We start from the raw sequence: 288358 nt of genomic DNA, 5'->3' as shown, positions 1-288358 counted from the left end.
GGAAATCTGTAGAGAGATTCTTTGGGTTCTTTGCTTTCAGAATCACTATTTTCCAGTTCTACATGGATTCCTTGTTTTGCCAGTTCTTGAAGGTTGTCGTTGGTAAGGCTATCATCAGAAACCTGCAGTAACTCCTCAATATCCTGCTCGTCTACATCTCCTAGTCTTGCTGTATCAATTAGGTTGACAATTTGGTCAATGTAACGATACAGCGATGGGCTTTTTTCATTGACAATTCTTGGATACCTATAGCCATAACTTCTTCCACACTTTGTTCGTGTATTTATCAGTTAATTCTTGCCAAGCAAAGTTGATATTGCCTATGGCATCCATGATGATATATTTTTTTCCAAAATTGCACCAAACAAACCTAGATTTAAGGAAAGTACAGCATTACGACAAATTTCCACTTTTTCCTGATTGGTTTGTGTTCATAAATAATCGTAATATATACAAATCAGTGAAATGCTGCAATAATTTGAATCAGCGTAAATTTTGAGCTTGTTTTTAAGGCTTTAAACAGACCACGTTATATTGAATCAGTATTAATCGAAGGAGTGTTAATTGGGGTCTTACTGTATTTCTATTTTTTTATAACCATGTTGAATAAATTAAAAATTTATTTTTTTATTCACTTTTTCTTCTGAGAAGTTGTGATAATGAAATTATATTGATGATAATTAAAAATAGAAAAAGCTGGTTATTATTTGTAAATTTCACATTCTTATTTGATATTTTTTTGTAATAGTTGCTGTCAAAACATACATTCAAAACTATTGAAAGACATCCTTTAATATTTTAGTTATATGCAGAGCAGTGTTTTTTTGAACTTCTAACAAGTTGCATCCCCAATGTGATTTTTTCTTGAAGCCTCTATTTCTTTATCAATGTAGAGTTATTGTACTTCAAAAAAAAAGGTCCTGTTCAAGCACATCAACCTCACCTTGGTAAGAAGAAGTTCACTTCCAGGTGGAAGACAAATACAAAAAATAGTTGAGGCTGAAGTTTTAAACGTGAAAATGTGTACGTCGGATGTTCAGTGCTGCATTTCTGTAAGTCTAGAAGTTTGACAATGGCGTTTCGATAGTCAGTGGAATCGTGCTCAACATTCCAAATGCCATTGTCAAACGAATAGGCTTACAGGAAAGTGGCACTGAACATCTGACGTACACGTTTTCGTGTTATAAACTTCATCCTCAACCTCGCTAATGACATAGATAACACACCGTTCTTTTTACAATGCGTCAGGAACTTGAATCAAGCTCTGGCCTTAGTTAGGCCTAACACAGTTCTACAGTATATTTTAATCTGCATTGCTAAACAGTAAATAACAACACACTACACCGGGAAATATGTAATGATGAACACAGAACATTGGTTATTGTACTTTTTGTGATTTTAATAATACACATAAGAAGTGTTATGTCACTGCTCAGCACTACATTTTGTGGCATGCCTGAAGTGTTATTGCAGAATCCTAGTGGGCCACAGCATTCTGGTTGAAACCACTGATGTTAGTAGCATAGTGAAATTGGATTATTATATCAAGGGCATAATTATCATAATAAGCTAATACACAGCAAATGCAGATGTGTTGTCTTAATATAATAGTTTATACAGTAGAGAGTCGTTAATCGGAACCCCGGTAATCAGAACGATTTTCAGTCGGACTGTGTCGTGCTGAATCGAACATTTTTGATACTAGATTTACTTCTAAAGTATAATTTTTATGTTTTTATATTCTTCAATATATTTATTTTGTTTGTACAAAATGAAGAAATAATTTTTAACGATACGATAGCCTTGATTATTATTATAAAAATTTTTGATAGGCTTAAAATCGACGAAAATTCAACACGAAGCGACACGCAACAGAGAAAAATTTGAACATCGGACAGGTTAATGTATTTTTTCGTACATAATCGGTAATTGGAACAAATCACTAATCTGAACAACCCCAGTCCCCAATTGATTCCGATTAACGACTATCTACTGTATTCTACTTCTACAATTTGTAAATTTTATATTGAAATACAAACTGCAGCATTTCCCATTTGTTATGAACTCTTCATATAACATTGTTATAAATTTTATAAGAAAATTAATGCTTATATTTACTGAAGTTTTAAATTCATCTTTATTTATTAAAAATAATTTTAAAATTAAGAATGAATGAAATTTCTAAATTTCATTTATAGTATTAATCAATGGTGGATCATTTTTGGGACTTGGAGCTAAAAGTAATTTAGGACTGTTATCAGAAAAGGTCTTATACTATATAATGGCAAATTTTACAAATATGTAATGCTTATTATAGAAATTTAAAAACTAAACAGAATTGGAAAAAAAAAACCAGTTGTAATCTTAACTATGCTATTTGGGCTAAAATTTGAAAAAATTGTAGACATAAATTCTCATTATCGTCTAAAGTGAGGCCTATTTCCATATTTACTTAACAAGATGATCAACTTTTGGTTATATGTTAGAACAGACTAAAGAATAAGTAACAGCATTTTGATACTGTTAAGAGTAAAAAAAAAATTCCCAGAATCAATTCTTTGGGAGTTGGCAAGGCCTAGAGATATGGCCCCATTTGCCCATATTATAGTCTGCTATCAGTAATAATTATAATGTAGATTGTAGATGAAAATTCAAATTTACACAAGAATAAACATTAATACAAAATTATTTATTACATTTATTCAATTAAAACAATACAACATAAATTTCATTGTTATCTTTGGACATATATCACATTTGATATTATTTTAATCAAATATTTTTTAGAGTAAAATATGTATGCAAAATATTACATTAATTTTACTGAACAAAAGTTTTTTGATATTTTATCACAATGAACTTTACAGTTAATTGTGGACAAAAATGTTATGGTGATTGTACACATACATACAATTTAATAAAATTTGTATGGACAAAATATATAACATATACAGTCAAACTTCTGTAATTCAAACTTGATTAATTCAAATTTTTGGATAATTCACAGCTGCTGTAACTTAGTTCACATTGAGCAAAAAGCAAAAAATGAATGCAAAACTGGTCTGAACTGCAAAAAGCAATTTCAAAGTTTGAACAGCTGTTCATTTACAACCAAGATATAAACATCATTAGTAAAAATAAAATACTTCTGATATTCTTTTTTTTTTATTTTTTTTAAACTGCTGTTGCATATTTGTTACAAAAAATAAAGGATAAGTTAAAAATAAAACAATGTTGGGTGAGAGAAATGTTTAAAAAGTGTGAATTGCAAGTATATCATGTTAAGTTTAATTTCTATTCTGTTGTGATGATTTTGTAGCCATCTTAAAAACCACTTGAAACACCTGACAACAAATAGCACTGTAATAAGTGGAGAAATTTTTTCACTAGTGAAAAATTGACAGTTCTGAACTTCTGAGCAATTTGTGAATTGGTAAAATTCACTGAAAACAACAACATGTATGACATGTTATTCCATTTTTTCCAATGTACTCCATTTTTTGTTTTTGTCAGTGATTTGCGCTCAGTGTGAATTAAGCTTAACAACAAAATGTGGCAATCATTTTAACTTTATTACTTAATAATTGTCAATAAAATTGTTTAATTCGAATTTTGGATAAATCGAATTATTTTGTACTCCTATCGAACTTCGAACTAACCAAGTTTGACTGTATTTCTAATGAATTATTTAGACAAAATTTATTTTTTAACAATAATAATAATAATAATAATAATTTCACATATTTTACTTTGATATATAATAACTATTGAAATTAATTTTTGAAAATTTTTATTGTTTATACAGTAAAATATGCTTATACATTAAGAATTAATAGCAAATGTTTAATTTGTATAATTTATTATTTTGTAGTTTAGGATTTTTTTAATTAGTAAATATTCTATATTTGAAAATGTAATAAAAGCAATAAAAGTTAGAATTTTTAAATTAATAATTTAAATTCATAGTTTTGTATTAGATTTTACAAACTATTAAAATATAAAATTTAGATTAATTTTCTGAAAAGTCTCAAATATAATGATGATTTAATTAAGGAAATATAAATGAATACAGATAACATTTCTTCAAAATTTTATAATTGAAGAGAGGAATTTATTACAAGAATAAAAATTTTGTTTAAACAATATAAAGTATTTCACATTTTTTTTTTTTTTGCTTTTTTTGTGAAACAATTATTTGTACGTACATATAATAGAAATACAATTATAATATATGAAGTATTAATTACTTAATGAATTAAATACTTAAACTAACAATAATATAATGTATAGGCTATATGAGATGATGGCAAATAAAAAAAAAATAGTCAATGCAGGCTTCAGATATGAGATATACTGTATACTGTCAATTATCATTGGTATTAATGTTAAATGATAATTCATTACAGAAATGCATGTAAGAAGTTACGGAAGTTTTCTTTGCCAGTCTAAAATATTTTTTTGTAAATTATTTTTGGATGAATTTAACAAAAATAAAATATTAAAAACTACATAAGTTTGCATTATTTTTATTATAAAGTAATAAATTAGTCAATTGAAAACATACTATAAATATTTAGAGCAATATCAAAAAATTTGAATAAAGTCTGTTATGTTTATAGACTTTATTATGTTTGTACTATGGAAGTTTTGTTTGCCACTTGGATTATAAATATATAAATGATATATTTTATATAAAAATATTTCATTTCAATAATTTTTAATCAAATAATATACAGTATTTACTCGCATATAAGATGAGGTTTTTATCCATTTTTCACTGCTTCAAAAACCTAGGTTATCCTATATGCGTGAGCAAAGGATTCTTTTCGTTTTTGTATAATTTTGGTAAACTGTGTATTTGCAGTTTTTACCAGATTCTCACCTTCTGGTGTTTAAAAACAAAAGTATTTTATCCGGGTCATTTGAATTGTTCTTGTGTATTGTCAAGACTAAAGAAGGAAAAGCAAAGCTTTTGAATTGAATTCCAAAATTATACAGGAGCCTGGTATAAGTTTTAATTCATTCCCATGTGAAAACAGATGAATTTTTGGAAATCAGAATTCGAAGAAACTTATAAGTGTAATCAACGAAGGGTGAATTCAACTGTTAAGAATTGGCAAAAAAGATTCCTGATTGTCCAGCTTTACATGAACAAATTTGTTGTTGATTTTACAGATTTTTGCAGGACAATGTGTGCATTTACATGCATTTGATATTTTACTTGTGATTAAATGAAATGAAATTAGAATTGTATTAATATATCAAATTTTCTTTATTTTGATCTTTAAAGTCACACCTCATCTTATATGCGAGATCATCTTATATTCGAGTAAATACGGTATTATCTAAAAGCACACAGTACAGGTACACCAAATCAGTTAAGCAAACATCAAAAATACTTAATATAATGAATGTTTTTGTCTGTATCACTCAGACATTGAGGTTACATAAGCCTTTAAATAACAGAACACCAAATCAAATACAGAGTTCAAATTAAATTTTTAAGCAGCCAAGGTTCAGGCATGTGCTCTATGCAGAGAATGTATATCATAAAGAAAAATAAGTGAATAAATATTACATAATTAATATAAGAATATTTTGATTAGTATACCTGAGAGCATACATGAAATGATTTATTATAATTCAAACTATGCTCTCCACATTATTAATAAATTGTCCAATTCCCTGAAGTTGACAGCAGTCTGATTTTTCATGGCCCTATAAATTTCTGGAGACTTCAAGTATTTTAAATGTGCCAGATCTATGCAGTGTAACAGTCTGATATCATTGTAAGCAAACAGAATGTCATCATTTGTGTATGTGGCCAGAACAGTATTATATAGTTTTTTCTAGTACCATATTTATGTTCTTTGATGTGAGTGGTCAAGAACCTCTTGTTTGCTCCAATGTATATTAACAAATGGTCTATCCTCAGTTCATGTAGGGGAATAGGATATATCCCTAGTGATTAGTAATCATCCATACATTTGTCATTCTGTAATGAAGAGAAGATGGTAGGGCTTCTAGTGACCACATCATTTCTACAGTAGATATGTCAATGACATCGTGATAATCTAGAAAGGCAACCCACCACTGGAAAATTTCCTTGACTGCCTTAACAACCACCTTCCTTCCTTAAAGATAGAACAACATAGCTCACATCAAGTCCACTTTCTAGACATACTCATTAGTTTAGATAATGGACACCTAGCAACCAAGGTATACTGTAAAGATGCATATTTGCCACTGTTTATTCCTTATCATTCACATGATCCCTGGACTTACAAGACTGTTGATTTTTGGTCTTTGCTGAAGCAGGTCTACACACACTGACGCTCAAGGACGAGAATGAGGAATTACATTACATCACAACATTCACATTACAACATGGATATCATAGGGCCTTGTTATGACCTTAGCATGACAGCTACAAAACATCACAACCCCATGTCAACAACGGGAAAGATTTTTACCTGTTACTTACAATGAGGCATTAGTTGACACATTTAAGGAAGTTGCTAGGGCCTCTAACATCAGATTGGCATATAGGTGAAGCCCTACTATCTTCTCTCTGTTAAGGAGTGACAAACAATGTGTGGGGAATATTACTTGCCAGGGATATATACTATTCCCCTATATGGTTCGTGGATAGACCATTCATTAATATACATTGGAGCAACCAAAATGTTCTTGACCACTTACGTCAAAGAACATAAATATAGTATTAAAAAAACTATATAACACTGCTCTGGCCACATACGCAAGTAACGATGTTCTGGTTGCTTATGACGATACTAGATTGCTACATTGTACAGAAGATCTAGCATGTTTAAAATACTTGAAGTCTCTAGAAATTTATAGAGCAATGAAAAATCAGACAGCTGTCAACTTCAGGGAATCAGACAATTTGTCAATTATGTGGATTATTAATCAAAATATTCTTATTTTATTAATTATGTAACATTTATTCACTTATTTTTCTTTATGAAATACATTCTTTGCACAGGGCACATGCTGAAACTGTGGCTGTTTAAATATTCAATTTGAATTCTGTATTCAGTTTGGTGTTCTGGCTTACGAATTTAACACCTAAACACTCCTTCCAGCAGAAATAGACTTTAATGCTCTAACGTTTTTGGCGTCATTTAGAGGCCTCCTTCAGGAACGTACAACCAAAAAACTGTTCTATCATTTGAAACCGTCGAATATCGCATTCCAATTTTTTAAATATTTAACGATGTAAAACTATAATTTAAAATAAAATTACAAATAAAATCCTTATCGTTATTATTATTATTAACAAATTAGTACATTGTAAACGATGTAGACATTGTTTTCTTTTACATATCAGAAAGATGAAAATTTAATTATTGCGCTTATGGCACTGTAAATAATATTTCCATGCTTGTGGAACCGGAATATAATTGGAGTTAATGCAGCATCCCTTTGTGCTTTCTATATAGATCTCAAGAGCTTCCAACGAGCATAAGTCGTGTTAGTCAAAGGTCTAGTGTAACAGAGTAGCCTCATCCCAACATGGCGAAATCCCGTGTTCGGTAGTATACTGGGCTAGTGTTGTATTAAAACGTTAGAGCATTAAAGTCTATTTCTGCTGGAAGGAGTGTTTAGGTGTTAAATTCGTTAGTATCATTCCAGTTCATTTGTGATATTTGTTTTGTCTGGTGTTCTGGCTTATATAACCAGAGGATGTCTAATTGATATGAACAAAAATTTTCATTATATTATATATTTTTGGTGTTTGGTTAACTGGTTTGACGTACTGGTGTATCTTTAGATAATATATACCAGTTCTTTAGGTGTTTAATATATAATTTATTATTTTTTTAATTATTCCTGATGATGAGCTATAAATTATATTGAAAACACTAGATCTAAATATCGTCTCACTGTGTAAAGCAGTTGTTTATTTGAATATTGCAGATATCTATTAAGCAAGCATTGACTATAAATTATAAAATAATTAAATGGAAAAATTATTATAGAAATACAGTTATTAAATATAAAAAATACTTAAAATTATAAACATCATTAGATTTGTAATATGAAAATAAAATTGCTTAATTTGAATGTTTATTTTTCAATCAAACTTTTAGAATTAATACAGTTGGATTATTATTATTATTATTAAGTGGATTAAAAATTTGATTATGAACTTAACATATATGTACAAAAAAATAATGCAAAATTGAGAGGAATAGGTTTATATTTTTATATTTTTTGAGATCATTTTTTACAATTTTTTATATATGTAATATGAATTTCTTTATACTTTGATTTGATAATCATATATGTAAATGTTTGATTATCAAATCTGCTATATGTTTATTTCTTATGTAAATAGCTGGGTTTCTGTATCTTAAAGTATAAAAGTTCTGATGAGCATGACTATTTACTGTGTGTGCTTGAATAGAAATTGATGTTTATTATTAACCATGTTGTATATTTATCCAAAAGAGGGAGTACATGTTTTTGATGACATTGGGATAAAACAATCAACTTAATAATTCACCTATAACAAGGGTTATCTGACATCCTTTATTTCAAAAGACAATCCTTTATTTTAGCTAAATTGTCATTGTCCTTTATTAAAAAAAGAAAGGATGCAGGCTGTCCTTTATTTTCATTTTTCAACATGCATGTTTCATAATGGCAGTGATGGATTTTCACACAGGCATATGCCTAGCTTTATAAATTGATCCATATCCTTTACTATAGAAAATTGTGGTTTACCTTTAAATATTTTAAATTCAATTAAAATTTGCAGATATTTATAGTCAGTAAGAAAACTGCTATTTTTAAATCAATATCTAAAAAAATAAACAGAACAAATAATTTTTGTAGTTAATAACTAAACATAAACAATTACTTTTGGGGAGTGGAATGGGGTGAAGTGAATGTTGGAAAATCATAGCATTAATCATTTTTAAGTATCCTTTCATCCAGTGTAGAAATCTTGCAATTTTACGTACAACTGTACTATTTCAGAAAAGATAGCTATTATCAAATTGTGAGAAATAAGCACATACTTAATACAGATAAGCCTATTGAATTTGTAATTATAATTTTGGTCCTATCAATTTTTAGTTGATTTAAATTGGCACTTTGGCAATATATAAAAATTTCTAAGATATACTAACAAGGGAGGGTTTTCTCATGTCAATCTTACATTTTAATAAAATATATATATAAAAATATTATTTGATAGAGGGGGGAAATAAGAAGACCCATATTTTTCTTTTATCTGTCAGGTCAGCCATTTGCAAGAATTAGGGTTCTAAAACATTTTAATATTATTTGTGTAAAATATGGTGCTGGTGATGCAGTGTTTAGATGTTTATTTCTTTAGGCAGTTCAAGATTATAATAAGAAGAATACATGAAATGATCAGAGTGGAAGTAGATGAATTTTTAAATTAAATAACAAAATTCATTTTAAAGCTCTTATTGATTACATGTAACCAATTATGTACTACTATTTTTAAACACACATTAATATTAACATGTGTTTAAAAATAGTAGCACATAATTGGTTATGGCATGGCAGAAGTCAGGATATGTGACAGAAGAGAACATTACAAGTTTTTCTAATGTTATCAATGTAAATTTTACATTTCTCAAAACAAAGTGTTCATTAGAAGATTGTGATAGAAATGCCTTCATTTCATGTGCTTTTTGTAAACAACAATTAATGTCTTAAACATTTGATGGTTTAATGTAAAGGAAAAATACAAAGTAAAAGCCTTGAGCAGAATCAGTACATTGTGTGACAGAATTAATCCCTCAAAATTCCCAGTCTGGCTGGCCATAATGCTGCTACTGCACCACTAGCACTATATTTCTATATGAATTATATTAGAACATTTTAGAACCCTATTTATTGTGAATGACACCTGAAAGATACAAAAAATTTGATTTTTCTTATTTTTTTTCTCTTCTATCAAATGATATATATTTTATTCAGGGTTGGTGCTACCACATGGGCACCAATTATGGTGCTAGGGTGGCAAATTTTCATAAATTTTTGTGAGTGAAAATAACGAACAGTGAAACTATCCTAGTAATGTAGTGAAATTAAACAGTTTTAAATAAAATTAAAATTTAAAAACATTCAAAAATTTCTCTCCACTTCTAACAGGTATGGCATTTCGAAATAATTTTTTTTTTATATAGGGGAATAGGGTGCATCAATGCATGTTTTTCTCCAGGTGGCATAAACCCTAGCACTGGCCCAGATTTTATTAAAATGTAAGACTGACATGAGAAAACCCTCCGTTGTAAGTATAATATATCAGATTATAATACAATTTCAGAATACTTATTTAAAATAGAAAATTATAACTTGGATTTGTTTTTTGAATAAATATTATATTTGAATTACTGTTAACTTATTTATGTTTATATAAATCTGTTATAATCAAAGCTAGCTAACTTGAACAGTATTATTTTTTTCTGCTTTTAACTAAATTAGAATAATTTCAAGCATAAATAATATTACATTAGTAGTAATAAGTAATATTAATTTTGAATATATAATTTTACATATATATATCATTTAATATTGAAACAAAGCAGTGACTGAAATGCAGATAACTATATATCTGCATTTTTGGCCACTCTCAACTTTCAATTAAACATAGATTAAAAGAGTAAAAATAATTAATTTGATATGTTAGAGTATAAAAACAAGTTGATCTTCAAATTAACATGTGGAGTATTTTCATTTTTATTTAGAGACTATTGATTAAAGGTGGTTCCACAAATTTGGTATTTGCAGAATGCTGAACAAACATTTTGCCAATACCAAGTAGTGTGGATAATTTACTCATGATTTTGCTTGACAAATATTTAGTATTCACATATTCTCCCATTCCTTGTCAGTATATTTTGCCAAATCAAAGGGAATGAATCTCAGAAAAACATTTGTAATTCCCACAATGAACAGATGTTTGTCAAATAATCATGTGTATACTTGCTTGCCATATGACAAATACTTCAGCAAATACTTTGGTAAAAGACAATTATTCAGCAATTGGTCAATACTGAATGTATGGAATCACCTTAAGAGAGTAGAAATGGACTAGAAAAAAAACAAAGAATTTTATCATTTAATTGAAGAGTAATGCAACTCTGATATTTTTGTAGAAAGATATAAACAGATTAATAATCAATCAAATCTTCAATTTATATTTGAAGATTTTATCTGATCATAAAAGTTTATCATTACTATCCTTAATTAATTTAGTTTTTATAATTTATTTAAAATCCTAAATCAATGCATGTCTGGTATTACTACAAAATAATTATATAATGCAAAAGTGAAAATTATGGAAGAAAAATTAAAAACAAGATTGAGTTATATGAAGAGTCAAGTAAGATGATAAACAGCAGATAATCTTTTTGTTCAAATCAGATAATTTGATTTCTACAATACTTGACATTATGAAAAGTATAAAGCTAAACATTTGAATATTTATTACAATACTTTTCATAATATAGGTATAAATTCCATAAAAATATTTTCCGATATATTTATAATGCAACAAAAAATATTTTTAAAATAGCTGGCTGTTTGAAAATGACATATTGGTACATCATTAATTAATATACAAGAAAATCCATTGTATAAACTTGAAATTTTCATGATGATGATGATTCAGACAGAAAACACATAATTCAAATATAATATTTAATATCTAACTATATAAATTTCAAATTTTTCATTTTTTATAGATTTAATTTTATCTGATTTATTTTATAATTAATAGCTAATATGCTGTAAAATGTAAAAAGGAAGCCATACCTGTAAAAAAGTAAAAAAAAAAAACAAAAATAATTTATTTTAATGGAGTCTAAAAACAAAGAGAGAACGTAAAATGGATTTTAGTACTTTCAAGCTTAAATCAATCACCAGAAATGTTTAGACTATGGAATACTGTTACTATGATAGCTTGTAACAAATAACTTTGTATTTATTGGAAATGAAAAATTGTTTAAGATGTTATCACCCTATGCTAATTTTAAAAACCTGGTATCACTTACAAATTTGAAAACTTGAAATTATCAGTTTGAAAAAATTCAAATTAGTTTTATATATTTTTTGTGATGATTATAATATTAAAAGAATATAATTTTGTAAAAATTTCAGATGTTTAAATGTGTAGTATTCTAAATAATGAATTTTAAATACTTGTTAAAGTAAATAGGGAATAATATAAGGATGAAATAACCACTGTAATTAATATGCTGTGAGTTAATCATTGCACATTTTAACAGTGAGGAAAGTTGAAATAATGCTAATGTTTTAAACTTGGTTAATGGGCCATCTTAAAGTTTGGACAGATGAAGTGGAATATTTCACTTCATTTGTCCTCACCTGAAGATAGCCCATTAACTGGACAAAAAACATGTGTTCTTTCAACTTTCACCCTCTATTACAGTGAGTTGATTTAACTCAGCAGGGATGCAATGATATTTCAGATCATAAACTTCATATAGGAATTATCAAAAATAATTCATTATCCAAAAAAAACTAAGTGATACCATATAGAAAAGTTTAGCCTAAAAAATGTAATCAATACTATTCCAAACACTTGAACAGTTAACATTATTAAATAAATATCAAAAGGTAATTAGATAATTAATGATAATTAATTAAATAGTTAAAAAATAAAGAAATAAAAATGCACAGGTATATAACATAATTGTTTAAAGTCTTACATATTTCTGCATCAAGACTATTTGGTTTATTGCATATTTGAAATTTATACATTTTATAACAAATCCTCAATTATTATAATCAATGGATTTGACATTGCTTATACTTATCATTAAAAAATAAGTATTCTTCATGACAAACAATTGTCATTATTGATCTTGAAAAAAATATTAATTTATACTATGATTTTGGATATTTTACTGATACTCTATTAGCAGCAAACACAACTATATAAAGTTGTGTTTGCTGCTTAGAAGGAATATTTATTTTTTACATAGAAAAATAGTCATATTGTTTGTTAAAAACTGAGTAATAGCATATAAATGTGAAAACATTTTTAATTTATTCAACTATTATTTTTTAAAGCTTAATTTATATTTTATTCAATTTTAATAATCTATAATTTCAGAATGTACTAACAAACATATTTCATTTTTTATTTTTATTTTTTTTTTTGTAATATATTCTGAAATTACAAATCTTACAATCTCCCTAAATTAATTCAAGTTTTATAATTTTTATAAAAAGTTTCACTTATTTTTAAAATGTCGTGATTTTTGGACATTTGTTTATAATGTTCTGTAATAGCATTTTGATATAAATTAAATTACATTCAACTTTAACTGTACATTATATATATATATATATATATCATTTTGCTAAAATTAAATATTAAAAAATAAATCATCTGTCATGAAATTTTATTGCTACTGGATGAGAGGGAACAGTAATGAAAGCCTGGATTATGCCTAATTTCTCATGGATAGTTTCTAGATGAAAATTTTGAATTATCTGCAAGTAAAAATTAAACCATTTTTCTTTACAAATTTCATAACTGTTACTACTGTAATACTTTGTAATAATCCTACCTTTGCAACAGTAATATATAATTCCATTTCAGTGAATCTCCTGCCAACACACATCCTATTACCAAATCCAAAAGGCAGCATACAGAACGGATGTATAGAATTTCTGTTGTTTAACCATCGTTCAGGCCAAAATGATTTGGGAGAAGGAAAATTTTCACTAAGTTCACAAGAAACTTTAAAATGACAGAATAATGGTGTCTACAAGAAAAATGTAAATATATAGTTTATTATTCTAGTCATTCTTAAAATTCAGTTTAATAAGTTTAATTACCCCAGCTGGAATTAAATAGCCAGATAATACTACATCTTCTGGAAGAATTCTTGTAAGACAAGGGACTGTAGGTGTTAATCTAAGGAAACAATATTAAATATGGAACTTCTTATTTTATTTTGAATTACAGCATAAAATAATTATTAACCTGAAAGTTTCTTTGACGCAGGCTTTCAAATATTGTAAACTTGCTAAGTGTTCAGTTGTTACCTCTCCATCTGGTATAATTCTCTGTAATTCTTCATGCAATTTTGCTTGAACATCTTGATTCTTTGCAAGATGATAGAGTAGGAAGCACATTGAATTGGTTACCTAATTCAATAAAAAAATAATCTGAGTAATTTTTTAAAATCTGTTAGTATGAAGTTTTTTTATTATCAATTTGATGTTTAAAAGCATAGAACAGTGTTCTGCAACCGGTGTGCCCTCACTAGATGAAAGGTGTGACCAGAACTTTTACATATTCTGTTAATTTCAAGTTTTATTTATATATTTTTATCACAGTTGCTGTGTTTCTTATGCTTGTATTTCAAGTGTTATTTCATAAGTGCCACAGCACTTATGAAATAACACTTGAAATACACAATACACACAATAAGATGATGATTGTTTATTCTTTATTACAAGCCATGCATTTTTATGTATTTTAAGAAATTAAATGTAAAATAAATTTGTTCACAAGTGTTGATGTCTGTTTAATAATAATAATAATAGGTTAGTGGCATTACGTAATTCTATTAATAGTATCATATCATATACATTTTTGAGGGGAATAAGATTTTGGTGTGCCGCGTTGAGTCATGTTGAGTTATGGGCATGCTGCAAATAGAAAAAGGTTGTGGAACACTGGCATAGAATAATAGTAATTTGTTTTTATGTACAGCTAATATATATATTCTTGAAATTTTCAAATATTTAATAATGAAATAAGTCTTTTATCTTTTATATAAACTGAATATTATCTTGCATATCACATTGTATATACACTAGTTGCTATGAAATGTTTCAATAGAAGCAGATTTCTCACAGAAAACAAAATTGTGCAATCCAGAGTGGATGTGGAGTACATTACCAGGTAAATCCAAAATTCCCAAAGAGATTTTATAAAATATTCCAGGTGTCAAAATTCTACCTCCATGGCTTATAGCAGTGATTCTCAAAGTGGGGGTCGCTGAAAAATTGATGCCAGATCAATTTTTTCAAATATTTTATAAATTTACTATGGATTCATGTTTAGAAATAATAGAAATAAAAAATATATAAAATAATTTTTACTTAATTAAATTGCACATATAAATAATATAAATATTTAAATATGAGCCTAACCCCCTCCCTCTGGGATGTTTTTGACACACTTATTCTTCGGGGGTCCTTTGAAATTTTTAAGTGCAGAAGGGGGGTCACGGTCCAAAAAGTTTGAGAAACACTGGCTTATAGAATACCACTGAGCATCATCTATTTATTTTAAAATATATTTATTAATTTATTTTGATTGCTTTAAATTAATATGTTTCCTTTTTGTCTTCTCATCAATTATTCTTTAAATAATAATTTTAAAAATATAATAGTTATTTAATCAATGTTTCTTATCAATGAAATTAAATATTGTTTCAATCAATCAATCAATGAAATTAAATATTGTTTTATGTAAATACAGTAATTATTGTAAATTTGCAACACATGAGGAGAGGCATCATGAAGTGATGCAAAATGTCTGTCCCTGACCACCTTAAGTGGAGCAGTCCAGAGTGCATAGTAAGAAATAATCAAACTGAAAATGGTAGAGGCTTTCCTATAACAATAAGGTGACCAACTGTCCTCCTTTTGTAAGTTCTGTCCTCCCTCGAAAAGTGTCCGCCTACATGTCTTCCTTTTTGATATTTGAAGACTAATCTGTAAATCTCCATATTTGATTGATGCGAGCCGATCTGTTGGATGTGATGTGATGTGTTTGTATTTGACATGACAGTTCATCAAGGCTTGGTACAGTGCAGCAAAACGCGATTATGAAACGCATGTGCTCTGCACAGGAGACCTTGAGAGAATGCGCTGCATGCAAGTAGCTTTGTTTACTTCTTACCGAAACACAACACATACGCATGCAGTAGAGATTATTATAGTGTATTATTGTTGCAATGAATAAAATGTTTCTTTCATTTACAATATTTTTTCCTTCAATTTATGTGTCCTCCTTTTCATTGTAAAAAAGTTGGTCACCTTAATAACAAACAATTTTAAAATTACTCGAATCTTTTTATATAGCTATTGACAAGTGCTTGCTATCTACAATAGTAATTGAAAGACGCTTGCTGTTGTTAACATTTGCAATTTTACCCCACCTACAGAACAAGATTGTGCAGAGCGGGGTAAGAGTGCAAAGCTAACAAAGATCATAGTTGAACTAGTTCCTTCAAAAAAGGCTGCATTGTTCATGCCGCTACCATAAAAAACAATTTAAACGTTAAATCCAGTCTTCAGTGGGTGAATCCACATAACATTTATTAAGGGTGCATATATTTTTCGTTACTGATAGATCGATCTATAAGATTGGATCAGTCTTTGTCACGTGATACAGATCGCTTCTGTCGTGTTTTAGTTGGCGAAAAGTATACAAGCAGGATCGAATCGTGTTTACACTGTGAATAAATTTACTCACAAAATGGCAAAATGGAGGAGTGCACGCCATGTATTCTTGCTGTACAATCTCGCAAAATTGTCTCTACTTATTTTTTCATCTCGGTTTATCGGATATTTTAATATAAATAGTAAGTAAAAACATCATTAAGTTTTAAGTAAAGTAATTTTCATTGTCGACAGTTAAACATAATTCTTCGCTGTCAACTATAAGATTGACTTTGACCGTGGTTGTTGTCATCTTTAATATTTTTTATCCGATCCAAACGATCCTACCCTCCGTTGGGATTAGTTCGATCCCGATTCAGTTGATCCTAGATGGCTTTTGTATACGCGGATAGAGATTGATCAGATCGCTATAGTTCGTTTGTGTACAGGATTTGAATGATTAGAGTAATCTTGGATCAGTTTGATTAAAACACTATATGCAACCTAAGTGAAGGGCAGAAAAAGTCGCGGTTGAAGGTGAATGGTGTGGTGAGAGTACAGAGGGTTGATCGCGTCACACAATGCCGAATTAAGAGGCCTATAAAGTAACCTAAATGCCATGGCTCCAGTTTCAATTATGCTCGATCTGATGGTCGTGTTGTGAAACTATAACCCTACATCGAAGTTTCCACTGTAGGAAAACTTCTTTGAAGAAGATTCATGTCCAAACGGTCCCATTCTTCCTTACAGGCTTTCCATAAGCCTGTCATTGTTTTTGGACGACAGCTTCCCAGAGCTCGTTTCAATAGACCAAACGCACAGTAGTCCATTGGAGCCGCGTCGGGTGACTTCACGGGAATGTCATCGAAGGGATGGTATGGTTTCCGTTTCCTGTTCCAATACATGGATGAAATCTCGGGTCGATTTGGAGGTATGACTGGAAGTTTTGTCTTGATGCACCCATACATTTGTTTGGTCATTTTCGTACAAAGCAGGGATCTCTTCACGGTATAGAGGTTTCAGAACATCAAATTAATTTTAACGTTTTTTTTTCAACTTTTCTGATGTTTAGTTTATCACAATAACAATAACCTGCAATGACCATAAAGCCTGACGGAAAACTTTCGCGATGTTCCTTGAACCATTTTTGGTATGGTCTCCCATCTGATGGTCTGTAGTAAATTGCCTGCGATTTGTTGCAATTGTTCATGTACACTCATGCTTCATCTAGTGTGACTACAAACTGCCACTTGTTTACCGAAAGATACTTTTCGTACAGTTTTCGGCAGTTGGTCTTTCGTTCTTGGATGTGACGAGAGAGCAGCTTGTGAACTCGACCTTTATGGCGTTTCTCCAGTTTCAAATTGTTGTGAATGATGGCATGAACTGTGGACTGGGCTATTCCAACACTCTGGGCAATATTTCGTTGGGATTTGAACCACGATCAGTCGTCGCACTTTTGCTATCACCTCTGGTGTGCAGCTTGGAGCGTTCCTTTTTCTGACCCGAATTGAAACACTTGTCGACGGTCCTGGCTCTTGCGGATCATTTCTTTTGAGAACTGACTGTGTCCCATGTCGTGAAACGTTAAAACCACGATTTTTGCACATTTTAATAATTTGAGTTTGCGAATATTTTGCGTTGGAAAGCGCAGTTACATAACCTGCCAAAAGTCTGAAATTTTAGGTGGCATATTTGCGATAGATAAACCTTACTTATCAAAAGTAAAACTCAGAATATACAGCAGGACGTGGGCCAGTTGCTTTTATTCTATTTCCTACAACTGGAACTATGGGCAATAGGCAAATCGGCATTATGGAATGCGATCAACCCTCTGTAGTTTACCTCCTAACTTAATTTCCCATTTTTTTTTCCTGGCGCATAAATTAATTTTTATGTATAAAATCTATTAAAACTTAAGATTGATGTCTGCATAAAATTTTTCATTTATAACTTTTTCCAAATTTTAAGATTCGAATTTTGTATTTAAATTTTACTTCAAGATTCTTAAATACTACTGAATAGTCAGTAAATTATATCAGGAAAATTTGACTTTGTAAAAAAATCTCGTTATATATTTTTTATAAACAATACATAATGCTTTTATGAACCTATGGATGAGGGAAAGCTATCGAGGAGCAAGAGAGTACGTGCACAATCTTTTCCCCGCGCTCTTGGTTCACAACACCCCACAACTTCATAAACTAAGTTAATTACTTTAAGCCTAATGATCGATACGGCTGGGTTTCGGGATTGCAAGATTGGGCTACGAGTAGCAGATTGGGATATTAAGTACTCTAGGCTACAACTTTTGGGCGACTAACTACTTTTTGGACCACTTTATAAATATTCGAGGAATTCTGCTTTACTTTTTATAAACCTATCTGGCGACCGTGAGGTCCTCACCGGACATGCGCTGTATACTTGCAGTTATTAATAATAATAATAATAACTAAAATAGCGTTCTGTATAAGTAGCCGTATTCCGTTGGCTTAATAAATTACATCAGTTACATGACATTTGGCATACTGTACAAAAATATGTAAATCTCGGATAATTTGAAGTCTTGAATATTTCGTCCCTTGAATTTCGAACTAACGAGGATTTCCTGTATATATATATTTAAAGGTCGACGGGGTGAGGAGCTAGATGGGGTCGTGTATCGTATCTCGAGTAGGGTCAGACTTAATGACGATTTTACAGTTTTTTATAAAAACCATCCCTAGCTTCAAAATTAAGCTATTTGCCATTTTATAATAATAATAAAAAACGTATGATATTTTATTAGTTAAAAACAGATTGCAACACCAAAATTTTAAATGTTGTCGGGAAAGTTAAGTAGCTCGTTGCTGGATTTTTACGTACTGCGTAATATTACACAAAAGTATTGGGCGATTAGTAGTAATGGTATACTTCTGTATATGGCACTGCTATTAACTAGATAAGTCTACTAATAAAATGTGCGTAAAATAGATCCTAAACTGTGTGTATTATCCACGTGAAAAAAATTACCATCTTTAAAATAATTTGCATGCTTAAAAATTAATTTATATAGCTAAATATTATATTACAATATTCTGTTATCTTTGATAGTATGGCACTGATATTTTCCAATATTAGTATCAAAATATGCAGAAATTATTCTTGTGTAAGACAAAGACATGTGCTTGACATAACTGTTCTTAAATTGAACTTCACACTAGCTTAATAATTCTGAATTGATAGTCCAGCTTCCCACAAATTTATTAATTTCGCATTGGCTCTGTCCAAGATATCCAACAATCATGTCGAGTGAAATCGAGGGAATGTGAATTTCAAACGGAAGACGACTGATTATATGGATCTGTGGAAACGAGTTAAATATCCTAAGAGATATCAGATTCATTTCTCTGAAGAAGTAATTTTGGCCGTTTACTCCGAAGCATCTTTTAATATTCCCAGAATAGAAAGTGTTACCACATTTGTGGCAGAAACCTCTCTGGATCATTACTGCTGGAAAGAGTTTTTAGAAATAAAAATTTATTTCGAAGAATAGTCAAAATAACGTATTACATTCTGAATTTTTTAATGGTCAACAGAAATACATAACAAATTAATATAATTTAATAATTCATATTCCATTTCTGTAACACAAAAGAATAAGACAATCATATACTGTATAGGATATACTATCTCTAACGTTTCTTGGATCCAAGGGCACCGCGAGAAGCTGCACTTGCACTCCTTAGCTTAAACAAATAATATGGAAAAGAGAGAAAAAGAATAGAACGTAATAGGATCTTATTTTATTCATAAATGCACAAAGCAATCTTTCAAATATAATACGAAATAAGTTGAATTTTTAAACAATGAATGAATAATTTCAATCACTTCGTCCAATTAATTGTTCCATTGGACACGGATGCACCTTCTGAAAGAAATCCTGTCAGTGTCACGAGTTTAAATTGCTAGACGGACAGTTTAATTTAGATAAAAGTGCCCGACCCGCTAGAGACCTTAGGAAAAAAGCTATTCGATTATAAAGAAATGAAAATATGTAACAAGGACTTTAAATCAAATTTGAACATTTTAATACAAACGTTTGTTTTGAAAATAAAACAGCAGGTTAATATAGTGGTTCAATTTTTTAATACTTTGCGTTTTATTATAGTAACATTTAATATTTTATATTGTATGAATTATTTTAAAGTATAAAAAGTGTAAAAAGTTTACGCCTTTTATACTTTTTCCTATTAAAATAATTTCTATGCCCGTAATAAAGTACACAAGTTTTTCCTCCAAAAAATGGAGTAGTTCTACAGAGTTAGATAATACTAACATTATTATTAAATTCTACAATTATCATTAGAATTATCTCTCTTAAATAATCATTGTCATAACAGCTAATTGTGAAGATTCTGATCTCTTCCAACTTCGAGTCAAATGTATGAACATAAAATTAACCTTTTTAAAAATTATAAGTAAATTGAATTAGCTTTCCTGCATGAAGTGCCTCCACTGGGAGAGATGTACTGTAAATATTTTATCAAAAGATCTTATTGCTGTTTAAATTTTTCAAAGTTTAAAAAAATATCGTTAAATTATAATTAATTACATTAAATATAAATCTTCGTTATTATTTATATAATAACCAGACAGTTTTCTAACTATGTATTATACGAGGTATTTTACTAATGCAATTAGGCTATTTTTCAATAGGCTTACTTACCATCGTGAATGTGATATAATATTTTGTCTTTTTTTTTTTTTTGTTTTTAAGGTAAACTTATTATACTTGGCATCTGATTCTCTTTTCGTTATCAGCGGCATGAGATGGATGTCTCATCTGCTAAATATACTACTATTGTCACATTTCTCAAAGTCCATTGCTACATTTGACTTCTTGATGTATATTAAAACCGAAACCAAAACTACTTTTCCAGGGTGGACACATTGACACCAATGCTATAGTGTTCGCCGGACATTTTAACGTACTGTAGTTTCAAATGTCCTCCGAACAGTTTAATTGCAGGACACTTTAATGCGTTACACCGGCGTTCCTGCTTGGATCTAGTAAATTATCGCACACATCTTTACAGTTCACACATTTATACAAAGTGTATGGTTTACGATTCAACGTAAAATCATTTACTTGTTATGAACTTTAAGACATCAAATATTGTATATCGAAAGATATATATTGAATAATGTTTATTATGAAAATTATTTTTGGACTTTCCCAAATAGAATCTTACTTTTTGCATTCAATATTTCGTTTATATGCATGGGATTATTCGTACGGATTTAGTTTATAAATAAATGCGATCGTAATTTAAGCGTGAGTTTTTATTTCTGGAGTGCGCGCAAACGAAGATTCCTACAAATTAAGAACGATTATTCTACAGAAATACATCAAAATTCGGAGAGGTGCGTTCTGCAAACGCGTAACTAGTCACTAACATAATGATTTTTCAGCTTATTTTAAGCGGATAAATTATTAAGAATGTTTTAAAATTAACGTAACAAATGTAGTACATTTTATTATACGATAAAAAATTCATGTGATTTATAGTATCCTAGACAAGTGGTCGCTAACCTTTCTGACCTCGCGGACCACTAAACTCACAATTTTGAATCCTGCGAACCACTATCAAGAATTTTTTTAAACGATAAAACATCTGTAGAATAATTATCATAAAATAAAGTAAAATGGAACGTTTACCATTTTACTTTACTAATATGAAATTCACTTGTTTAATTATATCAAATTAGCGTGAAGTTTGTTGCTGCTTGTTTGAAATAACTTTATGGATTCTTGGCTCATTTCCATGAAGGACGACAAACACACACACATTATTTATTGTTGATTATTTATTGATTTATTGGCATTATTTATCGATAACAGTCATTTCGTGTTTGGTTTTAGACTCGAATAAAAAACCCCCAATGAGTGAGAAAAAAGCAACCAAACATTTTTCATTTCTTTCGTAATACTTTGCGTAACCTTGAGTTGATCAATGTCCAAATTTCTCCACGGACTACCAAAATTCTCTCTCGGACCATCAGTGGTCCACAGACGACCTCTGTTCTAGACTACAACTAAAGTAGTATGTCTACTGTATTGCAGGCGAACTTCTAATAACGGCCACCTCTAATCTTTTCAGAAACATTTTTTAACACAAAAATACATACAAAATAATCTCCAAAGAATAGCCATTTTTTTTGTTCCCCTGGCCGTTGTCCACAGGTTTGACTGAATGTGGATCATAAAAGTTAATTTAATGATATCCCACATTAACAACTGAAAAAACTGACTGATGATTGTAACAATTGTTTTTTAAACTCTACCTGATCGTGTAGCGTATTATTTTAATTTTTGTGCATGTAATAATAATTATTTATCATCATTTATAAAATCACGATTTCAAAATAAGACAAAAGTTCATACCAGGAGCAAATCTATGTAAAAGGATACGCTATGAATTAATTTGACATTACACGAATTAAGGTCATACATAGTACTTTTGTTTTTTTTATTAAACATTTTTCATTTATTTACTTTAAACATTTTTCCCTAAATTTAGGATGCGCATCAATCATTTTCAAAATGAAATATGTATATTTTGATACCTATTTCTGGAAAAACTTGATAACTTCAATACAAGATATAAATTCTCATACAGTCTGTTTCAAAAATTATAAACACACCCAACTTTTTTCAATAACAAAAACATTATGTATTTATTATATTAGTATATTGTTTAAAACATAAATTTAAACATTTTCTGAAATTTTTAGAGCAATCTGACAATTACAAAAAAGTATTATCACAGATTTTCAATTTTTGATTTTTTCAAAAGTATAAACACAGGTGCATAAAATTAATATGATAATTTTTTATTAATTATTGGTTTAATTAGTTGTCATCACAGGATAGTATCATTCATTGTTACAAAAGTGATGCCAATTTTAAACAGTTTTTGTGATTTAAAACAATGCCTCATGGAAAACCACTAACAGAGTTGGAAATACGTGAAATTTACCAACTAAAAGGGGCAGGATAATCACTAAGACAAATTTCGGCAGTTGTAAATCGATTTACATGTGCTGTGAGAAATGTGTTAGTTAACTCATGGTGAAAATTATGGCAAAAATAAGCGATGTGGAAGGCCTAAACTCCTTACACCTAGAAATGAAAGAAAGGTTTATCGGCTACTTACGGTCAACAAGTTGTCTGTCAAAGAATCAGCATCAACATTGCCAATTGCAGTTTCACCAGCAACTGTATGGAGATGTATGCATAATCATAAAATCGCCAAATTTACAAATATGGCTGCCAAACCGAAATTAACACAATTGCACAAAACAGCTACGTTAAAGTGGGCCAAAGACAAGACGACACGGAAAGAGGAGTTTGACATTAAGGTCACGAATTAAGGTCATATATAGGCATTTTTTCCCTAATTTTTTCCATCTGATAAGACTATTCGTCTTTCAGATAAAAAAATTGAATTTCGATGGATTTGACGGTTATAGTCACTATTGGCACGATTTGAGGAAGAACAAATAAGTCAGAATGAGCAGACAGCAAGGTGGAGGATCTGTAATGATGTGGACAGGATTTGGACGGGAAGATAAAACAGACATTGTATTTATAGAAGGTAGAATGAATTCAAAAAGTATCAATAACTGTTGTATCAAAATTTAATAACTTTCGATCACTTAACTGGCAATTCCAACAGAATGTTGCCATTCATGCGTCAAAGTCAACGAAAAATTGGTTTGCTGAAAAAGAAATTAATGTAATTGGCCATCTTGGAGTCCTGATATAAATACGATAGAAAATGTTTGGGGCATTATGAGTTGTCTTGTTTATGGCCAAAACAGACAATACAACATTGTAAATGAACTGAAATTAGTTATCATGGATTGTTGGGTAAATATTAAACAAGAACTTGAAAAACTAGTAAAATGTATGCCTGATAGAGTATTTGAATTAATTAAATCAAATAGTGGACCTACAAAATATTGAAATATCACAAATCTTTTTTGTGCACATGTATTTATACTTTTAAAACAATCAAAAATTGAAAATCTGTGATAATTTTTTTTGTAATTGTCAGATTGCTCTAAAAATTTCAGAAAATGTATAAATTGATGTTGTAAACAACATACTAAAACGTTTATAACTAATATAATAAATACATTACTATTGTTAATGTTTTGTTATTGAAAAAAGTTTGGTGTGTTTATAATTTTGAAATGGACTGTAGACTTACAAATTTTTATATTATATTTCTATCAATTAGAGCTATTTTAATGTAATAAAATATATTAATTTTCAAACTATTATATTTCTAGTAGAATGTTCATAAATATTTTATGAATATTACTGCTGAAAGCAAATTGGAAAATCGATCCAAGTCATGTTCAGAGCTAATATTTCAGAAAACCCTGTCTAGTAGAATAAATTGACAGAACAAATAACAAAAGAAGAAATTCATAAATTATATCAGATGGCCGAGTGGATAAAACATTCGAACACGGATAATTAGTCGCGGGTTCACGTCCAATTACTAGTATTCTGGTAATTGGGACTGACCGTATAGATTTTTCTTTTTTGTTTGTTTTGTTTGCATGTCTAACTCCTAAATAGGGTCCATAAGTTCTTCTGAGAGGCATGCATACTACCTTGGCAGCTCGCCCATGTATTATGTTGCCTTCTACCATCAATCCAATCCAATGCAATCCGAGGCGTAATGCATCATGCCTACCGCTCTGGGAATCTGGGATCGAATCCCAGCGAACAACCCCAAGAATTTTGCATGCACGAACGTCATCGATCCGTAAGGAATAGAGGGAGCATGTCCCCTCCCAATATATTCTTTTATATCATACTTCAAAACTTAGAAGTAGAAACAAGTACTGTGCACAACAATACAGCCAGGGATGGATTAATGGGGTGCACAGGGCGTAGTTGCACCTCCTCCTGGAGTTTTTCCGAATAAAGCTGGGTACCTCAGGTATTAAAAACTTGTAAGGCATATTGCTTCCTTATTGCACCCCTATAAAGATTTCTGGATTTGCTATTGATTGATTGGACATATTTTTTATACCCACTCAAAATCAGACAGTGAGAAATTTTCCTCCTCATTGTCATTAGCTTGAACCCTATATACTGTATATATGTGTGTGTATACATATATGTGCCCACCAGTGGCCAAGCGGAGTTCTGTCGCTAAACACTGGGAGTTCAGTTGCGGGTTCGCGCCGCGCTCGGACAGGCTTGCCACGTGGAGTTTTCCGGGTTTTCTTCACGTTTGTAATATTTGAATAGGGGTCATTTTCCCTTAAAAGACCTCTCGGAAGGCATTCTTTCCCCTCGCGTAACATCGCGCTCCAGAGAAGGCAACGGGAACCACTCTGGTTGTAACTTCCCCCAGGATACACCTTGGCGCGTTACTAACAGTGGCCAAGTGGTTCCGTTCCCTGAACACTGGGAGTTCGGTCGTGAGTTCGAGTCTCGCCAGGACGGGCTGGCCCCGTGGAATTTTCCGAGTTTTCTCCACGTCTGTAACGCCTAAATACGGGCTAGTTATCGTTTAAAAAAACCTCCCGGAAGGCATTCCTCCCTAGGCAGATCGCGCAAGTGTTGCGTTGCCATAACTTAATAAAACAAACAAACTAGCGGAACCTACAATGGATATGGGAAAAAAGACCCTCTCAGTGCCCACAAGACGGAAAATGTTTTAAAAATCTAACTTGAATACTTATTTATTTGATAATTTTTTAAATACTAGAATATTCAATTTTAGGTTAGAAATTTTAAATAAATGAAAGAACTTATTGTACAAATTTAATGTTTATATTTTTTAATAAAGAACAATTTTAGTAAGATAAAAAGATGATTTATACGGCAATTAAAACGCTATAAACATAAGTAACTCTAATATATATTTAAAAACCCAGCGCTACTCGATAGAGGTAAAATTAATATAAATCCAGTCTTAACTTATCTTTCACAAACGAATTTATATTAAATTTGTAAATATAAAGACGAATCGTTTATTCAAAATACGCACTATTTGACACTTTGAATTTCTTTTTTTAAAAACTTATATTTAAATGCTTAAAGTATTAAATTTAAAATATGTTTGTATGTTTAAAGTTCTTTCAATATTTAACTAGTATCAGTTGCAACAGGATAAAGGTCATTTTTAAGTATAAAATAGTCTTGGATAAATAATAATTCTAATGTCTGATTTAATTCATTTTTATTATTTAAATCAGACAAACAAATATTTTAATAATTCCAATATTTTTAACTTCGATAAAAATTCAACACTGATATAATTACTTTTAAACTTTTGTGTATTATATAAATTAAATTACTTATACATTTGTAAAAATAGATTTTATATTAATTGTTTTTAATTAATAGAAATATTTAATTGAATATGTTGCATCATTTATTATTAATTGGGCTCTTCCGCCCATGGGCGCTAAGAGGGGATTTTCAAACACCCATCAAGGGTCCCTCACCACCCAGCCGTCTCCATTGCGGGCCTGGCCGAACCTACAGTGGATATCATTAAAAGGGTCTTCTACTTGTCAGACGATAACGGGGGTCTAGGGCAAGACAGGTAAATACTACAGCAAATTAAATTATATTAAAGTAAAAGAAGTAAATAAAAAAAAGGCTCTTTACTTTTTCGAAGCCCAGGACAGTTTGTTCCTTTTGTCCGTCTGGGCGTCTTTGGGTGCTCACAGAGCGGAGAGAGACCAAAAAAATCCCACCGTGAATTCGGTTAGGTCTACAATTAGGGTGCCCGGGTGATGAGCTATGGGACCGGCATGACCGCGTCATATTACACCGAAAAATTCCTGGAATTGTTCGTCGGGATTCGATCCCAGATCCCCAGAGCATTAGGCCGACGCCTTCACCGCCATTCTAGTTTAATTTTAAAACTTATTCCATTTTTCACGAAACTGCTAATATAATTCTTTCAAATTAAAACACTTAAAAGTAATAAGATATAAGTTAAAAACTTTTTAAAAAAACTCAGTCGGTTGTTATGTAAATATCTAAAAATGAGTTGTTAATTAAAATCCAAACTTCTTTACCGACTGTTTATCCGAGATAAAACTATTTTAAAAGAGAAGACACTAAAGAATAACCAAACAAAAATTAATTTACTTCTCCTCAATGTCTTTATTGTGATAAATCTTTTTAAAATATTTATAATTCTTTCTCATTTTGTGCTTTTTAAATAATATATACCGTTATTTTTTAAAATAAATATAATTATCTAAATGAGAAAGATAATAATAAAATTCAATATTAGATGTAAGATAAACTGCATTAGGATGAAATCTAATTATATCGAGAATATTTATCTTAATGCAGTCAAGTGTCATACGATATTGACGTGCATTAAGAGTATCGGATCACAAAATGTAACCGTTAATTGCAGTACAGTTAACTATGTCCCGATCTGGAATATAGTTACTGAAGCTCGTTATTAAATACTAATGACTAAGTCGTCGACCAAAACTCCATATATACATATATATATAAATAAAATAATGTGACAGTACAATTATTTAATAGATACAGGCGTATATATATCAAGTGTTTACGACTTTATTCTAAATTAGGAAAGCATTTTATCATAAATTAGAATCGGGAAACAATAAAGTAAAATGAATTTGAAAAATATTAAATATATATATATATAAGATCTCTCCAATTAATCCTATATTTTTAATTATTAAAATTTATTAGTACTAATTAGAATTAGAGTTTCCTTCGCTTTTGACAGTTTTCTTCACTAAATTAACTTTGTTCTCCGTTTTCTACGTCTTAATTGCTGCTAAATTATTTAATATTTTATTAATTAAGTTTTATTAATTCTCTTAACACATTAATATTAAAAATTTATTAATATGAAATTTAAAACGTGCATCCTATTTATCACTTGGCTTCACAACAAAAGGAGAGTTTTACAAATAAAAGAATGTATAAATATGAATTTAAATAAATAAACATTTAAATACATGGAACAAATTCATATTTAACTGTTTATTATTATTTTTTTAATATACTCTTTCGCCTTTTATATTTGTCTACCATTGGATATAAGTGGATTGAGTGGATATAACCAATGTATGTTATGTGTCTAACACTAAATAGAACCAGTTGCCCATAGAAAGTCTTCGCGGGATGCACCTTGGCCATGTGTTTCACTGCCAAATTCCATCAAACCAAACCAAATCAATTTTTTGTAGTTCAATTAGTTTTAGTTACAAACGTACAGTACATGGTAGAGGCTTTTATTTTTTCTGAAATGTTTCGAACGTTCGAATGTGTTTTTAACTGACTTATTTTCATACCTATTTTATGCTTCGTTTTAATCTAGTTTTATATTAATACTCTAATGTAGTTTTACGACAACGTAAAACGTTCATATTTATAAAAATGCATTTCTTTTTTGCTTTGTAAATAATAATTTTTCATTTTATTCCACAGAATTATCTTTATCAAGATCTGCAATATTATATGTAGAACTTTGTACATATTTTGATTATCTCCGAATCTCTTTTTCCTGAAATTTCGAAATTATTTCCGCTGACCTTTTATTTTCTTATACATTTTATAGTTTGACCTTAAAATTCTCACACTAATCGCTTCAAATTTATTATTATTATTTACCTTTGTGCTTATTTACGTAAATTTGTATTTAAAAATGATTAAGACAAATATAGACTATTTGAACAATTTAGAATTTAGAACATATTAAAGGCCTCTTTTCTCCTCTGTGTATTATATAAAGTTTGTTCACATGGAAATGTATTGGATTTCGTGGTTTAGTCCTTCATAAAAATTCCCACACACTTTCTACATTATAATATAATAAGGTCCCATTAGATACTGATTGTCATACGAACGATATTCGTGAATTTGACTACATTTTCGTCCATTTATCACCAACCAGAATCACGTATTCTTAAAATTTTTCTGTATCATTTTCATTATTCGTGCACTTTTCTACCTGAACTTAATCAGTGAATGAAGATTACCGTCATTTTGGAATCTCTGCCTTGTAATTCCAAGTTGTTTCAGTTAAAATTCTTCTCCGTCATTTATCAAAACACCCACTTCCCGTATTTATCCTCAGTTTTACTAAAACCTGATTAGATCGCTGCAAGTCAAACCTTCGCAATTATTTCTTTATTTTTTATGAGTTTTAAACGTCATATTTTATATATACTTTTATAAATAATAAGTGACGTTAATCTTATTAATTGCTATTTAAAAAATTCTCGGATTTGCATATTAACTTATAGGGTTAACTGGTGAATTTCTCTTCCCAAAGCCCACCAATACCGAATGGATAAAACCACTGAACCACTGGTTGCGGATTCGCGCCTCGCTAAGGGTCTAATCGCGTGGAATTTTCTAGGTTTTCTTCACATGTATAACACACAAATAAGGGCCATTTTCCTGTAGAACTCCTCCCAAAAGGTGCACCTTCCCTGACAAATCGCCCGTGTTGCGTTGTCCTATACCATTAATCCATTCCCATCGAATCTTCCTCTCAAAATTTTAAATTTGGTTTTTATTATTTTCTCTGGAGTTTTTTAAATTATAGTAAATAGTATAATAGAAGAACTTAAAAATAATTAAAATCATGTAATGCGATGTATTTATATTAAAATAGGAATGTTACAGTAAAATTTCGAGGATAATCGAATGGTTAAGATTGTTAACCAACCATTGTGGGGACCCGGAATAAAATTCCGGCGAACAACTCCGAAATTTTTCAGGGAGTGATCTGTCCTGGATATGTCGCGAGGACTCTTCCTCACTACCCGGTTGTCCCCATTGTGGGTCTGCCGAACCCACGATGAGTATGGAAAAATGGTTCTTAGTACACATAGGGTGGAAAATGTTAAGTGAGATTTCTATACGTAAACCGTATTTCGCGATTTTGCGAACCGTATTTATTAAAATTCTACGTTCGTATAAAGGAATTATTGTTGAAAGCAGGAATAGAATATGTGGGTTAGTAGGACTCACCCTACTATGAGTTTACAATGCACATTTGTATCAAAGAATCGTTGTTCAGGTTTGCACTATCAAATAAGTGCTGTTGAAAAGACCATAGAATATCATGATTCCGTTTCTCATGAAATCTGATAACATTTTACTCAAAAGTTACTTTTCGTACGGAGATAATTCCATGCAACTTGTTTTGAAATAACACCTAAATAGGGGCCAGTTTCCCGTAGAAAGTCCTCCGGGGAGGCATCCTCCCTTGGCGGATCGCCCACGTATTGCGTTGCTACAAACCCATCACTCCAATCCATTTAAAGCAGATTATTGGTAATTATAGCAATTGACTCAATTCATTTTTCTGCTTCTGTCAGGGGGTTGAAGACAATACTTTATACATTAGTAGTTTCAAAATAATTGGGATTAATAAAATTTCCATCTTTTACAGTGCTTATATGATGCGCTGATATCTGATTATTCGTTGTCTTAGGATAACCTACAGACCGATTATTCTTCATTAACGTTTTATAAAATTTTATATTATTATTGTACTAGGTGGCATTAAAATTTAATTAGTAAAAAGAAATAAAACGTTTATTTCTTGTTCAATGTTAAACCTTGATCAATTACTATTTATGAGAATTGCATAGGTCCACTTTTTAGACCTTCAAAAAACTAATACTAAATAAATAGAAAAATTAAATATTTAGAGATAATATTAATTTTATAATGTAATTGGATTTCTTTAAATTCGTTTATTGATAACCTTTTCTATTATATTTTAGTAATTTTTTGGTAGACATGTGGATAAGTTGAATTGAAATTTCATACAATAAGCGCACGCAAACTTTATATAAATTATTTACTGTATGCAAAGGGCGAAAGTAACGAAATTCGTATTCCAATAGGAATGAAATATTATTACCGGTATATTTTAAACACATCATATAATAAAAGATTATAAACACTGTACAGCTTAAATTTGAACGTCTATAGGCATTCGTAACTAAGCACATAGAGCCATTACAAACAATAAACATGTAGTTGAAATTGCACGATAAAATTAGTTGACAGAATTTATATATACAACACGATAACCCATACTATCAATAGTAATCTTAACGCAATAAATGCCTGCAGTAATAATCTATGCTTATATAATGCACTTATCTACAGCCGTCTGCTTTAAAAATTATTATCTCTCAACTAAATGACCTTGTTATTTGAACCTGCATATCAAGGGTTAATTCTGCCATGGTGGTAAATATATTTGTTGTTTAATTTTTATAAATCGCTCAGTTATCTAAATTTATACTCCATTATGAAATAAATACACTTCTAATGAAGAAATTATGTAATATTTCAACACGGAAAATTATTTGTGTTAATGTAATATCGTTATACCTTCTTGTATGGCGAAAATCTAAATATAGTAATGCATACCAATTTTATTTTTAAAATTTTCAACACTTTATTTCTCAGAGTTGTGAGAAAAAATTTAAAATAAAAACGAATTAACTACGTTTAAAGGAATATGAACTGTAACTACGCTGTATTTTTTTTAAAAATTAAGTTAAGAAAATTTGACAAGTTGTATTACCACTTAAACACCATAAGATTTTTCAAGTATCAATTGAGTATTTTTACGGTTCAAACAATGTTTGACATGAATTCAAGTTTCAACTAAGTATAATGTCTTTAATATCTGAGATCAAAGGAGACACTCGAAGATTCTTACGTCCTTTTTAATATCAAATGTACATAACGTAATTGATAATAGAAATTTAAGTGTGTTTTTCTTTTATGCTCAAGGTTCAATCAAATTTCCTTAGCTCTATTTTGACGCATTTCCGCTAATCGTTGAACATCTGAAAGCGCTAATGATAATTTTAAGTGTTAACTCGTTTCAATGATCTTGCTCTGAACAAAGATGGTAAGTAAAAATGTTATTTTTATAGATTAATTTTCATCTCTATATATGGAAAGTTCATGTAAAAGTTCAGTTTTAAATATATATTTATATTGAGATAAATATATGATGATGCATTGTTCAAAGATTGTTTTATTTAAAACCTAGCATAAAATATCTTTTTAAAATTTACTCTTTTTTTTTAAGATAAGAACTGATAAGGTTTATATAACTAAAAATGTTCTTATTCATCACATTAAAATATATATATTTCAATATTAATATTAAAGTATAAAACGAATATTTACATTCCTGAAAACACTCTGGACTATTAAACTGATATTCTATGTCAGAAATCAAGAACCTTTGCATATAAATTCTCTTATAACGTTAATTCGATATAAAACAACTTTGAAACTTACGAGTACAACTCTACAAATCGAAACTATAATAAGCTTCGTAATCTTTGTAAGCTTATAATAATATATTGTAATCTTCATAACAATATGTACTAAATGTATTTTATAAAATTATATAATATTTTTTTTCATTGTTATATTGTTAATTTATATGTAAAAATTAAAGTTAATGTAATAGTTTGAGAGATTTATAATATCCATTTAATTTTACTTTGAGAGTCATCTGTAGAGTTTCTCAAACTTTTCATCAAATTTCTCTCCGTAATTAGAGAGCTTTCTATCCAATGTATTGACTACGTATCGATAACAATAAAATGCCTTACCATTAATCATAAATGCTAAATATTTATTGTTATGTTATTAAATATTGATGGAATAATTCAGCTTTATATATATTTCACATACATATTAATAATTCTATGAATATCCCGAAAAACTCTTATTCAAATAATAAAAGGCTATTATTGTATTGTATCGTATCGTAACAGTTAAGTAGTTAAATAAAATAGCTTTAGATTATCTCTGTCACCGTCCAAATTTAATTACATAATGCAACATGTTCACAAACTTCGCTTTATTAAATTACAGTGCATTAACTTTCTTTCATTGTATTGATATGTAACCTTTTTGTGTATTTGAACCAAAAAATCGAAACCTCTTTTGAATATAATTCGAACTTGGATCCTTCTAGTAGCGAGATATACGTCCACTTTGCTAAGTAGATGCAGTGTTACGTAAGGACGGAGGACAAAAGGAACAAATTTCCCTATACAATTTCTTTTCGTTTACATCTTTTACTTTAGTATAGCCTAATAATATAATTTTCTGTATGGCTCAACATGCATTTTCTACTATTATTCTCTAGGTGACCCTGGTGTTACGTATTTATTAATTTATACGATGTTTTTAAACCTGTTTTCATTCTGTAAGTATTAAAAAGGTTTATTTTTGTCTCCATCGTGGGGTTGGCCAGATCTACGATGGAGCCGCCCGGTATTAAGGAACGGCACTCGACATATTGCCATCAAATCTATGGAGATTTTTGTGAGGATCCCGAGATTCTCAGATTCACGATGGCTAGATGGAAGTAGTAGAGCGTTTCGGTCATCCGCCCGTCAATTTACACGAATATACTAATTTATAATTCTTACATGACTAAAGAACCAGCAAATTGATACTTGCCGTGAATATTCCTCCAGAAATGAAATCGATAATGGCCATTCGAGTTTCTTTTTCTGACAAACCATTAACTTGAACTAAAGTCTCCAAAACGCTATTATACTTGTTGTGCTTTTTATTTTCTCCGTTTTCCAAACGTTTTAAAGCCTTTTCGATATATTTGGAGGCCGAACTGAAATTATTAAAATTTTTAAAAATGATTTTACAGTACAAAAAAAATAAATAGATAAAAATTTCTGCACTAACCTGTAAACTGCGCTTTCTGCTTCGTCTAATTTTTGGTAGGCGGGAGTTTTAAAATATTTCCACAGAGGAAGACCATAGTATAATTTCTGATAAGCTTCGAACATCTTTTTAGACGCGGCGATCATAATTTGAGCATCGGAATCTGGTTTTAATTTCGGATCTAAACTACCTAAACGGCAATCCATGCACATGACGCAAATGGCTGAAAGTCCGACGTTAAAGTTTAGAAAACATATTAGGAAAAAACAGAAATCATCAACCGCAACGTGCGACTGACAATCAACCAGATGGAAGTGAAATAATCTTATTTCATTGCCATATGGAGCAAATTATTTAAGAAAAAATACTTACACTCTAAGGCTAATCTATAAAGTACATCTTGAAGATCTGTAATTTGGTTGGTGTCTCTTTCACGAATTCTTCGAATAAATGAGAGAAAATCATCGCATATTTCGTTTTGATGAGATAACATTCCGTGTAGAGATTTCATTTTCATCAGAACCGGTGTTAAAGCCGAACGCAGTCGATACCATTCCTCGCCAACCCTTGGAGGAAAAAAATAATCTGGTAAAAAAAAACATCTACTCAGAATTACATTAACAAAAAGCCTATTATTTCGAGTAGTGTATGCTATAAGTAACGGCATTTATTTATTTATCTGATCTTTTTTTTTTATTAGGCTATACTGTTTATCAGAATCAAGATCGACTTACGAATTAACTAATCCGACGCTGTCGTATTTTTGAGGATTGTTCAAACGATAATATTTTAAAAATTCGCTGACTGGTCTTAAAGGATATTTTCCTTGATGACGAAAAACCGTTTCGAAATCCTCGGGTTTGAAAAGATGTACTACCGGTCTTCGCCATTGATATTCTTCCCTGACGATGGGGCCGTAGCGTCTGTACTTGTCCAAATTAGCTTCGTGTAATTTGTATAAATTATATCTGCCTATAAAACAAGGGAAATTATTAAAGTCCGTATTTATTCGGCCACTTCCGTCGTAACCGTTAAACGCACCTGGCTTTAAGCGTTGTTATAACAGCTGCGCAATACGAGTAGGTTTAACAATAAAAAAATAAAAATTAAAAAAAAAATTCGTTATTATGTAGTACAGAAATAGAAGATCAAGTATATTAAATAATAAATATTTATGTTTTTAAAAAGCGGAGTTTCGTTATACAATTTTAAATTATGAAAACGTATCCGAGTTCTTACTCCATCGAAAATATTGCCATCCAGTTCCTATAAATGGAAACGACGGCTTTGGCCCGGGAAGATCGTGCAAAGAAGGCGCCCTTTTCAGTGCCGTTAACATTTCAACTTTCTTATCGTCGCGTGCATCGTCCAAAGGTAAAGAGGCCCTCGATGACGCAAAAAGACGGCCCGATGCTATATATCGAGTGCTCTTCCTCCAGCATGACGTACACATAATTCTGAAAGAAAAACAATTCGCTGAGAAAAGTAAATTTACCATTAAGAACATTTTCTATTTCTCTAGAGGAATATAATCGGTTTTGCGCTGTAAATAGTTCATTTTATTGTACCTTTGATATGTTATCAACATCACCAATGACATTGGATCGTTTTTCTTAAAACAACTGACGGATATAACCTTTCAAAACAATATAAACGATATTTCAACTTGTTTATAGCTATTGCTAAATAAGGTTTAACAGTCAGTATAGATTTTTATGAAGGATTTTTCTAAACTACTAATAATAACAATATATCAAAACAAATGGAACGTAACTAATATATACCACGTTAATGATTAATCTAGAGAAAATCGTTATATTTCTTTTAAATAAATTGAAATTATTTTTTTAAAGAAAGCAATAAACTAAAACACTGTATAGATTAGTGTAATTTACCTTATCTTTTAATTAAATAAGTGCCAAAGTTTATTAGGTTCTATTTATATTAAAGAAGCGAAGATATATTCTAAAGCTTCATACAATTTTTTCATTATAAAAGCCTTTAAAAGTTTCATTTGTATAGATCCAACATTTTCTATCGAGAATTCCGAAGCTCAATTCACACGTTTAAAAGATTCCAATTGCTATCCTTTTGTTAACCCTTTATATAAATATATATATATCAAATATTAAATTATATCTAAATCGGCGTAAGTGCAATGTCATTCAAACGATAATTTTTTGAAGTTCATTTTTTACACGAATTCCAGAACAGGAAAGGAAGTTATTGCAGAGATTTCGATGAGAGGACGTATAAAAAATTAAATAAATTTAAAAAAGTTACTTATTTACGTACTTTTTTTAAAGATTATTTTCCGAACTTCGTGAACACTACAAATTTGAACATAAATTTAACAACGTGTCGAGTGTATGGCTATTAACATTCTGTTTAACCGTTAAATTTACATTCCCCTACGACCAAACTCACCTGTTGAACACCTTTATCACTAGCGAAAGTGAGCTCTTAAAAGGTGATTGTCCTCCACTATCGGAAGTTCACTCACCTCTTTCTTCTTTTGGACGCTTCGAACAACTGAGGGTGGTTTTTACTTCCTGTATCTTTTACATAATTGATACATCTTTATCCAGTTATCTTCCGTGACTTTACGATAAAATAACGATAAAACCCATGCTAAATTCGACACAAAAAAATATCGTAAAAATTTCTCTCTCGAAGTCGAAATTATAGTTTTTTTCTTTTATAAACAAATGATAGAATAGTTTTCAGAATCCAATAATCATCTAATTCAATTGGAGTCACTTTATAACGGAATTGACATACGTAAAAAACACTCGAACGACAAAAGTAATCAAGAAAATAAATTCCCCAAAGTAATTTTCTATTGAAGAACAATTTAAATGCCTCGATAATAGCCTCCTTTGCCTTGCCAGCTATAGAATAAGATAATAACTAACGATTCCCCGACTTGCTAATCAACTTCATATATATAATTTTTTTTTTCTAGAAATACACCTACACGATATTAAAGATCGACTGTAAAAAATAGTATAAAAAAACGTTCTTTTATAGCCAAAACTAATTTATAAAAGTTTACAACTCGTATGCGTAACGGTTTCGAATATAAATAAAGAATGTGATAGGAAAAACTTACATAGTGAAGTAGCATAAGTGAAATTATAGATGCAAGTGCCTTACCCTAAAGTAATCATTCAAATGGGTGTCCAGCACCGTAGCAAGCGGTTCCTGTGATGTGCTCATACTGTATATAACACACCCCGATATACTGTATAAACACGTTTAACATTATTCGGTCGCTGCGGCCAATTGGACCGATCTTTGACTAGTCATGTGACCAGAGTATAGTGTTTGAAGGTCAGGGACGGAAAGAGCGAGTGTGGCGCGATATCAAAGGAAGTTTTGAAAATACAAGCCCACATTGTCTACTCTCTGAGAGAAGATGAATGCCGAACACGATGCTTTACGTTCAAATTCTTCAAAAGTCATTTATTGTTTCTTAAATAATAAATATGGCTCATAATAATTAAGGCTTTTAGCTTGCATAGGGAAATAATTATCTTCGTTTTAAATATATGTACTCGATAAAACTATGGGCTGTTCGACGAACGAATCGAAAATGCGATGAATTAAACTTTTTATAAACGATACTAACGCTGTTTCTGATACGTTAAAAAGAGTCACGTGATGCTAAACATTGTTATCAAACAGTTGTAACATAGATAAGCTGGAAGTAATCACAAGTAAACAATTTTTTTAGTGCTGTTATTTACAAACTCGGTTTGTTAATAGATCGTGAACTCGACGTGTCAATAAACCAATCTTTTTTTTTTCCTTATTTAAATTTAAAGTTTTCTTTTAAAAATGCATATATTTAAGCATAAGACTACTAAAAACAAAGACATAAATAATTGAATATCTGTAGATAATATTTTTCTTGATGTTAAACAGAATTACCAGTAATTTGCAGCATATTAAAAATAAATTTGAGTTTATCTCTGACAAGATAAAACACATTGTAATTGGCAGAGTTATTAAAATAAATATTAAAAAATCTAGTTTATTTTTCTGTCTAGAAGTCAACCATTAGAGTCATTGTCATATGTGAAGAGTATTAAACAAAATTCACCCTTGGATTGCATAAATTCTGATCAAATTTAAGGTCCGGGTCGAGCCTTGACATGTCATATCGCTCTTATCTACCTTATAATATATATAATCAACAGTTTAAAAGTTTCAAGGCTTTTCACTATCAAATTCTGTATCAGCTATTTCTAACTGTTCAAGAAAGATAAGCTATTATGATACAGATTTAATCTAATGATAGAAATTATGAATGAATGTCTAATTTCATTTCAATAGTTCAATTATTGCTCGATATTACGTTAATATAACGAACTTGCATGAATACCAATTACTAATTTAGGAGCATATCAAAAAAATTTTGTTAGCAAATATTTCAGATATTTTTGAATAGTTTTAGATGCTTTCTTGTGTGGGTTTATGAAATACGCATTTCCTACAAATATTTTTAATTATAGTTTATACGTTTCGAGTCTTAAAGATTTAATTAAATTAATGAAATTTTTCTGAACGAAGTACAGGTTATATGAAAAAATTTAGAAGTTACTTTTAGGTACTTTATACATATAAGCCAATGACCTAAAAGTAACTTCGAATAAATATACCTTCAGGTACAATTCGTAGGTTTTTAAAATATAATTTTATAAGAAATTATTCAATAATATATCTATAATATCAAAATTTGCTTTTATAGTATAACAATTTTACGTTTATTTATGGTATGCAATAATGTAATATTTTTGGCGGAAATAAAAGGTTAGGAAGCACTAAGATGGGCCTAATGATCTTTGTCTGCTTTTCGAAAAGTATTTCCGGTTTGCCGTAATTGTACTTCATAAAAAAAAGAGTAAATGTTATGGAAAAAGTTCGTTCCACGTTACAGACCAGTTTAAATTTGCTCGTCTGAGTTTTTTTACTTGTTCTGACTCATTGAATTGTGTTCCCAAACTGAATGGTGAAAGGTTCAAATTTAAAATATATCTTTACCCCGATATAAAAATACACTTCAACTTTAAATAAAGTTATGATTTTTTTTAATGTAGTTTCTTCCGTATTTTGAGAAATTTATTTATATTCAGTTTAAGGTTAATTATTACGATGTAAGTTATTTTATAACATCACAGTTTCAACATTTTAGCGATCGCAATACTCACGCTGAATATAAATATTTAATTTTTAATTAAAAATATGATGTTCTTTTTATTCCCAAGTACGCATTTTATTTATTTTCGATTACAATAGGAAAAGTCTTGCGATAGATTTCCTCCCCTAAATAATAGTCAAACACCTATTAAAATACATAAAATACATGTGGCATTTTCTTAATAATAGCTGTAAAGTCTTTTGTAGAAAACAATACAATTGTAGCGATTTGTGCTGAAGTTTTTGCATGTAAAATAATAAAAGATGTATTAAAAAATACTGATTTAACAAATTGTTTGTATTTCCGTATTCTTGTAAACACTATTTGCCTTTCACTGAGGGAAGTTCAAATAATGAAACTTTTTTTTTTATATTTTAAATTTATTTTTCAGTGCTGAATCATCTGCTTATACAAGTAACAATACTTCTAAATCACTCTGTATGCTTAGTATTATTCAGTTCGATACATACCGTACAAATAATCATATCTACTTTGTTTATTCTGAGACGTTTAGGTTATACAGACACAATACTACTTGTTTTTCTATTTTATTTCGTTTTATAATATAACTTAATATAATATTATATAATATAAGTTACGTTTACGAAAAGAAATTTAATTACTTAACTTGTCTTTTTTTGTAAACAGTACTTCAATTATATTTTCTTAAATAATTTTGAATATATTACTTTCTCTAAAATAGAAATTAATGTTGTAAATTTTAGCGAAAGTATTTTATTTTCATCAAATTAATTTAATATATTTTTAATTGTATTTTATGATGACATCTTTTAAGAACAGTATCCACCAGTAGCAAGTGTATAAAGCTACTGAATACTGGTCGCGAGTTGGCCACGTAGAGTTTTCCGGGTTTTCTTGGCTGTCTAACGTTTAAACAGGGACCAGTTTCCCCCGGGAGACACTCCCTTGGCAGATCGCCCATGTATTACATTGCCTTATCCCATTGATTAAAAGAAAAGTTAAAATTTAACAGGCATTAAAATCTAACCGAAGAAACCAGCACTAAGAAAACGTAAAAAAGATAAAGAAAAATGCATTATTTTATTAAAATTTATTACTTGTTATAAATGATGTGGCAATAATACTGCACGTCCGACCGGAATTCCTTATTAAATCCTTATTTATTAAATCTAGGAACGCAATCGTTCCTAGATATGCTTAGATAATCTTTGTGTGCATTGTGTGACTTGTGGCTATAATAGCGATATTTGTATTATAATACATCATTTATAATTTCTATAAATCAATTACCGTTCCTCAAATACTAATAATACAATAAGCTTTTTATTTCTTTATTTAAATTGCCGTTTTCAAAAAGGATGAACTAGATTGGGAGGTCGAATATTCCGTGTTGAAAATAACCTAAACCCATTGATCAAATGGGTTCATTTCAATAGTTTGCACTTCCTATGCAGTAATATAATAAATTGGTTTATTCTAGTGTAATGGTATAAGTCAACCGACACATGGGCGATCGCCGAAGTGCCTCCCGGAAGAACTTTCTATAGGAAATTGGCCCCTCTTTAATTAAGTGCACTTAGACACGTGAAAAAAACCCGTAAAACTCCACGCGACCAGCCCGCTGGTAAAGCGCGATCCTAACATTAGTTTAATATAATAAATTGAAAAATAGTCTTTGTACGAAGTGATTATGTTGAGGTATTAATAAAAGCGCCTACCAGTGGCCGAGGTGGATAAAACCACCCAACACTGGTGGTGGGTTCGCGCCTGACCAACGGACTGGCCAAATGGAGTTTTCGGGTTTTCTTCACGTATAATAGGGGCCAGTTTCCATAGAGATTTTTTTCCCGTAGTAATTCGTTGGCAATTTATTTTTCTCCAGAAGTAATCGCCGGAGTGTTGCTTTGTCTTATTCATAACAATCCATTAATTTTTCAATTTTCTGAAATTTTCTACCAAGATATTTCTTTGTTCTTTTGCCATTACATAATAGAAACCCAAAGCTCTTCATCAAACTAATCATAACAATGAACATGTACAGTACATTTCATACATTTGAATTTGCCAAATTTAATTCAAAACGTAAACACAATTAATATATAATTATGTAACCGTTCGCAATAAATATTATTTATTCGATTCGCCTTTATTTTCTCTTTATTGTTTATTTTTCTTTTAACTTCGTAACTTTATTAAACATTGCTTATGTTTTTTTTTTTAAGAGGAAGTTTTGTCTCGCCCACCAGATATTATTTTAAGGTCTAATTAAAATAAATACTGGGTCGAGAACTACAAATTAAATTGAAAATAACTTAAGTGATTTTCACGCCAAAGTTGTTACGATAATCGATTTTGTTTGTGATTATAAATTTTAGTTTAATAAAATTATTTATCGGTAGGTGTGACTTGTGCTGGGTTTCAGCCCTTTCTAAATACAGTATTTTGAATAAAGCAAATGTAAAATTTTCATTCTTTTATGGTCCGTAATTTATGTTTTGAGAATAACTCAAAAATATAGATAATCATCTCCGATTTTCTTTTAATTTCACATTATAATTTAAAGATCAAGTAGTAAATAAATCTGCAAGGATTTCATGATAGTTCTGTTACTTCAGATCTACAAATTTAATGCTAAGCAGCGCCGTAACACTTCTTACGTGTGTTACTAAAATACGGAAAGTGCAATAACTCTACATTGATAAAACAGTAGGGGTGCCGCAAGGAAAAATTACTAAGTTAGGGTGCTACTGTTAGAAAAAGGTCGAAAAACACTGGAATGAAGCAACGAAAGACGTGGGTGAGTTGCCAACTGGGTGCCTCTTGGGAGGACTTTTTATGGGAAGCTGGGCCTTATTTAGGTGTTAGACACGTGATGAAAAACTGGAAAACTCCATGAGGCCAGCCCGTTGGCGAGGCGCGAACTCGCAACCAACTATCAGTATTTGGTTGTTTTATTCACTCGAATATTAGTGAGTTCGAATTGAAAAATTAAAAAGAAATGATCAAAATATAATTCATAAAAGTGAAAAAAGTAAATTTATATAGAAAAAAATAAACAATTCGAAGAAGTAATAACAAGAAGATTCAAAACTAGAATCATTACTTTTAACTTTAAAGTAAATTACTTAGCAGACAAGAATTTTAGTTTTATTTTCAAAGTTAAAGTAAATGAAGTTATGGAATAGCACAAATGAAAGATAAATTATTTAATACGAAACTTCGTTTGAATAAATTTAAAAAATAAGATTTAGATCGAAATTTACGAAAGGTAAGTCGAGAGTAGCGTAGGTTTATCACTAAAACTTAGAAACGTGACTAAAAAACGTTAGTCGAGAGTTTATTTATTGGATAGTAAGAATATTACGGGTTGTTGAGTGACTTTGTAAAGGATAATGCTTGCGGGATGTAATTTATTAGCAATACAGAAATAACCGCTTGCATGACGATAAAGACAACTTGGAAACATTAACATTGTATACAGAAAATGCATTTAGACAATTATAGACATAAGTTACGAAAACTGTGTTTCATTTAGGGACTCTCCATAGATTACGTAATGCAGATGCAACTACGGTAATCGTTACGGTGCGTTACAGGGGGATGGGGTGTTAACGTTACGTACAGCAGTACTAGGATCTCAACCTTTGAGTGACAAAACGATTCGTTTTTATTTCTGAAGTGTTGCATAGCGAACCTTACTGTGTTATGTCACCTGCTTTGTACGTTATGCACGTAATTAATAAAAATAATGCAACGTTCGGTACCCCCGTGCTGCGTATATTCCTTAGTGCAATTAAGGGGCTCCATCGAGGGTATGCGTTACATAATTTGGGGGGGTTGGATATATGCGACGGCGCTACGAAGCGTTGCGGAGGGATGGGGTGGTAGTTGAAAAGTATAAAAATAGCCTATTTTCTTATATAATATATTTATTTTTATATAATTCTTATATACAATATCTCTTTTCTATTTAAAAATAGCATAAGTTTTAACGAATCGATTTATTATGGAGACTTGTCATAACGTCTATAGATGCTGAAAGGAGATGCTGAATTATGCACATCTATCTACAGACCTGTATAATTTAGTATATCCTTTTTGTTTTAAGTATTGGAGGAATTAAGAAAGTGTATTCAATATATGAGCATTTCTGTTTCGGTTATATGTGATAAAAAAGCCGAAAAACAATATAATTTTTACTTTCCCGGCTGTTATATATAACAGTCGGGAAAGTATGGCGATCGGTCAAAAAATGACCCTAAGATTTTTACATTTTGGACTAGGTACCCTTAAACGTCGAGAAATGCAAAAAACTTCGGGTTTTGTTTTAGTATATATGGATGTTAGTGTGTATGAGGGCACGATTTTGTTCATCTAATTTGAAGCGTAATAACTCCTGTGCCTTTTGTCGAAAATTTCTGAAGTTTTGCAAGGATGTTTTTGTATTAGGTGGATTGGTTATATTGAATTTTGGTGGTTAAAGGTTGAGGGGGTGGAAAAAATAGGAGGAGGATCATGTGTCATATCTCGAGTGGGGTCGGAGTTAACTCGTTATTAGCATTTACAATTTTTTTTTAATATATAAAACTCATCTTTTTCCTCAAAATTTAAGTTTTTGCCATTTTATAATATAAAATGTTTTTAAAATAAAATATCATAACAGATGGCACCACCACAATTTTAAATTATTTTGCCTGAAAAGTTACGCAACTCGTTGCTGGATTTTTTTGAATTGATACTGTAATTGTTACGTATAGACATAAATGACAGGTTTCTGAGATATTAAACAACATTAATATGTGAATATAACAATTTTTCAAATATTATATACATTTTTCTATTTTACGATTAAAAAATGTTAAATTTTGAAACAAGAAATTTATATAGGCCTATTCCAAATTAAATTCGTGATGTCTGTCAACAAGTTTATATTATTTTCTGACTGTTTTAAAATATCAGTTAACTGTTAAAGTTTTCATAATGTGTTTTTTTTATTTATTCATAAAAAATAGATAATGATGAAACGAATGAAATGCTTATTTTTATTTGTGCCCCCTATAAAAAGTGCACCGCTTTTGAATAATCTGGCGTCGTAAAAGTATAAAATCTTTATATTTTATACTTTAAATATATAGAAAAATATGTAGAGAATAAAGCAATTAATCTGCTATACAGCATGTTTTAAAAAATTTTACTTTAGAAGTAATGAAGAATACAGCAATTAAAATATAGTATAAGTCTTCATTTTAACGATTTAATTGATTTCTGGAGCCATTGTATTCCTCATTCATTGCTATAAATTGAAGTTACGCACTTGAAAATAATAATGTGAACTACATAATATCATACTAAGAGGGTAAAATCAAACTTAAAGCATTTACGGCTGGTATATAGCAGAAAATTCGCACCAGTCTTAAGAGAGTATTTTGTTTCGTATTCAAAGTATCTATTCATTATTCTAGAAAATTAATACAGTGGTACCTCGTACTTCGAACGGTAAATTCGACAAAAATTCTCCTCAGAGTTCGAACGATGCTTCGAAGTTCGAACTCCGTGCGCAGTGAAAAAATGCTCTCGAAGCGTAAGCGCAATCCGTTGTGTGACCAAGTCGTATGTTTTCGGTACTTTTTTCCCTTTATTTTTGATGTGTTTGGTTATATAGGCCTATATTGCGAGTTATTCGTCCGTAGCTTTTGGACGCCCCGTACGTTTCGTATCCTTTAGTTCAAAATTACTGAAATAGAAGTTTTTAAACCACATTTGACACATTCGAAGTTTAGGAGCGTCTTTTCCATACACATTAAGAATTATTGTTACTCTTTGTACGGCATTAGGCCTATATCCTTTACGAAACACATAAAGTATAATATGTTCGTTATATGCTTTTTATCCGAAGAAATTTCAACTTAATTTTATTCAAACATAATGTGTATTAGAAAGTTTAAAATGAGCTTCTAAACAAAGAACACAATCTCACATTAGCACGACAGTTATAATTAAATCGTACATCTATGTTATTTAACGAGGGCTGTTAAAAATATCAAAGAACTTTGTATTCAACCTAATATAACTTACTTATTAACCATGACATCCGAGAAGTGTGTGGAAGCAACGAAGTCGGAGAGGAAGGTTGTAATATCGACGATTGAGACGAAAAAGGAACTTATCGCAAAGCAAGAAATCGCTATACGTGTGGGGCCTGTTCATGGTGCCGAAGTCGCCGGTATTCAACCTGTACATGCAATTTTCATTTTATTATACGTTATTTACGTATTTTATTTATAGTTTTCGGGTTTTAATTTATTATTAGGGCATTTAATTGTGTTGTTTTCACCTTAAATTATGTGTGTTTGCTGGTTTAAGTTTATCGAAATGAGTATTGTTTAGGGTCTGGAAATGGATTAATTCGCTTTCAATTATTTCTAATGGTATATGAAATGAATGTAACAACAAAGGAAAGTTGCCTTATATCGTTTAGTAGCAGTAACAATAACACGAAAGAGATCGGTGCTATTTTTTAATCGTAACCATTTCGAAACGAGCCTACTATTCTATAATTTTGTTTTAATTACTCACTATTCAATTTACAATGTTTACTTTATAGAGCTGCTTTATATAATAGCTTATCCGCTCTACATTTGTAAGCCATGCTCTTGTTATTGCAAATATTTATTTAATAAATGAAGTCGAATGTAGACGTTACGTCTCGTATGAGGTTATTGAACATACATTAGATAACACAAGAAGAAAACATTGAAAAAAATATAGAAAAAACAATAGGCGATAAGAAAATATAATATAACCTTTTATCTTGTGTTGCACTATAATTTACAATGTGAAGTTTTAGATAGAAAAATATCGTAAAATAACTTAATTTATACATTTTTTAAAATAAAAAAATATGTATAAAAGTATAAACTAAAATCATATGATTTTTTCAAATAAACTTTTATGTATCTGAAAGGTCGCATGATTTTAGATTGGTTTAGATTAATGTGTTCCACCTTTTGACACTACAAGGCATATTTTTTTATTTCTAGTTTTATTCGAAGTCATGACGCAACATGATGAATTGATTTGCTTCTCTTTATGAAAATTTAAGTACGAATATATAAACATAAAAATAATTTATTTAAAAACTACGGGAACAGTTTTATGAAAATGAACCTTAATGTCATTCCCGAAGAGAAATTGATATATTGGTGTCAACGACGGATTTCTCGTAGCCAGGTCAAGATTAAAACTATTATTAAATTTATTTTTAAATTTTTTATTATTACTTTAAAATTATTTTTATATTTAGGCCTATATATTCGTACTTAAATTTTCATAAAGAGAAGTAAATCAATTCATCATGCTGCGTCATGACTCCGAATAAAACTAGAGTACTAGACTAAAAAAAATATGACTTGTAGTGTCAAAAGGTGGAACACATTAATCTAAACCAATCTAAAACCATGCGACCTTTCAGATATATAAAAGTTTAAAAAATTTTACGTTAGAAAAATATAAAAACTTTCGAAAGCTTTATTGTATGTTATCATTTTTTAAACGATAAAATTTAATATGTTTATATTGGTGTGTCTACATGTATATGTTTGTAGGTAGGATCTTCGAGAGCGGGAGCTGGAAATTTTCCTCCGTGTCTGGAGAAAATTTTGGGGCCCGTAATGGTTCCTACTTCTATAAATTAATATTATTTGTACTAACAAAAAATAAGAGCTTAAGACCGTTTTTTTTATTAATAAAGAAACGTTTTTATGTATTTCATTTGTTCAAAAAAGGGCCCACTCCATCATCTGCACCAATGCTTCATGCTCTCGATGACCTTAAACTGTGGTAATTGAATACAGGGGATAGCGAAAACTTTGACAACAGTAAAATTTTGTATTGCGTATTTATGCGAAGCGGCATTTCCAGCATCGACGATTATAAAATCAAATCCTCTGTCAACTCTAAAAAAAAAACATGGAAGATCGGTATCCCGCAGTATCAAATATTCAGACAAGATTTATTCTTTACGTGAATGTAAACAAGCACATCCATCTCATTAGTATGCAAATTTGCTTTTGTCTTTAATAAATGGTAAAATAATATGTACTGTAAATCAAAGAATTGTTTTGGGATAAATTAATTTAAGATTTATTATCATTAAGTGCTCCCAGTATATAGATATATAAAATAGGTATACAAAAATAAATTTGTATACCTATTTTATATATCTATATACTGGGAGTCACGTAAAAGGGAGTCCGGAACGGGAAACGTTTAATAAGCCCTGTTTTAAAGTATAAACGTAGCTATAAAAAATATTAAAACTTTTTAAAACTTAAACGTTTAACGAGCAATTATTTATTTATTGTGACATGGTCACAATGCCGGGCTGCAATTTTTAATCATATTTTTAATTTATTTCATTTAAAATATATACTCTCCACCTCAAATTAGTAGTGGCTTGCCCTGTACATCATACTTTTCCTTTAACAATAGAGTCCTGCCGCATCTATTAACTGCTTTCAAGGGAAAAGATTTGAATTGAAATAACGTGACTTCTGGTTTGCATCGGAAGCTCCGATACAGTTAATCGAGCCTCACACCACTAAGCTTTCCATATCTGGTCTCGACTTTAATGTATCTAACTTCCGTTCTCGAGATTAAGGAAGGACAGACTGACAGGCGGACAACAGTGGGAATTTATGTCTACAATTTTTCAAATTGCAATCCAATGAAGGTAACCCAATGTTTCTGTAAACTTTTAAAATAAATTATTATCACAACTTGTATCTTTATAGGAAATATGTACGAGATGTTATAAAGAAACTCTACTCGAATATTAAAAAATATTTTAATATTAAAGGAAAAGTGATATGGGTTATGGTGTAACAGTAACGAAGTAGTATTTATCTTCATTTTACAGAATATTATTAACTAAGTCATTTTATTACATATAAATAATAATATAATTAAAATATTCGAAAAAAATGATAAAAATAATAATTTTAACTTCCCATTTTAATTCTTTTCCAACATTTTATCATCCTGATTGCCCAGCTGTAAGAGTAATGTCAATATTATAAGTAAATATAATAATGCAAACATGAGCTATATTTTATTGTCTAATAATAATGCAGTTTATATAAAATACTGCCGATGTTATGGATTAACTTAATAATAAAGATAAAATAGTATTATTAATTCACTGAATTACCTAATACTCACTTATCTGATATGGTATCAGGTATTTTGTCAAAAAGATTTCTTTTATCTATAATTGTTGTTTAATGCTGCAATTACTGATAAGGTTGTTTTTGTACTCTTTTTATTAAGTTACTCTGTTTGTCTGTCCGTCAGTTTGTCGAGAAAAACTAAATCAATTTTCACCCACTTCCGAATTTCCAATCTAGTTGAAACTTTGCATCCATATGTATTCCCGATGACAATACATTTTTGTTAGAGTTTGCAAACAATTTTAGCAATTAGCGAAAAATTAAATTTTTAAAAATTGATAATAGATGACGCTAAACGTGGGGCTAACTACCGCCTCTTCTTAGTCGTACCAGAGCCTTTTTATTTAATGGTCTGTCAACTCCATCTTTTTACTTTCAATTTGTTCTCAAGCTCCAACAGATGGAGCTAAGAACAGCAGTTCAGTACACAAATCAACGTACAACATGCAAGCATGCTAGTTAACTCACACGAATTTTACCTCCAATTAAAATTTATTTATAATAGATTTGAAATCACTTAATCGATCGGTAAGAGAAGTAACAGTTTAGTGACTTTGTTAAGTTTTTTAATTTGCATGAAATTAGGTAACAATTTATTGAACTTTCGATCTTTCAACAATTTTTTTTTTCCCTCTTGTAAAAAGTGAAGCCTGTAAGTGATATAGAAGTGAATAATTTTAGCCCTTAATGAAACTTTGTGTGAAGTGAGTTCACGACCAATTTGCAAACTGTTTAAGCAATCATTAGGCTATTCAAAACTTCATTTGTTATCATAAAGTACACGTTTGTCTCTTGTAAATTACAGAAAGATTTTGAAGTAATGGATTTTAAAAACAAGCAATATTTGTAATGCCTCTGCAACCTCTCGCTTGCTACTAAATTCGCGTCTGCATAGTCGCACCCTTAACCTAGGTATACAGGTATAAAAATGTAGGTATAAAAATACAGGTATAAAAATACAGATATAAAAATGGCAAAGTTGTGGGATGCGTGTTCCCGCCACTGCTTTGTCGAATTATTCCGAAAAATCGCTGCAAAGTAAGATATAATCACGCATCTGTGGTAAACAAGCAAAACATTTAATTCCATTAGTTACGTTCATTAATCATATATTTACAATTAAGTAGACAACATACGGGGAACATTTTCCTTGTATGTTCTTTATGTACTAGCTATTGTATGGTGGATATCTATTATATAATAGTGCAGAACGGTAGACGAGCAGAAATACAAATATTAAAGTAACAACAACGGGAACCTCGTTAGGGAGAAATTTACAAGGCAAATTTGTGATTTTTATAGTTATGATGTTTGAATGTCAATATTAACTGTAAAATATTAAGGCAGTTTTATCATTTTTATAAACTTAATTAATAACCACTAATGTACACTTATGTTATTTATTGTATAACTAGCTGTACCTGGCCAAGCGTTGCTGTGGCTCAAAATGTATCTATTATAAATGTATAACACTCCCTGTGGGGGAAAATTTCGAAAAATCCCTTCTTAGTGTATATTCTCTTGACGTACCCTATTAAAACGCAAAAATCCGAATCTAAAATAGAATAATAGAAGACCAGTTCTTCACGGTAAGCCTTAATTTTGTCTCTCTCCTCTGCGGGGGGGATTTCGACATCTATATAATATTAAAAAAACGCGCGTATTCGAATGAAACGTTGTGTCAAAATTTCAAAGCAATCGGTTAAAAACTTTCCGAGATTTAAGATTTTGAACAAAGGAACATTTACATTTTTATTTATATAGATTTGATTGTAAATTTTAATTGTAAAATTGCCATATCCACTGTCCTCAGTATTGTATAAATTAGTGTTTCTCGTTTCCCGGTCTTTTGCTTGTCCCGGGATTCCGGGATAAAAGTGAACTGTTTTCCGGGATCCCGGAAAACAGTTCACTTTTCACACAATAGAATTAATCAGAACGATAGAATTAATTATTTTTAATATATACAAAATATCTTAAAATCAAATGATATAATTATTTTTCATTTTTTTCAAATAATTTAATAGGTTCTGCAACCTCCAAAATCATATTAATAACGCTATGAAAGATATATGTTAAAAATTACCTTTGAATTACGTAGAAATTTTCACAAATAGAAAAAATTTATTAAAGTTTGCTGGAAACTGCATACAACAACAACAACAACAACAACAACAACAAAAAAAAAAAAAAAATGCTTTGAATTGAGTTAAAAATTAAAAAAAAAATAATAATAATAAACTTAAACCAAACTTCTAACTTAGAAGGTAATTTTCATTTTAAATAAAACATAATACAAAATATTATTGTAAATTTTTATAATAAGATTTTAAAAAGCAAAGATGGTCAGTACTACAATCACTCGATCTGGTTCTTATTTAACTAATGAAAAGCCTGCTACCAAGAATGATCCTCTCCGATTTAATTCATGTAGGTGGAATCGTGTTTAATGCATTTAAGAGAAGACAAATATTGTGTTTTTTTCACCTGTATCCTGAAAGATTTCTAGTTGGTTTTCGAGATTGCAGTACTTCTTTTGTTCTCCAGCATTCTTGATTTGTCTACCTCGACTGCTTTAATAGAAACATCATAGCCCAATAATTCGGCAGTTCGTTTGTCTTTAATAATGAGGTTATGAAGAAAAACTTCATACTTGCAGACTTCGTACTCGTTTGTATCCTAGCCCAATTTGCACAATCTGGCATTACGCAGTTATTGAAGCTACTGGGCATGGTTAAAATTTAAGACAGCACAAGCACAATTATTCCAAATATTACAGGTTCTGACAAGTAAAAAATTTTCAGAGTCCTGCCACAAATAAGCTACGTATTGATTATTGACCATTTGTGACGTGCCATAACGAGTAAAAATTTAAAAAACTAATAAGTAGGTTTAAAATAAATAAATAAATACAAATGTATTCTGACAGCTTATGAGTTAATTATACTTTCTATTTGCAAAATTTCCTCAACCTTAACACAAAATAAGAAAAAAAGTGAATTTTTAAGAAATTTGAGGGATTTCCCGGGATGAGAAAAATTTCCCGAGATATATCCCGGGTTAAAAAAACAACGGGATCCCGTTTGAGAAACCCTAGTATAAATGTATTTATATAAAAAAATAATTGAAAAGTTTGCCGAAGTGACAATGGCGTTTGAACTGTCGAGCATGATTCCACTGACTTTCAAACGTCATTGTCAAACTTCTAGGCTTACAGGAAAGCGGCGCTGAACGTCCGACCTACACGTTTTCGCGTTAAAAACTTCGGCCTCAACCTTGCTACTAAGGGCAGTACAGGGGCTTGCTAACAGAAAAAGTATTATGTACATACAGGGGCAAGATACTACTAATTTGAAGTGGAGTGTATTTTAAATTAAATAAAGTTTAAAAATATGATTAAAATTGCAATCCGGCATTGTGACGATGTCACAATAAATAATTGTTTGTTTAATGTTTTATTTTTCTGCATTATTTAAGATAACGACTTCCTATTAAATATTTTAAAATGTTGAAGCCAAGTTCTCGCGTAGTGTGTTATTTAAATAACACACTATAAATAAGATATTTGCAATGAATGATTTCAAAATTATAATAAACAGTTACATCATGACATGCTGGCCACGTGAAGCTTTCCGAGTTTCTTCACGTGTCTAACGCCAAACTAGGGGCAAGTTTCCTTTAGAAAGTCCTCCCCCTTGGCAAATCGCCCATGTTTTGCGTTGCTTTACCCGTCACACCAAATCATTTTTAAAACTTATTCTTTCACCCTGTGGGCACTAAGAGGGCTTCTTTTAGCAGGTCCATTATGGGTTCGGCCAGGGCCACAATGGGGTGGCCGGGTGGTGAGCGCGGGGTCCGACTTATCCGGACGGACCACCCCGAAAAATTCCTGGGGATCTGTCACACCAAATCAGATAGAGAAGTTTGACCTCTTAGTGCCCACATGATGGAAAAAGTTTTTAAAAAGCTAGAGAGGTTAACGAATGAATTCTAAAAAACAAATTAGGCTAATTACAAAAAGGGAAATTTTTTACTCTTTCACCTATGGACCTTTTTATCAGGTCCATCGTGGGTTTAGCCAAACCCAAATGGTGACTCGATCGTGCCAGGAACAGTCCGATATAACTGGAACGACCACCCCCGAAAAATTTCGGGAGGTGAGATTCGACCCATCCGGACTCCCCAAAAATTCATTCGAATATTGGATCTGAGCGAGAGAATTTCGAAAACGTTCTCTTGTTTACTTTAAAAATAGATGATAATAGAAATAATAATATATTTAATATTAGGTTAAAAGGTTAAATCGTATGATAAACTTTATTGGCTACAATTTGAAAAAATTATAGACATAAATTCCCACTTTCGTCCGCCGCCTGTGTCTTTCCTTAATCTCGAGAACAGAGTTAGATAGATGAAAGACAAGGCCAGATATGGAAACCTTAGGGGCAGTAGTCCCCGATTAACTATATACAAACTTCCGATGCAAACCAGAAGTCACATCATTTCAATTTAAAAATTTTCCCCTAAAAGGGGTTAGATAGATGACTGGGACGGCCGGATGGCCGAGCGGTCAAGGTAACAGCCTACCGCTCTGGGGGACCCGGGATCGAATCCGAACGGGTCGAATAATCCCCAGGAATTTTTCGGGGGTGGTCCGTTCGGATATGTCGGGCCCCGTCCCTCACCATCCGGTCGCCCCATTGTGGGCCTGGCCGAACCCATAATGGGCCTTCTAAAAGAGGCCCTCTTAGTGCCCACAGGGCGGAAAGAGTTAAAAAAAAAATAAAAATAGATGACTGGCGCGACTCTGTTGTTAAAGGAAAAGTATGAAGTACAGTGGCAAGCCATTACTAATTTGAGGTGGAGACAGGGCCGGATCATCGAATAGACAAATGAGACAAATGTCTAGCTACTATTTAAATTAACAATATAAATATTATTGTCACAGAATGACACTGCTGCTACTAGATTTACAGACATTGCCAAAAACGTCCACAAGGGCACCCCAGCGATGATTTTTAGCTTTTATTCAGTATAATTGAGTATATTAAATAATATACTCAATAATATACATTAAATAATATACTCAATTATACTGAATAAAAGCTAAAAATCATCGCTGGGGTGCCCTTGTGGACGTTTTTGGCAATGTCTGTAAATCTAGTAGCAGCAGTGTCATTCTGTGACAATAATATTTATATTGTTAATTTAAATAGTAGCTAGACATTTGTCTCATTTGTCTATTCGATGATCCGGCCCTGAGTGGAGAACATATATTTTAAATGAAATAAACTAAAAATATGATTAAAATCGCAGCCCGGCATTGTGACCATGTCACAATAAATAATTGCTCGTTTTTATTTTATTCTATTCGGTTATGGCAATGCGACACATGGGCGATCTGCCAAGGGGAATGCCTTCCGGGAGGTCTTTTATGGGAAACGGGCCCTATTCTGGTCACTAATCTGTTCTTTCAGAGACAGTGGCGATTCTGGTCACTTTTAACGATCTCGTCTGTTGTTCACGTCACGATTCTACTAGGTTGCGTGCGCAACACGGTATAGAATTTTAACCAATAAAATTGTAAAATTTTCGAAAGTTTAGTGCGCGTAATTATAGATCACGTGGCAAGAAAAGCTCGCGTTCAAATAAAGCACGTAATTTTGACGAAGTTATGATTTTTGTTTCATAACGTTATTACAGAGTTTAATGTCAAATTGTCTCTTAAGAAATAAAAATTTTAATAACCTAAATTAGAAAAGCATGCGTACTTAGTTAAGAAGAAATTAGATGATAATATTTCGAAAAATACTTAGAGAGACATAAGATTAACATCATATTCAATAGTTCAGTAATTGATGTAGGATAATTAAAAAAAAAAAAAAAGGAACTGTGGCGTTCCCGAGTAGGCACTGGAAAAAATCAGAAGCATTTTTTCTTTCGAAATATTCTTTTCCGAGATAGACAACGTTCTCTAATACGATTGCACAGCGCGAATAGCATACAGTCGTCCATATTGGATATAATCGAGGCAAAAGACAACTATCCGCTCCCTTCTGAGACACAAGACAGGCCGCGTTTTTTTATGCAGCGAGAGTGTAGCGAAATGACGTCACGAGCTGTGTTGGCCAATTAGAAACCAGTTACAGTGTGTTCGCGGTAAAGCGCTTCTCGAACGCTGCATAAAGAAACGCGGCCACAATCTTCGTGAGAAAAAGTCGTCCAGAATCGGGTTTCGAGAGACGCGATGATCTCTCGAGATGTAAACAAATGATTAGCCAATCAGCCACCGGCTTGTGACGTAGACAATGTGTCTACGTCAGAGACGAGAGACGATGACTAGAATACAGCCCCTGGTCCATATTTAGGTGTTATCACGTGACCAGACCGTTGGCGAGGCGCCAACCCACGACCAACTACCAGCGCTCAGTGGTTTTATTTACTCGGCCACTGGCGGGCGTTTTACGTAACTACGCATAAGGATTAAATCATATAAATATATTGTTAGCTTAATTGGATTTAGATTCTGCGAGATCCTAATTATATTTAATAGCATGTTAACTAGATCAAACTGTTTTTGCAATAGATTTCTTTTAAGTACATTTTATCCGTTCTTTTAAGCTTTGCAGCTGAATTATATTTAGCAAGTAAAGTTGTTTTACAAAAAAAGTTGCAGACAGAGGGAAAGCGATGATTGGACATACTTTGCACCCAGGAAACTAAATGGAAAGGAGATGAGTCAAGGAAACTAGATGGTTATAAGATGTTTTATAGTGGAGCCATGAAGCAGAGAAGTCTGTTGTATCGTCGAAAAAATTTTGTAAGAGGTATGCCCAGGCTCGCCATAAGCGGGCGTGCAAGGCGTGCACCGCACGCGGGTGGCAAATTGGTATTGCTGGCAAGCTCAGCGTAGGTAGTCGTAGTTAAACAGGGGCGGCATAATCGGTATTGCACACGGGCGCTCAAACAGCTAGAGGCGCTGCTGGGTATGCCATAGACTGATCAAAATGAAACTTGGAATGGAACTAAGTGTGATTAATTCATAAGCACCTCAAGTTGAACAAAGGGATGATTTCTGGAATTTGATGGAGGGTGAGATACAAATACAGTATTAGCAGAAACGGAATGAATATGACTTGAGGACAGATTGAAAGTCGCAATGAATTTTTTTCATTGGGAATCATTATTTCCCCTAACGGGGATCAGTCGCAATGATATTGAAACAACCCATAGAAGGTATGGAATTGGACAGGTAACACCAGAAAGTAAACAAATAAACTTCTTAATAGCATCAGACATGGCCACAAGAAATTCTTTCTTCGGGAAGAAAACAGAGCACCTTCTCACATACAAAAGTAGTCACACCTGCTCAAGGGTTTTGTCCTACCCAAAAGGAAACATTTCAGATAAGCAAATTGCAATCATACCCAATGCCCATGTAGTAGCATAAAACCGATTACTATGTATAGAAATACAGATGGAGATTACAGTATTGAAAACAAGCGGGCAGTATGTGAAGAAGTTTAAATGGTTTAAACTAAAAGAACTAAAAAATACAGGCTCAAGGCAACAAAACTACAAAACATATCCATATGGGAGGACGCACAGGAGTAGACTGAAATAGGAAGACATTACCAAAGAAGTATGAAGAAACATCAGAAATCAATTTCAAGCATATAATATCGGCTTTTTACGAACTTATCATATAGGAAGTTAGGAGAAATATGGATGAATTTAGACTTTCTTGATATTAGTTATAAAAAAATTCTACTTGTAACTAATATCAACGTTCAGTGGTTTTATCCACTCGGCCACTGGTGGGCCTTCGACAAAAGGCACAGGTGTTATTAAGCTTCAAAGTGGGTGAACAAAATCGGACCCCCATACACATACACATTAACATCTATACAAACACTCCGAAATTTTTTAATTTCTCGACGTTTCAAGGTCTCTAGTCCAAAAATATAAGTCTTGGTGGGTCATTTTTTGACCATTGCCACATTTTCCTTGTTATATATATGTAACAACCGGGAAACTACAAATAATATCGGAAGCGGAAACACTATTCAATTGCCGATGTAATTAGTCGAGAACTTCCAAATTTAACGCTAATCTGTTACCAATAGAAAAAAAAATCTCTCATTTTTCATGGGGTACGCCAGACTGAATAATTACCAAAAAGTGGACAAAACGGAATTCAAAAAGCTTATTTTTGTCCCTATTTTTTATAACCAGTTCTGCAAACTGGTTATAAAAAAATCCAACAACGGTTTAAGCAACTTTCTCCGCTGTTAAGATATTTTATTTAAAAAATAACTTCTTATTATTTACTGTATTATAAAATGGCAAAACGCTTAGTTCAAGAAGTTTTATAAAAAAAAAAAGTTGTAAATGTTTTCGGTATATGACATATCACCGCCTCTATCTCCCCACCCTTTCGACCTTTAATCACCAAAATTTAATAGCATCAATGCCCCTTATATACAGGATATCACGTCAAACTTCGTTTCTTAATTTTTATCCTATCCTGATATATTAAACGAAATAGACGCTAATGCGCGAGGATGCATACGGAATTGTTTCTTTTTGAATGTTTTGGGTTCAGGTTTTAAAATGTGGAGAATTGTAAAAAATTCGGAGGGTCAAATTTGATAAGATTCCAATATTTTCTCTTGTTATGTATACATAACAGCCGAGAAATTTAAACATTCTTTGACCAATTTTCAACGATTATATTAAAGAAGACACTTGATATGACAATGCTGATAAGTGACATGACATTTTTGTATAGTGTACAAACTAGTGTGTAATAGTTTTATGAAAAGCACGAAGAAATAAACTTACTTTCTTATTCGTTTTTTTTTTTCCAAATACACACGGTAAACTCGCAACATTAAACTTACCTGTACAACTACTGTATCACTGCATAATTTCACAAGAAAAACCTACAGCTCCAAAAAGAATCAGTACCGAAGAGCGACAGGTCACTTCATTGCTGCCTTAGGATCATAAGTAATCTGGCATATTTGTGTAAAAAGAATGGCCGGATTAGCAAGTCTAGTGTATCGAATTTCGTTCAATTCTCTTTGTTGAAGTAAGAAAGAATGGTTAATTCCGTTAACAATATACTGGACATAGTGATTCGTTCGACTTTTTAAGTAATAGAACAAAGTGGACTATATCTGCCGCCAATTTTTTGGACGCGATCATACATAAAAATACGAAATAAAATAAGAATAAAAGTTTCGCTTAATTAAAAAACTGATTAAAGTTTTTAGTTTGAAATAAATCATCGTGTGCTTATCCTATCGAATTCTTTTGAGGGCGGCAGAAGTTTTAATGTTTCGAGATTTCTTAAGTAATCTTTTACCCTTACTAAAAACTTGTAAGAGAGCGTTAATTCCGGCTTCAGTTTGATAACTTGGAATTTTTCATTCCAAGTTATCATACTACATTAAGACAAAGGCCTTAATGTATGATCAAGGAGATAAAAATTGCAATAAAGTCTGTTTGCTTTATAGCAATTTTTATCTCCGATTTTTAGAAATTCTGCAATGCGAAGGATTTCGTTGCACACAAATACTATACATAAATATTTGCATAACCGATACAACTCCTGTCTCTAACAATCTGCTGCGATAATCGATTTGGAAATTTTTTGCCCTTAGCTTGAAGAAAGGATAAATAGGCCTACTTTTTTTTTTTAAACTCTTTCCGCCCTGTGGGCACTAAGAGGGCCTTTTTTAGTAGGCCCATTATGGGTTCGGCCAGGCTCACAATGGGGCGACCGGGTGGTGAGGGACGGGGCCCGACATATTCGAACGGACCACCCCCCGAAAAATTCCTGGGGATTATTCGACCCGTTCGGATTCGATCCCGGGTCCCCCAGAGCGGTAGTCTGCCACCTTTACCGCTCGGCCATCCGGCCGTCAATAGGCCTACCTTACTGGCCGGTAAGTTATTTTCCAGTTTAAGGGTGGGGAATCTCTCTCGACCTAAATTTGAGTCCGACTAAAGTTTTCTTCGATTTATACAACTGTCTCTGGTCCAGTACATATATGTGATTTTCTCACGCGAGATATCATCACACGTTTCTAGGTTTAAAAGGTCTGGATGAATCTTTTCAATTGGTACGATTATTTGGTAGCCCATGTACGAATTTGTATTACATTTTCTTTTTTTCACTTTTGGGACTGAACAATCGCACACGTTTCTAGGCTTAAGTCGCACGTGTGTTTCTAGGCTTAAGTCGCACGTGTGTTTCTAGGCTTTTTAGTCTATTAGCGACGTTGAGGCCGAAGTTTTAAACACGAAAACGTGTACGTCGGACGTTAGGCGCCGCTTTCCTGTAAGCCTAGAAGTTTGACAATGGCGTTTGAAGAGTCGAGCATGATTCCACTGACTTTCCAAACGCCATTGCCAAACTTCTAGGCTTACAGGAAAGCGGCGCCGAACGTCCGACGTACACGTTTTCGCGTTTAAAACTTCGGCCTCAACCTCGCTATTGTTTAGTGATATAAACGCTAGTCGTGACATATCGTACTATAGCGCCGACAGCTATGCGCGAGAATTATTTGGCACTATTGTAAATAAATCGTGAAAAACAATCGCCTAAGATTGTTTTTATTGTATTGAACAGAAACGGTCATTATTATTTTACTCCTAAATCTCTAATAATCGAGTAGTTCTCAAAAATTGGGGAAAGCTGTAAAAATTTACCACAAAACTTTTGTAGTAGTGTTTATTTTCTATTGTAAATTATAAATTTATGTATTCAATATGATTACGTTTTAGACTGTTATAAAAAAAATAATAATAATAAGCGAAAACGAAACACAAAATTTTGGTTTCGTTAGTTAAACTGCAAATACACTTTCTAGAATACACGTGAAATATACAAGAAAGCTTACTTCCCTGATATGATGATTATGCTGGGCAGACTACTGCCCTCACATAGGACATAGTAACAAGTAGGGTTTCTCATTTCCCGGTCTTTTGCTTGTCCCGGGATTCCGGGATAAAAGTGAACTGTTTCCCGGGATCCCGGGACAAAATTAATTATTTTTAAGATATACAAAATATCATGAAATCAAATGATATAATTATTTTTCGTTTTTTAAAGTAATTTAATACGTTCTGCAACCTCCAAAATCATATTAATAATGCTGTGTAAGATATATATTAAAAATTACCTTTGAATTACGTAGAAATTTTCACAAATAGAAAAAAAATTATTAAAGTTTGCTGGAAACTGCATACAACAACAAAAAATGATTTTGAATTGAGTTGAAAATTTAAAGAAAAATGAATTTAGATCAAACTTCTAACTTAGAAGGTAATTTTTAAAATAAAATATAATTCAAAATATTGTAAATTTTTATAAGATTTTAAAAAGCAAAGATGGTCAATACTCTGATCACTCAATCTAATTCTTACTTTAGTAATGAAAAGTCTTGCTACCGAGAATGCCTTTTCCGATTCAATTGATGTGATTGGAATCGTGTTTAATGCATTTAAGAGAAGACAAATATTGTTTTTTTTTCACCTGTATCCTGAAAGATTTCTAGTTCGTTTTCGAGATTGTAGTTCTTCTTTTGTTCCCTAGTATTCTTGATTTGTCTACCTCGACTACTTTAATAGAAACATCATAGCCCAATAATTCGGCAGTTCGTTTGTCTTTAATAATCAGATTATGAAGAAAAACTTCACACTTGCTGACTTTGTACTTGTTTGTATCCTTACCCAATTTGCACAACTTGGCATTACGCAGTCATTGAAGCTACTGGGCATGGTTAAAAATTAAGACAGCATAAGCACAATTATTCCAGATATTACTGGTAAAGAATTTTGAGTGTCCTGCCACAAATAAGCTACGTATTGATTATTGACCATTTGTGACATGCCATAACAAGTAAAAATTTTAAAAAAAACTAATAAGTAGGTTTAAAATTAATAAATACAAATGTATTCTGACAGTTTATGAGTTAATTATACTTTCTATTCGCAAAATTTCCTCAACCGTAACGTAAAATAAGAAAAAAGTGAATTTTTAAGAAATTTGCGGGATTTCCCGGGATAAGAAAAATTTCCCGGGTTAAAAAAACAACCCGGATCCCGGAATCCCGTTTAAGAAACCCTAGTAACAAGAGTACAAAAATCGAGACTAATTTAATTTCTTATTGATATTGACAAAAAGCAGCAGTAAGTTACAATTTATCACTTATAATATAGGCCTCCAATGCATATATTTTTTCTATAAAAAACGCTTTGAATACAATTGTTTGATCGATTAGTTATGGTACTGTTCAATGAGGATGAAGACCATGATAAAGTATTGTTTCAATGACTTAGCAATTTGCATTGAAATAAATTTGGAAACGTATGAAAATAAAATCAATACTAAAAGGTCAACTTATATTCGGGCAACTACTGTATTTTGTTATTTTCCTTAAAGTCTTAACTGTCCTTCGCTTGTTAGGATTGAAATATTTTTAGCGAAAATATTTCAATCCTAACATTTAGTCTAATTTTTCTGGTAGAGTATGATATGAATTAACTGTTTTCTGCTGCTAAGTAACTGTTTGAGAAAGTATAAACCTACCATTATATGCCATACTTTTTATGAAATTCTGAAATATTGAATATTTTTACCACAAACATTAAATATATCTGAGATCATCAGTGGCAAATACTTTTAGCATTGAATATTTTTTTTTTTTTGTTTTAATTTGGTATGTATAACCATAACAAAGATAGAAATTTACTTTGTTGTCTTTTCCAAAATATGAGATTTTAACTCTGCATCTTTATCATTGTCATTACAGGAGAACTGCTTACAAATAGTGAAAATTTTTTTAAAATCTCTGGAATTCTTCATATTTCTACAGATACTAATTTAATATATATTTATATGAAATTAGTATGATAGCAGGTATTGATGAACAGATTAAGTAAGTTAATTCTTAAGTGAGAGAAACGTTTTAATATATAATGCAATAAAAACAATTTCAAAGCATAAAAAATTATTTTATTTTAACATACAGACAGTTTCAGATGGAGAAATTTTTCAGGACAAAGTGCAATATTGCCCCTTCTTATTTAAAATTATAATTTAGATAATACAAAGTTTGCCTGATGCATATTTTGCACAAATCTAAAAGTTATTTTCAAATTTGCTGTCATTTTAATGCAGTGTGCAGTAGAAAAAATCAATATCAATTTGTTCATTTTTGGTCAAGACAATAACAAAGGTTCTATCAATTCTATCTGGATTTTTTTATATATATAATATATATATATATTTAATACAGAATAACATTACTATTACAGATACAGACATTGTATTTTGTTTAATCATCCAATGAAAATATTTAAGATTAAACAATACTTACAAATAAACATAGCCGACTGAGTATCTTCTTTACATATGATAGATAACAAAGTTATTTATATTTTCATTAAATTATTCTGCACTTTAACTTCAGAACAATTTTATAATTAGTCCTTTTAAATATAATCCAGCTTGTACAATTTGCACAGTAGGTCTTGGTTTTATCCTATCATTTAGCCGAAGTTTACCAGAAGGCCCTAAGTTTATCAGACAATGTAAAACAAATTGTTTCTTGTATTTAAAATCCACTTGTCCTCACCACAATCCAATGATGTTCACTTTATTTCATATTTGTATACAATAGCTAAAATTACTTGTCACTTTCCAAATTTGATCATGAGATTTATACTATACTAAAACAAGAAAATTATGAGATGACTAGACAAATCCAAAGTTTTTCGTTTTGATTGCCAAGAGCAGTTTAGCTCTTAAAATCGTTTTAGAGGAATAGAGAGGTATGTAAAGACGAGAAATGCATGTATTGGCAGTAGGAAGATGCTGGTCGTCAGCCGGTCTGATGGTTATACTTGGCATGGGCTGAAACCCTTCCTCACTTGCTGGGAGAGCAGGGCTTCCAGTCCAAAAATATATCTAAGAGATTGAATTCTTTCTTAGAAATTTTTCAAAATTATGAACTGTCAAGTTAAAAAAAATATCATACCAAATCTTGTTTCTCTTGATTTGTCATACGTTCTACAATTGACCAAAACCAGCGTTTGAAACGTATCAGTTTATCTCCACCTTCCCCAGATGGTGCACCAGCTAGTAAATTTAAAATGTTTCTATATTAATTATTTTAATCAATTTAACATAAAATTTACTTAATAACTATCCACACAAATAATTCTTGTATAAGTTAACAAAAGCTAATTTCAATTATATAAATCATACACATCTTTGTAAATCTACTAGATTTCAAACCAAATTCTAATTAAAAGTTTCAAGACTTACAAATTCAAGTTCAGTAAAGTTAGAAACAGCAAACAATTTGTTGTTAGTAAATTTTCCAAGCATCCTAGTAATTTAGCCAGACACTTTATATGTCCATGCATATGAAGGGTCAAAAATCAAAGAATGTATGGTTTATAATAATTCTATGTTTAAAAAAGGCATTAATAATAAATTTTAAAAAATTAATCTTATGATATGTAAAATTTAATTTGGTGATTTAATCAAAACAAACAATAATGAGGATATTGATAAATGTCCAGGAAATTGCAATAGTCCATTTTCCATCTTGTAAAAGAGGTACCAAGATACTGTATACAGGGTGAGTTTATCATCTTGAGACAATGAAATATCTTAATTGGATCTCATTATTTTGGAAAAAGGATTAGACAAAAGTTGTAGGGTTTTGAAGGGGCAATCAATTGGTGACCTTGACCTTCAAGGTCATTTGAAGATCAAGTCTGTTTTTTTCAATTGGAATACATATTGTTGATCCTGGAAATGGAGAGTGACAAATTTCACAATCAGCCATGACCTTGAGTACCCCAAATTTGACCTCTGAAGGTCATCTCAAACAATCATTTGAAATGCAGCTCAACAAATGCATTGAAGTGGAAGGGCATCACTTTGAACATTTGTTATAAAATTTTTCCCCAAAACCAATATCTCAAGTAACAGTGAGAAGTAAAGTGACTCACTGAAAACCATCACCCTGATAGTGAGAGGCAAGGGGATTCACTGGAAATAAGCACCTTAAAGGGAACAGAAAAATACTGTTTACATTGTTACTCCTGGGTAGTGCTGAAAGTAGTGAATGCTTTTAAAGCTCGAAGTAATAAGGTTGTGAAAAAATGTAAATTTTACCTCCGTCTATTCCCATAATAAAAAGTAATTAAAAATTTTTTCTAATGGTTTCCCATTAGAAAAAGCTCTCAGTTTTAACCTTAAAATAATCTTGACCTTTGACCTAGACCTTAAATGTGAAAGGTATATCCAATTGTGAAATTTCCTGCTCTTTCCATTGCCATGGTCAAAAAACAAACTTGACTTTCAAATGATGTTGAAGGTCAAGGTCACCAACTGATTGCCCCCTTCAAAACCCCACAACTTTTGTCTAATCCTTTTTCCAAAATAATGAGATCCAATTAAGATATTTCAAGATATATCTCAAAATAAAAAGCACCTTGTATGTGTCAGAACACTTACCTTACTGATATTCTGAACAAGTATTGTATGAAGCATTCCACACCATATCTGAATAGATATACTGGTCATGCTTTGGATCCTTACCTATCCATCTGTTTGGGAATGGTTTGTACAAGCACTTGTAGCCAGGTTTCCACTAACTCTTCCAAATGGTCAAAGGGATATACTTCCACTATTGTAATTATTACTTAAAATTATACTATTCATATGGCATAGTTGTAGTGGGGTCAGATGAGTGAGAAAAAAAATGAAATTTCTGTGAACTCCTTGGGGAATTAATTATAAGGTTCCAAAACTTTAACTGAGGGGGTTTAGAAGGCTTGATCCAGGTGGGGACAAATGATCTGTTTGCCCCCTCGCATATACCTTGACTGCAGCTTTTTTCAAGGAGAAAGTCAGTCAAGAGTGCTACCAGAACCAGACAACAGAAGGATTGAAGAATACAGTGATAGGAGTATTTTTTCTTCTCCCACCAGATTATTTCCACAAACATCTCGGCAAACTTGATGCCTTGTCAGACTGCCGTGATCATGGCAAAACTCGCACTTACTTTTATATTGATATCCTGGACAAGTTAAAAGAGATATTGGAACATTACAAGAATTAAAAATGGACATGACTTCCCAGACATCATGTATATAAATACACACAAATGCATACAGTATACGCATGCATTTGTTTATTTGATTAAAAATGATAAATTTTATTAAATATTAAGATTTTCAATGGCTTTAAATATAAAAGCTGTAAAAAATAAAATCAATTTTAAAATTAAATTTCTTTGTGGAGGTTAGAAAATGCTTCATAAAATTTAAAATTTTATGAAGCATCCTGACCAAATTTAAATTTGATCCTTTTAATTTTGTATATAAATATTAAGTTGTAAATGTAATTTTTTTATTACATTCAAATTAATTTTTTAGTTTTTAAATTTCAAAAAATAATGCTTAAATATTAATTAATTATATTTAATAACTTCATTTTTGTAGTGACTTAAAAAGTAAACTTTTATACATTTAAATATAATAATTAATTATAAATACCAAACAGTAAAACTTATTAGATTTATTCTTACCACTTTCATCATTAAATGATGTATAACTTATCAATGTCTGAACATTTATTTCTCCTACTCCATTTAATAATAAACGAAAATCTTCAGCAGTTAGTCCCTCCAAACTAGCAAGAGGCAAGACATCATAGACACCAGTACGTAAAGCCTATAACCAAAAAAAAAAACAAATTATTTTATAGACATTTATCACTAAAATGATGACAAATGATGTTTATAGACTAGGATCCAGTTACTACCTGCAATGGGTACTTCTCTTTTTTATTAAAAGCAGATTTATATTTTAATTCTTCGTAAAATAAAAAAAGGAATGTCAAGAAGCAAGAAGTCCAAGATAAAATAAATGTTAATTTTTTTATAAATGATCTGAGTCTTAAACAAACACCTTGAGTTTTTCAAATACAATAAAATGACAGATTTTTGATGATATGAAATCTGCTTAGTTTCAACTGAGTAAATTTCTCAATCACCTTAATGAGTTTTTATAGAATATAGTTAAGTTCATAATTGTTTTTTTTTTTTTATAGTTTAAACATTTGTATACCACTTGTATCTTTTTAAACAAAATAAATAAATAACTTCATTAGATATTACAATGCTTTTGCAACAGAAATTGTAAGAAAGCCACTTGGATTCTCAAATTTGCATTAATTCTTGTTTATACATGATATGAAATTCCCACAAATGTGCACTCTCATTAAGTTGTCATTTTTCTAATTTTTATATGATATAATACAGTAAAATGTCGCCAAGGAAAAAAAACTGAGTTACAGATAATTCAAGTTAAAGAACAATAGAGTGAAAAATGCAGATCCTGAATAGATTTGTACTTTTACCTCTCTTGCATTATATAAAGAATCTTTGATAGTTTTTTGTTTTAAATAGTCTGTGTAATGCTTTTCACCAAAATGTTCAATGTAACTAATGGAATCAAACAGTTTTTCAATATATCTTGTTGAGATAAAGCAAGGGGTCCTCTTGCTTTGGACTGGAACATTGTCTACAAATGGGTGTTGGACAGTAGATACAACTAACTGTCTGAAAATTTCATGGAAATCTGAATATAGGATCATTTTGGATAGAATAAATATTCAAGTTGTGTCATGGAAGTGGAAAGTAACATAAATCAATGATGAGAACCATGAAACCATTGACTTGGAGAAAATTTGAGTAAGGAAATTCAAATTGGAATTGTTAAATTCCTATACTATTCCATTGAGACCAACAAAACACTTCAATTTATTCAAGATAAAGAAATATTTGAGTTACAGAAGTTTTACTGTATTTAATTGAAAATAAGAGTATTAAAACCATCTGTAATTTGATTTTACTGTAACAATCTAAATAAATACTTTAAATTGCAAAACTTTTGGCACTGATCTAAAAACAGAAATTCACACTACTTTTTCACATAGCCATGTTTAAGGGCATTTATTACCCAAATTATCTCAAATACTAAAGTTTGAACATTTCTAGTGTTCAACACTAGTCTAAAGCAGAATTTTAAGCTAAATGATGCCAATAAACTGAAAATACATGGTAAATTATATAAATAGGTTATGAAAATGAAATTTTTTCAATACCTATTTATATTTCAATGCTTTTGAAATCAGGATAATTTTTAACTTTGATTTCCAATTGTTGACACTATAACTAACCAAACTAGAATGGATTACAATTGTAAAACATGTACACATGCACTCACTTACCTAACTTTTATCTTATGTTTCAATGGATCAAACATTAGATGTCAGATATATATTTTTTGTTGTTAGAAAATGATTCAGTAAATATTAGAAAATATGTTTTCAATGACTATCTTAAATTAATTTGTACAAACATATTTTGCCTAATAACAAGAATGACGTTAATTTTATTTTTGCATTAAGATTTTTTAATTTTAGTGATATAGTCTGAACATTTAAAATATTCTTATTTAGTTTTATTTGAGTAAACTATTCATATTAAAATTCCTTAATAAAAGAATTGCTTCAAAAATAAATTATTACATGCTTATTTCACATAACATACACAATACATCTACTAACATTACATTATTATTATTATTAATTTTTTTTTATCATCATCATCAATTACAAAAATCACTTTCAAGAAAAAAAGTATTTTCAGAACTCTTGAAGGTGCAAAATGTATAAAGAAACTTCTTAATCCTATTGCAAAATCCAAAATCATTAAGTTTAACAATATTTTGCTGAAACTAGAAAATGACTCAATGAAGTGCACAAGAGATATTAACGAGGTTGAGGCCAAAGTTTTAAACGCAAAAACGTGTACGTCGAACATTCAGCGCCTCTTTCCTGTAAGCCTAGAAGTTTGACAATGGCGTTTGGAATGTCGAGCATGATTCCACTGACATTCCAAACACCATTGTCAAACTTGCTAGGCTTACAGGAAAGCGGCGCTGAACGTCCGACGTACACGTTTTCGCATTTAAAACTTTGGCGTTAACCTTGCTATTGTAGTTTGTTTGTTCACAGTAAGATTAGAACCATCCTTCTTTTTGGAATCTTTTTACATATTAGAACAGTTCTGTTGATACAGTAGCCCTCATTATACTGCACATTCAGATATATTGAGCTTTTAAAAAAAATAAAAGTATCTTAATTTAAAAAAATCAGTTGTCCTTAAATTTTTACTGGCAAAGAAATATTACTTTATTCCAATCATTGGCCTTGAAACTACTATTACATGAAATACTACACACACAAAAAAGCTAATCGATAAGGAAATCGAAAATAAACATAACAGACATATCCATCTACCTGTTTTGTCATGCCATTTGATATATCATTCACTAGTTTGTCTAGTGACACGCATGATATAACAAGGAGCTACTGTATGTAATTTTCTGCACATGAAGAAATCTAATGTTATGAAATTTGAAATCCCACATCCATATTCAGACTTGGTTTTTCATAATAAATGAGTCTGAGTCAGTCATCATCAAAAAGTAGTTGTAGAGATTAAAGTGTAATCTCCAAAACTGTTTAACATTGAGAAATTTTTCATTTCAAGAAGACAATTGTGTTATTAATTATTAATAGGGAGTCAAAACTAGATGTTTATTAGTTCTTAGTTTTATTATAAGGCATTCTCTTACTATTCTATCAAAGAATTTACCATTTGTCCATTATACTAAGATAAAGAAAAATATACCTCAAGAGCTCTTTCCTGTGATTTCATCATACGGTATTCTGCATAACGTCTGACATAATCATACACATTTTGACTATTAACTTCTATACTTCCTCCTCCTGGAATTAATTCAACACTTCCACCACCCTGAAATATGATTATTATTATTAGCAATTCTACTAATTATGTTTAATAATTTTAATACAAATAATATATTACCTCTTCCACACAAAGATCAATGCAGAATGTTAAATCAAGTGCAGAAAATATTGTATTTGAATCTTTTGATTCAGCATCAATTACCACTTGTCTTAGAGATTCATACAAGAGTGGATCAAAGAATGCAAGATCGTGCCATCCTACACGCCTTCCAAGAATGAATTTAATGACATGACGATTTAAGAATATTGGACATAATTCATTCTGCAGCAAGCATAATCCAATCACACTAAAACATAAAAGAAAGCAATAACTATTAGAAAACAAACACTATTATTACTATGGTACTTTATAACAGTAATAAAATATCTAAGAAAACAGTCTGTATCAAGCCAGTTCATATAAAACAAACTGGCTTGATACAGACTTTTCATACTAGAAAGAAAGGAGAGAGAAAACTCAAATATTTAAAACAAATACCATGCTAAATGCAAAGCAAAAAAAATCAAAACTGATTTAAAAAAATTTGTAAAAGACTGAAGAGAAGCAAAAAGTGTCTGAAATGCATTTCCTAAAATATAAGAATATAACTTGGTATATGGCATCCTCAAAAGAAACTATTACATAAGTTTTATTAACCTGTTATTTCATTTGTTCATTGCAAAACCAAAAATGTTTTTTAACTAGAATTCTAAATCAATTTAGCATTATTTGAAAAGAATTTTTTTATTTAAAATACTTCTTCAAGAAAGTTATGTATCTTCATCCATACTTAAATTGGTTTATATCAAAATTACACTAGTTTCTTAGTCACAATAGTTGTATCAGATAAAATTAATATAACAATCTTCACTAACCGACCAACATTACGAAATGCATTTAATCTTTCTGATGTGGATTTTCCTTGACGAGGAGAATAAAAGCCTCTTTTCCCTGGTTGGTAAAAAAGCGGAGTATTATCTTCCATGTCGTCGTCATCTTCGGCATCACTTCGGCGTGTAGAACTGTTCCTACGAGACCTATCTACTAAATTGAAAACATCCAAATCCAACAATGCTTCTGAACTCGTTTCTCTGAAAATAGTTAGGGATAAAGTTAATTATTCTGTTACCAAAATAGCAATTTGCATTATTTTCTAAATTTTTAAAAGCTGTAAAAAGATCTTATCTTAAAAAAATAATTTACTAACCTGCCATGGGATAATATTATGTCAACAGCTTCATCTACTTTCAATCTCAAAGCATCTTCAGAAGCTAACAACAAAAGTAATTGTGCAGCAGATAATTCAAGTAACATGCCAGTAATTTTACTTGCCAAAGACTGAAAATATAAATAAATACAATCAATTTATTCCATAAAAATAAATAAAACTAGTATATTGCACAAATTTGTCGTATCACAATTGAATTAAGGTGGAGCCAAAAACAAGGAAGTGACTCCTTCACCTGTTAGGCATAATAAAGGTGATCATTACACCTCACGGACATGGACAGATGAACTTTGCACTTGTTGCCTCAAAAGAGCCTTGTACCTTCTACTTGCATGCCACAGGAGAGACAATCCTTGCACTTACCGACACAGAGATGTGCTCCAAGAACAAAATAATTGCCATTGACTGTTTTATTCTTGTGTTTTGTTTGTTTTTTCTGCCTATTTTCTGTTACATGCACACAACACTGTTTCCATCTTTGACCCCTATGCCTAAATTCCATTACATGCATTCAGTCGCATTAGAAAGCATGAATAATGTCACTTTAATACCTTTGTACATGGAAAATGAAGTCATGGATCCCTATTTTTAATTTTCCAGCTCTGTTATATATAACAGAGGGAAAGTATGGCAATCAATCAAAAAATGACTCAAGATTTTTAATTTTTGGACTCAGTACCTTAAAACGTTTAGAAATTCATAAAACTTTGGGGGGTTTTTTTTTTGCTGTATATATGTGTGAGAATGCGAGAGTAGAGAGCCATTGATTCAAAAATTTATTCATTTTATTTATAACATTCCTAGATTTTCCCACTTGATCAATAATTTGCAATGTAATATTTTAGCAATAAAATAGACAAAAGTCATAATTTGTCATGGGAAAAGGAAATAGAACTTCTCTTAGAAAGTCTTACCTGACAAACATCTGTCTCTTGCATCAGATGTATGTCCTGTCAGACGATCAGAATACTAAAATCTGATTGGTGAAAACTGAGAATAAAAAGGGGAAAAATTCACAAGTTCAAGGCAGTCCACAGAATTTAACCTTGTCATAATTGACAGCAGTCCTCCATAATACAAAAATGCCATAAACGACACGCAGTCAACATTAGGAAGGAACCTGCCATACCAATAGAAGAAGATAGTCCCGCTCCAACTCTACAGCATTCATCTCGCATTCTCCAAGTTTGACTGACAGAGGTATTATCATTATTTTTAACCGATTGTAAACTCTCTCTTGCACATTTAGAGGTGTATTCTAGATAGACTCGATTTATGATAGAGAGATACATAATATAACCTGTTTTATTTCACTTATTAAATCCTTTTTGTTATTTGTTAACCTGTTTGATCCCTTTGTTGAGTACAGACGTTCACCCCGCTATGATCAGAACTTACCCGCAACTCCTCCCCACGCAATAGAATAATAGCTCTCATAACATCACATGTTAGGGTGCAAAACTTCTACCCTAGCTGGTGTCAGCCCTGACGTTGGAAGGATCCTGCAATCCCGACAACATTCTATATTTTAAGCCATCCAGTGACAGAGTGAGCAGGCCTTAATGACCCGATGGACCGAAGGGGTTACGAGTAAACATCGTAACTACACCCCATAGTCTCACATATGGATGTTAGTGTATGGGGGCACGATTTTTTTCACCCTCTTTGAAGCTTAATAACTCCTGTGCTTTTTGTCAAAAAGCACAGGAGTTATTAAGCATTTTTTCCTATACGTAATATTTAAAATATTACTATATGATGTTACTTTGATTGTTTGGATACATTAAATACAACTTAAAGTGTTTGACTTTTATTATAAAAATATTTCATATCAATTGCTTGTTTTATTTCTTTGCTAAATGCTTACATCAATGCAGGAATCATTCTCATTTAGTGATGCCATAACTTTTGTCACAGGTTGTATCAAATTTAAATTACTATCACCAAACAGTTTGGAAATATAACAATGAGATACAGATTACAAACTTAAATTGGTTTTTTAAAGTAAGAACTTTTTCAATACAGTTCTTGTTAAAATTAAAGATGAATGAAATACAAGTACAACATGGCATTTCTACCATGCGATTTCTCTAACAGATTTGAGAATTTGGAAAATCCTCTGTACAAAATTTCACAACTTTTAAGTACATACTCCATTATTTGACATTTTTAAAAATTCAAGTAAGCATGCATGTTGTCTCAAATTTGCCCACAGATTTTAGAACATTGAAATTTTCAATTTGTTTTGTGCCTTTTGTCAGGTATAATGAAAACTGATAGTACAACTTTTTTTCTTCCTTGCCCTAGCTTTCCTATTGACATTGTCATTGCTTTCAGACTTTAGTCCTTAAGACTGTTACAGTGTTTTGTTTTTATAGATTAATCTTTGTATTTAATAAAGTTTATTTAAGCATTTTTAGGTAAGTGTTATTAACCTTTTTTTAACTGTAGTTATCATTCACAAAAATTCAGTATTCAAACACAAATTATGGACGGAAATTGCTTAGTACTCAACTGAACAAATGTGACTCTAGGACAGGGATGGCGAACCTTTTCTGCGTGCTCCTTTATAGTTACTCCAAGTCTGCATGCCACATAGTAAGCGTATTAAGCATACTTATGTTTAAAAATGTTTATGCGTGCAGAAGTTTCAGACTTGGAGTAACTATATTTAAATTTGGCCGAATGGCCAAGCGGTCAAAGTGGTATCTTATCACTCTTGTGGACCCGAGACCAAATCTGGACGGATCGAAAAAGCCTCAACAAATTTTCAGGTGGTGATCCGTTCCTCACCACCCAGCTGTCCCATTATGAGCTTGCTAGATAAAAAAGCCCTCTTAGTGCCCAAACGGCAAAAAGAGTTTTAAAAAACTATATTTAAATAAATAAAATAATATGCTGTAATTAGAGTAAATGTAAAGAAGTTGACTGAAAAAGATGATAAACCGAAATGGTGTAATACATGCCGGATGATTTCTCTGACATGCCACTTTGGGCACGCGTGCCATAGGTTCGCCACCTCTGCTCTAGGACAAATTTTCAATTAACAACATACTTTTATTTTGTCATCCATAAAAAAATGAAGATGTTGCTGATACTTCTGATCAAGATCAACAAAAATGTTGAGATGATGACAATACTTTGTAAAAGGAAAATGCCCTCCTTTAATTAACTAAAATTAATATTAACATGTAATAGGGTACTTTTAATTGTGATTCTTAGTTAATTATTGATTGGAAATAAATTATCCATTGCTTTAATAAACATATTTCTTAGTAATGAAAAAGAATAGTATACTTTTGTTAGCTTTTAAAACCTAACTTAATGTTTTGCACTAGGTCTTTTGTTTCGTATAGCATGAATTTCCATAACATGGCACTTTTTTGAAACATAACTAATGTGTTATACAAGGGATACCTGTATATTCAATCATTTTAAGTTTACAAGGAATGCTTGTGACAAGCAAGATTTCTTCCAATTAACAAAATTATCAAATAAAATTATACATGTAAAAAACAAAACAAATCACAATATATTTCCTTCTAACTGAATATAAAAATTCAATAATTATTGCAAACTAGAATTAGATTCAGAAAAGCAGTAATAACATAATGAAAAATTTATTGGAAATAAAAACATAATAAATATATTAAAACATTACTTACAGGTCTAAGTACTTGAACTCTAGGATAGAGACGTTGGCCCAACTGCTGACGATGTGTACTTAAATGGTCATTTCCTCCTTGACCACTGCTTCCTGCTTCTCCTGGCATGTTAAAATGAGGTGCATCATAACGTAAAGTTATCTGAGACTCTCTCTCTCGTGTTTCTCTTGGTCTTGGAGGTGGTTGACTGGCTCTTCTTTGCTGCTCACGTTCTCTTTCCCTTGTCCTTAGTCTTTGTATTAAATCTATAAACAAGATAGTTTTATTAATATATAAAGCATTTCTTTAATATAAACTATTAGTTGAAGTATGAGACTATAAAGTTTAAACATTGGTATTTTGAAAAATTTTTTTTAATCCATAACTACTTTCAAAACAACTTATAAAATGTAGCTCAAAAATAATTCATCTGAAATCTTTGTCAAAATATAATTTTTGTTACGTTATTATTATTATGCTATACCAGATCAAGGTGAAGGCATAGCTACAGAAACAGCTGCTCTTTTGTTTGTACACTGTACATATCTACATTTAAGAATTTTCTGACTATGGTATGTGTTTAATTTGGCTGTTTTCTATGATCACGTTACTTAATGCATGTACTATTGTTAAAAAAAATCTAATATTTCTAGACTTTTGTGTGTAGTAGTATATAATATGACAACTGTGCAAGAAAAGACTATATATGCACAATAAGTACCTTATCTATTATCTACTAATTTTATTAGTGTACATACTTGGTGATTGTAAAGTACCCCTATTCAATGCTGTCTAGAAATAGATTTAGCAGTCCAACACAGCCAAATCTGATATGGTGACATTTCAGGACATGCAGAAGATATTTCCATAAAAAAAATTACAGTAGAGAGTCGTTAATCTGAACCCCGGTAATCCGAACAATTTTCAGTCGGACTGTGTCGTGCTGAATCAAACGTTTTTGATACTAGATTTACTTCTAAAGAATAATTTTCATGTTTTTATATTCTTCAATATATTTATTTTGTTTGTACAAAATGAAGAAATAATTTTTAACGATACGATAGCCTCGATTATTATAATAAAAATTTTCGTTAGGCTTAAAAATCGATGAAAATTCAACACAAAGCGACACGCAACGGAGAAAAATTTGAACGTCGGACAGGTTAATATATTTTTTCGTACATAATCGGTTATCCGAACAACCCGTCCCCAATTGATTCGGATTAACGACTCTACTGTAGTACCAAAACTCACCACTATTTTGGCACTGCAAGGAACAAACATTTTATTTGTACATTTTACATGCATTTTACAAACATTTTACATGCAGTATGATACTGTCTTTTAAGGATGTCTGATTTGTAATATGTCCTCAGTAAGCCACAGTTTTTATATATCCCCATAATCAAAAATCACAGATTTATATCCAAAGGTCACTAACTAAAACTGGATAAAATTTAAAATAACAAATAAACACACTACATACTTTCAGCAAATTTTTGTGTTTATTGCAAATATTTATGACTTTACTGAAAGGCAAATACATCAGGCTACGTTAGAATCTACACTACAATTGTTAGAAGAATGTAGTTGAAAGAACAAATACAAAATTAAAATAATACAGAATGTTAACTTAAATAAACTTATACTTTTATACAAAAGATTTAAAATATTAAATATTAAAAACATTAAAAATTTATTTTCTAAACATAGAAAATGCTCTAAGATCTTTAAATGTAATGGTTTAAAATGTGGAATAGAAATATACATAAAAAAATCTAGCACTATTGGAGATCTAAAAATCACCTATGAAAGCTAATTTTATTAACACTTACCATGCTAAAAACGTAATATTACGTTTCTCGATATATCCTGTAATTTCTAGCTTCAAAATGTAACAATACATTTTCAGCAATGAAAATACGATTTCTTTGTGTATTTTAGTGTGTCTGTTAATAAATAGTGGGCAGTATTTATTCAGAAATTTGAAATATAAGCGATTTTGTCCAATCACGATCATTGCCATATTTTGCAAGACAATATCAAATCATTTTATTTTTTATATATGAGTTAAGTTTAGATATGGCGCATTAACATACGAACTAATAATTGTTTGAATTCATTAATAAAAAATCAACAAATATAGTGCTATTTATATTGATTTATCTGACAAAAATGTTGCGATTATAATTTAGGCCTAACTGAGATCGAAAAAAAAAAGTAGACCACGTAATTTCGTTATTATTTTAAACCTGTATAGTTTATATCAGTGATTCTCAAAGTGGGGGTCGTGAAAAATATTTGGGGGGAGTCGCTGAAAAATTGATTCTAGATCAATTTTTTTCAAATATTTTATAAATTTACTATGGGTTCATGTTTAGAAATAAAAACTATATAAAATAATTTTTACTTAAATAAATTGCACATATAAATAATAAAAAGAATATAAATATTTAAATACGAGCCTAACCCCCTCCCTCTGGGATGTTTTTTGACACATACTCATTCTTCGGGGGTCCTTTGAAATTTTTAAGTGCAGAAGGGGGGTCGCGGTCCAAAAAGTTTGAGAAACACTGGTTTATATGATATTACATAATTTATATACTTTTTAGATATTATCAATACAAAAGTCGAATTCCTATATTTCCAATAGTGCTAATGCCATCTTATGTACATTTGCTGAACCAACTCAATTACAAAAAAACAGCTACAGTCAGAAAAATGTCTACTAATAATATTGATACAGTACATCATTATTATGAATAAATTTATCAATGTACTATATATTTCATACATAAAAATATGAATTTTAAAGTTATATTGCAGTTTTTAATTTTTTTTTCATTTTATCTTTATCTCTAAAACAAATCCAAATAACATTAAAGCATAATACATAAAAAACACACACATCAAAATTGAGTATTGTACAGATAAATGTTTCCAATATCAGAAACTGTTTTTACTTTTTACCTAGCTTTAGTCAATCGTTTTTTTATTTTCAGTAGAAAATACTGTAAAATTGCTTAAATCAGTCAGCACACAGATAAGGAACTAGGTCAACTGGACCAGCACGGTAAGTGTTAATGCTAGGGATGCAAAGAGCATCTCTAATGCGTAGAAAGCTTTGTATGAGATTCTGTGACTGGTGTGGTTTACAATAATTTATACCTTTTTACTTTTTATTTCTACTCTTTCATGTTACATTAATGTTAGTTAATTCTGTTAGAAAATATTCTTACAATTTATAAATACAACAAAATTAACCAACATTAAAAGTATAACATGAAAGATAAAAATAATCATTTATTGAAAATTTTGTTTCTATCTATAATGCCTTTATTGAAATCATAATTTGTTGCAATGTAGCAATTTTCTGATGCATGGTATAATTTTAAGAAATTTCAGTACCTGTCCCACAGACAGGTTTACTTAAAAATTTTTACATCTCTATAATAATATTCATTTTGTTTTCTAAAGAAGACTGAATATAGTAAAAGAAATAAGTAAAGCAAGTAAAATATCCTGTTTTAATTCTAATCTTGGCACTTTTCAATTTCCTGTTTCCTTATATCACTTTCATTATCATTGTCAGTCTCATTGCATTCACTAACACATATGCAGTATCTTATTTAGAGCTGTATCTTGGTTGGAATCTTTTTCTGAAGAGACTGCTTATTCTACAAATGGATAGTAGGTAAATGATCAAACAGTTCTATTTCAGGTGAATGAAGTTCAATATGTAATAAAGATGTTAACGCTTTATCAAGATGACTGTTCCTGCAGTCATTCTTCACTCTCTTCATGTAGGAAAATCCTCTTACACATTCAACAGAATGCACAAGAAGACTCAAGAGCAAATCTATTAATGCCAAAATATCATGTTTTTTGTACTTGCATTAATTGCAGCCATAATGCATTTGTAACTAAAAAAATCTAAATAAATGTTTTCACAGTGATACTCACTCCACGTCAATAGCTTCAATCTGAATGTTAAATAACTGGAGAGGAGAAGAGTAGAAATCTGTATTGTTTGGGCATCATTAACACCAAACAATTATTCTCTTTCAATTAGACAAGTTAAAAAATTAAGCACATGTGCTGATTTCATAATATTATGATTTGTATCACTAAATGTGCTCTTCATTTGGTCATTATAACACAACCAAAAAAGTCATCTGTCCCAATAGACAGCATGTCCATCTATGTTTTTAGCTGAACAGGAGGATGTGTGTAAAAATTATTTTCTGCTCATGCAATATATTTGTTAACTGAATTCATAGAAATATATATTTTGTCATCACATTTCAATTTAGATTACATTTTTCTATTCATAAATAGATTTTTGGTATTGTGTGTTCCTGCTAATAAATTAAAATTTATTTTCAAAATTCAAAATAAAATTAACAAAAATACTTAACACTACAAGACAGTTAAGTTATTTAATTGGAATTTTCTGGTATGTCTGCAAACAATTCATTATATCATAATTTGTCAGTTTTTGAAAAATTATAATCAATAATCTATTAATTCCACTAATTATATATTGCAACTAATGTGACCAGACGTCCCGTTTTGAACGGGACTGTCCCGTTTTAGAGTTACGAGTCCCGGTGTCCCCGAAATGAACTCTGGGACACAAAATTGTCCCGTTTTCTGAAACCGCGTGAAAATTTGAGTAGTTGAGCTGGCCGGACGGCCGTCGCGCCGGTGGCCGGACGCGATCGATGTGCGAGAGCAAACCGCGTCGTCGGTTGACGCGACGATAGCCGAGAGTGGCGAAGACGTCATCGCTCGCGCTAATTGTTTGGCAGATTTTTCGTTTGCCCACTTCTCGATATTTGTTTTGTTGTTGTTTGATGCTCGTGTACTTAGTAAATAACTTAAACTTCTTTTGTTTTGGAATCATAAGTTAAAATGCCGAAACGCAAGTGTACGTTCAATGTTAACTTACAAGCAAAATATCCGTTTATCAAGCAAATAAATACTCCCTCAGATGTTAGATGTGAAAAGTGTCATACAGAATTTAGCGTTTTCCATGGTGGTGCCAGTGATATTGAACAGCATTTAAAGTCTGAAAAACATAAAAATGCCGATCGTACCGCCGCTTCGAGTTCTTCGAAGTTAACCTTTTTAAGAAATCGGACGCACCAACTTTAAAGGATTTGGATATCGCCGCGGCAGAAGGCGTCTGGGCTTATCACACGATACAAGAAAACCACAGTTTTCGCTCTAATGATTGTGCGTCAAAATTAATTCAATCATGTTTTGATCTCAAATTTACATGCGCGCGTACGAAATCAGAAGCTATTGTAGTAAATGTTTTGACGCCTACAGCAATGAAAGAATTAAAAGATGATCTTGATAAGTCCAATTGTATTACAATACTAAACGACGCTTCAAACCACGGTAACAAGAAAATATACCCTATTCTAGTGCGCTTTTTTCAACCTTACGTAGGTGTGCAAGTAAAAATTTTAAATCTCCAAGACCAACCAGGTGAGACTTCTGACATCATTGTCGATTATTTAAACCAAGTGTTGACAGATAATAATTTGACAGCAAAAGTCGTGGCTTTTTGCGGAGACAATGCCAATGTCAATTTTGGAGGTGCGGCTAGGCGAGGAACTAACAATGTGCTAATGAAATTGCAAACATCACTGAAAAAGCCGTTGATAGGTATTGGATGTAGAGCCCATGTAATTCACAATGCAATAAAATCTGCTGCAGACAGGCTACCCTTAGATTACGAAAGCATTATTGTGAAGATATATTCATTTTTTTATATTTACACGATTCGAGTTGAAGCTCTAAAGGAGTTTTGCGCCGAAACTGAAACGGAATATAAACAAATGCTCGGCTATAGCAAAACTAGATGGCTTGCTCTTATGCCTGCCTTGGAAAGGGTTTTAAAAATGTATCAGCCATTAAAAAACTACTTTTTGAGTATTGAAAAATGTCCCCTGTTACTAAAAAACTTTTTCGAAGATCCCACATCCGAATTGTGGCTTTATTTTTTACACGCTCTGTCAGCAAGTTTTCATCAAGCTGTATTGAAACTGGAAGGTCAGACTGTATCGGCAATTGAAGCTGCAAAAGAAATCAATCAACTAAAAGACAATTTGACTCAGTAACAGACCAATCAGTTTCTTTCATTTATGGTCCGTCAATTAATAGTGAAATCGAAAGATAATGTTACTGCAACATAAATGTACTCAGCAAAAATATGTACTCCAATAACCACCACCTTATAAGTTGTCGAGGGAATTTTTAATTAAGAAAACTAACGTTTTCGATCTATTCCAGTTTAAACCCGAGGATGATCTATGGAATAGATTGAAAACGTTAGTTTTCTTAATTAAAAATTCCCTCGACAACTTATAAGGTGGTGGTTATTGGAGTGATAATGTTACTGACATAGATAAAGAGTTTGTGAAAAGGGCGGCTACAGAATTTTATCAAACAAGCCGTGAATATCTGGAGCAGTGGACTTGCTTTCTTACCAAAGAAATGGAGATATTTTATTGGGCAGATTTAAAAAAGGTCCCCGCATGGGAAGACGTTCAAAAATCTCTGGATGTATTAATTGAAAAGGAATATATTGACTGTAATAAAGATGCAGAAGTTTTTGACGAATTTTCGTTAATTTGTAACTACATTACATTGGATAAAGTAACCGAATGAAATAATCTAAATGTTTCCACGGAAACTCGTTGGGTAGAAGTATTCAAACACTTTCAAGCCAACAATCTTCAGCATGAAAACTTTTCTATTTTAATTGAATATATTTTATGTTTGCCTGCTACAAATGCTCCAGTACAAAGAGTATTTCCTATGATGAACAAATTGTGGCCATCTGAGAAGACCCAGTTACAAATTTCAGTTCTAAAGGCGATGTTGATAATTAAGGTGAATATAAAAAACACGTGCCAAGAGTTTCATTCTTACTTAAAATCATCAGCTATATTAAAGCAAATTTGTTCCTCTGATAAATATAAATACAGTAGAGACTCGTAAATCGGCACCCCGGTAATCAGAATTGCCGGTAATCGGCACGATTTTCAGTCGGACTGTGTCGTGCTGAATCGAACGTTTTTGATACTAAATTTACTTCTAAAGTATAATTTTCATGTTTTTATATTCTTCAATATATTTATTTTGTTTGTACAAAATGCAGAAATAATTTTTTACGATACAATAGCCACGATTATTATTATAAAAATTTTCGTTAGGCTTAAAATCGACGAAAATTCAACACGAAGCGACATGCAACGGAGAAAAATTCAACAGGAAGCGACACGCAACGGAGAAAAATTTGAACATCGGACAGGTTAATATATTTTTTCATACATAAACCGTAATCGGAACAAATCCCTAATCTGAACAACCCCAGTCCCCAATTGATTCCGATTTTCGGTTCACTACTGTATAACTAAACGTTTCGGGTATATATATTTTTTAATTCGTAACTTTTAAGCTAACTGACTGTTTCTGAATAAATAACTTTTAAAAAGTGTTTTTTTTTTTTATTGACTACCTGTTAATTAACCTAAATAAACCAATGTCCCGTTTTGAGTCAAAAAATAAATGGTCACGTTAATTGCAACTGACATACTGGAATAAAGAATATTAGATCATAAGTACACATATGTCCAAAACTTAAAGACAAATACAATTGGTAGCAGTGATAGATAGAAAGTCACTTGGTGACAAGTGACTTTCTGTTAGCAATTGTGAGTGCTGCATCAGTGTTGACCAGGGTGGCCATATTTTATACTGAAAGGTCTCTCTGCCTGGATATTGGTAAGCACTTTCCATTCATATGCCATCTATGTCCAAATGCCATATGTATTTTTTTTCCCACCAAAGACTTACTTTTATTGCTTTGATTTGTAAAATCCTACAAGTTGTTGTGTATTACAGTGTTACATGTCAAGTAATACAGTTCTTGCCATACTTGTCTGTATTCATCTACAGTTCTTTCTATTCATATACAATGTTGTCTGTCCTTAAGTTTTGGACACATGTATATTAATTTATAAAAACCAAAATATTTAAGAATAAGTTATATTTAAAACATTTATAAAATAAAGATAAGACAAAGTAATATTTACTATATTGAACACTTCTACTTCCTACTTGACAACTTTCCAAATTTGGCAACCTTTCTGATGAGAGCACAGCCTATTAAAAAATATTGAAATTACATATAATGAGAAGAATTATAAAAATTAGCATATAATATATTATATTTAAATTATCATTATTGTTTACCTCAGCCACAGCTGTATAGAAACTTCGAGCTACTCCACTACCCTCTCCAGGTTCATCTTTAAACATTACCTTCACTCGTGAGACAGCTAAAGGAGGAGAATTTTGCGAGCCTCTCCGACTGTAATTATTAAATTGTGTATTTAATTCTTTAAATGTTTGTGGCAACAACGATGTTCCTTCTCTCTCAATCTGAAAATTTTTAATAAAAAAAAAAAAAAAAACAATAATTAGAATTATTTAACTCTTTAAATACATAAGGATTGGTATTGTGTTAATTGTGATTACATTTGAAAATGCTACCAAAATAAACATGCACACAAATCTCTGACAGCAATGACAATTTAACTTCTATTTAGAAAAAAAGCAATTCAGAACACTAAAACATTGTTTTTTGATCACTTATTACTTTATGACTTCATATATAATTGATTAGAGCCTTATTACATATCAAATTTTAATGAAATATATCAGATGATTTCAATTATTTGAAATTTTATTTGTGTATTATAAAAACATTATTTTTCATTAGAAAATACAAGTTATGATTCAACAATACACACTAAATAATGGTAAGGATTTTAAACTCAAAGTTTCAATAATTGCTATAAAGTTACTATTGCCATATAAAAAACAAAAAAAAAAAACTAAATATATACATATAGTATATTCAATTTATTTATTTTTTTATAATTTTCACATAAATTTAATTAAATTATTTTTATTGACAATTTATGTTGTATTATGCAACAAGCTCACATTTGAGTTTTGGCAAAATTAGAGAGGTTGCAGCCCAAGTCAAAACTTCAAACTTGTAAGGCAAGCAGAAGTACACATCTAATGTTTGAACTCCAAGTAAACCACATTGTATTACATGTTTTGTCACATAATGCATCATGAGATTTGTTGTAAAATGACAGATGCACTCAAGAATGACAAAGGTGACCAGCAAAGGTAAATAAACAAATTATTTTTAAGTATATAAATACTTAAAAAAAATTTGGACATTTAATAACACAAAATAATTACTTTTTGACTTTAATTAGCATTTTGACTCCTACAATATAATTAGGATAATACCATACAATAGGAAAATCCCAATGTGCTTTGCCTGTTCTCACGACAACTTTTGCTGATGGTAGTGGTAGCTATAAATCCATATGAAGATGACAATCTAAAAACAGCTTGAGAAATTATTTCTAAAGATTTACAAATGCATTATGCTATTGATAGCAAGAGATGGTGTGAAAGAACAAACCTATTTCTAAAGTCCGTTTTGAGCGTCATTTATCTGAAAGCCGATCAACCAAAATGTCAGTTAACCGAAAGCGTTCCAGTTGGACTGTATCATGCTGAATCAAACGTTTTTGATACTAGATTAACTTCCAACATATAATTTTTTTGTTTTTATATTTTTCAATATATTTATTTTGTTTGTACAAAATAAAGAAATAATTTTTAACGATACAATAGCCATGATTATTATTTTAAAACATTTACATTAGGCTTAACAACAACAAAAATTCAACGCAAAGTGACACGCAACGGAGAAAATTTTCAACGTGGGATAGGTTAATATATTTTGTCGTACATAATCGGTTGTCCGAACAACCCCAGTCCCCAATTGATTCAGATAAACGACACTCTACTGTATATAGTTTGAACCTAAAATATAAATATTTCAAAGATTATAGATATGCATTAATATCAAAAGTATACTCTTCTATCTAGAATATGTAACTGTTTTGAGCACAAATGGATATATATAATGGAACCTGGTTGACTCAAACCAGAATAACCTGAAGTTGCATTTACTCAGTCATTTTCTTTCCCTAATCATCTAGCATAAGGATTTACATATTAAATCAAACTGGTTAACTCAAATGGGGTTTTTGATACAGTATTTTCATAAACTTTCCTAAATTTTAATTTTCTGTTAAATAAAATAATTAACATTCATCTACCAAATAAACTAATCAAACTTTCTAAAAAGCATAGGAATCATGTACGACTAAAAATAAAGACTGTCACGTGACAATAGGCAGGGCAATGGCTTCCAGACAGCATGTGTAACCTAAATACTGTAACTAACATTTAAACCTGCTTTTTTTTAACATTTTTCTTTGGTTTTATTTGATTTCTGATAGATTTCTCTAACTAGCTACTGTAATAAATAAATGGATTTTTGATACATTAATTTTAAAGAATGATATAGTCAGACTAAGTAAAAATTTTAACCTCTGCAGCAAAATTTTAAAAATATAACAATAAAAGAATGGTGTGTTTTTCATAACAAAATAAAATAAAAGATCAATTCTAAGTGCAAAATATTGCAATTTTAAAAAAAAAATCATTAAACACTTAAGAGTGAATGGATCAACCATTCAAGAAAGCATTTCTCAGTAGCTTATATAACCATTTGGTTAAGTATTTGATTTTCTGGACCAACACAATATCAACATTAAAGCAATAATTCTATGTAACAAGACCCACAGAAATATTGTATTAATAGTTTACTATGGATCATCAATAAACCAATGCACAAAAATCTTGATTTTTAACTGAACCTCCATAACTTGAAACTTTTTAACTTGAATAATCTGAATTTTATTTCTCCCAATCAATTTGAGTATTCCACTGTATTTTCACTGCTTATAAACTATCAGCTCAATTATACTTTCATTTAGATATTTTATTTTATAAAAAACTATTTAAAAAAAAAAAAAAAATATATATATATATATATAATATATATATATTATATTTATTTAAATTATTATTTTCTTTTCTGCTAGATGCAGATGGTTATTTCCCCACCCATTACAGATTCTGCTGGTCTGCAAGTGTTTAATGATATTTTGGTATGTATAGCAAGCATATTAGAGAATCAAACAACCTAGAGAATATTCTTGGGAGTTCATTCTGGATTCACATGTAGCCTCAGAACAGCAAACACTTGCTATAAAGAAATAATTTCTTACAAAAAAATTCTTCTTTTTTTTAAGGCTAAAAATAAACCAGAATCAAGTTTTTGTCTAAGAGGAACATATAAAAGATTTTATTGGAACAAAAATTATATACAAAAGAAGTTCTGAAAAAATAAAATAAAAAGGGAATGCAAATGCCATGAAATAATTTAGAGCAGACTTAATTGTTGTGTTAATTCATTTTTGATTGTACACTGCAAAAAATAAAGCATTTGTTGACGTGGTTTATTTTCAATAATGCCTTCACTTCCTCATCATTCTTTTAGTAATTTTTAGTTGGTTTATAAAAAAAATGACTACAGAATATAATACTTACTTTAGACAAATTAAGATCTTTCTGTTGAGAACTACGTAATTTTTCCATTTCACGTCTAAATCTAGCTTCTTTTACAGGAAATCCTCCTAATTCACTAATCACAGAACCAGGTTCAGCACCAACATCATCAACAAACACACGACCAAAAAGTTCCAACGATAGCCTCCATCTTCCTAATAAAACATCATGTGATACAAGTTGTCCTATCATATTCTGTGACCTAGACAGAAATAACTAAATTATACACACTGCTAAGTAATTTAAATAGAATATAAATAGTGTTTAATTTTTCACATAATTATTATTTAATTATTCTTAAGTTATAATTTTAATTTATGTTTACAGTCTGCTTGTTGTATTACCTAATGGAATATACATATCATGTAAACAATAAAACAGCAGCAAAGTGACAATGAAAGATGATTGTTTACCATCACATATTTACAATTCAATATGTTATTGGGAGTTAGTAATAATTAATAATTTTTTGTATTTATTTAATTGCTTAAAATGTCAAATTGTTCTGGATAGTCTTACATTCTTAAATGTAAAATACTTTATTATTATTTTTAACAGACAATAATTCTGAAAACAATTTTACAAATGAAAATGCACATTTTTAATAAAAAATAAATAGCAACTGCATAAATTATGTCATTTTTAAAATTGTTTTATGAAAACATGGCATTGATTTGATAATAAAAACTACTCATTGAGTTGCAAACCAGTGATCTTACAAATGAGTAAGACAGGCTCTCACCAAACTATGTGGTGTTCAATATGTTCTGCAAAACTTACTCGTAAATAGCTTGGAATCTTTTAACTTTGACTTTCTTAAAAACATTTGAGAAGCACAATGTCCCTTTGCTCAATAAGGGTTTATACTAAAGCTTATCCATACAAACATTATTATTGAAATCTGATGACCATATCATGACCTCGTTAGTATAATTTACTAAAAAACGATTTTTAATATAATCAATTAATAGAATAAAATGAGAAAATTTTATTATATTTATTGAATATTTTGATAATTGAAATAGAATTACAGTTGCATAATATGTTTTGATTTGTTATAAAACTTCAGTCACTATATAATAAAGAAATGTCTGTTATTCATTAGATTAACATAAAAAAAATGAAACATAAAACATTTTTAAAATTAACTTGTATAGCTATTATTCTGCAAAGTATCTACAAAATTACACAATAATCAGTCTTAAACAGCATGACAGAAGAATTTGACTGTTCACTTGATAATTATCTGCCAATCAGACCAAATTGATTTTGCACTTGTTGATCTGAATTACAAAGCTGATTATGATTATAAGAATACCTTAATTAACAAAGCACTCATCTAAAATAATAATATGCAATAACAAAAAATAATAATATGCAAGAAGAATAAAATCTCAGATGAATAAATTTCTTTTAAATTAAAACTTTCATTATTAATTAAGTCTATTTTAGTAAACTTCTTTCTGCCCATACAGTATTTATTACTTTTTATTTTATACTATATATCAAAATACTATAAAAATCAAATATGATAATACATAAAAAGTAGATTAAACAGCAAGAGTGCAGTTACTGGTTTAAATTAAAAAAATGCTTTATTAACCTTCTCTAAGTAAAAATTAAAATACAGGCATGGCATCTATTCTAATTTCTTTATAAAGTCTGAAATAATTTCACAGTAACAACATTACTATAATACAGTACTTAAATATCTTAACATAAATTTAATATAAATCACAGTACTTAAATTTACATTCTCTTATATATAAATTACAAAGAAAAAAACATGAAAATAATTATGAATAAATAAATACCTATTTATAACATTCTGACTCTGTACACCATCAATAACCATATTTGTAGTAGTGTTTTCATGATTTTGTTGAGATGATGTGTCCATATGTGTTTCATTGTTGGTTTGAATTAGAGGTACACATACAGAAACACCAGCTGTTGAACTGTTATTAAAAGGACATGAATTAGTGGATGTTACAGTTACTTCGGCTGCAGGACTAGGTGCAGCAACATATGTTGTTGTAGTAGTAGAAACAGGAAGTAATGATTCTGGAGTCTGTAATTATAAGATTTTAGATTAATGGAATGCTTCTTAAAATTTAACAAAAATAAAATTTTGAAATTTTTAATTTAAATTTGAACTACAAAAAAATTTTGCTGATCTCTTCTCTGTATCAACAGGATATCCAGAAAATCCTTGTGTAGTTTGAATCTTTAGCAATTTCATTTCTATACACACTAGGAGGTCTATCTGCTGCTCTTCAGCAGTCCAACCTTGTAGTTTCCATCACTTTTGTGATGCTCTCTACATTTTTGTAATGTAAAATAAATTTCATCTTTGAAAATAAGTAGACAGCACTAAAAACAACTGTTAAAATGACATTTGTTGTATAGGGTCAAACTTTAAAACCTCATAGAATGTCAATTGTGTTATTTTTTGATACTTCCCATTTTTATATCAATAGTAATGTATTTTACTCTTGACTGTACCATTTCATTTTTTGTAAAAAGTCTTCTACTCAAGTATTCATGTCAATGAGTCTGTGACTGAAGCCAGTATACTTTTTAAAGATTGTCTATGTAATATAATAAATGAGATTTAAAATTGTTAATGATTTATCTCCTCTAATTTCATATAATAAACACTTTACTAGTAGCTTCAATCAAACAATATTACAATTCCAATTACATTCTCTTGATTGTTGATACATTTCTGATCAACTAATCAAAGAGAACTTAGATTTCATTACAATAAGAAGCACTATATAGAAATTCAATCTAAAACCAAATTTTAAAAAATTTAACACTGATTCCATTAATGATAAGCTATAGACTGAAAGTGATTGTGTTGAAAAATTAACACCACCTTAAAATTAAATAAGCTAAATTTTAAGTAAATTTTCTCTATTTCACTTTACACATTATTTATATTTTACATTAAAATGAAACTTAAATATTCAAACTGCACAGGAATTTTATGGATACACTATACTTTATTGAATTTTTTGATAAAGTAAAATACTATTTAACTGTTTAAAATTTATAATATATTTTAATCTATCTATAATATATAAAAAAATATAATGCAATTCTTTATCATCAGAACTTTTTAATTTTAATTATTAAATTTTCCTTCATATATTTGACAGAAACAGACATGTTAGGACATTGTAGGTAGTAGTAAAAAGTAATTGTTAGGACAAGACAAGTGATACAAAACAGGAGAACAACTATCCTATGTGACAGTTATATAATAATTATTAATCCTTCATTTCAATGCCTCTCCAATTCTCAATGTTTCATACATCAGACAGAACAACAAATACAATGTACTGTACTTGAAAACAATGCATTGTGTATTTTTTTAAATTTAACATTAGCAACTTTTAAACTGTTTACTGTAAAAGATGAAATTAGATTATCATTTCTTGGCAGATTTCATTCATATATTTGAAATTAAATCATACAGTTCATTATATAAAAATTCAAACAGAAATTATTATAGTTAGGCATGACTTCATAATATATACTAATCTGAAAATTTCAACAGAGATGACTTTCATCAAGATCAAAAATGTGGAGTGAATATTTTTTACACTTAAATTAAAAAATAGAAAATTTCTTCAATAATTTTTAAATGTTAATATCATAATTTATCATCAAAAAATAAAAAGCAATGTGAAAATTCAAAAGTCTTACAGTTGCTGCAGATGGCCTGATACAACCAGCATGAACAATGACACTGGATTTCACAGGAGATTGTAATTCTGAAACCTTTTTGCTTGGGGCAGCCACTATAATAGGTGCTCTTGTTTCTAAACATAAAGCTGATGAAGAAACAGCTGTTGTATCAACAGGTCGTGGAATATTGATAACTGTTGGTTGACGAACAGATGAAGTAGGCACTATATTAAAATCTTGGTTATTTATTTGATTATTTGATGAAGCAAATCCTTCTCCTGTAGTAGTAGGAGCATGAGTAAGACTAGCAGCAATTCCTTCAACAGCAACAGTTGAAGGAATTTCTAGTTCAGAAGATGGGGGTGGTGGTGGAGGTGGAGGTGGTGGCGGCGGAGGTGGTGGCGGTGGCGGCGGCGGCGGACGGGTCGGAGGATGTGCCATAGATGATAGAGATGGCAGATAAGATGTATTGGTTGATATAGAGGACGAAAAATGATTATAAGATAGAGATTGCTGAGTGTTGCCATCAGAAGAACGAGGAGAAAGACCAAGTCTTGTTGGCAACACTTCAAATGGATTATAATTTCCATAATGTGAATTAGACGGATTAGTTATAGCTGGCATATTTACTGGTTCATGTGGAATACCAAATAAATCTTCCCTTCTCGAATTTGGTTGCAATAGATGAGGCTGATCAGCTAAAGGTAATGCTTCAGCCAAAGGAGTTGTAAATGGATCTGGAGGAGGACATCCTAAAAATAAAGTAGAATCTGAACGTTGAAAAAATGGGTGTTTTCGTCCTTTTGATGACAATAAATGAGAATCATCATCGGCACTATCAGTATCCATAGGAAGTGCAGGTCCAACTTCTTCTTCTTGATCTTCATTTTCATTCTCATCCTAAAATCAAAATATTGTCATTTGATGATCAAAAATACCAACAGATGGCAATCTTATATATCTATAGTGATCATTTCAATTAATCAGTAATAAATTTTTCAACATATTCAATGAAACCTCTTATGCATCTTAATAAATATTCAACATAATAATAAAGGTAAACACAGTTTTAAACATGTATCCACCATGTCAATCATACATGACAACTAATCATCAAATTAATTTGATTATTCTATTTATATAGTTTAACTAATTTTTTTTTTCATTTTCATTTGCTATACCCAATATTCAATAAAATGCATTGTATAATTCTGTATAATTTTGTTTAAATTGTTTTTTATGTTTATTATTAATCTTGATGTATAGTACTGATATATCTTATTTTTAAAAATAAATTTTATCAAAACTAAACAAAAATAATGTCAAATTCATCAGAGATAACTTAATAATTAGATGAAATAATTCTTATCAATTTAAAGCACTATTTTCAAACAAATGATATTCTAAAAACATTTTTGGAAACAAACTACTTTTTAATATTACAGTTTATCAACACGTTAGTATAATAAGAAAAACATGTAAAATTTTAACACAGTGTAACAGTTAACGTATCAATGTATAAATAAAGAAGCAATAGGACTAGATGCCCTGCAATATGCATTACATATAATAATTCTAATAAATAACACCTTTTTACATTAATCATAAACCACAGATTTCATATTATGAATATAATAAAATTTTAACACATGATCTTTTTATTAAAAAAAAAAATTCTTTTTTAATTTTATTTAACAAGGATGCAGTAAATGTCAGACAGACAGCAATACAGTGTTGGTCATTTCATTTGGATACATAATGCTTAAATCATTTTTTGGACATTAAATTTATGTTTATCATAAAAATTTTTCATCTAAGATTCAATTATATGTAGGAAAATAAAGAAAATTTTTCCCCCTTGTTTTTACTGAATACTAAATCACACTAGTGTTAATTTAACTTTTTATGCATAATATTCTTTATATAACTATTATTATTTTAAAATATTTTTAAAACACTTTGATCTATTTAACTGTGATAATCAGATTTCTCACAAAAATCTATTAATAATTTACTTAACAAACCAAAATTCATCTTGCACCAGACATTATTAGTATTAAAAATTTTTTCCACCACTTGTTCACAAATTATGTTAAAAATAACTTCACATAAAAGTAGACACAATGAAAATTTCCTGAAAGAAAACTTGTTGTTGTTCTTGTAATTTCTGTTCTTGATATGTCTTTTTGAAATTATAGTTAGTCATGTAAATATTAAATGCTCACAACAAACATTTATTTAAAATACTAAAATAAAAAAATTTCATTTTAATTTTTTTTGAGTACGTGTATTTACTTACAATATAAATTTTTAAATTTGTAAACCTAAAACCTAAAAAATTCATTCATTTCTCTTTGATATGATGTAAAGGTAGTCCTTGACTTTCAGAAAACTTGCTCTTTCACACACAATAAGTTATTTTGATATTCATAAATCATTTTTTGTTTGCCAAAATTCACATTTTCAGCTGACAAAAATTTCAAACGAGTGGGCAGTGATGCTTTCTGCCACATTTGGTACCAGTAACATCAACACCTTTTGTGAAAATTTTATTATTTGTTTTCTGTTTAATCTGTTGTTTTAACATTTTAAAATGTTTTAGACATTGTAACAGTAACTGTAAAAAAGTAAAACCTTTCCCACCTTAATGAGATTTTATAATTTTTCATTTTAGTTAGGTTGACTAATTTCTTGATACCAAAAATTAGATGGGAAATCTGCAACTGATAAATAAAGGGCCCTCTCACATTAAAATTCCATTAAGAAATATAAATGAGCGTTATTAGCAATTTGTTGGTACATTATTATATTGATTTAATGGCATTAAAAAATAATAATCCAAAAGCTTTTAGAGAAATATCTGTTTTTGAAAAATGTATATCCTTCTGTAGAATCTTTATCTACAAGGAATAGGAACATTATGTTTCTATTCATTAGAACCAAAGACCAGGGATTCTTCTTTCAACAAGCAAATGTTACAAATCACTGTCTCAAGTCTGTCTTTAACAATGTGCAGCCACATTTCTCAAGCCAAATAGCATCCACAATCACAAAACAAATTAAAGATGCTATAGAATCTAGCCTACCCATCAGACCATATTCCTCATCAATTATCACTTTTTCCAGGCCATTACAGAAAGTATTTAGTAAAGGCATTTTTAAAGTGATAATGACATGAAACAATGGAGCACAAGTGCATCAAAGCAACCTAAAAATATAATAGGACAGCATCCAGCCACTAATCATACATTGGAGAAAATAGATTAAAACAGAAGGCAATTATGATGACAAATAATACAAATATAATTGCCTAATGTGCAATAAATGTGTTAACAAAATTGTTCTTTTCATTTGAAACTGCTCTCATATTTTTCTCTCTCTAAATGATCTATAATTATTACATGGGACAAAAATATGACGATGTCATCTTGACATCTTGACAACGATTAATTTAACTGAAAACAAAGTTTTAAGGGTCTACTGAAATTGAAATATATGCTTTGAGAAAATTGATTTAAAATGCATAAATTTTACCATCAATCCTATAACGTTATTAATGAAAAAAATCAAGATATCTAGTGACATTTTTCAATATTGCATATTAAGTTTTGAAATTATTATTTTTATATTAATACTTACTTGATCATTCCAAGGATCAACTGAAAATCCTTCTCTTAACACTTCTGAATCAGTACCATCCATTCCAGAACGCATATAATATATCAATGCATCAAAAACATATGCAATATGTTTAAGAGCTGATACATCAATAACTGGTAATGAATCAAAATGCTCATTGTTATGTGCTCTCATCAATGATAATGCATATGACAGAAAATCTCGACGTGCTGATACACCATCAGAACCTACAAATGTAAAATTACTATTAATTCATTTACTTTAAGAATCACATTCTATATTATATAACTTATAATTACTAAAATTATTTTAATTTATGTCTATTAAATTTGTTTTACAGTAGACAATAATTGTAGTCTTTCAAGCAATAATAATTGCAATTTATTTACAATAGTTACCATCCAAGAAAAGATATTTTCTTCATAAGCTGTCTGTAAAAACAAGCATTTTCTCCATCTTATGAAATTTCAAGAAGAATTTAATATGTATCTACTATTTTCAATGAAAATTGATTTTAAAATTATCAAGTAATAAAGTATAAATTCAGGAAAATGTTCATAAAACACCATATTCCCAACTGTTCTCTCTCTCTAATAAATCATTTGTTAGATATTTCCTTTACTATAGATTCTATATTTTTTTTTTATATAATCATTACTGATCAGGTTTTTTTTATACCACTTTCAATTTCATAAATTTTAGAGATTATTATATCTTTACATTTACTAATTTTTTAAATTTTATATGACAAAAAATTTCATATAGAATAATCGTATTTATTTTAAATTATACATGGGCAGGTTTCAAAGACAAGAGATTACCATCCTCTATTAACAATAAAAATTCCATGTAAAATCATATAACACTATAAAATTTAAGCAATGAAACTCATCTACATAGAAATCTATCATTAAAATCAATCATCCTATTTAAAACATATTTATGACATTTAATAATTTTTTTTTTACCAAAATTAAATATTGCCTAGTTAAAGGAACTAAGAATACATTCCTTTTGTTTAGTTTTTCAGCCTATGCTAATCATTTCCAACTTATAATAAGTAGATTCTACTGAATTTGTAATTATATTGTCATCAATCATTTAATGTTATCAAAATTAGCACATCCCAGAACACCCAAGTTAAAATACATTTATTGAGGCGGAGCATTAGTGAAGTCTCTTCCATGTGGCTTACAGAATTGTGTTTGTTCTCAAACACAATTCTGTAAGCCACATGGAACCACAATTCCGTGGAACCACATGAAGCCACAATTCTCAAAATCTGTTTGATTGATTTTGATTAAACTTTGCCATTTTCCATTAATTGTGATGAGGAATCCAAAAATGTAATAAAAATGGGGGTCCATGACTTCATTTTCAAGAGATAAGGTCATATCATGAGTGCATATGACAAAGCTACATCACACGAATCACGTGGCTTTGTTGAGCCATATCCCATGGTCACAAGCATGCCTTCTATGGGCCTATAGAATTTAGTAGTATTGAATAGTTCATTCTCAAAATTTGAAGGGCCAATTTTGATAAAGCTTTGCCATTTTCTATTAACTGTGATGAGGAATCCAAAAATGTAATAAGGGTCCATTTAAAATTAAAAAATAGGAGTCCATAACTTTGTTTTCGACATACAGAGGTACTAAAGTGACAATGTCCATGCTCTCTGATATGACTGAGTGAACCTAATGAAATTTAGGCCTACAAGTCAAAAATAAAACAGCAATGCATGCTCTAAGTGCAAAAAATGAACAAAATACAAATTTGCCTCTCCATGTCAGCAAGTGCAAAGATTGTCTCCCCCATGGCTGGAAGGAATAAAGACCACCTCTCCAATGGCTGGCAGATACAAGGATAGCCTCTTTTGTGGCAGCAAATGCAAAGTTCACCTATCTGCATCCATCAGGTACAAGGATCAATCACCTCTTCTATGCCTAACAGGTACAGAGATTGCTTCTTTCTCCCTGGCTATGCCTCAATTCTATTGCAATATGACAAAGTTGCACAATGTCCTAGTAAAATTGTATGTATTGTAATCAGACTTATCTTCACGCAAATAAAAATTTTTAAGCTATCTTTTTGCCCTATAAGCATTAACATGTTATTGTTAACATGCAATCATTGTCAGTTTCAACTAGTGCCTTAAACAATAAATGCTGAATCAAATGATGAAATGTTTAATCATTTGTATGTAGTAATTTAAATTCCTGGCATTTCCTTACTTTAATTACAGGCTGAATGAATTATATTAATTAATAGTAATTGTAATTATAATTAATAAACCTTAAGTTACATATTTTTTAATTATTTTAACAAGGCCTTTTGAAGCCAGAGTACATACAACCAGAATTTTCATTAGTTGTAGTCTTGTTTACCAATCCATCTTAACATTATCAGTCGATTTTTTATCCTTAGTATATGCAAGTCCCAAAGTAATTACAACAAACAGATTCTGCTGTATATCAAGCAGTGCAATACAATAAATTACGTAAGAATCAGTGGTGTAGCGTAGTGGGGGCGGCAGGGGCAGCCTGCCACAGGCGGCACTTTAAAGGGGCGGTAAATTTCAATAAATAATAATAAAACCTAAATAAGGGGGCGCTGAAATTTTCATCCGCCCCTAGCAGCTGACACCCACGCTATGCCACTGATAAGAATATAAAATTTTAAACGGTATTACAAAAACAGAACTTAATTCAATTATAAATTTTGTATAATTATTTAAAACAATTACATGACATATTAATATAATTAAGTAATATTAGATGCAAAACTAAAAATGTGAAAATTAACTTGTTATAAAAAAGAGAAATTAAATAAGCTCAAAATCCACATCCAAATATTGTCGTTATTATTGACATCACAGACATTTATAATACTCAAACATCTGTTGAAGATATATATGTACAAATGATTTAAAAGATCTAATGGGAAATCTTTCCTAATTAGAACTAACTTATTCTGCAGAATCCATCTGTTAGCATTTAATATCTATCAGGTAATGACATGCTTAAACCAAGATAACTCTTAAGTGACAGGATAAATAATTCCCTAAACTCTTCATACTATCATACACTCAGTGCATCTAACATAAAATTTTGAAATCTTTGATCAGCTTAATGAGACACATTCTATTTCATTGCAATTTTGTAATTTTATTTTTATTCAATCTCAAAATATGCATAACTGTTGAATGGCTTTTAAGATAAAGCTATTAGATTTGAAAAAACTCTTAAAATACTGGCCAAAAGTCTGCTTATGTTAACAGTGTGTTGTCACATTTTATAAAAAGTAACTTGGGACAGAATATGAGCAGCAAAGCTTTAAGATTTAATTGAGCCAATAATGACATTACTTCAAAGTATTGTGTCTACAGCAAAATTAGCAACTCTATAGAAATGGGTACAACCTGAATTACATAATCTTTAATATTCAGAAAATCCAAAAATAAATTATCTTAAATAACACTGCTAATTCCTATAGATTTCAAATTTAAGATAATTTTGAATATGAAGATAATCTTATTTCATAATATTTTATGGCATGATATAAAAATTAAAACATGAATAAAGATTCAATTAAGTTTTCAACTAGAAAAATTTAAGAAAATATTTTTTCATTGTCATTAATTCTATTTTAATTTTATATTCAAATTTATAAGAAACACTTTTATATAACTATTATAAATTATTACCAGAAGTTACTATTCTTCCTCTTCGCCGATTGTCTAAACCCTGAGAACGACCTTCTTCTCCTCTTCGACCTGGCCTTAGGTGCTGAGAATGAAGGGGATGTGCAGGATGTGCAGGATCGGAACTATTTGTCAGTGCACAACCAAATCTTAATTGTGCTTCTGTAGAATCCATTACGGTAACTAACCATTCCCAAATTGGTTTTAGATGATATTCAAGATATAGCTATATAAAATTTTATAAACATATATTAAAGTATTATAATTAATTAAATTTTTTCATTAAATTTTTTCATTTTATCACTGAATATTAATTTTTAATTAGAGTTTATGAAAAACCAGTAAAGCATGCAGTAAAAGCTAAGATTATATCAAATTAAATATTTGTAAACCTTCTACATCAATATCAGCTGTTTTAATAATAGAACGGGTGGCTAAACCTTGTCACAATTGATACCATGTATCATTTATCAGAAATACTAAGTGCTGAATTATCTATTAGAATAGCATTATATACATAACATTTAAGTTTATAAAAAAAATTGTATAAGTAAGCTTTATGAAATCCACAGTAAGGGTCTAGAAGAGCCACAGTTTAGCCATGGATATAGACTGTGACTGTTACAATTGAAGAACTTACTTAGAGTGCATAAATTTCCAAATATAAATTCTAATTAAAACAGCTTATGTAGGCCAGAAAGTTCAAACAGATTTCTATTAAAATAAGTAACTGTATTTTCTAATATGTATGCTATGATATTATTCTTTTCTATAAACTATTATAGTGTGAAATCCGTGAATTTAATGCCGTTGTCAGAAAAAAAAGTGTAAGCAATTCCGATAGAAAAAAATGCTCCTTGTGAGAATTAGATCAGAGGTCACCGTTTGTGATAACAACCAGGTGGGAAAGTTAACACATAGGTGTCAAGAATGCACAGTTATTGTCAACATATGACGATCATGTGACTCCTTTCCCACAACAAGCGAATAAAAGCTCAAGTCCCCAGAAGCTCAGGGCGATCCAATGGAAGTTATACATGTCCAGGTGATACACGAAAGGAAAAGACTCCGGTAGAAGACAGTTCACGGCTTCGAACTTCCATTCAGCTTGCCATGTCTACTAGGACTACGATTCCTACGAACCATTTGACTCATACCATTCGTTTCCTCATAGAGGTATTTTTGTTAGAAAATTGTGAACTCTCTCTCTCACTACAAGAATAGGCTTAGTTAAGAGCTGCCCTTTTATATATATATATATATATCTAGTTGTTAAATGCATTTAACTGAGTATAGCCTTGTAGACCTTGTTAACTTTAGATTTTAATAAATGCTTTGTTTAATTGTTTAACCTGTCTCCTAACTATCTAACGACTCCTGTTGACTTACCCCCACATGACTTCCCACTCAAATTCAGCCATCCAAACGATTCCGAGGTCAGGTTTTAACAACCTGTGCCGATTAAGTGGTTACTAGGGTAACCCCCTATAGCCCCCAGCTTATCTCACAATAGCTTAATAAAAGGTGATCAGTACTATGTCTTTTACCAATTCAAAGCTGCAGTTATGTTTTATAGTTTACTTGTATTGCCATATCTAGTAGAATAATTACAAAATAAAATAAATAATTCATGTTTGATAAAACAATAAATATTAATTTCAATTCTTCAATTATTTATAAGCTAATAATTTAGATGTCTTCTATTCATGTTAAGAACTTAAAAAATAATAATAATAATTTCTATTCATACAGCATAGCTAAATCCATAATAAATTATTATTAAAATCAAACTGAAGTCTTAATTTACAAGTACAGTTAGTATTTAAGTTATATACTAATTTACTTATATATTCTCTAGAAAACTTTTATTATTATGTTGAATGAACAGAAACTTTCTATAGAAATTATTTTTTTTTTAAAATTGTAAATTATTTTCAATAATTCTTCAGAAGATAATTTTCCTGTTAACAGAAGAAAAGATAATGGCCAAAACTTGAAATTATTGATTACAATATACTTTCTATTAATCAAAGTTAATTAAGCTTAGTTAATAAAGCTTTATGACAATTATAAGAAATTTGATATTGTTGAAATACATATTGTACTCATTTGTTAATGAGTTTAATTATTAAACAAATGCATTATTAATTTGAAATTGTTTAAAAGAATAGCTCATTTGTCTTGGGATGCATTTGAGTGTAACTGTAAGCTATTTCTCCCATACAATTCTCTTAATTAATTAATAATTTGCTTTAATAAATAGCAATATCACTGAAGTGTAATAGCAAATTTTTATAATTATTAAATTTTAGATTCAATTCCAATTAATCAAGAACATTTTCAAAATCCAACAATTTTGATTTTCAATATTTATATATTTATATTTATATAGTTATTTATAATTTATTTATATAGTTTTCATATTAAATATAAAATTTCAAAATTACATGTTTTTACTTTTAAAACTAATTTCTTTGATGCTTTATAAGATTTAATTTAAAAAATTAAATTAAATCTTATAAAACATCAAAGAAACATCAAATTAAATCTTATTAAACAATTAAACAAATTTTTAAAATCTTTGATTAAAAAATATTACTTGTAAATTTATTGATTCCTGATATGAAACATCTAGCACCCTTGGCAAACTTGGCACTAAAGCATGATAATCTTGTAACATGGTCAATAAATCTGCTATCTGATGAATTACAATGGCAAAAGCACGAGACAGACAGACTGTTGTTGTTGCCATAGTTATAGTACATTCTTGAGTTACTGCTGCTGCTACAGAAGTGGTTCCGGCTGTAGTTCTACGTAATGATGAAGGATCGATATAAATTAAACCACTTGAACCTGAAAATAAATCATTATTATAAACATATTTCAAACTCTAACAAGCATATTTCAAAATCTAAAAACAGATCTGTACCAGAATTACTGATTGCACCTCGACCAGATTCTCGCTGACGAAGAGCCCACTGCATATGTTGAGGAGCTAAATTAGGTCTAGGACCAGTATTTCCAGTTGTGCTTCTTCTTTCTAATTGTTCATCAAGAAAAGCCAGTTCTTCTGTATCAGGTTCAGTCTCTCCTGCTTCACTTTCTTCTTCATCTTCTGCATTTGAAGATTCTGCTGAATCATCTTCTGAAAAGTAGGGAATGCTAGCAACTCCTAAAAATAAATAAATTCAATATGGTACTATTTTAAATTCAAATTATATTGACTAGCATATAAAATTTATAAACCATTCAGATGTTCAAATTATACAATATTTTTATGGCAAACAAACACAGTTGAACCTGTATCTCAAATATGTTTACCTTAAAATTTATTTTTTCTCCTGAATTTTCAGCTTAAATTCTATATATTTTTAACATTTATCTCAAATAATTTTCTTCTAAAATCTCTATGTCTCAAATTATGGACTGAAGTGTCAATTATAAATTTAGCAACTACATTTTTATATCATAAATTGTAGAAAAACATCTCTTGCAATATAGTACATAGTTGCAATTAATGCTGTTTTTCTATGATTGGCTATGAAAACACATCCTTCATTTTGACACACTTTATTTTAGATTAAGAAACTTCAGTAAAAAGTAAATGTGAATTAATAATTTCTGCTTTGTAAAGTTATTACAAAAATGTAAGAAATGTTAGTGTCCACATTATCCCTTTCTCCCCTCTTTTACAAACAAATAGTAGTCTTATTATTATAATAAAATCACTTTAGCTACAATGCTAAGAACAAATTAAATTTTTTTATTTCCTTGATAAACTTTGATATAGCTTTAGCATTCAAGATTGTGAAAAAATATCATCCTAAATACAGTAATATATTTATTTATACTAACTAGAAATTATAAACATTTTTATATGTTTAAAAATAATAGAAATCATAATGATCCATATAATTTTCTGTTTTACTTTTAAATAATTTATGACATACATATTTAAAAACATTAAATGACAAATATAGGTTAGAAAAGACAACATTAGTTCATATTAGTAATTCAGAAATATTATTCTTTGTTTACTTATGCTCTTAATTTTCTGATATTTGTTTTAATTTTTAGTTTTTGTTGTTCTCTACATTTAATTTATATTTTGGACATCTACAAACTCATTAATATATAAAAAAATTCCAAAAATTGTAAACTTAAAATTATTAAGTTCTACTATTTTATATTCTAGCACATTTGAGTTGTGTTATTGTAAAATAGTCTTTTATTTTAAATTAATTGTTCGTTTTATATTCTTTTTAATGTATATTAATAAACTATTATACTTCTCAAAGAATTCGTGATTAAACAGGTAAAAAAAAATTATTCAATTAATTAGAAAATTTGGCAAAAACTATTTCATTGTAAAATCTGAAAAAGAAGGTTCAGGCATACATAATATAATTTTGTGGTGTAGTAATATTCATATGGATATATGACTTCTTATAATATTAAATATAAGTAAAAATTTTGTATATAAAATATTAAAAATTAACATACCAGCATCAGAACCAGCTGTTGCTCCTGTTGTTGCACTTCTTTGTGCGCTAGCATTGTCTTGATTACTTTGGTATGATGCACTATCAGGATTGCTGTCACTATCACTGTCACTTTCTATAATTTATATACAGCAATAAGTAAAAAATTTACAGAAAAAATATTTCATGTTCAATAAATCATCATAAATTCTTGGTGCATATTACACAAGCATTATTAAACTGTTAGCACAGAATAACTAAAAATGAAGACACATTTATTTTTCTTGAATACATTATGAAGTAATATATTTACATTAATTACATTTAATAATTTTGGTAACAATCTGTAAAAAAAAATATTCTCGTTTGGATAAGTAAGAAATTTTGAATTTTTTATTTCAATAATAATTTTGAATAAAATAATACAAAGGTTGATAAGAAATAGTGACAATGCTTATTAAGCAAAGTGCAGTAAAATAGTGAAGTGATATGATATGGTGTTGTACAGCAAGTTCCAATCTTGTACAAGTATATGGTGACAAAGCCAAGTAAATATGCTGTTTAATTGAAGAAATCAATTAGGACAACACTATAGCCATCATAGAGCAATAAGCATGGATAAAACTCAATGTTGTATGATAATTCAAAGCAAAAGACTATTGCAGAAGTAGCATGCAATTTATCCAGTTATTGTTGAAAATAGAAAAAGGAAAAAAAAGGACGACAATGTAAGAACTAGGTATGTGGGTAGTATGTGTAAGGCATTTACATAATTCATTCTCAAAAAAATATTGAGTACAATTATACAATTGTACTCAATGATATACTTTACAATTGTAGTGTGCTGGATACCACAGAATCTCAATGTAAAAATGGCACCAATAAGCCATTGCCACTCAATAACTGAAGTGCTACTATAGGAAGAGGATCACTTCATTCACCAAACATATCATTGCACTTGATAAAACAAGAGACCAGTTGTAATCAGAATTCAAAAGGTAGTCTAGTGAACTGCACCATCTAGGCACTTCCTATTCCAAGAAACTGTGACAGGAACTGACCATGTGAAAATAATATTCATAGTGGTATATGATGGCCATAGAATCATTCTACTACATTGTCCCACAAGATAAAATTATAATTAATATTTCTGAGCATCATATGTATCCAACTGTGAAACAAAACTTGTCATATTTAATACATTTTACCTATTGTGTTGCAAGACTGTGCAGTCATATGGCCACGCCTATTACAGGCTTTCTAATACAGTGGAAATGTAAGATTCTGGAATATCTGCCTTACTTTCTGCATCCAAGTCCCTGATTTATTTCCATAGATGAAAAAAAGCTAACAGTTTCACACAAAAGAAACTATCCTGAGGGTAATAGGAATACCTTTGCCTACATTTAGAAAATCCTTTATACTGAGACAATCTCCCACAGATATGATACATTATTGCAAATTGTTACATCACAAAATTATATTGGAAAAAAATATCAACTTTTCTTTCAAATTAAATCCTGTTGACATACATTGCATATTGCCACTATTTTCTTGGGAATCTTGATGCTTAATTATTTTCATCAAGTTCATTTTCTTACTAGCTTACACATAGCAAAATTTGTAAAATCTTTATATTTTTCAATTAATCTAAGAGAATAGAGTTTATCATAGTATATTCCTTAAAACTGAAATTGTAATGAAGGAACTTGAAAATAATCAAGAATTAAATACTATTATATATTCTATTATATCAAATAAGTACAGTGGACCCCAATATTACACGCATGTCAGGCGGGAAACAACATCCGCGTTATAAGATGAACTGCGTTATACCGAGTGGCACGGTGTAACGTGGTTTACCTCTTTACTTTAGCAATAATGTCAAGCTATTCTTTCACACTGTAAACTTTTCTTTTACTCATCATGCATACAATAATTAAACACTATTCAAAATACATGCAGGAACTCAATACATACACAATTACTCAATACGCAGTAACAATAAAATGCACTACTCACTAACGCCACAAGGACCTGTATAAACATGTTTGAGCTTATTGCGTCGTGAACATCGCCCGAGCTATAACCGAGTGCGTGGTATAGTGAGCAGCGCTATAACGAAGGTCCACTGTACTTTTATTTTCCAAGTTAATGAAACAAAAATGAGAAGTACAATTAATAAATAGCTTAAAATTTCTTTTGCATAAAATTAAATTAAAAGTAAATATTTTAGTTTAACTTCTATTTTCCCCACATATTTTTGGTAACTGTATATTAGTTTTATTTCTGTATTGTAAAAATTGGTAACATCCTCAAATAGCTTTTTTTACACAAATATAAAACAAAGCTTCAAATCTTTTTAGTACTTGGCTTAAAATTACTATTTATAACTAATACATTCTTTTACCTTCTTCATTATGTTCTGGAGGAATATTGTCATGTTCAGAGTGCTCAGTGCGATCATCTCTCTCACTTTCTTCATGATCTGGATCTTCACTGACTGCTCCTTCAACTACATCCACCTGAAATTTATAAATTTTAACAAATAATTTTATGAAAACTACAAAGTTTAAATTAAAAAATATCTTAGTAATTTAATTCAGAAATCAGGCATTACTGTAAATATTAGTATAAAAAAGTAATAAAATAACAAAGTTCTTTTTTTTAACTAAATTCATGATTAAATTCAGTTAGTGGAATGTGTTTAATGGTGATGAGCATAAAAAAAGAAAAATAGAATCTTCATATAATAATTATAATTTTTGTTTTGTTATTGAATAGTTTTATTTCACAAAAAAATCTCATTGTATTATTTGGAATTTTTCCAATAAATTTGATAAAAAAAATATTTGCATTTTTAATTCTTAATGTGACTGGTGAATGTAACAAATCAACTACCAGTACTGTATTTCATCAATTCTACGATGCTATTGAATTTAAGACACATCATAAGTTTGGAATCAGATTTTAAGATTTCTTTTATGAAAGAAAATAAAATCATTTAAAGATTTTTAAGTTTTGTTAAACAACAACAAATTAGAAAAATGATATAAATGTCATGAAGCATCATTTGGCAGTTCCATTTCCATGCTTTTCTGTATATACAATAACTTTTAATGCTGTATAAAAATATCATCTTAAAATGTCCATTTTAAATGTTAAAATAAAAGGAGTTTAAACTAAAATGCACATTACTGACAAAACTCATTTGAACAAATGTGACTGGTGAGCAGTACAGCCAAAAACATGTATTACTAGTGCATAATGCATTACATGGTCCCTTGTGATGACTTTCTGATGATTGTTTTGGTCTGAATATGTAAAATTCCACTGATTCCAGGATATATTTCTATTTCAAATAAGCAAAAATTGGTAAAAAAATTAAAAAACTGCATCTTAGAACCAAAGAAATAAGATATAACTAAAACAATCTGCTAGCATCCAATCACATAATATAACAGTAAAACCTGCAATCACTTTGAAAATTACATATAATAATTAAGTTAATCAACCAATAATGTTCATTAACTCATCCAACAGTATTACATAATTGGGGCAAGTAAATAAAACTACAATTAGTGAAAATTCTTATTTTATTGACTGACATTAAAAGAACACATTAAATCAATAGAAAAGAATATAACTTAAAAACCCATCTAGTATCGTTTGACAGCTGTTTGTTGCAGTGCAATTTTTAACAATATCTAGCATATAACTGAAATAAGAAGTGCCAGCAATTTAACCCTTTCCCGGCCAGGGTACCGATCTATCGTTACCCTATTCGTTTAGCAAAACGGCCAGGGTACCGATTGATCGTTACCCTGTTAAAAATCGATTTTTATAAAATTTATCGACAACAGATGTCAGCACTTGACGGCATCGTCTTGTTTATCGTTCAATCTACATATTTTTGTCCAGGTGGTGTTTTGTCGACTTAAAAAATTTTAATTATCGGTTATTTTTTCTTAATTTTTCATTTTCTGATAATTTTTTATTATATTTTTAGCATATTCATGCAATAATATTACTATAATAAGTTGATTTATGCTATAATAAGTTTATTCAGCTATAATATGTTAATATATCGTAAATATTTAAGTTATGACCTTCAGTTCTGATATTTTATATATTTTTTTTAATTTTTAATTTTTTTTTAAATCTAAAATATTAGCAAATGTTACATCTATTGCTATTGGTAATCATATGTTTATGACAAAAATATATAGTCTTGTTTGATATGAAATGAATAAAGTATATTAGTTAATTATATTAGATGAAAGCAGAATAAAGTTCAGATTTCAAACAAATGTTTGATATAATGTGCGATAATTTCACAACGAATAAACGTACGTGCATAAATGTAATATCAAATTGTACAGAACAATATTCTACGTCATTCTGGCTCAGTGACAATAAGAATAAAGTAACCAGACAATGTTAATTTTGACAAAAAGTAACAAATTTTCAAGTTTGAATGTCAATTATCATATATTATTTTTTTTTTCTCATAAATTTTTCAAACAAACTTTATTGAAAAATGTCGTATTTAAAACTAACTATATTGATAAATATATGTGATTTTTTTCATATGAATCAAATAATAATTTAATTTTTGGTGAATTTTTAAAATAATATTGCCTGATTTACCTATTTTGACCTTGGCCGTTTTACAAAATAAGGGGGCGTGGCAAACGGCAGGGAAAGGGTTAACTGTACTACAAGCAAATACTGTAATGATTAAAACAATCAATCTTTAACATCTAAAGCACTGAATAGGACTAATAACAATACATGTTATCAGCCATATGTTAAGAATAGCATCAGAAAAAACAGGCTTAAAAAAATCCAGCAACAAGTTGCTTAACTTTACCACCAATATTTGGTGGTGCCATCTATTGTCATATTTTATTAAAAAAGCTCTTTATATTTTTAACTATTATAAAAGGGCAAAAAGCATAATTTTGAGGATAGAGATGGGTTTATAAAAAATTCTAAATCCTAGTAACAAGTAAAATTGTCATTAAGACCAACCCTATAAAAGAAGCGACACATGATTCCCTTTATCTTCCCACCCCATTAACCTTTAATGACCAAAATTTAATAGCACCAATCTCCCTAATACACAAACCTCCATGCAAAATTTGAAGAATTTTTGACAAAAAGCACAGGAGTTATTAAGCTTCAAACAGATAATAAAGTTGTGCCCCCAACACACACTAACATCCATACATACAGAAAAAAGACCAGATATTTTTTTTTTTGCATTTCTTGACATTTAAAGGTGTCCAGCCCAAAAATCTTGGAGGTTCATTTTTTGATCAATCACAATACTTTTCCTCTGTTATATGTAACAGCTGGAAAGGTAAAAATGCCTATTACCTAATAATAATCAGAATAATAACTAAAACTGATTATAATAAGCAAAGTTTAATATGTGTATTCTGAAGGACTGATATCTCAAGACATAAGATATTTAAGTATAAGATATATAATTCATTGTCTTGAAATATCAGTCATTTAAAGTTATCAGATTTAACATTATAGTATCTATGAGTACAAGCAACAATTTGATTTAGTACTCAAATATCAGTAATCAGCTGAAGAAAATTTTATTATGACAGTAATTATTTTTAACAAAAAAATTGCTATTTTTTAAAACTACATTTGACCACTATAAAAACAAGACCTTTTTTTTATTTTTTAAATATTAGGAGTTTAAAAATTAGTTAAACAATTAATATAGTGTCTTATTGGATTTTTTTCTTTATATATATTAAAATAATCTCTATTCTCTACTTGAACATTAACTCCTTGGGACTCCGGCGAAAAATTCTATCATTCATCATCATCATCATCCACGAATTTAGGCCATGTTGACCCGTTTTGGTCTCAGCTAGACAAGATCTAGGAGTCATTTTTGTGGACATCCAGGTCGTCGTCGTACTCGTGGTTGATACTGTAAACTGCATGAGGTATCCTATCCAGCAACATTCAACATACATGTTGAAGTCATTTTTCTCTATATGTGGAGAGTTTTTCAATTAATGGTCTCATGTGGAGTTCCTCCAAAATATCCTCATTTTGACGATGATCCAGCAGTTCAGCTGCCTGTAATCTTTTGATATCTTTCTTCTTTAGAATCCAGATTTCACTACCGTACAGGAGAGTCGGAACAGCCAGAGTTTTATATAATTTCAGTCTGGAGCGTTTTGTACAAGGTGTGGTTTTAGAGTATTATTTATTATTCCTAATTTGTAGAAATTTTGTAAGCTTATTATTTATGTCATTCTTACATTCATAAGAAATATTGCATCCTAGATAAAGGAAATTATTAACTTGCTCTAAAGTTGTATTATCAATTACAATTTTGCTGCATATTGGCTCTGTGCCTCTAAATGCCATTACTTTGGTTTTAGCAGTTGAAATTTTCATGCCGTATTCTTTTGAAATTTTATTTAAGGTAAATAAATCTTTTTGTAAATTATCTTCAGAGTTAGTAATAACCACCTGATCATCAGCAAATAGCATGGTATTGAATTTTATGTTGTTTGGAAGCTGAATTCCTAATGTATATTCTTCCTGCCATTGATGTATTATGTCAGCTATATAGATGTTAAAAAGTGTTGGTGACAATGGACCTTGTCTTACTCCTTGATTTATTCTTCTATATTCTGAAGTGGCATTGTTGAATTTAAGTTGTATGGTATTATTTTCATAAATATTACATATATTTTGACATAAAATATTTGGTGTTTCTGTTTTGTAGAATGTCAAAAAGTTTGGGTCTTTTTTTCATGTCAAAAGCTTTGGTATAATCTATGAAAGCTAAATGTGTATTCAGATTAAATTCTCTTCGTTTCGCTAGTAACAATTTAATGGAGAAAGCTGAGTCTATACAAGATTTGCCTTTTCGGAAACTGTTTTGATTTTCCAAAAGAAATTTTTCACAGTCTTATTTTAATCGTTCATTTAGAATTCTAGCATAAATTTTATAACAGGTATTTAACAGGCTAATGCCTCTGTAGTTATCTAATTTTCATTTATCTCCTTTTTTGTGAATAGGATGTATAATACTCTTCTTCCATTCAAGTGGTATACAGGCTTGTTCATATATATTATTGAAGAATGTTAATAATCTCTTGTGGAATTTATCACCAGCATATTTGTATAACTCTCCATTTATGCCATCATCTCCTGTTGCTTTTCCATTTTTTATTTTGGTTAAACTTTCAAACAGTTCTTCCTTTGATAATTCATTCCCATTTTGATTGTTGCTTTCAAAAATCTTGTTAGTATATGTAGTATCTGTCCAAAGTGTTTGATAATAATTAAGAAACTGGTCATTTGTCACACCACAATTAATCCTTATGAGTTCTTTAATTTTTTGATTCATAAATTTTAATATTTTGAAGGCACTTGGTCTTGTTTTGTAAAGATCTGATTCTAGTTGTGAAATAAATTTTGTCTATAATTCTTGTTGTCTTTTCCTTATTTCTCTTTTTTTGCAATTGCTCTGCAGCATTTGTATTCTATTGCATCTTCAGTTTTTTTTTGTACTTAAAAATTTTTTGTCTGCTGTGTTTTTCTGTAATATTAGTTGTTTGATTTCATTGTCCCATATTTTCAATTTCTTTCTTCTACAGGAATTGACTTTTACTGTGCCCAGAGACTCATCGGCTGCTGCTTTTATTATTGTTTTGATATTTTCCCATTCATTTAAACATTTCCATTATTGAATTAATTATTTCATTAATAAAAATAGCTAGAATTATTCAAACTTATTAATGTTACACCAATATTAAATTTTTATATTTCATGTTTTTTTACAGTAACTTAATATGTAAAATAATTTTATATTCTATAAATATTGGAAATTTTATGTAATAAAATGAAGTTTATTATTTTGTTTGTCATATTTTATGTATTTCTTAAATTCATATTTCATACATTATTTTGTAAAGAAGTAGATAGAAATAATAATCCTCTAAAAATTTTCAGAATTTTTCTTCTTATAAAGTAAATCATTCCCATTACACTTCAAATTACAGGCAATCCTCATTAATTGAAATTATGATAATTCAAAATCCCATTAGTTCATCACTGTACTATTTGTTCCAACTGAGATTTACATGTTAAGGAATTTGGTTAGTTTTAAATATGGTTACTTTGAAATTTGAAGTGAAAAATCTGTTTGAACTGTGATATGCATATGTTAACTCATATTTAAATTGCCTTCATGCAATAATAAAACAATAAAACTTTAACAACTCTATTTTGGTCAATATGGTTTTGCTTTTACAGTAACACATTTTTGAGTGTTACCTTACCCATCAACTACCCCTTTTTCACTTATCTCATTAATTACAGCTCAATTTCAGGTTTGAAGATTGGACTAAAAGTAGCAGATTGAGATATTTGAGGGTTCTACACTACTAGATTTGGGTGACTTACTACTTTTTTGGCCACATTTCGAGAATTCCGTTTCTTTTTATAAAACCTATCTGGCAACCTGCGAGGTTCTCACTGACATATACTGTTTACCAGCAGTTGATTTATGTTATTATTAATAATTATTAATTAACAAAAGTAGTGTTTTATATATGCAGCTGTACTCTGTTTGCTCAATAAATTACATCTACATGGCATTCAGCATATTGTACAGAAATATGCAAGTCTCAGATAATTTGAAGTCACGACAATTCTTTTTTTGACCCTTGAATTTCAAACTAATGATGATTTCCTGTATATACAAAAAACAGAAACTGCAAAAAATTAAAAAAGGTGAAAACAAATATTCAGTTTTTGGAAAAAATTATCTAATATAATAATTAATAAAGCAAATCATGCACATTCTCAGTTTTATAATGATATTTGTAAAAAGTGCATGGATTGAACATTAACTTAAAATGGAATATTGAATATATTAACATGCCTAATCAAATAATATCAACATACAAATGCTAAATGTTAAAAACATAATGTGCTTTAATGTTAAATAGAATAAATAAAACCTCATGATCTTCTTCATCTCTATCTCTAGTTGAACCAACTTGTCCAACAGAAATTTGTTGACTATCTGAAGTACAACTTCCTCCATTTGATATTTCATGTTGATTGTTACGAGTCAGCATTGGATCAACAGCAAAAAGCTCTTCACTGCCCTAAAAGTATATTAATAAAATTGCAAAAAAATATCTATTCTAAAAATTTTGATCAAAAGAAATAAATATTCATTTTGATCAAAATTTTTTGAATAGATTTCACTTATATTTCAATTTAAAAATATAAATAATAATAATAATATATTGAAAAATCAAAACAGAATGTCTCCAGTGACAATCGTGTGTATATAAAAAGTGTCTCACAACTTTGGAATTTTAAATCCATTATGTTTTTATTAAAATCTTATTGATTTCAAATAAATTCAATTCAAATAATCATTTTTACTTACATGTACAGCTTCAATACAGGATGAAACCAACAAAAATGGTGCTGTTGGCCGTGCAACTCCTAAACGAACAGGGGCAATTAATGAATCAGCTGTCTCACACAATTCTTCTACAGCTAAAGTAATAAGAGCTTGAAATGCTCTACGACATTTCAATAAGGGCTGGGATGCTCCATTAACACTTTAAAAAAAAATTTAACAAATTAATATTATTCCAATTTAAAGAATATATAAATTAAATACAGTTAAACTTCCACATAATAAATGAATGTATGTATAAAAGTTGTAAATACCGTATTTTCCGGCATATAAGACATCCCCGACTTTTACAGTTAAAATATAGAGTTTGGGATATACTTGCCCTATAAGATGACACCTGGTGTATAAGACGACCCCCGACTTTTGAGATTTTCCTGGGTTAAAAAGTCGTCTTATACGCCAGAAAATACAGTATACTAAATATTTTAATTCATACATTTTGTGATAAATTGTAAAATTTACCTAAATTACAATATTGATGTAAAAAAAATTAAGTTTAAAAATAAAATATCTTGCAGTTATTATATAAATACAAACCATTGAACTGATAAGTAAATGGTTATGATATAGTTTGACAATGTTTTATATATCAAATGTTTTTAATAATGTTTAAATTTTATTTGGAATTTTGACTAAACTTTTAAATTAGCTATAACTTAAAAAAAGAAATATTTTGAAGATGTTTAAATCTAAGAAACTTAATATATAAAAGCACATTAATCTTTAATTTCTCATGTTATAAATATAGTTATCAACTAATTATATTTTAACATGATTTCAAGTTTCAAATTTTAATCTTCTCTACATCTAATGGATTACAATTTGATACAGTACAAACTATCATAAATGTTATTTCAAGAGGTATATAAATAACTATTCTAATTTAAAAAGCAAAGGAATGTTTTTTTTTTTTTTAAAAGTAACATTTTATTTTGTAATATATTAACATATCAATGTCTCAATCTCTAGTAAATCTTAGAATAATACTGTTCATTATTTGTGAGAAATCATCTCAAAGGGAAAAAAATTTAAATTATTACTACTGATAAAACACATTCCTTATGAATGCATGAAGCCATGTCTTCCTAATACATTAATGGTAATTGTAGATACAACAAAGCTGCTATCTATTTTTTCCAGTTAAAAGTACTAAAGTATTAAACACCAAAAGATTGTAGCATTATTTGTGTGTGCACTGTGACCAAAGATGAATTTGAAACTGTGCTAACAAATGTCTCAAAAATCAAGCTGCTGGAATGATGGATTGTCAATCAAGCTTTTTTAGGCAGCAAGAAAACAGCTGAAAAAACATCTTTTTGATCTAATAAGTTCTATATACAATCAGGTTACTGGCCTAGATATATTTAAAAAACAATTCTAGTACCAATACCTAAGAAAACTAAGGCATTACAATGTGACCAGTATGAGACAATAAGCTTAATTGCACATGCATCCAGAATACTTTTATCCTCAAAACATGAATGGAAAATAAGGTGAAGGCATACCTATGGGTCACACAATCTGAATTCCATAAAGAAAGAGGAACCAGTTACCATAACACTAAGAATATTGAGAGAAAGGATGCCGGACCACAGTTGCAACCTCTATATCTGCTTTATTGACTACAAGAAAGCATTAGATAGTGTGTCTTGGCACAAATTGTTCTCATTAATAAGAAATATGGGTATTAATGAACACAACATACATCACATAAGGAATCTTTACAGTGAACAAGCTTTGACAATGGCACTAAACAAACCAGTGGACATCAACAAAATAGACAGCATTGCCTATTGTCACCTACTTTATTTAATATATTTGGAAAACTAATAATGCAGGATGCCATAGAAGAAATTCAAGACAGAATAAACATAAATGGCACCAAAATCAGAGATAAAGTTTGCGGATGACTAAGCTATTTTAGCATGGAACTACAGCTCATTACAAAAAGCAATGAAAAAAATCAATTGTGTAGTAAAAAATTATGGCATGAAAATTAATATTGCCAAGATTAAATGTTTGGTCTTGTCAAAACCACCATATGATATAAATATAATGATTGACAATAGTAATGAACAAGCTGACAAATTTATGTGTGGGACAAATGATAACTCAAGATGGAAGGTGCACTCTAGAGATCCAGTGACACATTGCCAAGTAAGCCTTCTGCAGTAAGGAAAAACTACTGTGCTCAAAGAAAATAAATTAAAAAAGAATTCTGCATGCTTTTGTCTGGAGTATCATATGTCACACACTACTCTGCAGAGATATGGACATTAAACAAGAAAGAATATAATGTTATGAGATGTGATGTTATTGCAAAATACTTAAGATCAAGTGGACAGACAAAAAGTATGAATGCTGAAGTGCTACAAGAGGATAGGACTGGTTAAATCATTATTGAAAAGTATCCAAACCAGACTCCTACAGTGGTGGAGACATGGGGCAGTCTGCTAAATGAAATAGCTGAAGGATACATCCCATGCAAGAAATAAAAGAGGCAGAACACTGTATACCGTCCTTAAGCAGATATGTTATGTTGACACACTATCATAGTGCAAAATACAGCGCAGAACAGAACCTTATGGAAATCAGTCACTAAGAGGAACAACCAGTAATAAAGTTGACCTACAATGTAGATATATTGGAAATTCTTCTATTTAATAGTATAAACTTAAGAATATCCAAGATAAATTAATAATGTACTTTCTCACCACACCGGGCTGTATAAATACAATACTCACAACCAATAGAGAGGTTTCAAGGTCGCATGTCACGTGATAAAACACACGTTTGCTCCGCCCATTCGCCATTTTTGTGGTAGTTTTCGCTCGCTTAGCTTGCACGTAGTCTGTTATTCGACGTCTTTTTTTTAGTTTAAACGTACAAAAATACTGCAGTTCTATTATCATGGATTAAGTTAAAAAAGATTCTTTTCTTGCAAGCTATTCTAGCAGTCTAACAGGACGAGATGCAGCTCTGTACGAAGAGAAAATTTCGTTATGTCAAGGCGATCCATACGAAGCCAGTTTATCAGACTTCGTCGTATATCAAGAGTTGTGGCCGAAAGTAGAATTTGGTGACATTATAAACTATTTGGTTTTTACAACAAATTTCTACACCCTGTCACAAATGAAAGCTTGTAAATCTTTAGAGGCCCATAACTATTTAACAAGTGGCTGAGTTTCTCCTGATATAAAAGTAAAAGTAATTAATAACAGCGAAGTAATATTGCTTGGAAAGATGTTTTCTTTTGTTTGTTTAAACTCGTGTTTTTACGTATTTCTTAAGTAAGAATTTTTGTCTGAAAGTAAAAGTCTAATTAAAAACAGCCGTGGAAATTTTTTAATTCAAATTGTTCAGTACCTTTATTTTCTAGTTGAAACTAGCATATAATAAGTCTACTTGCTTTTCGTTTTAACGTGTAATGTTTATAAGTTTGCACTAGCTAAAGCCTGAAATTACGTTAGTTATTCGTTTATAAATGCATTATACCTAACTAAATTAATATAAGCAAATCAGTAAACTCTTTTAGGTTTTAAAATATAACTTAGTGTTTATTAACGTAAATATTGAAATGAAATGTTTCTGACAAACTCTTGTATTGATGTTCACTTTATTCGTAACGAAATTTTTCCGGTTAATTCTCGAGAGCCATGCAGTTTGCCTTCGTCGTGAAAGCTCCTCAGTTTGAGATCCTTGATGACAAATAATGCCGGGAATTTTAAAAAATGATGTTCCTTTGTTCTTGAGTGAACTAGCATTACACCCAATTACACAACAAATCACCATAGTGATATTCGCGACGAAAAAAACAACACAAGAACTCCAGTTAAAACGCACGTGAACACACACAAAACGTAAACAAGTCACAAACAGTCACAAAGATGGCGCTGGACAATTGCGCATGCTCATGACGTCACTCGTGATGTCGACATGAAACCTCTCTATAACCAATAACTGGTGTGAAAAATCCAAAAACAGCAAACATTTTTGATGCCTCTCCTGGGCTCGTTGGAACTGGATTCTTTAATTCTGGGAATTAAAGAATCCAGTTCCAATGGAAGAAACAAATTAAGCGTGATGAAGAGCCCAGGAAAGGCATCGAAAATGTTTGCTGTTTTTGGATTTTTCACACTGGTTATTGGTTGTGAGGTATTGGATAAATTAATAATATAAAAAATCAATTAAAGCTCATATCAATTTCATAATGGCATTTTAAAACATGCAAAGCAATAAAAGAAAAATATAAAAATTAACATTTCTTTGATGACTTTCATCATGAATGATTTCAGTCAGACCCACAATGGGAACAACTAGGGATAAGGGGGGGGTTCTACATATTTGAAACAGACAGATTATATAAAATTCTTGAAATTTTCAACCAAGACTCCTCTAGAATAACAGGCTGACAGTTACTGTACTTATTTGAATTGCCTATTTTAAATGATCATTGAAAAATTAAAAATAAAAATTTTTAATACCTTTTCTTGCGACTTGTATTGGGAGCCATTTCTGCACTAAGTATTACAAAAATACGAGCTACAGATCTAATAAATCTTCGAGCTACAAGATGAGCTTCTGTCTGACGATTCTGATTACTATCATTCTGCATTTCTCGAATTAATGTTGTCAATAATGTATCTAACATCTGAATAAATAAATAAAAAACACAGAATTTTAAAAATGATTAAGTAAGATATAAAATAACTGATAAAAATTACCTCCATGCTGCATTTCACAAGTAAACAATGAGTGAATTTATCTAATAAAGCAGTTCCAGTCTGACTATTCAAATAAGCTTGGTCTTCATATGGTTGACCAATAGCTGCTAAACCATTATTTGTATCATTTCCACGCCAACCAGAAAGTATCATTGCTTTAACTGCATTCCAATCATTTAATAAACGTTCTAAAGCACGTCTTGAGAAGCGAGGTGGCTCCAAATCATGTTCAGGCATATCTGTTTCTTGAAAAGTATATTATTTTCAATATTAATATACAAGAGTAAAAATTCAAGTAATCTTAAAACAAATAAATCCATTATTATTCATTATAATAAATTAAACATAAAAAAAGTACTTGAATTATATATTTCAAAGTACTGATTAAGTATTTTATTATAATTAACATGATATCTTCAGTAACAATGAAAACTGTTTTTAAAAAATACTAGAAAATTTCATATTCAATCTATTGGGTTGTTCAGAAAGTAATTTCGTTTCTTTATTACTAGAGGAATTAGATCTATTTTTACCAGCCAATTTTATTTTAAACCACATTTTCATTATATACTTCAACAGCTGACATTTTAAGGCTTATTTGTAAAAAGTTTTGTTTGATTCTTGATTCTGTACAATTGTTTTTTTTTTTTTGGTGATCCATCAAATATGGAAAATCGAAAGCATCAGTTTCGGCATATTTTGCTTTTTTATACCAAAAATCAAAATGCTGTTCAAACAAGAAAAAAATTGTGGTACATGTTTGGTGATGTGTTGAGAGAAAGACAGTGCCAAAACTGGTTTACAAAATTGCATTCTGGCAATTTTAATATCGAAGATACACCACATTCTGGATGGCCATTTGAAGCCAATGAAAACAAAATATAGGCACCGATTGAAGCAATCTGCTGTATAACAACACGTGAAATTACTAAGAGATTAAATCTGTTAAATTGAACCGTTTATTATTACAGTATAGCATCGATTATCCGACTTAATTGGGGACTGGGGTTGGTCGGATAACTGAAAAGTCGGATAACCGAAAAGTATGAAAAAATACATTATTAGTATAATTTATTAGGCCTAGTTTAAATACTAGCCTCCCTTTCACGGTTGAGCCAGTGCTGCCAGCTAAAACATGCAAAAATTTAACAAAAATAATATTAAAGTAGCCAAGACATAACTAAATATTGTAGTGCCACATCACTAGCGGACATTTAAATTTGCCAATTAAAACGCGATCAGTTAACTGATAAGTCGGTTAATCGGGGGTCGGATAATCGATGCTCTACTGTACTTAAAATGAATTGGTTTCTTTTCAAAGCTCGATATATGGGTTCACATGTTCTCCTAAAGATAGATGCTCTCTATAGTGGGATTTTAAAGAAATTTGTTTTTGAGCTTTAACCAGACAATTTAACAATTGATTCGAAAGTGTACTGCCATCGAGTAAACAAATTGAGAAATATCATCAAACAGAAAAGGCCAGAATTGATCAACAAACAAAGTGTAGTGTTTTACCATGATAATGCCAAATTTCACACAAGTTTGGTAACTCGTCAGAAACTGTTATAGCTTAGATGGGATGTGTTATCACACCAACCATATTCGCCAGATCGGGCACACTCAGATTATTACTTATTCCAATCTATACAAATTTTTTTTAACTGTAAGACATTTACTTGAAACGACAATGTCAAAAATCACTTGGATCAGTTTTCTGTAAACAACGATCAAAATTTTTATGAATGTGAAATCATGCTACTACCGGAAACAATGACAACAGGTATTTGACCAAAATGGTCAATATATAATTCAAGAAAATATTTATTTATTATAAGAATATTGTGTTTATTTTTCTATGGAAAAAACGAAATTACTTTTCCGAACAACCCAATATAATTATTTTTATAATTAAATATTCAAAAAAATCTTTAATCATTAGTGTAAATATTTGAAACCAACTTACTAGTAGAATTTATAAAAATAAATTTAAGTGAGATGTTATAAAAATAATGATAGCTAGTAATTACAACAACAGTGTAATAGTTTTTATACTGAAAAAAAGTAGGAATTTCTGAGATTGTTATAAATATAATTATTATTATTATTATTATTATTATTATTATTATTATATTATAACTTCCACGTAAACATGGCAAATGTGGCCTGATTGACATAGTTAACCTTCACTACAAACAAATACAGTCACTGCGAGAGTTTTTCTATAAAAAACAAGAAACATCACAATTACATAAAGCAATAACTCTAGCAGACTCAAATAACACACCATTAAACTTACACTCACATCATATGGACACAACACAACATATAAAAAGCATAGACACCATTAAGCAATCGTGGGCTCGAAAGGCACTCCATGGCAGGCATCCTTATGATCTGGCCCAGGATTTTGTTGACAAAACTGCATCAAACAGCTGGTTAGCTCGGGGATGCCTTTTTGGGGAGACGGAAGGATTCATGATTGCCATACAAGATCAGGTCATAAATACTAAAAACTACAGAAAACACATACTCAAAGATACAATGCTCAGAAATGACACATGCAGAAAATGCCACATCATGCCAGAAACTATACAACACATCACTTCTGGTTGCAAGCTCTTGGCACAGACAGATTATTTACACAGACATAAGCAAGTTGCAAATATAATACACCAAGAGCTTGCAAGGAAACACAAATTAGTAGACATCCATGAACCATACTACAAATACATTCCACAGACAGTATTGGAAAACAACATGCACAAAATGTACTATGACAGAGCCATAATCACAGATAAAACAATTTACAACAACAGACCAGACATCACACTCATTGACAAGCACAATAAAATCACATACATTATAGACATATTCATTCCAAACACTCACAATATACAAAACGCTTGCACTAAAAAAATTATTAAGTACACAGAACTTGCCCAGGAAATAAGGCATCTGTGGAGGATGGATAGGGTGCTTATTGTACCTGTTGTTCTCTCCTCTACAGGTGTCATACCACACACACTGCACAAAAGCCTGGGCACATTACAATTGAATAGAAACACATACATCAGACTACAGAAGGCCACTATATTGAATACATGTCATATTGTGAGAAAATTCCTCAATACAGACACACACACTTCTTTAATTTCTGTTTTGGTTACTATGCCTTGACTTTGGTCCAGCATAGTACACAGCCACCGGTGTTAACCGAGTATATCTCACTTAACCCAACATAATAATAATAATAATGGAGAGATAAGCATAAATCATTAATGATGAAATGATCAATATCAGTATGTTAAATATGACAAATAATTGTCCTAACTGATTCATACATGAAAAACATCAATATAGATCAGTCAGAACAAATCAAAAGTATATTAAACTTTTAGATCAAATTAGATCACTAAGTTTACTTCCTCCTCTTCTTGCATTTGCCATGTCCGGTCCCCCTGGACATTGGTGATTATAATGGTGCAAGTTTTTTTTTTTTTTGTTGTTGTTGTTGTTATGGTCCATAGTGAATCCTGGAAAATGGAATCCCAGAGTGGTTTCCCATTGCTTTCTCTGGATAATTGGTGATATGGGGAAAATAATGCCTTCCAGGAAGTCTTTTTAAGGGTAACTGGCCCCTATTCAGGCATTACAGACATGGAGAAAATCAAAACTCCATGTGGCCAGCCAATCCTGGCAAGGTACAAACTCCCAGTGTTCAGGAAACAGAACTGCTTGAACACGGGTGGTGCCTAAGTTTACTTACTATAATTAAAAAGCTTTTAGAAAATATTTACCTAAATCAGAAGCTGGTGTTTTCCTCTGACCAGAAGTTCTAGGACGAGAAGGCCTGTACTGTCTTTGTTCAACAGCTTGTCTGCCTACAGTCTGAACCAAAAATAATAAAATGCTCTCCCCCCTAAAATAAAATAATAATAAATAATTAATACTAATAATTTATTTTAGATTTTTGAAATAAATCTCCAGCAAGCGTATTACTTAAATTAATAAAATTTAAACAGAACCTATTGTGTATTTTGTTTTTTAACATTGATTATTTATACTTAAAGAATTTGGAGCTATAATTTTTTTCATTCATTTAATCTGGTTTAATTTCATTAAAAAATAAAAACCTTTCATAAAAATTTTTTCTTTATTAAAATGATATTTTCTAAAGATATTATTTTAACATTTTCAGTTATTAATATGATCTGAATAACTAAACTAATTTTAGTTCTATGCTAACTGATCACCAATAAGTGTATTCACTCCATGATGCAACTTTATATTCAAAGAACAAAACTGTGTAAAGTTTCTATGAGCCAGAAGTTAATTTATTACTATAACAATTTTGAGATATAGTTGAAACTGTCTATTGCAAATCTTACAGGAATGAGAAAAGAAATTTGAGATAAACAGGCTGAGCTATAGAGGTTCCTAAACAGTAATTAGTTTGATTAGAAGTACAGTATTTTATTAATACAATAGCAAGTATAGTGTATACCTATATTAGGTATTAATAAAAGATTTTTGACATACCTTAACAAACAGTTTGTCAATAGTTTCTGACGCCTGACCTTTCTTCAACAAATAAGACACAAGCCAAACTTAGTTATTCAGAGAAAAGCAGTATGAAATGGAGGACCTGATTTTGCACCAATTCAAGAAATTTTTAGCCTATTTCTACATTGCGATCATTAAGAAAACATCGCACAGAAAATAGATTGAATATCACCCTTTTCATCAACAATTGCTAAAGAATTATAACAATCTATTGTGAAAAGAGGGGAAAGTCAACTTTTGAACAAGTAAACAGGATGAATCTTACAGGTCTTGAACCAAATATGGTATTATCAACTCCATTTAAATGATATCTTAGCATCATCATAAGCTCACATATGATCTTACACCTGCAATTGCATTTCCAAACATCTAATCACCTGATGGGTTTTCCCAGGCCTGAGGAGGATAAAAGAGGCTAGAACTAGAGTCTCAGGGTAGACATCCCAAAGACCATACAGAGTGGACATCTCTGGCCTCACCATACCCAAGGCAAACATATCCCAGGCACCATACAGAGCAGACTCCACCATAGGTGACCCAAGCAGAGCCATATTCCCAAGGGACTCCAGCCTCGCCAGAGCCTTGACCTATTCCAAGGTAGACATCTCCATGGCCATACTCAATGGACACTCCAAGAAGTGACTGAGACAGCTTTCATCTGTCCCAGCTCTAGACCTCCACATGAAGACCGACGACGACCCAATACTCCAAGAGGTCAAATCGGTTACCTAACAAAGATAAACTACTTAAAGAAGTGTAAACTCTCTCTCTTGCAATCTACATAGCCCTAAGTAGACGGAACCGTAAGGACGGTATTTTTACTTGTGACATACTCAGTTGTTTAGTCGCGTAGCTTTAGTATAAGTACTCTTCATATATAGTTGTGTTGCATAGTATCCTATATACTCTAGATTATAGTTATATTAAACTTATGTTGTTTGTTAATCAGTCTACCTGTCTTAATCTAACTTTGGACATTATTGACTTACCCATCATGTTCCCACAGTCAAATCCACCCTCGTACTCCACATTTGTGTATGATTTACCAGTTAGGATGCCTTTAACCTTATCCTAACTGGTGTCAGGTCCTGATGTCAGTAGGTTCTGACACCAGTCTGACAAGCAATCCCGACGACAAGATAGCAAATAGCCATCCAGTGACAAAGTGAGAGGGTTCTATCAACTCATTGCCAACTAGGCAGTCAATAGGGAACCTCCCTTTGCTCTCAGCTTCTCACAGCAGCATTAATTGTAACTATGTACTGTATTGCAAGAGATGCTTCTCTACTACAATTTATGATATCAAAATGTAGTTGCTGACCCTAGAATTTATAATTGGCATTTCAGTCCATAATTTGAGATATAGAGATTTTAGAAGAAAATTATTTGAAATAAATGTTAAAAATATATACAATTTAGGCTGAAAATACAGGAGAAAAAAAATTAATTTTGAGATAAATATATTTGAGATAGACAGGTTCAATTGTGTAAGAAAAAGATGGAAGGATTATATCTTGAAAATGTTAACTAAATAAATTACTTTTGAACAAATAAACTTAACATTTTTGTCTTTGAATATAAAGTAACAATACTAAGTAAATAAATAAGAAAAATTATCTTTAATATTCATTACATAATACAAAAAACAATGTTTAACAAAAATACTCTAGCTAAAAGCTGATTTAAAAAAGTTTCAATTCTATGATTAGATACAACATGAATTTAGCATTGTTACTATTTCTAAAGTTGACAATTTAAAATTCTAAATCTTTCTAATGTAACAATATACAAAGATATTAAACATAAATGAATAGCATTTAAATTACAAGAAAGACATGAGTATTACTAATTCATTAAAATTAAAAGAAAAATATAGAAGATAAAAAAGGCTGGAGTTTACAAGCTCACAGTATTTTACAGACAAATGAAACACGAATGTTTTTATGCAGACATTACTAAAAATCATTTAAGATAGAAACAATGTAAGAAAATATAAAGTAATATTGAAACAACAATAGATAAAAACATTAATGCACACAGGAGAGACTTCATTAATAGTACAAGAAGCTAAGATCCTCAAAAAATCAAAATTACAGAATGTTCTAAAGACATTATAATAAACAAAAAATCCCATAGTCTGTGGTACATGCTTGGTAGCAATATTTGCATAATCTCTCTTAGAAAGTAATAAAGGTCATGGCAGTTAATGAAAACAGAATGATTAAATTACCAGAGCTAAAATACACCTATCCCTCGTTTTACACGTTTTCGCTTTTACACGGTTTAAAAAATAAATGTAGAAAATAAACTGGCTATGATCAAAAGGAACAATTTTTAACTCTAATCTACATCTATATTCCAATCCACCTTAATTATATGTTATAGTTGATATTTAGGATTCTAGGTGACAGTTTTATTTCAATCCGTCAAATAGTAACCGATAAACCGATATAGGGTACTCCCCCATACGCACGAAGTTGCATTCATTGCACATAGTTTTAAACCAGAAAATTTTAATTTTTCATATTCATAAGTAACAAACGATTACATTATTTTTAATTACATTTTTTACATTACATTACATTTTTATGAATCTTTCAGATTTTATTTTTTGTTCCTTTGTGTTTTGTATTTAATTAATAAAAGAATATATTTTTTTTTGCCTTTCAATATTTCTGTTTAATTTATGTACCTTTAAAAATTGAAAAAAATTCATAATTAATAAACAACGAAATTATGGGTTTTTTGCATACTTATCGATTTACACGGTTTTACATTCAAAAAGATACAAATTCGATTTACACATTTTTCTCAGGAACCTATCTTCCGTGTAAATCGAGGGATAGGTGTAATTTGTAATTTAACATTCTATTTTTACAGTTAAAATTTTAGTAAAATATTTAGATTTTGTCCTGAATATTTTTAGTTTAATTTTATTAAAAAATAAATAAATAAATAAAAAATACCACCTTTTTGCTAAAACACCAAATAATGACACATTCTCTGCCATGATAATTTTAAAGTTCTGAATTTGTTGTTCATATTCCAGCATTTATACTGTACATGAAGATACACCTCAAGTTGCTTCAAAAACATATTTATCAACTAAAAATTAATGGCCTGTTTTTATTTGGGCTATTCAGGCAGTTTTTATTTTGTATTTGTTTATTAGTAATATCAACTATAGTAGCACATTGAAGAAATTAATCATAAATTAATCTAAAAAATAACTTATTTTATCATCCTAGAAAATGTAGTATTACTGACAATATCCAATCTGACTGATATTTAAAATCAGTAAGTAATTTTTATACATACTTGAAAATATTTATTATATTTACCTGCTATTTGGCAAAGTAACCAAATCAGTTTCACTAATTAAACGATTTAATAAATGATATCGAGCACCTTGATGACCAGAGATTAATGCTTTACATTTACATTTTTCCCAACAATCACAATATGCAGTTGGAGATGTCTTCTTAAGTTTACAGTCATGTCCCTTGTGACAAACTCTAGCACATTCTGTACAACAGCATAACGATCCAGTTAATCCACAAGTCCGACACTCAAAAATATCCTGAAATAGATTAACTAAGTAAATATAAATGCAAAATTTAAATTTTATTTTAAGTCAATTACATACCTGGTTAATATGTTCAGCACCAGTCCATGTAAAACTACAAGTGTCATTACAACAAAGAACATGAAGTGGTGAATCATCCGGATGCGAGCCTCTTGGATACAACATACTTTGAAGAATCTTTTGTTGTCCTTCTACATCACTCATAGTCTCACGAGCTATCCGTTGTGACGTATCCATTAAATATAATGCAGCGGGATATGCACGACCAGCTATAGCTCCCATAAATGGTGTACATCCTTCAGCATCTCTAAAATACAAAAATTATGAAATTATCAAGTTCTTATCTGTTTATATGTGTAATAACAAAAAAAAAAAATCTTACTTAGCTGTAAGAAGTTCTCTTAAATAAGGTTTCAAAACAGGTGATTCACAAAGCAAACCTAAAACATTCAAAGCTGTGTTACGTCGCTCCGATGGTTCAACAGTAGATGATAACGAACCTTAAAATAAAAACATTTTACAAAATTTATGTAAGAATTCTAATATATACAAAGAATAGTTTATGAAATTAATTATAATGTATTTAGAAATTGTTTGTTAGAATTTAAATGTTTTCAAAATGATTCTCTAATAGAAAGAATAAATAACAGAATGCCAACAAAGTTTTTAAATAATTTATATTTTTTGTTCTAACTGTAATTTATACTTCTGATAAAAGTCATTAACTTTGAAAATGATTAAGTTCATAAATACTGTACTGACTTTATAATAAGTTAAAATTATGTTAATGCTGAAATAGAATTGTGAAAAACTAATTTTAACATATGTACTTTTAAAAATATTAATATTTCATATTTATAGTAATTACTAAATAAATTAATTTTTGTATTAGTATAAAAAATTTGTATTAATAAACAAGGTTATGAAAAGCAACACTTTCATGACTTAAAAAAAGCTATGAAAACCAGAATTGTGAGAAAAGCTACAGATTGTGAATATGCCTATTGTTTGATCTCTTGTTTAGCTTAAGCTCTTGTTTTTATTATTGGTTATTATCAAAGTATTTCCAAACTTTCAACTAGTGATGGGATGATTAATCGGAATCAGGAACTGAGAAATTTGGACATTTCCCAGGAATTGGAATCAAGAAAATCTTGTCACGATTTCCAATTCTTCCACATTTTATAAGAAAATTAATTATTTGTTTCACTTGAAGATTAAAATTTTTTTAAAATTACAATATTAACAATTAAATATTAGTTTGTCAACATGAAATTTTTCAATAAAGCAGCGACAAAGTAGAGAGTATGCAATGCCTCCCATACACAAGGTGATGTCTGTCACAGAGGACCCTAAGCATGGTTACTAGATTATCTAGTAAATAATCTAGTAACCATGCTCTAACTGTCCCCATTTTAGGGGAGATACGGTGAATTTAGGATTGCTATCCAGCCAACTTAACCAGCATTTTTGTCATACAGGGTATGACAAAAATGTGTAAAAAGATTTGAGGGGTTGTAGAAGAGATAATTTTGAGTCAAAAATGGTAGGGCCATTTCTTGATTTGAAGCGTTTGTTTTTAGTTATAAGAAATTCGAAAAATGTGATATCACTTCCTGTTTAGCGAAATGCCAATGATGTATAAAAATATTTGTTGATAATCGCATGTTCATTTGATATTCGTTACTTATTATCTGCAATTTTATTAATTTGTTACTTGGATTTTGAGTCTTTTTTGTAACAATACATGGCTTAACTTCATAAGTATGCATCAGGCTGGTGGTAAGTTCCACAATTAGCCAAAACTTGCATATTCAAAAATGTTCTTAGAACAAATTTTGGCAAATTGTGAAACTTACCAGCCTGATGCATGTTTTTAAAAATTTTAATTATAACCGAGTTAACACTGAACTATCAGGCTATCAAGTTTCAAATAGAGGCTGGCAGTCAGCAAAACAGTTTAAAATTTAAACAAAATTATATTTTAATTGAAACAATATTATATAAAATTGTTTTTAATATTTAGTATGTTTACATGTATTGATAAAATGACTTTCTCATTATAATTATGAATTTTTATGATGATTCACAGATGTGTTGTAATATGTTAAATTTTCAAATAAGATTCATGCAATTCTGAGTAAAAATACTTTTTGTGATGTTTAATGCCATTTTGAGTTTTAAAAACTGATTTTTCATGATGAGTTGGTCTAGATATTCATGGTTTGAGTGAATGAATTCAAAAAATGGTTAACTCATGACTATGACATTTGTTCAGCTCATTTGCAAAACCAGCTGGTATTAAATATGATGGAGTTAAATCATTTACAAAACATGCCCATTGCAAAAAGTATATATATAAAAAAAAAGCATCTTCTCATTTATCTTCCCCTCCCTGTGGTCATTGCATTGGCCAAAGAAGCAGTTTCCAAAGAGGGTGACCCAACATGACATAATAGAACAGTTCTTCAAGTAAAAGTAAATTAATTAGTTGTAATTTCTTTGAAGGTAGTGTTGCAATATTAACTTTATTATCTGAAATAAGTTTACAAATTTATTTTGTAGTGCACAATAAAAGCATGTATGTCCACTTATAAATAGAGAATTTTCATGTTTCTTTTGATAGATTGATTCTGGAGTTCCCAATCATTTTCCATTCTTCAGATTGATGTTAATTAATTAATGAATGTACCATGCTTGTAATGTAAATCATTAATTTTTCTAAACTAAAATAAACTTTAGAAAGTATTCAAAAGAATCAGAATGGTATCAGAATCAGGAGAAATTTGGTATTGTACCATCACTACTTTCCACAACCTAAAAATCAAGATTAATGAAAGAAAAGTGAAGAGAGATTACAGAACAATTGAAAAAACAATAATTTTCACATTAAGTCAGTAACCTTAATTATCAATTAACATACAACGTGCACTAACAGTATATATACAACGAAAATATCAATCAAGGTATAACAATAATTATTTTACAGTTAAGGAAGTGTTCAGAAAAAATTGTTTTATCATCTTAATTAAGAAGAGTATTTTTTAAAACAAAATAAACTGTATATGATAGATAATTTTTTTACAGTAATTAGAGTTGTACTTTAAAATGAAACTTACCTAATTTTGAAGAGAAATTTGTTCAATAATCAAACAATAAGACTATAGGTCCATTTTCATAATGTATCATAATAGACAAAACAAATTTCATATTTATAAATTAAAATGTAATAAATTTAATTTATTCTTCAATTTTTTTTGGCCATAAAAAAATTTGAAATATTACAAAAATGCATAGACCAAGAGGTATTCAATTATTATAATATACAAGTTATAAAAAAACAGTTGTTTTTCCATATTGTATAAAAAAAGTCAGAGTTATTTCTATAGTTCAAATTCACATATTTTCATCAAATGAAAATATGTGAATTTCTTACGACAATATTATAGCATTTTATTATATTATAATATTTACCTGTTTCTGCTGGTTCTGGGGGCCAACTCAATGTTGGTATTGCAACATCAGGATCTCTATTGTCAAGACCAGCAAGACTACGAGCAGCAGAAGTCGCACGACGCATCATTTCCCTTAAAGACAGACTAATAAATAATTAGATAGAATATAGTTTTACAATAAAAAAAATTAACAAAACATATGTACTGAACTTTCTTATAAGACAAATTTGTCTAAAACATTTCAGAAAGCTTATTGTGTCTTAACAAAATAATAATAATAATAAAAATAAAATCAATATAATATCAAAATTTAATTCTTTCAATATTACTATATTATTTGACAATTTATAAATAACAACTTATTTTTATATTAATTCCTTTATACAAATTTTATACAACAGAAATTTTTCTTTTAATAAAGACAATCCTTATATCAATTTATAAAATAAGAATTTACCAATAAAATCATAAAACATTAAAAATTAAGACTATATATCATTAAAATATAACAGCTAATATGATCATCATAAATCTGAATAAATCATTACATCATTCTTTTCAAAATAAAATATTTAAAATTAAAAATGACTTCAATAATTCATTTCATCTAATACAATACAAAAAAAAATTTAGAAGCATATAAATAAATGAATGCAATTTATGGCCAACTTTATTTTTCATTATATATCATCAAATAAATTCCTAAAAATGCAAAATTTTAAATATAGCAAAAAGATACTAAATACTATATTTATATATGAAAAATGGGATAAGAATAAATGTTTCTGTGACCAAAAGAATTTGAATTAAATAAAATTTAGGCTTTAAAGTGTCCATAATTCATTTATATATGTTGCAATTTGTAGTTGTAAAAACTGTAATTTAAAAACATAATTGTTCACTGTTCACATTGTATTATAATGTTTTAAAATTATAAATGAGTGAAAGTATTTGATTGATTATCAAATCATTAAATTATTGTAGTTAATTTTATTGAATAAAAGAATTTATTATATAAAATGCTATATATAAAATCTGAGTAAAATAATAACGTCTTCAGTTTCATTTAAAGCAATGTTCCAAATACTTATGGTGTATGCCAACATATAAAGCTAGGTTTACATTGACATACAAATCCCTACAATGTACTGTACATACAAACTGCCAATTCATCCCTTTTTGGCAACTGTTTAACCAGTTTATTAGAAGTCAAAATATCAACTTTTGACAAACTTCAGTCAGTACAACCAATAAAATTTTCACAACTAGTATTCAAAACTTTTTTGACCAATCACACTAACTCTAGTTGTCTAACATACTACAATATGAACATTTAGCTTCAATTAGTGTTTCTTCATAGTGGTTCACATGGCATTGCAAACTTAGCTTAGGGTAATATTTTTGAAGCCTGAAAAAAATCTCCCCAAAACTACAGATCAATTTAAACAGTGATAGAATATTCAGACCTTTACCACAGAATGGTAAATAAGTGGAACAGTTCTCCTACCAATTGCTGTGAACCACTTCTTGTAACTCCAGGGAACCACCACAAATATTTAACTAATGTTTGGTGAACTTACTAACCTGTATTTTAAATAATAAAAATTAAGTATAAATGAATACACTACACCACACACTGTTTCTAACAGTTAATATTCCAACAGTATCACTGATGCAAAACAACAGTATAAGAAAAAACATACTATAGTGTTCTGTTATCATATACTATATGTAGCAGTACCATTTTACTACTACATCATGTAAACTATAAATGCTTTATTGGAGGTGTTGATTTTTGCTTAAATATGTTTATCAGTAAACTTGATGTGCAATACAATTCTTACAAATATAACTCGCTGAAGATTTTTAGTGATTTCTTGGTGTCCTACAAGTACCTCTTGCTTGCATTGTTTTTCTACAAACTAAAAAAATATATGCATCATATATTGAAAAGTATTGTTTAGTGTTTATGTAACAGTGAAACAGGAGACATAACAAGTGACAAGGAGAGGGGAAGTTCTGGACTGTGTGCATGCTCCATCAGTCTGTGTTTAGACTCGTTCAGCTAGCATCTTAGTGTCACTGGAAACATGTGATCACAAGTGACACTAAGATGCTAGCTAAATGAGTCTAAACACAGACTGATGTTTATACATAATGAGTGTGAACACAAGTTTGTGTTCACACACATTGTGTATAAACATCAACAACTATAGTCTGTTATATAATAAACATGCCAAATTCTTGGGCTATGTAAAGCAGTTATGCTGCCATCTCGTATTAAGTTTAATGACAAATTCCAAATTAAATTTTTAAAATGTCTAAATTAAAAATTAATTATTTATAATTATTAAATTTAATATGAGATGGCAGCATAACTGCCTACATTTAATTATAGCCTTTACATAGCCCAAGAATTTAGCATATCATTTGGCGTGTTTATCACACACATTATCTGTGATTTTTTTTTGTTTTCTGCAAATCGAATTTGCATTTCAGGTTGGTTCATTCCGAGCTAGAAGAAATGATGATGATGACGATTCATGCTCCTGAACAATGTACCGTATTTTACAGACTATAAGACGCACTTTTTTCTTCAAAAAATTGCCTCCAAAATTCAGGAGCGTCTTATAGTCCGTAGCCTCCTATAGGTATTTTTTTTAAAAATTGCTTAAAAATTAAGGTGCGTCTTATAGTCCGTAAAATACGGTATATTGTATAATCTTCCTTGAATAAACGTTATACATAAATATTTGAGTATTTTTTTCGTCATGGAACGCATTATTGTATTTTACATTAATTTATATGGGAAAAATCGTTTTGTTTAATGAGTGTTTCACATTACTAGTAAGATTATGGAACGAATTATGCTTATTAAGTGAGGTTCCACTGTATAACCTTATTACATTCTTTGCCATAGACTATCATATTCACATTCAGTTTTAGCTGATAGGTAGCCTACAATAAGTTTGGGAACTGACTTATATAGTGTGTGCACCAAAATCATGAAATTGTTTTATATGCCCAGTTGACTCGTGCTGATGTACACAGTATTCATTTGTATTTAGAACTGATAAAGAAATTTCTAAATATAAAATTTTAAAAATAACAATAGATAATGTCAAGAGAAATAAAATTGAAAATATCAAAATAATCTATTACTCCATTAAATATTATTAGTTTTAATAATTCATGTAATAAATAGTATTGATTAAGCATTAAAAAATGTATATATCATACTGAACAGGTAAACTGAAATATACCAGTAATAAAAATTTGTTTTAACCATTATTTTATAGATTATTTTTTTAGTTTGGTTAAAACCATTTTCTATGAAATTAATAATAGAATCTTAAAATACCTGCGAGTTGATAAGCCAGAACTTGGTGACGATACTGTTCCACTTAATATATCTAAAGATTCCAGACCAGTATTATTATTGGTATTGCTTTCTGAATAAAGATAAAATTAAGATATTATAATTATTTTGAAATTTCTGTTTATTTCTGCACATGATTCTCATTATCATCATCAAAATTAAGTAATAAATATTAATTCATTTAAATAGATTATTAGAATACATAGAGGAGACTGTTGTACAGTACATTAGGACATATTGTACAGTACCTAGAGAAACTTTGGAATACAACCATTTTTGTCTGTGGTAGATGTCGAACATTAATACAATATTGTGTTAGTCACTAGGTAGCACTGTAAGTGAAATTTGAACTCATTTTAGTTTTTATTTGTGCTATCAATCAAATATCAAGGTTTATGTTAACAATGAGTCAAGTTTTGTGAAAAGTAAGTAAACTGATAATTTTTAAAATATATACAGTAATTATCCATCATGTTGTAATAAACTTTTTCAATGCAATTTATTTATAATCCAATAACTGATAAAGTTATTAGCATAATTAAATACATGTGTTTACCCATGTATCTTAGGACAGAAAACTTTTGTACCTTGAAACTTTTGAACCCTGTTGATTATGGGTATCCCATGGGTATCCCAAGGTACAAAGCATTTTTTTAAACTTTCTTTTGTTATTATTAAAAACAATGGGGCTGTTTTTCTTGTTTTTAGATGCCAAGAAACAAACAAAAAAAAAGAGTAAAAAGATATAAATATTTTTAAAAAATAAGATACAAGTTTATTCTAGATCTACAAGAATGTGTTTTATGCATTAAAGATATAGTACTGATGCTTCCCAAACTGTGAGCTGTGAAAACTGAAAGAGAATCTAAAAAGTTAACCTTTGACATAAATTTATAAAATTAATTGATCCATTTTTAACACTGTTCCATACTGTTACATATTATGGACTGTATGATGTGAAAACCCTGTAATTTGGAGAGTTCATTACTTTCACTTATTTTAAAAAGGTCAGATAGGTCAGGAATGACACATGTCTTACTCAATGACTACATCAATGAGTCAATTAAAAGTCGGATTAACTATAAACAATTGTTACACAAGTTGTAAAACAAAACTTAACCTTCCGACCCCTCGACTGTTGATTATGGGTAATAACCCTCCTAACAGTCCTTAACCCTTTGCCCCCGAAGGTACTGATCCAGGTGGTGTTTTGTTGACTTAAAACATTTTAATTAATGCTTTTTTTTCTTAATTAATTGTTTTCCGGTAATTTTTTATTTCATTTTTAGCATATTCATGCAATAATATTACTATAATAAGTTCATTTATGCTATAATAAGTTTATTTAGCTATAATAAGTCAACACGTTATAAATATTCAAGTTGTGGTCTTCAGTTTTGGTATTTTATATATTTTTTTATTTTTATCGAAAATATCTGCAAATGTTACATGTATTGCTACTGGTAATCATATGTTTATTACAAAAATATATAATTTCGTTCGATATGAAGTGAATAAAGTATATTAGTTCATTATATTAGTTGATAGCAGAATAAAATTTTGATTTCAAACACATGTTTGATATAATGTGCGATAATTTTACAACGAATAAACCTACATGCATAAATTTTATATCGAATTGTACAAAACGATATTCTATGTCTTCTTGGCTCAGTGCCAGCAAACAACTAGGTAACTAGACAATGTTAATTTTCACAAAATGTTACAAATTATCAAGTTCGTATGTTAGTTCTGATATATATTATTTTTTTGTTATAAATTTTTTTAAATAAAATGTATTGAAAAATATTGTATTTAAAACTAAAGATATTAATAAATGTATGTGATTTTTTTCATATAGATATAATGATAATTTGATTTTTAGTGAATTTTTAAAATAATATTGCCTGACTGACCTATATTGCCTTCAGAGGGATCTCAAAATAAACATAAACAAGATGTCAGGGGTAAAGGGTTAAAAGGTAATACATTTGACTAAACGTTCGATTCTTGATCAACAATCATTAGTGACAGATCGAACTTATGACCCCTTTCATCACCTGATGTGTGAGTCAGCTTCTGTTAAATTGGATATAAAAAGGGGCTGAATGCAGACCTCGGCGTGGACATCAACAGAAGACACAGGACCTGTCCCACCATATTCCTCAACGATCACCTCCAGCCCGACTCTGCCATATCCTCTGACTCTGCTCCATCAGCCAATTCACCGATAATCTAGGAGCTATGAAGAGATCAGGACTCGAGGTATTCATTTAGAATGAAATGATTATTGTAAACTCTCTCTCTCTCTCTCTCTGCCGAATAGTTTATAAGTTACTAGTAGTAATGTTCATCCAAAGAACGCACCAAATAGACTCGTAGATCTATTAGATGGTCGCACGATTTATATCTTGCATCGTTTATTGAGCATATCTATATTAGGACTTAATTTTGTAACCTCCTCTATCCTAATTTAGAGATATTAAATAGTTGTTATGTTTAAGTTAAACCTGTCTCTTCCTTGAGTACGGACACCTTGCCAACTTGCTCACGGTTTCCCCACTCCACAATGTGCCCTCTTATAGCCATTCTTTGACAAGAGCCGCCGATAAGTGAGGTTTAGTCCCCAGCTAGCCCTCTCAGTTCTGACAAAGTATGGACTGTAGTACAACATAAACAGTGCAGTACTACAGTCCATAGTACTGTGAATCTCAGGACACTTATTTTAGAATTACAACATATTTCTAGAAAAAATAATTGTTTCATATGTACAGTACTTCTCTTTTCTGTTTTTATGAAAAATCACATTGGTTTCCAAGTCATAAATTTGTGTTTCATTTTGAATAAAATGAAGATTATAAAAGCATATTATGTAAAATATGTGCCTAAATACAACAATCTCCTCTAATCTAATTTTGGTAATATATTCTAATAACATAAAATATATCACCACCACTGAAATAAACTACAAACTATTTTCTTTTTAATTTCTAGTTTTAAAGTTAGTATTATAAATTCAGCAAAGCCTTTAAACATTTCTTTAACTTAAACATCCAAAGATTTTAATCCCAATAAAGAAACTGTAAAATTTGGTAGAGAGGGTTTATTAATAAATTTAATACTTTGAAATATACAATTTTTATAAAAAGGATATTGCTAAGTTCTTCTCTATACTTGATATTGTGTTTATTTTGCCATATGTTGTTAGGATGAAATCATTTATATACAACAAAAATAAATCTTAAAACTAATGTCAATGTTTTAACATAAATTAATGCTAAACCATTTAATAATAATATATCAAATATATTATTATTAAAAACATTACATATAACGTATTAACTGATTTCAGCTATCTGCACATAATGATGGTACAACAGAAACAAAGCTAATAGGCCATATATCTATGTAAGTAACATTGTATATTATATCAAATATTTGTATGTATGAATGCATATATATACACAACCTCCAAAAAATACGCATAACCATTAATTTGGCCCATATCTCAGGAATTACTGACCAAAAATGATATGAAACAAACAAAATATTCTACTATACATGAAACAACCAAAAAGAAAAAATTGCATATATATTATGTCAAACAAAAAACAGTAATAGAGTACTAAGCATTGTTGTAAATCTTTGTGCAAAAGATGATTAACAGCAATTCTATAAACCTATGAAACCTTTGACTACTATCCTGAGTACTTTTATTATCTGGAAACATTTACATAAATTTTCCACTGTTCATACAAAGCTACGGAAACAGTCAGCTGTTTTTATTTATGTCTTGTGCTTAACATACCATTACAATTACACGAATTGCCTAGTTTCTTTAGACAGATTTTGAAATACACATCTATTTCAGTATGTGCAGAAGCCAAATTAGCATTTTAAAAAGTGATTAGAACTAGACAGATACTGAAACAAATGTCTGTTACAGGATGGGCTAGAACTTCAAGGAATGGCTAAGCAGTTTCTGAAATGACAAATTTCAGAATTGGAATTGTATAATCATTTTATTACTTATATATATGTTTATATATAATTTTTTTTTTTTTTTTTTTTAACTCTTTCTACCCTGTGGGCACTAAAAGGGCTTCATATAGCAAGCCCATTATGAATTTGGCCAGGCCCAAAATGGAACAGATGGGTAGTGAGGAATGGGACCCGACAACTCTGGACAAACCAACTCCCAAAAATTCCTAAGGATTTTCAACCTGTCCGAATTCAATCCTGGGTCTCCCAGAGCAGTAAGCTGCCACCATGACCTCTCGGCCATCCGACCAATATTTATATATAATAAGATGACTATACAATTCTAGTTATTATGCTTGAAAACACATTTACTACCCAAGCAAAAAAATCTTTGGAATCATATTTAATTTATTTTTAAGTTGAAGAAATTGAATTACAATATATAATGAAAAATTCCAAAAAGTAATTTATTTTATTTTCTCTATCAATCATTTTATGCAATATGAAATTCAGATGAAATAACTTATATCTAAGAATATAATCATGTAACAAAACTTGAAATGTATCATACTTTTAATTTCAAACTAGAATTTACACTTGATTATTAAGTTAAATATTAATAAATTGTTTTTACCAAAAATCCCTTTATTGCAAACAGTTCATTTGTAACTGCTTGTTTACATAATCTATATTTTTAGCTATTATTAATATGTTGAGAACTTTATATACTAATATTAAGAAAAAGCCAGATGACAATTATATTTTAAAAATTCACAAAAATAATTGAAGAAACAAGAAGTCTTCATTTTTTGTCCATGTCACACATTAGGAATAAGATAACCTTATGGCATAGTTGACCTTTTATTGTAGACTCTGAGTTTTTCAATTATCTTTCGAATTTTTAAAAATTTATACACACACACACACACACACACACACACACACACTAAAACGTTAAAGATAAAATATATTCAGATTTTTCAGTTAACTTATTTTGACTAAGAACAGATTATCAAGAAAACTTATCACTCACTAAGAATACCGTATTTTACAGACTATAAGATGCTAGGGACTATAAGACGCACCTTAATTTTTAAGCAATTTTTATACAAAAAAAATACCTATAAGACGCTATGGACTATAAGACGCACCAGAATTTTGGAGGAAATTTTTCGAAGAAAAAAGTGCGTCTTATAGTCCGTAAAATACGGTATATTTTTATTAAGTATTTTGAAAGTTTTATAAAAACAAATTATCTTAAAAAAAGTGATAATTAAAATACAGAGAGAAGTAAGAAATGAAAACAATTTTAAAGCAATTTTAGACAAATATACCTCCAGTATCACATTCTTTATTAGAAGCAGGAAAACAAGTTGTTATTGCAGCATGAAAAATATTACGATTTCCATCACAACGTTCATTTAAAATGGACTGTAACGTATTTTGTGCAGAGAGAGACCCTAAATATTAAAAATAATACAGATAAAAATTATAATTCAAAAATGTATTTCAAATTATTTAAAATGCTTTTAAAGTGTAATTTTTATTCATAAATATAAAATACTTAAAATAATTAAGTATAAAATTCTCATGCCCTAAATTTAAAAAAGTCAAAAATTTCAATTTAAAACAAGGCTTTTAAACTTTATTTAAAAATATGAAAAGTATTATGGCACTATTTAATTTATTTTAAGCATAAGTTTTAACATAAAAATTCATAAAATAGTTTTCCTGACTCTTTTTGAATTACTGACAGTAATTTAGTTTTGCAAACATTATTAACTGAAATGTTGTTCAGTAATGCTTTGTGTTTATTTCCCAAGCATGAAACAAATTTCTTCCAAAATCCTTAAAAGATTGAAAATTCCAAATCAAAAGTTTTTGAGAGTGGATACTTGCTTATGATAACTGAAACAGGAAATCCTCATTACTTCAAAATTCAAGGATGAAATAATCACGACTTTGAATTATCAAGTTTCAAATTATCCAAGATTTACATATTTCTGTACAATATGCCAAATACCATGTAACCAATATAATTTATTAAGAAAACAGAAATGGCTATATATATATAACATGCTATTTTTGTTAAATAATATATAGGTTGCTTAAAAAGTTTTATCCTACATGTCTTCTATTGGTCATAGGAAAATGAGTCTTTCACCAATCAAAACAACATGAAAAATAAGCAAAGTGTGAATCAAGTTCCTATTCCAGAGTTTTCCCTGCAAGCAGTGTGAAAATACCAGAAAATGGCAGTGTAGATAAAAATCAAATATCACACATCCATTACAGTAGACCCCCTATAACACGGTAGATACATTCCGTGTTATAGGGGGGTCTACTGTATATTTTTTTTACATAATCAGTAAAGATGAGTGTTTTCAGAAATGTCTTCTGTTTTTAGGAAACATTGTCCTTCCTTGAAGACCATTACATGGTGGTAAAACAGTTTAAACATAGTAATTTTAGTGTGGAGGATGACCCATGCTTAGGTAGGCCAGCAGAAGCAATGATGTCAGAAAATATAGCTGCTGTAGAGAAACTTCTCAGTGAAGCTCAAGCAAATCACCTATCAGCAGATTCAGAAACTATTAAATATTAATGCATCACCTGTTCATGACATTCTGCACTAGCACTTAGGATTAAGAAAGGTTTGTTCACTTTGGGTGTGCAAAGGAGCAGAAGCACAAGGTAGAATGGTGTAAAAGAATGATTAAATGGTTTGAGTCTAGGACATCCAAGGATGTTAGCAGCATTATAATGAATGATGAGACCTGACTGTATTATTATGACATGCTAACAAAATCTCAGAGCAAAGTTTGGCTCTTTGAAGATGAAACAACTCAGAAGAATTTCAAAAATCACATTCAACAAAGAAATGAATGACTGCTGCATTCTTTGTAAAACATGGTATTGTGGGGAGGGTCAAACTAGAAAAAAAGCACACAGTCATTAGTTCCTGGTACACCCAAATGTGTTTGCCAAAAGTCATTCAAAGACTGAGGAACATCCAACCAAGATACTGGCTTGACACATGGCTTCTATACCAAGATAATGCTCCAGAACACAGGTCAAAGGATATAGTCACCTATTTGATCAAGTCTGAACTAACTGTTTTAGATCACCCTCTACAGTCCAGATCTTGCTCCCTGTGACTTTGGCTTATTTCCAGAAGTCAAAATGTCTCAAAGAAAGGTGATTTTCCAGTGACTATGAGCTTCTGGCAGTGTGGGATCAAGAGTGTGCTGATCTCCCAGAAGAAAAGGGGAAGGCCTGGTTTGATATATGGCAAGATGCATTAAGTGTGGTGGAGAGTATTTTGAAACACTCGAAAAAGTAAACCTGGAGGACAAGACTCTCCAAGCATGTAATAACATAAATAAACTACAAGTAAACAGCACATGTCCAGTGAGAACCTCACAGGTTGCCAGATAGGTTTTATAGAAAGTAAAGCAGAATTCTTGAAATGTAGCCCAAAAAGTAGTAAGTCACCCAAATCTAGTAGCCCAGAGCCATACAAATATGGCAATCTGCTATTTGTAGCCCAATCTTACCTAGCCATATTTTATGAGATAAGAGAAAAAAAAGGTGACATCTGAAAATGTATTACTGTAAAAGCAAAGCCATGTTAGCCAGATTAGAGTTGTCCTTGGTCTACTGTTCTCTTGTAGTATGGAAGCATTTTGTATGCATATCACAGTTTGGACAGAATTTTCAGTTCAAATTTCAAACTAACCAAATTCTTTAACATGTAAATCTCTGTATCCCCAGCCAGGACAAATAAGCACAGTTACAAATTAACAAAATTTTGGACTATCCAAGTTGAAATTTACAAGGATTTCCTGTAGTATGTGATCTTGTTGAAAACGAGAAAGGTCAAATAGATAAAGTATTAATAGGCTCAAGTATTAAATCATGGCTCAAATATAATGGTTTTATATTTGAGCCATGATTTTGAAGCCAGGATAAAGAAAAATGATATATTAAAAATATTTGCTGGACATTAACAGAAAATAATGTCCATTTAAGTACACCAGAAAGAAACATTCTGAATACTAAATAATTTAGAGAATGCATTCTTATAGATTTTAATAATAGATTCATCTTCAAGTAGTACTAGATTTCCAATTAAAGGGCCAATATAAAAAGTATAAACAGAAAAGTGTGAGATCCAGGACCTGATTTTTCTCTATTTTAAGGAAATTTTTTAACATATTTCTCCATCGCAATCATTAAGAAAAGATCGCACAGAAAAAAAATGTTACCCTTTTCATCAACAACTGTTAAGAAATTATAACCATCTATTGTTAAAAGAGGGGAAGTCAACCTTCAAACAAGTAAACAGGATGAATCTAACAAGTCTTGAACTAAATAGTATACTATCTGCTCTGTAAAAACGAAATCTTAGCATCATCAACAGCTCACCTATGACCTCACACCTGCAACTTTGTCTCCAAACAGCAGATCATCTGATCATTTTCCCAGGCCTGAGGAGGATAAAAGAAGCTCATACTTGAGACTCGGGGTGGACACCGGTGGACCCGACCAAAGAACCAAGTCTCCCGTCCCGCCATATTTCTGGTGGACTCCAACCCAGGCTCCAATCTTGCCATATTCCAGAGCAGACTTCCTCCAAGGCTCCAGCCTCACCCTTATCCAGGTGGAAATGCCCTATATCTTGGGCCATGCCATATAAGCCTCACCAGCAATAGAAGACAACATCTCTCACAGAGATATTTGGTAGTTTGTCAGAACACTTGTAAACTCTCTCTCCTTAATGTAGATAGAATGGGAACAATTTCTCAAGAACCTCACAAGCACCACACTTACGCAAAGTATGTAGTTATCTTGTAATCTAGGTTTATATCATATATATTAAATATGTTAGCTTGTTTAAACCTGGTGTTGACTCCATTTTTTTGGCTTTTAGACCCCTATCAACTGGTCCATTGTGCTCCCCACTCAACAGTTGAATCAACCCTTCCACTCAACAATTGTTTACGAATTGTGAGTTAGGACATGACCTTTAACTATCCTAACTGGTGTCAGATCTTGACGTCAAAAGGATCTTGCAATCCCAACAACAATTTAGCAAATAGCCATCCAGTGGCAAAGTTCGTAGGTTTTACCAACTTGTTGCTGACTAAGTGGTCAATAGGGAATCCCCTTTGTCCTCGGTTTCTCACAAAAGATTGTGAAGGAGTTCAGACACAAAGATTTTGTTGGTAACAGTAGAGGATCCAATTGTTTTTAAAAAATTAGATAAAATATCAAATTCAGTTGTATGAAAAAGTCAGATGACTTATTTTAAAACTTTTCATCCAATCAACATACAAGATACATTTGACCATAAACCCCTGTCAAAAATTGAATAACAAATATATGTTCATTTATTATTATTTTAAACATATTTTCTCATATTTTCAACAAGCACAGACCTTTTCTTAGATAATATAATGCCTAGCTCCAACTGCTAACAAGATTTAAAATAAAATATTTTAAGTTTTTCATTTTTTATCAAATTTTTTTGTAACAAATAGTTTCCCATCACTTTTTATGGCCACAGTTGTTATTATTATTATTATTAAATAATTTAATGTTTAGTTTTTTTAATATATAAATATAAGCAAAAACATTACAATTATTGTGGTATAATGCATTTTTTTTATAGTGCACTAATTTGCATATTTACCAGGATGGCATATAAGCAAAACCAAAAATTGAAATTTTGTTGCACACATTATCATAAATCTTTGTCAGGTGGTAGAAAACAATCAATAAATTGAAAAAAAACCATTACTAAATCAGAATCAAGCATGAATTTTTCAAATGGTGCAATTATTAAAAAAATTTTTTTCATTTGTTTACATTAAATTAAAATTTTCTATAATCAAACTTCTATCAACAAATCCTTACTTAAAATATATATCAAATTAAATGGAAAAAATGACCTTTCATTCACTAATAATAAAAACTATAAAGTAATTTATTTTCAAGTGCAGAAAAAATGTCAGTCTCAAAAGTGCTAATAATGTATATGAAAATTCTCTTTTTGATGACATATGATATAACTCTAATTGCAATTTTTTTTAAATGAAGCAAGGCTGCATATAACAACAAAACAAAAAAAAAAAATTATATTAAATATTTTAGTTATATAAATTTGCTCATTTTAGGCATGTAAAATTTAAATGATTTGTATCTAAATCTATGCTAACTAAAAATATTTCAGTTATATATAGTACAAAAGAAATATTTTTTTAATAAAATAATAGTATAATGGAACCTCGCTTAACAAGCAGCTCTCATAACTAGTAATTCACATAACAAGCAAAGCAAATTGTAAAAAAATGACTTGCTTAATGAGCAACATTTTCTGTGTTTAGCACTCGTTCTGCTAGCATCTTACAAGGGGAGAGCACGACCTGGGAAATTCACTTTGGAATGAGACTTGGTATATAGGTAGTACTTCTTTAGGATGTTCAATCCGCAAAACAAGAAAGTGCAATGGCCAGCCAATTTTAAAAAAAAGGCCTTTAAAAATTCGAGCTCAGCTTATGTACTAATAAGTTTCACTAGGTCAGCAGCTGCTGAGCAGTTCAGTCGACATCGTTCTTGGCTACCGCCAAGTCGTTCAGGGTTCAAATCTCGGTCTCGATTAGTATTTTTTTTTTTTCCTAAAAATTTTTTAAAATCTCGTATATAAAAAGTATTTTGAATATACTGTAAATAAATATTAAAATTTTATTATAATAAATAATTTCATTTAAAAAAATGTTTAACACATATTACATGTCATTTTAATTATAATAATACAAAATATTGTATTTTACAGACTATAAGACGCACCTTAATTTTTAAGCAATTTTTTAAAAAAATACCTATAAGACACTACGAACTATAAGACGCATCTGAATTTTGGAGGCAATTTTTCGAAGAAAAAAGTGCATCTTATAGTCCGTAAAATACGGTAATTAATAATAATAGTTATAAATAATTAGTTATGAAACAACAGTTTTCATTTATCATTCTATTGTATCAAATTTTTCGAAGGTTACTACTCTCATTAATTCTCACCACTTAAAAATAAAAAGTATAAACCTGTCTTTTATATTCATCCTTTACTTCCATTTTAACAAAAATAAACAACTAAAATGTTTCCAATTCCAACAGCATTATATAAATGAGATCCAATTTAACACTTCAGTGTGAAAAGTATCACATTAGACTGACATTTTCAACAGCAAAACAAGATTTTTCTCAAGGTCATAAAAATGGGCATGGACTTATGGACTGACCTGATATTTGGAGTGTCAGTTTACTTTTGGATTTCGAAGAGATCATAGTGTTCCGTAATATATCACACCATAATACAAATAGTTTCAATATTTTACAGTAAAATGTCTGTGAATGAAGATACTATCAGTTTACCAACAGTTGATGATGATTATTATTAATACACTTATTAATTATTTTGTAATATTAAATTAAAATGACATGTAATATGTGTTAAACATTTTTTAATGAAATTATTTAATATAATAAAATTTTAATATTTATATATTTATATACAATATATTCAAAATACTTATTTTAAAAAATTTTTAGAAAGAAAACAAAAAAAAAAAAAATACTAATCGAGACCGAGATTTGAACCCTGAACGACTTGGCGGTAGCCAAGAACGATGTCGACTGAACTGCTCAGCAGCTGCTGACCTAGTGAAACTTATTAGAATTAAGCTGAGCTCGAATTTTTAAAGGCCTTTTTTTTAAAATTGGCTGGCCATTGCGCTTTCTTGTTTTGAGGATTGAACATCCTAAAGGAGTACTACCTATATACCAAGTCTCATCCCAAAGTGAATTTCCCAGGTCGTGCCCTCCCCTTGTTAGTGTCATTTGTAATTACACATTTTTCCAAACTTGTGTTCAGACATATTACATATAAACATCAACAACCATAGTCTGTTATATAATAAACATGCCAAACAATATGCCAAATTCTTGGGCTATACATTAATTTATATGGGAAAAATTGTTTTGCTTAATGAGTGTTTTGCTTTACGAGTAACATTCTGGAACAAATTATGCTCGTTAAGCAAGGTTCCACTGTATTTAGAAATATAAAACACATTATCCACTATATTAAAAATAAAAATTCATCAAAATTTACCTGAATCTCTCTCTAAAGATGTTAATGTTTGTCTTATTGCTTCTAATTCACATTTTAGAATAGGTGGCAAAAGAGTTTGATGCTACAATTAAAAGAAAAATGTTTAAATATCATGAAAATTATAAGATGATCAAAATTTTTTAATTATTATTATACTATCTTGACATATCAATTCTATTGTTAGTACATATAGAATAAAATAAACAATAAAACTAGCAATAAATTTACAATGAAATCATCATTCAATACTTCTACTAATAAATATGATAAAAATAGCCAATTACTATATAATATTTAAACAAATATAATTATTAAAAAAGAAATCTGCAATCCCAGACAGTTTTTTTCTACAAGATAACATGCATAAGGCAACAATTTTCTGCTGATTTATCATCTATAATTTTTCTGTATAATGTGTCTTCTCTGTACCTCAGAATTTCAATGTCATACATTGTTTAGTTTAAAGAACAATGTTCTTGACTAGGCTCCCATAGGAATTCTTTGAACTTTACAATAGCTTGGGCTGATGTAAATCTAATTCAGCTGGAAATAAATTATTGGAGGGCTGAGGCGTTTCTCAGAAGGAACAGAAAATTATATTTCTGTATTTTCCAGGCATAAAATAGAGCCATAAAAATAATTAAATTGTTGAAGGTCACAATGTCCAAGTTATCTTATAGAGATAAATGTCTAAGGTGATAACAACTTGTAGACCATGTCATTACATCATGCATAGCAAACAAAATCCATGATATCATGCTTACCTCATGTAGCAATTGCAAAGGACTGCCATGACAGCATTTCTGATGATATCAGGTCATAAAAAATTACAACAGAATGGAAAATTGCCACATTAGGCATGCAATCATGTGACAATAAAGAAAAGCCATATGCAATCACATGCATAAGAGTGATTTTCTGCAGTGGTTTTTGAGTGTCTGTGATAAGCAGAAAAAAAAAAAAAAAACATTTTTTTCTGCTTATCACAGATGCTCAAAAACCACTGCACCAAAATTTTTACACAGATGGATAGCACATACCATGAGGATATCATAGAAGCACAGCTAAGTAAATCAATTTGGTGAAAAATGCCTGCAAAAAACTAGTAAGCATGGAAAATCACTACTTACTACATGATTACATAGTGGACCAAATTCAAGATTTTGATATTTAACTTTCAGTGTAAACTGATATTATAAATCCTTATACCCAGCATTATTCTTTTCATTTTCCAGTGTTTAAGTGTCTAGTAGATGAGACGACAATATTTTATTAATCTGACATGTCACATTAATAAAATATTGTTCTCTCATCTACTGCTGGATATAAGTATTTATAATATCTGCTTACACTAAAAGTTAAATATAAAAAGCTACTACTACATATTATCATGAGTTAACACTTTTTTGTTCATTATTTACTCTATATGTTTGTTCTGTTTTTCATTCCATGTAATTTTGTTTGCTAAGCCACAAACTCTTGACTATGTTTTGCTTCCATTCAACTTTATGTCAATAATTAACTGACTATAAATCAGTGGTTCCCAACCAGTGGTCCGCAAGAGCTAAAATATGGTCTGCGAAAGATTTAAAACTTTTATTCATTTTAAATTATTATTCCCACATTTGATACAAATTGAATTTAATTTTTACTAAAAATGTTATGTTTTCTATTATAATAGTACTGTTAAAGCATGTTACTCTTGAGTTTAATGATTACTTGTGTTAAAAGTTTTGATTAAAGTTTATTTTTAGATTGACACAGTTTTTTTTTTTTTTAAACCTTGTGGTCCCTGCTAACAACAATGAAATCAAAGTGGTCCCTGGTGAAAAAAAGGTTGGGAACCGCTGATATAAATAGTGCCAAATTAATTGAAAAACAAAAATTCAGAGAAACTATTTAACATTCAAAACCTTTTCATTATTTGAATAAAGTCCATTGGATACATTTGCCAACCTAAATACAGATGGATAAATACAACAACCTAATGTAAATCAAGTGACTAGCAATTACTGTAAATGGAAATAACATTTGTCTTCTATCATCAGTGTAAATTAGATCATTTCCAGTACATAAAACTTAGATTAAACTTTATTTCAATCTAAGATTTTTTATGTAAAATACTTTACTTTATTTCAAACACTTTATTATTTTAAAAATTATTAAAAATAATTTTAAATTATATTACCTCCAATGCAAGAACTACTATTGCAAACTTGGTTTTTTTGATTAGCTGGAACATCTTTAAGAGAGTGGACACCTAATCCAATTGCTCGTGCCGGTGGTAAATCTAACCAAATTGGATCTTTGATACTATCAGTACAATCTTTTGCTAAAGGATATATGGCACTATTCCCATCACGAAGCATTGCTATTGTTTCATTCTGAAACAAAAGATAAAAATTAGTATAAATAATTGTATAAATTTAAATTATTTGTAATAATTATATATAAAGTAACTAACAAAATTATTATTAAATAGTAAAACTATATAAATAGTTATAAATTAAATAAATATAAAATTTAATATTTATTTAATTTATAACTAATTGTGTAGTTTTACTATTTAATAAGGCATCAGTGAATCTTGATTTCTTACAGGAAAGAAATTTTACAGCATGGTTTACTTGAATGTTAAGATTATTAGGCTATATACAAGCAAATTATTTAATTCATTTGACTGATTTAATTAGCAATTTTTTACCTTTGTAAAATAATACATTTTAAAAAATTTTCCTATACACAGGGTTCCTACTCATATTTTTGTTTTGAATTCCCTGATTTTCCCTGACCAACTTTGTCCAAATTCCCTGACTCTCACATTTCTTACAGTGTGAAATATCGATATAATAAAACAGCATTTTATTTACTGTGAACATTGAGTACTGTACCTACATCTATCCCTCTTTTTGCACAGTTGATATGTTTCAAAGACTGCCACATTAAAAAAAAAAAATACAATACATACATCCTGTTAGAAAAATGTTTGATAAAATCCATAACTTCAATGTAAAGAAAAAATAAGCAATTTACAAACGAAACATAAGCTTTTTATTTTATCATCATTTATCATTTTTATTTGTATGTAAATCTAGTAAATACAAAGTAGCATAAAATCAACAAACAGTATTCTTTGATATACAAATAGTACTGTACTGTACAGTACTTAAAATGAACTCAACTTAGAAACACATAATTTTAAAACCAATCCTTCAACAAAAAGAGTAACTTTTTTTTAAAACAGCAACATAAATTTAACAAAAAGTTAAATTTAAAAATTTTCAAATAAAAGCATTTTTTCCCTTGTAAAAAAAATTGATCATGTAAAAAATAATTAGTTTTCTTTTGTCAACTACATTATTTCAAAATTGCATAAAAATAATTGTATATAAAGAGGGATAGGTGTAAGTTTATACTATAGCTTTTCTAACAAATGTATCTAATTTATTGTAAAATCTTTTTATTTTTACAAAATGGACAATCAAAATACAGAAAAACTTCTTAGTATTAATTCTCTTTTTTTCAAAATACAGATAATTAGAAAATAAAAAATTAATTACAATTCACAAAACAAACAACTTTTATATTAATGTAGTTTTAACTTTTTCTCCGCAAGTGTATTTATTTTCATTTCAATCTCTTTTTCTTCCATTTTGTGATCTTTTCTTAACATTTTCTTGTGTTGTTTTAAATCCTTAAGTTGTTGTGTAAGTTTTCTTTTTTCTTCAGCCCTCAGTGCCTGCTGCTTCTGAATATCTTTTTTCTGTTGCAGAGATGCAATATATTGCTGTCTGGATCCTCTGACTGCTAACATTTTCTGGTCTATATTTATTTGATCAATACCATCTGCAAAATGGATCCCATCATAAACTAAGCATTCAGCAACTAAACTTTCTTCCTTAAGATTTTCACTCAACAGTGATTTGTTAACCAAGAAACCACTCTCAACACTTGCATTCCCATGTGAGAAAGAAAGAGAAATTTTGATAATAGACCATATATCTTGTAGTTGCCTATCATCCTTCATAATTTCACAATAAATTGTGTCCAGACCATCATCACCATTCCTGTCAGATATGAAAGTCCTCAAACTTTGTTGAATAGGGTTTTATGGACACTTTATTGCAGAGTATATCATACTATTCTTTTGTTTTGACAGTACATTTCTCATCAATCCTGTTTGTATCATGTAGAACCTCCAGTAAAACATTGAAATACAATTTTCCAACATTTGATTACATTTTATTAATTTCTAGGTCTAAGCTGCTCAAAGCCTACATATATTTGTACTTAACAGGTTCCTTCTCAATAATCTTGTGTGTCATCACTTTCAGCACATTCAGCAAATGAAATCAACAAGGCAGCTAAGGAGACAAATTCCCTGACATTTTGACAATTTTCAACAAATTCCCTGACTTTCCAAGACTTTTTCCAAACACTAATGAATATCCCTGACTTTTCAGGTGCGAAGGAACCCTGTATACACTAGACTCACCCACATCCAAACTAATGTGAGTAGGAGTGATCCCTACATTAGAAAAATATGGATAACAGTGAGAATTTTTAACTGAAACTAACATATATGACTACTATATGTATAAAAAAAATGTTTATTTTGACTGATACAAACTTTTGGCGATTCTAATTAGTTTTCGAAGTATTGCTTAAAGTTGTTTGTTTTGTTCTTTTCAATTCACTGACAAGCTGCTAAATCACACCAATGCTTCATCACTATTACATCAGCAATAATTGATGCATTGTGCTCTTTATGAACTTCAAAGCAACCTTAATTTTGAAAAATTTTTAAAATGTACACACTGCAGTATGGAAAGGTAAGATTTAGAGTTTACAATATTTTCGAAAAGTTTTGATTGTCTTTGATCAGTTTGAATAAGGGAGAGTCCAGATATGGGAGGGCCAGATTTGGAAGAGTCTACCATATTTATAACTTGTTTAATTTTTATAGAACACAAATCAAACTGAAAAATACACTAATAGCTTTTGACTGTCACTAAAAAGTATCTGTAACTTATAATATTTCATCTGTACAGCTAATATTTCCCACATTATATATTTTATAATGTTATCTACAGCCATGTCTTAAGTATATCAAGTATCTTCTTTCAGAAATGTTTTTATAAGAAGTCCAATTGAATATTCTTTATATCTTAGTACAATAATAATAATAATAATAATAATAAAATAGATAGTTATTAAATTATTTAATACTTACTTCTCCACTTATATTTAGAGAAACTAAGTGAGAATCTTGACCTAAGAATGACTGAGTATCTGTAGGAAAAGTACTATCCTGTTCAGCACGACCCGTGCTCAAATTGTAAAGAACATAACTAAGACGATTATTTGTCCTTACAACTGCATGGATTCCTGCAACATATTTTTTAGGAAAAAAAGTGAAATTTTTAAAATAAAAAATTAAACAAATATAATTTAATTTTGTTGTGTTTTGAATAATTACTGTAATAAAATACAAAATTATTATTCAAAACACAACAAATTAGCCATATAAATAAATAAAGTTCAATCAAATGCACATAAAGAAAAATATAAATTACATAACTATTTAAATTACTGTTTGACTGTTTGAATTAGCAAACAAAAATATGCTGCTGAAGTGAAATATTTTTACAAAAAAATGTGTCCGAAAACAGGTTTAGTTTAACTTCTGTTTTATAAAATTTTTACTGTACATATTTATGTTTTAATGCATGTTCAGGGTATAGTATTATAAAATATGCATTGTTTAAAGACATTTACAATTATGATCATATTTCAACAATGACAAAAATAATCTATTTAGTCTAAAAATCATTAATAGTTTCTATTTCATTACAGAGGTATAGTGAAAGAAATTTTATTGATTTAGCATGTTAACATTGTTAATATATAAATAATATCAATTATCTTTATTTGAGTATAACATGCCAGTTATATATTACCTTTTTGCATTATCTATTACAAGGATAAAAATTATAATAGTAAATCTTTGAGAACATTATGATTAATGTAATTTTTTTAAATGTTAAAATATTTAAATGAGCTTCCTAATTTATTATTTAAGCAATAATTTTAAAATTATTTAATTATAAATGCTTGATGATATCAATTTGACAATAAACATGCAAATTAGATATAAAAATTTGTATAACTAATGATAATTTTGTAATTATTGAAAGTAAGAATTTATTCCCACAAAAAATATAGTCAAAATAAAATATAATTTTAGACACACAACAATATAATTTATATTAAAGTATTAATATGTACAAAACATTTGTATCAACAAAGTGGTAGTGCATACTTCAAGCAACTAACTTTGAATGTTCCACAGTTTGAATGCTAAATTCAAGAGAAATTCAACCCAGAGTTTAAACAATGCTTCTACAACATTCAAACTGTGTGCACAGTGAAAAAATGCACTCTATGCATAAACACCATCTGTTGTGCACCCAAATCATCTCTTGCTCTCACTGTAAAACCATCTCATGCATAAAATTATGCTCGTGTGTTTTCATAACCCCTATGTATTAATCCTTGGCATCCAAGATCAGTGTGGAAGCAACAAAGTCTAAGAGGTACTATACATTGTAGTATTGACAATTGAGGTGATAAAAGAACTTATGAAGTATGAAAGTAGTACATGTGTGTCAGATCTGAATGCCATGTTTAAAATGCCAAAGTTAACAGTGTGCACCATTCTCAAGAACAAGGAAACAATAAAAGCAGCAAATATGGCTGAAGACACGACAACATTAACCTCCAGTAGATCACATGACTTAGGAAGTGTTTTTCCATCCCCTCATATATGTAAATGAGAAGCAACTGGTACTATCATCTCTTACAGGATTATTTGCAAAGTAATTTTAACAAAGGGGATATCACCACTTCTTCCTGAGGTACAGTAAATGCAATTTTAGTTTCATTACACAGTATTTACATATTTTATTTATTGTTTTCATGATTTAATTTAGTATTTAGGGCATTTAATTGTGTAATTTTGCACTAAACTTAGTGCCTTAGCTGTTTAAGTTTATTGAAACAAATATTGTTTAGGGACTAGGAATGGATTAATTCACTTTCCATTATTTCTAATGCGGGAAAAACTGATTCAAACTTCAAACAATTCAGAGTTCAAATGGCATCCTGGAAGAAATTAAATTTGAAGTGTGAGGCATAACTGTACTTATTCAGAAAATAATGCACAAAATACAGAATTTAAAATCTACTGAAATACTAATAAATTTTTCTTTAATATATCACATCTGATTTTATAACTTTGGGGTTAAGATATGTGCTGAGATTAAGAATTAAGATATTTGCATTTAGTTGAGAAAGTAATAGGTTTTTCCCATGTTTAAAACTTATGAAATAAACCCAAGATGGTATGCTACATTTTAAAAACTTCTTGTTGTGTTAAAACAAAGCTAAAGAAAAAATATCACAGGTGTAGAATATTTTCATGGTACAGAATTCCCTGAAAATTATTGCATACTGGTACACAAAATAATACAAGTGATAGGTTAATTATTTATGAACCAATCAATAATAATTACTATGCAGATCAAAAAGCTCTAATTAAATCATACAAACAACTAAACAGGCTTACTATATAATTTGCTGTGTAATACTAAACTGATAAATTAATGTAAACATTTTTTAAATTAAAAAAACTCTTTAAGCACATGCCATCATAAAACAACATATAAAATTATAAACTTGATGTATAACATTGATTGATAACAACAAAATTAAAGTTGATGCCGTGAATGACATATCAGTATCAGAACAAAAATATCAAGTACTTGGTATTGAAGGTATGATTGATACATTATCAGCAGTGGATGATCGGTTAACGAACACTTTCGCGAAAGATTTTTATGTTTGGACAACGAACACATATTCAGATAATGAACACCTCACAGAACAAACACAAGAAGATGCGACATAAAATAATGTATACCGATTGGTCTTCCCTTGGCAACAATTCGAAACTTTTCAGAGCACAGGAGACATCAATATCAACTCTCAACCCGGTATATACTGATCGGACAGTATTCCTCCAAACTTTGAAACTCTCCGTTGTAATTCCAGCCTTTTATTTTTCTGACAGAAAGAATTCTTTTATAGTATTTGCAAGACTGTCAGGCAGGCAGTTGTAAAGTATTGCATTGGTTTTTATTTCTGAAAGATGAGAGCAATAGCAAAGGTAGAGAGTGGGCAGAAGATGTCTGATGTTGCTAGGCAATATGGCTTGAACAGGTCTACATTAGGCCACAGTTCAATCTTATTTAAGAAAGATACTGCATAATCAAGAAGACTCAAAAAGCTAAAGGAGTAACAAAAATCACATCTGAGAAATAAAGAACATTGAAGAGTGAGCTCATAATGAAACCTGAAACTGATCTGATGACAGAAGAATGACAAGAACTCTTGAATGAAGAACACCAAGAAACTCAGTGAGATATGTTTTCTTCTTAAAAAGAGGATTAATGCCAATATTTGCTATTAAACATCTTTTAAAGTGGGAAAATGTCAGAACAACGTCTTAGAATGGCATCCAAACCAAGTTGAGGTTAGGCTCAAGGATCTCTACAATTACAATGCTATTAATTAATTCTGAAAAATCCTGAAGAGAGAAAAGCAATCGACGCTGGACAGATTCTTTAACACCACACAAACAGAAAAATACATGACTAATAAAAATGCAAAACTGTGTATATGTATTTTTACTAGTACATATAAATAAACATAGTAAGAAAGTATATAATTTTTTATTTCTTTTTTGGGGTCTCCAGAACAAATTAATCAAATTTCCATAAAAACCTATAGTAAATCGGCAATCAGTTAACGAACAATTCAGATAGTGAACAAAGTCTTGGAACAGATTATGTTCATTAACCAAGTATTTCAGTGTATCCACTGTATTTCATCTTAATTCAAATCAACATGAAATTTTACCCAAAAAACAGTGTCAAAAACTGTTTCAATATAAAAACAATTTTCTTTTTTAATATTTTTTTAAAGCTCTGTTTTGGTTCTAGTTTTTTTTTATAAAAATGAAAACCATTTTTTCATAACCAAGACAGACTAAATATTTTGGCCTTTTTGTGCTCTAAGAGTGGTAAAGAGCGTAAAACCAAAAAAAAAAAAAAAACCAAGACAGACTCATCCTTACTACAAGTACATAACTGTGTAAATATACAGTGATGTAATAAATGACAGAACCAATAAGAATAAAAGTAAACAACATTAAATTTAACTTTGGCAAATCTATCTAATTAACGTCAATAAGGCTTACAAGGAGAGGGTCAGATGTTTGGATCTCTGATTCAAACAAAATTTGGCAAGCACGTAGCACTGAACACAAACAACCCCTTATCCAAATAATAGGACCCACTTTTTAAGCATTTTCAAAAAAATGGGCCTCTGAACATTGAGTATTTAGTTCATAAGTCTTTGGAAGTTTTCATTCTCTTCGTAACAGCAGTAACCAAGTGGATAAGACACTATGCAATGGAGCTACAAAATGTAGGTTTGAGCCTTTGTAATTAAAAACATTTTTATGTGTAACTTAATCATTTTACCGTACCAGTAGCATTATTATTACTATTATTATTCTTCATTTTTAAAACTTATAAAACGAGATTTTAAAAAACATGACGTCATTTACTGTTTAGCATAAACAAAGCCACTGTAGATTTATTTAATGACATACAAGAGTTAAAATTTTTAATTTCAGATATTTTCATTTGTAGTTACATACTATATCATGACAAGTGAATAAGCTTCATACGTTACTTGGATGGACAAAAATAAATCTGAAATGAAAATAGGGTAGCATAGCACAGCGTTTTTTTTAATTGTTAATGTTATGGACAATTTCTCTAGCACTCATGTTTGTTACACTTCAAACAACAATACTGCCATATCTGAAAATAACATGAAGAAATAATGTTACTTAACATTCAAGAGTTAAATCTACAGAGGCTTTGTTTTCAGTCAACAGGAAATAACGTCATGTTTTGTAATATCTTGTTTTATAAGCTTTAAATTTGAGGGATAATAATAGCAATAATAATACTAATGATACTGTAAAATAATAGAATAATTTTGTTGCACATAAAAAAAACTAAAATTGCAAAGGCTTGAAACTACATTGTGTAGCTCCATTGCCTAATGTCTTATCCACGTAGATATAGCTGATGAAAAGAGAATTGAAACTTTCAAAGACTTATAAGCTAAACACTCAATTTTCAGATGCCCACTTCAAGGAAATCCTATTATTTAAACAAGGAGCTGTTTGTGTTTAGGGCTACATGCTCATCAAGTTTTGTTTGAATTGGGGACCCAAGCATCTGGTCCTCTCCTTGTTTGCCAAAATGCTATTCTGCTTTATTGTAACATTTTTTGCAGATATTGCATTATTTTTTTTTCTACTGAAAATTTTCTTTAGACTGCTTTAATTTCCCCAAACCTCATTCACACATTCGGACATATTCTGCACTCTTGTTGTATCTAATTTATTAAATATTGTTGTTGCATGGTAACTAAAAAATATTTTTATAATATATATATTATAAAAATATTTTTTAGTTATCATGCAACAACAATATTTAATAATATATATATATTAAAATATATAATATATATAATTAATATATATATAATTTATAAAATATAATTTTCTATTACTATATATATTAATAGAAAATTATATTTTGCTACAAATAATATTTCACATATTTTATCATACTCCAATAATGCAAATTCCATAGATATAAATACTTTTTGTAAATTTAAATGATAGAGAATTTTCGTATCAACAAAGTTGAACAACAAGAAGTATTACCTTGTCCATCAACAGCCATGGTTAAGATTTGTCCACTATCAGAAATAGCAACTTTACGAGGATTTCTTTGGAAACAATCAGGAATTCGAGGTGTGCAACTACCTTTAACTACTTGAAGTTCATCTTTACGTAATAAACGACAGTCTTGTAATATTGCACTGACATCTTCATTTCCACCACCAACAGAAAGAATGGGCTGGCTACCAGAAACTGAATCTTTTGAAGCAAATCTTACAGCAGCATATGCTCCATCCACCTGAGATTTAATATATAATTGAAAATAAATATATTGACAATCATCACATAACACTGGTAGTAACTACAAATAAAATACACTGATACTTAAAATCAGTAAATACCTTACTCCAACATTTTACTCAAACAAATGTGTTGGAGTGAAGTATTTTCTAGTTTTGGGTGTCAGTGTATAAGTATCATATTTGGTTATTATTTAAAATTTCAGTATGTTTTAAAATAATAGTATGAAAACAGAGTGCATTGTCACTAATCCAAACTAATTATCATAATTATCATATAGTGTTGTTTGGACTAGTGAAAAGTTCAGATAAGCAAGTTAGATGCAAGGTGTTCCACATAAAACTGATCACTTGAACAACTCAGTAAACTATTGCAATCTTTGTATTTAAAAAAAAAAAACACAAGACAAAATAGAATTAGTCAGAAAAATACTTTGAAAACTTAGTATTATTCACAAGACATTATGGAAACTTGCATAAGCAAAGTTTCATTGTTTAAGGTCTGGTTTTAGGTGGAACATCCTGTATCATTAATGAAATGAAAATGGCATACAGACAAATACAATGTAAGGATCTTTTTTAAATATATGTATTTGATACATATATTTAAAAAAGATACTTACATTGTATTTGTATTTGATCCTTACATTGTATATGTATTTGATACATGTACAGGGTTCCTACTCAAATTTTTGTTTTGAATTCCCTGATTTTCCCTGACCAACTTTGTCCAAATTCCCTGACCCTCACATTTCTTACGGTATGGAATATCGACATAATAAAACAGCATTTTATTTACTGCGAACATTGAGTATATCTATCCCTCTTTTTGCTTAGTTGTATGTTTCAAAGACTGCCACATTAAAAAAATACAGTATGCATACATCCTGTAGAAAAATGTATGATAGAATCCACAACTTCAATGTAATGAAAAAATAAGCAATTTACAAATGAAACATGAGCTTTTTATTTTATCATTATTTATCAATATTATTTGTATGTAAATCTAGTAAATACAAGACAGCATAAAATCAACAAACAGTATTCTTTGATATACAAATAGTACTGTACTGTATTTAAAATGAACTGTTGACTTAGAAACACATAATTTTAAAATCTTTCAACAAAAAGAGTAACTTTTTTTAAACAGCAATGTAATTTTAACAAAAAGTTAAATTTAAAAATTTTCAAATAAAGCATTTGTTCCCTCAAAAAAAATCGATTATGTAAAAAAAGAAATAGTTTTCTTTTGTCAACCACATTATTTCAAAATGGCGTAAAAATAGATTGCATATAAAGAGGGATAGGTGTAAGTTTTTACTATAGCTTCTCTAACAAATCCACTAAATCTAGCAAAAAATTAGCTGAATTGGCAACTCGTTAAAAGAAAAAAATGTTTCGTTGCCACCATTTTGATTTTGGTTTCGGTGTAAAGGCCAGAGTTTTAATAATTATTTTTAATAATTTTTATTTATTATTTAATTTCGCATTAAATTTTCTCTTTGCATAATGTTTTCTTAAGAATGCAGACAAAATTTATCTATTTTAACCCTTAATTACAAATCTTATAATTATTGCAAATCATATCACAAACCATCTTTCTCACTTTTATAGCAAATTTTAATAAATAAACTAATGTTTTCAGCAATCTTAAATAGCCTTCTTCAGGTTTAACATAATTTCAAACGTCAATTAGAACATAAGATTTGAAACTTCGCGTTTCACTTGTAAGATATGACGACTCTTTCCCTTTGGGAAAATAAAGGGGATAAAGTTAATTCACCCAACATCAGGAAAGTCGAGGAACTAGTAAGTTGTGGGAAACATGGTGCAGATGGACGAAGACACCTCTTTACCATTTAACCCGTTTATTGTAAAAATATGCTTACAATATAGCTAAAGTTGTCTTCGTTTCTCATCTTAAGTTCATAGAGGCAGTAGTGGAATCCGGAGCAATGTTCAGTGAACAATCCGGAAAGGAAAGTTTGTTTGATTTCTGTTTGATGTCTAGCACTAACATATATCACTTGTGTTTTTCCTGAGTTAGAAAAGTCCTCCTTTTGAAAGGCAACTGTTAATTTGTGGAAGGAAAAGGTAGCTCTCGATCGTTTCCTGGATTGGTTTCGGACCATCACCCACGCTTTATGATGGGGATCTAATGGATTCTCCGATTTACTTACGTTAATCGAAGAATCTGAGTTCACAGAAGTATTCGTTGTCTTTTCAAATAATGGAAAATTCAACTCCAATCCAAATGATCGATCTTGAGAGCTGCACTTTCTTGACTATTTCTCAAGTTTCTATAAAAAAATTTTTACTCATTCCTTTTTTTTCATCTAATAATTTAATTTTTTTACGTTTTTCTATTTTAGTGAGTCTTGTATTCCTATGACGTCATAGTATTACGAAAATTAAGATTCTTAAAATGTATAGAATTTAAATAAAATAAAAAAAATACACTCAAACCTGTTTTTGTGCGGTGGATAGGGACCGCATAAAAGAAAACGCATTAAAAAAAAAAAAAAAAAAAAAAAAATCGCAGGAAACTTGACGAGTAGCTATAAAAAATAGTTTTCGCAACACAAAAAGTATTTTTTTTTATGTGGTGAATAGGGACCGCATAAAAAAGTCTTACATGGAAAATAACTCAAAATCGTACGAAATAACTAGGAATTGTTTTTTAACTCCTTGGGCCTTTTTCTGCAATTCCTAATGGGGGAAAAAATCCTCTAAGAAGTTTATTTTTTATATTAATTATTTCCACTTAAATACGAATCTAACATTAAAAAATTTGCCTAGAAATAATTCCCGCGAAATAAACACCCTCCCAAAAAGTGGTTTTACAGAAAAACTATATAAAAAGTTAAAAGTAATCGTTAAAAAATACTTTAATTATTATGCCTTTGTGTCCTTAATTATAGCTTAAATTTATCTTTGTAAACTAAGTACATTTATCAATTAACAGGACTTATTATACTGGAAATTTATGGATGCAGATATTTAGTCTTACTGATCAGAAATAATATATTTTTTTTTTTCTTACAGATCAGAAATAATATTTTTTATTTAGTTCACCTGGTGTTCACCTTTAGTTCACAGGTGAACTAAATAAAAAATATTATTTCTGATCAGTAAGACTAAATATCTGCATCCATAAATTTCCAGTATAATAAGTCCTGTTAATTGATAAATGTACAGTACTTAGTTTACAAAGATTAAACTTTAATTTGATAAATATAGCTGCAGGAAGTGTTATTCTTTCATTTAACAAGGCGTGAAATTTCACATCTGCAGTCTACATTTAACACAATATTTCTGATTTTTATGCTATTAAAATACCAGGGGACCAGAAAAAAGGTGAGAAAAAAATTTTACTGAATAAAAAATGAAAAAAACTTGATGTCATAGAAAACATCCAATAGAGTTTTAAAAAATTTTACAGAAGTCAATTATGTTCCAATTTGATTGAAATTTTCACATACCGCACAAAAACAGGTTTGAGCGTACAGAAATAAACATCAAACGAAATTACAATTATATGTTAATAAAATATAGAAGTTCAGAATCGTAACTACAAATCTTTTTCTTTTGCAACATAACTATAAAAATTGTTTTGTTGTTTCGCACAAAAGATAATCAAATTTATTTTAATTTTTTAGTAATTTAATTATTTTTTTAAAAATTTACCAGCTTTTTAAATTTATAATTAATTATAAGCGAGTTAACATTAGTTAAACTATCGGATTACCTAGTTGATTTTCAAAACGATAACTACAGTATATCTATTACAAGTATGATGCCTAAATTTGCCAAAATCAGTGGCTATTTGTTACCCAACATCATTTCTGTTAAACTAATTATTAAACTATGTATCGAAGTTGCGGAAATTAACGAGAGAGGGGGAAAAATACGCTTGAAGTACAGTTCTTTTCGAGGAAAGTTGTAACAACAAATGTAAAAAACTACTAGTCGGCGCCAGCATTTCACTGTAAATGTAGGGTAGCTATTTATAATTTTTTATGTTGTATAGTAATGTTTTAAACGTAAAAAACAATTAAATCACGGATTTTTACTGATCTATTTAGCTATTTTGAAGTGAACAATCTAATAAATTACGATTTCAAGTTTTAAAAGTTTGTAAACTAATTTTTAATTAGTTATTTTTTATTCTAATTAACAAATTCATCTTTTTATAATCGCTGAATTATTAAAATTAAAAATTAAACACTATTACATAATAGTAGTTTATCCTGTTATTAATCCTCAACTGTAAAATTATATGGCTTCAGAACGGTGAAAAGAGCCATTTCGGATTCAAAACGGATTCTGGTATATTTTCTTATTAAAGATTGCAGCATTACTTCTTGCCGCCTGCAGATGGCTACGCTTATTCAGCCATATTCAGCAAACGAAATCAACAAGGCAGTTAAAGAGACAAATTCCCTGACTTTTTGACAATTTTCGACAAATTCCCTGACTTTCCATGACTTTTTCCAAAACTAATGAAAATCCCCGACTTTCCAGGTGCGTAGGAACCCTGCATGTATATCTTTAACATTTATATTAATATATGTAGTACATATTAAGTTTACAAATTCATCATGTTTTTAAAAAAACTGTTTTCTTAACATTTTTAATTGAAACATTTATCAGAAAAACAAAAATGGTTTTAATTAAGCACAGATTCAGATTAACAAGAGTGTATTGCAATTTGTATTTGAATTGTTCATAAAACACAAAACAAAATCACAATTATAATTATACAGTAAGACCCCACTTAACACTGATTCGATATAACACGGTCTGTTTGAAGCCTAAAAAAAGCTCAAAATTTACGCTGATTCAAATTATCATATCATTTAAACGATTCTTATATAATACGATTATTTACGAACACAAACTAATCAGCAACAGGTGGAAATTCCTTGTAGAGCTGTACTTCCCTTAAATCTATGTTTGTTTTGTGCAATTTTGGAAAAAAATATATCATCATGAATGCCAAAGGAAATATTGACTTTGCTTGGCAAGAATTAACTGATAAATTCATGAACGGAGTGTGAAAGAAGTTATGGCCAGAGCTATTCAAGGATTCTCGACAAGAAGAGTCCATTGCTATAACGTTATGTTGACCAAATTGTCAACCTAATCAATACAGCAAGACTAGGAGATGTAGACGAGCAGGATATTGAGGAGTTACTGCAGGTTTCTGGAGAGCTTTACCAACGACGACCATCAAGAACAGGAAGAACAAGGAATTCGTGTAGAACTGGAAAATAGTGAATCTGAAAACAAAGAACCCAAAGAATCTCTCTACAAATTTCCTTAGTAAAAGTTTGGTAACAATAACCGAAATCATTGATCAAATTGTAGCAAATGATCCAGATTTTGAAAGCAGTGCAAAAGCAAAATGAGGTGTTTTGAATGCGATCTGCTACTGACATTTACTTAAGAAAAAAAAAAAACAACAAATGAAACTACACAACTTTATTGCAAAAAACAAGAATTTCAGAAAAGCCAGGACCTTCATCACAAAAAATGAACTTTACATTTCTGTGTGCATGTGTGTGTTATTTAACCAATATATTAATTTGCATAATATAATAACTTAAAATTGAAGTAAAATTTGTTTATTTTTGGTCACATGTTCCTTTTTCCCTATTTACTCTATGTTAAAATTACCTCGTTTAACGCTGTTTTGTTTAGCGCTTTATCATCTAGGAACGTATGCCCCACATTAAGCAGGGTCTTACCGTAGTTAGTATTTCATAGAAATATCTTTCATTTAAATGGTTTTCTAATATACTTAAAAGATTTCATTTATTACAAATAAACAGTTTTAAATCTGAAGACATCAAATTTAATTCAACATTTGTATTTATTCATAAAACTATTAGATTAGATTAAAGAAAATCAATTTTTGTTATTGAAATAAATCAGTCTAATCCATTTAGACTTCAGAGTTAAAGTATATGTATCTGCAGAATTCACTATAATGATTAAAATGTATGCCAAATACTTGCTTTAAAGTTATTTAATTGTGACAAAAATTTTATTAAGCATGTTTGTTAACACTTAATCATAATTCTCCATATCCAAAATATAGAAGAAGACATTTTATATAGAAAATTCTGATTTTCTTACTTTTAAAACTCGTCCAACGGGTGCATTTTTAACATCTTCTACAAAAACTACATCTTTTAAACACCATGATTCTTCCTCCTTTCTTTCTCCATCTTCCCTTGATGGTATTCCAGTTCTGTGCTTCCTTTCTAAACATATCAAAATTTAATATATTTTAATACAAATTATTGTTTCAAGATAGCAGAACAAAGATTTTTTACTTTATCTTGAAAATACAAGATTTTTATTAATCAATAAAAATAATAGCAATATATGTTATGAAAGAGAAAATATTTATTGTGATATTGTCACAATGCAAAGCAACAAATTTTTATTATATTTTTAATTTATTTAATTTAAAATATATGCTCTCTACCTCAAAATTAGTACTGTAGTGTCTTGCCCCTGTACATCATAGTTTTCCTTAAAGAATAAAGTTCTGCCAGTCATCTATCTAATACCTTTCAGGGGAAAATTTTTGAACTGAAACAATATGACTTCTGGTTTGCATCGGAAGTTCTTATATAGTTAATTGGGGACTCCGCCCCTCAAGGTTTCCACGTCTTGTCTCGGATTTCATCTATCTAACTCTGTTCTTGAGATTAAGGAAAGAGAGACAGATGACAGTGGAAATTTATGTCTTCAATTTTTTCAAATTGAGGCCCAATTAGCAATTTGAAGGTAAAAATTAGCACAGTTGAAATGCACATTTTCTTTTGGTTTGTGTGTGTTATGTTATGTTTCTGTAGAATGACCTATTTTTTAAAATCATGCACATTTGAAAACCGATAAATATGGGTTTTTTATTATTAGTCTCTTTTAAACACCATTTTTTCCTGTTTAATTTGATATATATGAAATAAGAATTTATTGATATGGATTTGATTACAGACAATTTTAATGTAAACAAATAAAAAAATCAATTTGTTTGTCTTTTTTATAATTGCTCCATTTGAAAGTTCACACTTGAATCTGATTGAATAATGTTTTTTCTTCCTTCTACTGGTTGTTTACTACCATCTAACAAAGATTCATGACAATGTGTCCAATAGAAAGTTAGGTTTTGACTTTCTTTTAACACCATCCCACCTTCCCATGATAATTAGGCTTACCACTCAATTGGAAATACATTGAAACCACAATAATTGTAATTTTTTGTAAGGCGTTTATTTCCAAATTTTGCATTTTAAAAACTTGCTTTAAAATTCTTTGTGACATTTTTAGGCATTTATAGCATTAAAAAATGGTAATAATTTAAAAGTACCAAACATTAAATTTAATAATTATTTTAATAACTGACAAAAAAAAATCGAAAACTATTTTTTTTTTGCAAAAATATTGATAAAAATTGAAAAATTAAATTTTCAAGTTCTCAACAGATGGTACTACAAATACTAGTTATTTTACTTATTTGATGGTCCCATGCATGTAGCAAACACTATAAGACACATTTAGAAGAAAGATTAACAAATGCAAGTGAGGAGACTGGCCTTGAATAAAAAGGACAAAGTCTATCACTTGTAAAAGTACTAGATAGAAAGTGTTAATAATGATCAGATATTACAACAGGTATTACATAAATCTTACTGTCACAATATTAAATAAGCAATCCATATTCATTGCCGTCAATAGTAATCAATTGTTTTAATAGTAGCCTACACTTGTATGCCATGAAAAACCTTATATGTGCATGCATACATACATACATTCATTTATTGTATGTACATGTTTCATTTAAAAAAGTGATGATCTTACTTATTTCATAATAAAGTTAGTGATACAAAACTAATTACACAAACTGAATTTACAAACCATTTTTACAGCCATAGTAACTATTAATAGTAGATATCTGTACATTTTTAATAATAACCATGTTTTGGTTTATATATGTATGTACTTATGTATATTGACTAGCATATGTTTTAAAAAACATAATGAAGTAAGCATACTGTATCTTATTTCATCATAAAATAAAAGACTTATAAGAATCTATTTAGAATAATAGTAGTAAGAAAAAATAAAACATACTATGAGGTAAAGGACTTGAAGCTGGTTCACTGCAAGTTGAAGAAGCGGGAGATGGTGGCGGTGGCATTTCTTGACGATCAACTTTGTATTCAGTAGTTTGTTTTGGATTTTCTTTTACCTCTCTTTGCTCTGATCTCTTCTCACTAAAATAAAAGATCATTTTATTAGTTTTATTAGTAATATTTTATATTTTATAACTTTGTACCTTTCAAATTAAATTCAGACAAATTTCAAGCTTAAAAATATAAATTCATGATATGATAATTAAAAATATCACCACCACACCAAATGAAATTTCTGTAACTAGTAAAAACAACCATTAACTGTAATTTGTTTCTTTAAAAATTACACATAATTCTTAGTTTTTTATACAAAATCCAATAAGTTTAAATATTTTCAATAAATAAACAACACTAAATATACTTATAATGATTAATGATTGATTAATACATGAAAAATGTGACAATTTTATTGAATAAAAATCAATTGCAATTAGTACAAAAGATATCTATAATAGTTTTTAAAAAATATTTTGTTTACATTACAAACTGAATGCATTCATTAATACAGTAGAGCGTCGTTTATCCAAATCAATTGGGACTGGGGTTGTTCAGATAACTTATTTTTCAGAATAACCGATTATGTACAAAAAAAATATATTAACCTATCCCACGTTGAAATTTTTCTCTGTTGCATGTCGCTTCATGTTGAATTTTTGTTGATTTTAAGCCTAATAAAAATTTTTATAATAATAATTGTGGCTATTGTATCGTCAAAAATTATTTCTTTATTTTGTACAAAAATAAATATGTTGAATAATATAAAAACCAAAAAAATTATACTTTAGAAGTTAATCTAGTATCGAAAACGTTCGATTCAGCACGACACAGTCCGACTGGAAAGCTTTCATACGACGTTTTGCTTGATCGGCTTTCAGATAAACGATGCTCTACTGTATATTAAGAATATATACATCTATTTCATTGTTTTCTATTAGAATGGGATAGCAGAGTAAAGCAAAAAATTTTTCAATAAGATTATAAGGAAAACACATTCACATTAACTGATTACTGTTAAAATCTAATCATGACAGATCTGAAAATCACCACCACAATCATCATTATCATATAACAAGACTGGTCAACCCTATCTGATAGCATGCTCCACAAAAGCAAATCAAATACAGTATTTTTAAACATAAATTTATTATAAAATTTAATTTAATACAATATACTAACTGGGTAGTTTTTACTATAGCTTACAGTGACTGTAAACAAAAATATTCAGTTTCTTTTGCACATGTGCATGGATATGTGCAATGAATGGATTGAATGGAACATAACACTTAAATAACGAAGGTGAAGTCATCGCGCATGTGCATAGACATGCACAATAAATGGATCGAATGACTATAGTGGAGTGTACTAAAACTTAATAAGAAAATAGATCAAGTAGTTGTTGCAAATGCATGTGGACATGTGCAATAAATGGATTGAATGGAACATAACACTTAGGTAACTCCTAAGCCTAAAGTTGGAAATTTCTTGCTGATAGAGTTTAGGCTTAAGGTATAAACCTAATTTTTAATGTTTGAATCGAATGGATGGAACAGAACATAATGCATAGGTAACAAAAGTGAAGTCATTGTGCATGCACGTGGAAATCTGACAGACAGACAAAAGTCCTAACATAAGCACTTCTCCACTACCGTGAAGCATGCTAAAAAGCAATCATAGAACAAAAACTTTAAGTAACAATTATGCAAATAAAATCTCTCTTTTTGTTTTTAATCTCTACACATTTCTACAGACTAAAAATTATAAAAAAAAAAAAAGCAAAATTGCAACATCTTGCAAGAAAGCATTTCTAGATCATTCAATAAGCTTACTATGATTATAAATAGTAATCAGACTTACTACCATACATTACTTATGATGTAATGTATGTTAATGGCATGAAGTTACCAATTTTTTAATCATCATCTTGATGTAGCAGTACAGATCTTTTCTGATAATCAATTCATCAGAAAACACTTGAACTATTGTGCCAAGATGTAATCTTGCTGCACAATAATGCAAGACCATACTAAAATGTCAACTGTGAGCATGAAATCTTGAAAATAGAGTTTGCAATATCAGACCAAAATTCAATGCAGATATTTTGGTATTGCTTTTTAATAATAATGAATGATACACACTAATTGAAAATTTCTAAAAGAATCAGTAGAAAATTAAGGGGGGAAAAGGCATTAAGAAAGAGTAGTAGTTATTTATTACAAAATTCTTAATTTAAACACAGACAAAATACCTACACTAGCATACCTGAAATTAACACATTTTTACTAATGTTTTCATCTATTTATAACAGACATCTTCAGGTATATACAATGCAGAACAAAACAGACAAATTAAAATCAAACGAGCTTTTACAAACTGATTACAAATTCAGTTTAAAATTATTTCTCAAACAAATTATGTCTACAGTTTTAAATTATTTTCACATAACTTATTCTTAAAAAAATAATTATAATAAAAAATTTTAAAAACTTTTAACTTTCTGTTAAAGTTTCTTTTAAGTAAATGAGTGTTAAAATTTTTCAATTTTAAGTGCTATCTGTATTTTTAAATTTCTTTATTACTATTAATTTCAGGAAACTGGATGTGCTGTCACTATTTGCAGACGTTTTTAAAATTTAATCAAGTTTATCAAACTCCCAACATATTTTAAATTAGATCTGTTATAATCTACTCTCATTACAGAAAATACTTGTATATTAATTCATATACGAATTTCATTTATATTTATTGCTATTTAATTTAATGATAGGAATACAGTGGTGCCTCGTATAACGTACGCCTCGAATAACGGACGCTGCGAACAATGGACTTTCCGGCATAATTGGTGACTACTCCATGGGTGTGTTCTTTAATAGCGGTCTCTCTGCGTCTCCGCTACTACGAGAGTGCGCTGCTGTTTGAAGGCATTTAGGAACAACGGTGAAAGAAGGAAAGATGGCAGCGCCCGCACTATCGATAGTATTGTGATGAAAGAATCTATAATTCTAAAATATGAGCTTTTAAAGGCAAAAGAAGGGTTCCAATTGTAAAATTTAACCATAAAATGGATTATTTGTTGAAAAAGCATTCAAAATAGCCATGAAAAAAATTAGAACGCCGGCTACCATTCGAAAAAAATTCGTAAAGACACTTATATCACCGCGTGCACTAACTCGCGCTTTCACAATTTCTAAATTTTCATTCATAAAACCACATTATGGACCCGGAAATGAAACTATCTGAGCCATGGAGGACGCCATGTTGTTTTCCACCGTAAACTACTGCTACAAGCGGCCATTTTTGTCGTTTGACGGCGCGCACTCCCACCGGAATTTAGGAACGCGTTCCTCGGGAATTTTTAAACAGATGTCGCTCGCGCAAAGTTACATGAAGGAATAAAAGAACGCACCCCGTGTTCATTTTTTAATGATACAGTACGGTTATTTTTATGCTGTGGAACGAATTAGATGTTTTAACATGTATTTCTATGGGAAAATGCGTTTCCTATAACGGACGTGCACCTGGAACGGATTAAGTACGTTATATGAGGCACCACTGTAATGTAGCCATTTCTTTTAAAAATAAATATCCATTCAGATATAACTTTCCAAATTTACATTTAACATTGAGTTTAATGAGTGAAAAAATTTCAAATGTTATCATTATAATCCAAATAAAATACAAACAAAATAAAAGCTGCAAAAAAAAATTATGCTAATCAAATGAACTTCATTTGCTATTGTGTGTGGACAGAGATGGTGACTATGTGGAAAAGTAATGATTCTAAATTTAAAACTATAAGCAGAAATAAATTTCACTTCAGTATCTTGTTTATTATATAAATTATCATATAGAAAACAAAACTTTTCAAAACAGCCTCATAGAAGAAACTGTATTAATACTGCATAAAAGATTTTGTAACAATACTATTATTAAATAAGTATATAAATAAATTTAATACATAATACATTTGATAAAAATGAAGAATGTATTGCAACTCTTACTTTGTTAATGGGGGCAATATTCGAAAATGACAACAATCTGTTAAGTTCCAAGCAGCTGATAAAAGCTGTCCAACTCTGGGAACACTTCCTGCAGTAGTAAAGGCTAGAGCACCAGGATGATATATTGGACTATTTCTCATACATACCTAAAAATAAATAGTAATAATTAACAATAACAAAATATGCTGGATGAAATACTCAACTTAATCACATAAAATTTGAGAGTAACAATAGCAAAAAGCTTCCCTAACTCTCACAAAAATAACAATGATAAATAGCAATATTTCTGTGTATTATCTGTCTTATTTATTCAAAACTTAGATTATGTTTACATTTTTAAGAAAATATTACAGACCTTTTATATTTTTAGTTCAATATAAATCAATTATAAGTTAGCACAAAAAATCTTTCAGTAAAAACACACACAAATACAACTATCATCATCATCACGTTAAGAATTTCTTAGTACAAACCAAAAAATTTTCACAAAAGGAAGATTAATAAATTCAAATATACAAAGCAATTGGAATTACCATTAATCATTGTTTCCCATTAATTAATAAAACTGACTGATTTCTTAGTAATAAAACTAAAAAAAAACATTCAACATTGAACAAATATAGTAAATTTTGTAATTACTTCTGTATATTGAATATATCTCAATATTTTTTAAATTAAATTACTACAAGACCCATACAGGTAAATCCCTCGATTCCCTTACCAATTGGGACATTTTTCCCTCACCTATTATATGTGGTCTCTGCATTTCCCTTTATATTACATAGCCACAAATGAACAAAAGTCATTTACAAATGCTTATACCTCAGAGCTGAGTAATATGTTAAAAAGTAGAGATAGGACATTTTGAGAATTTCCACTAGTCATCAGCTACACAAGGGTTTGTTAGTGTTTACTGAAAAAATAATCTGTGAATCATGTGATGAATACAATGTTCCCCTTTCCCCTGAAAGTACCTATGAAACCCTTTTCCCCCAAAAGTACCGATTGATCGGTACCCCCATTGTTAAGCTAAACTTTGAGGGTACCGATTTGTCATTACTCTGGTAAAAGTTGATTTTTGTAAAACTTATTGACAACAGATGTCATCACTTGACAGCATCGTCTTGTCTATCATCTGTTTCACATACTTTTGTACAGATGGTGTTTTGTTGACTAAAAAAATTTTAATTAATGCTTTTTTTCTTAATTTATTTTTTCTGGTAATTTTTTATTTTATTTTTAGCATATTCATACAATAATATTACTATAATAAGTTCATTTATGCTATAATAAGTCAATGTGTTTATAAATATTCAAGTTGTGACCTTCAGTTTTGATATTTTATATATTTTTTATTTTTATTGAAAATATCAGAAAATGTTACATGTATCGCTACTTGTAACCACATGTTTATTACAAAAATATATAATCTCGTTTGATATGAAGTGAATAAAGTATATTAGATCATTACATTAGTTGATATCTGCTATCAACTGCCTGTAAAATTTGATTTCAAACAAATGTTTGATATAATGTGCAATAATTTCACAACGATAAACGTACATGCATAAGTGTTATATCTAATTATACCAAACGAGGTCTTTCTGGCTCAGTGCCAGCAAACAACTAGGGTAACTAGACAATGTTAATCTTGACAAAAAATTACAAATTATCGAGTTTATATGTCAGTTCTGATATATATTTTTTTCTTATAAATTTTTCTAATAAAATGTATTGAAAAATATCCTATTTAAAACTAAAGATATTAATAAATGTATGTGATATTTTAAAATAATATCGCCTGACTGACCTATATTGCCTTAGGAGGGATCACAAAATAAACATAAACAAGATTTCGAGGGAAAACGGTTAATCTGAAGAAAACATTACACGACATTTTTATAATGAACTATTTTAGTAACATATATCTTTTTTTTTGTAATGCTAGGATCGATAGTTCTACTTTTTTCCTTCTTGTTCTGCTTCCTTTCTCATAACTTTCTTCTATTTTTTTTTTTGGGGCTCCTTAAGCTCCTTTTCAAATTTCCTCTTATCAGCTGCCTGAGATTCTGCTTCCAAATGCAGATGCTTTTTCTTCTCAGGCCTAGAAATTCTCCTGTCAAGTGTAACAGAATATTTTTTATGAGAAAGTAGAGATTGAAGAATTGAGAAGAGCTTTAAGTTGAGCTTGATGTTGTGATGCTGTTTCTGCAGCTCTTGACAAAGCCATTCTTATTTCATGTTGTTCAAGTCAGACTTCATGGCCTTCAGGGGTCTTGGTTGTTCTTATTCTTTTAGATCTAAAATTTATCTGACCAATTTTACTCTTACACTTTTTCCTAGGCATTCCCCCTGACAAAATAGCAAATCTTTTTAATTTTGTGTTGATAAAACAAAGATGAATTGTATGTAAGTTAATTAGATGAGAAATAACACTCTAAATAATGGACTTGTTAGATTGTTACTTCCAACTGGATAATAAAACATCACATGGTCACTATGAAAAAAATTTTTTTTATTTGTTATAGAATTAACATTAAACAGCTATCATTTTTTGAAGTTTAAATTTAATGAAGTAAGTTTAATATATGCCATTTGCCAAAATATGTAAAAATGCAACTTAAGCAAAATACCCTCATTGAGCGTAAATGTCACATGGTCACTGACATCACTGCAACGTAAATGCGATCACCAATCTAAATTCAATGAAATGTTAATTCTATAGCTAATATTTCTGCAAAATAAGTAGCCTATACTTTCCGTCAGAATATAAAACATATACAGTTCGTTTCAAAATTATAAACACATCCAACATTTTTCAATAACAAAAACATTAACTATAGTAATTATCTATTATATTAGTATGTTGTTTAAGCATTTTCTGAAGCATCAATTTAAGCATTTTCTGAAATTTTTAGAGCAATCTGATAATTACAAAAAAAAATTATCACAGATTCTCAATTTTTGAGTGTTTCAAAAGTATAAACACAAATGCATAAAATTAGTATAATATTTTTTTTATTACTTAATTGGTTTAATTAGTTGTCACCAGAGGTGAGTATTATTCATTATTAAAAACATGGTGCCAAGTTTAAACTTTTTTTGTGATTTAAAACAATGCCTCCTGAAAAACACTAACAGAGTTGGAAATACGTAAAATTTACCAACTAAAAGGAGCAGGACAATTGCTAAGAAATTTCGGCAGTTGTAAATCGATTTACATGTGCTGTGAGAAATGTGTTAGTTAACTCATGGTGAAAATTATGGCAGAAATAAGCAATGTGAAAGGCCTAAACTCCTTACACCTAGAAACAAAAGAAAGATTTTCCATCTACTGACAGTCAACAAGTTGTCTGTCAGAGAATCAGCATCAACATTGCCAATTGCAGTTTCACCAGCAACTGTATGGAGATGTATGCATAATCATAAAAATGCCAAATTTACAAAAATGGCTGCCAAACCGAAATTAACACGATTGCACAAAACAGCTAGATTAAAGTGGGCCAAAGACAAGATGACATGGAAAGGAGTAAAAACAAATAGTCTTTTCAGATGAAAAAAATGGAATTTGGATAGACCTGACAGTTATAGTCACTACTGGTATGATTTCAGAAAGAGCAAAAAAGTCAAAATGAGCAGACAGCAAGGTGGAGGATCTGTAATGATGTGGACAGGATTTGGACAGGAAGATAAAACAGATATTGTATTTATAGAAAGTAGAATGAATTCAGAAAAGTATCAAGAACTGTTGTATCAAAATTTAATAAGTTTTGGATCACTTATTGAGGAAGAAAACTGGCAATTCTAACAGGATAATGCTGCCATTCATGCATCAAAGTCAACTAAAAATTGGTTTGCTGAAAAAAATTAATGTAATTGATTGGCCATCATGGAGCCCTGATATGAACCCAACAGAGAATGTTTGGGGCATTGTGAGTCATCTTGTTTATGGCCAAAACAGACAATACAATACTGTAAATGAATTGAAATGAGCTATTATAGATTGTTGGGAAAATATTAAACAAGAACAACTTCAAAACTAGTAAAATATATTCCTGATAGAGTATTTGAACTAATTAAATCAAATGGTGGACCTACAAAATATTGAAACATCACAAATCTTTTTTGTCCACATGTATTTATACTTTTGAAACAATCAAAAATTGAAAATCTGTGATAATTTTTTTTTTTTTTTTGTAATTGTCAGATTGCTCTAAAAATTTCAGAAAATGTATAAATTGATGTTTTAAACAATATATTAATATAATAAATACATTATAATTGTTAATGTTTCAGTTATTGAAAAAAGTTGGGTGTGTTTATAATTTTGAAATGGACTGTATAACCAAAATTTTGTCTGGATTGGACAAAAACTGCAGAAGTTATAAGGTATTCACACACAAACACAAATGATAACGTCTATGTTAGTAATGTAATTACATTTTTTTTTTTTTTTTTTTTAGTTGTTAACTTATTTAAAATTAAAAGATAGATTTCACTAATTATTGGTGGTGTAGCTACAAATTTTACTACCCACGAGGTACCCCTACATGTTTGTGCCTGAAGAAGCCTCCCTTTCTCCTCATAGTTACATCATTGCTCTTCATGGATGTAACAAGTAATGGTTGCAACGAAGAAATCTTACCAGTCCCCTAATGCTCATTATAACTGAGTTCAAATGTAATTATATAAATTCATATAATTGTAAAAAATAAATTTTCTATAAATATAATTTTAAAAATTTTTTAAAACCTAATTATAATGAAAACTTAAAAACAAATTCAGCATAAAATACATACATACATACAAGAATAAAATAGAAAAATTTATTTCAATAAAGAAAAAAATTTTTAAGTTAAAATTAACAGTAAAAATAGATAAAATTACATTGATGCCATTAATTTAGATTTTATTAATGAATAAAAATATTGTATGTTAAATTTAAATTGCAGGATTACATTGGATTATATTAATACTAGTAACTACTAATTAAATTGTAATTAGAAGTAACTTAAAGCCAAACAATTGTTGGATTACATCACCGAATCATCACTGATATAATGCAGCAAATATTTCGGCTTTCATCTAAAAATCAGGTTTGTAGATGTTTATATTTTAATATTTTATGTCCTTATCAATTGCATTAAGAAACTGTTTAACTTTACCTGTACACCTGTAGTTATATCACAAGAGTAACTGGAAGACTTATGCTTTTTTGCACGTGCTCGTGTTTTCTCGCACAATTTTTTCCGTTGATTAAATGGAGCAATTCCCCTGAAATACATAACAAATATTGCATATCAAATCATATTTTTGAATATGTAGCTATTATTTCAATATTTTTCACTTAGAAAGTACTAAAATACATTAAATTTCAGAACTTTATAAATGATATTATTAATTTTTCATTTTATAAACTAAGTAAATCAGTTTTCAAAAATTTTCATAAAATACCGTATAAGCAACAAACATTGGAATAGATATATAAAATATGCTTTTTCATTTTTGTTATATGTGGTATGATCCAAAAGTTCAAGGACTGCAGTAATCTATACAACAAAAGCATGTATTTGAAGTTACAGCATGTAAAATGGATTCTACCAAACCACCTCTGCGTGTTCAGGTTAATTTCACCCATGTCATGTGATTAAACCGCGAGCACTGCTGTTTTTTTTCCGGAGATGGTTACCTTTGTTCCACGACGTAATAAAAGTGGAGTTTCAAGAACAACCTCCAACATTTTGACTTTGCCATGGTAGAATCACCGTACACCTTTCTTAGCAATTTTAAAGTCTCTGTAGGTGTTTTACCTAAATGCTGACAAAATTTAATGTTGGAGGTTGTTCTTGAAACTCCACTTTTATTACGTCGCAGAACAAAGGTAACCATTTCCGGAAAAAAACAGCAGCGCTCGCAGTTTAATCACATGACATGGATGAAATTAACCTGAACACACAGAGGTGGTTTGGTAGAATCCATTTCACACGCTGTAACTTCAAATACATGCTTTTGTTGTCATAGATTACTGCAGTCCCCAAACTTTTGGATCGTACCACGTATTACAATAAATAATAAATATTGTTATTTATTTGTTTTTTTTTCTATCATCTTTTTCTAATTAAATTGTTCATAAAACTTTTCATAAGAAATAGTTGTATATTTCAACACAATTCATTTACTTAACACAGTGTTTGATCAGTTCAATTCTTAATCCATAAAATTAAAAAATTTCTGGATGTAAGAAGTTCGAAATACTGTATGTTTAAATATGAAAAGTTTCTTCTTCTAGGAATACTTGTATTTTAATGGATAAAATATTATTGAATTGATAAATGTTCCCTATTTTTATGTGACAATATATTTGGCAAAAGAAGTCCTAGTACCATCTTGCATTATGAATAAATAAATAAATTTCATATTTAAAAATGAATAATCATTAATTTTTAATTATTAAATTTATTAATCAATTTACAGAAATGTAGAAGAAACATGTGAGGTTCCGGAAAGGGTCAAAACAAAAATTTAATTTCAAATTAATTAAAAGCAAAAATGCTATTGTCAAGTTGGATCAAAGGTGATGTTAGTTATGTAAGGGAGAAGAGAAGAAAAAACTAACTGTCAAACAAACACGACATGAAAACAAATGATGTAATGAATCAAATGGAATGTTGGTCGAGAAAGGGAGAACTCTGGCTCAAGCGATCATAAACAGTCGATCTAGGAAAACAATTTCAAAAAAGGGGAAAGATTTGATTGATAGAAAAACTGTGTATGATCATTAAAGTTCCAAAATGACAGAAATCGCAAACAATGGGCTAAATTATGAGTGCAAGGCTTATGGTTCTATCAACAATCTCCAGGCATAGTCGACAAAAAGGTGTCAAATAGATGTCTAGAATCAGACCTCTCTCATGACCTGATCAGGTCTGTTTTCACCTGGAAACAAAGAAGAGACCATTTGGGAAGCAAGGAATAGGACATGAAGAAAATCAGAAATACAGATAGTGGGAGAAAATCTATAAAAATTGGTAATTCAAGGTCGAAGAACTGTCTTCTTATGGATTAAACCAAAATCATGCTCATTAAGTTGTGTTGTGTTGCCATCAACCACCTAGGATGCCGGTGCATCTTTGTCAATCATCCACGTCTGTCCAATGAACCCTTCTTGTCTGCCCCGCAGCTACGACCAATAAACTGAAACTCTTGTCACTTTGAAAAACACCAAGATTTGGAGACTGTCTACTATCGACGTAAGCATGGATTTGACAAAATAAACAGCTTTTTAACTTTGTAAGACACTTGTCATCATTCGTCTCCTCCGCCATGACCCACATAGAACATCCCTTAGATTCATCCTGACGCAAGATAAATTTGACTCCTCCACTAAAAGTCGGCAAGCTTACAACATCTGGAATATTAGTAGTACTCAAAACCACAACTACTGCAAGCGATGCAAAAGAGATTTCTCAAGTAGCATATGTTAAAATGTAAAGAGCACTGTATAATTTGTAATTGTAACTAATGTGTGTACAATTTTTAACTTTTAAGTATTTTAATTTTTTTAAATATTTTTATTTTTTTTATGTATAATTGTTGATTATTTTTATTTTTTGGGATGATATCATTTGTTTTTCAGGACTTTTCCTGTGTTTTGCAAAAAATAAAATAAAGTTTCTTGAATAAAAATGAATACTATTCTATTCATGTGTCTTTGAGAGAATTTTAAATTTTGTAACACAATGTAAAAACATGTTATTTAATATTGTACTGTACATATTTATAAAACAACAAAACATTTTTAAAAAAGCATTCTGTATTGTTTATAAATGTAAGATATCAGGCCCACCATAAGCAGGCGTGCAAGGCATGCACCGCATGTGGGCAGCACGTCCAGGGGGCGGCAAATTGGTATTGCTGGCAAGCTCAGCGTAGGTAGTCATATTAAACAGAGGCAGCATAATCGGTATTGCACATGGGCCCTCAAACAGCTAGTGGCGTTGCTGTAAGATATACGGTGAAGTGTCAAAAATCTGAATGTTTGAAAATTTGGATGCAGCCATCAAAAACAGGGTATAATTTGCTAATACCTTTTCAATAGTAACTTTGTTTTTGATGTTCTTTCAGCTTTGTGTTGTAAATGTTCTAACATTCACTCATAATTCATAATTTTTTAATTTTGAGTTATGATTAGCATATTTATTTTGTTTAAATATAGTAATTCTCTAAATTATATTTTGAATTTTAAAAAATGTAAAAATATACAGCATTGAAGACTTATACCAAAAATAAAAACTTTTGAAGTTTTCTAAAAGTCCTTTACAATCACTGGAACACAATCAACACTGATGGAGTCAACCTTCCTTTAAACTCTTCCCTGTCTAGGTTTTTAAAAATTGTTTAAAACTTAAAAGAAAAATTTTTTTAAATATATTTTGAATCTTTGTAAGCATTCCTACATTCCTTTGTAAAATACTCAGTTGAACTTAGAACACCTAAACTTGAATTATAGTGTATTTGGAGTTTACAATACTAATTTACACATATATTCAAAAATCCAGATGAGGACCCACTCCAATTATTCTGGAATTTTGTATCCTCATTATATATTTTTTTAAAAATTTAAATGTTTATACACATTATCAAAAGATTATTTAAAATTTTTGATTTGAATACTATTTTATTCATAAATTATTTACTCTTCAAGAAATTATAATCAAAACCTCTGTACAATTTATTAAATATTCATTTTAAAGGCTCATACTTTCATTGTAATATCAGAACATTACATTTTAGTTCCATTCACTCTTGAAAATGTTTTATGACAAGAGAAGTATTGAACTGTTTTTAAAGTCTTGTATTAATTTTAAAACCAAAAGTCAAATACAATTTAAAATTTGTAACCATTCATTCTTCAACAATTACTCATGAAATATGAAACCTTATAAAACCTGCTACAGACTTTTGATATTGAATTCTGCTTAACCTGACAAAGGCCACAGAAAGAAGCCAAAAAAGTTCATTTTAAATCAATGAATTGCTGGAAAGTGAGATAAAGGGGTGAATCATAGTATTTAGAAAATAGTACCAGCTTAAGAATTAACAACTAAAGAAATGAATTATTTAGAGTATTTTTCTTTCAATTTATTTTGCCATAAATCAAGAGATTTATTTATAAGGGTTGTTCGTGAAAATAAAATTTCCCACAATGTTGAAATCAAAAAATAAATTTGTTAAACATTTCCAGCCATTATTCTTATCTCCTTCAGCTTACAAGTACAGTGGGTGATCAGTTAATGAACATAATCCATTCCAAGACCGTGTTTGCTACCTGAATTGTTTGTTAACAGATTATCAATTTACTATAGATTTTTATGGGAATTTGATTAATTTGTTCTGGAGACCCAAAAAATAAATAAATAAATTATATACTTTTTTACTGCGTTCATTTATGTAATAATAAAAATACGTATACACACAGTCTTGCATTTTTATCAGTCATGTTTTTTCTGTTAGTGGGGGTTAAAGAATCTGTAATGTCGATTGCTTTTCTCTCTTCTTCAGGATTTTTCAGAAGTAATTAACAGCATTGTAATTGTAGAGATCCCCAAGACCTATTAACCTCATTCTGGTTTGGATGCCATTCTAAGACATTGTTCTGACATTTTCCCACTTCTTTAAAAGATGTTTAATAGCAGATATTGGCATTAATTCTCTTTTTCAGAAGAAAACATATCTCGCTGAGTTTCTTGGTGTTCTTCATTCAAGAGTTCTTGGCATTCTTCTATCGTCAGATCAGTTTCAGGTTTCATCATGAGCTCACTCTTCAATGTTCTTTATTTCTCAGATGTGATTTTTGTTTTTCCTTAGCTGCTTGAGTCTTCTTGACTATACTGTATCTTTCTTAAATAAGATTGAGCTGTGGCCTACTGTAGACCTGTTCAAGCCATACTGCCTAGCAACATCAAACATCTTTTGCCCACTCTCTATCTTGGCTATTATACTCTCACTGTTCGAAAATAAAATCCGATGCAAAACTTAATGAGTGCCTGCCCATCAGTCTCGCAAATAAAATAATTCTTTGTTAGAAAGGTAAACAAAAGGCTGGAATTACAAGGGAGAGTTTCAAAGTTCAGAGGAATACTATCTGATCAGTATATACCAAGTTAAGCATCAATGTTGGAATCTCTCACACTCCGAAAGGTTTCAAATTGTTACCTCAAGACAAGAGAAGACCAATAGGTATTCATTATTTTACATTGCTTCTTCTTGTGTTTGTTCTGTGAGGTGTTCATTAACCGAACATGTGTTTGCTGTTTGAACATAAAAATCTTTCGCGAAAGTGTTCGTTGTCTGATTTGTTCGCAGTTCGAACTGTTCGTTAACTGATCACCCACTGTACGTTGAACAGTGCAAAACAAGAAATTCTAATAGCAACATTTTTTAGTTATTCAAATCTGTGAATGTGATGGCTCCATATGTTTAACTAATCACTTTATTTAAACACTCACATTTTCAAGCCATAAAATAAACTTTAACAATCTGACAACAAAATGATGAAAATTCTCAGAATATTAAGCTTTCTTTTATTTTCTGGCTTCTTAAAAATATGTGTTTGGATTAAGTAATTGGTTTTACTATTATTATTTTTTATTTTAAATTTCTTGTTCCACATTATAAGGGAATGATTATTAAGCTGAAAATGACTAGAATATTCACCAAAAAACATCTTATATTTAAATTTTTAGTTTCTAAATCAAGCATCTATTTAATTTTTGATTATAATATTTTTTTTAATCCACTTACTATGATCTGAATATTAGTATATAGAAAACAAAATAAAAAATTCTAACCTAAACTTTTAATAATTTAATTAGATAAAATATATTAACTGGTATCAAAAGAATTAGTGCTGATAAATGAGCACATCACAGTAGAAAATTAATATTTATATTATTTCATTAATAAAAAGGAAAAAATTTTATCAACAACATTCATTTATTATTTATATAGAAATTTATTATTCTTTAATGGAAACTTACCACCAATAAATAGCACCTGATTCCAAACGAGCACATGTATACAGAGAACAAACATAAAGATTTACAATCTTATCCTGCTGAAATTCTGGAAATGTTTGGACTGGATGTTCTAATTTTGAAGATACTGCTGCTAATGTCTCATCTATCCAAGTTGCAACTTTTCCACTCTCTGTAGCAACTGTAGCTCTAGTACCACCTGCTGCTAATATAACAATTTTTTCTCCCAACAGTCCAAGTGCTGTTGTTTTTGGATGATGAATGTTCAAATTCTATAAAGTTAAATTTATAATATATAAATAAAATTTTAATTAAAATTATTATATACAAGATTATTAGTGTATACAGTCCCTATACATTTTTGTGCAAATGGTAACAAAATCATTTGTAGGTAGGTCATATGAAAAATGTGGATCCAAGAAGAGAGATTGCTTTGGTTTGTGCATATCTGAGTGAATTAATGTACACAGAACCATCAAATCTTCCAGACTCCAAGAGATGATAACACATTGGCAGGCAGCACAGTCCTCTTCCTCCTCAAGTTTATGCAACACCTAGAGATGGTATGCATGCTTAATGAATTTGTAATGAACGATCTTTCACACTGTTGCTCTTAAGTTCCTAACATAGCCTCCTGGTTGATGATAAAAAACTGTGTTATTGCAATCTCTACACATTACACCATTTCATAGTGTCTCTCAGATCATTGACGTTGGCCCTTCTGGGAGTAAGCTTCCTGAATTTCTGTGTGAAATTTGCTGATAGTTCCACTGAACACTGAAACATTCCCAAATCACAGCAATTCTCTTTTTGGGTCCAGCATGTTTCACAACTTGCAAACAAATAATTTTGTTACCATTTTCACAAAGATGTATAGAGAATTTATAATCACATTGCATAAAACATAGAAAAAATATCTAAAAGAAAAACTAATAACCAACAAAAAGTTACAATTCATTTTTGGCATTATTCTTAAAATACTATCAAAAATGAATACAAAACAATCACACTTTATTTTTTTAAAAAGCATTCAACTCTTAAGAAATTATTAAAGCAAAAAAAAAAAAAATGCTAAGAAATTAATTTCATATTCCATTTATTATTGATACAAAATTTTTATATAGGTATCCCATGTACAACACAGTACTTCAACAACACAATTTCACTCCAACATGATTTGAAAATTGGGATATCCCCTGTAAAACACGACTTCCAGTTTCACTCTAACATGATTTTGGAAATCCTCTGTATAAAATTTCACAATTTTTAAGTATAAACATCGTTATTTGGTATTTTTTTAAATTCAAGCAAGCACATGTATTGTCTCAAATTTGCCCATAAATCTTAGAATTTTGAAATTTTCAAGTTATTTTGTGCTTTTTGTCAGGTGTGCTTTAATGAAAACTAATAGGACAAAGAAGAAAACAATTGCATTAACTTTCCCATCAACAAGGTGTCATTGTTGTTGCTTTCAGACTTTAGCTCTTAAAACTGTTACTGTGTTTTCTTTTTATAGATTAATCTTTGTATTTAATAAAATTTATTTAAACATTTTTAGGTAAGTGTTATTAAACTTTTTTTTAAACCATAAGTAAGCAATAATTCATAAAATGATGAATGATATAGAGCAGTATCTCAGTATTTGAATAGTTCCCAACTCAGATAATTCAATATTCAAAGACAAATTCTAGAGAAAAAAAATCTCTCAGTACTCAACTGAACAAAAACAACAAATTTTAGATTAATAGACCAAATATTTGATTAATAATATATTTTGATTTTGTCAGTCATAAAAAAAAAAAAATGTTGCTGCTGATATTTCTGATCAAGATCAACAAAAATGCTTAGATGACAATAGTTTGTAAAAGAAAACACCCTCGTTTAACTAAAATTAATATTAACATGTCACACAGTACTTTTAATATTAAAATTTTGTATAAAAAAGCAATATTGTTAAACGTCATGTAAAAGAACATTATAGCATCAAGAAATGTGTAAATAAAATAAATTTGAATACAGGAATGTCAGTTGATGCATGTAGGGATAACTTAGTCAACTATAAAAACACTAAAGTAAACTTAGTATCATTATCCACTGATGAGGCCTGATAGTAGTGGTGAAATGCATTTGGATAAAAGAAAAAAAAGTATAATAAACCTTTTTTAATTGTTAACTGTATGTCATAATTCCTCGAAGTCAGTGCTGATAGAGTGTTTTTTATTTACTTGAATATTTTCTGAATTTTTAAGCCTTTAGATATAATTATATATCTAAGTTAATTTTGTAAGTAGAAAACCAATCCCATTGCTTAACTTATTTTATATATTAGACAATTTCTAATATAGAAAAAAAAATTCTTAAGGCATTAATGCACAACAATATAAACATTTTCACAAAATATTGAAAACAATTTATTTCATGCTATCCTAGATGGTATTCTTGCTTCATCAGATGTTCCTGTGGTGTGTTGTTTTTTCTATTTTTTTTTTTTTACCAAACACACAGCATAATTGATTTTATTAATAAGAAAAACAAAATACAAATTCAAGATATTCCATTTATTATATTTTGTAAAAGACCATAGGCCAGATTACAAACATTCACAAGCTGAAGTTGGCCTGTCTATCATAAGTTGTCCACTTCTGAGCTAAGTCATTGCTTGAAGAGCAATGACTTAACTCAGAGAGAAGGAGATTTCAAAGAAATATTACAATTGTTTTGTTTATGTTTAAGTAACTTTTATAATCTGTTTAAAATACAAAAAGTAATAATTAAAATGAGTTTATTTTTGCAATTTTAATTATTTTTTTGTAATTGGGTAAAAGTATTCATTGTTTATGAGTTTTTCTTTCAAAATTTTATTATTATTTCTTGGGTTAAGTGAGATATACTCGGTTAACACCGGTGGCTGTGTACTATGCCGGACCAAAGTCATGGCATAGTAACCAAAACAGAAATTAAAGAAGTGTATCAGTGTGTGTGTCTGTATTGAGGAATTTTCTCACAATATGACATGTATTCAATATAGTGGCCTTCTGTAGTCTAATGTATGTGTTTCTATTCAATTGTAACGTGCCCAGGCTTTTGTGCAGTGTGTGTGGTATGACACCTGTAGAGAAGAGAACAACAGGTACAATAAGCACCCTATCCATCCTCCACAGATGCCTTATTTCCTGGGCGAGTTCTGTGTACTTGCTAATTTTTTCAGTGCATGCGTTTTGTATATTGTGAGTGTTTGGAATGGATATGTCTATAATGTATGTGATTTTATTGTGTTTGTCAATGAGTGTGATGTCTGGTCTATTGTGATAAATTGTTTTATCTGTGATTATGGCTTTGTCGTAGTACATTCTGTGTGTGTTGTTTTCCAATACTGTCTGTGGAATGTATTTGTAGTATGGTTTGTGGATGTCTACTAATTTGTGTTTCTTTGCAAGCTCTTGGTGTATTACATTTGCTACTTGATTATGTCTGTGTAAATAATCTGTCTGTGCCAAGAGCTTGCAACCAGAAGTGATGTGTTGTATAGTTTCTGGCATGATATGACATTTTCTGCATGTGTCATTTGTGAGTGTTGTATCTTTGAGTATGTGTTTTCTTTAGTTTTTAGTATTTATGACCTGATCCTGTATGGCAATCATGAATCCTTCCGTCTCCCCAAAGAGGCATCCCCGAGCTAACCAGCTGTTTGACGCAGTTTTGTCAACAAAATCCTGGGCCAGATCATAAGGATGCCTGCCATGGAGTGCCTTTCGAGCCCACGATTGCTTAATGGTGTCTATGCTTTTTATATGTTGTGTTGTGTCCATATGATGTGAGTGTAAGTTTAATGGTGTGTTATTTGAGTCTGCTAGAGTTACTGCTTTATGTAATTGTGATGTTTCTTGTTTTTTGTAGAAAAACTCTCGCAGTGACTGTATTTGTTTGTAGTGAAGGTTAACTATGTCAATCAGGCCACGTCCGCCATCTTTACGTGGAAGGGTTAATCTTTCTGTGGCAGATTTAGGATGATGTTGTTTATGCTTAGTAAGTGTTGTTCTTGTTTTCCTTTGGAGTTGCTCAAGATCAGTGTGAGTCCAATGTATAACTCCAAAAGAATATGTGAGTACTGGGATGACATATGTGTTTATTGCTTTAACTGTGTGTTTTGCATTTAACTGTGTTCTGAGAATAGCATTTAACCTACTTTGGTATTCTTTAATTAATCTTTGCTTTATTTGTGTATGTTCTGTTAGTTTGGCCTGTTGGAATCCTAAATACTTGTAGAACTCGCCCTCTTCCATGGATTCAATAATGTCTCCATTTCCAAGTGCAAAATCTTCTTTCTTCAGGATTCCTTTTTCTATGTGAACTGTTTTGCATTTATCTAGGCCAAATTCCATTTGTATGTCCTTGGTGTATGAGTGTGTGATTTGTAGGAGTTGATGAAGTTGTTTTTGTGTAGATGCATAAAGTTTTATGTCATCCATGTACATGAGATGTGACAGTGTATACTGTGTTGTTTTTTCATGCCTGATATTGTAGCCATATTGTGTGTTGTTTAACATGTTGGATAATGGGTTCAGGGCTAAGCAGAACCAGAGAGGACTCAAGGAATCTCCTTGAAAAATTCCTCGCCTAATAAAAATTTGGTTTGTTTGTATGGAAGTGTTACTAACCCTGAGATGTAGTGTTGTTCTCCAGTGCTGCATAGTGTTTTGAAAGAATGCAATGAGTGATGGATGTATTTTGTACATGTGTAGAATATGTAGCAGCCAACTGTGTGGAACACTGTCGAATGCTTTTCTGTAGTCTATATATGCCATGTGTATGTTTCTGTGTTGTCTGTGTGCTTGCCGTAGAATGACTGAATCTATGAGTAACTGTTCTTTGCATCCCCTGTGGTTTCTACGGCAACCTTTTTGTTGTTCTGTTAGAATGTCGTGTTCTTCAACGTGTTTGTATATTTTGTTTGCGATACAGGATGTCAATAATTTGTAGAGTGTTGGAAGACAGGTAATTGGTCTGTATTGTGTGGGGTCTGTGGTATTGTTGTTTTTAGGTTTCATGTAGATGATGCCCTGAGTAAGAAAATTTGGCATGTCTTGTGGATTGATGATGATGTGTGTTAGGTGTTTAGCTAGTTCCTGGTGCAGTGATGTAAACTTTTTGTACCAGAAATTGTGAATGTTGTCTACACCAGGTGTCTTCCAGTTGTGTGTTCTGTTAACAGTGTATTGGAAATCATGTATGTTTATTTCAACACAGGGCATAGTTGGTATGTTGTGTAAGTTTTTGTTCTCCTCCTCGATCCAGCCTGCTTCAGCATTGTGCGTGACAGCACTGGACCAAAGAGAAGACGGTTAATGTTACCTTAGGTTCCGAGATGGCGGCGATGGGAATTTTTCCCTATCTTGGCCACTGCGGCGGGGAAAAATTTTTTCCCTACAGTCGTGACGTCGACGCCGTTGAGAATTTTTCCCCGTTCGGTTTCAACCCAGAGTATGACGTTGCCGAGTATCCTCTAACCTCGAAACGGTGACGGTCGTGTGTAAATTTGCGACGGTAAAGGGAGCCTTGTCGTGACGTCGTGCGAGAGTAATATCGGCGAAAAATTCGTAGTGGTGTTACGAATGAATATGCAAATGCTTGATCTGTGACGTGATATCTGTTCATTTCAATGCAATTTTATGCAAATCGACTAGTTTCCAGTTGGAATCGGTTACTGCAGTGTTGCGACGAATTGCATATTGGAATAATTGCTGTGGTTTTTTTTCTGGTTACGATATTTCATTTTTTTTCCTCACCACCTCCCCGCATTTAGTTTATTGCCTATTATTCGATAATGAGTAGTTTTGCCGATTTGAGTTTCAACGACGAATTTCGGTCGAGTTGCACCACCCGTGATTTCTACAAGTCAATGGAAGACGACTTTTTGGAGCTACGTTTGCCTTCCCATATCGATAACGCATTGAAATTTCTGAAATTTGCTGTAAATGTAGGCATACAGCCGACCGAGTCCGTTTGCATTCCGTGCGATTGTAAATGCAAATTATATCATCGAGTAACAGAGAAAGCTGTTTCTTGCGATGTAGTAAGTGCGGAACGAAGACTTCTGCCTTTGAAGGAACGTTTAAAAGTAAATTAGGTCGCATTTCTTGGGGTTGCATTCTGTCGTTTATATGGCCAAGTAGTAATAAATCGAACACAGGGAAACGCCAATCGACCAATAAAAGAGCAGCCGAATCGAAAAGAACAGGGAAGAAAAGAGCCGCACAAAGAGAAAAGGAAAGTATCCAAGCTGGCAAAACCGGAAAAAGAATGGATCGGAAAGGGGAAAAAAAAGTAGGATAAAGTAGGCAACCACCATCGAAAAGTGAGTAAAAAAATCTTTTTTTTTTTTTTCTTTTTTTCTTTCTTTCGGATATTTCGGTTAACGTCCGCGGAGTCTGCAGAGAAATTCAAGATGGCGGCCGGAAACGCGGCCATCTTGAATCGAGGGAAAAATTTTTTCCCCGTCGCAGTCTCCAACGTAGGGAAAAATTTCCCCTGCCGCCATCTCGGAACCTAGGGTAACATTAACCGAGAAGACCAATATGTTGTGAGTTCTTCTTCTGTTGGTGTGCCACTGTGCTGTGTATCAGTGTTTGCTTTGTTATTAATTTGTCTGTAAAAGAGTTTTTCATTGTTTGTAAATAATTTATTTTGTTGTTTTCGTAGTGTACATGTTTTGTATCGTTTGAGTCTACGTGCTTTGGCAGCAAGTTTTTGTTTTAGTGTATCAATGTATTCTGTAATGCGTGTGTTGTGACGTTCATGTTTTGTGTGTGTTTTTATTTTCTTGAAAATGTTTTTGAGCTGTTTCCTTAATTTGGGTGTTATGTTGTTTTAGTGTATTGTGTCAGCCTGCCTAATTGCTGTCTAATGTCATTTATTTGTGTTTCTATTCTTCTCTGCCAGGCAGGCTTGTGATAGAATTGTGTTTTCTGTGTATTTGTCTGTGATTGTACTTTCAGTCCATGTTGTGTCACTACTGTGACTGCCCCAGCATAAACTAATGTATGAATGTCTGCAAGTGTAGAAATTGAATGAATGTAGTGTGGTATTAAGTGAGTGTTTACATAATTTAGTGTTTTTCCTACTTCCTTTGACGTGTTGATTTTTGGTATTCGTGGTCTTTGTGTGGGATCTGTGCCTGTATATTTAGTGAGTGTTTCCTGAAATATAAGTGAGAGCGTATTAACTAAATCCATGTCTATGTTATCAGTGATGGACGAGGAAGTGTCTGTAGTATCATTAGTGGTAATTGTTGTATGTGTGTTATTATCAATGCTTGTTGCTGGATTATCCTGACAGGTTACGTGATCTTCATTAATGTTAGATGTTTCTGTCTGTTGATGTATTTGATCAGCAACCTGTTGTTTGATAAGTTCAAGTGTTGTTTGTGAGATAAGGTTGTTGTGTATAATTGTTCTTTTTTGATCAACAACCCTTTGTTCAGTGACAATGAGGTGAGGATATTGTTGTGTGAATTTATGGTGTAGTTGTTGTCTGTATGCTGTCATGTTTGTTTCAAGTTTTGTGATCGTGTAGTAAGTACGGATGATAAACTCGTTCATTTCTACTGTCCATTTCATCCATTGGCGTGGTTTACCAGCCTTTGTGGTCTGTGGATGCATTGCCACAGAAACACCAAGGCTGGGTTGGTTCCTCACATCTGTTGAGGGCATTGCAGTAGCCATGCTTGGGCCGGTGCTGCTTTCGCCACCGGTAACCAAGAGAGACTGTGGCCTATTTTTCGAACGTGAGCCTCTGCCTAACCCATGAACGCGGACCTTGTTAACCTGGGCGACGTCCGAGCCAGTATCACACTTTGATCTAGTTATCACCATAATAAATATCTCTACAGAATGTGGGTGTGGTCACTCTTAGCTTCATTTCTCCCCATAGACCTTACTGGCATGGGTGTCCCTACCAGGAGCTTATGCACCAGCCTGCATTGCCCTATGGATCAGTAAAATTACTGGGCTCTCCCACCACGACCAGGTGGTGACCACGGGAGAGTTATTGTTATTGTTATTATTATTATAAAAAACAATAGACAAAATTTCTTACCTCAGGAGATCTATACGGTTCAGAATCATTCCATTTCCACTGATGTATCTGGCCAACTGTACTCAAAGCAATTAATTCTGAATGTAATGCAGCTAACTGTACAAATTTTAACCCCTGAGAAAGCTATTTAAAAAATAAAATAGAGGAATTATTCATTCTCTATTAATATATAAAATACTGCAAAAATTATTTATTTTACTTCATCAACCATAAAATACAAGAATCAAATGGAAGTAAAGCAAAGTTTTAAATAGTATTATTATTCTAGATTAATTGTATACAGGGTGGTAACAAAAGTCTCTCTGTTAATTATTTTAAAAATTAATAGGGAAATCATTGTAGACCCTTTGACACTTATGTCAGGCATGTACTAAATCTAGGCTTCTTAAACTGTGGATCATGACCCCAACTATTTATTCATGAAAACTGACAACTATTTATGAAGGATGTCACTTCAACCCAATATGTTCCTCTGTCAGATTCTCCAATACTGGTTAACAAAAATACTTTGATTTAAAATACAGGGTAGTCCAAAAGTCACAAAACCATTTAATAATTCAAAACAAGTTTCATAGCAATGATAATTTTTTTGGGTTCAGATACTTCAGATCTTGGAAATTTGTTATGGAGAAATACAGCACAGCTCAACAAACCAAAATTGTAGAATTTTATTTTGAAAATGGATGGTCCATAGTCCATAGTGAATGCACAAAGAGCACACATGCATCATTATCAAGTAAGAAACCTGCCCTCTAAACTGGCTCAGTGGTTGACTTGCCATGAGTTGAAAGACCCCATTCCATGCAAAACCTGGATAACAGTAATCATGTTGAGAAAAGTATTCAGCAATATGCAACAACATCCACTAGATGTAGTTCTCATGAACTTCATATCCCCAGAACATCCTTACAAGGACTTCAAAAATATTTGCACATATACTCATACAAGGTGCAATTAGTTCAAGAGAAATTCGATAACCAGTGACAACAGAAATTTTGCTGTTCATTTTCAAGATATGGCAAGAGATGATAACAGACATATACAAAAGTTGTAAATCTCTACAATGGAATTTTTTTTAAAATGAAATATTGCAAATCATCCATTCGACCAATTATTGGAAATTAAGTAGCTAATATTGAAAAATTAATTGCAGGCCCCATAAACCCATTACGTGGGCCGGATCCAGCCCGCGGGCCATATGTTGGCCACCACTGGTCTAAGTAATACTCATACAAACTTTGATCCAGATTAGTTTAAGAATAAACATTTATATAAAGGACAAACCAACATAAATTCATTTTAATATATACAGATTATCTGGAACCTTCTGTTAAAAATTCTGATAGAGATCTACGCTGAGTGGCAAAAAAATTAGAGACATCCCTTATTTGAAAGTAAACCAGTCCGACAACAATGTAAGAACACAGAGTTGCCCATATAAGGAATGCTCAGCTTTGGACAACATAGGGTATGTTCGTTAAGTCGAACGAGTTAAACGTGTTAGTAACGAATCGTTCGAAAAGTAGTAGTCTCGCTCAGTGCGCATGCTCCGCGGTGATGACGTATCGAACGAAACTCTAACGAAGCTCACGAAGGAAAGAGTTAGTTTACTTCGTTAAGAAAATGGTGCCTGACGATATCGATATTTCTAGATCTACTCGAGTGTTTAAATTGTGAATTAAAAGGTGAAATGATTGAAATAACTGTCCGTCCGAAGCAACCTAAGAAAAATATTTTGGATAAGGCTGCACTAACAACATTCGTATCTTTGATTTTAGAAACAGCCATTTAGTTGTAACGAATCGTTCGAAAAGTCTAACGAAACAAGAATAACGATGACGTCATTCTTGTTTAACTCAACGAACGTACCCATAGTTATCATGAAAGTTAATGTCAAAATGGGTAATATGAAAGATTTAAGTGACTTTGAACGAGGGATGATCATCGGTGTAAAAAGAGCTGGTGCCAGCATCTCTGAAATGATGACTCTCTTACGATTTTCTCGCCCAACAGTATCTCGAGTGTTTAGAGTGGCAGTTGAAGAAAAAAAAAAACTTCAAGCGATAAGGACAATTCTGGTTGAAAAAGGCTAGTGAACGGAGAGAGGTGAAAGGTAATTAGCATGCAGAGTTTGCAGCAACAGAAGGGCAACAACACGACAAATTACAGCTGAATTCAATGCAGGTGCATCACAAAGCATATCCCAATGCACAACAAAACACACTTTGCAAAGGATGAGCTTTAGCAGCAGGAGACCATCAAGAGTGCCCTTGGTATCATGGAAAAATAGGAAAAGGCACCTGTTGTGAGCCCAGGAACAATGAAATCGGTCACTTGAGGACTAGAAAAAAGTAGCCTGGTCTGATAAATCTCATTTCCTGCTCCATCATGCAGATGGCAGGATCAGAATATGGCACAAACAGCACAAATTCATAAACCCCTCCTGTCAAATGACAACTCTTCAGGCTGGTAGCTGTGGAATTATGGTGTTGGGAACATTTTTCTGGAGTACACTGGGTCCCTTGATAATTGTGGACACATCTCTGAATAGCAGAGCTTACCTCAACATCGTTGCCAATCACGTACACTCATTTATGGCTGTAATGTTCCCTGATGGAGATGGTCACTTTCAGTAGGACAATGCACCTTGTCACCATGATCAATTGGTCTCAAATTGGTTTGAGGAACATCAATCATAGTTTAACCTGCTTCCATGGCCAGCTGTCCCCTGATCTCAATTCTGTGGAGCATTTGTGGGACGAAGTTAAAAGATCACTTCAAAGCTTGGAAACACCACCATCCAATCTGACCCAACTTAGAGCTGCCATTATGTCAGCATGGGCCAACATTCCTCAGCAACGGTATCAGCAACTTGTTGAGTCGATACCATTGCTGAGAAATCATGCCAAGACAAATATCAGTTGTGATCAGAGCTAAAGGTGGACCAACTCATTATTAGAGGGTGTCTCTAATTTTTTGGCCACTCAGTGTATTAACATTTTGAATTCTTCATTATCTCTTCATCTATTAAACAAGATTATATTTACCAAAGTATCTTGCATAATTTCAATTTTATAACATTTTGGGATTCTTTCTTATAATTATCTTCACTATCAAAAACAACTGATTATAGCTATTTCTGCAGACACAATATTTTTAGTCAAAGAGAGAAAAGAAAGTTAATTTTTAAAATATAGAGTTGAAGTAAATAAATAAACTAAAATAGATTTTATATATATATATATTATATATTATATAAAAAGTATTATGTAGATCTTTTTTTTAAATTACATTTTCTGAAAATATAACATATCTTTAAAATTTATAGTTTTACTTAATACAGTAATTAAACTGTAAATAAATTATTTACCTAAAAGTCAAATCCTTTTCAATTTTTTTTTGATATATTATACATTTAACTTAATTGATTTCTTGGAATTTTAAGCTATATTCACTGTAATTCTACAGAGATGTAGTAAATCTGAAAATTAACTTATGTCTCAATTTGATGAAATACCTCATGATTTGAATATGTCACACAAATTTTCATTCTCCATTTGGAATAAAAAACATTCAAATGATAGTCTTATAAAATGTGTAAAATTGTATCATAAAGACCACAATCTTAACTGTTCAACCTACAAGTATTTGTACTTACTGTTTCCCAACCTTTCTACTCTAAAATGAAAATTATGCATAACCGATTATATAGCTTATATATCAGAGATGGACGATTTGATCATTAATTTTTCATTTCAAAAAATTAATATTACAATATACTAACTTTGTCTGGCCAAAATTCAAGTTCATCTGAAAGCCAAAGAGGATTCAAATCTGTTGATTCTTTCTTCTTTGTTTCTGCCATACTTAATCCCTCTGCTGTTTTATCTGTACCTCCACTGTCTCTTAATGCTGATTCTAACCATCTTCTGGAAGTTGTGTACTGATGACGATCACGAAATCTAAACATAGAATCTCTTTCTCTATCTCTATCAGCATCTCTATCTCTATCACCTAAGAAAATATAAATTCTCAATTATTAATTCAAGAAGTTAAAATTTTGGTTAATACTTAATATGAAAGAAATTAATCTTTTATTATTCTTCTAAAAAATTAGATTACAAATAATTGGCAGTCACTGATATATCAATAATATTTTACAAAAAATATTTTTTTTAATGCTAAGTTTTTTTTATTTCTAAAATAAAAATTTAATTTACAAAGTGATTACTACTCTGATGTAAAGATACTTTTAATTCATATACTATTGCTGTTTAACATTTTCTTTACTATTTAAAAATTAAATTAAACATTAATTATATGTATTTTACTAAAATAATTTGTGACTGTCATTTTTCCATTTTTTTTTATTACTAGTTTATTATAGTTTCAAACATAATCAGAAAAAAAATTAAATATAATTTCCTTGTAAAAGTAACTTCACAGAAAATTTGCAAGTTATTACTACTACTTTTCAGTAATATACAAGTTTCATATATCACTGGTATATGTCACTTGGTTAAACCAAAAATAGTAAAATTATTATTGTATTAGTATTTGAAGAGTATACAGTAGAGCGTCGTTTATCCGAATTAATTGGGGACTGGGGTTGTTCGAATAACTTATTTTTCGGATAACCAATAATGGACGAAAAAAATATATTAACTTATTCCATTTTGAAATTTTTCTCCATTGCATGTCGTTATGAGTTGAATTTTCGTTGATGTTAAGCCTAGCGTAAATTTTTTAAAATAATAATCGTGGCTATTGTATCATAAAAAATTATTTCTTTATTTTGTACAAACAAAATAAATATATTGAAAAATATAAAAACAAAAAAATTATATTTTGGAAGTTAATCTAGTATCAAAAACGTTTGATTCAGCATGACAAAGTACGACTGGAATGCTTTCAGTTAACAAACATTTTGGTTGATTGGCTTTCGGATAAACTACTGTATTTACATTGACAATATTAAAAATTCTTCAGATAAATAATTTATTTACAAAAATGAGTAACTACAAGAAACATTCCAAGTTACTACTGCTGAAAAAGTAAGGACCCTCATTCAAATATTAACACAATAATAATTTAATTATTCTTGGTTTAACCAAGTACATATATCAGTGATATATGAAACTCAAAAAAGCCACATAGTTGGGATGCTCTTATACTTTTTCATAAATTGAAAAAGCCTTAAACTGCCCTCATAACTTATACAATTGCTTTGAATAAATAATATTTATCCAAAATGCAACCTTAAACAATCCAGTTCAGGCTTGATTTTTTTATTTATAAATTATAAATAATTGGTGTGTGATACATATATATATATATATAGACAAACATTTTTTATATTATAAAATTCAGATTGAAAATTTTACTAAGTATACCTGTTCTTCCCCTACTTCCTGATCTGCTTCTTAAAGCTGAATAACCAAACATATCTTCTGAAAACATAGCATCAGCATCAATAATAACACTAGGATGATCTGTATGAATTCCAGCATCCAATAAAGATATCAGGTCATCTACATATGCAAATTTAAATATTTTACAAATTTAAATGAGAGAAATTAACAAATTACATCTTGAACATATCACTATGTAAATGATAAAAAGTATACCTCCAGGCATATAAGAATCTTGACTATCATCTACATCTTCCCCTTCTTCATCATCTCTGCTTAAAAGATTGTTTACTGCAAGATTAACATCTAAATTCTAAAATAAAAAAAAATATATGTAATATAATTCAAACTGAAAACTTAATTTCTAAAATCATTTGTTCATTTATAATTACCTAACAGTAAGAATTTATATTAATAAATTCTTGAAATTTCAAAACTTATATTTTAAAATTTTAAATTTTATAAGAATTTATTAAAACAAATCACACACATTTAAATACATAAGCAACACAGCAGTGTTTTTCTGGATATCTTAAGGTTTGTTACTTTCGACTATTTTCATTGCAGCTTCATATCTTCTTAGAAAAAACTAAGTAATAAGATTGTAAATAATCATATGTAAAACCATATTTTTGTGGATTGACTAACATTCCACGTATAACCAGCATGTTGGAAATCCCAGGGTCACCGGCATGCTAGTTAAACTGAAACTAAAAAATAAAATTAATAAGATCTAAAAAAACTTGTTAGTTAAATGTTAAAAACATTCTTCCCAGTATAATAAAATAATAACATTGTAATTTGACTGACTTAAAATCAGGAAGAAAGTTTTTGTTTCCAGAACAATAAAACAATTAACAATTTATTGACATTAGTAGTAATAGTAGTTAGTCAGTGTAAACTGCAATGACAAATCTATCCTTACCTTAAAAATAACACCTCTCAAATTTCACATTAAGCATATGTTAATTAATTTATTTGAGTTGGGATAATTTACAGTGAGTTTCTGAAATTTGGTATGTTAATTTTTGCATTTTTGAATCAAATAACATTAAAATACACATTAAAAAAAAAAGCACTTTTGGTATTCTACAAGTATTTTAAATCAATAGAAAAAATTAAACATATAACTAATTTTTTATGTAATGCTGACAGTTTCACAGTTTTAGGATAAAAACTAATTCATTTTTACATGTCACAACTCATTTGATTTTTAATGCACCCTCTAGAGAGAGATGTATAACCTCACTTAAACTGGCATTTCCTGAGATAAACTAAAATGCTGATTTTTATCATATGAATATCACCGTATTTACTCACTTATAAGACAAGCTTTTCATTCATTTTCACTGCTTCAAAAACCTATGTTGTTCTATATACGCAAGTGAAGGATTCTTTGCGTTGTGGCCAACCTGGCAACACTTCAACACGTCCCCACAGTCTTCATCTCCCTCTTGAGTTCATTCTTATTAGGATTTCTCTAATAGGATCCCGGCTTTTTTTAACCCAGGAAATCCCACAAATATCTCAAAACTTCACTTTTTCCTTATTTTGTGTTAAGGTTGAAGAAATTTTGCAAATAGAAAATATAATTAACTCATAAACTGTCAGAATACATTCGTATTTATTAATTTTAAACCTATTTAGTTTTTAAATTTTTGCTTATTGTGGCATCTCACAGATTGTCAATAATCAATACATAGCTTATTTGTGGCAGGACTCTCAAAATTCTTTACTTGTCAGAACCTGTAATATCTTGAATAATTATACCAATGCTGTCTTAATTTTTAACCATGCCCAGTAGCTTCAATAACTGCATTATGCTAGATTATGCAAATTGGACAAGGATACAAACAAGTACGAAGTATGCAAGTACAAAGTTTTTCTTCATAAACCTGATTATTAAAGCCAAAAAAAGTGCCAAATTATTGGGCTATAAACTTAATGAGATATTACAAAAGCCAAATCAAGAATAGTAGACAGCGAAAAAAGTACTGCAACGCATCTCAAAAAGAAACAAGATGTTTTCAAGACTACAGGTGAAAAAACACATAACATCTGTCTTCTCTTAAATGTATTAAAGACAATTCCACCCACATCAATTGAATCAGAAAGGGCATTCTTGGTATCAGGACTTTTCATTACTAAAATAAGAACCAGATTGAGTGATTGGAGTATCAACCATCTTTGCCTTTTTACAATACAATAATACAAAATATTATTATAATATTTAAAATATTTTTATAATAAAATATTATTATAATACTTAAAATATTTTTATAATACAATAATACAAAATATTATTGTAAAAACTTACAATAATATTTTGTATTATGTTTTATTTAAAAAACAAAAATTACCTTCTAAGTTAGAAGTTTGATCTAAGTTCATTTTTTTCTTTAAATTTTCAACTCAATTTAAAGACATTTTTTTCTGTAAGCAGTTTTCAACAAAGTAATAAATTTTTTCTATTTGTGAAAATTTCTACGTAATTCAAAGATAATTTTTAATATATATTTTACACAACATTATTATTATTATTATTTTAGAGGTTGCAGAATGTATTAAATCACTTTTAAAATGAAAAATAATTATATCATTCGATTTCAAGATATTTTTTATATCTTAAAACTAATTAATTCTATTCCGGGATTCTAGGAAACAGCTCACTTTTTTCCCGAAATCCCAGGACAAGCAAAAGACCGGAAATGAGAAACCCTAATTCTTACCACATACATTGTACTGATGCCATTCCTTGTACCCCAGTTCCAAATAAAATTGTTTTATTGTTTTAAGATCTGTGATTATTTGGTATAAAACCCAAAGCATTTTTGCAATAATTTCTACAAACCGTGTATATAGTTCATGTTGCCATTATAGGTCTACAGTCTGCTTATCATAAATTAAGACACACATCCCTTTGTTTATTGGTTTAATCCTAGATCCATCAATTAAAACCATGTTGCATCTCATTTGGCCACAGAAAATAGTTCATAGTTATTTCTAAAATCATTAATGAAATACAGGTCACTTAGCAATGATTATGAATGTAGTTATTTCATATTAGTTAAATTGTTATTTTTAATGAATATTAGCACATTCTGAATCATTAAAACTAAACTTTTTCCACTCATGCACATTATAATGTTTTGGTTTGTTTTCCATTCATCACATATTAAGGCAAACAACCATGTTTGCCTTAATATGCATTTCATAATATTTTATTTGTGATTAAACAAAATAAAATTAGAATTGTATTAATATATTTAATTTTCTTTATTTTGAACTCTAAAGTCACACCTCATCCTATATGCGAGATCGTCTTATACCCAAGTAAATACAGAATATCTGATTTCATGGTCTCCCTGGATAGATCAACATGCTGAAAAATTTGTGAAAATATGGTATATATTTTAAAACAACACTTACTTAAGATATAATTTCTTATAAACTTTTTATAAATAAAGGCAGTTTTCAATCTTAGTTTAAATATAAAATCAAAATCTTCGAATCATTATGAATAATAAAAGTTTACAAGTTAAATACACTTCCATTTACAGATATGAAAAATTTCAAAAGACTCCATTAAGAATGATTCATACTCTTATTCGTTTCAGTTTTACATTACATAACTTTTCTAGATTACAAAAAAAAAAAAATGTTTCATGTAATAACAATCAAGACTTCCAGAAAAAGCTGCTTGTTTATAAATAAAAATTTATTGAAATATTAAATTAAGACTAAAATTTATCATCTAGTTTTCAAAGATAAGCACAGTATTTATGATCTAATTGGCTCATAAAAACAACTATAAACATTAAACATGTTGAAATTATAAAACATTTTCTCAAATTATACACACAACTTTAATATCAATACTATATTAAAAAAATACACTTACTGTACGTTGTAATTCTCTTACTATAATATTCCTTGATTTTCCTTGAAGTACTACTTGAGCCTAAATAAATAATATATTTCATGTTTTAATAATTATTTCACAAATCTTAATTTATTTTTAAAACTTTTTGTTAAATATAAAAAAAATAAATCAATCTAACAATTAAATATTAAACCACAACTTTTTACTTTATATGTTCCATAAACACAGACAAACAATAAATTTTCTAATTATATTTTGCAAATATATCCTCACCATTATAACAGCTGAAACTAAAATCAAATTCTCTGAGAATTTATGATTTTTCTAGAAAAAACACACATTAACTTGCTTCTTTTTAATAATAATAACAACTTTCTCACTAGTCACCACTTGCTGTGGTGAGAGAGCTCAATAATTTTGTTAAACTATATAGCTTTGCTATCTGGAGCAAGCATGGGAAGAAATGAAGCCAAAATGACTGAAATCATATCTGTGGGGATTTAACCATAAGGGAAACATCCAATTTGGTGAATCACCACAGATATGGGGATTCATGAAATTAGATGTTTCCCAAGTTAACGAGGTCTGCACTCACGAGTTAGACAGAGGCTGATGTTCAAAAAATATGTCACAGTCTCGCTTGGCCACCAGTGCGAAAAGCAGCACTGGTCCAGGTATGGCTAATGCAATGCCCACACCAGTTATTGTAGGAAACTGGCCTAACCTTGACGGAAATCCAATCACAAACCACTAAGACAAGTAAACCACACCAACGGATGAAATTGACATCAGAAATGAACGAGTTTATCATCCATACTTACTACACTATCACAAAACTCGAAGCAGACATGACAGCATACAGATAAGTTACATCACTTGTTTTCACAACATTATCCTCATCTCACAATCGCTGTACAAAGGTTGTTTATCAAAAAAGAACAATTATACATAACAACCTTATACCACAAACAACACTAGAACATATCAAACAACAAATTGAAGAACAATTACACCAACAATCAAATACTTCCAACATCAACCACATTATCCATCAGGATCATCAAGATACATGCATTGACAATACTGCTCCTACCACCACTATTTTCTCTGATGCCAACTATATCAACATTTTATTACCAGAAATAGATTAAGGCTTAATTCATAGCCTCACTCTTCTTTTCCAGTAAGCACTCACTAAATTTGCAGACACTGACCCTGCACAATGGCCACACATTGCCAAATCAACACTTCTAAACTAGTAGGAAAAACTACACTAAGTAAACACTTACATATCATCAGATTGTACACATTCTATTTCTACTCTCTCAGACATTCACACACTAGTTTATGCAGGTGCAGTCACAATAGTGACCTACCATGAACTAAAATTACATCCACAGATACAAGCACAAAAATCAAAAACTCTTCACAAGCCTGCATGGCAAAGGAGAATAGAAACACAAATAAACAATATTAGACAACAGCTATGCAAGCTGACATAATACGCTAATAACAAAATAACACCTGAATTAATAAAACTAAAACAGGCCTGGAAGTGCTATTTCCCCTCTGAAAAAGTGAGAAAAGCGAGTTGAAATACAGAAAAAGTGAATAAAAAGTGAGGGCAATAGTGACAAAACAAAGTGAAAACACAGAAGGAAAACTCAGCAAAATAGCAGTAAAAATTGTTATTTTCTTTTTAATCTGTTATGGTTAAACACATTTTAAAAATTTCTGTATATACTGTAATACAGTAGCCACTCGATATATCATGCTTTTTTGGTCCCCCAAATTTTAAAAGCATTTGAGTCAATAAATTTTAAATTACCAATTGCCACTGAATTTCTATTTGCAATGAAATACGAGAAAGAGCTAAATATGCAGAACAGGTGGATAGATCAATTATCATTTGTTTCCTTTTGATATAAAAGTTGTTTATTTATTAGTTTTAAGTACAATTTCCTCATTTACAAGTTTCTGTGAATTTGAAATTTCACACCTTTATGTGAATTAACAGTACTGAGTCAATTTACATAAAGGTGCAAAATTTCAAATTCACCACAATGTGTAAGGAAAAGATCTCTTTAATTCTCAACAAAAGTTCTAAAATTTTTATACAGTAGTAATTTTATTTTGCTTTTTAGAGAATTTTTACTCTGTAATTTTATAAGTTTTGATGCTCTATTATTCAATATTTATTTTTTTAAATTTTCAATTACAGCATTTATAATTTTTATTGAAAAATATAAACTACATGAATTTCTAATAAGCAATTTATATAGTACTGTATAATAAAATCGCAATTGATGTTTTGTTTTTATATCGACAGTATTTGTCTTTCAATGTCATTGAAACAAAAATGCTAAATGGGCATTCATGGTATCGATGTTTACGTAAATGTCAATTAATTCGATATAACCACAAATAAAATTTAGGATTGAAAACTAAGCTTATTTTATATCAGAAACACTTGCTGATGAAAGAATAGAGATTCCATAGCATGTATAATCTGTTTAGTAAAAGCCCAGAATTTTTATTACTCGGTTATATTGCTTTTTTTTTTTTTTTCTGTCTCCCGATAACCAGTGGCTACTGTATTTCTAGTAAACCACGAATACTTGAAAAGTCTTTGGCTTCTGTAAATAATCAGTCATGAAAGATGATGTTCTATTATTAAGATTATTCTGGATGTTGTCAGCTTTCTTCTTTTTCGCTTCTTCTTGCTTTTGAACACTTAACACTAATAAGCATCACACGTGCTGCTTGTACTTCATTCATGTTCTTGCTGTTAATAGCCTTCTCCAGTTTTTTTGTTTGCTGCTTCTAACAAAACTTGGCCTGTCACATGTATTTCATTTTCTACATTTTTCTGGTTTAAACTCAGCTGCAGTTCCATAATCTTCATGTTACGAACAGCTTTCTTTTGTTGTTCTTCAAAATGTTTCTGTGATCTTTTTTCCGTTTCTCTTATTCTTTTAACTTCTTTTCATTTTCCAATTGTTCTTGATAATTTCTATGCACCGAGGAAGCTAATTTCAGTCATTCTTTGTAATAAATACAAAGTGTGGGCTTTGGTCATACATGTTTAGTCCCTCCTTAACAATCAAAAGTGAATTAAGCATTTTTTCCAACACTGATGCTCTATCAGGAGAAAGTGCCCGGCATAAAATTGACCCTATCTCTCATGGGAACGGGATTTTTGATGCTGATTTCACTAATTTGGCCATACTCGGATATTTATCATTTTCAGAAACTGTTTATTTTTTAATGCTTCAAGATGTTTAAATATTGATTTCAAAATAAAATAATAAATCTGAAATAAATATATTCCAAATAATGTAAGTAAAATAATATTTTATTAATGATTTCATAAATAACAAGGAACTTTTTCCTGCAGATGAATAAAAACCAACATTGTTGCAACGTTGTCAACCTTTCAGGAAGCATGTGAAAACTTTTCTCACAAGCAATCACGTGTTGTACTTTTTACAACACTTTGAATATTTCAATTTATTTGATAAATTTTATATGTAAATATGAATTTACATTTTCATTTGCTTTTTTAGTCTCTCAATTAATGCACAATTAAAAACAACATAAAAGAAAAGATTAAAAAATAGATATTTCACAAGTAAAGTAATCACACATTTTATGAAAATAATACTTACTACATGGAATAATTATACTTGTAGTCAATTTAAACATACATTTATAGGAAGATGTAGATGTGATTTAACGTTAACAATATGCTATGAAATCATTAAAATAATTTTATTTAACTCAAGTTTATGAAATTATTTAAAGATAAATCAAGTAAAAAAATATTTTTGTAAACGACAACTCCGTAAACCTGATTGTTAATTAAAACCAAATAATCTGCCAAATTATTGGGCTATAACAAGGATAACTAAACAGTCAGAAACAAAATAATTTGTCTAGTGGTAGAAGATTACGCTACTATCTCGTGTTAATTTTAATAATTATATATTTTGAATTTAAAAGTGGCAGCAGTGTTGTCACAGCTTGAGAGATTAATCCCTCTGCATAGTGTGTTTTCCCCTGCAAAAGGATTTTAGTGATTTTCTTAGAAAACATCCAAAAACGCAGGAATGCTTAGAATACTTATTTTTAAACTCCGTAGAACTAAATGCAATTCGGAAGAGGTAGATTTTGGCGAATAATGAAAACATGGCATGAGTACATAACTTTACTCAACATTGGCTTCTGAATTTGTAATGAGAGGGATTTTTTTAAGTGCATAAAGGATTTTTTTTACATACGTGAAATAAATTTTTGTTTCTTATAATCTAACAACACTGAGCGGGCAGTTGTGATTTTGATTCCTGCTCAGGCCACGTATTTTCTTCCAGAACACTCTATTCTGATAGTCCAATAATTCAGCAGATCGTTTGGTTTTAAAATTATTTTTGGTTTGTCCCACATCTTAATTAGGCACGTGAAAATGACCTGAAAAGTGAGGATACTTCAGAAAAGTGAGAACAAGTGAGAAAAGTGAGCGACTCCGAGGCCTGCTAAAATAAATTTTCAAGAAAATTAAAACACACACAAAGCATAAACAACACAATGTCCACATTGCAGAATATATTGACACGCTCAGCCAAAACACGACAACTCAAATAACACAAAATTTGCTCTGCACAGAAACAACAAAATGAATTATTCACTAATAACAAAAAACTCTTCTAAAGACAAATTAATACTAAATTCACTAGTGATTCCCAACACAATAACATGCCAACTAAAGAACTCACAAATTATTGGTCTTCTTTTTGGTTTACTGCTGTCATTGCACAATGTTGATGCAGACTGGATCAAAGAGGAGAACAAAGACATGCAGAACACACCTAGTATGCATTGTGTTGAAATAAATTCACAGGACATCCACTGTACAATACAGAAAGCACACAACTGGACAACACCTGGGCCCTCAGTCTCGAGTTTTTCATGTTACAATTCCCAACGTGCTGAAGGTCTCACGTGGTACCATCTCACACTCTGATGTCAAATAGGTAGTCTCGAGTTACATTATAACTCATGTGCTTTCCCATCTCAACATGTGAGTTCCTACTCACTTTGAGTTGAGCACGTGAGATCTCTACACCAGTGATTCTCAAACTTTTTCGATCCACCGCCCCCCTTTGTCTATGAAGTTATACCCAACGCCCCCTAACCCATTTTCTCTTGTGTAAGAAAGGATTGGAAATATTCTTAGGAAAACTTTTCTATGAATCTCACACTTTGTGCCCTTACTGTATACATTGTTCTCAACATCTGGAAACCATTAAACGCAATGTTTCCTCTTATCCGTTTAACAGAGGAAAGGGAACGGCTGTCAGTGACCCCAACTTTTGCCTTTGGTCACCGTTCAGTACCCTGCCTCCAGCGCCCCCCTAGATTTACTCACCACCCACAAGGGGGTATTATCGCCCACTTTGAGAAACACTGCTCTACACAAAAGTGAAAATGGCTGACGGATATGCTATTCTGATCACAATTGAAGCATTAGAAAGAGCTGAAAGACGTTGTTTAAAAAAGGCAATAAATTTTTCAACCAATTATATAATATAAATTATTAAGAGCACAGACACTATATTAAGATTATTTATTAATCAGAAGTGTTAAGTTCATTGAACAATTTAAGAAATAGATGAAGGAAGTAAACTGAAGAAAGGATTAAATTAAGAAGTTAGTCACCAGATGTTGCCTGTATCACACCTTCATAATGCTGCACCTTGTAGTAATGCCACTTTCAAACTCCATCTTCCTACCGTTATGTAACCCTTACATCAAGCTACCTTGTAGCATTATGAAGTCACCTCATGCCTGTCTCCTCTGCACCCATTTAATGTTCACTGATCATACCTTTATAGCATTTTGTTTGTCTTGTATAATTTTAAGTATTATAACCTTTTTATATTAATACCAACTGAAGAGGGACTATTCTGATAGTCTGAAATGCATTTTGGTTAGTTCATGTTAATTACTCATCTAATCGAGTTTTAATGTACACCCCTTTTGTTTTATTAAAAGTACAGTACTCATTGATACATGAGTATTTGTGCTTATTATCACTGGTGTGATATGTCATTATCTACTCCACATTAGTAGACATTTAATTAATTTAATTAAACCAAGGGCTAAAAGCAATTCTTTGTAATAATTGAGCTGTTTACAGGCCAAGTCGACTAACTCCATTTGTAAATCCTCAATATAAGAGTCATTATTTTAAAATTTTTCGCGTAACTAATTTTATATATCGTTATTATTAAAGCTATGTTTTAATATAACAATATATAAAAATACATTCTGCAATGTTTATTTAAAGTTTAAAGGGAATTTTAAAAAATAATTTATATTATCAATTTTTATTCTTTTTGTTTTGTAAAGTTAATCGATTTGGCAAGTGAGCCATTCAATTCACGTTGATTTGTTTACAACTTGTTACAGTTAAGTTGATTGGTCAAATCATTATACAGGTATACCTCGCCTTACATCGGTAATTGGTTCCAGGAGATGCGATGTAAGTCGAAAAATGACGTAAGTTAAATTTACTTGTGTAGTTACAACGTAAGTCTAAACTACGGTGGAAAATGCCAATAATGAGCACTTAAAGACCGCTAAATAAGACGACAACACAGAAACACAGATGTTTTCATGTTTCGTTCTTTAAGATTTATGATGATTATATTAACATTTACTGTAAATGTACACATTTTAATATGATTTTATGTGCTTTTAACGCTTTTCTAGTGATATTACGACTTCAATATTTGTGGCGGATGGATGTAAAGTTGAATAAAATGACTTAAACTTGATTTTTATTTTTCTATACTTTTTTCACAAACGACGTATAATCGAGAACGACGTAACTCGAGGTATACCTGTAGTCGTAAACCCAGATGCATTGTAAATAATCCCATCATGCTTATACGTAACCAAGTGAGTATGACGTATTTCCACTCACCTTTCAAGTTTGCTCGATGGGTCTAACTTGAGACTACCAATTATGTGAGTTATAGTAACATGAGTGAACTCAATGACATCAGTTTGAGTACAACACAAAAAATTCGAGACTAAGGTCCCTGGTGTAAACAACATTCATAAATTCTAGCACAAAAAATTCACATCCCTACACCAGGAACTAGTTGAACATTTAACACTTATCAACAATCCACAAGAGATGCCAAATTTCTCACACAGGGCATCACTTATATAAAACCAAAAAACACCACCACTGAAGACCCTGCACAGTACAGACCAATTACATGTCTTCCAATACTTCAAAATTCTTACTTCTTGCATCATAAACAAAATATACAATCATACTGATGAACACAACATTCTTACAGAACAAAAAGCTGTTGTAGAAACCACAAAGGTTGCAAAGAACTACTACTGATTGACACTGTTATCCTATGGCAAATTCATAAGCAACACAGAAACATACACATGGCAAACATTGATTACAGAAAAGCATTTGACAGTGTCCCAAACACGTGCATCTAAAAAATCCATTTGCAACTCATTAGTTTCCTTGTTATACCATGCTTCACTGGAAAACATTACATCTTAACCTCCACAACACACACAAAAACAAATCAAGCATACATCAAGTGAGGAATTTTTCAAAAAGATTTCTTAAGTCCTTTCTGGTTCTGTCTTGCACTTAACCCTTTATCTAACACACTGAAGAAAACACAATATGGTTACATCAGACACAACAAAACAACACAGTTCACATTATCACACCTTACGTACATGGATGATATCAAACTTTATGCATCAACACAGAATCATCATCATCATCATCATCTCTTACAAACTGAACACACACACTTAAATGATATACAAATGAAGTTTACTCTAGACAAATGCAAAACACTCCATAAAAAGGGGTTCTGAAGAAAGCAGACTTTGTACTCAGAAGTGGAGATATTATCAAACCCATGGAAGAGGGTAAGTTTTACAAATATTTAGGATTCCAACATGCCAAACTAACAGAACATGCACAAACAAAACAAAGATTAACACTCAAATACCAGAACAGATCAAATGCAGTACTAAGAACACACTTAAATGTAAACATACTATTAAAGCAATTTGTTGTCCCTGTACTCACTTATTCTTTTGGAGAAATACAATAGATGGGCACAGATCTTAAGAAGCTCCAAAGAAAAACACCACCACCACTTACTAAGCATAAACAATATCACAAGAAATTGTATGTAGAAAGAAAGACTAACTCTTCCTCGTAAAGAAGGTGGCCATAGATTGATTAATATAGTTAATCTGCACTACAAACAAATTCTGACACTAGGTTTTTTCCACAAAAACACAAGAAACATCAAAATTATATAAAACTCTGGCAGACAGTAACCACACACACTTAAATTTACACTCTGAGCACCTGGACATAACTCAAAACATAAACAACATAGACACCGTTAAGCAGTCATGGGTCCAAAAGCACTTCATTGCAGCCATGCCTATGACCTAGCTCAGGACTAGGTCGACAAAACTGCACCAATATACTGGCTAACTTGGAGCTGCCTGTTCGGAACGACAAGATCGGGTCATAAACACTAAAAACTACAGAAAACACATTCTGAAGGATACATCACTCACTACACAAAATGTCACATTCTGCCTGAAACAATGCAATGTATAACATCTGGTTGCAAGCTCTTAGCATAAACAGACTATTTACATAGGCATAATCAAATAGCAAATATAATACACCAAGTGTCTGCACACAAACAGATTATTAAATACCCAGGTACCATACTACAAATATACTCCACAGGCAGTATTAAAAAATGGCACACACAAATAAACTATGACATAGCCATAATCTCACGTAAAACAATTCATCACAATAGACCTGTCTTCATTTTCACTGACAGATGCAGTAAGATCACTTATGTAATAGACATCTATCTCAATTCCAAACATGCATAACATAAAAAACACTAACACTGAAAAATCAACAAATACACTCCACACTCCACTCACCCACGAAATAGGGCATCTGTGGAGAATCAATAAGGTATTTATTATGTCTATTGTCCTCTCTTCCACTGGTATCATACCATATACACTACACAAAAGTCAAGAAATGTTAAACCTTAATAAAAACATATATATGATACTACAGAAAGCTGCAATATTGAACACATGTCACATTGTCAGGAAATTTCTAGATGTGGACACACCAATAATACAAAAGCTTAATGTTACACTTGTTTGGGTAGTCAGGCCTTAGTCCAGCATAGCACATCATCAGTATCAGTGGAGAACGACATTTGCAACATAATAATAGCAGCTTTCTTGCTAGTCACCATCTTGTCAAAGTAAAGACAGCTTAGTAATGCCAATGAACCATACAGTGATGCTGCCAGGAGCATAAGCTTCCAGTAGGACCACTCATCTATTAAGGTCTATAGAAAAAAAATGTTCCATAAGCAGCATCTGACCCAGAGTGGGCACTGCTAAATAGCATCTGTTCCTCATGTTAGAAGCAGCTGATTTATAAATACCTTGATTTAGGTATATGGGCATATCTACTTCTGAGAGAAAAAAATAGTTGTGACGTGTTCTCAGCTTAATACTGGCTCAGACACCATTTGAGTTAACAAGGTTCATTGGTTAGGCAGAGGCTCATGTGCAAAAAAATCTACCACAGATTTCCTAGCAAAGGCAGTATTGATCCAAGTATAGCTACTGCATAAAAAACACACTTACCATTTCATTCATACACAATGGAAAACACACCAATCCAGCCAAAATGATTCAGCAACAATCTAGTCTCTGTCTACTTCTAGTCAAATTAATTATTAAGGAGGTAAAGTAGCCTGATAATTTCGGCAAGACTGGTTTAATCCAGTCATTGACAATCAAGACTGAAAGACATACCAATGGGAGAAATGTACTCAATAAATGTATTCATCATCCATACTTATTATACTATCAGACACAAGAGTATACATAGACAGTACATGGCAAATTCATGCAAAATTATTCACATCTCACTGTTACAGAACAAAGCTTGTTGACCAGAAAATAATTATACAAACATTACCCCAAAACAATAACAATCCTTGAAGATATAAAACAAGTTAAGAAAACAGATACATCAACCCAATACTAGATCAAATGAGAGATCAGACACTCATTGACACTACCTTAATAGCAGTCACTCATGAAAAGCATACACAGCATAACATTTACCAATGAAAACACAAAAATTACAACAAGTGACACTATAGATACAGAATTAACACATTCACAGATTTATTCTAAGAATCATTCACTAAATATACAGGTTTAGACTCCACATACAAACACACACAACAAATATCCAAAATACACACATCAAAATAAATGAGGAAAACTCTATACTATATAAATACACATATTACAAAATATATCCAACCAACATCAACACTTTCAGTCATACATTAGTTTATTCAGGAATTACTACCATGCCCTTAAAGTACAATCACAAACAGACAATTAAAATATAGCAAGTTCTCACTTAATGTCTTTAATGTCATGAATTACAAATAAATCATTATACTAAAAAATATTTTTGATACATACTTGAGAGACTAATTCCTCTGGTACATAAGGTGCAGGAACTACAGGTCGAGATCCCATTATGACACCAGCTCCTCTACCTCTGCTACTAGTTGTTCTTATAATCCTACCTCTATTGCGTGCTGGAGCTCTGGTTCCACACTGAGAACTTGTAGTGCCCTTTAAATTAAGCCTATTGAGAAACCTGACATGAAAATTTTTGTAATATGGCATTGATAAATTATATTTTTAGAATAATTACATCCATTACTAACTTAAAACATTTTGAAATACTGATTTTTACAGATTAATTCATAAAATAATATTGTTATTAGTTGAACTTCTCATTCATTTATAACTGTATAAATTATTTTAAGATTATAAAACTGCAAATTCAACTGAACTATAATTTGTGATTAATTTGAGTTGTTACTATCTAAAATTTTGGTCATTCATCTAAAGTCATCAACTTTTGTATGAATGATTTGAAAAACTTTGCTATTTCAAAATTTATAGCAGTGTTTTTATATGAAAAAGGACAAGAGAAAAAGTACTATATTTTTTACCTTATAAGATAGTTGTTTGTACCTAAAATTAAGCTCAAAATTAGGTGCATCCTATAAACCAAATGTGTCTTATACTGTGAAGAATATCCCCCTCAAAAAAATCAACATGAAAAATATGATGTATCCAAGAAAACAGTTCATCTCATAAGGTGAAAAATACAATAATCATTATAATTATTTTAATGATATGTAGGCTGTTTTCTCAACCTCCAATGGCCCATAAAACAAAGACAAGCATAAGTAACAAAATGAATTTATTACCAAAAGTTAGGTACAAACATGGTTACTTTTCGACATAATCACCGTGAAGATTGAGGCATTTGTCATATCTGTAAATGAGCTTTTCCATCCCCTCATCATAGAATGTTGCCTTGCTGTTGTTTTGAAGATTGTCATTAGTCTTGAACCTCTGCCCTCATAGCCACGTTTTCAGTTCAGGAAAGAAGTGGAAATCACTCTCCACTAAATCGGGGCTATACACTGGGTGTTTAAAAATTTCCAAGCTGGGTGGAAATCTGAAAAGTGGAAGTTTTCACACCTTTAATGTGTGAAAACTTCCACTCTTTCCTGAACTGAAAACGTGGCTAGGAGGGCAGAGGTTCGAGACTAATGACAATCTTCAAAACAACAGTAAGGCAACATTCTATGATGAGAGGATGGAAAAGCTCATTTACAGATATAACAAATGCCTCAATCTTCACGGTGATTATGTCGAAAAGTAACCATGTTTGTACCTAACTTTTGGTAATAAATTCATTTTGTTACTTACGCTTGTCTTTGTTTCATGGACCATCAGAAGTTGAAAAAAACCCACCCTTGTATAATTGACTAGTATATAAAAATAAAAAATATATATATATTTTTTAATTTTAAAGAAATGCTTTTACCTGCATAAATGTATTAAAAAGTATAAAAAAAATTCTTCGGCTTTCACAGTATTATGAAACCAAAAATAAAAGTGTGGCACTCATGTTTAAAAATGATGCCCTATGCTTTTACAGTATTTTTGGTTGCACACACCAAAAAATGTACAAATGTTTTATTTCTCTATTATGTATCTGTTAGGCTCAAAGAACAAAAATGCTCATTGAGCAAAAAAAAAAACAGCCACAACATGTTGTGACTAACTCAAAAAGATCACAAAGTGAAATTTGCATAGTGGCTTTTGTAATATTTGACCACTGTGTGTTGCGGTGATTAAGAAAAGCCATAATGCGTTCTGAATGTTAGCTGACACAACCACAATAGAGGATGATATGACACACAGTGGTTTGTAACTTTAAAATATGGGTTCTAGCCTCAAAACATTTTTGTTTACAATTTTTAATGCTGAACAACATTAGTTCTACAAATTTTCCTAGAAATTTCATTTTCATACTTAATTTCAAAGGAATAAAATGTATGGAAAAAAATACACATTTGGTTTTTTGTTTTGCTTAAAAGTGCTAAAAGTCAAACTACATATACTGTACTTGTAGGTACATGATGTACTCTACTTGATGACATAAAAATTCAACTGCTAAAGTTACAAACCACTGTGCAACGGATTTATTGTGGTTAAAAGCCACCACAAGTTCTGGATGTTAACTAATAACAAGGTGATGATAAGAAAATAAAACTTTCTTTTTCATTATGATTTAGTTATCTTCAATTATCTTATATAAGTATGTAACAAAATTATTCACCATATAGGGTAGATGTACCAGTTTTGGCCAGTGTACCAGTTCTGGCCAGAAAACAAATTTAACTTAAAAATATAATCACCACATATTCAAATCTGTCCAATGAAACAAACTTTTATTGTTAACTGTTCACACCGTTAACAATAAAAGTTTGTTTCATTTGTGATTATATTTTTAAGTTAAATTTGTTTTCTGGCCAGAACTGTACATCTACCCTACAGAAATGTAACTTGGTTATTTTTGAACAACATTTAATCATTCATGAAAATCTGCTGCAGTGCTTGAGATCTCAATGTTTTCTAACAACTAATTTACTAAAAATAGTTACTTTGTCAGGATCTTTTATTAATAAATCAGTCTTTTTTATGAGAATCAAGAATGTTACAGAGTTATTTATTTTTACAAGAACTATTACCGTGATTTAGAGTTGCATTTTATGTTCTTTGAGCGACATTTGCATTTTTTATCAATACAGTATCTTTTACAGTGATACATTATAAACCCTTGCTTACGTCCAGATGTTAACATGGGTACTGAGCGAAGTGATAATGAAGTTGAGGGAATGTCCTGAATGTTAATAAACTTACTCTCAGAAATTGCCTGTTTCTCTAGGCCAGATTTGGCATATTCTCTGTTAGCATTGATGCTGTTCTTTCTTAAACAAAGCTTGCAAGTTACATTTGCACCAAATCCCTCATTCTTGTTGCTTTCTGCACAGATAACACGAACATATTTATGACACTCTGAACACTTGTGAGCTCCTAAGGTTTCATTTCGCTTTGTAGTCTTTTTGAGTTAGTCACAATGCATTGTGGCTTTTTTCGCTCAATGAGCGTTTTCATTCTTTGAGCCTAACATATCCATAATATAACTTTTTAATTTTAAATCAAAATGGTTTCTGTAATTATATTTGCTAACCAATATTAGAGAATCTGACAGAGGAACATTTCAGGTTAAGTGACATCCTTCACAAAGAGTTGCCAGTTTTTGCGACACCCAAATTCTGATAAACGATATCACATGAGGTTATACAATCCATAGTTTAAGCAGCTCTGATCTTGGTGATTTGCTGAAAGGATCACTGGAATAATGCATAACCTACGCATTTTGTACCAAAAATACCATTTTTATAGCCTAAAATGGTTAATTGGTTTTAAGATTATTAAAACCAATTGATCATTTTGGTATAACAATTACAGGCTATAAAAGTAAGTGAAATGTTGACTTAATGTGTGGAGGTAATTTACTCCAAGTTATATTAAATAAAGTATTTTGTAAAGGGCATGAGAATTTTAGCAACATAGAACTACATTAACATTTCAACACAAATTAAAAAATTGTTCAAGTTGATTATTGTCAAGAATAATGAACTATAAGAGGAAGTAAAGACACACTGAGTGCAGTGTTAACATTTTTTATTGACCGTTTGGTGATAGTGACATCAAGCACGGCACAGAGGTGAGTATTTACGCACAACAGTGACTGTTGGTGAGTGGTCATGGGCTTTTCTGAGGATGAATTGGCTGTGATAGCTATATCTTTGGATGAAGAAGAAAAAGAAATGCAATCAAAAAAGCGTACATCAAGCATAGACAAAAAATATCAACAGAATAGGGAGTTTCATACTCTTTATAAAAAGTGAGATGATGAAAAATTATATTTTTTGAATATTTTCAAATGTTCCAACATGCACATCATATTTTATTAAACAAAACAGAAAAATATTTATTTTGTACCCAATGTCCATATATTTCAAATGAGATAAATCAAATAGAACAGGTTGTTGATGCACAATTTCAATTAAATGTTCATCATCCATTGAAAAACAAAATTTACCATCAGTGAAAATATCATTCCTGTCAAATGTACTTTCATGATATGAGCATGCCACTGCCACTGTACAGCACTGTGACTAACGAGTCTGGACAGGGTAGTTTAAAACTAGGTCAATGATTTCCCACCTGCAAAAATCACTGCACTGCATGGTCAGGTCATTGTTGTGGGTAAATAGACCCTTACAGAGAGATATGTAACCTCGCTTAAACCAGCATGCCAGCATTCTCTACGATAAGCTCGCATGTCGGCTTTTACCATACGGAAATATCTGATTTCCTGGTCTCCCCAGATAGACTGGCAAGCCAGTCATTCTGAGAAAATATGGTAATTGTTTGCTATCAATATGAATTCCATTAATTACTTTATTAAACAATCAATATCACACTTTATTATTTTATGAAAATATATCAAAAAATGAACCTTACTAGAGACAATATGCAAATGTTAAAAGTTTCAAATATCTTGAAGTTTACAACAATCAAAATCGTCAGTTTTTTTTAATATAAAAAACACTTGAAATTAATATATTTAAAAAGATAAAATATATTCAAGGTATTTAATGATTTAGTAGCAAGATTTTCATCAAACATCTTTTAAGTAAAAATTTTCAAGTCTATTTTCATTCTGAAATTTAAAAAATTAAGTACATAAAATCTATAAATCTATCATGATCTACTTCTAAACTAGCATTCAGAAGTAGATCACGATAGATTTATTTATAGATTTTTATAGATTTATGATTTACAGTAGAGCGTCGTTTATCCAAAAGCCGATCAACCGAAAGCGTTCCAGTCGGACTGTCATGCTGAATCAAATGTTTTTGATACTAGATTAACTTCCAAAATATAATTTTTTTATTTTTATATTTTTCAATATATTTATTTTGTTTGTAAAAAATAAAGAAATAATTTTTAATGATACAATAGCCACAATTATTATTTTAAAAAATTTATGTTAGGCTTAACATATGAAAATTCAATGTGTAGTAACATGCAACGGAGAAAAATTTCAACATGGGATAGGTTAATATATTTTTTCATACATAATCAATTATCCGAACAACCCCAGTCCCCAATTGATTCAGATAAACGACACTCTACTGTATTTATTTGCACCTTTTACCATTTTTGAGAAGGATTTAGTTTAGGAAATAGTCTTTATCTAAGTTTATAAACAATACAAAATAAAAAGGTATTTATAAAATCATAAAATAAATTATGCTATATTACAAGCTAGTTACCTCTAATTGAATAAATTACTTACGCCTTAGATGCTTCATTTTTACTTAAATCTAGTCTATCTGCTAGAATAGAAAATGCTATTCGACAAACCCGTCCATCCTAATAAAAAAAAAATATGAATATATTCAGTATTTTAATAATTTATGTATAGTTAAAAACTAAGGAATTAAGTGATGAATTCATGGTCTACCTTATTTCATATAAAAATTTTAAATAAAATCAGAATTATTAAATTTCTTTCAATGTTAAAAATAAAAACATTTCTTTGATGATACTAAGAAGATTACAAAATAAATTTTAAATAATTTTTAAAAACTCGGCAATATAAGTTTGGTCTCGACTATAATTGTTTATTTTTTGTTTGCTTTAAACATATATTCAGGTGTTTTGCTGCAAAGTGCCAAAATCACCACTTGGTGATATTTTTATTAAAGTGGCAATAAATCTAATACTGGCAATAGAAAGTGGCAATAAAAACCCTGATGTGCTTATTTCAACATTTAGTGTAAAATCAAACTACAAAGCATAATTCAGGAAAACAGCAGAATGTATAGCTCTCATCATGACATCACACAGCAAGTTCAGGAAGGAAAGTAGAATTGACATTGAAAAGTGAAGACAGTTTTGTGCAAAGCCATCCAGCAATTCCATGTTGGAGATTTTTTCATTGACTGACAGAAAATTTGGGGAATTTTTTTGGGTAACTTTTTTCCACTTTGATCTTTTTTTCAGTAGATTAAAACAAATTGACATGACAGAATCTGTGAAGTACTGTTTAAACATTGTGATCAAATGTGTTACTCAGAATTATTCAAAAATGATTCCTATTGCTAACAAGAAGAGGGCAGATGTTTGAGTCAGTCTACATTTCAGATGAAACTTGGAGGACAATTAGCTTTATACACCAACAGTTTCAGTAAGAAATGTGAAACTTCCAAAAGACATATAAGCTAAACACTCAGAAGCCTATTTTTTGGAAATGCTTGAGAAGTGGGTCCTATTATCTGAATTGGAAACCTGAATGTCTGGCCCTCTCCTTGTAAGTGGCAGCTTAACATGTTATTTTCGCTTTCCAGACACCAAACTGATAAGGCTGCCATCAGCTGCATTAATAAGTAAGTGAAACTGGTGGAAATAAATAATTTTATGTGGCAAAAAAATTTTAAACTGGTGAAATGGTTGACAATATCTTTAACCCTTACCCGGCCAGGATACTGATCTATCGTTACCCTAATTGCTTAGCAAAAAGGCCAGGGTACCGATTGATTGTTACCCTGTTAACAATCAATTTTTATAAAATTTATCGACAACAGATGTCAGCACTTGATGGCATCATCTTGTTTATCGTCTGTTTCACATATTTTCGTCCAGGTGGTGTTTTGTCGACTTAAGAAATTTTAATTATCGGTTTTTTTTTCTTAATTTTTCACTTTCTGATAATTTTTTATTTCATTTTTAGCATATTCATGCAATAATATTACTATAATAAGTTCATTAATGCTATAATAAGTTTATTCAGCTATAGTATGTTTATGCATTATAAATATTCAAGTTAGGACCTTCAGTTCTGATATTTTATATATATATTTTTTTAATTTTTAATTTTTTTTTTTTAATCTAAAATATCAGCAAATGTTACATCTATTGCTACTGGTAATCATATGTTTATTACAAAAATATATAATCTTGTTTGATATGAAATGAATAAAGTATATTAGTTCATTATATTAGTTGAAAGCAGAATAAAGTTCAGATTTCAAACAAATGTTTGATATAATGTGCGATAATTTCACAACGAATAAACGTACATGCATAAATGTTATATCAAATTGTACAGAACAATATTCTACGTCGTTCTGGCTCAGTGACAATAAGAATGAAGTAACCAGACAATGTCAATTATGACAAAAAGTAACAAATTTTCAAGTTTGAATGTCAGTTATCATATATTAATTTTTTTTTTCTCATAAATTTTTCAAACAAACTTTATTGAAAAATGTCGTATTTAAAACTGACTATATTGATAAATATATGTGATTTTTTTCATATAAATAAAATAATAATTTAATTTTTGGTGAATTTTTAAGATAATATTGCCTGATTCACCTATTTTGCCCTTGGCCGTTTTACAAAATAAGGGGGCGTGGCAAACGGCAGGCTAAGGATTAAATTTTCCAGAGCAACCCCTGTGTATTATAACAATGCTATTACAGTACTTGTAATTTAACAAATTATATTTAATTAATAGATTTTAGTTATATATATGAATTATTGATTATCTGTTCATCCAGACTTCTATATTATTAATTTAATCATTAAATTCTTGAAAAATGATAATCTGCATGTATATACTTAAGAATAGTAAATTAATAAAGTCATTACAATTTACACTAGTTTAACTTTTAAAATTATATAATAGTAATACTTTGACAGTCTACAAACTTTATCAACAACATGAAGCCATGGACCCATTCTGCCAGAGTGGATAAATTCAAGGCAGTGGCAGGTCTGTGATGGTATAGGAAACCTTCTCATGGGACTCAATGCATTCCTTAGTGCTTGGATAAATTCTTAAATATTGTGAACTACAATAATGTGCTTGCTGATCACTTACATCCTTCCACAACTTTCATGCATCCTCAAAGGGATGCTGCATTTCAGTAGAACAATGTTTCACCTCACCAGACCATTACCACCCAGGATTGGGTCAAAGAACACCCATTGGAGTTCCAGACTATCCAGTGGTCTCTGACCTCAGATTTAAGTCCAATTGAATATCCTTATTGTTACATGGGATGCTGCTGAGAGACCATGAAACCAATACCAATGTCTACAGCAGAGTTGTAGACAACAGTGCAATAGATATGACTTGCAATACCTCTAGCAACCCTCCTGCATTTGGTGGAGTCAATGGATACATTCTAGTATGCATAAAACAACATGCTGATGAATTGCATTATACTAAAATATGTTCCAATAGAGTTCATTGGTGCAGTGACTGATGTACGGTACAATACATTGCAGTCATCAGGCTGTAGATACTACAAGCTCTAATAAGGTAATAACATAACCATAAAGATGACCAAATTAACACCTTTTTACTACTATTCTATACTAACACAAAGATATTTTGACAAAATAAGTCTGCAAATGCCAATATAGCACTGTTTACTTCTGCCATCTCGTTCGGTTGCCAGACATACCAAGCTTATTAACAAAAACAATTTTTACTTCATGGCAAGAATGTTATATGGGAGAGAAATCATACCTAACTTATGTTAATAACATATGTTTATTAAAAATTTGAAGAAATATACAGCCTTCGTCATTAGGCAAAAATTAAACACAAATTTTAAACATAAGAATAGAACATAAATGCAATGTTTCTTTTTTCAATTCAGTAAAAGCACAAGGTTGAAATATCAAATATTCAATAAAAATGAGAAAGGTCTAATAAAAATGGGATGCATGCAAAATTATCAACAAAAATATAAATCCCAAATGTAAAGATCTTTAGAGCATCTACAGTGTGAATTGTTTAAATAATTCCATCCATAAATGCGAAATATCAATGGTAGGGGTATTGCAGGATGAAAACAACACAATATAAAAATTTTCCCATAAGAATAACGTTCTGTTGTCATAGCACCATCTCAGTAACCTAGTATTAGCCCAAAAGGGCATGTGGCCATGCCGTAATACTCTTTTCGAAAGCTCAGTTGTGAGTTTATTATTGGCAATATCCTCTTGATATTCTGCTACCTGAACTTGCAACATTCTGGACGTGGCTCCAATGTACATTAACGCTGTTCCTGATAATGGCTGACACAACAGAATTGCATAAACCCCAGAGTTTTCATATATGGCAACACTGTCCCTATCATTACATAACTACTTAAGTAAGGCAGGCTGGGGAACAGATCGTAAAAGAAGGCCATGAGTTCTGAAGAGATGGGCTATGCATAAAGATAATGTTCTCACAAAAGGAACTGGTGAATGAACAATGCCGCAATCTTGTTTATTAGAGAAGAATATCTGAGGATATATCGATTTCCTGACACATCAGGAAATTGATATATCCTCAAATATGAAGTTGGGCTGCACAAATGGCAATCGTCAATGTTTAAAAGTAAAATAACCAACTGAAGTTGTGATCCAAACGATACAAAATAATTTATTAAATAATTCTAAATTATTTAATAAATTATTATAATTACTAATTTAGATAAGAGATGACACCTAACATCTACCCCTAGTACCAAAATACTCAGCTTCTAATTATTAATTAGAGCATAATAACAGTCCATCATTTGTATCAATACATTGGGTTTTGGGATGTTAATGTATATATTTAAATACGATTTAAAAGTTTAATTTTAAGTCTGAAATTAAAAGTTAATGAAAACTAATTAAATTATTAGATATTCTCTTATTTTTACACATTAAAAATGTTTTTAAAATACATACTTCAAGAAGGAAAACAATATGAGATGGTCCAATAACACATTGCCTTATTGATACATTTTTTAGCTGTGCAAGAACTGACGGTACACTATATCCACATCTGTTAGTTCTGTCAGCAACTTCTTTTAACCTTAAAAATAATAAAAGTAATTAAAGTTTCAATCTTTAATACATAACATTCTAACTATATTGGCATTATCAAAAACAATAATTAACATTTCTTTAAAGCAAAAAAAAAACATCAATGTTTTCCTTGGCTTAAATATCTACACATTTAAAGGTGAACAAAATTACTTAGTTCTCACACTTCCTATTCATCAAATTCAGCAAATGAGATTTCAAAGTAAATCTCAACTTCTAGATATGCAGAATATAAAAATTTGAATATACAGTCGAGTCTGCCTAAGTCGACACCCCAAGGGGAAGTAGAAATGTGTCGAGTTATCCGATGTGACGACTAAAGCAAAGTTAGAAAAAAAACCACAAAACTACAATTAGGAAAATACAGTAGTGCGTTATACAGTAGTATAGGCTTACAATACACTGTGTCCTCCGTTTACAATTACCCTGTAGATGAAAAACTGAAAAATTTGTTTAGTGTTGTTTGTTTTGAGCACTTAACTGTCTCAACTTTCTTTTTCAACGATCATGAATGCCTTGAAAACATCATCTTTGCAATTGTCAATTGTTGGCAAGTAACGTCTACGGATTCTTAATGCCTCTGGCATGAGAAAATGCAAAATTGGATTCTGGTGTGACATTGATGTAGATTGTATATTTTCTTTTTGTTTATCTGTTATTATTTTATACATAAAAATACATAACATGTTAAAGCATTTTTATTAATATGTATATATATATATATATATTAATTATATATTAATAAATAAATTGACTCCCTCTCCTGAAAAAAATGAGTTCACACCGCACGTGCGAAATGAATTCATTTTTTCAGGAGGGGAGTTGACTTATCAGACGTCTAAATGAGTGTGGGACAGCAAAATTATGTAGACTTATCCAGTGGTAATGAGTTAAATAGTGTCGAGTAAACCAGAAATTTTTAACATTAATGCCTATGTAAGTACGCAAGAACACAGAAAACTGACTACTTAACCAATGATGTTGAGTTATCCGGATGATGTCGACTTATGTGGACTCGACTGTATTTCAAATTCATAGAGTCATTAACGATTTTAATGATTTTCAATTGGTCATGTGACCAGTAACACTGTTGTGTGGTCTTTATTAGAATCTTTTGGGCTGTACAATTATTTTTATCTGAAATTAAACAGCTTAATATGTATATTTCATAAATGTAAATCTTCAAATACATTTTAAATGTTTACATTTTGTCACATGCCTGTTTTTGTTATCACATGCTTCACTTTGATGCTAAATGAACCTACATACCTTGTAAATCTAACAGACTATTTTTAATAACTTAAAAATGCTTTTAATCCTGAATTAATGGGTTTTCCTCAGTTTACACATAAAACAAATTAACCCAAATGAATGTATAAACATTCAAAAAAAAATAGAATACATACAAGTTTAAATACAAAGTTAAACCAATAAAAAAATAAAGATAATAACAAAAAGAATGCAAAAATAAAGTAAAAACAAAATATAGTATAATAAATAATATGAAATTAATAATTCAGGTTGTGCATTGTAAAACATTAGAGTAACTTATACTTAAAATACAGACTGGTAAGTGGATGACAGTGCCTATATCCCTGTAATTGACTCAATGCTGTTTATTATGGGCTTGGTAAATTTCCAGTCTCTAAATATCTGATGGTATAAGGGTTCCTGGATGGTCTAATTTTCTTTGGCCTCCTCCCATTTAACTTCTACCTGCTGCAGGTTTGCATAAAATACCAGTATCATACTGCCCAAATCACTGACGGTGCATTGATACTCCTGAAGTATGTGTGTGAGATTACATGTAGTGGCTCCTACATACATAAACCTTTAACCAAACCACTGGTCTTTTAATGGGATAGCATACATTCCTGAGGTGCGAGAACAAACATCCTTGGTCTTATCACTTTGGAAATGCTAAAAATCATGGGATTGCATTTACATGGGGTTAATTATGGTTAACGTTTAAGTTATGTTTGTCCAACTCTGTGTATTCTTTGTAATTGCGGAAAATATTTAACGTGATCCTCCTCCTACTATCTGGTTGTGAATGGATTTCACAAGCAGATACTTTGATGGATTCACAAAGTGCATTTTCATTTCATGTTTGGAATTGTATCCAGTTTTTTTACACGTTTAATGCATCACTTCAATTTGATATTATTCACAGGCAAGATGTTAAAAATTGTAAAAGCCTTACTGTCCTTAAATTCTAATATTATTGTTAATTGTCTACTTGGACTTTACTTATTAATAGGACTTTATACTGGTGTTTAAGGATTGGCACCGTAATGAGAGTTAGTTCAGGAAAGAACAAAATTTCTTTATTATATCACCTGTAGTAATAATTTCTGTACACATATTATACGTGTTTCGGGCTAGCATGCCCCTCATCAGCAGTATTACTACCAAACATGTAAATACATATTCCAATCCCGAGTATAACTGGATATTTCTCGTTTTACAATTAAACATTTCAATCAAGGTTTCGTTTACCACCATTCAACTGCGTTATGATAAGGAGACTATTAACTATGCTTTTTAAAAAGCATAGTTAATAGTCTCCTTTATAGTTAATAGTTAATAGTCTCCTAGCATATTGATAAAAATGCAAATAAACATATTTGAACCTTACAACCTATTGTAAAGACAATGACTAATGCTCTAATCAAAACAGAAAAAACTCAATATATTATGTGCATGAATGTGCCATGTTGGTAGCATTCATTGTAGCATTTTGATTTTGTATATAAAAACTGTTCATTATAGCATTTGTTTGTTCTAGCATACTCCACTGTACTTTGCTTTCAAAAAACAATCATCATATCCAGTAGACTTCCAAAAAAACTTTCTTTTACGTACTTTGGCTAAGCTATTAATAAAACTGATGAGAATAACTTCTTTAACATTGCATGGAGTTCGGCCAATAATAATTTTCATGAAAATAAAAACACACATAATAATGATAAAAATGATCTAAGTTGTGATGTACATTAAATTTTTTTTCAATAAAATATTGTACTCATAATTATTTGATTTAGTTTCACTTTACTAATCAATATATAATCAGTCATTCTTGAAAGACAAATTTACTTATTTCAAATAAATACAGTACAATCAATCTCAGACTGTTTTGATGTCATTTTGAGTCATCAAATGAGGTAAAAGCAGCATTGCACAGGAGACGCTATGGGTGGTTGCAAAAGGTAGTTTACAGCAATGCATCCAGAAGCTGTAAGAGCACTGGAAAAAATGTAGCACTGCCCAAGGGAATTAGTTTGAATGTGGTTGTGCATTGGTGTATTAAACTATTCAAGACAAAGAACTATAGACCAATTAATGACTGTAAGGCATTAAATTATACTTTATTATAAATTGTCTACTTGGACTTAACGAATTAATAGGACTTTATACCGGTGTATTGGTTATCAACACAAGGAGGAGTTCATAATCAGAAAAATCAAAAAATCTTTATTTTATCACCTGTAGTAGTTTTTCCTGTACACATATCATACAGGTGATAAAGTAAAGATTTTTTGATTTTTCTGATTATGAACTCCTCGTGTTGATAACCAATACACCGGGATAAAGTCCTATTAATATGTTAAGTCCAAGTAGACAATTTATAATAAAAACTATAGACCAAGTCCCCAAGCTTTTGGATCCTATCACATATAACCATTTCTATATTTTGAAATTTTGAATTATGTTCTCTCATCCAAAGATTGAGAGTGAAGTGACTTTTGGTGATAAAAATATAATCAAAATTTTCAAGTTAGATATGATGCAGCATTGCCAAAAACCAAAAGCACTTTCCTGTTTTGGTGCATATTTTCCTATTTGACTGTTTCAGCCATTCTGTAATAATCTCATCATCCAGGTCTTTCTGTTTAATTTTGATTCAATTTCAAATTTTCAAATGTCTATATTGGATTGGAAAGCAAAACCCTACCTAAGTTCCTCCCTAATATTATACTATATAGAAAGTACATCGATGATATAACCATCTTTTGGAGGAGAGATGGATCTTAAAAGCTTTATACACGCCACGAACAACAATCCTTATGGACTTTCTGTTGAAATTGAGCAACACAACCAAAATAGAGTCCATTTTCTGAATAGAGACATAATAATGGAAGAATCAGCCATACAAACGGCGGTGTATAGAACACCAACGGCGGTCTCAACATACATTCCAATAGGATCTTGTGATCCCTTTTCTTATAAAATAGCGGCTTTCAGAGCATTGGTCAGGAGAGCATATACACATTCTTCCACTGTACAGGCCTTATCACAAGAAATAAGAAACATTGAAAAGATAGCCGGTGAATGTGGATACACCAACATTGTACACAAGTTATGTGAAAGCCACAAACATAAGCAAGTAGTAGAATCAGGTCTAAATGAGAAGTGTATCAGAGGGATTGACAACAACAAGATAATAGTTCCCGTCACATATAACCCGGTTTTAAAATCAATATAACATAACATTGCCAGAAAACGGGGAATCAAAGTAGCGTACAGGAGATGTCAATCCATTTACAACTTACTAAGGAATGGAAAAGACCAACCGAATCCAAACAGATTACCAGGCATATATGAAGTCCCTATAAAAGATGACAGATTCGATAGAGAAATGATAACAACTATACTTCTTCCTGTAGACTGGATGAAACTTAATTCTTTCTTACACGAAAAACCTTGACGATCCAGATAATAGATAATAGCTCGTGCATAATGTTCCATTTTTATCTTCCAATTTCTTTGATTTCAAAAATTGGAATAGAACTCGCTTTGGTTTCTTGGTTCCATTCACGGGCATTTGAAACTACCTTTGTGCTGTGCCTGATGAAGACCCCGAAGGGGTTGAAAACGTTAGCAGTTGTATATAAAAACACTGGATCGTCAAGGTTTTTCGTGTAAGAAAGAGAAATGATATATATTGGTGCAACCAAAAGATCTTTGGAGGTATGATTAAAGGAGCATAAGGCAGACATAACACACAATAAATGCACCACAGCCCTTTCAACCTATGTGACAGACCCTGACATCACAGACAACTTCAACAGAGCATGTATCATTCTTACCACCTCTCATCAGGACCACCTTAAGGTACTAGAGGCAATGGAAATATTCAAGGCAGAAGGCAAATTCAAAAGCATTAATTATAAGGAAGAACTGACACTTTCTACGGCATGGCAGATCCTAATGGACAATAATATTTAAATTTATTTATTTTATAAATGTTTACATTCTATGGAAATGTGAACGATACACATTTCGAATGATACAGTTGCTCACGATGTTTGAATAAATTTGGAATGTGTGTGCATTAAGAATACGGAATAGAATGTGTTCTAAAGAAGTTTAAAAATTTAAGGAACAGCTAGCAACAGATTTGGAATGCCTGAAGAGCCCAGAAGGGGAATCGAAAACGTTAGCACCTGAGACACAATTTATATACTTCAGTTAATTGGATTCAAATAAGAACTGCCTTATAAGTTTAACTCTCTAAGGCCAAGACTCCACTAGTGTAAAAACAGGCGTAAAACCCCTCACCATAAAAACTTTTAATCATGTGACCTATTTGTGTTTGTGCTCAGATTGCGGTGGAGGTCCAGCTAGCGAACTTTTTATAGCAACGGTGCTGTCGAAGTTATGCCTGTACAGTTGTATACGTGATATATCGATATAAAGACAATGATTATATGCTACGAGTTTTTCTGTACTATAATTACAAATGTAATAAAAATAATATCTTTACTTTCATACATTAACGTTTATTATCGTATTATTAAGATAATATGCAGCACTTATAAGCTTAGCTTTTTTATTATATACTCCTTGAAATTGAAGGATTTGCTTTTGACCGTCCATACCGCGTGTTTTAGGCATCCATTATTATAATCGGGATACCCCTTGTCGTAGATATATGAATACTTTTGGATGTTTTCAATAAATCTTTCCAGATCTATTCCAGAGTAGCCACGAGAGAACATACACAAAAGCTCATTTTCTGCGATTTTCATACAGCGTCACAATGACCTAGATTTCACTGACTTCTGATTAGTGAATGGCACCGTTTTATGGCCATATTCATGTCGAAAGTTGAACACTGCTCAACTCGCTTTTACGCTGGTTTTACGACCTGCTCAGGCGTAAAATATCATGGTCACGTGATTAAAGGCTTTTACAGCGAGAGGTTTTGTGCCCATTTTTATGCTAGTGTAGTGTCAGCCTAAGAACATTATTCTACTGGATATTTCTGTAAATAAACCATTTCCAAAAGTAACTTTGTTTGCTTTTAGATTATTAGACTTACTTTTGGTGCCACAATTTTAGAGACAACAGCTTTTTTGGATGGAAAGATCAGGGAATGCAGATGTCTTTCCATACAATAGATTAGCTCATTTTTACAGTAATTTTGGGTAGTTATCTCATTTTTGGGGATTGCATTGCTCAAAGCTTGCAGAGCTTAAGGAAGAAGCAATGCTGTAATTATGTAATTATCTAGTATTCATTAATTTTATTTAGGTTACTTTGTGGTTATTTGTTGTATAGTATTTTAAATGGCTTGATTTAGCTGCATAGAACTAGAAAGGAGAAATTCATTTCTTATGCTAAAAAAAAAAAAAAAAAAAAAAAAAAAATTCTGGAATACTTGCTTTTTTCTAGTACTTGTGATCATTAACCAGTTGTTTGCAGAGTACTGCTATTGGAGTAACCTGTTTTCGTTAAACTGTTGCGGAGTACTCCAGTTGGAGTAAGTGTCAATTTTTTTTCGTAATTAACTAGTTGGTGGCGATTTAAGCACTGATTGGCTTTTATCTACATAGAATAAGTCTGTTTCAATGAATAAGATAATTGTTACCACCCCGTATTTTTAAATTTAAGCACAAAACTTCTCCATTCCATGTTAAGTCTATGGGAGACCCTTCTTTTGTTCATTTGACAATAAAATCCTAGTTAGCATGCCCATTAAGTTCTAATTGGTATATTATAGCTAAATGACTATCCTTTGACCAATAAGCATCGACTTGGGTTTGTGGGGTGGGAACTTTCTTGGAAAAAGTTATACCAACTTCAAGCTACATTGTCAGCTACAAACGTAAACAAACAATTATAAATCGTTGTTCTTATCTATTTTTAGCATGAATTTAATAAATTTTTATGTATATTTATCCTATTTAACAAATAAGCTTGTTTTTTAAACCATTCAGCCATAAATCTTTCAAAAAACAAAGTACTTCCGGTTATGGTGGTACTTCCGTAATTCATAAGATATACAGTCAAACCTGTTTTCATGCGGTCTTTTTATGTGCGATTTTTATTTGTGCGATTTTTAATTTGTGCAGTTTTTTTTGTGCGATTTTTTATTTGTGCGGTATAGTTGGCAACTAGTCTCGTGCGATTCGTCATGTCTCACGTTGACTTATTATAGCTAAATAAACTTATTATAGCATAAATGAACTTATTATAGTAATATTATTGCAGGAATATGCGAAAAATGAAATAATTTACTTTTTAAGTCAACAAAACACCACCTGGACAAAAATATGTAAAACAGACGATAGACCAGACGATGCAGTCAAGTGCTGACATCTGTTGTCAATAAATTCTATTTCGTACGGTTTTGAGTTATTTTCTATGTGAGACTTTTTTGGGCGGTCCCTATTGACCGCATAAAAAAAATATTTTTTTAATTGTGTTGCGAAAACTATTTTTTACAGCCATTCATGAAGTTTCGTGCGATTTTTTTTATGCGTTTTTTTTTAATGCGGTCCCTATCCCCCGCATAAAAACAGGTTTGACTGTACATGTATAGTCGTTAATGTAATGAAGTAATAATCGCTTATTATAGTCTACTATTAGTACAATAGTTTAAATAACGTATAAATAGAATCAAATACACATCATCAATAATAAAAGTGTATTAACCTGGATTTAGAAAGGCCACAACCCCCCCACGCCGATTGGCGTTATAATCTATAGGCCGTATTATTTCTCTACGTTGATTTAGAAAGCTGCAGTTTTTTTTATTTGACAGAAAATATACATGTCTAAGTAACGTATGTAACAAATTAATGGAAAATTTATAAAAAAACGATTTTTTTAAATATTTTAAAATCTTAAATTTTATTAATTTTTTTAAACATACATAATATTTTGAAGTTAAAAATCGTAAAGTATAATATGTACGTGATAGAAAACTGAAAACAGATTATATCTACTACAATTTTTAAGCAAGATATCGCAAATTAAAAAACCACTTTAAAAACCACAAAACCTGTACGCAACAGCGGTGTTGTTTCGGATTATCGAGTGCACAGCTGACAGGTTAAGGGATACAAAGGGTTGAAGTACAATGTTGATTCAATGAATGAAGTTCTTTTGTGGGATCGAATCCAATATTGCTTTGTCAGCAGAGAACTTGTCTTTGCAATAAAATTGTACTGATAATGAACAAGTTTAGTTCACATAAGAAGCCTTCTGTGATTTTAAAATTGAAAACTATAAAATCTCAGATGATGATTATTTAATACAACCACTACCTGTGTCTCTTGATATCGGTGTGAATGCACTGTTTAAAACTGTGTTCATTGCAAATGGGAGAATTGAATCAACAGTGAACCCAAAAATTTCATAGTGAATGAATATTGATGATTACATTGGAAAAGTATTTTGAAGTTTTTCTGCCCATCTCTGTCAAAAAAGAATCATCGTGAAAAGTTTTGATATCCAAAATATTTGAAAGTGGATTACAAGTGTCAAAAGAGAAACTTGATATCATGCTCCAATCAGTGTTAGTTGAAGTTGGTAAATGTATGGTCAGAAAATAACGATGATATATTGGAGTATGATAGTGATGAAACTGATGAATATTGATGAATTCTTCTGGTGACTGATGTAATTTTTATTAAAAGCTTTTTAAAAATAAGCCTAGACTTACTCTTATCAACAGTAGTTTACACTGAAGTTGCTTAGTTTTCTTAAGCTTGAAACTTACAGAAATAAGCCTATCTGATGATGACGACTAAATTTCTGTTTATATGGTTGTGTTTCTTTATGCAGTGCTGCTTGATTGCTACACAGCAAAATGTTTCTAAATGAAGTGCTATAATGTAGTGAACAGTTTTAAATGTTTGCTTCAAGGGGTTGCTGCAGTAAAGATAAAGCAACCTTTAGGTTTGCTACACATGTAAAGCAAAATGGACGCTTGTGTGTATAATATGATATGCTGTAAAAATAAAAAAGTCAAAGGGACTGTTGATAAAAATATTATGGAAAGATTAAGAAGGATTACATTTTCTAAAATGATTCTGAAAGTTATCTAAAGAATAAGAAAATACTATATTTTAAATATAATTTATCTATCTCCTATTCTTTGCTCACATTTTTGGGAAGAGAAATGCTCAATTCTTTGTGTGTGTGTATTTAAATATTGTAGTTCTTTAAATAAAGCACTACTTTTGGCTGTAACCGGAAATAAAGGATAGATTATGGCTGATTTAACTGTTTTTGTGAACATTTTTGATATCTAATATTTTATTGTAATTCCATTTAGGCTACATGATGAAAATGATTATGCAATCATATTCTTTATTTCATAATTGCCATTATCTGTTCCATTACTAAGTCTTTTAAACACTTTTATAATGAAATGATTCCTGATGCAATTGTTTCCTAATAAAGATATGAAACAATATTTTTAATTTGTAAAATATCACAAACATTATTTCATGTCTTACATTTTTAAAATAAATTTATGAAATATATAGCTAAACTGACAGAACTATTTTTTGGAGCCTATTTTGTTTCAAAAATGTAAACTGCTTTTAAACAAACATTTATTTATTGTGATATCATCACTATGCCGGGCTGCAATTTTTAATTTACTTAATTTAAAATATATGCTGTCCATCTCAAATTAGTAGTGGCTTGCCCCAGTACATCATAATTTTCCTTTAACAAGTGTCTTGCTGGTCATGTATTAACTGCTTTCCCATACTTAAACTCTTTGTTGACTGCATTGCATTAAAAATAAACTACTCATAAAACCTTTTTAAACTGCAGCCGTTTTTATTACTAAAACATTTTCGGTCATCTTTAATGACCTTTTTCAAGAAAAAACTAAATTGAATGCTGACAGATTTGTACTAACGATAAATTTGTTTTGGAACGCTTTTTAAAACTTTTTTCAGTGCACATTCTCATAAAAATATATTACAATATCAGTGATAATAAAGACATAATAAATGATTAGATAAATACGTACATAAATAAATAAATAAAATACGTGTGTAGATTAACACAAACTTGCACCCATAACAGGCTGCCATATCGCCTTTCTGTAAGTCATCTCATTATTTACTGCCACATTGTTTCTTTTGTGTAATGCTAAATTCTTTCCTAATACAACTTTATATAACGATGGCTCTCCATGCTGCTGATATCTTACTTGCCTCTCTAAAGTTGATCGCTTGTCCTTCTTGGCTGGTTTTGTATTATACCAAGCCTCTGCATATTTGAGGTGCTTATTGTCATGAATTTTTTTATATCATACTAGCTTTTTCCCATTCTGCTTTAACTTCCTGAGGATCTGCTAAGATATATGTCGCTAGTGCTGTGATTGGCTGTTCATTCCTTATGTTTCTTTTATGCTTCGTTAACCTTTCTTTAAGCAACCTCCCTGTGGCTCCAATGTAATAAAGCTCTTTCTGCCACCTTTTATCTCTTACTGGAATTCTATAAACTCCAGGAATAAGGCTCTGGTCCAACACGTCTTTGTCTGCTCTTAACATTTGATAAACTGTTGGGTTCCTTTTGAAAACTATGTATGAAACTAGCAAATACTGTTTTCCTTCAAAATTTGGTTTTTATCTGTCCATTTTGTAGGAATAAGTTAACATCCAGGAAATGTGCTTCCCTATGGCTTTTCTGTCCTAGATTAACAGATAATCCATGTATTATTATTGAATGCTGTCATGAGTATGTCACTTTCAACTTTCAAAGACCACATAATAAGAGTATCAACATTTGTAGAAAATCATTTGTTGTATTATATGACAGTTTAGTATGATTCAATGCTAATCTGTGCAAGCTGAAGAAACCTTATACAGTGTAACTTCATCTGACACCTTGATTTTCCCACATATATTGTCTGACTTATTTATATGGGGCTTGTTCCAAGACCAAATAACACTATTTTTTTTATTACTACTATTGTTTTGGTCACATTACCTAGTTTTACTTTTTACATATACAGTATAATCTCTGAATAGTGGACACTGTTGGGACCAAGAAGTCTGTCCACTATTCAGAGGTATATGCTGGCAGCCATATTGTATTTTAACCTGATCATTATAAAGTGAAGAATACAATGGATTGCAAAAACATCAAATTTGCATTAGGAATGTGAATATACTGAGAAGTATATGTGACATATACAATTAAAATATATTTATTTATTTTTCAGTTGTAAAATTCTTGTTTTAATTGAATCTCATTTGAATGTCAAGTTATGAAGGTGATTTGCTAACCACTTGAAGGAGTGGGAAATATTCAAAATTGTTACATTTGTGAAAGCCACAAATTTACGCATTTGACAGAACTTCTAATTTGTTGGAAATTGTAACAAATCCGACAGAAAAACGCACCAGGTGAGAAATTAGATCATCATCACCATTTTGATAAGAATCTGATGGGAAAATTGGCACGTAAGTGCCAACTCAGTGCTGCTGTGTCAACTTTTGATGGTCATGTGACCCCCTTTCTCACGTTAAGGAGATAAAAAGCGAGAGTCACCGGAACTCAAGGAGAGTGATTCAACAGGAAGTTATATCGGGACATTGTGCGCATCCCATCTCCTAAGCCTCCATACGTCGAACTGGACCCAAGAAGAGGAGAAGACACCTGTTGGTAGAACATCCACGACAATGACCCTTCCATACAACAAAGTTCGTCGAATCGACTCTCCACTATGCATAAGAGAGGTATTTAGGGGGCTAGAAACTTGTAAACTCTCTCCGCGAGCAAACCATTAGGAATAGAACGAGCACACGTTTCGCGAGCGACATTTATAATGTCATTTATGATCTAAGCAACCAATAAAAATCAATACAGAGATTTGCTTTGTAGTTATTGAGTAGGTGTAACTTTTTGCTCTTTTCAATAACTGATTTATTAAAAGTTACACTTTAGCCACCACAAAGCTGTTAAAATGGTTACGACAACAGCAATTGCTTGGTGAAAGTTCAAAGGTCATGTTACAAAGGCAATTTGCCGACCACTTTAAAGTGTGGAAAAGTATTTGATTTTCTTGCATTTATGATGTCATTTATGATCTAAAACATTTCTTTTTCATTACTACTATACTACAGTTCTTGTCAAATGAATAACTTTGAAAAAGTTTATAGTTTTTTTGTTATTACAGTCAAACCTGTTTTTATGCAATGGATAGGGACCGCATAAAAAAAGTCTCACATAGAAAATAACTCAAAACCGTACAAAATAGAATTTATTGACAACAGATGTCAGCACTTGACTGCATCGTCTCGTCTATCGTCTGTTTTACATATTTTTGTCCAGGTGGTGTTTTGTTGACTTAAAAAATAAATTATTTCATTTTTTGCATATTCATGCAATAATATTACTATAATAAGTTCATTTATGCTATAATAAGTTTATTTAGCTATAATAAGTCAACGTGAGACATGACAAATCGCACGAGACTAGTCGCCAACTATACCGCACAAAAAAAGACCGCATAAAAACAGGTTTGACTGTATAAGCTTAATTCCAACAATAAGACAGAAGCTTAACAACATTAATATGTATAACAATAAATGGTGATTAACAACTGAACTAGATTAAAGTTATCTAAGAGATAAAGAATATTGTTTGACTTCTTATAACCTGCCCTCCTCCCAAATTCCTATTTTAAGTCAGTCTTTATTCAATGCCTACAGTCAAAATTCATCACCCAAAAGAGTATTGAACTGATTCTTTGTTTTGTTTTAAAATATTTTGTATGTAATTAATTCTTTCAGAATATCGAAGGTAGAACATTGCATTTTCATAAGGTTGGTTATGGATGATGGATTCCATTATTTAGAGGTAAATATAATAGATATCCTATTTGAAGAGTATGGGAGTTGTAAAAATGTCCATTAAGTAGAGATGTCCATTATTCAGGAATGTCTGTTATTGGAGGTTACACTCTATATGTAATGTGTGTCTGTACGTATATTTGTAATTTTAGTTTCAATCACGAGAACCACTCTAGTTTTAGTTTTAGTCATATCATCATATAGGAGTTCCAATAGATAAATTATATAGATAAATTATTAGAATAAAAATAATAAATAAATAAAAATTAATACAAGGTGATTCATGAAACAATATCCAACTTTACCAATGCTTGCAGAATGAACAAATTTGTATGGAAATGAACTGTTGAGGCACTAGAGATTTTATAATGCTTTGGTGAAATACAGTATGTGATTGTAGATCTTGCAGTCTTTTACCTTTTCCAAATGGAAGGAATGAAATTTGGCCTTGTGCAGTTATCTTTCAATGTAGGCAAAGATAGATCTCATCAAAGTCCTGAGAATTATATGACCCTGCTCATTAAGAGACTTACAAAAAACATGAATAAAGCTCATTTCACACCAAACTTGCATTTGGGTAATGTCCATTGCACAGCAATAGCATCCCAGTACAGCAAACACCTGCTTTTTCTTTAGATCTACAACTTTCTGTAATGAATAATAATCATTACAGAAAGTTGAAATTTATGGATTGAAAACATCTTGAGTATTATTATAATCTACCAATAGTTCTATATAATACAATAGATTTCATCAATATTTAGACATTGGTGATCATCCTAGCATCTCTGCATTATAAAACAAACAGGCATACTGAAAATTTTGAAATGTCATATTTCAAATAATGGAAGCACAAGAAACCCTGTTATAAATCACAAATCAACATCTAATAAATATTCTGAACCACTATCTAAGAAATTGTCTGTTCTGTATAAATCAACAAACCCAATCTTGAATTAATATCAAACAATCTGCCATATTATTGGGCTATAATAAGCCTACCTCTAGTCAAATTACATTATATCTAATCATAAATTAGTCTTATTAAAGCTTGATAATATGGCAAACTCAGAATTATTTGTTCTAAACTGAAACAATTTAGTTACCTTTTGATACTGAATCATCTTGCTTTAGCTTATACATACTTTTTTTTAACCAGTTTACAAAACAAAATAAATGAATGTACAGAACATTTCATGAATCTTAGATGGTCTGCTGTGATATGCAGTAACAAGGACAAGACTATGCTTGCACATGAAGGCTACAGGTTAAGTTAATTAAACAGGATATGATGCACTCCACTAAATGATCACCATAATTAATAAGGCTATAAATTTGCTATTATTGATGATTAGATATTAAGTATAAAATAATAGCAACTTTAGAGTCCAATTAATTACAGCAATCATTTGGTGGAGTATCAATGTAAAGGGCTTTGGGAGTTTATTATATAGATATAATGCACTTCAGATTGCAGGCCTATGCAAACTTTATTCTAAACCCCACTCAAGAAACAGCTCCTGGCCAAAATTCATAAAATGATCTGTATTTATTGTAGTTTTATTTATATACACATGCATGGAATCTAACTGTCATTTAACATTTGGAAATTATCAAAACTCCAAAACACCTTAAATCCAGTATAGAATAGCAACAACATTAGAAAACTTTTTGGAGTTTTGATTCTAACTACATCCAATTTGAACAGGATTTTTGTCTGAAAATTATTATTTCTTAAGAGAAATTATTATAAAAAAAAATCAGCAACAAAATATTCAATAAATTTACACATAATACTGATGTTAGCTAAATAATTTGGTAAAAGACATATCATTTTGTTTAATATGATTCAAATAAGCATTGAATAATACATTTCTGAATTAAAGATTAATAATTATCCAAGTCTGTTTGGAATAGTATCAGAGTAAAGAATTAATAACGTCAGTAACTTTTGAAATTCACAAAAGAACATTAATGTAATAACAGATTGCATTTATACTATAGCCTAAGAGTTTTATCATAATACAGGTATCCCTTGTACAACACTGACCTTCTACATGGTTTAAAAATTGGAAATATCCCCATACAACAGTTTCCAATTTCGCTCTAACATGATTTGAGAATTTGTCCATACAACAAAATTTCACAATTTTTAAGAGCAAACTCCCTTATTTGATATTTTTTATTGAAGCAAATATGCAAGTTGTCTCAAATTTGTCCATGGATGTTACAATATTGAAACTTTCAAATTTGTTTTTGCACCTTTTGTCAGGTTTATTTTAATGAAAACCAATAGTGCAATTTTTTCTTCCTTGTCCTAGCTTTCCTATCAACCAGGTATTGTTGACATTGCTTTCAGACATTACCAATTAAGTCTGTCGCAGTGTTTTGGTTTTATAGATTAATCTTCGTATTCAGTAAATTTTATTTAAATATTTTTAGGTAAGTGTTATTAAACTTTTTTTATAGGTAAGTAATTATTTGTAAAAATGACAAATGAAATACTCAAACTGTTCCCAACTCCAACAATTCAGTATTTGAACACAAATTTTGGAGAAAAATTGCTTGGTACTCAACTGAACAAACGAGGGCCCTCTAGAACAAATTTTCAATTAACAACACATTTTCATTTTGTCATCCATAAAAATTTTTTATGATAAAAATAAGAAAAATGAAAATGCTGATATTTCTGACCAACATCAACAAAAAAAAGCTCAGAAGACTACGATACTTTATAAAAAGAAAATGTCCTCATTTAACTTTAATATTAATGCATCGTACAGTACTTTTAATCGTGATTGTTAGTTAATTATTGATTAGAAATAAATTATGAATTGTTTTAATAAACTTATTTCTCTTAGTGAAAAAAAAGAATTGTACACTTTTGCTAACTTTTGGAATCTAACCCTATGTTTTGTATAGCACGAATTCACATAACATGGCACTTTTTCAAAACCTAACTACAATGTTATACAAGAGAAGCCTGTACATATATTTTATTCTTTGATACAAATACATAGAATTGGTCCAGCTGCTTGAAGTAAGAAAACTAAAAAACAAGCATCAATAATTTCTTGATTACAAGTTTAAACTTTAAAGTTCAACTCAATTTTCTTTTTTTTTTTAAGTATAATTATTTAAAAAAAAGAAAAACTCTTATTACTTTCAGTTCACTTATTCTTCTAGATGTGAATTAAAATATATTTATTTCAGTGTAATAATAGCTTGAGAGATTGAACATAATTTAATAATGTAAATTTGAATCATTCAATTACTATGTAAATGCCAATCTGTTTTGATGATTGATGATAAAATTCTTATTATAATAATTAAATAGACAACAACAGATATAAAATGAAATTCACTAATTCATATCAAAACTGTTTTCTAGAATTGATTCTAAAACATATTTTAAAATTTCATCAAAAAGGCATTTGGGATAAGCAAAAATTAGATAGAAAGTTACTATTTGGTAATTTTTGTATATATATGTTACATACAAGAATTACCTAACAGTAACTTTACCAAATTTAAAAAAAAAAAAAAACTGGAATTTTTTTTTTGATTTCATATTTTATACGAAAGAACAATTTAACTAAACTAATTGTGTTCGCAATAACTTTCTCGTACTTTATTTAATATCAAATTAATGAAAACAGATATTAGTTCTAACCCTAGCTTTTCCTAAGCCTCACCTTTCATTCAATTGATCTTCGTTTCCCGGTAGCGGATGAACTACAAAATGTATTGATGTCATTGCAAAATATTTCGATTATCTCGATGTATAAAAATGTCATTCAAATGATCATATTCTTGTCTAAAAACAACTTTTTTTCATATAAATCTGTGTTTAAACTACTACCAACGACACGTTTACCACGAAACAACTCCTAAGTAGTTCTCGAGTGGCTCAGAAACAGCGACTCTAGAAACCTGGTGGGCTATTTCAGTACTAATGTTTTCATTTTTATTATTTTTCGGCTAAATCCCAATGAACTTGAATATTCGTTTATGAGTTTATTTTTATACGATTCTCATCAGAAGTTCACTCGTTCTTTTTAATATTAGAATTGTATTATTAATAAGCAATTTCGTTTTCATAAAATTTATACAAATTGTATTTTATGAAAGTATTTTCTTTAAATAAAGTATAAAGGAAAAAACACCGGAGTGAAACTAAATTAAATTGAACAACTGAAGTGCCTTTGACCGGTGTGCTTCTTCTCTCTCTCTCTGTACATCGCAAATGTTTTCGAACCTCGTTGGGTTCTTCCTCAGGCATAACGGAATTCTGTTCTACAAATTTAAATATCCCGTCAAAGTTGACCGTTGATTTAGAAAAAACTGCATTCTGGAACGCTGTCGCGTGTAGCCGATGTCGTCATATTAGACTTGCGCGATGAGAGTATAGTGCTACTTCAGGGATTTGTTAAGAAAGGCTTCCCAAGCTGATGATAAGTTGACTTCCTTTTTAATTAAATTGATACAGTGTGTATTGCTGCGGGTGTTGAGTAAGATATATACAGCTTCGAGCCATTTGAGGCGATCTTGTCGAAACGTGGAGTGAATAATTTCGGCACGGGTGAAAAGAGGCTCTATCTCTGAACCGTTACGCCTGAGGAAGAACCCAACGAGGTTCGAAAACGTTTGCGATGTACAGAGAGAGAGAGAAGAAGCACACCGGTCAAAGGCACTTCAGTTGTTCAATTTAATTTAGTATTTTCTTTTTTAATTCTTTCTGTCTTGTGGGACTAAGAGGTTCTTTTTAGCAAGCCCATTTATGCGTTCGGACAAGCCCATAATACGGCGGCGGGTGGTGAAGGACGGACCTCAACTTGATATATCCGGACGGACAACACTCCAAAATATTCTTCGGTTTTACGACCCGTCCGGATTCGATTCCAGGTTTCCCAGAGAGAGAGATGCATTACCATCTGAACCGCTCGGCCATTGGCCGGATGGCCGAGTGGTCAACGTGGCAACCTGCCGCTGTGAGGTACCCGTAATCGAATCCAGACTGGTCGAAAAATTCCAAAAATTTTTCGGGGAGTGGTCCGTCCGGATATGTCGGGCCCCGTTCCTCACCACCCGGCCGACTCATTGTGGGCCTGGCCGAACTCATAATAGGATTGCTAAAAAGAGGCCCTCGTAGTGTCGACAGAGCGGAAAGAGTTTTAAAAAAAAACTGCATCGGCTGCCTGGCCGATGTGGTGAAGTTTATGAGAGTTAACACTTTCATATAGTTCAATTTGTCATAGCGATGTTTTGTGACTCTTCAATAGCAGTAGAACGGTCTGAAGTAATATCAATAATTTACATCTTTTTTGAAATAATTTGAAGTGTTAATGATTATTTAGAAATGTTAGGAGGTTTCTGTACTTATTCTTAAAATCTTATGAATTAAAAATTTTTATGGGTAGTTCCGCTAAGAAGACTTTGACTTCATTTTAGAAACACAGCCAAATGACCTAAGCAGCCTATTGTTCTGGAAGACCGGACTTCGGATTAAATCCAGTTATCTCAGGAATTTATCACAGATGTCGAGTTTTGCCTGTTATAACATTCCTTGACGCAATAGACCACAAGAAAGCGTCAAAAAGGGAAATATCATCTTACTTGTCTTTGTCTAAGTTAGTTTTGGTTTTGGTCGTTACCTCGGTCGGATGTGTAATAAACATAATTGTTAATTAAGCAGTAGTATTATATCAAAGAGTGTTCAATACAAAACTGTTCCTCATGACTGAGCTCGATGTTGGCCTGGCCGAATCCACGATAGGCTATAGTAAATTAAATTATTATTATTAAAGTAAAGAGAAAAATTATTGTTTTATTTATCGACATTGTATAGGACTCCACTGCCTTGGGGCCCAAGACAATTTGCTCCTTTTGCTTTCTCTGGGCCTTCCTGTCTGGAGCAGGCCCGCCGTAAGCGGGCGTACAAGGCGTACACCGCACGCGGGCGGCACGTCCAGGGGGCGACAAATTGGTATTGCTGGCAAGCTCAAAGGTCCTAGAATATTCTAAGCTCAGCGTAGGTAGTCGTAGTTAAACAGGGGCGGTATAATCAGTGGCGTAGCGTGGGTGTCAGCCGCCCGGGGCGGAGGAAAATTTCGCCGCCCCCTTATTTAGGTATAAGTAATGAAAAATTCCGTGCTCATTTCAATCGGTCCGAAACGTAGGTGCGACAAAAATATAAAATGAAATGGTTCAAATTTTTACAAGATATTATTATTTATTGTGAAATTTTGCCGCCCCCACTACGCTACGCCACTGGGCATAATCGGTATTGCACACGGGCTCTCAAACAGCTAGCGGTGCTGCTGCCTAATACAAACATCTATAGAAAATCTCAATATCTCTCTCGAAAGATACTTGTATGCTTAGGTAATGTGCAGAATTTCAGGTTTTTCTACACAGGGTTTGCCGAAATATAAGCAATTGAAAAGTGCAAAAATTGCCAAAAAAGCTGTATTTTCTTCTCCTGGCATTGCAGACACTCCCAGAGAAAAACGTACTGGATCTAGAAAGCTCAAATTTTAAGGTTAAGCTTTGCATGTAAGGTGTTCGCGAAACTTCCGGGTTAATAGGTCAAAGTTCACTGGGATTCCCAATAGAAAAACTTTATTTTTATCGTTTAATTTTACGCTTCGTTTAATTCTCGAAACAAATGATTTTTATTTACAATAAAAGCTCAAATTTATGCAAATTAAAACTTTTTATGACGATTTTGCTAAACGGCGAATTCAAAGCGTTCAGTCGGTGGTTGTCGCTGAGCATCGACCGAATTACTCTGTACGTGAGTTTTGTTTAAACTTTTTCCGCCTTGTGGGCACTAAGAAACCCTCATATAGCAAGCCCATTATGGGTTTGGCCAGGCCCACAATGAAGAGGCCGGGTGGTAAAGGACGGGGCCGACATGTCCGAACCGACAACCCCGAAAAATTCCTGGGGATTTTTCGATCCGTCAGAATTCGATCCTGGATCCCCCAGAACAGTAGGCTGCCACCTTGACCATTAGGCCATCCGGCCGTCCAGCTTGGCGTTTCAAAGCGGTACCCACAGGATTTTTATCGGTTTTGATAGAAGAAAGAAACTGAACGAGTTCGGACAGCATTAGAAAAGCCCCGTCCCTCACCACCCGGTCGCCCCATTGTGGGCCTGGCCGAACCCATAATGGGCCTACTAAAAGAGGCCCTCTTAGTGCCCACAGGGCGGAAAGAGTTTAAAAAAAAAAAAAAAAAAAAAAAAAGCATTAGAAAAGAAGCCGGTGGCCGAGCGGTCAAGTTGGCAACCTACCGCTTTGTGTTATCCGGGATCGAATCAGGATGGGTTGAAAAATTCCCAGGAATTTTTCGGAGGGTAGTCCGTCCAGATATGTCGGGCCCCGTCTCTCACCACCCGGCTGCTCCATTGTGCACCTGGCCGAACCCATACTGGGCTTGCTATATGAGGTTCTCTTAGTGCCTACAAGGCGTAAAGAGTAAAGAAAAAAGCACCAAGCTTATTTTACCAAAGAAAAACTCCCCAAAAAGAAAATTTGACCGCCATCTAAATTGTCATAATTTTTTACTTGGCGCAATTTTTTACACCTCAGATGTTTTTGGTTGGATATACAGTACTGTATATATCTTTTTATAATATAGTATTGTTTTTAATATAAACACTAAAACAGCGTGGTTGATATTACAAGATGATCTCCATGCACTCCATGCAACCAGTTACTATTGAGACGTTTTTTAAAAAACTCTTTCCGTTCTGTGAACACTAAGAAGGCGTCTTTTAGCCAGCCCATTATCAGTTCGGCCAGGCCCACAATGAAGGGCTGGGTGGTAAGAAACGGAACCCGACATATCCAGACGCTCCACTCTGAAATTTCCAGTGGCAAAGCGGATTCGATCCGGGTCCCCCAGAGTATTAGCCTGCACCTGGACCGCTCAGCCATTTGGCCGCAACTATCGAGAACTTAGTGGACAATTATTGCTTTTAGAAAGATGTTTTTTCAATAATGTTTCGTCTTGTAGTAGCTAGGTGGGCATAAAAATCTAGGCTATATCGCCCCGTGGTAAAGTGTGACGTAATTGTCATGTAATAGTAGTTGTATTCGTTTGTGGTGGTAGTAATGAGGGGAATAATACCTTTCGGGAGGTCTTTTTAGGGCAACTGGCTCCTATTTAGACGTTACAGATGTGGAAAATTGCCGGAAAACTCCACACGGCCATCCAGTTCCGGAGGGGCGCGAATCCACGACCAGTGTTCGGGGAACGGAACCGCTTTACCACCGGTGGGTTTGAAGTTGTGATATTTCTACAGCCCTCGACAAAGCCATTCTTAGGGTACGTCCTACGTGGCAATTCGTCTTTGTGTTATTAGAAGAAGAATAAGATGTAAAACAAATAAAGTCTTCGTGGTTATCACAATCCGAATCAATGGCGAGGTCGAGGCCGAAGTTTTAAACCGCGAAAACGTGTACGTCGGACGTTCGGCGCCGCTTTCCTGTAAGCCTAGAAGTTTGACAATGGTGTTTAGAATGTCGAGCATAATTCCACTAACTTTCCAATCTATCGGGCGACGGCGCGCTCGAAATATTCACGTCGAAGTGGCGCGCTGGGGTTTCTTACGCTCTCTATATAATCTGAATCGTTCGGTATTAGTCATTTTGAGTTTCTGATTCCTCTTCATTTTTTTCCCCCAATGATATACGTTTCTTACATTTCTGTTCCTATTTCTTTCGCAATTTCTTCGACATTATGAAAATTTTTTCGACCCGCACGGTTATCAGCTTATAACTTTACAAATTCTATTTTATCGGTTATTATTGCTAAATAATATTGTAGATCCTGTCGTTCTGTACTTACGTCATCGAAAACGGTGTCGATATCTCTTTGCCGTAGTTTCGCAGCCCAAACCGGAGTTTGGAAATTTATGATTTTGTTTTTAAAAAATAAAACAATAATACGTTTTATTTAGAAACCTTTGGTTTTTTTGTTTTAATACAGTTTTATATTACATTGTAAAATAGTGTTTTAAACAATGATTTAAATTTTTTTAAATGTTTTATTGCATAAATTTAGTAAATAAACTTTTTCTGACTTGTGAGCTAAACGTGGACGTGGGAATTTTTCTCACTTTCATGGGTCATGAGTCATGAGTCATGACCCATGAGAGTGAGAAAAATTCGACTTTTATCACTAAGAGTAGAGTTTCTGACACCTCATGCCAGTTCATGCTGTTAGAAATACAGCTAATGCATTGTAATATTACTTGAATGGAAAAAAAAAATTATCGTTGTTATTTATTAAGTGAAAAATAAGTGCAGGGAAAAGGCTTGATAATATCTGGAACCAGTAGAAGCTAATTTCTGGAAATTCAGAAAACCGGCATGCAGAATGCAAAGCAAAATATGTACGAAAGAAATGGCTGGATTAGTCGCTCGTATAAAAAACATTAAGGATAACCACCTACAGGATTATATACAGGAATTGCAACAGCTGGGTGAGTATTTTGAACCATTATAATTTTTAAAATTTTCTATAGCTTGCTATAAAATTTTACATTGGTAATAACTCAATTTGTATAATATACAATTACATATCGTAATCATTGTGAACTGTGAACATACAGAAGTGTGTAAATTATTAGACACAAGCATAAAGTGTATTATTTTGGTTTTTATTATAAAGTCTGCCATTTTATATTGCGCTGGTCTGTCCTTGCAGTTAATTAGAGGTTTATTTACATTGATGATGTTTTCAGAATCACTATTTTCCAGTTCTACATGAATTCCTTGTTCTGCCAGTTCTTAAAGGTCATCATTGGTGAGAGTTTTACCAACCGTCGTTGGTACGGCTCTCACCAGAAACCTGCAGTAACTCCTTAATATCCTGCTCGTCTACATTCCCTAGTCCTACTGTATCGATTAGGTTGACAATTTGGTCAACCTAACTGTACAGCGATAGGCTCTTCTGGTTGAGAATTCTTGGATAACTCCAGCCATAACTTTTTTCATACTCCGTTCATGCATTTATCAGTTAATTCTTGCCAAGAGAAGTCGATATTGCCTATGGCATCCATGATATTATATTTTTTTTCCAAAATTGCACAAAACAAACATAAATTTAAGGGAAGTACAGCTCTACGACAAATTGCCACCTTTTCTGATTGGTTCGTGTTCGTAAATAATCGTATTATATACGAATTAATGAAATGCAACTATAATTTGAATCAGCATATTATTTATATATGCGACCATGCTACCAATTGAGCCTTCACTCATGTAGAACACCCCGAATTCATAAAATTTTGTCAGATGTTGTGACCTGGATATGATCCTGCACACGGAAAGGAGGTTGGGGAACCCTTGCTGGACTCTGTACACAATTCCATTGAGAATGAATCAGCCGATGAGTTAAAGGATATTACAGTCTGTATGGCTATTAATGGGTGGAGTAATATCCATCATGAACCATTGATTTGTGTGTGTGTGTGTGTGTGACTGATCCTAATGGAACAGTTCATTTGATTGACAGGTACCACACATCAAACTACTTAGAAATTATTGCAACTGCAGCAATTAAAAACTGCAATCAAAAAGTATGGCTGTAAAGTAAGAAGCCTGGTAAGTGACAATGCAAGCAATGTGAAAAAAAATGAGAAAACTATTAGCAATGAGAGAAAATTTAGATATTGTCACTTACGGATGCTCTACTCATATTTTAAACTTACTGGCTCAAGATATCAATATTAAAGATGTTAACGAGCAATTCTATCCATCCCCATTTATGTCTGGCATTTCTTTCAGATTACGGATGTTGGGTGTATGTAAATGATGTCACATAAATGACCGATCGGAGACGTCGTTCCGACCAGACTCTGTGCAACCTAAATGAAATATTTATACATCTACCGCTCGCGATACATTTTAATTACGAGATTCTTTCCTCTTCCTTCTCTCGTTGAACATATAAACTCATGATTTGTCCCGGATGAAATTTTGATAAAAATTTATTATTTTAACACTTTAATTACTCTCACCAAAATACAATATATATTTACGCGTGCAGTAACCATAAATCTATATATATATATATAGATTTATATATACCGTATTTTACGGACTATAAGACGCTACAGACTATAAGACGCACCTTAATTTTTAAGCAATTTTTAAAAAAATACCTATAAGACGCCACGGACTATAAGACGCACCTGAATTTTGGAGGCAATTTTTCGAAAAAAAAAGTGCGTCTTATAGTCCGTAAAATACGGTAGATATATAGATTTATACAAACACGCCCATCCATTTATATATATATATATGGACGTGTTTGTGCCTATATTTCACTCTGCAGCCAAAACTACACATCGCACATGAACGGTGTTTGTGTGTGGTAGTAGCCCAAGTCTCAGATCGTGCACTTTGGTGGTTGCGTCTCGATAGCTATAAGGGTGTGGGAGATATGGGGGTTGAAAGTGGTTGACTTCGAAAATGTGTGACGCTTCAATGAGAATGTTCCAGTTTTTTCTAGAACGTTTCAGAACCTAGCGGTGAAATTTGGTACACAGTTAGGGTACGTCATGAAAACTCACACTAAGAAGGGATTTTTCGAAATTCCCCCCTCAGGGGAGAGGGAGAGCATTAACCTGAAGAACGGCTTCTACTGTACTATTTTAGATGCGATTTTTTGTTTTCAATTACGTTTAGTCTTCATTGAGTACTTAGGGGTATTAAATTGATATCATTTCAGACATTGTTAAAAATATTATTTTATATATTTCGATTTTTTAACCAAATGTTCGAACCGTTTTAAATTCGAATTTATTTTTGCATATTGGCTCGATTATAGAACGATTGTAAACGTTCCAGAAAATTGATCAAATTAAAAACAGTTCGTTTGATTCTCAGCAATTGTCATCATTCTCAGCGGTAGGTGTTAAATAACAATTACTATGGTTGTTGAAATATTGAATGTAAATAGGGTTTGCTTGCAAAATCCGCGCGAGCGAAGCCGCGGGTAATAGCTGTAAAATAAAATACAAAATAATATTTAGTCTGTGATTACTTATTTTGACAATCACAAAGTGTGGACGGCCGGACCGCCGAGCGGTCAAGGTGGTAGCCTACCGCTCTGGGGGGACCCGGGATCGAATCCGAACGAGTCGAATAATCTCCAGGAATTTTTCGGGGGGTGGTCCGTTCAGATATGTCGGGCCCCGTCCCTCACCACCCGGTCGCCCCATTGTGGGTCTGGCCGAACCCATAATGGGCCTTCTAAAAGAGGCCCTCTTAGTGCCCACAGGGCGAAAAGAGTTAAAAAAAACAAAAAAAAAAAAAAAAAAACAATCACAAAATGTGAAAAATAATAAAATTTGAAAATATTATTTTTAAATTTTTTTTCATAACATATTTAATTATGTTATTATATAACACAGTGATGATCAAAAATATAATCAGATCAATCATATCTTAATTTTATGTCAAAAATAATATAAATACCATATATGTGCATTTGTTTACAGAGTAATAAATAAGTATTTTATATTTTACTCGGTACTTTTATTTTTAATCTGTTCTTAGCTTTCGAAATAATAAGACACCACCATTTTTATTATAAGCTTCACAAAAAAAAAAAAAAAAAAAAAAAAAAATATATAATAAGCTACAGAAAAGAATGTCAGGTGGCGCATCGGTGTGATATGATGTGAGTGTAAATTGAAATTAACCAATACATCAGCTGTTTACTAATAAAAGAAAATAGTGCATAAAAATTAGCAATTTATTATTTTAGATTTATATAAATTGATCCACGTTAAAATGTTAATTAAGTGAAATGTATTTTCGGTGAAATAAAATAGCATCATAGAATAATTATGGAATATTCTGCAAATACTATTTAGATGTTGTGTAATGAATGGAATAACTGAAGTTATTGTGGAAATTTTACATGGCATTCACGATGAAACGTTGTGTTAACGAACACGAAAATATACTGGAAAATAATGAAAAGAAACAAAAAGATCCTCAGTATCTTCTTAGAGTGGATGAGGTACCAAATTATTTACAGTTTAATCGTTTTGTTCTCGATGGTTATAGGCCACAAATGACATTTTGGGAATGTTTAAGAAGTCTCACATATCTCCATAATGAAACTATTAATGTTTTATCTCATGGTAAGTCCAATGAATGTAATCATCTCAATAAATGATATTTTTCCACATTTTTAATTAACCCTTTCTTTCTCCCTGTGGGGAGAATTTAGAAAAATTTCTTCTTAGTGTGCATTCTCATGGCATACCCTAACTATGTACCAAATTTCAATTTTCAACTCCTAACAGTTTGGCCTCCACACTTATTATTATCAACGACCCATTTTGATTATAAGATATTAAAATTTCTTTTAAAACACATTCGTAACTTTCTGCATTAACAGGAGAAACAATGAATTTATATAACAAAATCTGGAGATGAATGAATTTAACATTATTAGATTTACCTTAAATGGGAAAGTCTTTTTAAATGATTCAACTAAAAGTGGCCATAAACATGATGTATTGATTTTATTGTATATAAAATTAATAAATCAAAAATATTTATCATCTTAAAATGTTTAAATGAACATTTTCAGATGACACATGCTTGTATTTTAGTTTTATAAACTAGAGAATTAATTGAACAATGTACACAATAATGAATGTTTTACTCTAAAAATTTAACACTGCTTTTCTGATAAGATTTTAATTACTGTCGAGTTCACTTAAGAGAGCACTTCTGGATTGCTGTGTTAAGCTTCTTTATTTGGACTGCTCTCTTATCTAAAGTAACAAGATCACTCAAGGGGTTGTTAATGGTATTTGATCCTCACCACTTTTTCATGCACTTAGGAGCTCTATGTAACTTATAATACATATGGAAACATTAAAAGTCCTTGTCACATATTTTTACTATCCTATCATATTATTTCCCATTCTTATGTCATCAATTTTATTGTTCTATTGAATAATCAGTAAATACAGTGAAACCCTGATCTGACATTCTCTGATAGATTGGAAAAAATGAATGTTAGAGGTAAGAAATGGTAAATTGAGAAGCCATCATAATTGAACTTGAATAACAAACATACATATATATTTCACATATGAACTTTAATTCTGTATACTGTATAATACAATAAATAGGGCCATAAAGCTGTTTATTATACAGTTAAAAATGAGCAACAATTTAGCATGAACCTGAGGACATGAAGTCCATCATTTTATATTGGACTTTCCATGTCTTGAAAACATTCTTGAGGAGGCCTCTCTCTAACTGTTGCAACACAGTAAGCATGTTATCCTCAGTGGCACATTCAGCAAAAGTGTATGATTGGAGGGTCTGTAGCACTGTTAGCAGTTAAGAAACATGGACCTACATTCGGGCTCTCTGTGATCATTGTTGGAACAGTTACCGAATTTTGCTGTTGAGTCATTTCTAGCAGTGGTGCTCACTTCCTTCTTGGCATGTAGTTAATCAACATCATCATTGTTACAAGCCATATATTCATCAAAATCCAGGAATGTTCTATTGAAATCATCTGTGGGTGCAATACTGTGTCAGTCATCATCATCAATTCTGCTTTCTGCTTGAGGATTATAATCCACCAGTGATACCTTGGATGTTTTTGGGATCTGAATCCTGAAAGCTAGTCTTGAAGCAATTTGTTATTGTTACATGTTGATGGCATCCCAAGATGTGATGACATAATGCATTACTTGCAGTATGGCAATCCTTAATTTCATGGCATCCATTCTACATCACAACATAGAAATAAGCTTTTGCACCAACATGTGCAACTTGAAATTGTGGATGATTCCTGCATCCAAGGGCTGCAACTGACTTGTATAGTTTGTGGGTAATAAATAAAGTTCAACATTTCCCAAGACATGATTGTGTGGGTGGGTGGTGCACTGATTGACAAACAGGATGACTTCACAACTGTGTGCACATTTTTGCATCAAAGACCTATAGAAACTATGAAAACAGTTCAATCATCATCCATGTTTTTGTTTGATTTCAATATTGGCTTGACAGAGAGTGAGCATTCTTGAAGACTTTGTTTTGCAAACTTCCCCACTACTTCTGCCTCTACTTCTCATCACAATTCGTATTATAATAAAGTAGTCCTACTTTGTTATAATATGGATTCAAGATATCAGGGTAGGGCCTACCCTGATATCTTGAAATTTTACCCTACCTGGTAGGGTAGAGTTTCCTCTCTTTAATTGTGTTGGCATTGACATTAGCACTTTTGTCTGAAACACTATAATACATGAATCTATGCCTTCTTTTAAATTTGTCTATCCATCTATTTGATGCTGTAAATTGATTTATTCCAAGTCTAGCAGTGACTTCTATAGCCTTTGAGTACAGTTCCATTCATGGGAATGGATGCACTAAGAACTTGTTGCAACCACTTAACAAGCAATTATTCCATTTCCTCCTTTGGTAACTTCTTTGCATTCTTTTGATGTTTTATGGACGTGCCACATTTGTTCATGGCTTCCATAACTGAATTCAGTTTAGCCATCATGGAATTGAGTGTTGATACAGGCATTTCAAACTGTCTGACAAACTGTACACATTTCACCTGTGAAATGTGTACAGTATTGCCAAGCAAGGTCATTTCACCTCTGAAATTTTGTTGCTAATCACTTCTTCTCTTGTCCCCTTGAGATGATGCACATGACCTGTGCTGTTTTTTTATATATATTAGGTCTACCGGAAAGTTCTGTCTGTTTTTAGAATAAAACAAAATAATAAATTTTTCATACCTTGAATAAACTTTATTCAATAATATAATTTCTATCATTGTTTATGACTTCTTGTTAGCATGATGGAAATTTGTATATCCCATTTTTTAAAAATTCTTATCCCTAGAGGCAAAAAATTGAACCGGTGCTTGTCTGATATCTTCTTTGTTTTTGAATTTTGAAGGACAGAAACAAGTGATAATCGGAGGGTGCTAGGTCCAGGGAGTATGGTGGATGCGACAGAATTTTCCAGCCTAGCTCTGCGAGTCTCTGACAAGTCCCCAAAGCAGAATGTGGCCTGGCATTATCATGAAGCAGTATGATGTCCTTCCTATTGAACATCGCCTGCCTCTTTTCTTGGAGTACTGTTTTTAAATTATCCAATTGCTGACAGTACCTCTCCGAATTTAGCTTTTCGTTCGGTTTTAACAGCTCAAAATGTATTGGTCCTCAAATGTCCCACCATATACACAACATTCGCTTACTCAGGCTCAACTTCGGTTTAGAGGTGGAGGGGCAGGTTTTCCAGATTCACAATATGCCCTTTTCCTTATGATGTTTTCATAGGTAATCCACTTTTCATTCCCAGTTATCATCCGGTCCAAGAAGGGTTTGATTTTGTTTCGTGCAAGCAGAGATGTGTATATGATGACTCAATCATTCAAATTCTTCTCACTTAACTCAAATATTCAAGATGGGTGCCCATCTTGAATATTTCCACACCAATCCTAGTTTCTGAATATCGTCCGAAATGGTTTGTTGAGCTGAATCAAGGCTTTCCACAATCTCCGATGCTGTCAAAAAAGGATTTTGCTCTAACATGATCTTGACAGTATCGTCGTCGATCAAAGATGGTTGCCCAGAGCATGGCTTATCAGAAAGGTTGAAATCACCTATTTGAAATTTTTTGAACCATCTGCATGTTCTATCAGAAACTGTACCTTCACCAAACACTTTCAATAAATTTCTACATGCTTCTGTAGTATTTTTTCCTTGTTGGAATTTGTACAAAATACAGTGACATAAATGAACTTTATCAGTAGCCATGGGTACATGATTGCATCTCACTTAATAGTAACATGAATCATCTTTGTTTTAGTTCATTTGCTAGGTCAGTGTGTATACATTCAGTGATAAAAAAAGAGAGCCAAATATGTGTTAAATGAATATGTGCATACTTGTTGAAACTTATTGTAACTGGAACAGACAGAACTTTCCGGTAGACCCAATATTTTATGATGCCTTTTTAATATGAAATTGTTCATGTGTGTCCAATAAAATTGTTCATTATTATACTAAAAAATCTTTTGACTGTCCATGCATTAGAAATCTGACTAATTGAATGTTACACTAAATTGCAACAAAAGCATAAGCGTAGAGAGCCGTATTGCTATGTGCCCATGTATTCATGTACTCTAAGATTAAAGCTGGACACAAATCTTCCTTAGAAAAGTGCATGTGGACTGTTGCTATAAAAATAGTGCCAATACAGTGTTCTTTTAAACAGTGCTCTGCTACTATTGTTATGTTAACAGGAGTCTTGCTGATGTAAAATGAGAGAAAATTGGAAATGTGAGAATGCTCTCTTAAATGAATTTTTCCCTTATCCAGTGCTTTGTTAAGTAGACTCGACTGTATTAAATATAATAGTAAACAATGTAACTAAAATTATTAATTCTGTATGCTGTAAATAATAGATTTGAAAATTAATTCAAAATTTTAAAATACAGTGGAACCTCTCTTTACGAGCATAATTCATTCCAGAGTCTTACTCGTAATGTGAAACACTCGTTAAGCGAAGCAATTTTTCCCATAGAAATTAATGTAAAATACGATAATGCGTTCCATGCCGAAAAAATGCTCATATGTTTTATGTATAATGTTTATTCAAAAAAAATTGTACAATATACACTGTTAAGAATCATCATCATCTTTTTTTCTAGCGCAGAATGAGAATTTGATTTGCAGAAAAAAAAAAAATCACAGCTAATATGTTTGATAAACACTCCAAACGATAAGCCAAGTTTTTGGGTTATGTAAAGGCTATAATTAAATATTAGAAATTAATTAATTTGACTAGAGGTAGGCAGCTATGTTTCCATCTTGTATTAAATTTAATAATTATAAATAGTTAATTTTTAATTCAGACATTTCTAAAATTTAATTTGGAATCGGTCATTAAATTTAATGACCCAAGAATTTGGCATATCGTTTGGCATGTTTATTATATAATGGGCAATGGTTGTTGATGTTTATACGTAATATGTGTGAACACAAGTTTGGAAAAATACATAATCACAAGCGACTAAGATGCTAGTGGAACGAGTACTAAACACAGACTGATGGAGCATGCTGCATGTGCACAATTCGGGACTTCCCCTCTCCTCATCACTTGTTATGCAAAAACATCGCTTGTTAAGCGAGGCAAATTGTTACAATTTGTTTTGCTCGTTATACGAAATACTCGTTGTGCAAGGTGCTTGTTAAGCCCGGTTCCACTGTATAAAAATATTAAACAGTAAAAAGATAAAGTTATTTCTCATTAATAAATGTGCCTTTTGTACATAGCTTTTTCTGTCAGTTTTGAAATTAATTATATTTATAAATTAATAGATATATCCTAATTATTAAAGTGAGATTAACTTGTGATAGGTAATTTTTGTATATCTATTTTGATTTCTAAAAACTTTAAACAAATTCTACCAATATAATTTTAATTCAATAGTTTTTTATAAATATAATCTCTGTTTCTGTTCTAAGGAACTGGCCATAAATTATGTCTGCATTTTTCTTGAAATTTTTATTCCCCTCTCTTGTCCCAGTTTCTGTAATTCCTCTCTTTTTTGGATGTTCAACAAAACTTAAAGCCCCCTTAAAGCCTTTATCACTTTATGAATGATAGATACCATAGGTAGAAACAAAACATGCAAGAAATTCTGAAATGAATATACTGTAATAAATTGCATAAACTGTACAAAATTTAATGAAATAAACAGATGTCCAAGAATCTTAACCCCTCCTTTCCAATGTGGATGTCATTTATGGACACCCCCTAATAAACATGGATATTTTCCAGGTGTTATCTTTCATGTTTTTCCTTGTAGATTTAAAAGGCTTGAAATTGCTTTTTGCAACACCAAAAACTCAGAAAAATACAAATACTGTCTATCAGTGTTATTATTTTATACTTGAAACATTATTACAAGTATTTTTGACAAATTACAGATTGTCTTCTTCAGGCATAGAATAATGGAATATTAATGGAATCTTATTAACTTATTTTTTAAATTGTGTGTTCCAAGCAGTAAATTTAAAATGTATTCCATTACATATGTCAATACATGGAAAAACATTAATATTAATAACAATAAACAAACCAGAAAAAAATTCGTTGAAAGTACTTGTAATAATGTTTCAAGTAAAAAATAATGCCAATAGAGAGTATTAGTATTTTTCTTCATAGATTTTCTTTATGTAAGATTTTATTTAAATTTGATAATTTTTTCTTAACATTCTTAAAATTTACTACTAATGATTTTAATATATTTTCCTTTTAGAGTTTTCCACCAGTGGTTCATTTCTATAGAAAAGTTTTCAATTTTAGAAACATCTTAAAATTTCCTATTTTATATTTGTAAAATGTTTCTAAAATTAAATTTATATTTTCATATTAAAAATATGTAAAATATCCTTAATTTGAAGACTTAATTTATTTATTTAATTTATATATAATTGATGATAATCTAATCCCAGTAATTAAGGAGACATAATCCCGACAAAATCTGTTTTGTAACAAATTGATCCCGATGACATGCTATATACTAAATCACTAAATATACATCACTCCCAACAATGTCTTATATACTAAATCACCAATATATTAAATATGTTCTTTCACGATAATGCTTTCTTAGTTATCCAATCTTGATTTCTCGCATCTGGGACATTCAATCTATACACCAATTACACTTCTAGACTTCTGTGGATGAATCTTCATCTAAAACATGACATTCCACCTCTTAATTCAAACGGGAATTTCCAAAGTAAAGTCCTATTGCTTATGACTTATGTACTAGATTTACATATACAGTGTTACTTACCTTCTATTAAGAGTCATTAGTTCTTCGTATCTTCCAATGTGGGCTCATCTTCCTTCCTTCCTTCCTTCCTTCCTTCCTTTGGTGATCTCTCGTCTGATTGGTGGTCACTTCAGATGAGATGAAGTCCATTGAGTGTAAGAGATGTTATCGCTTCAGTTCATTTGTTCTTATACCCTTTCTATACTTCACAATCTCCTTTCTTCCAACCATGGTGCCACACGAAGATGGCCTGGTTTACCCTCTTTGGACACACACCTGGCAAACAGAGACCATTATTGCCTCTGGTAATAAGTTTGAATAAGGTGTTGTAACAGCTCAGGGTGGAGAAAGGAAAAAATAAAAATGAATACGGTGTGGGAGTATCACACTATAAACAGTATATTTTTCCTTGTATTTAAATATGGCATCAAGTTCCATTTAATTTCAAGATGAAGCTTGTTTTAATTATTATCCAACATAATTACAATAAAACTTATGCTTTGGTATCTTAATTTTGCTTATTTAATGGTGTTAAACACAATGTAATCTGTTTTATAATTGGCATCTGCTGTCTAGTGACAAACCAGAAGTGCAAGAACTGATGTAAAAAGATGATTAAATAAAATTTTGAACCTTACCAAAAAAAATGGTGTTTCTCATAATAATAATGTCAGTATTTAATAATAAACATTACATGGTGTCAGGTGGGACTACAACAGTCTCACAGTATCTTGTTTAGTTTCTTCAACACTAAATGGTGTTCTTACTGAATAAAGCTTGTGTCTCATCAATGAATAGTCTTTGCTTCAACAGTATAGTAGTGAACATGACATTTGATCCATGTTTTTCTTAAATCACACCTCTGTCAAAGGGAGTATAACACAAGACTGGAAGAGGCAGAAGAGAGACTTTGTGAACTATTTAGAAGTGTGAAAATATGTTAATTTCTTTGTTAAAAGAAATACACATGAAACCAAAATAAAAATGAAAAAGGAAAATTTTAATTTAGGTAAAAAATTATTAGCTACAGGTTCTTATAGGATGCCAGTATATTTTCTGTCCTGACAGATGGAAATAATCGTATGAGCGAATGATATTGTACAAAAACTCCCCGACTCATATATAGCTTGCGACAAAGGGAAAATAATTAAAACTAATCTTATGCTAATGATATACTATTACAAACACGAATAAAAAAATGAAAATTAAAACTAATATTAAACTAAAGGAGGAGAATAAAGGACAGGTAAGAAAATGTAAGAAATTAGGAAAGGGGTACCCAGTGTTGGTCTTTGAAGTCTTCGAAAAATTGGTCTCTTTTATAATGTCCTTGGCGAGGGTCTTACACAAAATATGTAGAGGGGATTCTCTTCTTGCTTTCAGTTCATTCGCTTGTTGACCATTCAGATGCCAAAATTCACAGTTAATTCTCATGAATCGATCACAAACAAAATGGATTGATCACAACGAATTCTTTAGTCCGTCTATGAAACGCTACTCTTTCTCTTCTGCACGCTGCCAGAACGCACCAGAAGCTCGTCTCACTCCACTCCTTTCTTGAGTTTGAATCCTTTCTGTTCTCTCATTCACGACCCTCCTGCCCTCTGGTTTCGTACTCGACCCCTCGGGCCGCATACCCTTTCTTTGTTTTAGGGGATATACGATGACCATATAAGAAAAGGAATTTCGGAGAGACATTTCAAAGAGAAAAAACAATAGGTAAAGAAAAGAAAGGGGATAAAAGCGTCAGGAAGTGAAATTAAAAATAAAATATAAACTATATACAAACACATGGTGTACAGCCACAGAAGCAACTGAATTTGGTACCAAAAGTAATAAAGTGAACTTCTTATAAAAAACTCCTTGTGTGAGGTTCCTGAGTCCAAACTTGTATTAATTATATATAAATGTTAAAAGATAAAACTAAACAAAATTTATGTAAGGAAAATAAATGCAATATGAAAGTAAACAAGTGAGTTCCGAATGTGATTGCTACATGTGTTAGGCAATAGATCAGTGTCAAACCGGAGAGAGAGAGAACTTTGACACTGATGCTCATATACAACAGATTGAAGTTAAAGGAAATTGGGGAAAAGAGAAGGTTTGATGGTCAGAAGACATTGCACTAGATCATTACCATTCTAAAGTGTCAAAGGAAATGAAATAATGGGCTAAAATACGAGCGCAGGTTTCTTAGTTTCATCAACATCTCCTGGTCAGAGTCAAGGGATGGTGTTGGGTAAATTGTCCATGATGGACCTTTCATGTAACCCAAACTGATCTCAATTTTCACCTGGAAACAGGGGAAGACAGCAATTGGGAAATGATACAAGGGAACTGGAACCAATCAGAGATTTTGGGAAGAAATTCTATAAAATCCTCAGATCTCGAGGTCAAACACAAAGTTCTCTTTCAATTGCGTCATCAGACAAACCTGTGTTGCTCTATAACTAGAGGGAAATTGTTATCGCTCCCGCTCTCCTACACTTCACCCTCCTTGTCCTGTGGATAACTTGCTTTGAATCTCTGTCTGCTGAATGCCACTTTGCCACTGTCCCAGAGCTGGCTACAAAAGTCTCTTCGCAGGAAGACAAATGTCGATTTAAAGAACTTTTTTCATCTACCTAATGTAAGCATATCTTTAATCTGAAATAAATGGGTTTCTTTTTTAAAGGCGCTTCATATCTGTGTCTTTGCCGCCGCCCACCCACATATGCAAACACCCTTAACCATCCTGACAAGGGATTTAACAATTCTTTTCCCCTAGTCGGCAAGCTCACACTTGTCCATAAATTCTATATTTTTTCTTCTACTAATACAGCTATTAATCAGAACTTATCACTTATCAGACTTTTCACATCACAATCATGAATAAGACTAGATTTCAAAAATTTTAATTGTGATGTGATAAACACCAAAATTAAAATTTTTCAAAACTAGTCTTATTCATGATTGTGATGTGAAAAGACCTGATTAATAGCCAAGATTCAACACAAAAAAATCTTGGCTAAAACAACTTCACACAAATTGTGCAAGAAGTTGTTTTAGCCAAGATTCATAGCTATATTAGTAGAAAAAAATAATAAAGTAAAATTTGGAATATGTCATATCTGATCAGAGTAGAATGAATTTGACACTATGGAAGATAGCAAAAAGTATGAGATTGTTTTAGATAAAATTGAAGCACACTTCAATAAATGAAAAACAATAATATACAGTACACTGTTTTAAAATATGTACAGTTGAACCTCTCGATGATGATTTAATCAATCAATTTATGATTAGATTAAATATTATCAAAAACGGCTATTTTGGAGATCAGTCAACTAAAATTGTGAGAGATTGTATCATCATCATACAAAAAGATGAAAGTCTGAGGGACCATTTCTTCAAGAAAGGAGATATATTGTTAGAAGTGGCATTAGATATAATATGTGGTCTTAAAACAAAGTTGATGCACAACGAGTTATTGTTTGATGCTTCTACTGAAAAACGTGCACTACTAGTTACAAAAGATGAAAAAGATTTAGTTACAAATTGTAGGAAGTGTGATGGGGAGCTTGAAAAACAGAGATGTCCTGCATTTGGACAAATTTGCTGTAAATGCATTAGGATGAATCATTATGCAGCATAGTGTAGAAGTGAAACTTATGCTTATAAGGAATCTCACACTTTAAAGGTTAATAAACATGCTCATGTGAGTAAAGATGGGTCTTGTTTAAAGCAAAGGCATACCAGAAAGGTTCATGTGTGCCTAATTGACAGTCCTACAGACTGTGGCATTGAATTCAATGTGGGATATATTAAGGTGAGAGAAATAAAAGCAATGGCTAATTTTTCTATGAAACAGTGCTCCAGAAAATACTCCTGTCTGGTGTAAAGTCGATACTGGTGCAGATCTTAATATAATGCTTCATAAAGTATTTGAAAAAATGCAATGCTCAGAAAATGTCAATCTCGTAAAGCATAAGCTCCATGCTTATGGAAGTGCAAAAATATCTTCCATTGATAGGGTAAAATTGATATGTTAGATAAATAATATCAGTTCCAAAATTCTGTTTATTGTTTCTAATATAGATGATATCCAGTGGAAGTGTTAAAATTAACAATGATTCTAATAATAATTGTTTATCCAGCCAGTTGCTATCCAAATATAAGCATTTATTTATAGGGATTGATTGTTATGAAAAAGTTTGACTTGAAAGTGATTCTTGAAAGTAAACTAGTAGTCTATTCACCATCAAAAGTACTATTTTCATCACATGCCAAATTAAAGAATGACTTTCAGTGATAAACCAGTAGTGATAAAAGCAGACACAAGATAAACTTGATATCTGCTTAATGAAGGAAGGATGTTCTGTCATGTATGCGTCTTATTATGTATGATAGATCAGATTGAGAAAGAACTTCTGATTATTTGCTTGTGAGAAATTTCACTGTTGTGGTATGGGTGCTTGATTGAGGTGTACTGTACAGTACATTGGTTGTTGACTTGCTTGTAATTGTTCTGTGTACCTTCAACAAAATAATTCCTCATTTATGTTTTCTTCTAAAGCTACATTATAATTTTTAGTTTTACTATAAGCCTAGCTGTGAAATGTTATTGGTAGATGCTTTATCAAAAAGTCATCCATGTCCAGTCTCCACCTGAAGAAGTGTACTTGAAGTGGAACAAGTATTAATGAAACCTGAAAGAAAGAGCTAGAATATGCCTACATAGCTGATTCTGAAACTTTCCAGTTGCTCAAATTTATTTCTTCTGGCTGGTTGGAACACAAACGAAATGTGTCAGAATGTCTTCAGTCTTTTTCCAAAAACTACTCTCAAAAACTAGATTTGACGAATGACATAAAAAAATAACCTTATTTTTACACCAGCAAACAATTTTAATGAATAAAGGAATATTTTCAACCTATTAATAGGCCTGTATCTGGTTGTTATATTTATATATTCTATTTTTAGAATATACGAGGATTAACATAAAGCAGATACTAGCTCAGCCAATAATTAGTCTAATTCACAAAATAACACCTTTTACTTATAGCTGAGATAATTTTATTGAGAAAACTAACGTTTTCAGCTTACTCAATAAGCCATCTTCAGGTTTTAACATTCGAAAAAAGGAACATTATCGTTCTATTAAAAGAATACATTTGTTTGAAAAAATTCAAATCATTAGTAACCGACAAAAAATAAAAACAAAAAGGAAGAACATGGTAATATAAATAAATAAATATACAAAAATAAATAAAAACAAAAAAGGAAGAACATGGTAATATAAATAAATAAATATACAATAAAATCGTTATAGTGGGAATAAGAAGATTAGTGAATTAGATGAATTATACGAGGATTATTTTTTAAATAAGGTTCGTTTGTGAATGAAAGTGAGAATAATGTGCAATCACGGCAGTACACATGCGCTTCTGCTCCAAGCAAGCTTGGCGCGCATTTTGATGCTATTTGCAGCCATATCATCAGTCTGTATGCTGAGCTGTAGAAGTTTAAAATGTTTAAGAAAATTGAGTCTCTCACTGACTGTGAGATACGATCTGTTATTCGATTCTTGAGTGCAAGAAACTTGGCAGCAGCGGAAATTTACTGTCAGATTTGTGAAGTTTACAGTGATAATGCTCGAAAATGGGTAAGAATGTTCAAGGATGGGCAAGTTAATGTGCATGATGAGCCACGCCCTGGCTGACCTCTGATTTCTGAAGATTTGGTTCGTGATGTGGATAACAAAATTCGAGAGAACCAACGATTCACGATTTCAATGCTATCAATTGAATTTCCACAGATTTCAAGATCAGTTTGTATACCATTGTTTCGAAGAAACTGAATTATCAAACACTGTGTTTTTGGTGGGTTCCAAGACTGCTTTCTGACAATCACAAAACAAAAAGATTGGGCAGTGCTTTATCGTTTTTGACTCAATATGATCAGGAAGGAGATGAATTGTTGGACCACATCATTACAGGAGATGAGACTTGGGTGTCTCACATGACTCCCGAGTCCAAGCAACAGTCAATGGAATGGCAACACATCTTCGCCAACCAAAGTGAAAGCCAAACAGACAATTTCAGCATGAAAGATCGTGGCAACCATCTTTTGGGACAGGAAAGGGATTCTGTTAGTAGATTTTATGCCAAGAGGCACAACAATCAATTCTGATACATATTGTGTGACTTTGAGAAAACTGGCGTGCCATACAAAACAAGCAGCATGGCCTACTGTCTTCTGATGTAATGTTGCTCCATGACAATGCAAAGCCACATGTTTCTGCGCAAACACAAGGTCTAATCAGTTCTTTTGGATGGGAACAACTAGATCATCCACCTTACAGTCCAGACCTTGCACCCAGTGATTTTGACTTGTTTCGATACTTAAGGGAGTTCCTTGGTGGTCAACAGTTCAACGACGATGAAGAAGTGAAAACTGCAGTCATGGATTGGGCTTCTTCACAGGTGGCAGATTTCTTTGAAGTCGGAATTCAAAAAATTGTTGAGCAGTATGACAAATGTTTAAATAAAAATGGAAATTATGTAGAAAAGTAGATAAAAGTATGTAGAATATGGAAAAAAATATATTTTAATGATATTTATAGTATTTTTCTTATAAAAAATGGACCTTATTTAAAAAATAGCCTTTGTATGTTAATTCTAATACAAACATTAAAAAATTCAAATTTTGGAGCAATTTTGAAATTCACATGCATGTTCCATACAAAATTAACAAATTATATAATTGCACATTATCGCACATCATTATATAATGAATTTGGAGTTTTCTTGTTGATTATTATTCAATGCAGGCCTTATTCTAAGAATTCTTTCCTATAGCACAAGTATCAGTTTTGTTTTGGCCAAATCAATAAATCCTAGCATTAAACAGCTGTTCTAAAAGATATAAATAGAAATTAACAACAATAATACAAATATTATATCTGTATAATTATGTATTAGTTTCAATTATCATTCAATCTTAACCCTTTTACGTCATTAAATGAAATTTGTATTTCTTCATATTTATTTTCAGATCTGATGGCATTATTATATATGAAGTGTAACAAACGTGAGCACATGAAGAAATTGTCCATGACATTAACAATTAAAAAAAATGCTGCGACTATGTTACCCTATTTTCATATGTCTTTAATTTTTTATCTGTGCATAGTAATGACTGAAGCTTGCTTGCCAAGTGGAAATACCACAAGTGGCAATATCTGAAAATAAATATGAAGAAATAAACATTTTATTTAATGACATAAAAGAGTTAAATCTACAGAGACTTTGTTTTTGCTAAATAGGAATTGATGTCACAATTTTAAATCTCTTGTTTTATAAGCTTTAAATGTGAGGAATGATAATAGTAATAATAAGGCTAATGATACAGTAAAATAAATATGTTATGTGTAAAAAGAAATGAGATAAACTAAAACTATGAAAGATTGATCCCATATCCTATAGCTCCAGTGCCTAACATATACAGTTTATATAGCAAAACAATAAAGTAGCATAATCCTTACATTAGACAAGTTTTCTGTTGTTTTTACACTAATTTAATATGTTGTAACACTATAATGCATATTGATTTTCCTAAATTTATCCTCTATACCAGTGTTTCTCAAACTTTTTGGACCGCGACCCCCTTCTGCACTTAAAAATTTCAAAGGACCCCCGAAGAATAAGTATGTGTCAAAAAACATCCCGGAGGGAGGGGGTTAGGCTCGTATTTAAATATTTATATTATTTTTATTATTTATATGTGCAATTTATTTAAGTAAAAATTATTTTATATATTTTTTATTTCTATTATTTCTAAACATGAATCCATAGTAAATTTATAAAATATTTGAAAAAATTGATCTGGCATCAATTTTTCAGCGACCCCCCCCCAAAATATTTTTCATGACCCCCTTGGGGGTCGCAACCCCCACTTTGAGAATCACTGCTCTATACAATTAATGTCTTGATCACTATTTATACATTATGCACTTTTTTAGGAATGCACCTCTTTTCTTTAGTGTGAGAATGTATTTTGTGTTTGATATTTGACTGTATTAAATTATTTTGAAAATAAGTTTTTTGGTTACTTAATTAATTTTTTAATCTTTAATATATTTTATTTATATGCACATTTTTTTATTTTGTAGATATTTATGTTTTTTATTTTTTATTTAGTTTATATTCTTTTTATGCTACTGTCATGGATGATCTTCAACAACCTGTCATTTAATTAAATTGGTAAATATGTTTTTGAATCTATAAACAATTTATATAAAAAAATGATACATTTAAATGTGAGAAAGGAATAAAATATAATTATTCTATTATATATAATTTAAAATAATATTTTAAATTTATATATAAATATTAAGACTATAAATTGAATTATTACTTTTAAACACTAGAACAAAGGTTGGCAACCTACTGCTCCTGAGCTTCATGTTATTCTTTGAGGCTAAGGAACTGAAGCTTTAAATGCCTGTTCTTCTATTTTATAGAAAGTTTCATTTGATAATGTAGATTAGCAGCTAGTAAATTATTACATATTAAAGAAATGTTTAGGAGATATTATCTAGATTCTGTAAACCACAAATAAGACAATGGGTAACACACTATGTTTTCATCAGTGACTACCTACTTTGGTGTCACATGATCTGTTTTCTGAGATTTGTATTTTAAAATGTTTGGAGAAATTTCTTTTCATTATACATTGTTACCAGTGCAAAAGTGTCATTATATTGTCATTGCACACAATCATTACTATAGAATGGATTTTAAGATGCAAAATTATGGTCGGAAAAAGTATAAAAAAAGTTGGAAAAAAAGATGAAAAGTGTCCATGAAAAGCATTTATTCAGGTCTAAACCAGTTACATGAACATTCTTTATTCAACACTATAGCAAATATCATACTGTGCAGTCATTTGTCCTCTTAAGTTGGTACAGTACAGTGGTGCCTCATATAACGTACTTAATCCGTTCCAGGTGCACGTCCTTTAAGTGAAACGTCCGTTATACGAAACGCATTTTCCCATAGAAATACATGTTAAAACATCTAATTCGTTCCGCAGCATAAAAAAATCAACATGGGGTGCGTTCTTTTATTCCTCCGCGTAACTCTGCGCGAGCGACATCCGTTTAAAAATTCCTGCGGAACGCGTTCCTAAATTCCGGTGGGAGTGCATGCCGCCGAACGGCAAAAACGGCCGCTTATAGCAGTAGTTTACGGTGGAAAGCAACATGGCGTCCTCCATGGCTCAGATAGTTTCGTTTCCGGGCCCATTATGTGGTTTTATGAATGAGAATTTAGAAATTGTGAAAGCGCGAGTTAGCGCACGCGGTGATGTAACTGTCTTTACGAATTTTTTTCGAGGCTATTTTGAATGCTCTTTCAACAAATAATCCATTTTATGGTTAAATTTTACAATTGGGACTCTTCTTTTGCCTTTTAAAGCTCATATTTTAGAATTATAGATTCCTCCATCACGATACTATCGATAGTGCGACGGCCGGATGGCCAAGCGGTCAAGGTGGCAGCCTACCGCTCTGGGGGACCCGGGATCGAATCCGATCGGGTCGAATAATCCCCAGGAATTTTTCGGGGGTGGTCCGTTCGGATATGTCGGGTCCCGTCCCTCACCACCCGGTCGCCCCATTGTGGGCCTGGCCGAACCCATAATGGGCCTTCTAAAAGAGGCCCTCTTAGTGCCCACAGGGCGGAAAGAGTTAAAAAAAAAAAAAAAAAAAAAAATATCGATAGTGTGGGCGCCGCCATCTTTCTTTCTTTCACCGTCGTTCCTAAATGCCTACAAACAGCAGCACACCTGTAGTAGCGGAGACACAGAGCGACCGCTATTAAAAAACACACCCATGGAGCAGTCGCCAATTATGCCGGAAAGTCTGTTGTTCGCAGCGTCCGTTATTTGAGGCGTACGTTATACGAGGCATCACTGTACATCTTAAAAATCATGGGTTTCACCTATTCACTATATGATGGAAACACCAGTACATTCAATATATATTTTTGCAGCTCATTGGTAGTTTCATCTAACATGAATTCGCTTCATGCTTGCTGATCATTTCTTTTAATTTTTTGCAGAAATTCTCATAAATTGGCTTTATGTATTTTTTCTAAGGGTACTCTTCATCTGGTACTGACCTTCGCATGTACTCCTTGAGGAATGATTTGCATGCAGCATTGTTTACCTTGTGGACTGGAATTCCTGATTGGATTAAAGCTATTGTAATATCTACACTGAACTCACTCAATGACTGCTGCTTTTCAGATCCCGAAGTGAAGGCACATATCAAGATAGTTTGCTTAGGTTTTGACATACGAAGTTCAACATTCTTTACATACTTGCTATACCATATGTGCTGGTTTATTCTGTTTCTTTGATGCTTCTCATTGAGTGAAACTAACACCTATGTTCAATTTCCAGCAAATAACACCTATGTTCTATGTTCTATGAAACTAACACCTATGTTCTAACATTTTCTTCCACAATTTAGAGGGCCTTCTTAGGAAATAAATCAAAAAACAAAAAAAACAGTTCTATCATTCAATGGAGAATACCATTATGCTTAAAATAGAAATTCTAAACATTCAAAAAGATGTTCGATATGAGTCATGATGCACAGTTTAAAGCACAAAAATCAAAATAAATGAAAGGCTTTCAACGATTCAATTTTTTACATGGCATGATATTAAATAACAACATTAAATTCTGTGCAAATATAAAATATTTCCATGCTTGCGGTACTGTAATGACATCAGATTTAATGCAACATCCTTTCTTCTCAGCCATATAGATTTCTAAAGCCACTAAGGATCATAAGTTTTGTCGGTCAAAGACCTTGCGTAGGAGTGTAGCTTCATCCCAGCAGGGAAAACCTTAGGTTCGGTGGAAATGGGAGCAAGTGCTGTGTTGAAACTCTCCTTGGCCATGTCGTATTTGTAGTCATGTATTCTGGCTTGCAGTGATCTGTATGTAGATCCTATGTAAGACAATCATGTGTAAATCATACATCTTGTAATGGGATAAAGTATACACCTAGTGCTTTTGTGTCATCTGTGCTATCCTTTGCATTAGGTAGGAGGTGGAAAACATTGGGTTTTCTCTTATACACTAACACCAAATTTAAATTCCTAGCAATCTTACAGTAAAGTTAATGCAGGGATGGTTCATAACTTAAAACTACATGATTACAGTCCCTTTTGTTAACACGCATTCTGTAGTATCTAAATTAGATTGATGTGTGGAAGCCAGAATATTGATTAAAGAGCTACTGTACCCATGGATGGAAACCATATGCTTAATGTGCTCAATTTTACTGTTGGTGTCTGACGCCTCAAAACAATGCTCTTGTGAAAAGGTGCAGAAAACGGCTAACTTAAAACACCAAGGCTCCACAGAATTAGCAGGTATAAAGAGGAGAATGTATATAGATTTGCGATAAATCATAGTTTTTATGTTTCTATTTACCAGTTAGATCTTGATGTCTAAGTAAATAACTTCTGTGTTGCTTGCCTGATTTAATTCTAGCATTAGTCTGAGCCATTGTTGTTAAAAACTTCTAACACCTCTCCTACATCTGGTTTAGTTCTCTAAATAATTAAAATATCATCTACATAACGAGTATCGTATTTTATGGACTATAAGACTCACTTTTTTCTTAGAAAAATTGCCTCCAAAATTCAGGTGCGTCTTATTGTCCGTAGCATCTTATAGGTATTTTTTAAAAAAATTGCTTAAAAATTAAGGTGCGTCTTATAGTCCATAAAATACGGTATATATAAGGATATTGGGTTTAAAGTTCATTAAAGACTGTTCTTCTAACTGCTGTAGGATAAGCTCACAAAGATATCCCAAGATGGGGCTATCCATTGGCATCCCCTCTTTTGGAGGTACATATGTCCATCAAAGTAAAAAAAGGAAGAATAGTACAATAGGTGTGCAAGTTCCAATATTTTGGAATGGAATCTCTGGGCATTTGGTATAGTACTAAGAAAGAAATCCCTAAATCCCTTAAGGAACAAAAACAAGGTTTCAAACAAATGGAAGGAAACATAGATACAAAATCAAACACTGTAAGGTATTTATTTCCAGATAAATTAATATCTCAAAGTTTGGAGATTAGTGCTGAAACTGTAAAAGTACTCTGGCTTGCAGTGATCTGTATGAATGTTGGAGATCTGGCCTTATCGATCACTGATGCTGTGCATTTCAGCAAAGGCAAATAGGTGAGGGGTGTCAGGGAGCTGACCTGAGTGTGTGTGAACAGAAATGGCAGCCCAAACCTAAATTCAACAACATATAGTATGTTGGGACAAAATTACTCCTCCAGAATACTTCTGCAAGACTTTCAAATTTGGATTGATATAAAAATGACTCACTAAAACCTTTGACTATCCAGTAAAAATATTTAATTGAACTAACTAATAAATATTTTTGACCTAATTATTTGGTCTTCATCAGGTTTACAAATACTGAGATTCTAAGAACAGTTATGTGCTACGATTTGAAAACATAGAATGTTTCCAATCTTGCATATAAAACTGTTGTGCACGTGCTTTGCCATGGATGCATACGTGTTGCTAATATATGCAGCATGCATAGCACAAACGAAAGAATATAATTATTATATACACAAATAAAGGGATGGAAGTGTATGTTAAATAGAGCTGTAGGGGTTGTCTTTTCCTTCATAACAAAACTTCCAAGCTTGAGATATATTAATAGCATCCTTGGAATTGATGCAGTTAGTATGTAATCCAGCTTTGTATATTTCAAAAGTTTCTAGAGATCGGATGTGTTCTATGCTTGCTTTGCCACTAAACCTGAGGTTTCCCCTGCTGGGATGAAGCTACACTTTTATGCAAGGTCTTTGACCGACACAACTTATGGTCCTTAGAAGCTTTAGAAATCTATATGGCTGAGAAGAAAGGATGTTGCATTAAATCTGATGTCATTACAGTACCGCAAGCATGGAAATATTTTATATTTGCACAGAATTTAATGTTGTTATTTAATACAGTAGAGCATCGATTATCCGACCCTCGATCAACCATCACATCGGTTAACCGACCACGTTCTAGTCAGCAAATTCAAATGTCCACTAGTGATGTGGCGCTACAATATTTGGCTATGACTTGGTTACTTTAATATTATTTTTGTTAAATTTTTGCGTGTTTTAGCTGGCAACACTGGCTCGACCATGAAAGGGAGGCCAGTATTTAAAAAAGGCTTAATTTTCTATTTTTGCTTCATTTTTGTATTTATTTTGTGCAAAATAAAGAAATAATTTTTAATGATACAATAGCGACGATTATTATTTAAAAAAAATTTTATTAGGCTTAACATCAATGAAAATTCAACGCGAAACAGGTTAATAGTGATATACTAACATACTAATTACATGGGATATACTAATATACTATACTAATAATGTATTTTTTCATACTTTTCGGTTATCCATTTTTTCAGTAATCCGACCAACCCCAGTCCCCAATTGAGTCGGATAATCGATGCTACTGTATCATGCCGTGTAAAAAATTGAATCGTTGAAAGCCTTTCATTTATTTTGATTTTTGTGCTTTAAACTGTACATCATGACCCATATCAAACATCTTTTTGAATGTTTAGAATTTTATTTTAAGCCTAACGGTATTCTCTGCGGAATGATAGAACTGTTTTTTTTTTGTTTTTTTGTTTATTTCCTGAGGAGGGCCTCTAAACTGTGGCAGAAAATGTTAGAACATTACAGTTATTTGCTGGAAATTGCTAAAGGTGTTAGTTTCACTGTTGTACTGTTCCAGTTTTTATGTTTGCTGTTATTCAGCTTCTCATTGATTGCAATGTTTGCATTGCAGTCAGCATTGAAGAATGAGACCATCAGTTTTAATGAATTACATCTCAAATTCTGAAAGTGCATACAACTTTTCCTTCTTAATCTTTGGCATGTCTTTATTGTGAATAATGGGTTCTGGTTTAGACTGGTACTATGCTAACACAACCAACTATATACATAGTAGAGTAACTATCCATCACATAGTTCAAGGCCATAATGAAATTCTCTTTTTCTGAGCCTTCTTTATATACTGGGTGTGGACTTCCTAGAGCAGGGATGGCGAACCTTTTTGAGTCCGCGTGCCATATTGTAAGCATACTTAGCTTTAAAGATGTTAATGCGTGTCAATGTCTTAATGATATTGATAATGATATTCGAATAATGATATTTAAAGAAATTAAACGAATACGCTTTAATTCGAATAAATGTAAAAAATCTGATTGAAAAAAGGATTGTCAGGTGATAAACAGAAAGGATGATTGAAAAAGACAGAAATCATATGATACGTTATGTATAAGCGGCACATAAGAGTACGTTATGATACGTTACGTACTCTTACGTGCCGCTTTGGGCACGCGTGCCATAGGTTTGCCACCCCTGTCCTAGGGGATTGGTTATTAGAGTGTTACTATTTTGTCAAAGTTTGTTTTTTCTCTTGCAGGATTTTGCTACATTATCTTGGGAACTATTGGAGCTATGACAATGCTAAATATATTATAATATTTTGTAGCTCGTGATTTGCTCCACAAAATAAGTGTATGATGTTTTATGTAGCTGTTCAAGAAGAGTGAAAATAATTAATTTTATTTATTTATTTTTCTGTCAGGTTTTTAAAAAAAACATGAAGAAAAAGGTGATGAAGTATCAAAGAGGAGGGAAAAGGGGGAGGAATGTGCTAATCTCACAAAAAGATGCAAAAGGTGTAACATAGTGTGTTCATTTCATGCCTCAAAATATCTTGAACTATCAATATGAAACAGCTATATTTTTTTGACAGGTGCTGCACTTTAAAATCCTTTCTAATCATTACCAATAGAAGAATAACATATACTAGAATCATGCTTATATAATAGAAAGGAATTTATCAAATAAGTTATCATTGCATACATAGATTATGCAGTAGCTCTGTTCAGAATGAAGTCTTTTAAAAATATTAAAATATTCATAAAAATGGATGGAAATCAGTTTTATATTAAGAATATTGTATTCATTGAGATACTTGAAAAGTAATGAAAAAATTATAAGTTAATTCAAAATAACAAAAAGAATCTGAATTTTAAATAAATTTATTTTTCAAATTTTTAAAATAATTTCAAAAATTATTATTATTCCTTTCACAAATGAACTTTGTAAAGTTAAGAAACAAGAGAAGAATAGCATTTATGAAAATATTGAAAGATTTTATTCAGTGTGAATGCAATTCAAAAGTCTAATGACTATGATGATGAACTAATTGGTAAGTCACATTCTGATCAAACTGAATATTTAATAGGTTTTTGCTAGTGTGATCTAATGAAGGGAAAAGTGGTGTGAGTGGTAAATGATGGAAAGTAAAATGTGAGAAAAGATACATTTTAGTAGTACAGGTAATTCTCATTAATTTGAATTTGGACATTCGAAATCCCATTAATTCGTAACTGTACTTTTGTCCTGACTGGGGATATAGAGATTTACGTGTTAAGGAATTCGGTTAGTTCGAAACATGGCTATTTCAAAATTTGAAGTGAGAATTCTGTTTGAACTATGATAAGCATATGTTAACTTGTTCATTTAGATTGAAGTGCCTCCATGCTATAAGAGAACAAGAACAACTCTAATCTGGTCAATATTGCTTTGCTTTTACAGTAGCACATCCTTGGGTGTCACCTTACTCATGGACTATCCTTTTTCTAGCCATATTTCCTCCGCTCTTGCTTGATGTCACAGGCCTTTGCACACTCCATCTGGTTTCTTGTAGTGCACAGGTGTCGATGTGTTGCCTCTGCAAGGCCGCTGCAACAAACTCTTTCTTTGCATACATTGTACCAACATTCAGCATCACCACTCTACACTGTTATCAAAGTAGAATATCAAATGAACATAAATGCATACATTGTCCCACAAAAATTACTGGCATTTTAAACTTTAAGGAAAAATCTTGTAAAATCGACAACATAATTTGTTCACGTAAAGCTGGACAATCAAGAACCTTTTTTTTTTGCCAATTCTTAACAATTGAATCCACTCTCCATCGATTACACTTATGAGTTTCTCCGAATTCTGATTTCCAAGTAATCATCTGATTTTATGTGGGAATGGATTAAAACTTATATTGTGCTCCTGTGTGATTTTGGAATTTCAATCTGGAATTCAATTCAAAAGCTTTGCTTTTCCTATTGCAATTCATCTTTACTCATGACAATATACAAGAATGGTTCAAACGACCCAGATAAAATGCTTATGTTTTTAAATACAAGAGGGTAAGCATCAGACAAAAAATGCAAATACATGGTTCACAAAAATTATTTGCAAAAATGCAAAGAATCTTTTGCTCGCGCTTATAGGACGACCTAGGAATTTGAAGCTGTGATAAATGAATAAAAACCTCGTCTTATATGCGAGTAAATACAGTATTACTGTGACATTTCGAGTTGCATTTTATGTTCTTTAAGGGACACTTGCATTTTTTATCAATGCAGTATCTTTTACAGTGATATTATAAACCCTTGCTTGCTTCCAGATGTTAATGTGGATGCTGAGCAAAGTGTGAAGTTGAGGGTATGTCCTGAATGTTAATAAAGTTATTCTCAGAAATTGTAAATTCATTATGAGCATAAAGTCGATCAAGAAGACCCTTGTTTCTTAACTGATAGAGACCTGATGGATTAATGCTCATAACAACAGCTAAGACATTTCTGGGAGTTTTGCATGTCCCTGATCAACATCAGGCACCCTAACTAAAACATTCGAATCAATTTCAACCTTTCTCAGTAACCAACTTAGCATAACCTAACCTAACCAGAACACGTGGTCAAATATCATGAAAGCCACGACACGAATTTCACTTTGTGGTTGTTTGAGTTAGCCAAAACGCGGTGTGGTTGTTTGTTTCGCTCAATGAGCAATTTTGGTCTTTGAGCCTAACATATGTAAATGTAACTGCCGAGTTTTGTAGCAGTTGGTTGAATGGCCAAGGAGTGTACAGCAAACAAACATCCTCATTTATATTAATATATAAGGGGTGTTCAAATGAAAGTGATTCGAGGTGTGTATCCATGAGACGCATAGGGACAGAAATGAGACAGATACATAGATAAAAAAAACAATATTTAATGAGTGAAATGCATACAAAGTTTGTTAAAAGAAATCATTCATGGCATTTAGGCAGGCGTCCCATTGCTTAGGAAGGTTATGAATTCTGTTCGCAAAGAACGATGTTGGTTGATCATGGAACCAGTTCAGAACTGCAGCCTTTACGTCGTCGTCGGAGTGAAATCATTGACCCATTAGACTTTTCTTCAGCAGTCCAAAGATGTGATAGTTGCAAGGCAACAGATCTGGTCTGTAAGCTGGATGTTCCAGGACTTCCCACTTTTTACGGGCCAGTGCCTCGACACACATCTTGGCGACATGTGGCCTTTCATTGTTGTGCAGAATGATGACACCTGACGACAGCATACGAGGACGTTTGCTTTTGATAGCCTTATGCAGCTTATCAAGTGTTTGGGTGTACTGTTGGGCATTGATGGAGACGTTTGGCTCCTTAAACTCCAGTAATAGGGGTCCCTGCATGTTGAGAAATGCCGTCAACATCACCTTTCCGGCTGACTACTGAGTTTTGAATTTTTTGGGCCTAGGTGAGCCGGGATGTTTCCATTGCATAGTGACAGACTTCCTTTCCGGTTGGAAGTGGTGACACCAGGTTTCATCCCCTGCCACTATGTGCTGCAGAAAGGCGTCACCATCATCCCTGTAGCGCAACAAATGCTGTAAACTCAGGCTCATTTGCTGTTTCTTGTGGTGTTCAGACGGCATGTGGGGTACCCATTGGCAACAAACTTTTTGATACTTCAGAATGTTGGTGACAATATTGTGAACAGTATTGATGGAAACGTTTAACTCATTTGTGACATCATGAATGTTTCGACGTCGATTTTCCTTGATTGTAGTGTCAATGTCTGTAATCAGCTTCTCTGTCACAACTTTGTGTGCCTGACCGGGTCGCGGTGAATCCCTTGTCTCGTGTTGATCGTTGCTAAACATTCTCGCCCACCTCGTCACCGTGGGCTTCGACACACACGTGTCACCATACACAGCCAGCATGCTGCGATGAATACCCACTGGCTTACACCCTTCCAGTGTTAAAAACTTAATTACAGCTTGCTGATCTGTTTTGGATGCAGTTGCATCCACACCAGCCATCTTTAAATGAATGCCACGTCCTTACAAATGAAGTTATCACAAATCTGGTTGCACATGTGCATGCGTGGTACATAAACCTTTACTATTGCGTTTGTTTCACGAAAATACATTGAAAACTGTTCACATGCGACGCTTCGAATCACTTTCATTTGAACACGCCTTGTATATAGATATATGTTTTTATAGTTTTTAATGTGTTTTCTATGGGGCATGAAGGAATTTAAGTTAATTTTTTGTTATTCTAGAATAACAAGAAATTAATTTTAATTCCTTTAATACTTATTCTAGAATAAGTATTTTTATTTTACGTGTTAATAAACAGCAGGGTGTTTTTTAAACTATGTTTCTGTAATATTTTGCCTTTTTACTTGTAACTCTTACACATTAGCTCATAAAAATTAGCAGTTTTTTTATTTTACTATTGAGGGTTAATTAAATTTTCATTAGAATTATCTGACAGTAACTGAACATTAAGGACTACTAATTACTTAATTAATAATATAAAACTTACTTGAAAATGCCAACAGATGATTGCATGATGCTACAATTACATCCACTGCCATCTATTGACACCAGAACACACTGCTAAGCTTTGTCCACAGGGAAACAAGCAAGTAGGTTTTAGAAATATGCAATATTTGTAGGGCACTAGGCTACTACATTTAGATAACTTACTACTTTTTGGACATTTTAAAAATAATTTGGGCTATATTTTAAGGAATTCTGCTTTACTTTTTATAAAATCTATCTGGTAACCTATGAGGTTCTCACCAGATACATGCTGTTTATCCGCAGTTACTTTTAATATATTTTATTATATATTAATTAAATTTATCTTGGTTTTAACAGTTTTATATAAATCTATTTTGACAAATTTTGGTTTAGAATAACTTTAAATGAAATGTTTTATTTTAAAATTTAAAATTTTTTTCTTAAATAGATGTATTAAATTTTAATGATGAATGTAACTGTTATATTTAATTTATGCAGTGAGTGCTTACACACACATTTTTAAACTTACTTGTAGGTATACCACTTATATATGCAGTATGGAAGGTTCCTGAGCTATTACCACAACAGTTTAATGAAATGCCTATCTTACCATATCTTCACATTGCTGCTATTATAGCACCATGGCTTGGAAGTTCTGTATACCATTTATTTATGAATCATATAAGTGGATTTAAAACTTATTCACGTTTACTACAATGGGATGTTGTTGGAGTTTGGGTAACTCAAAGTTGTGGTAAGTTATTCAATTTTTTTATTTTAAGAAAACTTTTAAAATCTATCTCTACATTTATTAATTTCATGAAAATGACATTTTATGACTCAGATGTAATTTATTTTAAAACTTGTAAAATATTTTTTTATATATAAATATCATCTGTGCATAAATTAAAAATCTCTTAGCTATCATATATATACTATTGTGATCAAAAAGTATCTGAAATGGTTCATTTAAAATGTGTGTATGCAAGAGCTGTTGTATTTTTTTTTTCTGTTGTTTGGTATGATCTTCATTGACATCTACAGCAATCCATATGTCATTATTTGTATTCATTTGCAAATAAATGCTTGTTTTGTGGGTAGAGACAAGATAATGAACATAAGTTTGTCAAAAGTGCTAGCAAAAATAAAAAACTTAACACCACACTTAGTGTATATATTTACTTTCTTTTTATGTGATATTTGGCATGAGGTTCAAGTTGTATTATGAAACAACTTTTTATTTCAGGAAGCTTTTTAGTGGTTTCATCAATTCCATGTTTTACAACATTAGCTATAGCATATTGACAATAGCCAATTGCAGTAGCAATTGGCTACTGCAATGTGGCATGTTTCTTGTTTTCTCAATGATTATTACAAGTAATGTACAGTATCTCTTTGTATGCTATATGTGAATGTTTGATATAACTTCATTTGCATACTTTCTCCCATGATTGTGCATGAAATTTTGTCTCTATAAAATTTTGATATTTTTTTTAATACAGGAAGTCCTTGTTAGTTCAAAATTCAAGGGATGAAATAATTGCTACTTTAAATTATCAAGATTTACATCTTTCTGTACAATATGTTAAATGCCATGTAACTGATGTAGTTTATTAATCAAACAGAATACAGCTAGGCAGCGCCGGATTAAGCCTCTAGCGGGCCCTAGACAAAATTTAAATTGGGGCCCCATTTAAATAAGTTGCTTCTAAACAAATCTTATATAATGTGACATTAGAGTAGCTAGCATGGGTGACACCCGGTGCGTATATCGTGGTGTCATCCCAAGTCACACCGTAGTGTCACCCTTTTTAACTCTTTTATAAAACACTATTGAATTGTAATATCTTCGCACTCGAGCAACTTGAACGCTATATCGAATATGCGATGTCGCAACGTATAAGTTTAGATTTAGAAAATAAATCATAATCATACATCAGTACTACCACGAGAGGCGGCCCTAGGAATATTTCTAGATGGTGCGAGAGATCCCGTAGCGTACATTACTTCTGACGCACGGGTGGCTGTTGACCTTTTTTTTTTTGTTTTTTTTTAGGTAATGGCTAGTCGAGCGGAGCTTAGTAGGAATTGTCAAATACAGCCTTTTCTGTCCTATCGAATTTCTTACGTAATTTTTAACTCGTTTTGAAACGGAGAAATCTTTTGCACTGAAGCCGGGCCCCTCCGAATTACGGGCCCTAGACATTTGTCTACTTTGCCTATTCGATAATCCGGCCCTGCAGCTAGGTACACAGAATGCTATTTTCATTAATTAATAATTATTAATAATAATATAAATAAACTGCAGATAAACAGCATATCTGGTGAGAACCTCACAGGTTGCAAGATAAATTTTATAAAAAGTAAAGCATAATTCCTTTAAATGTAGCCAAAATTATTTTTAAAGTAACCCAAAAAGTGGTAAGTTGCCCAAATCTAGTAGCCTAGAGCCCTACAAATATCTCCATCTGCTACTTGTAGCCCAATTTCACAATCCCAAAACACAGCTGTATTTTATGAGATAGGAGAAAAAAGGGCAGTTTATGGATAAGGTCACACCTGAAAATGTTTTACTGTAAAAACAAATCATGTTGACCAGATTAGAGATGTTTTTGGTCTGTCATTCTCTTACAGTATGGAAACACTTCGATTTAAACAAATGAGTTAACTTACACATATTACAGTTCAAACGGTATTTTTACTTCAAATTTCGAAGTATCCGTATTTTGAACTAATCAAATTCCTTACATGTAAAGCTCTATGTTTCCGGCCAGGACAAATAGTACAGTTACAAACTAATGGGATTTAGAACTATCTGAGTTTGAATTAATAAGGATTTCCTTATTTGTTTTCAAATAATTTGTGAGTATAAAACTATTTAACATATTAAAATAGTAGATATAATTAATCATTTTATTATCATTTCATTTAAACAATTTATTTATTTACAGTCTAAAAATATTACTTGAACTTTATTTTATTAACTTTATTTTATTTTATTATTATATTAAATATTACTTGAACTTTTTTTATTTAGCACTATATTCTTAAAATTATCTACCAGTTGGCACTTAATAGCTTTTTATCATATTCATTATCTTAAACAGATTTAAAACATTTTTTTATTAAAAAACCTATTAAAAAAGTACAGAGCAAAGGTTTAAAATGTAGATGTGAACAAAAAAGAAGCAATATGTACTATAAGTACAGTATTCTACAATAAACTGGTGCCAAAAACAAGGCCCATGACATGGGCACATAGCTTGCCTGAGAATACAATGTTGTCAGAAGAGACACCGCAAGACAAGGGCACATAGCCTGCCTGCAAAACAAAAGTTCGGGAGACAAGAGTACAGAGCCAGCCTAACGCGAGTTGGTCAATCTTAGGGCCTGCGGCCTGTGGCCTGTTTTTGTGAGGGTGGAGCTGATGGTTAGAAGGTTGACGTTGTTGGTAGGAGAGTGTTTGGCCATGATTTAGGTGGTTATGTATATTTGGCAGCTCCAGCAAATACAGTCAGTCACCATGAGTTTTGTCATGGTTTGAGTGTATTTCCTGTTAATACCCAGTCTTAGGGTTGCCACCTCATAACTCAGTCTCTCCTGGAGACGATGATTTAAGAAACCAAAAAAAAACCCCTGGACGTTTCCATATAAGTCTCAGGAGATGAAGGGTCTAAAGTGGGGTGAATACTAGCTGGCCGTATATTTCTAAATATTTTAAAAAAATTACACTTTTTATTGCGATTTCCGCCCCCCGATTTAATTAAATGTATATATGATAAAATCTATTAATTAAAAAAATTAAAAAACTATTGGATGTCGTTTTTGACTTCAGAAAGTAGCTTTAAATAACTTTACCAAAGTAAAATTTGTGCACTAGAATTTTAGAACGATGAATGATATTCGATTTAAAAAATCCCATAAAAAACAATTAAGTGTTAATCGTGCATCATTAAAGGTTGATTAGTGTCGCAATAAAATTTTTCCGTGCAGGTAAAAAGTTTTGGAAAAATTTGGAGACCAAAAAACATCTGAAAATCAAAAAAAATATATATATATATGTTACAGTCAAAACCCGTTTTTAGTTAGAACTAGTTAGGGTTTTAACAAAGACATCCAGTATAAACTAGTTAAAATGCATCCTAACTAAAAACTGGTTTTGACTGCAACATATAGAGTGATTCGGGGTAAGATGGTAAGCAGGGAAGATGTCTACTTTTTGATATTTTTTAACAGTGACGTCAGATATTGTCCTGTGTTTGTATGATGAAGCGTTGGGCCAATATTGAGTGCGGAAAGCTGTAGTTTGCTACTGATACCTCATTTTCTACATTCGAGAAGAATAAAAGCAAGATAAGAAGGAAGTTTTTGTTGTGAAATGTTTCTAGAATTATTTTAAAACTAAAAGTTAAAATAGAATTTATTAAAAATTGCGAAAAACAATTAATGTGTGATGTAGTTAAGGTTCTAAAGTTTCCATTGTGAGCTACTGCCGATCCCAATCAGACATGCTCCAACACGTACAAGGTAGGCATCTTACCCTGACAAATGGAAAAGATGCCACATTTTTCATGGGGTAATATGCCTATTTTTTGTTAATTGAATTCCAATATGCCTATTTTTAATAAATTTTTGTTTTCTTGTTTTATTGCAGGATATGCATAGAAATTATATAAGGACTTCTCAGAAAGGTTTTTGGACTGAAAAAAGCTTTCAGCTAGCTATAGAGCATGTTAGAATGGGCGGGAACTTAACAATATTTATACTGTGCTGTTATACTTACTATGAAGTACTTTGTACTACATATGCAATAAATTAAATTTGGTTAAGATATTCAAAAATTAATTTTATGCAATTATATTTGTTATCTTACCCTAATGGCATTTGGCATCTCACCCGGATATTTAGGGTGAGATGCCTAAAATGCCAGACGGTAAAAAAGTCGTCATTGCAAACACAATATACAATTATTTTTCATATACTCCAAAGTTATTTTGAAAAACATGCTCAAGAATATGATATTTTCATTAGACGCCTCCAAAACCCAAATTATCTCTATAATTTCCTTCATAAGCAAAATGTTAGGCATCTTTCCCTGAATCACTATACATAACTTTATTTATTTCCTCCAAACATATTTATATAGCTAAAATTAGTTTTATCTAAAATCAGAACATGTACAGCAGTAAATTAACTAGACAAAACCCATTTTGTCTAGTTAAAACTAGAATTTACTGCTAGTCAAAAATGAATTTGAGTTAAAACTAGTTTTAACTATTAATAGATAAAACGGGTTTTAACAAAGACATCCAGTATAAACCAGTTAAAACGCGTTCTAACTAAAAATGGGTTTTGACTGTAACATATATATATACATATATATATTTTTGAGGGTCAACAGAACCGTTTGTTATGTAATGCTATTTAGCCTGCTCGAGACTGACTAGAGTGTGGGACGATAGGAGTAACTATATTCTATAACTTACCATTAATCATCAACCAACACAAACACTGATTATCAAACTGTCCCCTATGTAAGCTATGTCATGTCACTCTCAATAGACATCTCTTGACAGAACAGTCACAAGAGAAAGTACAACTACATAGCATGCAGCAGCATTGCGCCTATGTCAGTTATAGACATTATGTATGTAAGCCAATGACCACCACACTAGTAATTAGGTACACAGGGAAGAAATATACACAACGATTTGCATATAATTTTGTACATATTCATTTCAATTTGCACAACCCGGAGAAATAGTAATTAACTCCGGAGCCCGGAGATAACTCACTGAATTCCAGAGTCTTTGGGTCAAACCCGGATAGGTAACAACCCTACCCAGTCTTTGTAGTACTGCAACTCAAAATAGGTCCCTTGGTTTGGAAATTATGAGTCATCTGGCCTACAGTCCAAATCTGTTGATATGAAATTATCACCTGTTTGGCTCTTTGAAGGAAGCCTTAGCAGACAAGAGATTCATCCAGAATCTTGAAATCAGAAAGTTTATCATGCAGTGGTTCTGATATCAACCAAAAGATCTTCATTTTGCAGGCATAGTGTCATTGCCAAAATGATGGGAGAAATATCAGTATGTGGTGGGGAGGAGTGTCAGGGAATATCTAGAGAAAGAAACATAAGTTGGGACTATGTATGCATACAGTTCCATCACCATTACTGAAATTCTGGACAGAAGTTGAACTGCCCTCATATATTATAAACATTATTATGCTGCAGAGAACATATTTTTTGTAGATTTTGTATTTGAAGTGTTTGCTACAAAAAGCACTTTTTTAAGTACTTTAAAATATAAATTAAAGAAAAAACATTTTAAAAGAAATTATTTTATCAAATATTATGCCTATCTTACTACATTTGAACTAGCCAACTGAGTTCTGAAAATGGTATTATTATAATTATTTTTCTTGTAGTTTCTCATTCGTTATTTTATTGGTTTTGTCACAAACTGTTCAACAGTATCTTTTTAGGATTATACATATACTAATAGATTTGAACCAAGCAATATTAAAATCTCATATTTCATATTCAAATAGTTTTATTATAGACTATCTAGCTGGATGTATGTTACTTTTCTCATCCATTAAGAATATGTAAGTGAGTTTCTTATAATGACTACCATAAAAAGTATTTCTCATAATTACTGTTCATAAACAACAGCCATAGTATATGGGAAATCTGTATTGAGATAAAGAGTATTCATGAGAACTTATCTAAAGATATCAAATGAAATTATAGATAGCTATTATAAAATGTTATTTTAAGAAAGCATATTATAACTGATGCTAGTTTAATTACAACTTTTTGATTAAATTTTCCAAAAATTATGTACAATTTTCAACAATTGAATAAATATATATTTCAATATCAAAAATTATTTATTATGATATAACTTATATTTACAAAATAGAATTCATATCACAATAAATAAGTAGAGATAAGTGTATCAAGGACTATCATTTTAGACCTCAAAATTCTAATGATTTTAAGCAGTGTTTATCAGATCTTTATTGAATACATCTTATCTAGAATGTTTGGATGAGAAAGGGAGGAAAAAAGGTGACAAAATTTAAAACAAAAGATGCTTCTAGTTTAAAGAAAACTAGTAAATTAAAAAGAAAACAGATGTCATAATGTGTGAAGCACCTCCTATGCTTCTGCACCATTTGACTGAAGGATTGACATTGCTTTGGCAATGACTACGTTAGGATAGCTGACACCGCACAACAACTAGGGCTGTTTTTGTTTAATCTCAGTGTTGTTGTTGTTGTCAGGTCATGGGAATGGACATGTGCACAGGCGATTGGTTTGGGATGGAAGAGATTTGAGAGATGGTGAGTCATGTAGAGGTTGGAGAGATGGTGCATTACAAGTGAACCACTCTGAGGTCATGTTAACAACTAATAACTGTTTAATTTCAAAGAAAAAGAGTACAATAGTATAATAGTACAAGAGTATATTGAATTAATGGATCTATAACGTAAGTGGTTGTGAGAGAGAAAGTTTACAATAAATCACACATTGGTGTAAATACCTGGGGTTTGGTGAGATCTTCTAAAAGAATACATGAAGATGATGGGTTGGACTGTCCATTACTTCATTTGTCACTGGAGAGGGTCGGCATGTTGGGAACATTTGAAATATGGTGGTGTATTCCTGTTGCAATTGAGGCTATTCTATATTCAGAGATGACTGTGACTCGTATTCAGAGGCACAGAGTTCTATGTTGGTTGAGAAACAGGTGATGACTTGTTGAGTTGGGGAGAAATGGGTGGTGACTGCTTTGTTTGCCGTCAATTCCGATATTAAAATGTAGCACATGGCCGGGAAGTCAAAGGATCATGGGAAAGCATCGCCTTTGCTGCCGAGAACATGCAAATTGAGAAGTTCTCAGGTGTAAAGGATAATCAATGTTAGTTGTCAAAATAGGTATGATGAAATCAAAGAAAGGGTTCTCACAGATTAATAGTTTTGTTCAAAATTCTATATTTTTTAAATTTTGTATTAAGTAAATTTAATGTAGTTATTTTCTTTACGACATTTTATAAAAAATTTTATTTATCAGCCATGGTTATCTGATTGATTATTTGATGAATTTTGATAAATAATCAAATTTTGAACAAGTAAAAATAGTATATTTTTGAATATTTTTAGTTTTTAACTTTGAAATTAGATAAAATATAATTAAATCTATTTTGAAGATTTATTTTTATACAGTCTAAACTAAAATATAAAATTAATCTTAAAATATTACATATATAAAATTGATTTGGCATTTCAGGTGGATTAACTACAATTTATACTGGAGTTTCTTGTTTGCCTTATATACTTCAATTAGTTTTTCTTGGAATTTATGTTTGTTTTTGCCTGAGAGCTCTTCAAGTTGCTGTATTTGCATGTGGACCATGGCAAAGAAGGCAGAGTTTTGCTATATTATTTCTTATTAGAATGGTGGTGCTAATACTTAGAATGACTCCATATGGAGGAGGACATCCAGAGGTACATTTTCTGTATTTAAATTATTATTGAATTACAAACAACAACAGTTTTGTCTCATGAAATATTCATTTTTAACTCTGAATAGGCTATATATCATGTTATAATGCAAGATCTGTTATCTTTGATTGGTGCAGTTATTAGTGCAGTAAGAATTCCAGAAAGATGGCTACCTGGAAGATTTGATTATATTTTTAATAGTCACAATATCATGCATGTTATTGTGGTAATTGGTGCTGTACACATGCACTGGGCTGTAGAAAAAGACATTGGATGGATGATAAAGAGAGTATGTGATTGAAAATCATTTATCATAGGAAAATTGTTATATATTTTAGACATCTAGAAGTAATTTATTCACATTCCAGCAAATTCCATAATAAACAGTAGTATTTATTTTGAAATTGAAATTAGTATATTTACTATATATAAATATTATTAAAAATAGAAGACATTTCATCATTAAAACATTAAAATATCAGGATTATAAAAATAGAAATATTAGTTATTACAGGGACAAATGCAATTATATCTGTGATAATATAACATATATACATATATATTTATATATATTATGACTATTTCTCTCTTAATTATTAATATAGTAGAGAATAATATATTACTCTGTTATATTAATTGAATAGAGAAAGTATTTTTCAATTATTTTATCATATCATTTCACCAATATATTTCATTAAAACTTTGATACAAACTTTTAGTGGGACCAAATATCCCATTAATAATAATGATTACTAATATTATAGTATATATATATATATATAAATATATATAAATATTTCAGATATTTTAGGGGTTTTTCTTAATATCATATATCATATAGCATTAGTTTCTTTAAAATATATATATATTTTTTAAAACTAAATTTGCACTTTTAAAAAATATATTAATAATTTAGATTTATACTAGATTTATAGATAACACAGCATTGTTAATAGTATTTAAATAATTGTTCTAAACTCTACATATTTTGTGTATGTTTATGTATTCATTAAAAAAATTTCCATAAATTTTCTGTTGTAATGTTGTTTCTTCTTGGTTCCAATATAAATTCTTTCTGTTTACTAATTATTTTTTTTTTAATCAGTGATTATACTCTGATTAAAATGAAAAAATCCATAAAGAAGAAATAATTGAATACTGCCATCTGATGTCAATTTGATTATTAATGTATGTACTGTACAGTACATATATATTTATAATCCGTGCAGTTTAAGCAAAAAACAAAATTTCATTAATTTACTCGCAAATTTACAAGTAGAAAAATTTTTTTGCATTTAAATTACATAGAAATAACTTATAGTATTTTGCTTTAGATTTAAGTTTTCTAAAATTACTTATTTTAACAAATTATTTTTACTATATTTATAAATTTATAATCTCTGTTTTATTTGTAAACTTAATGGTCATCTTTAATTGATATTTTTATTATTTTTTAATGCATATCACTGTTATAAATACAAGTGTAGAAATAATAGTAATAATAATAACATAATATCTTATATTTATATAAAAGTATCAGTGAAATTTTAAAATAAATATATATGATAAGATACAACAAATTAATAAAAGTAATCATTAAGATAAAATTCATATGTAAAACGTATGTATGAAATATTGTAATGTTGTTGATTTATATATATATGATAAAAGAAATAAAATAGATTCAAAATGAATATGTATTAATAAAATATATATATATATATGATTTATATATTTCTAACATAAGTTAAGAAATAAATTTATTAATTTGTAATTTAAAATGAATAAAATGCAGACCCAATAACTTAAAAAACTGATTCTTTATGGCAAAAATATATGAAACTAATATAATATATCAGTATTTTTCAACACTTTGGTTTTATATTCATATTCATATTTAATGTTTTTACAATATTTTAAGATAAATGTTTTTACATTCAAAAAAAACAGAACAGTAAATATTTATTGAATTCAAGTTGAATAACAAATTGAAAAAATAAAAAATTAAAGTACAGTACATTTAGATGTTGTCTCAATTTAAACAGCTAACACTTTCACATTTATGATGATGTGCAAATAAAAATAATATATATCTAAAGCAAAATACTACAATATCAACTGATACTGTGACTTTCAGGATTTAATTTTCAAAAATAAAACATTCTAAATAATCTTAACTTTATAAAAAATTATAATGGAGTGAATTTAATATTATTACTTGCTTTTAGCTTAAAAACTTTTAAAAACAACATGAACATTTTTGGTTTTTTAAAAGCTTTCAAGCTAAAAGCAACAAATAATCTTAACCTTATTATATAAGTTAATTTTAAGAAATTATGGATTTTACCCAAGGAATATTTTAAATAAAAATTTTAAAATATTGGTTAACATTGCTTTTAACAAATAAACTAATTTAATAATACTTTTATTATTAATAAAAGGAAGAACTATTAAATGTAAATTAAGAAGTAAATGTGAAAATGATGTTTTGATTATTATTAGCATTGCCATCGAATGATATAAATAGATATATGCATATTGGTAATTGATTAAATATTGATCTGAAAAATAATGAGACAAAAAGTACAGAATATTTCTTGGGGTTTAATACACTTTTTAAAAATTCATCTATTATAAGAGTGCAAATAAATAAAAAATAAACATATACTTTTACTTCCCAACAATTAATTTTCATTTTATATTTTATATAAAGTTTTACTCATAAATGACAAATAAATTTAGAAATGAAATTTGTCATATACATAAAAGAAATATAGTACAGAAACATCACACTGATGTTCTTATATCTAGTTCTAATATTTGAATATATATATATATATATATAATGAATATTATAGTAAATATCATATTTACTTGTGCTACAGTTCATGTTGTGTTTTAATCAACTACATGGATCAGAAGCATTTGACACTAACATAGATTTTGTATAAAAAGATGCCACAGAGAATTTATTTCTCAAGAAAATTGAAAAGGAAATTGTAAGTTTTAAGGATGCAGACATTTTACCTTATATGAACTTAATGTGTTTCTTGAAAAAATTACAATCTATTGATAAACTTAGTTTTTTCATGTTTCTAGTTTTATTTTAGTATTATTTTCAATCTTTGTTCAAATAAATCAAAAATGTATTTATTTACTGAACAAATTGCTGATATATATATAAAAGCAATTTGCTCAGTATATTTTTTAATAAAGCTTTATATTCTTTCATTAGTGTTTTGATAAACAAAATAACTATTCTTATTAAATTATGAACCCATATGAAAGATTTTACAATTTAGTTTGCATTTTTTTCATTTAAATATTTAATTATTAAATAATATCTGTATATCCATAATTATAACTTAAATTTTTTCATACAAAATAATTATAAATTTAATTATTTAGAGGTAATAGAGATTTTTAAACTTATGTATTTACATTACATTATATATGATATAAAAATAAAATAATAGTTTAAAAAATTTTTTATTCATAAATCCTTATTTTGTAAAGAAAAAATTTTTTAAATTGTTTTTTGCTAGAATTTCACAAAAAGTTTTTATTTTTAGTATAATTATGAGAATTGTTTTATTTATGATTATTATTTATGAATACTGATAATTTTCCTTTAAGTAATATTTTTTTTCCATTATACAGTATAAATTAAAATAATTTCTAATATAATTGAAAAAATTTTCAATTATATTAAAAATTAATAATAAAAATAAAATTGTAATTTTGTTTTTATTAAAATATTAAATTATATAAAGTAAAAGTATCATTTATTAGACTAAATTTCAGAAATATTTTTAACTAGCAGATAAGCCTGATGTTGCTCAGGCAAAAAATAACAACAGCAAAGATTAAGGTTATTAGATTATTTCATATTTATAATCCTTCTAATATTATATTATAGTTTTTGATTTATATTTACAAAAGTTATGTTACATAAGAATTTATCACACTAATCTAACACATTTTAAAAATTCTTTAAATTGTGTACAGCAGAAGAATAAAGGATTTTTAAAATGTGTTAGCTTGGTCATTCAGTGTGATAAATCCTTACGTAAGATTGTAGTTACATAAATCAAATACTATAATATAACAAACATTAAAATGAAAGCTATACAAAGAGTTTGATTATTTCAGCCTACCATTGTCACATTTATCGTGATACTTGGATGGTACAAAATGGCACAATTTCATTAGTCAAGTAAACATCAATTGAAAATACAATGTCTTACATTTTTTAAGATATATTTTTCCTAATGTTAACTCTAAGAAACTGTACCATTCACAGCCAAATATAAAATGGTAATTGCCAATGAATCAAGTTTCATAAAAAACAGACCAAATATTTAAACTTTGCACTCTCAAAAACCACTTCAATCATATTTTGTGCTCGCTGGTAGCCTTATATTATGTAATTTTGCTATTCGAATGCCACCATACCACTAGGAAGAAGGGAGTCTTGTGGAAGAGGGTTGAAGTAAATTCAATCAAAAGTAATCGTTAACCTTTTCCCAGAAGAGAGGGTGGTCAACGAGTATTAATTAATACCAGTCTAGTATTAATATTTGAAAAGTGATCTGTGTTAGACAGGTTGTGATGGCCCCGCATGTGATCAAAGTTGCTAACCTTAATGTTTGAAAGACTTCATATAAAACTTGTTTAAGTAAATATGCTAGAATAATTCCTTTTATGTGATAATAGTGTTTAAATTTTGGCAACAGATTGTATAAATTATGTGGGAAGTATGTTCCTGTAAATATTGCCTTTATGGAAAAACTATTTGGCTGCAATTTGAAAAAATTGTAGACCTGTAAATTCTGACTGTAATTCCCCTGTCTGTTTGTCTGTCCTTCCTTAAATTTGAGAAAGGACTTAGATGAAAGTCAAGACCAGATGTGGAAAGCTTAGGGCAGAAGGCCCAGATTAACTATATAGGAACTTCCTGTTTGGAACTAAAGTAATATTACTTCAATTCAAAATTTTCTCCCCAAACAGAGTTAGATGACTGACATGACTCTATTGCTAACAGGAAAAGTATAATGTACAGAGGCAAGCCACCACTAAAAGAATTGAGAACATTGTGACGAAAAGTTGCAGCTTGGCATTATGATGATATCACAATAAATAACCGCTTGTTAGAATTAGTTTGGTTTATTTAGTTACTGCAATGTAACCACATGAGTGATCTGCCAAGGAAGGAAATTTTTGTCTTAAGATTTTCTATAAAAAAAAACAAACCAAAATTTCTCAATTAAGTGAAGAGTGATTCTAGAAAAGGTTTGACAGGCATACAAAAAGTTTGATTTACTTATATTTGAATCATATACAGTGGAACCTTGCATAACAAGCACCTCGCACAATGAGTATTTCGTATAACGAGCAAAACAAACTGTAAAAATTTGCCATGCTTAATGAGCGATGTTTTGCATAACAAATGATGAGGAGAGAGGGGAAGTCCCGAATTGTGCACATGCAGCATGCTCCATCAGTCTGTGTTTAGCACTCATTCCGCTAGCATCTTGTGTCGCTTGTGATTATGTATTTTTCCAAACTTGTGTTCATACATATTACTTATAAACATCAACAACTGTAGCCCGTTATATAATAAACACACCAAATGATATGCCAAATTCTTGGGTCATTAAATTTAATGACCAATTCCAAATTAAATTTTAGAAATGTCTGAACTAAAAATTAACTATTTATAATTATTAAATTTAATACAAGATGGAAACATAATTGCCCACCTCTAGTCAAATTAATTAATTTCTAATATTTAATTATAGCCTTTACATAACCCAAGAATTTGGCATATCGTTTGGAGTGTTTATCAAACATATTAGCTGTGATTTTTTTTTTTTTTTTTTTTTGTTTCTGCAAATTGAATTCTCTTTCCAGGATGGTTTATTCCACATTAGAAGAAAAGATGATGATTATTCAGTGTATATTGTACAATTTTTTTTCTGAATAAACGTTATACATAAAATATTTGAGCATTTTTTCAGCATGGAATGCATTATCATATTTTACATTAATTTCTATGGGAAAAATTGTTTCACTTAACAAGTGTTTCACATAACGAGTAAGACTCTGGAATGAATTATGCTCGTTAAGTGAGGCTCCACTGTACTATTATATTCTTGAATTATTTTCCTGTTTATTATTATGTAATGCTTAAATAACAATCAGTTTTATTATAATGAAATTTTATTAAACTTTAATTATTTATGAATAATTATAGATTAATAAAAATAAAACTTTTTACATTAATACAATAAGTTTGAATTTACTTTATTTCACTTATAGAATGAATGATGATATCAAGCTATTGAAAAATTTCTCTAAATATGATTTTTAAATAAAAATTAACTCTAAGAATGTAGAAAAAGCTTGTATAGTTTTTATACACTATGATTTTCAATATTTTTTTTTTTAAGTTTGAATTTAGTGTACTATTATCATCTGTTCCAAGCAATAATTCCATAAACAATTATTATGCTTTTGCATCTTTATATTTTCTGTATTATGTTAATGTTTATTATATAAAATGAGAAGAAATTTTTTTTATTTACTTAAATAGTTTGTTTGTTATGATTTTGGCAACATTAAGTTCTTTCACCAAAATATTTAGTGTCAAAGAACAATTTAACAATTTTCTGGCATAAACAAGGACATAAAATCTTTTCAAATGATATCTGTTAGATAATCAGCTCATATAATGTTTTTTTGACCTTTGTTGAAAAGAGAATAATAGTAACACATGCATGCAATACACATGATATACAGTGTTTAATATTTCAGGGATCTTAATTGCACTTTCCATTTTTAATGCAAAATTTGATGCATAATTTTGCATTAATATGATCAAAAATTTTAAATAAGCTTTGACAATTCTTATTATACTTAAATAAAGAACAAAGGTGACTAATTGATTCAAATCTTATTTAAAGTTAGAGATCTGCCTTTCATATGAGTGTGTGTTATAACTATATTATGAAATATACTGTGAAATTGTCTTATTACTTTTCAACTATACTGTGTAAATTATCATTTATAAGCATTGAAAAATGTTAAAAATAACATTGAAATATAGGAGTGTTACTTTTTATTTAAATATTTTTATTAATTTAAAGTTTTTCTAGCTAATTTTATTAAATTGAAAAAAGCCTACTGTAAGATAATGGATTCAGATTACCAACTTTTAGGAAATTTTCTTAATGTTTTGCAGGCTAAATTAATCTAACCTCTCTTGCTGATGGAATTTAATTAATATTTGGCTAAAGTGTTTCCTCTCAGTTTGAATAACTTAGTGTTTAAAACCTATTTTCTTAATTCAAAATTTCGACAAGTTATGATAAATGAAAATGACTACCAAACTAAATAAACTCTTAATGATTTCCATAAATATTTAGAATTCTGTACTTATAGAATATCTAGCCAAATATAATACTTAATTTAAAAATCTTTTAAATTTTTGTATTAAAAACATAATAATAATAATATTTTCTTTAATATTTTTACAACTGATAAACAAAATTATCAGAATAACAAATTTATAATAGATTAGTTTTTGTTATTTTATTGTTGGTTTTTACATTTTAAAATCTTGTATTTATTTTTAAAATGATTGATTGATAAATTTTTTTTTTATTTAATCCAATGAATTGATTAAAATTTTATAATTTAATTTTTTTCATTTTGAAAATAAATTTTCAAAATGAAAAAAAATGATCAAAATGATATTCTTGATTTTTATTATAATCAGAACTACAGTGTATCATGTGACATAGGCAAAAGAGCTGTTCAGATGATATGTTTAATGTGATTGCCATCTTGTACAAGCACAGATTCAGATAGGTGGGTACAATTGCAATTTTTGGCAGATGTGAATGCCACAGATCCAGTCCTGCTAAACTTTGTAACCAGTTTTCCACTGGTGGTATGGGAAATTGGTGCTCATTCAGCAAGTTTGCAGTTGGACGCCTCCACCATCTCCTTACAGATTCCCCACCTACAGTTGGATCTTCTTATCAAACATAGTGACTTTTAAAGTACACAATAAAACATTTAATTGTATTTATAGCTATGTATTAAAAAAAATGTAAACCTGTGATTACAATTAAAATTTCTTTAATTTTTTTTTGAAATTCATATTGTGAGAAGTTACCAAAGTAAATTCTTTTTAAGACATTAGTCCCTTTAGAGAGTACTATATATCACTGGGCCAAGATACATGAAATGAATGGTACTGTACTATAATCTGTTGTCTTTGTTGATAATGAACTCGTACTTCAGATAAATGAATCCCAGTTAATTAGGGCTCTACTATATTATAGTTATTAATAGGCTAAATAGCTTAACTTTTATGAAATGAATATGAAACAATTTCTATCTTCTATATTTGTTTTTCACTAACAGATTTTTATCATTCTGTACAATTTTCTTCTATCAAAAGGAAATGAATGCACTCCAATATATTTGAATATCCCAGTACATAATATACTAAAAGGTGGTTCCCAAAAAAAGCAATTAAAGTTTTGCATAGCCAAAAATGATTGTTGTTGATCTTCAATGTAATTCCTCTGACTTTCAAAAACAAGTCCTCCAACAGCTAATGCATTACACAGGAGAGAATATTTTCTCATTTTTATGTGAGCCATTCATATTTCATCTGTGTTGGATTTAAAATGATTATCCTTTAAAAAAAAGTATTTTTTTAAGAGTTCAAAAACTGTGACAGTCACTTGTCACTATATCAGACAAATATGGAAGGAGGGGTAATATCGCAAATAAAATCAATGATATTGCAGAAAAAGTATTGATCACCCTATGCTGAAATTGTTAGTGGATGCTTCTTAAATATTAACTGGATCAAATATAAACAGAGAGATAGTGATATGTTAATGCATTATCTGAAGCCAACAATTTAAATGAAACCTTGTGGTTTTCCATCATTAGTGTCTGCCTGCACTATGACAATGTGAGTACTCATACAGCCAGCCATACTGTTTACATTAGTTATGAAATTTGAGATTGTTTGTGTCTTGAATACAACCACATATCTCTAATGAATATTATTTAAAAAATTTGAAAAGAAGTGTGTGTTTAAGAGATCATTGGTGTAATGGTTTTTTCACAGTTATACTAGTATTTAGTTTGCATTAAACATTTCATACTGCAATTGTGTGAATTTTTTCTGATTCAATCCATTAAAAGTTGACAAATGACCATTCACTTTTTGGCTAGCATTATGATAAGAAAATGTCTTCTCTTATGGAATCCATGAGTTAGCAATCTGTTGGAGGATTTATGTTAATGTTATAAGGATTAAATTGAAGATTGCCAGAAATCATCTTTGGTTATTTAGGATTCAGGCAATCAAAAGTTTTTATTTTTCTCTGATTTTCATTTGAATCACTTTTGTATATTTTCAAAATTCATAGTTTTTTTTAAATGTTAATTAATAATTATTTTCATATATTCTTTCTTTATTATCATTTTATTTATTTAGTTTTTGAAAAATATTTTCAAAGAAATCAAATTTAATAGATGAAGCAAGCAAAATATGATAGATACTTCTTCAAGGGCCATCTCTATTCCAAAGGTTGGCAATTATCATAGCTGTCTTCTCTTTTGACACTGCTGCTCTGATAAGTTGGCTGGAAGTACATTCATACCATTGTCTCAAGTTGCTCAGCCATGATATTCTTCTCCTTCCTGTACTTCTATCTTTTATTTTTCCTTGAATTATCACTTGCATCAGATTGTAGTTCTCTCCTCTACAAATAGCTACAAGTAATACTTTTCAATGCCTGTTCTGAAGAAATAATAAAAAGAGCCATAGAAGATGAAACAGCTGGCATAAAAGTAAACAGAACAATCATCAATAACATTAGATATGCAGATGACACAGTCCTGCTGGCAAAATCTCTTCATGATCATCTGAGATTGCTACCCTGTCTTATTACCCTTTTAATATTAATACTGTTTGAAGTTTCATTCCCAACACTTACTGTTGCTTGTTGGTTGCAGTATAAACAGATACTTCTACAGTCCTTTTAAAATTATGTTTATTTCTGAAATGATAATATATCCATTAAGATTTTTGTTCTTAGTCAAATTATCACTTGAAACAATATCAAGAAATTTGATATACTATGATGAAAACATTTATCTGTGGGTAGGATTAGATTGTATTTTTTTGTACAGTATCAGCAAAAGTGAGTTATATATCTAACCTCAGTTTTGCCTGTATAGAACTTGTCTAATTTGTAATGAAATTAGTCATTATGGGTGAGAGATGGAAAATGCTGCCTAATTTGAATTATTCATGAAAAATTATTATCCTGTTAGATTGTTTGGATTTTTACAGTGATAGGAGAATATTTTTAAAAATATGTATTATGTAAGTGAACATTAATAACAATAACATTCAATAATAATAATAATTAATAATAAATAATAAAAGAAAAACTGATACATCACAAAAAATGGAGATTTACTGGATTAAATGTTTTTGGTTAAATATAATAATCATCACTAATAAAATATTAAAAACTTTGTTCTTAAATATTACAAAAATAATACACTGTGCTTTCATTCTGTTGTTCTATTTATTATGGTTTTATTTGATTGAATTGCATGAACAGTTCAACCTAAGATTATGGTATAAAATATGAATCTGCAGTATGCAGGACTGATTGATTGTGAATATTGAATTAATTGAAATTAGTATATTTTCAAAAATTTTAATACAGCATTTCAATACATTGAAATGCTATATCAAGAATTTTGTTTTGTTTTGATGAACTTTTTGATGTTATTAATTTAGAGGTGGTTATCTTTAGCTTTGTGCCATGGCTTTACTGTATTTTATGATAAATAAATAAATAAATAAAATATATATATATATATATAATATATATATTATATATATATAATGGTTAATAATATCTAACTTCATATTTTCAAATGTTTCTTAACTAATTTTCTATCTCACTAGACAGATTCTTAAATCAAAAAAAAAAATTTCTCTCTTTCTCTCTCAGTTGAGAGCATATAACTCATCAGAAATTCTATATACTATGTCATAAAATCAATATGTTTGAAGTCAGTTTGAATAAATGTAGTTTTAACTTTTTATGACAAAACTTTTTATGTTAAGTAGAGAAATATTTACAAAAAATATATCATCTGTACAAACATTTCATGTATACTTAATTCATAAAAAAAATCATTGATTTTAAATTTAGAGTGTGTACTAGAAATAATTTACTAATTTTATGTTGAATGTTTCAAAACTTAAAAAAAAAAAAGATACCAAATATCTTAATATTTTCCAAAGTCATTCTTAGCATAAATAACTGAAAATTTCCTAAAAGTACGTAAAAGTTTTAAAAAATCATTAGCTTATTAAGATTTTTATTGCTGCACATTGTGCCTGTAAAAAAATATGCAAATATTTAAGTATAATAGAGTTATGGTAAATGCATTTTTACTGTTAAATAAAGTAATTAATCTAAATAAATAAAAAAACATTATTTTTTACATTTACTTCTGTTTTAAACTCAGTCTTTTATTTACAAATTTACAGAACAACAGGAAAGATAACTGATTTTTAAAACTGAAAAATTAACTTTTAAAGTTGTACTTTTATCTTTTATTCTTTGCTGATGCATGGGACTGCTCATAAATTATGTAATGCAGATATGGGTAGATGGGTATGCAGGCAGTTGTTACCATGTGTTACAAGGGGGTGGGGATGTTTACAAAAACATTACATAATGCTAGGTCAATGCTAGCCTTTAGACAACAGAATGATTCAGTTTTGTTTCTGAACTGTTGCATGCATGTAATTAATGAAATAATGTAATGTTCAGTACTTTTATTCCTTAGTGCAATTAAGGGGAGTGTTTGAAGATATGTGTTATGTAAGTTTGGGGTGGGTATGCTTGAAGGTTTTACAGAATGTTAGTTGAAAAGTACGAAAATAGCATTACATAATTTATGGATGATCCTTGTGGGATCTGAACTAGATTTTTTTATAATTCAGTCACTTACTAGCTTTTAGTATTATTTTGTGCATAAGTATATTTTTAATAAAACAGTTGAAAATTTTTAAACGTAATGTAATATAATGTAGATTTATGAATTTTTCAAATTTTATCATTATGTTTAAGGAAATGATGATGACCTAAAAATGATTAGAAAACTTAAGTCATGAAATGTTTATATTATTGAATTTTATTATGCACAAAATATAATTTTGCTTTTTGCTGTATTTTGATAATCTGTTATAGAAATATAGATTATTTATCTAGAAAAAAATTGAAAAATGTTATGATTTATCCCTTTTGCTTCTATTGTTTTTTAAAAATCTCGATATGTAATCGATTCAAACACCGCTATTTTCTAGGTGGCTGTGATAATTCCTACAAAATAATGGTGTTTGAACTGATCACATATTGAAATTGAAAATGTTATTTTGAAATAGTAAGTTTGAATATTTAGTAATTTTCATCTATTAACTAAATTCTTATTTTATTTGTCATATAAAATAAAATGCATTTTGATAAACTTTCATTTAAATTAGAGCATTAAAGTCACTGGAATATAATGTAAAATTATTATTAAATATTTTAAAAGAAATTAATAGCTTATAATTATTTTATTTAAATAAATAATTTAGTATTAAATGATAATTATTTAGTGTTAAACTGATAAATATAATATATTAATTATAAATGATCCAATTGTTTTAAGGGTTAAGGAAACTTTCTTGATATATTTTTCATTAAAATGTTTTATTATAAATTAAAGCAGTGGTGAGCAACCTTTTTATTTTTGTATGATGGTGATCTTTGGAAAAATTATTACTTGTGGACCAACATCTTAGCAATGGCAAAAACATGTATTTCTATAACTTAAATTATTTTTTATCTAGTAGATAATGAAAAAATGACATTGATTTGTAGTCATTATAGAATTAATGTTGGGGCTTATTTGGAATGCTCTGCAGCATGGAGGTAACTTTAATTTTACATTTCTCACAATGTCCAAATTTGAAAACATTGTTTACAAATATATGTAATAATAAAAAAGTCGTGGTCATCTGTTGTGTGTGTGTTGCTTTTGAGTACTGGAAACTGGCAGCTAGAATTTGAGAAATGTATTATGTTGTAATTTGTTCTTGAGGTTATTATTAATTGTAAATTTATAATCACAGGTTGAACAAAGAAGTTTGAATGGGCACTAAGGCTCACAGGGTTGCTCGTCACTGAATTAAAAGTTTCTTCATTTCACAGTAAAAATGAAGCAAATATAGATAAATTTTACATGTATAAAATGTTATTTACATTATATTGTAACCTTATCAATTTAGATAGTTAAATATCACACACTATTTTTTGCACATTAAATAATAATATACATGGTTTTTAATTATTTGTTAGATGACTTTTTAATGTATTAAATTTTTTAGTATGTTTCACTTTTGTAAATAAATTACATTGTATATAAATTTATTCATATTTATAAAATTGTATATAAAAATTTTACAACTTATTCACATACTTTTATCTATATAATCTATGTATAAAATAATTAAATACAGTCAATGTAGTTTCTATTTTGATTTTTAAATTAAATTTATATTTGGAAATATTATTTTAAAATTGTATATTTAAAACAATTAAAAATAATTTACAATTAATATTTATATTAATAAGCTTTATGTAAAAAAGTCATGCATCGTAAGATTTATAATTGTTAGATTTAATTATCTTAGAATAATCCTAATTTATCTCTGACAAATATATTCAGTTATCATTACTTGAGTTAAAAGTTTCTAAACTTTCATATTAATAAATTTTAAAATTTGAAATCAAGTTAATTCAATAATTTATACACAAGAACGTGATTATTTAAAAATTTAGTTATGTTATGAATGTTTTTTTTTT

The 288358-nt window shown here is 30.5% G+C and overlaps 3 protein-coding genes across 3 annotated transcripts; 1 reads left to right on the top strand and 2 right to left on the bottom strand.

The window, feature by feature from the left end:
* Positions 1 to 12577: 12577 nt before the first annotated feature.
* Positions 12578 to 35841, bottom strand: LOC136988200 (ecdysone 20-monooxygenase-like). Its single transcript, XM_067286036.1, has 10 exons — positions 35773 to 35841; positions 35444 to 35661; positions 34939 to 35176; positions 34577 to 34770; positions 34226 to 34427; positions 33983 to 34151; positions 14024 to 14187; positions 13876 to 13954; positions 13605 to 13802; positions 12578 to 13527 (listed from the first exon to the last, which is right to left on the bottom strand). Exons 1-10 carry the CDS (start codon positions 35802 to 35804, stop codon positions 13420 to 13422), a joined length of 1602 nt encoding a protein of 533 aa, XP_067142137.1. The 5' UTR covers positions 35805 to 35841; the 3' UTR covers positions 12578 to 13419.
* Positions 35842 to 61621: 25780 nt separating this feature from the next.
* On the bottom strand, positions 61622 to 231198 carry hyd (E3 ubiquitin-protein ligase hyd). Its single transcript, XM_067286014.1, is given in 49 exon segments — positions 61622 to 62597; positions 62668 to 62768; positions 65236 to 65380; positions 68410 to 68535; positions 68608 to 68836; positions 69405 to 69620; positions 69737 to 69867; positions 73423 to 73667; positions 81513 to 81582; positions 81673 to 81861; positions 84973 to 85192; positions 86805 to 87061; positions 88705 to 89586; positions 92326 to 92552; positions 96032 to 96254; positions 98628 to 98881; positions 98958 to 99200; positions 100532 to 100645; positions 102920 to 103034; positions 109524 to 109673; positions 109964 to 110141; positions 114484 to 114650; positions 114724 to 114968; positions 118524 to 118645; positions 122631 to 122869; positions 122936 to 123182; positions 123258 to 123375; positions 126350 to 126474; positions 129692 to 129782; positions 135025 to 135150; positions 141864 to 141945; positions 144052 to 144075; positions 144077 to 144247; positions 147097 to 147251; positions 152734 to 152989; positions 159132 to 159259; positions 161139 to 161281; positions 165199 to 165344; positions 170364 to 170472; positions 176238 to 176506; positions 184329 to 184451; positions 188113 to 188342; positions 189722 to 189859; positions 189956 to 190052; positions 193641 to 193700; positions 204243 to 204411; positions 209566 to 209642; positions 214011 to 214137; positions 230956 to 231198. Coding segments are annotated over 49 exon segments (8574 nt in total). The 5' UTR covers positions 231018 to 231198; the 3' UTR covers positions 61622 to 62384.
* Positions 231199 to 239968: 8770 nt separating this feature from the next.
* LOC136988194 (progestin and adipoQ receptor family member 4) lies at positions 239969 to 287844 on the top strand. The gene is made up of 5 exons (XM_067286029.1): positions 239969 to 240427; positions 266406 to 266624; positions 274171 to 274388; positions 274474 to 274674; positions 287626 to 287844. Exons 1-5 carry the CDS (start codon positions 240202 to 240204, stop codon positions 287653 to 287655), a joined length of 894 nt encoding a protein of 297 aa, XP_067142130.1. The 5' UTR covers positions 239969 to 240201; the 3' UTR covers positions 287656 to 287844.
* The last annotated feature ends 514 nt before the right edge of the window (positions 287845 to 288358 follow it).

Source organism: Centruroides vittatus, unplaced genomic scaffold (genome assembly GCF_030686945.1).
Source record: "Centruroides vittatus isolate TY-2023 unplaced genomic scaffold, ASM3068694v2 scaffold_324, whole genome shotgun sequence".
Lineage (NCBI taxonomy): Eukaryota > Metazoa > Arthropoda > Arachnida > Scorpiones > Buthidae > Centruroides > Centruroides vittatus.
The sequence above is the reverse complement of the archived record's forward strand: the minus strand, read 5'-3'. Positions and strand labels throughout refer to the sequence as shown.

Coding starts and splice junctions, on each gene's coding strand:
- LOC136988194 (XM_067286029.1), top strand. CDS start 240,202: ATGGCATTCACGATGAAACGTTGTGTTAACGAACACGAAAATATACTG. Junction 274,389..274,473: donor ATGGAGGAGGACATCCAGAG/GTACATTTTCTG, acceptor AACTCTGAATAG/GCTATATATCATGTTATAAT. Junction 274,675..287,625: donor TTGGATGGATGATAAAGAGA/GTATGTGATTGA, acceptor TTATAATCACAG/GTTGAACAAAGAAGTTTGAA.
- LOC136988200 (XM_067286036.1), bottom strand. CDS start 35,804: ATGTCATTGGTGATGTTGATAACATATCAAAG. Junction 35,177..35,443: donor ATGGCAATATTTTCGATGGA/GTAAGAACTCGG, acceptor CTTGTTTTATAG/GCAGATATAATTTATACAAA. Junction 34,771..34,938: donor AGCGTCGGATTAGTTAATTC/GTAAGTCGATCT, acceptor TTTTCCTCCAAG/GGTTGGCGAGGAATGGTATC.